The sequence below is a fragment of the Miniopterus schreibersii genome, assembly GCF_964146895.1.
Source record: "Miniopterus schreibersii genome assembly, chromosome: 1".
NCBI lineage: Eukaryota > Metazoa > Chordata > Mammalia > Chiroptera > Miniopteridae > Miniopterus > Miniopterus schreibersii.
In genome coordinates, this window is record NC_138101.1 from 83,156,944 (window position 1) to 83,423,728 (window position 266,785).

At 37.0% G+C, this 266,785-nt stretch overlaps 1 protein-coding gene across 1 annotated transcript; it reads left to right on the forward strand.

The window, feature by feature from the left end:
* The first annotated feature begins 47,745 nt into the window (after positions 1-47,745).
* Positions 47,746-243,572, forward strand: DNAJC1 (DnaJ heat shock protein family (Hsp40) member C1). Its single transcript, XM_081143295.1, has 12 exons — positions 47,746-48,195; positions 103,114-103,215; positions 103,704-103,750; positions 110,299-110,464; positions 111,314-111,411; positions 112,367-112,460; positions 131,254-131,344; positions 154,653-154,816; positions 210,569-210,688; positions 239,024-239,072; positions 240,429-240,880; positions 243,376-243,572. The coding sequence occupies exons 1-12, from the start codon at positions 47,992-47,994 to the stop codon at positions 243,442-243,444; spliced, it is 1,656 nt and encodes a 551-aa protein (XP_080999421.1). The 5' UTR covers positions 47,746-47,991; the 3' UTR covers positions 243,445-243,572.
* Positions 243,573-266,785: the final 23,213 nt, after the last annotated feature.

The following is a 266,785-nucleotide window of genomic DNA, read 5'->3' on the forward strand; positions in this document are numbered from 1 at the left end:
AACAAGAAAAACTTCTAATAGATTCTCTAACCCTACAACTTAAAAAACTTAGAAAGAGAACAACAAGAAAAGCTGAGAGTAAGTAGAAGGAAAGAAATAATAAAGATCAGAGCAGAAATAAATGACATAGATACTACAAAAAAGAATACAAAAGATCAATGAAACCAAGAGCTGGTTCTTTGAAAAGATAAAGATGATTGATGAACCTCTAGCCAGACTCATCAAGAAACAAAGGGAGAGGACCCAAATAAACAAAATCAGAAATGAAAGAGGAGAAATAACAACTGACCCAACAGAAATACAAAGGATTGTAAGAAAGTACTATGAACAACTATATGCCACCAAGCTGGACAACCTGGATGAAATGGATAAATTCCTAGAAAAATACAATCTTCCAAAACTCAATCAGGAAGAGTCAGAAAGCCTGAATAGGCCAATAAGAGCTGATGAAGTTGAAGCAGTAATCAAAGGGCTCCCAGCACACAAAAGCCCTGGCATGGGTGGCTTCATAGGGGAGTTTTACCAAACATTCAAAGAAGAACTAACACTCATCCTCCTAAAACTATTTCAAAAAATTCAAGAGGAAGGAACACTTCCAAACTCTTTTTAAGAGGCCAGCATTAGCCTAATTCCAAAACCAGATTAAGACACTACAAGAAAGAGAATTACAGGCCAATATCCCTAATGAACATAGATGCTACAGTCCTCAACAAAACATTAGCAAATTGGATCCAGCAATATATTAAAAAGGTCATACACCTTGACCAAGTGGGATTTATCCCAGGGATGCAAGGCTGGTACAATATTCGTAAGTCAATAAATGTGACACATCACATAAACAAATTGAAAGACAAAAATCACACGATCATGTCAATAGATGCAGAAAAAGCAGTCGACAAAATCCAACACCCATTTCTGATAAAAACTCTCAGCAGAGTGGGAATAAAGGGATCATACCTCAACATAATAAAGGCCATATATCACAAACCTACAGCCAACATCATACTCAATGGGCAAAAACTAAAACCATTTCCCTTAAGAAGAGGAACAAGTCAGGGGGAGTCCACTTTCACCATTCTTATTCAACATAGTACTGGAAGTCCTAGCCACAGCAATCAGACAAGAAGAAAACATAAAAGGCATCGAAATTGGAAAGGAGGAAACAAAACTGTCATTATTTGCAGATGACATGATATCATACATAGAGAATCTTAAAGACTCCACCAAAAACTACTAGATTTAATAAATGAATTCAGCAATGTAGCAGGATACAAAATTAATACCCAGAAATTGATGGCATTTTTATACACCAATAATGAACTCTCAGAAAGAGAAACTAAAAAAACAATCCCATTTACCATTGCAACTAAAATATAAGATACCTAGGAATAAACTTAACAAAAGATGTAAAAGACCTTACTCGAAAAACTACAGGACACTGAAAAAAGAAATAGAGGAAGATATAAACAAATGGGAAAATATACCATGTTGATGGTTTGGAAGAATTAATATCATTAAAATGTCCATACTACCCAAAGCAATTTATAGATTCAATGCAATCACTATTAAAATACCAACAGCATATTTCATAGCTCTAGAACAAGCACTTCGAAAATTCATATGGAACCAAAAAAGACCCTGAATAGCCACAGCAATCTTGAGAAAGAAGAACAAAGTTGGAGAGATCACAATACCAGATATCAAGTTATACTACAAAGCCATTGTAATCAAAACAGCCTGGTACTGGCACAAGAACAGACAGATAGAATAATGGAACAGAACAGAGAACCCAGAAATTGACCCACGCCATTATGGTGAATTAAATTTGACAAAGGAGGCAAGAACATACAATGGAGTAAAGATAGTCTCTTCAATAAATGGTGCTGGGAAAATTGGACAGGTATATGCAAAAAAAATGAAACTGGACCACCAACTTACACCATACACAAAAGTAAATTCAAAATGGATAAAAAACTTAAATGTAAGACATGAAACCATAGAAATCCTAGAGGAAAACATAGGCAGCAAAATCTCAGACATCTCTCGTAGCAATATGTTTGCTGATACATCTCTAGGGCAAGAGAAACAAAGGAGAAAATAAACAAATGGGACTGCATCAAAATAAAAAGCTTCTGCACAGCAAAAGAAACCATCAACAAAACGAAAAGGGAGCCCACTGTATGGGAGAACGTATTTTCCAATGACACATCTGATAAAGGGTTAATATCTAAAATATATAAGGAACTCATACAACTTAACAAAAGGAAGACAAACAATCCAATTAAAAAATGGGCAAAGGACCTAAATAGATACTTCTCCAAAGAGGACATACAAGTGGCTAAGAGACATATGAAAAAATGCTCAATGTCACCAATCATCAGAGAGATGCAAATTAAAACCACCGTGAGGTATCACTTCACAGCTGTGAGAATGGCTCCATCAACAAATCAATGAACTGCAAGTTCTGGCAAGGGTGTGGAGAAAAGGGCACCCAGTACACTGCTGGTGGGAATGCAGACTGGTGCAGCCACTGTGGAAAGCAGTATGGAGTTTCCTCAAAAGATTAAAAATTGACCTGCCATTTGACCCAGTGATCCCACTTCTAGGAATATTCCTTAAGAAACACAAAACACCAGTCACAGAGAACTTATGCACCCCTATGTTCATAGCAGCGCAATTTACAATTGCTAAGATTTGTAAACAGCCCAAGTGCCCATCAGTAGATGAGTGGATATAAAGTTGTGGCACATTCACACCATGGAATACTATGCAGCTGTAAAAAAGAAGGTCTTTTATCCTTTGGGGCAGCATGGAGGGAACTAGAAAGTATTATGCTAAGTGAAATAAGCCAGTCAGAGAAAGACAAGTACCACATGATCGCCCTTATATGTGGAATAAAGTAAACAAAATAAACTGATGAACAAAATGAATCCAGAGACTTAGAAGCATGGAACAGACTGAGGGATCTCAGAGGGAATGTGGGGAGGGGGGAAGGGGAGAAGGGATTAATAGAAGAACTTACATGTTTATAAGCATAACCCATGGACACAGACACTGGTCTGGGGAAGGACTGAGGGTGGGATGGATGTGGGGTGAAGGGGATCAATGGGGGTAAAAAGGGGACATCTGTAACATTTACAACAATAAAGAAACTTAAAAAAAAAAAAAAAATTCTGCCATATGCTACAACATTTATGAACCTTAAAGACATTATGCTAAGTGAAGTAAGCCAGTCACAGAAAGACAAATACTACATGATCCCACTTATTGGGGAAACTAAAATAGTCAAACTCTTAGAAACAGAAAGTAGAATGGTGATTTCCAGGGCCTTCAGGGAAAGGGAAAAGGGGAATTGTTGTTCAATGGATATGGATTTTCAATTTTGCAGTTAACAGTACTGCAGTGTACACTTAAACATGGTTCTGATGGTGAATTTTATGTGATGCACTTTTTACCACAATAAAAAAATCCATCTCAAAGAACAACAAGAAAAGCTATGTAATATTCCATTTATATAACATCCTCAAAAAGGCAAAACTATAGGAACAGAGAAAATAAGTGGTTCCTGAAGGTTTGAGTTGGGAGGAGGGCTTCAAAAGGAAGTGTCTGGGGATGATGGAAATCCTGTCATCTGAGTGTGGTGGAAGTTACATGAACCTATACATATGTTAAAATCCATACCAGTTTACCCCCCCCAATCAATTTTTCTATATATTAATTTCTTAAATAAAATAAACAAAAATTAAGTATAAAATACATGAATTTTTGCATGTGATTTTATGACTACCATAAAAATTTTAATGGTACTGTGTCATACTGGCATTTAGGTCAGCAAATTATATGTACCCATGAAAGAAATCAGAGTCATTTTTAGAGAATTCTGTATAACAGTGAACATTTTACCTTCTATACCATGTTACAAATTGCTTTCTGTTGCCTCTTTCAACATTGTTCTTCCTTTACTTATGAGTTGTGTTTTTTTTTTCCTTTTAATAATGGGACTTGAAACTGTTCTCACACTAAGCTATCGTTTTATACTTTCCCTGATTAATGGGGAATAAAAACATTTGTCATTCTATCTATCCACCTCTTCTACTCTTTCTCCTCATATCATGTTTAACACCTCCCAGCTTGAAGTCACTTAAACATGTAATTAAAGGGTTGGGGTTTTTTTAAAATCAGTCTTCTGGATTATTTACGAAGATGTTAAAGCTGGCTTTGACCTTAAAATCTACCAGGTCTGCTAATCTAAACCAAGATCACTCACCCACATGCTGCTTCATTTTAAACTATCCATTGTTTATAAGTCCCAAGATTCATTTTGTGGTATCAAAAGCCCAAGGAATTCATTTCCATTTCTCTAATGCATATGCTACCAAGTGCTTACCCAAAAGTCCAGATGTTTCATATCTTTTTGTCTATTCATTTGATAATTGTATGAAAAATTTGATCTCACATCCTTTTAGTGGCCACCTACTAGGAAGCAAAGAACAGTGTGAGTCCATTAGAATCAGTTTGTTCCTTAGAGTTAGATAATAATCAGTAAGTAAAGAAAAGAAATGAGCACTAAAGACAGATATGCCTTATACAGGCAAGTAGATCTTCTTCAGTTTGGATAACAACATGTAAAAAAAAAAGAAATACAAAAAAGAAAAGCAGTAAGGCAGAGAAATTTCTGATTATGAAAGATGACAATGCATGAGTTCACAGACAGTATTAAGCGAAGCCTATAATGAAAAGTCATAGTAAGTTCTGTAATAGACGACACAATGTGGTGTTTGGGTGCAGAGACAAAAAAACAACAGAAAAGCAGAATCAAGGCTGTACTCTAAAGAGAATTATGAAATGTTATGGCTTTGAGTAAGATTCATGTAATGATGAAAGAAAAAGAAAATAATTGAAAAGAAAAGATATTTGGATTCATTCAATCAAAACACAAACAACAGGTTCCCAACATAATGAGGGAAGCTCAAAAAAGCTTTAAAAGTGAGATGCTTAAAAAGGAAAAATTTTAAATAACTATATGGTGTCCTATAAACAGGTCTGGAACACAGATGAAAAGGCATAATATCATCAAAGATATCTTCACTCTGTAAAAAATAATAAATGATAACACTGTCATATTTATTTGGGATTAAGATAATGCTGGCCTCATCAAATGAGCTTGGGAGTCTTTCCTCTTGAACTTTTTGGACTAGTTTGAGAAGAAAAGGTGTTAGTTGTTCTTTAAATGGTTGGTAAAATTCACCTGTGAAGCCATTTGGTCCAGGAATTTTGTTTATTGGGTGTTTTTTATTACTGCTTCAATTTCATTAGTTATAATCAATCTATTCTGATTTTCTAATTCTTCCTAATTCAGTTTTGGAAGATTGTATGTTTCTAGGAGTTTATCCATTTTGTCCAGATTGTCCAATTTGTTGGCATATAGTTGTTCATAAATTTTTCTTACAATTCTTTGTATTTCTGTGGAGTCAGTTGTTACTTCTCCTCTTTCACTTCTGATTTTATTTATTTGGGTACTCTCTCTTTTTTCTTCATGAGTCTGGTTAAAGGTTTGTCAGTCTTGTTTTTCTTTTCAAAGTACCAGCTCTTGGTTTCATTGATCTTTTATATTGTTTCTTTAGATTCTATTTTATTTATTTCTTCTCTGATCTTAATTTCCATCCCTCTACTCACTTTGAGCATTGGTTGTTGTTGTTTTTCTAGTTCCTTCAAGTGTAAAGTTAGATTGTTTACTTGAGATTTTTTGTGTTTCTTGAGACAAGCCTGTAATGCTATGAATTTCCCTCTTAGGACTGCTTTCACTGTCCCCCATAGATTTCTGGTTTTTGTGTTCTCATTTTCATTTGTTTCAAGGTAAATTTAGGTTTTTTCCTTGATCTCATTGTTAACCTATTATTCTTTAGTAGCATGTTACTTAGCTTCCATGTGTTTGTGTGTTTTTCAGGGGTTTTTTTCTTGTAATGGATTTCTAATTTCATACCATTATTGTCAGAGAGGATGCTTTATATGGTTTCAATTTTCTTAAATTTATTGAGACTTGTGTCCTAACATGTGGTGTATCCTAGAAAATGTTCCATGTGCACTTAAAAATAATGTATATCCCCTGCTTCTTTGATGTGAAATACTCTGTCTCTAGGAGATTCCTTTCTTTCCCTGGTGGACTGAATTCCCTCTGATCTTCATAGCCAGATATTATGTGAGTGCCTCTTCCTGGGCGTGGTGCTCTGGGCTGGGGAGACCAGCATGCAGTTAGACCCCTTGCTCCTCAGGAGGAACCTTTGCAGCTGAGATATCCTTCCAGAATCTCAGCCACAGCCCATGGGAGTGGCGCCAGCCCTTTTCACATTTCTGCCCTTCCTATCAGTTCTCGATGTGGCTTCTTTTGTAAATCCTTGGTTATAAGCCCTCTGTTTAGCTAGTCTTCAGTTGGTTAATCAAGCTGATTGTTCTATATTTTATTTGTAATTCCAGTTTACTCCTGGGAAGAGTTGAGTGTAACTTCCATCTACTCCACTGCCATCTTGGATCCCATTACTACTGTTTAGCCATCCCTATATTACCCTGTCCCAATTGCCAAGATTTCACTTACTTTATTGTTTTCTCTTCCTTTGACTGCAAGTTCCCTGAGGGCAGCAAATGTGTCTATCTATTCTCTGCATATCTAGAATTTAGCAAAGTTGATCATTATTTATTCCGTTATTAAACAGTGATAAGGCATCTAATTATGTTCTAAGCACCATGGATACACAATTAGGAAGACATAGTCACCACTGTCAAAGAACTCCAGTCTGTCCTGGGAGAGAGCTACATAAACAACTATAGCTATTAATGACTTCCAGTGAGATGCCAGGGGATTTGTGATTTCTTCTTCATGTTATTGTAGATGGTGTGCATGTTTAAAATGAGGATTATGCAACATAAAAATATTGATATGCTATTTTCACTTTGAAACAAAGAGTTGATAGAATTCTATAAGGCATAATGAGGGCACCAAGGAGGAAAGTAAAGACAGATCAGAGAAGCTTCATGGAGATCAACAATGGGTTCCATCCGTTAGAATCTCCAGCAGATGAGACAACAGAACCTGAGCCCTGACCCTGTTCCCCCACACAGCAATGTACTAAGAAGGCTAGATTACACTCAGAGAATTACTTTCTGACTTTTAGTACTTTGTTTTTTTATTCATATCTTCTAAATTATATACTTTAAAAAGACCACATCTCACACCAGAAAAAATACTCAAAACCACCCAAGTATTACCACCTACAAGTTGCATACTGTTCTGTGACGAACAATGGCTCATTAATTTCAATTATTATCTGTGACTAACTTTTAAAATAACTTGTATTTTTATAATTTAGACACTAAGTTCCTCAATATTTTTTCCTGTTATTTGCCCACAGAATTGTATCTTAACCATACCTGCTAATCCTCTCCTTGCCTTAACCCTTCCCCTTCCCATTTCTGGACTCTGAAACTTTACCCTATTATTGATGATAAAAAGTGAACAAAGCAGAATCTCTGCCTTCAGAAGATTCACATTCTAGCCAAGAGGGGCTTGAGTAGAAGAATAACTTCAGGTCTCCAGATCACAATACAATAGTTTCTTACAGGATCTAATGGTGAAACTCTCTAGGCATTGAAGTTATAATCAGGCATGATTGCAAAGGGGCTAATTTGAATGAGTTAATAGATTTTAAGGTCAAATATTTTAAATGAGAACAGATTTCTAAATAATTAAATATTTGTGTACATGACAGGAAAGAGGTCCCATTAATTTATATTATTTACTATAATGGTATCCATTTTGTATGGACTTTTCACATAAATGTCAAATGTTTTGATATTAAAGTAACATGTTATACAAGTTTATCACTTTCACAATGAGGTTTGTCATAAAGTTAAAAGCAAATGAGGTTGTAAATTAGCTTTTATAAATTATCTTTGGTCCCAACTTTTAAAATAACTGCTTTGGGATTGTAAGAGTAAGAGTTCATCTTGTATAGATTGTGGTGATATTGTGATTTATAATAATAAAAAATATGTATTTGGTCATCTTCCTCCCCACCCCCCATTTCTGGCACTGAGCTCCTAAAATCCTTGTAATTTCCTAAGTGATAAAAGCTGTAAAGGTGTCTTAATATTCATAACAAACTTCTTTCAACCACACCTGAGTTTATGTTAATGAGAAGACTTTTGGAAAGCACCCAAAGGTGGAGGCTGGCTGCCAGGAGAACCAACTTTGAATGGTAACTCAGTGGGAACTTTCAGTCCCACCTACTGATTTCCTGGGAGGAAAGAGGGGCTGAATGTTGAACCAATCACAGTAGCCAATGAGTTCATCAGTCATGCCTATATAATGAAACCTCCATAAAAACCCAAAAGGAGGGGATTTGAAGAGCTTCCATGTTGGTGAACCAGAATGCTTCCACATGTCTTTATGCTGGGCTCAAAACTCCACAGGCACAGAAACTCCTTTGTTTGGGACCTTGCCTTATGCACCTCTTCATCTGGCTATTGATTTATATCATTTAAATAATAATAATAAGTGATCTTGTGAGTAAGCTGGTTCCCTAAGTTTTGTGAACTTCTCTAGCAAATTAATCAAACTCAAGGAAGGAGTCATGGGAACCTCTGATTTATAGCCAGTTGGTCAGAAGCATAGGTAACAATCTGAACCTGTAATTGGCATCTAAAGTAGAAGGCAGTCTTTTGAGATTGGGCCCTTAACCTGTGGAATTCGATGCTATCTCCAGGTAGCTAGTGTCAGCAGCATTCGGTTGAATTCTAAGACACCCAACTGATGTTTGAGAATTGCTTGGTGGTGTGTGGAGAACCCCACCCCTCATATACACACACTGGAACTGGTGATCAGAATTGGTCAAAGGGTATAAACCACTAGTTATAAGAGAAATAAGTTCTGGGTATCTAATGTACAGCATGGTGACTATAGTTAATAATAGTGTATTGTATACTTTAAAGTTGCTAAGAGAGTAGATCTCACTGTTCTCACTGTAAGAACAACAATGTAAACTGAGATGAAAGATGTGTTAACAATATTATTGTGGTTATCATTTTGCAATATATACATGTAGCAAACCGTCATGTTGTACACCTTGAACTTGTACAATGTTATATCTCAATAAAGCTGTGAGGGGGAAAAAGACATGAAGGACTCCTGGTGTTCAGTAGCTCCTGAGACTGCTCCAAGTGGACTTCAGTGCCCCCTATTCTGGTGGCTCCCCCATACTCATGACACAGTTTCTCTACTGCTTCCTCTCCACTTCTACTCTTAGGCCATCTAGAAGACAAATTCCTAGTGAGAGAGAACCTAACCGAGCTGGTTAGTCTTGATCCAGTATGAAAGGCCTTTATTTGCTGGTGTTTTGCAAATTTCCAGGATCTAATCAATTGTAGCCAAGGCAACACTATCAGATGACATGAAGCTTGACAACTTATATATAACCAACAGCTAGGGCTGCTTTGTCCCAAGCAGTCGATAAGTGTGTCAGATACCTGGAGTTTCATGGTCTGTCTAGTTCACTTTTGTAGCTGGCTTTCATCCAGCAACTCTGGTATTATTTCATATTTTTTTATAGCAGGATCTGCTCAAGGTGCTAGACTTTAGTTACTAAGTGTAGAATGAAATAAATATCATAATTAAAGAGTAAACCATGTGTTGCAATATCCCAAGAGTACTGAATCTTTAGGGTAACTCTGGCAAGAAAGATGATAATAATACAAGATTATGAAACAAGATATCAAAATAGAAAGATCAGCCTAGGTACTATAAAACAGGTGTCAGATTCTAAATCCAGGTTTCAGAAAAGTGAAGGTAATTTACAGCACTAATAGTAAACTCTTGCTTAAGCCTAGAACATATGGAAGGAGACGAAGATACTTTTCCTTACCAGAAAGAAAAATGTTACTTTTATGTACAGATCACAAATACACAAAGACCAAGTCAAGCCATAAAACAGAAGTCTGCTTTTTGCATCAAGTTCCCCGTCAGTACTTAGAGGCCACAACAGAGACGTGTTTGGTGATTACTTTTAGAAATCTTTGTTCGCTCGGTGTTTTTACCCCTCACTTGGCCTCTTGCCCCCGTTGCAGTTAATGGATCACTTTGGTTTTCTCCCCAGTCAGACTGATTGGGCAGCACCTGTGCTTTGGGAGAGGCCTGTAGTTCCTAGAGAACCCAAAACCTTCACCAGATCAACTCTATTCTCTTCTCTTGCTGATATTGCTCACTTTCCTTCCATAAATGCAAAGAGCTGTTATGCTCTGTGCCTTTTCTCCACTTCAGAAAGATCCCTTCCAGGATGGACTGCGGGGGGGGGGGGGGTGGAAAGGAGGGGTGATAGGAGAAGAAAAGCCTGCCTGCCACACAGTCTTAATGAAAATGAACAGAGATGAGACTTTGGGAGGCCCTGGCATTACTATCACTGGCTTTCACATTACATTAGTCTGCTCTCCCTAGTGTATGTGTAATTTTCATTCAAGTTGATTCAGTCTTAAACAGAAAAAGAAGAATAGGTTGCATTATGGTAAAGTTTATATTCATGAATGACACAGGAGCTATTGCAGATGCATTCGGAATTTTGGGGGCTTAAAAGACAAGTCCAGTTGTGAAGTTTCTACAGTGTATATGCATAAATTTAAGTCGAGTGAATACCTTTGCCTTCATTAGATGAGATTTGTGTTTAATTTAGTGAAATAGTAGGGGTTTATAAAACCAGTTCATATTTTGAAAGGTAAAAATTCACACAATGATTAGTAGAAGTATAATCCTAAAGTTCCTGATGTGTTCGAAATCTATCCCTTAGGGGAAAAATGAATGTAATGATGTCATTTTAGTTTTAAATGACACATTTAAAGAAGACGGACATAAGATAGTCAATGTGGTAAAGGTGAATTTTGTTTAATAAAAGAGCTGTGAACTCAAACTATCCTATGCAGCCAGTCATTTGTACAGAAGTAATGCCATCTCGTGTAGTTACTGAGACTTCCATAAGATTTATGAGTGCTAATTATACATAATATAATTTCATAACTATAATTGTATAGTTAATTATATTTTATTTTAACACTTTTGACCACACATCCAACCCAGATTTCTTATTATCACAAGTCCTACCAACTCCAACTCTCAGATATCTTTATTTCTGTCACCACCACCACCCGCACCATCATCCCTCACTCAGACTATTGGCATCGCCCCTCATCGGTCTCTTGCTCTCTCCCGCCCGGTCCCTCTCCCATCTGTCCTCCACGCTGTCCTGCAGATGCACACATATGAAGAGAAAGACCTACTCCTGATCTGGCCCTTACCCACTTCCCGCGCACCATCTTGCTCAAGCTACTGCTCGCGCTGTGTCTTTCAAACCTCATACTGGCCTCCAGCCGCAGGGACCTACATGCACCTAGGACCTTCTGTCCAGAATCTTCTCCCCTCCCCTCCTTATCTAATTCACTCCTTCTGCCTTTCAGGACTCAACTCAAGGGTCACTCCTCCAAGAAGCCTGCCCTGATCTCCCCCTTGACTATGTCAAATGCTCCTCTTAAGGACTATGATTAGTGCTGTGTAACTCTTGGTAACAAGTAGCATTTGTCACGGTCACACTACTTCATTGGTTTGGTGATTATTGATTAATGTCTGTCCCCCCTACTTGACTAGCAGTTAAATGAGGAAAGAATTCATGTCTGTTTTTGCTCACTCCAGGGCATAGAAGGGTAGCTGGTGTATAATTAGCACCCAAAAGTCTGTGTTGTATCAATAACATATAAAAATAGCCTAAAATAAATATAAGTACATTTAGTGTATGGATTGAAAAGTATAGATGCAAAGTTATTATTATGCCACGAATCCAACTATTTAACAATTAAGAGAAAAAGATAACAAAACTCAATTTAGGTTTTTATTTGTTTGTTTGTTGGGAGATATTAAATCATTCAAAGGATTGTTTTATTAAAATTTTTAGTTTCTCATGTAATCCATGAATATTAAACAATCAAGCTATGTGTGTCAACCTCAAGCTCCTGTGATACCTTTTTTACTCTCCAACTTTAGAAAGTTTATTGGCTCATGATTTTGAAAAATTAAAGTGATTTTCAATTTTGGCTTTGAGTATTACAGCTTTTTTAAAAATAAAGAAACCCTACTAAAAACTTGAAGTGGAAAGTGTTGCTGATATTAAGTATAGTAGGGGAATAGCAACAATTTAAGAAAACTAGGGGTATTGTGCTCTATTTTAAGGTGTCTAGGTGGTTTCTCAAAATTTATGTTTCTACCTTAATAAATAGTGCTGCTGTGAATTTTTCCTTGCCTGGACCTCATGTGGGTTTAAATGTGTTTAAAGATTTGGATAGTTAACTTTTATGGTCAGAACATTTGATTCTAAATTTATAATCCTTGGTGCTTTCAGTGAAATAGACATGTGTGAACAGTCTGGAAGAAAAAAATTCCATTAGCACATGGAACAGAAACGGAATTAACTCCTTAGTTTTCTGTGCAGTCTTTGAGAGGATTTCCCCATGAACAGCATACGATATAGCCTCTAATGGCTTGACCAATTAGCAGAAATATTTTGCCTGAGTCAGACATTAGCAATTAGATATTTTGGTGATGTAAGAAAGTACTCTTAAAACAAATTACACTGATGATTTAAGAGCACTTTGTGTTTCTGGTTCATGGCTTATCCATATCATCTGAAAAGAATGCTTGGCATAGAGGAGGCATTTAATATTTGTTGAGTGATAAAATATATATGTAAGTCTAACTTTAAAAGCTTGATTAATTTATAAGGCATAGATCTTTCATTTTTAGAAATTAATTCTTAATTCAGCTAATCTTAATGGCTTTGCAACCAGTGGCCCAGTGGGTCTCGTGCTACAGAGGAAATGGAGGCGTATTTCATTTGTAAAGAGGAGATATTCTTTTCAGTGAGTTTTTAATGTCTAAAAGAGGCTATGGGCCTGATTGAAACAGTCAATTACTTGTGATTTAATTAATACTCAGTTTATTCACTTTAAATTCGACTTACAGATACTGACATTTAATTTATAAATCTAGTACTTGTGCTTCAAAATATAAAATGAGGACTATCACTTTTTCTTTGATTGCTTTCTAACAGATCATAAATCTGACAGTTTAATTTCTCCTACTTGTTTATTTTTAAAAGCCAAAGGTATAAAGAGCAATGTAATACATTCTGATGCTTATTACTGGCTTAAGCAGTAAAGTATTACAGATATTTTTGAAGTTCCCAGACTACTTCTTCTGAAGTATATTTTCTACCTCGCCCATCACCAATATCCTAAATCGTATCTTATAAAATGTTTACTATAGACAACATACTATATTGTTTTGCATGCTTTAAAATTATATAAATAGTATGTCACAGGTTGGGCACTCCAAAAGCAGATGCCGGCATTCAATTTGAAACATTTCTGTGGCTTGTCTTTTAATTCTTTTTAAAAATATGGAATCATTTGCTAGATAGAAGTTTTCATTTTTTTCACACTTTTATCAAATCTATCAATCTTTTCCTTCACGGTTTGTATTTTTATATTTTCAAGATCTCTCTCTCTCTACCACAAGGTCATAAAGATATTCTTCTACATTGTTTCTACTTCTATGTTTAACTCCCGTGATGGTTGATTTTATGTGCTAACTTGGCTGGGCCACAGGGGCCCAGATAGTCGGTTAAACATTATTCTGGATGTTTGTGGGAGGGTGTTTTGGGGTGAGACTATTTAAATTGGTGGACTTGAGTAAAGGAGATTGCCCTCCCTGATGTGAATGGGCCTCATCCAATGAGTTGAAGGCCTGAATAGAATGAAAAGGCTCACCCTCTCCTGAGTAAAAGAAAATTCTCCAATTGACTGCTTCAGACTTCATCTGCAACATTGAATTTCCTGACGTATGGCCTTTTAACTGGAACATTGACTCTCCCTGGGTCTCCCACACCACCGACCCTCCCTAAAGACTTTAGGCTTAACAGCCTGCATAACTGTATGAGCATTATAATAAATCTATCTGTCTGTCTGTCTTTTCATCCATCTATCTATCTATATCTCCTTTGGGCTCTGTTTCTGTAGAGAACCCTAACTAATACAACACTCCTGGAAATAATTTTTGTGTATGTGTGGGAGGTAAAGATTCAATATAACACTGGTGCAAATAGAAAACCAAGGGTTCCATCACTGTTCTTTGAGCAGCCCACCCTTTCCCCACTGATCTGCAGAGCCACCTCTGTCATAAGCATTCAGAAGTTGGCAGCATCCTAATTAACACAGCTTTAAAATGGGCCTTGAGATCTGAGAGAACAAGATTTCCGCTCCCCTCTGTTCCTGGCTTTTTGGGGCCCTTTTCTTTTGTCTGATATAAATTTTACAAGTATCTTATGAAACCCACAAAAAGTTGTATCTTTTTACTATAACTTCATTGCATTTTATTAATTTGGAGAAAATTGACATTTATATTATTAAATTTTCCTATTCCTAAATTTATTTAAGACATAAAGCACTTGCATATCTGTTTTTCATATTTACTTATAAGTCATTTTGGTGGTGTTGGGGAAACTAAAGCTTCTATTTGTTGCTGGTGTATAGAAATGCCACTGATTTTTTACTAATTGATTAAATGGAGTAACCTTATTGAACTCACTTATTAAGTGTATTAATTTACATATTGATATTTCTTGGATTTTCTTTGTAGACATCTGTGGCTGTCAGATTTTTTTCTAACTTTCTAATCTTACATTGCATTCACTTTCCTTGTCTTACTGCAAAGACTAATCCTCTCATTCAAGGAGAAAAAGAAGCAACAAAAGCAGGTATTCTTACCTCATACTTAATTTTAAAGGGACTGCGTCACAGGCTTTATCCTTACACACGATGTTTGCTGTAGGGTTTTTGTGTATACCTATATCAGATAAAGGATGTTCTTTTTCTTTCTGTACTAACTTGCTAAGTCTTTTTTATTAGAAAAATGGCTATTTCATTTTATCAAGTGCCTTTTCCTGCATCTATTGAAATGATATAGCTTTCCACCTCGAATCTGTTAGTATGGTACATTATACATTTTCTTTTTCTGCATCAGCATTTTTTTCTTTACTATGGGAGATAGCATCCCCAGAGAAAAGTGCATAAACCACATATGTATCATTTTAAAAATAATTTTAAAAGAAAAACTTGTGTAATTCCCAGCCTGGTCAAGAAAAAGGACAGTCTTGTCACCCTTAGCAACTCCCCATGAATCTCCCCCCATCACATCTGCCACCTGACTCCCACGAGCAACACTGTCCTGATGAATGTGACGACCGGCTCCTTGTTTCTGTCCATGGTTCGCCACCTATGTGAGCATTCATAAATGATATCATTTCATTGTGCCTAAAAAGTTTCAAAATTTTTCTATGCATGATTGTCGCATGAGGCTTTAGTTTGTTCATTTTTATTGCTTTTAAGGTCATTTTCTTCTATTCATGCCGGCTAACAGTTGTTTTTTTTAATAAATTATAAATGCATCCTGAATATTATGAAATGCTTTTTTTATATCTATTGGATAACCATATACACTTTTCCTTGAACGTGGTGGAATTCATTAATTGATTTTTCTAATGTCAAACTGGCTTTGCAATTCTGGAATAAGCCCCAGCTGGTCATCGTATGTACTAGTTATCTATTGCTTCATAACAAGTTACCCGAAAACATAACGACTTAAATTACAAATATTTATTATCTCACTGTTTCTGTGGTTCAGGAATCCAGGGGCGGCCTGGCTGGGTGATTCTAACTCAGGGTCCCTCATAAGACATCAGTGAAGATGTTAACTAAGGCTACAGTCACCTGAAGGCTTGACTGAGCTGGGGAATTCACTTCCAAGCTCACTCACATGCCCCTTGGTGGCTTAACTCATCATGTGGGCGTCGTCCTAGGACTGCTCGTGACGTGGCTGCTGGTTTCACCCACAGTGAATGCTCTCAGAGAGAGAACAATAGTGAGAAGCCATCACGATTTTCATAATCAAATATCAGAAGCAACATACAATCATGTTTACCGTATTCTATTGGTCACAAACACCAACCTTGATACAGTGTTGCAAGGGAAGTACTTGGAGTTGGGGAACATTGGGGATCATATTGGAGGCTGGCTATCCCAGCCATGGTTTCTATATTCTACATATCGCTTGATCAGGTTTGCTGATGTTTTGCTATCATTTTGGTATCTATCGTCACAAGTGAAGTTGGACTATACTGCTTTTCTTTTTATCAAGTTTATGCTAGCCTCATAAAATGAGATTAGCAATGTTCTTTTTTTTTTTTCTATTCCCTGAAAGAGTTTGTATTTAATATCAGAATGAGTCTGAATTATTCTTTCATTGTGAAAATTCAATGTGAAGCCATCTAGGCCCAAAATTTTCCTTGATTTAGTTTCTTCAATGGCACTGAAAGATCATTTGTATTTTAAAACCATTTAGTTTTTCTATTTCTTCTTGAGACAGTTTGTGTAAATTATACTTTGATTACATCTGCTCATTCAATATACACTTTTTAATTCATTGACATAAAATTATTCCCAATGACTTTTTGTTCTGGGTCTAGTATTTGTAGCTTTTAGAATGTCCTGTTCTGGCATTAGGTATTCGTGTTATCACTATTCTTTCTATTGGTCTCATCATATGCTTGTTAATTTTATTAGATTTTTTGAAAACATCAATCTTTGGCTTTCCTGAAACTCTGTAATGTGTGTTTTCTATTTTATTGGTTTCTGTTCTTTCTAGCACATCCTTTCTTCTACTTTCTTTAGGTTTATATTGCACTTCTTTTTCTATTTTCTTGAAATACATTCTTAGTCAATTAATTTTTAGCCTTTTCTAATATAAACATCTTAGATCATATTTTCCTTGAAGTATTGCTTTAGCTGAATCTTACAAAATTTAATATGTACTATTTTAATTATTGCTCAGTCCAAATTAACTTTTTAATTCAACTGTAATTTCTCCTTTGGTCCATGAGTTACTTAGATATGTATTTAATTAATTTCCAAACATATAAAGGTTTTCTTGATGTCCATTTTGCTGCTATTTATTTTTTTAAATTTATCTTTATTTTTTCTTAATTTATTTTTATTGTTGCAAGTATGACAGGGTCCCATTTTTTTCCCCCATTGACCCCCTCCACCTCGCCCCCACCCCCTCCCCAGGCCTTCACCCCGTTATTGACTGTGTCCATGGGTTATGCATATATGCATATAACTTCTTTGGTTAATCTCTTCCCACCCTCAACCCCCTTCCCTTTTCCCTCTGAAATATGATCATCTGTTGCATGCTTCGATGTCTCTGGGTCTATTTAGTTTGTCAGATTCTTTTGTTCATTAGCTTCTTCTTAAAGAAGACCCTTCAACATTTTATGCAGTACTGGTCTGGTGGTGATGAACTCCTTTAGCTTTTCCTTGCCTGAGAAGCTCTTTATTTGACCTTCAATTCTAAATGATAGCTTTGCTGGGTAGAGTAATCTTGCTTGTAGGTCCTTGCTTTTCATCACTTTGAATATTTCTTGCCACTCCCTTCTGGCCTGCAAAGTTTCTGTTGAGAAATCAGCTGACAGTTGTATGGGTGCTACTTGTAGGTAGCTAACTGCTTTTCTCTTGCTGCTTTTAAGATTCTCTCTTTGTCTTTAACCGTTGGCATTTTAATTATGATGTATCTTGCTGTGGGCCTCTTTGGGTTCCTCTTGTTTGAGACTCTCTGTGCTTCCTGGACTTGTAAGTCTAGTTCTTTCACCAGGTAGGGGATGGTTTCTGTCATTATTTTTTCAAATGAGTTTTCAATTTCTTGCTTTCTTTCCTCTCCTTCTGGCACCACCATAATACAAATATTGGGCCACTTGAAGTTGTCCCAGAGACTCCTTGCACTATTGTCATATTTCTGGATTCTCCTTCCTTCCTTCCTTCCTTTCTTTTTTTCTTTTTTGTAAATTGTTCAAAATATTACTGATGTCCCTTTTGCTCCCCAATGACCCATTCCACCCCATCCCAACCCCCTCCCCAGTCCCATTCCACACCATTGTCCATAACCTTGGGTTGTGCATATATGCACATAAATTCTTTGGTTATTCTCTCTCTCTCCACCCACTCGCCCTCCTCCATCCCTCTGAGATTCGTCAGTATGACCCATGCTTCCATGTCATTGAATCATTTCTGTTCATCAGCTTATTAAGTTCTTTGGAGTCCACATATAAGTGAGATCATGTGATGTTTGTCTTTCTCTGCCTGGCTTATTTCACTTGGCATAATATTCTCCAGGTCCTCCATACTGTCCCAAATGGTACGAGATCCTTCGTCTTTACAGCTGCATAGTATTCCATGGTATAAATGTCCCACAGCTTTTTTATCCACTCATCTCCTGATGGGGACTTGGGCTGTTTCCAGATCTTAGCTATTGTAAATTGTGCTGCTATGAACATAGGGGTGCATATATTCTTTCTGATTAGTGTTTCAGGATTCTTAGGATATATTCCTAGAAGTGGGATCACTGGTCAAAAGTCAGTTCCATTTTTAATTTTTTGAGGAACCTCCATACTGTTTTCCATAGTGGCTGCACCAGTGTGCATTCCCAGCAGTGTACCAGGGTTCCTCTTTCTCCACATCCTCGCCAGCACATGTCATTTGTTGATTTGTTGATGGCAGCCATTCTGACAGGTGTGAAGTGATACCTCATTGTGGTTTTAATTTGCATATCTATGATGATTAGCGATGTTGAGCATTTTTTCATATGTCTCTTGGCCATCTGTATGTCTTCTTTGGAGAAGTGTCTATTGAGGTCCTTTGCCTATTTTTAATTGGATTGTTTGTCTTCCTCTTGCTGAGTAGCATGAGTTCTTTGTACACTTTAGAAATTAGCCCCTGCCCGGCCGGGCATGGCTCAGCGGTTGAGCGTCGACCTAGGATCCAGGCGATCGGGGTTCCGTTCCCGGTCAGGGCACATGCCCGGGTTGCAGGCTGCAGCTGATCAATGGCTCTCTCATCACTGATGTTTCTGTCTCTCTCTCTCCCTCTCCTTTCCTCCCTCTGAAATCAATAAAGATATATTTTAAAAAAATAAAATAGGAATTAGCCCCTTATCAGATACATCCTTGGCAAATATGTTCTCCCATACCATGGGGTTCCTTTGTATTTTGAGGCTGATTTCTTTTTCTCTGCAGAAGCTTTCAGTTTGATATAGTGCTGGTCATTTATTTTTGCCTTTGTTTCTCTTGCCCTAGGAGATGTATCTGTGAAAATTCCACTATGTAAGATGTCTGTGACTTTACTGCCTATGTTTTTCAGGATATTTATGGTTTGCGACTTACATTTAAGTCTTTAATCCATTTTGAGTTTATTTTTGTGTATGGTGAAAGTTGGTTGTCTAGTTTCATTTTTTTGCATGTACCTATTTAATTTTCCCAGCATCATTTATTGAAGAAGCTGTCTTTTCTCCATTGTATGCTCTTGCCTCCTTTGTCAAATATTAACTGACCATAATGATTTGGGTCTATTTCTGGGGTCTCTGTTCTGTTCCATTGGTCTATATGTCTGTTATACCAATACCAGGCTGTTTTTATTACAATGGCTTTTTAGTACACTTTGATATCTGGTAAAGTGATCACTCCTATTCTGTTCTTTTTTCTCAAGATGTCTGCAGCTATTCAGGGTCTTTTTTGGTTCCACATAAATTTTTGAAATGTTTGTTCTAGTTCTGTGAAATATGCTGTTGATATTTTAATAGGAATTGCATTGACTTTATAGATTGCTTTGGGTTGTTGGACATTTTAATGATATTAATTCTTCTAATCCATGAGCATGGTATAGTCTTCCACTTGTTTCTATCTTCCTCTATTTCTTTTTTCAGTGTCCCCTAGTTTTCCAAGTACAGGTCTTTTACATCCTTGATTAAGTTTATTCCTAGGTATCTTATATTTTTAGTTGCAATGGTAAATGGTATTGTTTTTTCAGTTTCTCTCTCTGAAAGTTCGTTGTTGGTGTATAAGAATGCCACCGATTTCCAGATGTTGATTTTGTATCCAGCTACCTTGCTGAATTCATATATTAAATCTGGTCGTACTTTGATGGAGTTTTTAAGGTTTTCTATATACAATATCATGGCATCTGCATATAATGAGAGTTTTACTCCCTCCTTTCCAATTTGAATGCCTTTTATGTTTTCTTCCTGTCTGATGGCTGTGGCAAGGATTTCCAATACTGTGCTGAGTAAGAGTGGTAAAAGTGGACATCCCTGTCTTATTCCTGTTTTTAAGGGAAATGGTTTTAGTTTTTGCCCATTGAGTATGATGTTGGCTGTAAGTTTGTCATGTATGGCCTTTATTATGTTGAGATATGGTCCCTCTATTCCCACTTTGCTGAGAGTTTTTATCAGAAATGGTTGCTAGATTTTGTCAAATGCTTTTGGATTCTTTTTTGTTTTTGCTCTTCTGGTTGGGTGTTTTTTGTTTCCCCATGTTCCAAAATGCTGATTTGATTCTCAGCGTCCTCTACTGTTGATTCCCTGTAAATTATTCTTCATTTCTGTTTGGTACTTTGTCATTGATCATCTCACTAGTTTTTTAATAGTCTTATTAAGATCCTTGAGCATCCTTATAACCATTATTTTGAACTCTGTATCTAGTATCTTGCTTGGCTCTATTTCGTTTAGGTCCTTTTCCAGCGATTTCTTCTGTTCTTTCCTTTGTGACATGTTTCTTTGCCTCCACATTTTGGCTGCTTCCAAGTGTTTGTTTCTATGTATTAGGTAGAGCTGCTGTGTCTCCTGGAATTGGTAGAGTGGCTCTGTGTAGTAGGTGTCCTGTAGGGTCCAGTGGCTCAGCCTCCCCAGTCACTTGAGCTGGGCCTTCTAGATGCTCCCCTGTGTGGGCTGTGTGCACTGTCCTGTTGTAGTTGAGCCTTGGTTGCTATTGGTGTCCCTGGGAGGAATTGACCCCCAGGCCAATCAGCTTTGAGGACCAGTTGCAACTACAGCCAAAGAGCTGCTGTGCTGGAGACACCCCTATGAAGCAGGATTTACTTCAGTGAAGCTTTGATGTTCACTGAGTGTGCCCCTTGAGTGTGTCACTCGTGGATGTGGTAGGGTTGTAATCCAGTGTGGTCAAGTTTGACCTCCAGGTGCACTGTCTCTGGGGTCTCCCAGGAGGTGCAAAGTCAGCCTGTGCCAGTGCCTTGCCCAGGGCCACCCAGCATGAGCTACACAGCAAACTGTAGATGGCTGCTAATTCTGCTGGTCTTGGAGGCATCCAGGAGAGGCCAAGCTATGAACCAATGCAGGCTGTTGCTTGTGCCAGGCCTGATGCCTCTTATCAAGAGGTATGGAACATGCTGAGGCCAGCTGCTGCTTGTTTGAGAGATTTTAGGAAAGTCTTAAGCATGAGGCTTGAGAGGCCACTTGCATAGAAAAGCCACTGGAAATGGCTTGGATGAGCTGCAGGTGGGGAGGGGCGGGGCCTCCTGGAATCACCAGGGTGGGCCCAAAGGTTTGAGTCAGGTTGCTGGAGATTCAAATATGGCACCTGCCTGCCAGCTCTGTAGGGGGACAGTTGGCCAAAGGAGCAATGGCCTCTGCCAGCTCCTCTGTCTGGGAGAAAGCTACCCCTCCAGCTCTGGCCCTGATTCCAGGAAAGTTAGCTCCTGCCCTAATGGCCCAGATTCCTTTCAAGCTGCTGCTCAGTGCTGGGGCTCAGAGGGAGTGCGTCTGAGTGAGTCTGTGTGCGGGCCCTTTAAGAGGAGATGCCCAGGACTCCTGCACCCTCCACGTCCCTCAGCAACAGTCCCTGCTGGTTTTCACAGCCCAAAGTTGTGAGGACTTCTCTCCCAAGCCCTGGAACCCCTGGGTTAGGGGCCTGATGTGGGGCTGGGACCCCTGCTCTTCTGGGAAACCTCCACTGCCAAGATATCCCTCCTGGGTTTAAACCACAGCTCAGAGTGTGGGACCAAGGGCCCTGTCTCTGTGATTTAGCCCCAATTTGCCCGTGTCCCTGCCCCTCCTACCTGTCTCGATGATTCTTCAGTTCCCTTGTTGTAGGACGTCTGTTCAGCTAAATTTTAGGAGGTTCTAAGTGATGATTGTTCTGTATTTTAGTTGTAATTTTGATGTGGTTGTGGGAGGTGGCGGGTATTGCGGTTACCTACACTGCCATCTTGTTGTCTCTCCCCTAAATTTATCTTTATTGTTGAAAGTAATACAATTGTCTCCCTTTTCCCCCCATTGATCCCGTCCATCCTGTACCCCTCCCCCTAGGCCTTCTCCACACTATTGTCTTTGTCCATGGCTTATGCATATATGCATATAAATTCTTAGGTTAATCCCCCCTCACCCACCCTCCCACCCCTGCCTTCCCTCTGAGATATGTCAGTCTGTTCCATGCTTCTATGTCTCTGGATCTATTTTATTCATTGGTTTATTTTGTTTATTAGATTCCACATATGAGTAAGATCATGTGATACTTGTCTTTCTTGACTGGCTTCTTTCACTTAGCATAATTCTCTCCAGGTCCCACCATGCTGTCTCAAAAGATAAGGGATCCTTCTTTTTTACAGCAGCATAGTATTCCATGAACTAATTGTTGGAGAAGATGCTTGATATTATTTCAATCTTCTTGAGCTTATAGAGACTTGTTTTGTGTCCTAACATGTGGTCTATCTTTGAGAATGTCCACATGTGCACTTGAAGAGAATGCATATTCTCCAGCTTTGGGGTGAACTGTTCTATAAATGTCAATTAAATCCATCAGATTTGATGTGTAATTTTTTTTTTTAATATATCTTTATTGATATATTAAAAAAAAGAGAGGAAAGGAGAGGGAGAGAAAGAGACAGAAACATCAATGATGAGAGAGTCATTGATCGAGCCCACAACCTGGGCATGTGCCCTGACCAGGAATCGAACCCGATCGCCTGGATCCTAGGTCAACGTTCAACTGCTGAGCCACGCCCGGCCGGGCTGATGTGTAATTAAGAGTCACTGTTTCCTTGTTGATTGTTTGTCTGGAAGATCTATCCAGTAAAGTCAGTGGGTTGTTAAATTCCCCTACTGTGACTGTATTGCTGTCAATCTCTCTTTTAAAGTCCTCCAGAAGTTTTCTGTTTGTTTGTTTTTTCCAGCTTGTGTGAGTCTTTTGTTCTGAGGTGGGTCTCTTGTAGACAGTATATATGAGTCTTGTTTCTTATCCATTCAGCTCCCCAAGTCTTTTGATTGGAGCGTTTAATCCATTTACATTTAAGGTTATTATCGATAGGTACTTATTTATTGCCATTTTCATTCTTTATGCCTATGTTTCTCTATATATATTTCTCCTTATTATTACAGCAGTGCCTTTCACATTTTTTGCAATGCTGGTTTGGTGGTGATAAATTCCTTTGGCATTTTTTGTTTTGTTTGAAATCTCTTTATTTCACCATCTATTTTGAATGATAGCCTTGCTGGATAGAGTAGTCTTGGTTTCAGATCCTTGCTTTTCATTATTTTGAATACTTCATGTCATTCCCTTCTGGCCCAGAGTTTCTGATTCTTTTTGGTTCTCTGATTTAGTGATTTTTTTTCTACCCTGTCTTCTAATTTGCTGATCTGATCCTCAGCTTCCTCTAATCTGCTGTTTATTCCTTCCAGTGTTGTTGTTTTTTTTTTTTATTTCTACTATGTCATTCTTAATTTCCTTCATAGTTTCCATTTCTTTTCTCATTCTGTTGAGCACCCTTACAATCAGTATTCTGAACTCTATATCTCTTAGATTGTTTATCTCCATTTCATTTAGCTCTTCTTCTGAAAAATTCTTTTTTTCTTTCATTTGAGGCTTGTTTTTTGTCTCCCCATTTTGGCTGCCTGTTTGGATTTGTTTCTATGTATTAGGTAGATCTGCTAGGACTCCCAGTCTTTTGGATGATCTCTGGTGCTGGCCAATGTCAGACGCTATTTGTGACTGGCCTTGAGTACCCTGTTTGAAGTTTTCTGCACTCCACAGCTTGTGGTTTCCTCTGCTGTGGCTAGATGTGTTTGGACAAGACCAAGATGTGCACCAAGGTCTGCTTTTCCAAGCCCTGTGTCCAGAAGCAAATCAGGCAAAGACTCAAAGCACCCAGAGGCTGTTATTCAGTCACTTAATGAGCCTCAGGCTGTACAAACTTCACAGCATGGTGTGAGAGGTTTTCCAGCAGGTTGGGGCAATTGCTTTCCCCCCAGGCAAAAGCTACTTAGAAGGTAAATGGCTGCCTGAGAAAAATGCCCTCTGCTGTATGGGGGAATGACTCAGCACAGGAATCCAGATGGCTTCCCTCTGACCTTTACTCCCCTGACCCACCAATCCCAGACTCTCCTCACACAGCTCACGTCCACTCTGCCCTCTGCCCACTCTTTGCCAGAGCCCAAGGTGAGTGGCTGCCTCATATTCTCTTTTTTTGTTTCTTCTTTTTCTTGTCTAATTCTTTGGGTCTCTTGACTTTTAGTATTGTTTTGGTATTTTTCTTAATCTTTTTTGTTGTTGGTTTGGGTTTCTGTGTATGTGTGTTATTTTTGGTTTGGTCTTGTTTTGTTCTGTCAGCACCTGTATAACAGTTGGCACAATGTGGTTGGGGTTGAGCCTCACATTCAGCCAGCCTGAGGGCTTAGCACACCCACAAATGGGACAACAGCAATCAAAATCCAATTACAACAGGAGGACTGACATAACCCACACAAGAGACATTCCTAAAGCACCCAGCTCAGAAGACCTAGGAAACTATATCACTGGGTCCCACAAGACACCCATTACAGAAGGCCACCCCACCAAGACTGGGAATCATAACAGTCCTATTCAATATATAGAAACAAACACAAAGAAACAGCAAAAATGGGGAAAACAGGAAAAAAACAGGTCCAAATGAAAGAACAGGGAGAATCTCCAGAAAAAGAGCTAAATGAAATGGAGGAAAGAAATTTATCAGAGACAGAGTATAAGGTAATGGTTTTAAGAGTGCTCAGTAGCATGAAAAGGGACATGGAAATCATGAAAAATAACAAGTCAGAAATGAATAATGACATATCTGAAATAAAGAATACACTGGAAGGAATAACAGTAGGTTAGAAGAAACAGAGGACTGAGTCAGTGAACTAGGAGACAAGGTAGAAAAGAAAATCAATCAGAGCAGCAAAAACTAAAAATAATTTAAAAGCATGAGGATAGTTTAAGGGAAATTTGGGACAACATGAAGCATAACATCAGCATCATGGGGTAACAGAGGAAGGAGAAAGTGATCAAGGGATAGAGAACCTGTTTAAAGAAGTAATAACAGAAAACTTCCCTAATCTGGTGAGGGAAAAAGTCACAGAAGTTCAGAAAGCACAGATTCCCAATCAAGATAAACCCAAAGAGACCCACAACAAGACACATCATAATTAAAATGACAAAGATTAAAAACAAAGAGAGAATCTTAAGGGCAGCAAAGAGAGACAGTCAGTTATCTACAAGGGAGTTCCCTTAAGGCTGTCAGCTGATTTCTCAACAGAAACACTATAAGTCAGAAGGGAATGGCATAAAGTATTCAAAGTAATGAAAAGCAAGGATCTGAAACCAAGGCTACTCTATCCAGCAAGGCTATTATTCAAAATTGAAGGTGAAATAAAGATCTTCCCATACCAAAAAAAAAAAAAAAAAATGCTAAAGGAGTTTATTACCACCAAACCAGCATTGCAAAAAATGTTAAACAGACTGCTGTAATAAGAAGTAGAAAGAGAGAGAGAGAGGAACATAGACATAAAGAATAAAAATGACAATAGATAAGTACCTATTAGAAATAATCTTTAATGTAAATGGATTAAATGTTCTAATCATAGACATGGGGTAGTTTAATGGATAAGAAAACATCACCCATTTATATGCTGTCTACAAGAGAGCTGCCTCAGAACAAAAGACTTACAGAGGATGAAACTGAAGGAATGGGGAAAAAATACTCCATGAAAGTGAAAATGAAAAGCTGGGGGTAGCCAGGCGTGGCTCAGTGGTTGAGCGTCAACCTAGGATCCAGGCTATCGGGGTTCAATTCCCAGTCAGGACACATGCCCGGGTTGTCAGCTCGATCAATGACTCTCTCATCATTGATGTTTCTGTCTCTCTCTCTCTCTCCCTCTCCTTTCCTCTGTCTGAAATCAATAAAGATATATTTTTAAAAAAAGAAAAGCTGGGGTAGCAATACTCATATCTGACACAATAGACTTCAAAACAAAGACAATTACAAGAGACAAAGAAGGTCACCGCATAATACTAAATGGATCAATCCAACAAGAGACTATAACCCTGGAAAACATATGCACCCAATATAAGAGCACCTAAATATATTTTTAAAATACTCTTGGAGGACGTTAGGGAGAGAATTACAGTCATAGTAGAGAAATTTAACACCCCATTGATGTCACTGGATAGATCTTCCAGACAAAAAATTCAATAAGAAAACAGCAACCTTAAATGACACACTAGATCAGATGGATTTAATTGATATTTACAGAACATTTCATCCCAAAGCTGCAGAATATATATTCCTCTCAAGTACACATGGAACACTCTCAAAGATAGACCACATGTAAGGACACAAAATCAGTCTCTACAAGTTCGAGAAGATTGAAATCATATCAAGCATCTTCTCAGATCACAATGGAATGAAACTAGAAATCAACTACAATAAAACACTCAAAAACATGCAAAATACATGAGACTAAATAGCATGTTATTAAACAATGAATGGATAACCAATGAAATCAAGGAAGATATCAAAAACTTCCTTGAAACAAGTGAACACACAACAACCCCACATCTATGGGACACAGAGTAAGCAGTCCTGAGAGGGAAGTTCATAGTAGTACAGGCCTACCTCAAAAAGCAAGAAAAATCTCAAATAAACAATCTAACCCTACAACTAAAAAGAACTAGAAGAAGAACAACAAGGAAAGCCCAGAGTAAGTAAAAGGGAGGAAATTAAAAGATCAGAGAAGAAATAAATGACATAGACACTAAAATATATAAAGAACTCATACGACTCAACACCAGGAAGACAATCCAATTTAAAAATGGGCAAAGGACCTGAACAGGTATTTCTCCAAAGAGAACGTAGAGATGGCCAATAAACATATGAAAAAATGCTAAATGTCATTAGTCATGAGAGAGATGCAAATTAAAACTACAATTAGGTACCACCTCACATGTGCCAGAATGGCTGCCATCAGTAAATCAACAAGCAACAAGTGCTGGAGAGAATGTGGAGAAAAGGGAACCCTAGCACACTGCTGGTGGGAATGCAGGTTGGTGAAGCCACTGTGAAAACTGTATGGAGTGTCCTCAAAAAATTAAAAATGGAACTGCCCAGCTATCCCACTTCTGGGAATATATCCTAAGAATTCAAAACACTAATTAGAAAGAATATATGCACCCCTATGTTAATAGCAGCGTTATTTACAAGAGCTAAGAACTGGAAACAGCCCTAGTGCCCAAAAGTAGGTAAGTGGATAAAAAAGCTGTGGTAGCCCATAGTGTGACTTAGTTTGTTGGAGCATTGTTCAGTGCACTGAGGGGTCACAGGTTTAATTCCCAATTGGGGCACATACTCAGGCTGCGGGTTCTATTCCCAGTTGGGGCAGGTGTGGAAGGCAACCAATCGATGTTTCTCTCTCTCTCTCCCTTTCTCTCTCTAAGATTTTATGATTTAAAATTTTTTTTTTAATTATTTTAAAAACAAACTGTAGTACAGTTATACAAATGAATACTATGTGGCTGTTAAAAAGGACCTCTTACCATTTAGGACAGCATGGATGGACCTGGAAATTATTATGCTAAGCAAAATAAGCCAGTCAGAGAAAGACAAACATCACATGATCTCATTTAATGTGGAATCTAATGAACAAAATTAACTGATGATCAAAATTGGTCCAGAGGCATGGATGCATGGAACAGACTGACAGATGTCAAAGCAGAGGGGGTAAGGGGATATGGGAAGAGATAACCAAAGAACATATATGCATAACCCATGGAACAGACAATAATGTAGTGAAGGCCTGAGGTGGGGCAGGGGCTAGGTGGTGGTGGGCAAATGGCAGGAAAATGGGGGACATCTGTTATACTGTCAACAATTTAAAAAAAAAAAAAAGAATAGTCATCTTTATCTTTTCATGACTTCAATGAAAATATTCTATAGATTCTCCCATTAAGTACTCCATTAATTATGATCCTTGCTAGAGCTGTCTATAATTTTGTAGGTACCTCTATCAAGTTCATCTTGATGCCAGGACATCCTCCCCAGGCATGAGTGCTTCTGGCTCCCTTGCATGCCCCAAGCAATCCCTGTGAGCCAGAGATACAGCCTTAGGCTCATCTGTACAGCCACTTCCCTCACTATCTCTGGGTCTTCACTCTTGTGCCTACTGGGCTCTGACTCCCTACCCCTACTATGACAAACAAAGCAGCCACTAGCTCCAGTTTTTCTCAAGCTCCCCAAACGAGGATGACCTTATAATTTATTATCAAGTCTAGGACAATTTTGAAAGTGAATAAGAGAACCATTAATAATTATATTGGAATAACAAGCTTAAGTCAGGACAATCCTGGGCAGCCTCAGACATATAGTCACCCTACCCATAACAATCTCGATGCTTTAATCAAATCCCCCTACCTCAATCAGAATGCTTTCCTAGAAATCAGTAAAATAAATATCCTAGAATCTGTGACCTGCCCCTACCACCTTCCTTCTCTCCAGTTATCATAGCCAGAAAGGTCAGGCTTTCCTTCCTCACTTTCTGTCTGAGTAAGACTTTCTTGCCCAGGTAATTTGTAATAATTGGTCCTATAGTTCACAGAAAATAGATGAATTTTTAACCCTTTGCGGTGGTTTGTCTACTCTCAGCCACCAAAGCTTTTTTACCGTTACAGTCGTATGTCTGCTCTCAGCCACCACAGCAAGGAACCGTACGAATCTTAACTCCATTCATGTATCAGTTCATAATTTCTCTTGTTTATCCTTCATAATCTTGCATGTTATGTATCACTGCTCTTTCAATGGAAATTAATTCCGACCAGTACGACACCCATGTCCAAATTTAATACGACTGCAAAGGGTTAAAGTCCTTTTCTCTCTTGAAAAAGCCTGGCATTAGCTAGGGGTTTTTTTTGTTTGTTTTTTTGTTAATTAATCCTCACCCAAGGATATTTTTTCCACTGATTTTTAGAGAGAGTGGAAGGGAGGGACGGAGGTGGGGAGAGAGAGAGGGAAAGAGAGAAACATCAAAGTGAGAGAGACACGTTGACTGGTTGCCTTCTGCTCCTGCCCCGACAGGGACCAGGGAACGAACCCGCAACCCAGGTACGTGCTCTTGACCAGGAATCAAACCTGTGACCCTTCAGTCCAAGGGCTGACACTCTAACCACTGGGCCACACCATCCAGGGCTGACATTAGCTAATTTTAAGTGTAAATATAAGAACATTTAATTTGTATACCAAATTACTGAATTTACCCAATTTGTATTTTGTAGTTCATACATGCCTATGTATTTTGTTCCTACCAGAAGAGTGGAAACACTACAAAATTAACTCAGATGTTTTTATTTCACTTCTTTATACATGCACCTTTTACCAATACTTCCTACTTTGGGCTTACTAATGAGTAAGGAAGGACTGAGAGGAAAAGGACCTACGAGTTACCCTATCTTTCCTTTCCTTCTATCCTTACAGTATAAGTAGTTGGCTAATATGGGGAAGTAACATCAGTAAGAAAGGATATGATAGGGTCAGTTGGTTATCCAAGTTGCTTAGAACACCACTGCCTTCTTTCTGTGCTTAACATTATATTCTTGTTTGAACAGAAAGATTGGCTTCCCTGGGCTATCAGTGCCCCATCACTCAGTCAAGATGTAACACTCTTACCTAGTATTTGCTTTAAGTCTCACTGAACTCCCCTCCATTGTCTACTGAACTTCTGTGCCCACGGGCATCTTAACTATATTCAAAAAAGGCAGCAAGGAATTACACATATATTACATGGATTTTGCCTCTGTTCATTGCCTCTTTGGACTTCACTTACAGAAGTACAAATGCAAAGATAACATTATTAACTATTTTAAGATAGAGACAGCGGTGTATTGACCTAGTGTGGGGCCCTGTCTGATGGCACAGGTCACAGGCCCAGGAAGCTGTCCCTAAATGGCTATTTCAGATGATATCAGGTACTAAGCTGTGGAAACCAGAGAAGATATTTTCAAAGATTCAGAAAACACTTCCATTTTCTTAGAAAGTGGATCTGAGGAAAGTGAATTACCAATTCAGTTGATACACTCAATTCAACTAAAAGGCAATGTCCTAGCATCTGACTCTAACAAAGGAATATTGACAGCCCAGGCAATCTCTCCAACACGTGGGCCAAGATGCAGGACTGCAGGGAAAACTTCTTCAGTTTGGCCACATTTTTTGGAACAAGGAGAGAAAAAATATAGAGAACTGTGACAAAGGTAATTCGCCCCCATATTTATTTTCCCTTTCTCCCTTTAGAAACAGCATTGCTTATTTTCAGCTGGGGAAGTGGTGGCCCAGAAGAAAGATTACATATTCCAACCCTCCCTGCCACTGGGTATAGTCATGTGATTAAGTTTTAAATGGAAGTGAATAGAAATATTTTGTAGGATATACAGAAAGTATCCTTAAATGGAAACTATGTGTGGTTTTCCTACCCCTTCTTTCCTCTGTTGCTTACAGCATATATTTGATGGAGAGCTATCTCAAACCATTCAGACAAGGCCAATACACTTTAGGGATCATGAACAACAAAGTAGAGGAAGCCTGGTTTTCTTGACAACCTCACAGAACATTGCTCTGAACCACCTCTCTCCAGACTCTTAGGTAATAAATTTTTCTCTCATTAAGCTGCTGTGATTTATATGCAGCCAAACATATATTCTTTTTTTTTTTTTTTTACCATTTTATTTCCAAACATATATTCTAATCAATCCCAGAACAATACTCAAAAAGCTCTTTTTTTTTTGAATCCTCACACGAGGACATTTTTTCCATTGCTTTTCAGAGAGAGTGGAATGGAGGGATAGAGAGACAGAGAGAAAGAGAGAGAAATATTGATGTGAGAGAGACACATTGATTGGTTGCTTCCTGTACTCACCCCAACCAGGGCTGGGGATCAAGCCTGCAACCAAGGTATGTGCCCTTGGCCAGAATCGAACCCAGGACCCTTCAGTCCACAGAATGATGCTCTAACCACTGAGCAAAATCTGCTAGGGTAAAAAAAAAGCTCTCATTTTCAAGAATCTTTTAAAGCAGCAAAATTCATTTATTACTTCACTCAATAAACTTGAAACTACTCCTCACCAGGTAATATAGACACTAATGATACAACTGTAAATAAGACACATGAAGTGTGCTTTCATGAGCTTAAATTCTATTAGGCGAAGGCATTCAATAAACAAATAAATATGAAATATGGCAGGAGGTGGTAGTGCTACTATCAACTTCACCTGAACTTTCTGCTCTCACACTTGCTCCCTTATTTTCCACAGAGATGCTCTTAAAATGTAAATCAGATAACTTCATTCATCTGCTCGAAAGCCTCTGGCCATTCACTCAGAGAAAAATCCCAAGTCTTTACCATATAAGCCCTTAGATCTACCCTCTTCCCCTTGCTCCCTCAGTCCCAATCACCATGGCCTTGCTATTCTTGCTCCCATTTAACATTTGTTGGTATTTCTTTCTAGAATGTTCTATCCACATATAACCAAGTGTTTTCAATTTTACTACTTCTTTCAGGTCTGTGCTCAATAATCTTGTTAGAAAATCATGCTCTACACTCTAACCACTGAGCCAAATTAGCTAGGGCCAAAAAGACAACCTTGAAAGCAGCAAGAAAGAAGCAGCTCATCACATACAAAGGATCCTCAATGAGACTAATAACTAAATACTTATTGGAAACCATGAAGGTTAGAAGGCAATGGGATAATATATTCAAAGTGATGAAAGAAAGACCATCAACCAAAAATTTTTTATCCAATGATAGTCACCTTTAAAAATGAGAGAGAAATAAAGATATTCTCAGATAAATAAAAACTGAGAGAATGGTCACAGCAGCATTGTTTATAATACCAGCAAGTAAAAACAACCCAAATGTTCATCAGCTGATGAATGGATAATCAAAAAGTTGTATGTCCATATAATGGAATATTTTTCAGCCATAAAAAGGAATGAAGTCCTAATATGCTACAACATGGATGAGTCTTGAAAATATGCAAAGTCAAAGAGCCAATCCCAAAGAACTATATATTATATGATTTCATTCATATTAAATTTTTAGAATAAGCAGGTCTATATAGATCAAAAGTAGATTAGTGGTTGCCTATGGCTTCAGGGTTAAGGAAAATAGGGCATGACAGCTAAATGATAGAGGATTTTTTTCAGGGAATGATGAAAATGTTCTAAAATTGATTGGGGTAATGATTGCACAACTGTGAATATACTAAACATTATTGCATTATATACTTTAGGTGAATTGTATGGCATGGGAATTATATTTTAATAAAGCTGTTACCAAAGGCAGGGGCTAAAACAATAAAACTCTTAGAAGAAAACATAGTCATAAATCTTCATGACCTTGAATTAGGCAATGATTTCTTAGATATCGATATCAGAAGCACAGCTACAAAAGACAAAAAGATAAATTGTGCTTCATCATAACTAAAAACTTCAAAGGGCACCATCAAGAGAATGTCAAGACAAACCACTCATAGTGTTGTTCTACCATCATAACCTAACCATCCATCTTCAGAACTTTTTCATCTTCCCCAGCTATACACATTAAACATTAACTCTCCATGTTCCCCTCTCCACATCCCCTGGAAGCCACCATTCTACTTTGTCTCTATCAATTTTACTGCCCTAGGTCCCTCATATAAGCAGAATCATGTGCTAGTTGTACTTTTGTAACTGACTTATTTCATTTACCATAATGTCTCTATAAAGCATAAGCATAACCCATATTCCAATGTACAAACATAATGGATAAGTTTTACCCATATTTTAGTATGTATCAGAATTTCATTCCTGTTTAAGCCTGAATAATATTCCATTGTATGTATATAGTACATTTTACTCATCTGTTGGTAAATACTAGGGTTTTTTCCATCTTTTGACTATTGTAAATAATGCTACAGTGAACATTGTTGTACAAATATCTGTTTGAGTCCCTGCTTTCAGTTCTTTGTGGGTATATACCCAAAAGTGGGATTGTTGAATCATATGGTAATTCTACCTTTAATTTTTTGAAGTCCCACTATACTGGTTTCCACAGTCCCACCAGCAATGCATGCACAAGAGTTACAGTGTTCTTATATCCTCACAAATCCTTGTTATTTTCCATTTTGTTTTGTTTGATAATAGCATCCCAACAGGTGTGAATGGGTTTGTGGTCTTGATTTGCGATTCCCCAATTATTAGTGCTGTTGAGCATCTTTTCATGTGCTTGTTAGCCAACTGTGTATGTTCTTTTCCCATTGAATGGTTTTGGCACCCTTTGATCATATAAAGGTTCATTTCTGGTCTATTTTATTCCATTGGTCTAATATGACTGTCATTATACCAGTACCATATTGTTTTAATTACTGTAACTTTGTAGTAAGTTTTGAAGTCAGAAATTATGAGACCTCCAACTTTGACCTTCTTTTTCAAGATCGTCTTGGCTATCTGGAATCCCTTGAGATTCCATATTAATTTTAGAATAGATTCTTCTATTTCTGGAAAAAAATCATTGGGTTTTTTATAGGGATTGCACTGAATCTGTAGATCACTTTGGGCAGTATTGACATCTTCAAAATATTAACTCCTCCAATCCAGAAAGACAGGATGTCTTACCATTTATTTGTGTCTCCTTTAATTTCTTTCAGCAATATTTTCTAGTTTTCAGTATACAAGTCTTCTACCTGCTTAGTTAAGTTTATTCCTAAATATTTGATTATTTTTTATGCTATTGAAAATGAAATTGTTTCCTTAACTGCCTTTTTAGACTGCTCATTGTTAGTGTATAGAAACACAACTGACTTTTAAAATTGTTTTATTTAATTAATTTATTGTGGTAACATTGGTTAATAACATATAACTTTCAGGTGTACAATTATATAATACATGATCTGTATATTGCATTGTAAACACAACTGATTCCTCGGGATGATTTTATATCCTGCAACTTTGCTGAACTCATGTATTAGTTTTCACAGTGTGTGTGTGTGGGGGGGGGGTGCCGGAGCTCCCGGCAGAGTCGAACAGTCCTGAGAGTAGGGGTGAGGATGGAGAAAAGACAGACACAAAAAAGATGGGATCAGGAGGACTGCAGCTCGTGACGGCTGCAGCCCCGAGTTTATTGTCCAAGCTCAATTTATACCGGCACTGTTGTTTTTGCTGAATAGCACCCGGCCCCCGCATTCCTTCCCCTTGCCCGATACAAAGTAATTCCTTCAAGGACATATGAATGCTCTTTCAGAGTAAACATCCTGCCTCCTGCAGGAGCTCAGACCTTGGTAACTATCTTTGTCTTGGCTTCTAATGGGAACTTGTTGGGAAGGATTGAGTCCTTGCCTTGGTATGTAGCTTGACTGTCCCTTAACCCCTCAGGCCAGGGCCAGCTTCCTAATAAGCCTTTCTAGAATTTAAGGCCGCAAACTAAATTAGTATCGCCTTGGTGCCTCAAGGTCTGGGTCAGGGAGCAGGAGAGCACTTCTGCAGCTCACCCAGGCAGCTCCTCTGTGCCTGGGGCCACAACGGCTCCCCACAGGGGGGTATTTTTTGTGCAATCTTTGATTCTTCTTTTTCCCCCTTGCTCTCTCATTCTTCTACACGCAAATAGCCACCAACTCATTTCAGTTTGTTCTGATTTCACAATGTTTTTGGTCTTTGACACTTCCAATGTGTTGAATGAAAATTTGTATCTACAATGTCTAGGGAAATGCACTAAGAATTTGTTTTCTAAAATAGTACTTTTATCTGTGCTTCCACTCACACTTCTATCCATCTCTCCCATCATCTCAGAGGCAGCACTAATAGTTAAAAGCTTACACTCTGGGGTCAAGAGGGCCTGAGGTGGAAACAGATAGGCTTACTAACTGTGTGATTAGGCATGTAATGTAGAACCTCCCAGTCTCATTTTTTTCAGCTGGAAACTGATGAAAAAGAATATCTACCTCCTGGGGTTGTTGGGAGGTGTCTTAACCCATTTGGGCTGCTGTAACAAAATACTGATGACTGGATGGCTTACCAGCAGCAGAAATGTATTGCTCATGCTTCTAGAGGCTGGGGAGCCCAAGATCAAGGCACCAGCATTATCTCATTCTGGTGAGTTCCCTCTTCCTGGTTCAAGCCAACACCTTCTCACTTAGTCTTCACCTGGTGGGAGGGGCTTGGGGGTCTCTTTTATAGGAGCACTAACCCATTCATGAGGACTCCACTCTCATGACCAAATCACCTCCCAAAGACCCCACCTTCTAATACTATCACATTGGGCATTATTATTCCAACATATGAATTTGGGAGGGACACAAACATTCAGACCATAGATGGAAGCTTAAACCGGGCAATGAATATAAAGCACTTAGTGAAACACCCCTTTCTCTCCTCTCTTTCTCCAAACCCAGATGGAACTGATCTCCTGACTCCTCTTATCTATATTACTCTTTTGGCACTTAACATATACTGCCTTGTACTGTTTGTTTTCTTTTTATGTGTATTCATGATATCTTTCCTACCCAATTTATAAATTCTTTAAAGGCTGAGAGCTTGTCTTTTTTCTTTTTCCTTCTCCTGTGCTCATGGTGTGTTGTAATACAATGACTTATCCAGTGTTTAGTCAATATTTGCATTTTGTTTGACATAACGAACTCTTTCATTGCCTGATTTCCATTTATTTTATGTGGTTTTTTCAGTTATTTCCCCCACTGATTTAAAATAGCTGACATTTTAAAATAGTTAACAAGAAAGTAATGAAGGCCTCACTACTTCCTAGAAGTCCACCTGAGCGTATTTTAACCTATGTCTCTGCCAAAAGTGGAAAAACAAAGATAGGCCAAGGTTGTCGGACAACATAATTAAATTTGTCAGATAAGCAACAAGTAATTTTTTAGTATAAGTATGCCCATGTGATATTTGTTGTTTGTCTGACATTCAAATTTAATTGTATGCCTTGTATTTTTATTTGCTAAATCTGACAACCCTACCATGAAAGCTTTAAGTTTCAAAAAAAAATTGTGAACAGGCATTATTGTCATGTGTTTAAAAGTAGGTGTTTCTGTGTCAAAAGAATATAGTTTGAGACATCATTATGAAACAAGCCTTCACCACAAATGACCTTACCTGGAAAAGGTATGTGATGAAAAAGCTAATGAAGAGCTAATATGACATTAAGTGAAATATCAACACACTTTGCTTTTGAATATAAATGAAAACAGTGATGTTTCGATGAAATGCAACCCTGTACTAAATGAAAGAATTGGTTGGCTTCAAAATCTTTTATAGTGAGTTCATAAAATTATCATATTTGCGTAAGTCTTTCTGTAAGTTCCATTGCTCTACATGTCAAAGACATGGATTAGAACAAAGCTTGAGAAAAATCACAATTATCTGTGGTATGTCCTATTGTAACCGAGGAGAACATAAATAAGCTCTCAGTTTTGTACTTCTCAGCTGTATTTTTTCAAGTTGTTAATTAGTATTTTTATATGACTGAAGAACTTTTGGATGTAGTCTTCACTTTGACATCACATTAGAATCTGACTTGTTTTTAAAAGTCATGAATAGTTTAATATATACAGATCAAAATGCATAAGAGTAACTACAGATTGTCCCTAGGGAGTCAGTTCAGACTACAGCCAAACAGCACAACCAGTGATTTGTATCAATACAACATGGAGGTCAATTCATTGTGTCCTTTACCATGAACCACTTGGTTTTACAATATGGAACTTGTCATGTAAGTAGCAGTTTACCCTAAGAGCTGGATCTCCTATGGCATTAACTGGGGCAATTCTCCAGTTTGCTTGATTGTTTTGTCTTAGGAATTTGATCCACAACACAGTAGATTAATATCTTCAAAAAGGGAACGTTTTTTCTTCATAAATGCAACAATATTTATGAAATACTAATTGAGCTAGGCACTATTTGGAGGAATGAACAAGACAGACAAAGTCCTGCTCTCACAGAGCTTGCAATCTAGTGAGTGAAGTCACACAGTAAACAAATAAACAAGAAAAACAACTGAAAGTGGTAAGTTTTAGGCAGAGAATTGAATAGGGTGGTGATGTGAAGGAGAGCAACTGGGTTTCCTTTTAGGTTAGGGGATTAAGATAAGCCTGTCAGAGGTGGCATATTTTTGATGCAGGCCTGATGGAGGGAAGAAGGTAGCCATTCGAGGATGTGGAAGAGCATTGGACCAAAGGCCATGAAGGCCTTAAGATGGGATGAGCTCCGAAGGAAGAGCAGCGTGGTGAGAGGGAGGATGGCATGACGTGAGGCTGCAGTTAGGCGGAGGCCAGATTATGGAGGACTTTAAAGAACAGGCATTTATTCTAAGTGTGATGGGATTTTCAATCAAAAATTAAATAAATAAACATGCTTAACATATTTTTCAAAGTAAAGGTAGTGGGGGAGGGATTGTGTGTTTTTTAAAAATTGATTTTAGAGAGAGAGGAAGGGAGAGGGAGAGAGAGAGAAACATTGATCAGTTGAAACTGAACTTGTGACCTTTTGGTGTCCAGGACCATGCTTCAACCAACAAAGACACACTGGCCAGGGCAAAAAGTTAGTGTTTTAACAAAGGAAAAAAAGTAAGTAATTTGAAAGAAGATTAAAGAATGGATAAAATGTTTTAATAAATTAACCTTAAAACTGACTTTCTAATTTGTATCATGAAGTATTTATTAAACCAAGATTTTCCCAAAAAGTGAAGAATATGATCACTATTTTTATTGAGAGAAATGTGGTTAAAATGACATGTTAATTTAGAAATCTGGTTAAACATTTTGTGGTAAAGTGGTGACCTGATTGTAATTTCAATTTATATAGATGTTTAGTTTTAATGAATGTCATAGGAGAGAAAGAGTTGTTACAAAGAGACGTAGATCCCAATGGAAGAAGTGTATGGTTGGCTCTGGCACTATGTCATAGACTTGTTTATGAGTCCTGTTCAGCAGTTGCCCAAAGGTTTTTGCTAAAATTTAGCTTACTAATTTTCCATCCTCCGTAATGTCAAATAATTGTTCTTGCCAACAAACTGAAAAGTGAACATTTTCTATTTTTAACAAATAGATTTTAAATCAACTGAAAATCTTCATTTGAACGATGTAAAACAAGTTTTTAAGAGTCCAGATGTGAGAGTTTTTATTAGTGACACATACCATTTTTGGCAAAAGAAAAAAATCATATTCATATAATGCTGGAAATATTCCCAAACCATTTCCATGCTTTCTCTATAGTATGAACTTCTTTCTCAGTCATTGTTAAAATATTGTCTTTACCTTTAAGCGCTCCTATGTGTTTTTAATTTTTTCAGAAAATTCTAGATAGCTTACTACTGCCAATCATTTACCATTACAAACGGAGATCAGAAAATTTGGCCCAAGGCAAAGTGCTGTCAGAGCACACCTGTGGGAGACTGGAAGAATAAAGCCAGTGTGGGCTGGTCACTTGAGTGAGGTTAGTTTATAAGTGAGGTGGAGAAGTTTTGGAAAAAAAAAAAGATGAATATGTTTGAAAAAGAACATAATGTATCAGAGAGAAAAGCTTAGCCTTTGAGCACTTAGTGGCTCAGCAATACCTAGGGGACACACTCAGTGAGAAAGAAGGAGCTGATTATGTTAATTCACGCTAAAACAAATTATTTTTTAAAAAGCAAATGGGCAACAAAGGAAAAACCACTTTATCCCTAATATAAAAGGGGGCTGTGGGTCATGAAATATTCTTCAGTATGCCACTTAAATAACCCTTTGATGCTGACCTTCGCAACTTCTTTTTACTCCTTAACTTTGTTTCTGTATTTATTTCAATATGATTTCAACAGGACAAAAGTGTTCTTTAGGAGAACACATGGTAGCATCTGGTCCAATTCGGCACCTCCTGAAGACAGCTCTGGTGCTAGGGACTGACATGAAGATAGTGACCAGGCTTCGGATAAGCATAGACGGAAGGGCAAGAAGAGTTGCCAGACCACGGTGGTGTCTTCATTGCGCTCCAGGCCTAATTTGAAATAGTGGCATCATAATTGATTCAGGGAAATGTGGTCTCAGCAAGTACTTATGAGCAGGAAGGGGGAAAGAAAATAAGCCAAGAGGAATAAAATGTGGTGTTTTCCTAAACCACAGATACCTTGATTTAAAAACTCAGTTTTGCTTCTGCTACCCGAATTTTTACCAAGTTACAGATCGGAGACAATCAAATACCCTGAAACTTCAGAATACAGGATTTACACATGTTGGACCAATTTTTTCACCTCTTACCAATAATTTACTAAACTGATAATTTTGTCTGTTGTCTGTTAGTTATTCACAACTCGTATTTCACCAGTAAGTTCCATGATATCAAGGTCCCAAAGAGATAGTTTATGAATTGATGTGCTTATCATTTATTAATATCATGTCATAGTTATAAAATTAACAAATAGCAAACCATTACTCACAACAAGAGTCAATTAACCTGATTTTAGAAGGAGGTAAAGACCAGAGTATATGAGTTAACAGAAAAGCAGAGCTGAATGAAATACATGCTTGCGAAAACATTTGTCAAAAGACAAAATTTGTCAAACCACCTAACCTTATACCTAAAGGAACTAAAAAGAACAACAAAGCCCAAAATGAGTAGAAGGAAGGAAATAATAAAGATCAGAATGGAAATAAACAAAATAGAGTCTTAAAAAACAATGCAAAAGATCAACAAAACCCAGAGCTGGTTCTTTGAAAAGATAAACAAGATTAATAAACCTTTAACCAGACTCATTAAGAAAAAAGGAGAGGGGACCCAAATAAAATAAAATACACCATAGAAATACAAATAATTAAAAAAAAACATTACAAATATTGTCCAACAAATTATACAAATATTGTCCAATTATACAAGAAATGGAAAAATTCCTAGAAAAATAAAATCTTCTAAAACTGAATCAAGAGGAAACAGAAAATATGAACAAATCAATTACAACCAACAATATCAAAGCAGTAATAAAAAAACTCCCAACAAACAAAATTCCGGGACTAGATAGCTTCACAAGTGAATTTTACTAAACATTCAAAAAAACCCAAATACCTATCTGTCTCAAACTATTCCAAAATAATTCAAGAGGAGGGAAAACTTCCAGGCTCATTTTACGAGGCCAGCATTATCCTAATTCCAAAATCAGATAAAGACACTATAAAGAAAAAATTATAAGTCAATATCCCTGATGAATATAGACTCAAAAGTCCTCAATAAAATATTAGCAAACCAAATTCAGTAATACACTGAAAAGATCATACAACATGATCCATTAGGATTTATTCCTGGAGTGCAAGGTTGGTACAATATCAGCAAATCAATTAATGTGAAACACCACATAAACAAAATGAAGGATAAAAACCATATGATCATATCAATAGATGCAGAAAAGCACTTGACAAAATCCAGCACCCATTTATGATGAACACTCTCATCACAGTGGTCATAGAGGGCACATATACATGCAAAAAAATGAAACTAGACCACCTTCTTACACCATATAAGTTTATATACAAGAATAAACTCAAAATAGATTAAAGACTTAAATGTAAGACTTGAAACTATAAAACTCCTGAAAGATATCATAGACAGTAAAATCTCTGACATTTCTCTTAGCAATATTTTTCTGATATATCTCCTCAAGCAAGGAAAACAAAAGAAAAAATAAACAAATGGGACTACATCAAACTAAAATGTTTTTGGACAGCTAAGGAAATCATCAAAACAAAAAGAAAACCTACCAAATGGGAGAACATATTCACCACTGATACATCTGGTAAGGGGTTAATATCCAAATTTATAAAGAACTCATACGACTCAACACAAAAAACACCAAACAATCCAATTAAAAAATGGGTAGAGGATCTGAATGGACACTTCTCCAAAGAGGACATACAGATGGCCAATGGACATATGAAAAGATGCTCAGTGTCACTAATCATCAGAGAGATGCAAATTAAAACCACAGTGGCCCTGGTTGGTCTGTCTCAGTTAGTTGAGCGTTGTCCCATGCACTGAGAGGTCACCAGTTTGATAACCCGTCAGGGCACATGCCTGGGTTTCGGGCTCAACCTCCAGTAGATGGCGTGCAGGAGGCAGCCAATTGATGTTTCTCTCTGTCCTTCTCCCTTTCTCTCTCTCTCAAATCAGTTAAAAAATTTTTTAAATAAAAAAATAAAACCACAGTGAGACATATTTCCAAAGAAGACATGCAGATGGCCAATGGGGACATGAAAAGGTGCTCAGGATCACTAATCATCAGGGAAATGCAAATCAAAACGACAATAAGATATCCTCTCACACCTATCAGAATGGCTATCACCAATAAATCAACAAACAACAAGTGTTGGTGAGAGTGTGGAGAAAGGGGAACCCTTATGCACTACTGGTGGGAATGCAGACTGGTGCAGCCACTGTGGAAAAACAGTATGGAGGTTCCTTAAAAAATTAAATATGGATCTGCCTTATGGTCCAGCAGCTTCACCTCTGGGTATGTATATGAAGAAACCCAAAACACAAATTTGAAAGAATTATGCACCTGTGTTCATTGCAACATTATTTACAATAGCCAAGGTATGGAAGCAACCCAAGTGCCCATTAATAGATGCGCAGATAAAGAAGTGGTACATACTTATATACAATGGAATATTACTCAGTCATAAAAAAGAATGAAATTTACCATTTGCAAAAGTATGGTTGAACCTTGAGTGTATTGTGCTAAGTGAAATAAGTCAGAGAAAGACAAATACCATATGATTTCACTTATATGTGGAATCTAAAGAACAAAAGAAATGAACAAATGAAATGGAAACAAACTCATAGATACAGAGAACAGACTGATGGTTGCCAGAGGAGAAGGAGATTGTGGGACTGAGTGAAAAAGGAGAAGGAATTAAGAAGTACAAATTGATAGTTACAAAATAGTCACTGGGATATAGAGTTCAGCATAGGGAATATAGTCAATAATATTGTTATTAATTCTGTATGATGCCAGGTAGGTACTAGAAATATCAGGGGGAATAATTTGTAAAGTACATGATTGTCTAACGACTATGCTGTACCCCTGAAATGAATACAAAAAATATTGAATATACAGTGTAATTGAAAAATAAATTCTTTTTAAAAAAACAGCATTTGCTAAGTCATATAAAGGCCAGTATAAACAAAGTCTAAATTATTATTTCAAATTCTATTTTTCTTCCTCATGAGCAAAAATATGAAAGGCTAGGGAAAGGGAGGCAGAAAAATGTATTTTTAAGCATCTATAAATGGTAGTAAAATGAAAGAGCACCTGGTTAAATGTAACATACAATCTTCTCTTTTATAAACACAACTCTTCCTTAAATTTAAAGGTTTAGGTTAGAATCTATATCTCTTAATTTGAAGGTACTGAGATTCTAACAACAACAATAACAATAAAAACTATGTTCACACAAGGTAACTCCTTTAGAATGCTAAAAGTAACCTTTGCTTGTAAAAATGTTCTTTGCCCCTGCAGTAAATTTTTTTAAAAATTAAAATACTTTAATTATGGAGTCTTGGCACTAAAAATCCTTTGTGGTGAGCATAAGTAATAGAGAATTATTTTTGGAATTGCAGAGAGATGAAGCTATTCCAAATGTGATGTAAAGAATTTAAATTTCCCATATCTTACTATTTGGAATTAAGTTTTCCTTAATCTATCTCTGCTTTCATGTTGGCCATACCGCTAATTCAGCATTACCTTAAAAGGCTGCCTCCTTTTAAGAAATTTAATAGCAGACATTCATGAGGCATAGAATTTCTATGCATAAACTAATGCCTTAGCTATGGCCTGTAGATGAGGTAAATAGCAACTTCGTGCTGTTTTCTTTTGTGTTCCAATTTGGCATCACAAACAATATTAGGAGTCCACGGCAGAATGCCTAAACCAGCCTGTCCAGGCTGAAAGAATAGATGATGTAGAGGTCTGTTAAAAATTTCCTTTGCAGACTAATTGGGGGCTTTGTATATGAGGAAAATGCAATGATTGCTGTGCTCGAGCTGAATTGAGGAGTCAGTACAAGATAATGTCTTCTTTAGTTGGTTAAAGGAGAGGAACTAATTTTCAAATTTTAATAAGCGATTCAAGTGAGTTACTAGAAACTGTTGAAATATTAATGATAACTTTGGGAATTGTGGCAGCTGTTAGAAGAAATGCATTTTTTTGTTTGTTAACCCTCACCCGTGGATATTTTTTCCATTGATGTTTTAGAGAGAGTGGAAAGGAGGGAGGGAACGGGGGAGACAGAGAGAAAAACATCGATGTGAGAGACGCATCCGCTGGTTGCCTCCCTCACGTGTCTGGCCGGGGCAGGGATTGAACCTGCAACACAGGTGCATGCTCTTGACCAGAAATCAAACCTGAAACCCTCTGGCTGACACTCTAACCACTGAGCACACTGGTCAGGGTTAGAAGAAAGACATTTTAACATGAATTCTGTTTGACAAATTAAAGTCTATGTAGAGCAGAAAACATCAGTCTCTAAAAATACAGTTTCCTCAGGTAAGACAATGACCAATGAGTCCTTAATGACTGTCACTGAATGTGAATATTTTCTCTTCCTTTTGTTTAATTGGGTCACTTTTAATTAGGTATGTATTATGTAAATTTATGCCAAATTTAACAGAAAAATCATGAATAATGTTTTATGGAGTTGGAACAAAAACATTAAACTGACTTTTAGAACCAGTCATTATTTTGTAAGGACAACATTCTCTCTCATCACCTTGAACAAGCGATTGGATAAATTTCTGGTGAAGTGAGCAATCACAGCTGAAATTTAATAATATGTGACCTGAAGCTACATGGTATGTTGTGACACAAAAATTTCAAATCTCTATGTAGTTCAGTTTATCTATTTTTTTCCTTCGTCACATGCATATGGTATCGTATCTCAGGAACCAATGGCTAATTCTAGGTCACTAAAATTTACCCCAATTTTTCTTATAAGAGTTTTATAGTTATAGAGCTTACATTTAAGTCTATGATCTATTTTGAGTTAATTTTTTTTAGCTGTCGTTTTATATCTTTTTTTAGTTTTGTAAAATTATTGACTATTATATCTTCAAATATTGTTTCTGCCTCATTCTCTCTTTCTTTTTCTAGGACTCTAGTTACAACTATGCTAAATTTACTCACTGTGTCCCACATGCCTTTTAAGCTCTGTTTCTCCATTCTTTTTTCTCTCCGTGCTTCAGTTTGTGTATTTTTCTTGCCCTATGCTCAAATTCATTAATCCTCTGTTATACTGTGTCCAATCTGCTATTAAACCATAAGTTCTTGATTTCAGATATCCATTTTTTCATGGATTCTTATTTATGGATTCAATTCTCTGTAAAAACTTTTAATCTATTTGTCAACTTTTTCTTCTATTTAGTTATCCATCACTCTATTTTATAATAGTCATCTGAAAGCTATCATCTGGGCTCCCATATATGGCTTATTTATGGGTCTTCTATTATCTATTTTTTCTTGATTATTAATCAATTTTTCCTGTTTTCCCACCTCATATTTTTTTTTATCACATGCCAGACTTTTAAGTTAAAACTTACAGAGAATACAGCTACTATTATTTTCCTCTAGAGATAAAGACAGAAAGTAAGCGGAGGGTCAGAGACTGAGCTGGATTGGGATTGGGCTGCAGTTTCAGTGCACTTCTCGTTTCTGTTTGTTCCTTGGTTGTGATTCCTCTGGGTTTTTGATAGAGAGTCAGAATGGTTTCTATCTCCTCAGCCCTGGAGATTCAGTTCTGACTTTGAGAGGTTTTAAACTCAGATCTTCAGCCTCTTACTCAGACAACTTCAAAAATATTGCAAATGTCTTGAGGGGGTTGACTGCAAGAAGGATGACTCCTCCTACATAGAGTTTGTTTCGTATGCAGTGGTAGAACATAGGGAGATTTTATTCTTTCTATCAGTCCCAGTCCTTCAGTCTCCTCTACCACTCCAGAATTCAGCAAATGTCTGGTGTTTGGAAAGCTGGCTGTATGTTTGGGGCTCCTCTACATTTCCAATCCATTATACAACTCACATGTCTGTTAAATGTTCCACTGGTTTCTCTTTTCCTGTGTAAAGTCTCTCTGCCCAGACCAAGCTTGAACAGTGCATGCCCCGAATCAGTGAATGTCACCAGAGAAGAAAACAGCCAGCGAATGTCAGCCCATTTATAAAGCCCAGACTTCAGCAAAAGATTTATTCAATTGCATTGTCCTTTGGGGGACAATGACTGAACATGTGAAAATGCCAAACTAAAAGTCTACATGCAAATATCACTGGGATCTTTGCAGAGGCCGGGACCAGAACAAGCAAGAACATAATTTCAGAGTAGATAAGTGTCATTGGAATTCAGCAAGATGAAGCTTGATGAGCAATACCTTATGGCCGTGAAAAGCAATAGCAGTGTTGTACTGAATAGAATCCAGTTCTGTTTCAGCTTGGACCAGAAAAGAGAATCAATTCACTTGATGGAGTAAGTGCCTGGGGTTCTTGGACAACCCAAGCATAGAGCTCAAGAGGGAAACAGTAGACTGTCTGCTAAAAGATCAGGCAAGAATCCCAGACTTGTGGCAATATGGTACCAATTTTGAATGTTATATTACATTTAATCCAATGATCATATTAATAGAAAAGATGAATGTTGGAGTATTATGTAAAAATAATGCTTATTAATTTCATCTTATTTGGATGCTTTACTCATAAAGAGTAGGCTAATTTAGAGACTCGATAAAGATGCCTTTCACTTTAAGAAAACTGATATACAAAAAGCAAGCTAAAGAAAACTGGAGTGGGAGTTATTCACATTAAGCTAATTGAAACCTAGTGTGTGCTAAATATTGTACTTGGCACTGGGGATAGACAAAAAAGCTGATAACCTCTTGCTTTGGACTGAATGTGTGCATCTCTCCCCCTAAATTCATATGTTGAAGCCTTAATCCCCAATGTGATAGTGTTTGGAGATGGGGCCTTCGGAAGATAATTAGGTTTAGATGAGGTCATGCCAGTGGAGCTCCCACTGTGGGATTAGTACCCTTATAACAGAAACAAGATCTCTCTCCCCCTCACCCACACTCCCACCATGTGAGGATACAGCAAGAAGGTCATCTGCAACCTGGAAGATGACTCTCACCAGGGCTTGACCATGCTGGTACTTATTTCAGACTTCCCAGACTCCAGAACTGTGAGAAGTAAATGATTGTAGTTTAAGCCACCCAGGCTACAGTCTTTTGTTATAGCAGCCCTACCAGACTGAGGCACCCTGCTCTTGTGCCTTTGAAAGGTAAGCCTCATGATGAACTTAAAATGTGATTAAGTCAAGAATATATATATTTTTAACCAAGATATACTTGCATTCACTTATGGCTACTTAAAAAAAATTTTTTTAACCCTGCAATAATAGGATTCCTTCAGTAAGATTTACTTCTAGATACTGTTTTGCTAACTTTTATCAAACATAATATATTCTTACTATGAGAGCTCAAGTAGCTTTATCATTCCCCTACTGAGTTTAATTTAACTAGCCAGATCCAAATGGGAAAACCATAATGTCAAATTTTCAAAACTGGGCAAGTACCATGAGTTCTACAAGCATTTTTTTGTTCCTTTCTACTCCCTCATCAAGAGTAGAGAGTCTGGGAGGAGAAATGTGAGAAAGCTAGGAAGAAAATAAGGTTCACCCAAGAGAAGCAATAGCGGCGGCAGAGAAAACCTTAAAAAATACTGTACAGAAACTATGCAACACTAGGAGGTAAGACATTGGTTGGAAAGAGGGTTTTCAAGCCTGTTTCTTTAAAAATAGACGTCAGTAGAGAAAGGAAATGGGCTAAGGTGGATAAACCACACTTCCCCTAAGACTATGATTGAGTCACCATTGTTAATTCTGCCCGGCTGCCTATTTTATGGTATTATACCTATAAATCTTAATGCATAATTAGAGGTATACTTTTTTGTCTTGGTCCAAATTCTATTTGTTTCACCCTCTCATAAAGGATACTTGAGACTACTTCCTAGATTTGTCCCTTTAAGGCCATGGGTTCAATTTCTCCTGTCGCTTTGCTGATGGAAAATGCAACGTATGGAACAGAGGCCATAATCAATAAATCGGTTTTCATATATGCTTTTAGTTTTCAATATCTGGGGGAGGGTAAGACGGCAGCTGTTTCAGGGAAGATTTATACTTGGGAAGTTCCAGGTACATGCGCGACGTCCTTGTCCCTTAACCTGTGAAAACACAAGTCAGCGCCTCGGGGAGCGCCAGCCGCCGAAAGGCTTTCCTCCGAGGCCTGTATCTGGGGCGCCCGGCTTCCCTACTTCCGGCTCCGCCCCCTCCCCGGGGGTTGCTAGGAGACGTGATGTCACAGGAAGCGAGGCCTGGAATAGGCTAAAGCGAGGGGAAGCCTCTCCCCCTCAGCAACCGTAGCGCCGGCTGCTGGCTCTCCAGCTGTTCGTAGGCCCGGGGGCGACGACCCGCGCCAGCGAGAGCCCGCCGCGACCCCGGTCGCCCCGCCGCCGCTGCGCCCGCGGGCTCCCGCCGCCCCCGCACCGCCGCTGGGGCGGCCGCCGGGCGGGCGACTCGGGTACAGCTGCCCGTGCTCCGGACCGGCGGCCGCTGTTCCCACAGCCCGCGCCGCCCGCCACGTCCCCGGTCTCGGCCGACCGCGCCGCGCGGCGGGTGACCTTTCCGTGCCCAGGGCGATGACGGCTCCCCGCTCCGCGCTCGCCCGGCTTCCGCGGCGCCGCGAGCTCCGGCGCGTGCGTTTCCCGCCGCCGCTGCTGTGGCTGCTGCTGCTGCTGGCGGCCGCGGGGCCGGCGCGCGGCTGGGAGAGCGGGGACCTGGAGTTGTTTGACTTGGTGGAGGAGGTGCAGCTCAACTTCTACCAGTTCCTCGGGGTGCAGCAGGTAAGCGGCGCCGCCGCGCGCGCCACGGCCGCTCCGGGGCAGGAGATCGTGCGGGTCGGGGCGGAAAGGAGGGGGTGGGGCGGGCTCTGACCCGGTTTCTTTCTTGGGAGCTGGCACTTCGGCCAGAACTCGGCCGCGCTCGTCAGCCGGCCCACGAGCGTCTCCCCTTCCCCCCGCCTCAGAGGGACTGCTCGCCCTCCCCAGGTCCTCCCCGCCCTGCACCCCTTCTCAAGTTGCGGTCTCCGTTCCAGGCTGGACGGTGCCGCCAGCCCGGGGTGTCCTTACCCGCCCTTTCCCCTGCCATCTGGGGGTACCCCCACCCAGCCGCCCTGGGGGGGCAGGAGCAGCCCCGTCTCGCTGAGCTTCGCCCTCCCCAGCCCGTTCGTCCCCGCGCCGGGGTAGCCGCCTCCTTTCCTCAGCCTTTCCGGGAAGGCGGGCGCGCGTTTCGGCCCGCGTCTGAGTGGCAGAAGCTTCTTTCCTGCGCTGTCCTTTGGAATCTGTTTAGCCCGTCGGGTAGGGGTTGGTATCGCAGTTCGGAAATCCGGAGAATTTGAAGCCCCCAGCGTGTCCCCTGGAACTCATACACGGAACCATTACGTTTTCTGGGCAGCGGAGGCACTTGAGCTGCTGCTGGAAGAGATGCCCGGCCAGTAGCGCTGGGTCGTTCGGTTTTTCTTTTCCTCTCGTTTGTGACTTTAACCTGAATAGTCCGTTTCTTGCACTGTACTTCTTTCCACCTGAGAGTGGTCCGTGAGGGGAGATAACTGGTCTATCTGAATCGTACCGCCAAGGAGAAGATGACATATGGGGTGAAAGACTTAGGATTTCACACGTCTGCTTGAGCCCTTCATAAAGTACTTTGAATAGTTCCGGGGTAAAAAATGTAAGATTTACCAACAATGTCATTCAAGGCACACTGCACATGACTAGATATGAAAAGTACATTTTCCCCCTATAGGTGTGAACTTTTGAGCTTAACACCTAATGGAAATTTACTTTGTAGTTAAACATAATTGAATATAAAACTCCTGTTGCACAATGATTTTAACGAATTTTATTTTTTCTAAGAGTTCTTAAAGTATAAGCATTCACACTTCAAATTCTTAGGTGCAAACAATTATGTACTGTCCGAATTCATTATCTTCCTGCCCATGGACAAAAATATCTCATTACAAAGTAAATAATGATGCAACCTGTGTAAAAATCATTAGTGAAAATAACTTTAAAGTCTTTTAAGAATGCCTTTAATATTGATAATATTTGTTAGAATTTATCATGACTGATTAAATTCTGTAGCAGGAGACAGTCTTATACATAACCTATCCAAAGATCTTGAAGATGCTTTCCAGTTATTCATGGTAAATTAAGTCCCTTTAAGAGAATACAGAAATTTAGTAGCAGTAGTTTAAATTTTAGATTATGTTACTCAGCTTGCATGTGAACTCTCATAGAATTTTTGTTTATAATTTCATGCAGTTTAATTTGCAGAGTTAATTAGACAGTGTGAACAACCAGAGCACTTAACTATATGGGGAAAGATGGGAAATAAAGAAGCATAGATAATCGAGAAGATTCTCTGTCAAGGTAGAATTTGAAAAGGATCCAGAAAATTGTTTTAATTTGTGTTTCTCTACCCAGCCGTGTCAGAAGAAATTTTATTGTACCTAAGCTAAGCAGAGAAAGTGATTAAAACTAATTCTTTACATTACACTGAATCTTAACTTTATTGGACGACTTTCAGAGGACCAGAAATTTGGTAGAGACGAATGCATCCTATCTTAATTCCTTAAGGTGTAATTTTCAGGCCACAGCCAAACAATCTTTTGGTGACTAGCCAGATACAAGGAACCAGGACAAAATAGGTAGGTTACTCAGAGCGGTGACCTGGCTCTAGACACTCATCAGTTTTGTTGTTCATTCAACAGGGATTTATTTGACACCTACTAAATTTTAAGCACTGGGAGTTGGCTGGTATATAAAGGAAAACCTGTAGCCTCATGAAACGCACAGCTTAGTAGGGGAAAACAGTATACAACCAAACAAGTAAATATAAATGTCAGATGGTCAGAGGCCAGGCAAGAGCTTGGGTAGTGTCTGAGGAATAGCAAGGCAGCCAGTGTGTCTGGAGCAGGGTGAACGAGGGAGGACAGTAATAGGAGATGAGATCAGAGTCATGGGGTTAGGGGAAGATCTTGTAGGGCTTTGTAAGACATTATAAGGACTTTGGCTATTAATTATAAGTAAGTTGGGGATCTCATGGGTGTGGGCATTGAACAGAAGAGGTACATGGTTTGACTTAAATTTCAAAATAACAATTGTGTTGAGGATCGCCTGTATTAAGTCATTAGGTACTTAGAGGGATAATTATGGTGTAGAACGTAGATTGTACGTGGGTGGTATAAAGTAGTCAGATTCTGAATTTAACTGGAAAATACAGCTGTCAGGATTTCATCAATTGTTTGAATGTAGGATGTGGGGGGGAAAATTGAGGATAATTCTAAAGCTTTGGCATCAGTAATTGAATACATATTTATGTAATTGCAGTTGCCACTTACTAAGATGGAGAAGCCAGGGATAGCAGCAGGTTAGGTTAGGGGTAAATAAGGAATTTGTTTTGGGGTCATGCTAAATTTGACGTTCAGGTGGTTATTTAAGCCTGTAGTTATAAGGAAAAAGGTTTGGGCTGTCGATAAAAATGTGAAGTCCCTGGCACTTAAGACCGTAATTTGAAGCCACAAAACCAGGTAAATTCACCAGGGGAGTGAATGTAAAAAGAGAAAAGAGAGGTCTGGGAGCTAAGCCTTGGGTTTCCAAACTTTAACTCAGGGAGATGAAGGGGAACCAGTAAAGGAGACAGAAAAGGGACAGCCAGTGAAGGAGGCAAACCAAGAAAATATAGCCTCTTTCAAGTCAAATAAAGAAGTATTTTGATGAGGAGAAAGTGATCAGCTGGGTTAAATGCTGATGATAATTCAAATAAGATGAGTTCTGAGAATTGGCTGTTCAATTTAACGGTGTGGAGGCCTTTGGCTACTTGAGCAAAAGCTGTTTCAGTGGAGTGATGAGATCAATTTCCCGGTTCAGGTGAGAAGGAAGGGGAAGAATTGGAAACAATATAAAATTTTTTTTTGAGATAGTTGTATCCCAGACTAGAAGCCAGGGATGATAGTGACTGAATGTGGCATTCATTTTATCCCCTTTCCCCCAGTTAGCTTAGTTACTCCCTAAACTCCATAATTAGAATAATCGATTACTTTAAGAATTTGGACCAGGCCACTTTCTGACTCACAACCTTGGGCAAGTAAGTTGCCTCATTTTTAGGACATACGGTATCTTCTTTATCTATTTACTTCATAGTTAGGCAACATAGTAGACACTTAAATTTTTATTGAATGATAAAATATAAACATGGTAACTAAAACTAAAAAGTAATTCCCCGAAGGAGTAGTTGCTTAACAGTTTTTACCCAGTAGGTAATATTTTTATATGGCTTTTTACAGCCCTCATACATCGAAGGAATCCCTTTCCCTGTATTTTTAGATTTCAAATTGTTCATAGGATGTTCCAATTTGGATATTGCATCTTTTCAGAAGAGACAGGTGAAAGATTTGGGGAGTGGAGGGAAAAAAGTTGTGTTATTGAAATATCTTCCATTAGTAACTTACATTCTAGGTCCCCACACAGTAGTTGTACTTCTTCTAACAGCTGCTCCTTGGACACCTGTATTTCTTGTAGGGTCAATGGCAATTCTGTATTTTTTCCGTTGCCTATTGAAAGTCATTGCCATGACTTTCCTTATACTTCGTAAAGTATTCTAGCCAACAATTAATACGTCATATTCATTTTTAAAAATCTGTGAACTGAAATTGTGACAAGCTTAAGTTATTTTAAATTTTGCAATGTTTACTTTCTGATGAAGTCAGAGTAGTTTTTCTGGTGCCAATCAGCCTTACAGATTCCTATTAATAGAGCTAGACATTGTGCTCCTTTCTCTTGTAAAATTTTTTTATCACTGCATCCTTACGTTTAAGTGAATGTAGAAACTTGGTTTTAAAAGAGGAAACGTTATTAAGTGCCATGTACTTATGAAATATTGGATTTTAATTTTTAATTAGAATGAGTAAAGCTTTTAAACTCTTTCAAACTGTATTTCAAATGTACAGAATGTATAAATGTACAGACTAAGCAGCCTGTGCAGGAGAGGGACAGTTACTGCCTGGTCATCCCATATCTGGGTGGGGAGGGACTCTCCAAAAGAAACAGTATCTCTTGACACTCTTACATCTCTCCACAGAGGAGTGAGTTGTTGGAGGGTGATTGCCTTTGGTCTGTTTTGCTTGATTGGAGAGAGCTAATCAGTCAAAAAGCTATAAGCCATGGTAATCAGTCTCTTCTCTTCCCCAAACCAGTAAGGCAATTATCCTGGACAGACTTTCCCTCCAGTGTGCTGTCTCAAAGTCTAGACTGGAGAGGGAAGGGCAAGCATTGCTAGCAAGCCCACTTGGCCCGCATAACCTAATCTAAATTCTGCAGAAGCTTTTCAGCCATAAAGGTGATAATTGCTTTCTATCTGCCTGACTTTTGTCTCATTTTTTGGATGGGAAAAAGCATGAAGTCATTAATGGGGCCTTCTCAAACCCAGTCTCAGTCCTTTTTAAGAAATTAAGAGGAAGATCTCTTTTATAATTGACTGGTGAACCTGTTCTGTGATTATCAGTGATCTACAACGATTCTTATCATGGATTCCATGGAGCTTGTGGTATTAGTTGAATATAGTCCAGTCTTTCTTCCGTGAGTCTGTTCCCTTGTGAATCCATATCTTATAATAACAGCTTCCCCATTTTCATTGTGGAGTACAAAATTGTTAGTCTGGGTGAGGGAGTTATACAAAATCTTGAATGGTAGATAACTTTCCAGTCATTTATATTCCTGATCTAGTAGGCATATCCTGCATAGAGTTAGAGCTGAATAAATACTTGTTTAATTGTATATATCTTTACATCAGATTGGGTAATCATAAAATTGATTTACTTTTCTTATGTCCACACTATTTAGTGGAGGTCGCCTGGGCATATTTTATAGGGAAAAGCAAGTCTTTTGTGAAAATTTTGCCACATAACCTAGAGCTGATTGAACAGAAATCCTCTTTTAGTGTTGTAAGTTTTCTTTTTTCTTTATGTTCTGAGTTTTATTTTTCTTTACACTAATTATGAATATTATGTCCTAGAATATTTTGTCTTTTATTACTCATAAATACACCTGAAGGTGAACTGGGAAATTGGGATTCGCCTCTGTTATTACAATTATTCTTTTTATATAGGTCACCATTTTACCGAGTGATTAGTATAATGTGGAGAATTTAAAACTCATTGTTTTATTCATTGTTAGGAATGAAACAGGGTGGGAGGGAGGTGAGGGTAGATACTTGACTTGCTGATTGCCGAGAACTTATAGAGCAGTTATAAGTAACACCAATACAAATAGTTTATTAAAATGCCTAGTATCTATATTAAGCCTCTTCTCGGCTTTTATGTTTTCTGTCAATGAGCTACTTATTAATTGTATATATCTTTACATCAGATTGGGTAATTGTAAAATTGGTTTACTTTTCTTATGTCCGCAGTATTTAGTGGAGGTTGCCTGGGCATATTTTATGGGGAACTGCTACCATAAGGTCCTGGAAATCTGTTTGTAAGTCAGGCATTATTGGGTCTATTTGGACAGTAATAACATTAATTAATTTCATCCAGAATTAAAAACATTTCCAAGACCTCTCTTGTATCGAGATGTGCAGAGATTGAAAGAGTTGCAGTGAAAAGAGAGACTTCTGATTGTGTGAAGCAGGACCCTAGACCATTTTATAATGAAGCTATAGTCATATGTTTTCAAAAGTCTTGATTTCATCGAAACACTTAATTTTGAAAGCTGGGTCCTATACTAATGAATGTAAAAATATGATTACTGTGTTTTAAGTAACCTTAGTGTTCCATTTTAAGAGCTAAATATTTGGTTTTTATATTTACTGAAATTTATGTGTAAGCGTGTCATTAGGATTTCATTAGAAATTTAATCGAGAATTTCTCTCATTCCCATCCTTCTTGATACTAAATTAAGGTTAGGAATAATTCACTTTTTCAAGTGTTTCTGATTACCATTATCCAGCAACTGAATCTCATGTAATCAGACATGTTGCTTGATTTCCTTATGTTAGAGAGAAATGTGTAAAACAGTGTGCTTCATTATTAGACGGCTGCCCATTGTAGTGCCAGTGAGTAGCAAGCATAAAGATCTGTGCAGCTGCACAGTTAGCTAATAGAATTTGAATTAAATATTAAAGGTGAGAGTAAAATCACATATTAAATAAGGGACATGTCATAGAATAAGTAGCAGTATTAAAATGGAAAAGAAGCAGTATTAAAATGCCACTGAGAACAAACACTAGAATTCTAAAAGGGAGTAATTTCTTTAGTTAAATTCTGGAATACAGGGTTGGGCAAAAGTGAGTTTACCATTGTAATACAAATAAATAATACAAGAATTAATAAATAATACAAGAATAAACTATTTTGTATATTCACAACTATAAACTTACTTTTGTCCACCCTGTAATACAACTCCTGGTTATATATGGTGCAAGAGTTTTGAAAAGCTGCATGAGATCCTACTGTCGCATGTATAGAGAGCAGTAGTCAAAAGGAGTTAACACCAGAAAGGTCATTTTTATCATTTACTGGAAAGGTCTGAACAGACTGTAGAGAAATCCCAGGGTCCACTTACATGCCTGCTAAGGAAGATAGAGACATCTCATTTCTGGCCAATACTTAAGGACTTTATACCGTTACAATAAATTAGGTTAAGGAAGCTGACTCGTGTCTAATTGAATTTATACATAACCAAGAAGTCTATGACATTTTTGATTTTTTTTTTTATTGCATATCTTATTAGCAGTTATTTTCAATGACCACACTTTTAGTTAACAGATAAAAGATTAGTAACTAGGTTCTTCTTTAACTTTTTAATAGTAGTAATAGTTGGTGATTAAACTTGATTTAAGGAAGTTAACACGTATGTATAATGTAGGATCATTGGAAATTGTGATTTTTACTTGCAGTTAAGTGTATCTGGTGTTTTCGTATGGATCTTTTACCTGTGGTAGGAAATAGACTTACTGTGTTTAAATAGTGTTTTAGTTGAGACATTTTATAAAGTCAAATAATTGCCATGCTGTGCTCTTCTATAGTAGTTATACAGAATTAATGTATGACTTTTTGTATCACACCTTTGGAAGTATAATAGGGCTTAACTTAGAGTAAATTAGATTGCTCTTGAAATTAGTTATTGTAGAAAGCTTCACAGGTCGTCAACAATGCTGCCATCTCTCAAAACATCATTGAAACTTATTTTAGCCCAGCCGGCGTGGCTCAGTGGTTGAGCGTCGACCTAGGATCCAGGCGATCGTGGTTGGATTCCCGGTCAGGGCACTTGCCCGGGTTGTGGCCCGATCCCCAGTCGGGGGCGTGCAGGAGGCGGCCAATCAATGACTCATCATTGATGTTTCTCTCTCTCTCTCCCTCTTCTTTCCTCTCTCTGAAATCAATAAAGATACATTTTTTAAAAAAAGAAACTTATTTTAAATTGCTTTTAAAGCATATTTCGCAGGTTACCCTCATTAATGGTAAATCTTTAAGATGGATTTGATATTCACCTATAGCTATAGTCTTTTGGAACTAAATTTGGTGACTAAATTGGATTAGCAAGCTTGAGTAAATACAATTTGAATTGATAAAGAGATCTGAATATAAGCTTCACGTAAGGCTCATAAGCTGGTTGAGGACTGCTTTCAAAGAAGAGTTCCAGAGACATTTAGAGTGATAGCAACATGAAGTAAATCTATAGCCTTACAAAGTAACTGGATGTATTTCAGTAAATGACTTTGGAGTGCTTATTACTTTGTGGGTAGCAACTTTTTATTACCTACAAGAGAAAAATATACAAATAAAAATTATCTTAATTTTAGAGGTGGGAAAATACTGAGCTAGAACAGTGATTTTCAACCTTTTTCATCTCCTGGCACACATAAACTACTAAAATTCTGCATCCCACCAAAATAATTTTTTTGCTGATCTGACAAAAAATAGATATAATTTTGATTCATTCATATCCAATGGCTATTGTTGTCTTGGCTGTTGCCTTTTTTTTTTTTTTTTTTAATCCTCACTTGAGGATATTTTTCCCATTGCTTTTCAGGGAGAGTGGAAGGGAGAGAGAGAGAAACATCAATTGGCTGCCTCCACAGGCGGGGGATGGAGTCTGCAACTGAAGTACGTGCCCTTGGTCAGAATCAAACCCAGGACCCTTCAGTCTGTTGGCCCACACTCTAACCACTGAGCCAAACCAGCTAGGACATGGCTGTTTTCATTTTTTTATTTGACAGTCTAAGGGAAAAGAGGTCAGTGTCCCTGACTAGTCAGGTGTTGCATGTCTAAAAAATTCTTGTGGCATACCTGTTGAAAATCTCTGAGCTAGAAGAAAAGATTCTAATTATCTGCCTGCTTTTTTTCCTCTAACATTTAAAAAAAATATGTTTTCATTGATTTTGGGGCGGGGCGGGGGGAGAGAGAAACATCAATCAGCTGCCTCCCCTCTGCATCCCAACCAGGGACCAAACTCACAACCTGGGCATGTGCTCCAATTGGGAGTTGAACTGTGGACCTTTTGGTGCATGGGACGATGCTCAACCAACTGAGCCACACCACTGAGCCACACCGGCCAGGGCTATCTACCTGTGTTTAATATTAAAAACAGGTATCAAAAAAGTATTCATTATATAATGTTTTCATAAAGCTAGTTAGAACAGAGTGGTAGAGGGACCAGAATAAATGTTAGGGATAGAGTCAGTAGCTGAATATACCACTGAGGGAGAAAATAGGCCATACACCCAGTGAGGGAAATGTACATGGAAAAAAATGTATAAATACAAATATAAATGGTAATGGAGTAATATCTCCATCTTGTGGCGTGCTTTGGATATTGTCATTAAAAATATTGAGGGGTTGGTTGTATTTTCACAACCGCAGGCATAAGTAAGAATAAAATATGAATCAAGTGCAAATAAAATATGGGTCAGATTATTTTGCAGTGCTTTGAAGGGACCTTTAAGACCGAGCTTCCCACCTGGTGTGCTGCAAGCAATTGTGCTGATTTAGTGATGCCCTCCCTTGGGTGGCCTTAGCAGTTTACTCCAGTGTGTCTCACAGTGATTTTTTCCCCCCAGGAAAATTTATAACTATAAGATTAGTCTTAAGAGAATTTTTGCTATATTAAAGATCCTTATTAGCTCTCATAGAAGCAAAAGAATCCGGATATAAAAGGAATGAAGAAGTCATAGATGAATTAGCATCCTTAAGTTACTTGATTGCATACTCTGGATGGTGGAATAACCATTAAACATTACCATAGTTTGCAGTAACGTAAAGGAATACTTTAATGATGTGTAACAATCCTCTGTGTAAAGAGAATACAAATTACTTTAGAATACATATATATATACAAATTCTGAGTAGCCTAAAGTAATATTTTGTGACATTAAGAGATAAGGTAATATGTAATTTCTAAATCATGACTGACATATATTTCAGATTTTTGACAGATGACAGACTTTTTAAAGCCGTTGATCTCCCTAGAGCAGCACTGTGCAATAGATATATAATACAAGCCACATACATAATTTTAAACTTTCTAAAAGCTGTATTTTAAAACATAAACCGGTGAATTTAATTTTAATATTTTATTGAATATATAAAAATATTTCAACATGTAGTCACATTTTTAAATATTATTGAGACATTTCACATTCTAGCTTTTTTAACTAAGCCTTCAAAACTTGGTATGTATTTTGCATTTATACTTCTAGTATCCTTCAATTTAGATACCAAGTTTTAATTGAACATACTTGATCTGTATTGAGATTTTTATAGAATGTGTAGCTAATAAGTAGATTAATGTAGCCAAAGTCTTCCAAACTGAAGAATCAAACTCCATACTTTCCAGTAGCTGAATCTGAATCAAGTATCATTTTAAACTTTGAATATCAACTAATCAGATAAAATTAAAAATGTGGTTTTGACTTGCCTAGTGCATTTAGCAAATATGGCTGTTGGCCGCCATGCTGGGTAGCACAGCCTTAGAGAATTAACATTTCCTTGTTGTATAGATATATAAATATATCTAAATATTTTTAAATAAAATCACCGATTAGTGTTTCTGTTTTGTCAGAGACAGTTTGTGGTTTTCTTCTTCTTTTTTGTATGTTAACCCAGTATAGCTTTTGTTGGTTTGCTTTTATATCGTTCCAATTGTGCTAGGTATCATCATATCATCTTTCTACTTAGTTATCTGTACATTTTGTCCCTTTTTTTTTTTTTGCCTGTAAAGGCTGTTGATCTAGATCATGTTGCTCTTCTAGGAACAACAGGTTCTGAATGTCCACGTGTAGAGGCCTGTCTGCGAAGGGAGTTTTCAGGCAAACAGTTTCATTCAAATTGGTCATTTACTTTTGCTGGTTTGTCTGTCGTGTTTTGTAATTCTTAAAATGTTATTAACATTAGGTTTTTAATGGTGCTTTGACCAAGAAATCACCAGTGTTTCCACTTTGTAATTTTAATTTTGAGATTGCAGATTCTCCCTATTTAGTCTGGAACTCGGCCATCAAATATATTGCTAGCTGTGAAAAATTCACTATATTCTCTACTGCCATTAAATAATATCTTTAATTAGCGGTTTTAAAAAGAGATTCCCAGATGCAGTTCTATTTGTGTGGCATTCTTTGAACTCTTTATAGTATCAGTCAGGGACTTCAGACATCCTTTTTAATAACCCCCTCTGCCACCTCTACATGCTGCTTTCCTTTGGACTGAATAATTAATTGCCAAACTTTTTTGCCTTTTGCCTTTTGTAATTTCATAAGCAGCTGAGGAAAACAAAGTAGATCTTAACAGTGATGGTTCTTATACCTAGCTGCTGTTGTTTTAAATAGAAATTGCACCGGGGTCAGAGGTCTTAAAAATTCAATGCTGAGGGGAAAAAACAACAGAAACAGAAGTTAAAGAACCTGTAATAGAATCCTGAAGTTGGGAGAAACCATACCAATATCTAACTTATTTCCTCTTAATAGAAATGTCTTCTTTAGCCCTCCCCGCAGATAGTTATTCAGCCTTTTTTATTTATGTCTAATAATGGGGATTAGGATCTAACCTGTTAAGTCTTTAGATAATAATACTCAGTAGAAATTTTATTCTTATGTAAAGCCAAAGTCATAATTCTTATACTTACTTTCAACTTTATTTGCAGTCTTCTTTTAAAATATCCCTGAATATATATTCCCTCTAAATTATTTTTCTGAAATGCCTTACAATAAAATGCACAAGGGAAATAATCACTTATTGATTCTCTGCGCAACAGTGGGGTTATTTAAAAATAACCACAGTTCTACCCTAGCCGGTTTGGCTTGGTGGTTACAGTGTCAGTCTGGACTTGGGTTCGATTCCAGCCAAGGGCGTATACCTTGGCTGCAGGCTTGATCCCCAGCCCCAGTCTGGGTACGTGCAGGAGGCAACCAGTCGATGTGTCTGTGTCACATCAATGTTTCTCTCTCTCCCTGTCTTCCTTCTACTCTCTCTGAAAAGCAATGGAAAAAATAACCTCAGGTGAAGATTAAAAAATAAATAAGTAAATAACCACAGTTCCTTGTATAGTGATTATACCTCAATAAAGCTGTTTAAAAAATATAAGCAACTGTTGTACCTTCATCTAGTATAATGCCCATTATACAGGCCTTTGTTCCTTGTTGAATGAATGATAGTATGTCTGTTGCATGATCATTTTTTCCCACCCATCATTGTGAATTTTATAAATGAGAGACTGATGTGAAAAAAATACAGGTAAGCTGAGGGACTTACTTGGTTTCATGGTCTTAGATAAGTCCACCCTTAGAGAAGACCCAGGCCACCATAGTTATAGTTGTCTTGGAACTATACTAAGCATGTTTCTAGGTTACTATAAATAATGCCTGAAGCTCATCAAAGTCAACATCAGGAAATTTCTGGAAGTTGAAAACTGAAGATGACATGGGGTATGCCAGCTTTCCTGATATGGACCAATTGATTAATTAAAATTGTACCCAGAAGTTGTTATAGACTTTTAAAGCAGGGCCCCTCTATACAGTTTTGCAGATTGCGTGTCTGCTTCAAATCTATCATTGTGATATAAAATGTTTAGACTTTTAAGATTATTGAAGAAATTATATGTAGGTGGTTAAACTCTGAAGGGAATGATTTTTCTTTCATAATTAAGGTGTCATATTTCTTTAGGTAGAATTTTAGTTTTCAGGTCCATCTTTAGTGGGAGTTTCTCTCTTCTTTTTATTCACCCCTCCCTAGGGGCTTTATAGTGGCTTTTACTCCTTTCCCTGACGTACCAAGACAAGAACTAGCTCTTCTATAGGCGGCTTAGGGCTCCCTCCTGAGGTTATATTGAGGCCATTGCAGACCCAGATACCAAGCCTGCAGATTCTTTGGCCTGGTCTCAGCTGTGGGGTTGAAACCATGGCCTCTTAACATCTCAGATCCATAATATTTTTATAAGTTGTAGCCTCAGGCAGTGGCTTTCTCACTTTTTACATTTTTTTCCACATGTGGTAGAGTCCCACTGCAACCGTTGATTACAAGCATAGAGCCTGGCTCTGAGCCCAGGCCTTGGTAGGCTACTTTTAGTCATTACTGTGTGAGTCAGACTTCTCATTTCTTCTGCCTGCTTGTAGGTGGGGAGCTCAGTAGGCTTATAGCTAAAGCTCTATTTGTGGGTACAAGTTTCCATTTGTTTTTGTTTACAGAGATACTTAACTAGTTTTGCTGGGTGTTTTTTTTTATGATTGCTATATGTTTACAATTTTCTCTCTTTAAATTTTAACATTGGTACATATTTTGAGTAGGGTTTTAGAGGAAGTCCCTCAAGTACTTGCAGTGCTGCTTTGACCCTGGAATGTTTATTAAAGCTACATTTCTTTTGTAATAATTATTTTTAATCTTGTTTTCCTATTATCTGAGAACCTTTTGCTTATTATCCAGAAGTGTAGTGAGGCCTATTATTCACAGCTATATAAGAGACTGTTACTTAGGCACTAAAAGGGATGGTAAACCATTCAGTCTATGTCCATATCTATCCACTATTCTGAGACTTATCCCAGTTTGAGCGCTAAAACAGGAGAGTAGCATTTCTAAAACAATCGGACCTCACCAGGTTTTGAATGTGGTAATAAGTAGATTCATGATCACAGAATGACATATATGGCCCTGCTAGTGGAGATGCCCACAGGAGTCCTGAGCCTAGTTAGAAAAATATGCCGGGGGAGAAATAGATATCGAAACTCAGGCACATATCAGGGGAAAAAATGCTGGAGGAAATGAATGGTTCTAAAGTGAAATTATATGCAGGTAATTTCATGTTGACTCTTTGAAAATATATACTATTAGAAACCTCTTAGAAAGACTTTCTCTTTCTGGGCTTAAATAACATTCTGTTCTCATATTCAGTCTTCAAAGATTCACAAAACAAAATAAAAGACAGTGAGGGTTAACTTCCCTGAAAACCATTTTAGTAGGCAATTTGATAGACAATACTAAAATCATAGAATTTTAGTGGATATTAACTTCATGGAATTGAGTGAAAAAAGCTTCAAGCAGTTTATAGAGTCATATTTGGAATGTATTTTAAATGACTTATTTTAAGGCAAGAAATATACAATTCAGATTTATAAGAAAAGATAAAGGGTCCTTTCACTTTGGATTCACAGGACTTAAATATAACCAGTTTACATTCAAAATGAGTAACACATTTATTTTGTAATTATATATACCTTTAATATTGAATTGTTAATCTAAGGGAAGTCTTTAAAGATACTAACCTGGAAGAAAACAGTGGTATAATGATCTTTGAAAAGATATTTCACTTACAGTCATTGTTGCTTTTCTAATGTGGATAACTCTGTATCTGCAGCAGTTCTTTGCTGTAATGTTCCTAATCTTTGTTTTTGTGACAGAATAGAGCCTGCACAGCTATCTAGATTATACTGTGAAATTATGATAACTGTGTTTTCATATTTGTTAATTCACTAGTTCTCTTTACAACATTAATAATAGTAGAGAATTGGAAAAAATCAAAGTATAATAGAATATTTGAGTAAATTATGACATATTCTTGGTATGATATGTAATCATTAACAGTATTTGTGAAATGTACATAACAACAGGGAAGAATACTTATAATGTAAGTAAAAAGCCAAATATGAAGTTGTATTCACATTGATTATAATTTTGTAGGAATTATATATATGCACAAAGGTGAGATAGTAACATGAACTAATAAAGGTTTGAATTGTGGGATTGGTGTAATTTTATTTAGGGGTGACTGTTTAATTTAGAGTTCTATTAATATTACCGATATATACCCATGTAAATTCTATTACTTTGGAAAGAAGAATGTTATCTAATTAAATCACAATTGGATAAACTAAATTAATAACATATCTTCATATTTATGAGATAAATTGTATGGATATTTTAAGTTGCTTTTAACCCATAACCTATTTAAAATTATAAGTGGGAAATTAAATAAGACAAATAACTTTAGACTAAAAACACCCATGTGTTTATTTTCTTATTTAAAAAATATTACCAAATAATTTCTCATAATTATTTCAGTGAATCAAAATTCATCATAATTTCAGACTTTTAATCACTTGAAAAATTAATAGCCTAGGTCAGATGAAGTACTAGCTTTATCGTCTGTGTTGAATAAAAGTGGTTGTGCTCTGGCTGGTGTGACTCAGTTGGTTGGACTGTCGTCCCATGCACTGAAGGGTCACAGGTTCAATTCCCAGTTGGGGAAGATGCTCAGATTGTGGGTTTGATCCCCAGTAGGTGTGCATATGGGAGGCAACTGTTCAATGTTTCTCTTTCACATCGATGTTTCTCTCTCTCCTCCTCTCTCTCTAAAATCAAAAACATATCCTCAGGTAAGGATTAAAAAAAAGTGGTGGTAAATATAGTTTCATTCAGCTGTGGATATAATTGTGCATTCTGGTAAAAAACACACCAGGGTATCCCAGCCAAGAAAACCAACTATGAGACCACAGTTTGAACCTCTGATCTTTGTATTACACATTGAATGCTTTTATATATACTGTGTATCTTTAATTCAATAGCTACTACTGAACAACCAGCAACAGTATAGGCTATTTATAACTCTAAATCCTCACAGTTCTTAGTTTAGAGTTGTGCTGTCCAGCACCGTAGCCACTAGCCACAAATGACTATAGACTTCTTGAAATGCGGTCAGTTAGACTAAGCACATGAATTTTACATTTTATTTAATTTTAATTAACTTAAAGTTTTAAAACAGAGTAAGTATAAACTATTTTCCCATTAAATAAATCTTTATTTTGGGGGCATGACTACATTTTATTTAACCATCAAAAATTTAGCTATGAATTGAGATGTACTGTTGGCATAAAATATACACTGGATTTTGAAGACTTAATATTTAAAAAATAGTTTAAAATATCTTAATACTTTTAAATATTGATGTGGCTACTAGAAAATGTAAAGTTACACATGTGGCTCCCATTATATTTTTATTGGACAGCACTGTTTTATTGCAGGCATTGACAAACTATGACCTGCGACCTGTCTGTGCTTTAGACTTCTGGTTTAGAGCATTGAATTCCAAAGTGGTGAAGCAGGTACTTGTATTGCCCAGGGGTGCAAAAGATAATTGTTGGCTTCAGGAAGAAAATGCTAAAGCTTCTATTCACTTATATTTATTTCATCTTTTAAATATTTATGTCTTATAACATACTATACAGTATACCATATAGTAATAGACTACATATAAGTTAATGAATAAGTAAATATGTAAAATTTAAATATAAATACAGAAGTTAAAATGTTTTTACTGATAGGTCATATGATAAAAAATATTTGGAGACCATTGTTTTAGAAGATGTACAGGAAGAGAGAGAGAGAGAAGGCAGGACTTTTGGAATGCTAGAGTATGTTGCTCAGCAAATTTCTCCAAAAAATAATGGTAAAACTTGAAAGATTGACAAAAACAACCATTTTAGGACTATGAAAATTGACCAAAGGAATAGATAAATTTAGAAGCATTAATTAAAAAAAATAAGGTAGTGAACTCGGCTCGTGTGGCTCATTTGGCTGAGTGGTGTTCCATGCACCAGGAGGTTGCTGGTTTGATTCCCAGTCAGGGCACATGCCCAGGTTGTGGGCTGGATCCACAGTGGGGGGCATGCAGGAGGCAGGTGATCAATCTCATTGATGTTTTTCTCTCTCTCCCTCTCCCTTCCTCTTTTTCTGAAAAAGTCAGAACATATTCAAAAATAATAAAAAAATGCTTTAAAAAAATAAGCTAGTGAACTTAGCTTACTCAGGTAAGATAAGTAAGCATCTCTCCTTTGCCGGGTAGCTTGGTTAGAGCATCATCCCGATACACCAAGGTTGCAAGTTTGATTCCTGGTCAAGGTACATACAAGAATCAACCAATGAATGCATAAATAAGTGGAACAACAAATCTCTCTCTCCCCCCTTCCCTCCCCCCTTCCTTCCTCTCTCTCAAAATCAAGAAATAAATTTTTTTTTTCCCCGGCCAGGCGTGGCTCAGCGGTTGATCATCGACCTAGGATCTAGGCGTTCAGGGTTCGATTCCCGGTCAGGGCACATGCCCGGGTTGCGGGCTAGATCCCCAGTCGGGTGTGCAGGAGGCAGCCGATCAGTGACTCTCTTATCATTGATGTTTCTATCTCTCTCTCTTCATCTCCTTTCCTCTCTCTGAAATCAATAAAGATATATTTTTTTAAAAAGTTTTTTAAAGATAAGTAGGTATCTATGGCATTTTTGCCTGGGATTGTACCCATCTCTCCTTCCAGCTCCATCTGTGAGGTAGTTTTACCATGGCAGGACAAGCTATGAGAACCAGTAGCTTCACTGCTGGAAGTGGCTCACTTGATTTGGAATGAAGCATGGAAAATCTTTTGTCTCTGGAAGTAGTCAGTACTAGCTCTCTCAGTGGCAAACAAATGGGGAAGGCCAGGATCACTGCCTGCCTGAGGTTGTGATCTTGAATAGGGGAAGCAATAACCCAGCAGAGTAGTCAGAAAATTAAGAGATCCAGAGAATATGACAGTCATTGTGGGCCTTGATAAGATTGTGACTTGGAAGGCTATGTACATACACAAGGCTTCATTCACACTTAGAGGGCTCTAGCTATTCATATGTTCCTGGCTGAACTGAGGCCTTGGGCATGTGCAGATGAGACACAAGAGATCCAATAGGAAATAAGAGCTTCAAAAGGCTTATAAAATACTTAAACTTTGAATATGTTCCCCAACTGACACACAGACCCATCATCAGAAAGTGGAAGTTTTACTGGCCCAAGATGTTGGAGCATAACCTCTGACCAATGATTGGCTAATCGCTAAGCTATATTGATGCAGGGACAACATCTAGAAAGCCAGTCTTAAAAATAAAAACAAGAAGGGGAAAAACAGAAACCTTGAGCATGGATTTCAGCAGCCACACACCACACAGAAGATAGTCCCCATAGAATAGTCCCAGGCAAGTCATGAAAAAAACAAAAACCAAAAAGAAACAAAACAGCAATAATAAGCCTCAATGCAAAGGAGTATCAATCTAAGGTTGCTTCCATATATTAGCAAAATATTCCAGTTTTCAACAAAAATTATGACACATTCAAAGGAACAAGAAATTGTATTCCATATTCCGGGGGCAGGGGAGAGAAGCTATTATTAGAAATTGTCATTTAGTGGGCCCTAATGTTGTATTTAGCAGGCAAAACTCAAAGATGATGTTATAAATATGTTCAAAGAAATAAAGGAAATCATGTTTAAGGAAAAGAATGATTACTGACTTGGCAAGTGCAAAATACCAATAAAGAGAAAGAAATTTGAAAAATAAAGCCAAATAGAAATTCTGGAGTTGAAAATACAATAACTGCAATGAAAAATTCATTAGATGAAATGAATCAACAGATTTGAAATGACAAAAGAATGAGTGAACTCAAAGATAACTTAGTAGAAATTACTGTTTGTAAAGCAGAAAGTAAAAAGGAGGAAAAATGAGCAGACTCAAAGACACCATCAGGCATATCAACTAATGTGTAATGAAAATCCGAGATGGAGGAGAGAAAAAGAAATAGAGGGAAAGTAGTTGGAGAAATAATGTCCCCAAACCTACTAAATTTGACAGAAAAAAATTACGCATCCAAGAAGCTCAACAAACTCTTAGTAAAATCAATCCAAAGATATCCACACCTAAAAAAATTAAAAGAAAATCTTGAAAGTAGAATTTATAAAGTCACAGACAGGATGACAACAATATGTTTTAATAGCTGACTTCACATCAGAAACAATAGAGGCCTGAAAATAATGAGATGGCTTATTCAAAGTGCTGAAAGGAAAAAGGAAAACTTAACCAAATAGTCTAAATACTTCAAGATTATAAAAATAAAGACATTTCCAGATAAACAAAGATTAAAGAAATTTACTGCTAGTAGACTTGCCTTACAAGAAATTCTTCAGGCTGAAACAAAATGAAACCAGGGGGTAATGAGAATCACGTGAAGAAGAAGCAGAAAAAAACAGAAAAATATAAATAGTAGGGAAATATATTTTTTATCTTTTTCCCTCTTAACTGATTAAAAACAATTACATAAAACAACTATAAGACTGTATTGTTGTGCTTATAACGTATAAAGATTACTGTATATGATAATGATTGTACAGATAAAGGGGGGAGAAGTGGAACTATAATGGAGCAATGTTTCTGTATTTTTCTAGAATAAGATTAGTGTTGAGCTGAAGTATATCTTGATAAGTTAAGATACATATTGTAATTCTTAGAACAACTACAAAGAAAATAACTCAAAATTTTATATAGTAAAAATTCTAACAAAGGAAGTAAAATGTAACACTATGACATATCTATTTAACGAAAAAGGGAGGCGGTAAAGGAGGAGCAGAGGGGGAAAAAGACATGGAATATATAGAAAACAAACAGCAAATGGCAGATGTAAATCTGGCCATATCAGTAACTAAATTAAATATGACTGGATTAAACATTCCAATAAAAAGGCAAAGACTGTCAGGCTGGATTAAAAAACAAGATGCAACTATATTCTTTCTACAAGAGACGTTCTTTAGACCTACAGACACAGATAGGTTGGATATAAAAGGGTGGAAAAGGATATAGGACTGTTCCAGGGGAGCTGGAACACCTGTACTCATGGTAGGCAAAGTAGACTTTAAAATAAAAAGTATTATAGACAGTGAGGGACATTTCATAGTGATTAAAAAGGACAATTCATCTGGAATATATAACAATTACAAGCATACACATCTAACAGCAGGACTTTAAGATACATGAAGCAAAATCTTCTTTCTCTTCAGATCATATAAATCTTTTCCTTTTACTAAAGGTATCTGTGGAGATGAACAACAAAGTACAGCATAGGAAATATAGTCAATAATATTGTAATAAGTATGTATGGTGCCAGTTGGGTACTGGAAATATCAGGGGGAACACTTCATAGACTATATGATTATCTAACCACGATGCTGTACACCTGAATACAAAATAATATTGACTGTAAACTGTATTGAAAAATAAAATAAAGATACATGAAGCAAAAACTTACAGAATTGAAAGGAAAAATAATCATTTAATATCCTGCTGTCAATTATTGATAGAATACCTATACTGAAAATCAGCAAGAATATAGAAGAGCAGAACAAACGATCAACCTACTTGACCTGAATCTATAGCACACACCACCCAACAGCAATAGAAGATTTTTCCCCCCAAGTTTTCACAGCACTTTGTCAAGATAGTTTATATGCTAGGCCATAAACCAAGCCTCTGTAAATGTAAAATATGTGTGCACACACAGGTTTGTACGTGAATGTTCATGAAGCATTATCTATAATAACCAAAAAATGGAAACAGCCAATAAATGGATAGACAAAAGGTGGTATATCCGTGTAATGGAATGCCATTTAATATTTAGTATAAAAGGAAAGAAATTCTGGTATAAACTACAAAATGGCTGAACCTCAAAAACATGCTAAGTAAAAGAAGCCAGACTCAAAAAGACTACATATTGTATGATATCATTTATATGAATTGCTCAGAAAAGGCAAATATAAAAAGACAGAACACAAGAATAGTGGTTGTCACAGTCTGGGAATGAGGGTTGATTGAAAATGGCATGAGAGTTGTTTTTTTTAGGGTGATAGAAATGTTCTAAGACAGGATTTTAGTGATAGTTGCACAACTTGATACATTTATTAAAATTATTGAATCGTACACTTACAATGGGTGAATTTTCTGTTATGTAAATTATATCTCAACAAAAACTATTAGAAAAAAGATGTTATTTTATGGGAAATTTTCAGAGTTTTCTAAATTGTCTTGTTTGACAGATACTCTGTAAATAAACTTAAATTGTGACATATGTCTGAGCGTTTGAAAGTTTTCATTATTTGGCCTATTTCATACAAATACACACACACACAAACACAATACACACTCCTGTGTAAACTGAATGCACAGGTTATTTTTTCTGTTGTATCTTGCTGTCAGAACTTGGTCTCACTATGTTTTTAGTTTTGACATTCATTAAAATACAATTCCTTTAGTGTAAAATGTCTTAAAGGCTCTTTAATGTGTATATATCTCTTTTATTAGGTTTTATACTTTCTAGAAAAAACTCCAAATAGTAAAGATGCAAACTGATATTTTAATTAGATGAAATATGATTTTAAGTATCTGTGGCAGACTACTAATTACTAGTAGTAGAACTCTATTATTGGATGTTGGGGTTAAAAATCGACATTTTCCCATCTCCTTTGCCGATAATGGTGGCAAACAGAAGACACAGGGCTGCAATTCTGGTCAAGCCTTTAAAGGGTGATACGCCGTTTTGCCCTTGTGTCTTCCGCCTTTCTGCTCACTGGAATGTAGATGTCTGTAACTGCTGTAGCAGACATCTTACAATTTGAGGTAACCCTGAGAAACCAAGAGCAGAGAGGTAGTTGGGGCCTATGCCTTTGTGACTATGGAGCCACCATAACTGCTTTGGATGCCCATCTCTGCACTTCTTTTATTTAAGAAAAAAATAGACCTCTGTTGGTTTTTAGGATACTGGTATATTTTGTGTTTCTGTTACAAGCAGCCTATTTCTTTATTATTATTTTTTTATTGATAGATTTTTTTAGAAACATTGATTTTTGTTGTTCCATTTATATAAGCATCCATTGATTGATATTTGTATGTTCCCTGACCAGGGATCGAACCCTGAACATTGGCGTATTGGGGCGACACTCTAACCAACTGAGCTACCCAGCAGGGCCACAAGCAGCTAATTTCTAATACACTGTTCTTATCTGTATGAAGAGCTGTGCTTTCTCCTAGCATTGTCTAGCTCTGCTGAAAGTACTTCAAGCTTAAGAACCTGTCTTACCAGGTTCTGAGCATATCTTTTCACTGGCTAACTCACTTTCCCACTTTACTGAAAGGAGAAGCTTTCTGAATTCTGTTAGTTACTTTATGAGTTTATGAGTACTACAAAGCCTTGCTTCCAGAAATAACAGAAGTTTTTGTAGCGTTTGTATGCTGTTTCTCTTTCTCTCTCTCTTCCTCCCTATAAAAATTTCCCTTTCATGATGGAGATGGGTTTCTAGGTGGCTGGTGGCCTTTTATATTTTATGTTCTTTGGTACTTCTTTAATATTTTATTACCTATTAAAAAGAGTTAAGAAAAAGCTCACTCTATTCATATATATTTGATTGATGAAGAAAGAGAAAAGTGAAAAGACTTTTGAAGAGTAGAAGAGCTTCCAGAAGAAAAATATTGAAGCTTATCCAAGTTACAAAAAGGCCAGATATTCCTACATTGAAACTAGACATCCTTATTTAAACAAAAACTTTTTAAAAAAAATATTTTTGTTGATTCCAGAGAGAGGGAGGGAGAGAGAGAGATAGAAACATCAGTGATGAGAGAGAGTCATTGATCGGCTGCCTCCTGCATGCCCTCTGCTGGGGATCAAGCCCACAACCTGGGCATGTGCCCTGACCAGGAATCGAACTGTGATCTCCTGGATCCTAGGTCAATCCTCAACCACTGAGTCACACCGGCTGTGCCAAGCAAAAGCTTTTGCAGTTAAATATCTAAATGTTGGCTTGATATATAGAAAGTAGAAAAATAACTTGGGCATGGGTTTTTTCTCTTGTCACTTTGAAAAAAATGTATTTACTATTTTTCTGTAGAATTGTCAAAGAATTTTTAGACAGTATATCAGCATCCAAAGAGATAAAAGGCAAAGTATCAACCCCAATTATCCAGATGGCAAAGTGATGACCCCGAGTGATGTAATGATCATATATAGGGTTCTTCGCAGTGAGAATGGCACCAGGTATTAGACCGGTGGAGTCAGACCATGGCTCAGCAACCTTGGTTCTTGAGTTCTGGCTAAGAAAGAATTCAGAGCCAGGTAGGTAGCTCAGTTGGTTAGATAGTCTTCCCATATGCCAAGATTCTGGTTTTGATCCCTGTCAGGGCACATACAAGAATCAACCCTTTTTTAATTGGATTGGGTTTTTGTTTGTTTGTTTTGGGTGTTGAATCTTATAAGTTCTTTATAAATTTTGGATATTAACCCCTTATCAAATGTAAACAAACAATCCAATTAAAAAATGGGCAAAGGACCTGAATAGAGGACATACAGATGGCCAATAGGCATTATGAAAAGATGCTCAACATCACTAATCATCAGAGAGATGCAAATTAAAACCACAAAGAGCTATCACCTCACACCTGTCAGAATGGCTGCCATCAATAAATCAACAAACAAGTATTGGTGAGGGTGTGGAGAAAGGAGAATGCTTGTGCACTGTTTGTGGGAATGCAGACTGGTGCAGCCACTGTGGAAAGAAGTATGTAGTTACCTTAACAAATTAAAAATGGAACTGCCTTATGACCCAGTGATTCTACTTCTGGGAATTTATCCAGAAAACCCCAAACACTAATTCGAAAGAATATATGTACCCCTATGTTCATTGCAGTATTATTTACAATAGCCAAGATTTGGCAGTAGCCCGGATGTCCATCAATAGATGAATGGATAAAACAGCTGTGATAGATTAACACAGTGGAATACTACTCAACCCTAAAAAGGAAGAAAATTTTACCCTTTGAGACTTCATGAACGGGCCTGGAGAACATTATGCTGATTGAAATAAGCCAGTCAGAGAAAGACAAGTACCATGTGATTTCACTCATGTGGAATCTAATGAACAAACTGAACTAACAAGCAAAATAGAGACAGACTCATAGACAGAGAGCAGGCTGACAGCTCTGGGTTGAGGGGACTTATGGAGGGTAAGGTGAAGGGATTGAGCAAAAAAGAACTCATGGACATAGACAATAGTATAGTGACTGCGGGTGTGTCTGGGGAGGGTATAGGTGGAAGAGGGTATAGGGGGATAAATGGAGATTGGAAAATAATAATAAAATAAAGGGGGAAATATATGTTGAAATATGCCTTTTAAAGCCATAATAAATTACATCTTTAAATAGGTAATACCTAAAAATTAATGTATCAGAGACATTAAAATAATTTATGCCACCACTTATGTGCAGAACTTATAGTAAAGCTACTTTTGCCTACTTGTACAAATGAGGTATCTTGCAAAATGAACTGTTAAAACTGCTAACGTTTGCAACTATGTATTTGTGTAAGATTTTTTTCTCAATACTGTATAACCAAAATTAAAAAATTAATTGTTAATGTAAGAATGTAGTTCCTTAACCTTGATTTCTGATTTTTGTGTGTATCAGGAGAGCCTTATTTTTCCTCATTGATTATACGATACATAAATGTAATTATTTTTCACTTCCAAAATAAAATTATATTATTAAAATAAAAGAACCAATGAATGCATGAATAAATAGAACAAATCTCTTTCTCTCCCTCTGTCTCCTTCTCTCTCCTCCTTCCTCTCTCTCTCTAAAATTAATTTTTTTAAAAAAGATTAAGTGATAAATATCATGGCCAGGAGATTTGACATGGAATTCAGCTGATAGTGGGGGGATATATTGGTACCTTTAAGAGCTGTTGGTAGGAGGGAAAAGAGTGTTAGGATAAAGGAACAAACATTTAAGTGGCTTGTTTTAATTTACCATTGAACAGTTGCATACTTTTATTATTGACCCTCCTACCTCGTAGAAGCAAGGCTTTCGCATATGCCAACTTTCACAACATTGGTCATTTCCAAATATTTGCATGCCTAGGGTGTTACTTTTCTGGGTGTTATAGGATGTGTAAGATACGATCCTTGCTGTCAAATACAGAGAGTGGAATCAGGAAGATGAATAAAATTTCCAGCCATAAACCTGTTACTGTCTTTTAAAATATCTTATTATATAGCCCTTCAAGATGCAAACTTTCTTATAAGTAGTAAATTATAATTATAGGTGTAACTCCTTATTCAGCCGCTAGCTGATACACAGACATCTCCAGTGTATATTAGGATTTTCCTGTTACATTTTTGCCCATTTAAATATGTTACTCTTCCCTAATCTTTCCCTAATTTATCTAGAATAATTTGAGGTGACTCTAACTTTTGAAAAAAAGTTCTTTAGGCCAAAATTTTTGAGTAGTAATCAATTTATAGTTTAATAAAGGACATGTGTAGTTCGAGTTTCTGGATAACCTCTCTCCCTTTGAAAGTATTCCTTAATTAAAACCAGATGAGAGTAGCAAAGAAGGTATTCAGAACACTAAATAAAATGGATATGCTTCATGGAATTTGCAGAATTCATCAGTACATGTAACCAAGATTTACAATTGCACTTGGTCCTAACACATATCAGCATAGATCTCACAGAGGTGCGGTAAGTAAGATAACTAGTAGAAAACACTAAGGTGAAAGGGTTAATTGGTCTTGCATAGTTCACTTTGCCACTCTAGTGGCACTTTCTGTTCTCTGTGTAAACAGAGTTGCTAAGTACTTTCCCACTAAACTGCCACCCTTTTATTTATACAGTTGAACCACCAATGAGGAATAGATCAGTCGTTAGGCCTTTTCGGCCTAACACACACACGCACACGCACGCGTGCGTGCGCACACACACACGCACACGCACGCGTGCGTGCGCACACACACACACACACACACCACCCCCCACCCCCCCACCCACACACCAACCAGCTGTTGCTACATACCTCCCTAGTCTTTCCTTGGTCTTTTTTTTTTTTTTTTTTTAAGCACCTTTTTTTTTCTTCTCTTATTCATTGATTCAAATATAAAAGTATATACACCTGGTTCTACTTATCTGTACCTCACTCTTTCTCATCTCTACTCCCATTCATTCTTTCTACTCCAATTTCTATCTCAAAACTTGCTGCAACTGTTCCAAATATTTTTGAGGTAACATTTAAATATTCTGTAAAAATTAAAATATTACACATGTAGCTAAAGGCTTCTCTAACCTGCCTTTACTATTTGAGTAACCCCTGAGCCCCACTGTGAGTGTGTGTATTCCCCCCAAAATGTAGACACACACGTTGAATAATTATAAAGGCAGTGTCTATTAAAATACAACTAATTTTGAAAATTGAGCTATCGACTGTTAAAGTGTGTATACATTTTTTGGGACACACATATATACATAAAATTTGGCACATATATACATATATATAAAATTCTGGGCCATTTTCATAATTTCATATATGTATACATATATGATGTTGCTGGAAATCTACATAAGTGATATAATTCTAGAGATACTGTTCTGCTTATTGCTTTTTTTCACTTTATATTTTTAAGATCTATACATATCACAGATCTAATTTAAACCATGAACTGCTCCATAATATTGCGTTGTATTTTACATTTTAATTACCTATTGATGGCCATTAATGTTTTCTCTATTTTAAACAATACCACAGTGAACAACTTTATAGATGTTGCCTTGTACATATTGCTGCAGTTTTATTTAGGGCAGAGTCTTTCAAACAATAAGTAATCATATCAGTTTAGTAGGTTGGCATCTGCATTTTGAAAAAGAATAGAATGTAATAGAAAGTGTCATAATAAAGGGCACTTTTTTTTTATGAAATAGGTATTACAACTCAAAACACAATTATGTAAAATGTATTTCCTACTGCCCAGCCAGCCTGGCTGAGCTGTTACGCATCAACCTATGATCCAGGAGATCCTGGTTCGATTCCCGGTCAGGGCACATGCCTGAGTTGCAGGCTTGATCCCCAATCGGGGGTCCTGCAGGAGGCAGCTGATCAATGACTCTCTCATCATTGATGTTTCTATCTCTCTCCCTCTCCTCTCTCTGAAATCAATAAAGATATATTTTAAAAGAAAAATGTTTTTCCTACTGCAGGTCTCAATCAAAAAGTTTATGGTATGATACAGAATATATTTTGTACTATGTATCTAGTCTGTTTTGGGTTATATTCCCAGAAGTGGATTAAGTTGATCATAGGCTACAAAATATTTTGAATTTTGTTAGACACAGATAAATGACTTTCCATATTGGCTACACTAATTTATACTCCTTAGACTCGTATTTGATATTCTAATCAGACTTTTAAATTTTCTTTGTTCTGAAGGGTGAAAAAAATCCATCTTATTTTCATTTTCATTTTAACTAGTAAGGTTGAGTATAACTGCCAGCTTACTAAACAGAAAAATGTTAAGACCCATCTGGTTGGTAGATTGCTATTCTTATTTCAAACTAGAGAAACCTTCATCTCTATAGTCTATGCTAACACTTTCCTTTTTTTTTTTTTTTTTTAAGTAGTAAGCATAAAACTGCATGGCCTTAGTAAGTAATTACTAAAAATAATTTTGTTAAGTAAACATGCCACTTTGTGTTATATTCAAGTTTGTCTCAAATTTGTTTTGAAACATAATTCTCTTACCCAATATGAGTAACCTTAGGTACAATAGCATATTTGAGGAATCCTGATACCTTCAGTGTATGGATTTAGATTCATTTCAGCAAAATTCTCTCTCTCATGCCTATTTCTTCTGTTGTAGAAGAGGAGTTCTAGCCAAATTCTAGGAAACATTTCATCCCTTTGTTAGGACCACTGTGGACTTAGAATCTTAGTATTGAACAGAACTTTTGAACATAATTTTAATTGTTGGTTATCTTCCTCCTGTTTGATTTTCTCTGGTAATAGAGATATATTTGCTCTATTCCTAGACAGTATTTTTTCATTGTTCGTATTGGTTATTAAAATTTAACCCGATACCTGCTGGTTTCATTTATTTGTGCTACATTTGTCTTCAGGAGTCACATAGGAAAGGCTATACTTCTTTAATCATGGCAGTTGAAGAATTGGAGGCAACAAGATTCCTTTGTTATGGGAAGTTTGATTTTTAGAGAAGTGAGAAATCAGAACACACAACCAATAACAGGTAGCCTTGTTCTTTATGTTTTGTGTGTGTGTGTAGCACAGTACCCCAGTATCATTTCCGGATTTATTATTTTATAAGGCTTATTGCATGAGCTTTTAATATTACTTTCTTCAGTTAAGTCTGTGCTTTATAAAATTGTAAAAAAGTTGGAAGTTCATTTGAAAAATGGTGTCATTTTGAAGAGCCTTTCAGCTTTCTATTTTTTTAAGCAAAGACTTTTTACTATAATGTATCATGATATTTATGTACTCTGGTTTTGTTTTATGTTTTCATCCTGCAGTTACCCTATTTCTGTTTTCTTGATGTAGAACATGAACTATACCAGTAACTATTCTTATGTACTAGAGATAGGATTATGTAGCAGAAGTAGTTCTGGATTAGAACCAGCGGATAGTCATTCATCCATTTTGCTGTAGCCTCTTTCCCACTCATTGAAAGCAAGTCGTATTTTATACTGGACAAGTAGGACTTGTTTGTAGGACTACTTTGACAACCAGTGTTACTCTTGAGGGAAAACAGATCAGATTAATTAAACTTTTAGTTTCTTTTATTTTCAAGACCCACCTTTTTTCTCATTTAAACTAATTTCATGCTCAAATATCAAACTCTGTACTTGCCTTCAACTTCAGTGTGATAATGCTGCTTTTTAATTTTAAGAAGAAAGTAATATTCAGTGCATTTATTTTAGATTTAAACATATAATCTTAAACAGCAAATTTATGGAATATTTAACACTTGAATAAAGCTTTAACTACTAATTCCTAATTAATTTCTGTGTTTCATTCTTTCTTGGTCTCTGATATAGTGCTACTCAAAGTGTGATCTCTAACCTGGAGCTGGTTTGCAAATTGTTTATTTGTTTGCAGTGGGATTTAAAAGAATACAGAAATTGAGAGTAAGCGTTTAGAAAATTTTATGGCAATATGACAGAGATTATGCCTATTTAATCTAATAATAACATTTGGGATTATATTTTATGTCCTGTGTTTTTAATTCATTTTTCAGTAATTCATTGATACTGTATTTTACAAAAGGTTCCTTGAAAGCAAAACAAAGACTGTGATACTTTGTATCAGTAAACAACTACAGCAGAGTAGACTTAATTTTATGCAGATGTGTATAAAATAAAGGAGATGAAGGAAAAGGAGATAGTGAGCTCACATTGATGTGTATCATTTGCTCTTTAATTTCCATGATTAATTACAACACAAGTTATTTGAATTATGGATGACTTCAAACTCTCATCAGTTCAAGATATTTTCCAAATAAGTTTTAGAAGAGTTTCTAGCATGGACAGAAATCAGTTATGACAAGTTATAAAAAATTTTTTTTAAGTATACCAAATCTTATGTTTTTCAAAGGAAGGAGCTTTTTAAAAATGTCTCTCTGTTATGTTTTTCTTATGTCAATTTTTTAGGATAATGTTTCTTATTCAGAAGTACAAATTCTATTTCCAGATGTCCTTTTCTTTTGATTTCTCATAGGCCTTCGAAATGTCTCAAGTAAGTTGGTCATTATAAATATATAGGAAAGAGAAGGACAAGATCTAACTCTTTGAAATGATTTTGACTTCTAAAGGTGAAGTATACTGTTGTCAGGATAAACAGTCGTTGTTTGACATAAAGAAAAAATATCCAAATAAATTAGTTTGTTTACTCCTAGTTATTATTGAATTGTTGATGAGCCAAATCTAATGTTTAAAGAAAAACATTCACTAGAAGTGATTGATTTTCTAAGTATCTCTTAATTATAAAACTAAAGGCATTATGGTACTTGTATGTTTAGAGAGATAGTATATATACTTCTGTGACCAAAATTATATCAGGGTAAACTAAAGTACTTATCCTAATTAGTATGAAATACAATTAGGAATAAAAGTTTTGAGCTATATTTCAAAACTTTACTGTGATATAAAATGTATATGAGAGATAAGCAACAGAAAAATGAGAGTACGATTGGGAAAAACTCTCTAAAAATACTAAGGAAAACATTCCAAACTCTTAAACTGATCATTTCTTCTTTTCTTTCTACCCTAATCAATGACCATACTAATTATACCTGAGAAAGTAAGTTAAGGAATATTTTTGTAGAAGTAGCATAGCAGATGTCAAATTAAGCCCATATTTCATTGTGTTTCATGTTTGAAAATACATCTTTGGTCTATCAACTTTAGATAGAGATGCTAACATGGGAAGAATTCTGTCAAGATCTACACAGGAAAACATTCATTATAGAAGGACAGGAACAAATATTTGAATAGGATTGCAAGTATTTTTCTCCCCTCCTGATACATTTCAAATCCTTTGTTTAAAATAATGTTTATTAGCCTGTCTTATAACTGAGAATTTCCTGCTTTTGGTTACTTTCTGGCTCCAGTGCTATTTTTGCATTTTTTCTTTAAAATAACAAACATATTTTAATAGCTATTGAGAAATGTGGATTTTTTCCTACTGACCTTTAAATAACTTAGTATAAGGGGAGGCTATTAATTTATTAGATAACTTAGTTTCAGAATAATAAAATTTGGAGGGCGACAAAAAAAGCAAATTTACCTAATTCATAGTTTTTGTTTCATTTTTGTGAAACAAATTTATATAACTTTGAACTTTATATTTTTTACTTTGTGTTTGTAATAAATCTGCTCAATCAGGAAAACTTAGAAACACCAAAATACTGAGTAGCAAGAAATGATAGTAGAAATCAATGAAATTATTTTAAATATTCATGGTAACAGTGATAATTTAAGGAAGTAACTTAATTGCCTAAAATATTTTTAGTTCTTACCCCCAGTCTTGCAGATTATATATAGGTTAAGACATAAAGAAAATCAGGAACTGAGTAAATTGGAAACTCAGAAAAAAATGATATTTTATGAACCTGCAAAAATTGGGAAAGTTCCAGTGCTCTGATAGGGGTTAATTATGAGATTTTTGTCCTACATAATGCAGAGATGGAGTTAAGGGAAGGGGTATGATTTCTTTGATGTCATATCTACAGCTCGGTATTAGTCCTATAGTAAATTATATAGCAAACACTGTTTTTGCTATCATAGCATGTTGCACCATTATTTTATATACTGGTTAAAAGGAAAACATACTGCCAAAGCTTTTTACTATTTAGAATGTTTATATTTATCAAAATAACTATCAGAACTCATAAGACTTAGATTTTATTATTTATAACTATCGCACATACCTGAAAATGAAAATATATGTGAAATAAATTGGTTAAGGGATTGCTGACGTTCTTTACATTCAGAATCCAACTCTTTTGAATCACTTTTTGACTCAGTTATGGTGTTCAGTTTTTCCACATGGAATCTTGCTCTGTGCAGCATTTCTCTAAAGAATCAAGGATTTGCAATTATGTGGAGCTAACCTATTTTTGATTCCCACTTTGAATGTGTTGCTAAATATGTCTGATTTCCCCCACCCCCATCCTCTCTCACAATTTTTAGTTCTTAGGAGTTAAAAGGATGCTCCAGTAACAGCTCTAGGATTTTCTTCCAACTCGAATTCTGCAAGTTTTGGTGCTGGTGCTTTGGTTTTTGTTCCCTTGCACAGGGAGTGTGACAGCTCCCTGTCACTTAGTATTATTACAATGGTAACTGTAATATACCATCAATTTTAGGATGCATCCTGAATTTAAAGAGCTTAAAATGTGGGTAAATGTTCATTTTAAAGCATAGTGGCCAAGAGCTCAGAGTTGGGCTGCTCAAACACAAACTGTATGATCTTGGGTAAGTAGCGTAAGCTCTCTAAACCTTAGCTTTCTTATCTGCGAGAGAAGCAGCCCCTTATCTTAGAAGGTGGTCATGAGGTTTTACGAGGATATTCTTTTAATGAGTTCTTGGTGTATTCTTTTACTATGTATTTCTTAACTTTGAAAGAAGTGTAGTAACTTGTAGAGAGGAAAAGATACTGATAAATTTAGCAAATGGCTGAGTGAAAATTCTGGAAAATTTTTCTAATTGAACTTTAGTTATTGATACAATATAAAACTATTCAAATATTATGTGTTTGTAATTAAAGGCTGGGACACTGGTGTAAGAAAGTAAGGAAGTATTTAAAAATGATAAAGTCAGAATACTGCTCAGCAATTAAAAAAAAAAAGACATGGATTAACCTCAAAACATTGAACTAAGGGAATGAAGCCAGACATATATGACTACATATTGGATGATTCTGTTTATATGAAACTTCTAGAAAAGATAAAACTAAAGAGACGCAAAGTAAATTGGTGCTTGTATTGAGCTGGGGGTCAGAGTAGGGACTGACTGCAAATGAATGAGGGAACTTTTGGGGTAATAATATTCTAAAACTAGATTGTGGTGATGGTTGCACAACTGGGTAAATTTGTTGAATTTTACATTTAAAATAAGTTAATTATATGTAAATTACACTTCATAAGGCTGTTACAAATATCTGAGAGATACTGTAAAAAATGCCATGACAGAAACTAAATTAAACATAGCAAAAAAAAAAATTAAAGAGTAATAAAGTAACAGGCTTTAATTGCACCCTACATGGATGGAATAGACTTAAGAGTAAAATTAGAACCATCTTCAATTTTGAGGATGGTTTAAGAAGTAGGAAGTCGTAGTAATTGATCAATAGTCTTATATTGGTGATTAGAAGAACTCATTATTCATTTCTCCAACACTGATTTAGTGACTGCTTACTATGTGCCTGGCACTATTTTAGGGACACAGCATTGAACAAAACAGACAAAATTCCTGCCCTTAGGGTGTTTACATTCTGATAGAGAATGACAATAAATAAGTGAAATATAGATATATATTATCCAAGATGGTTTTAATGCCCTAGAGAAAAATAAAGCAGAGAAGATGATAGGAAGTGTTGGGAGAGAGGTTTCAGTTTTAGGTCCAGTAGTCACGGAAGCCCTTACTGAAAGGTGATATTTGAGCTTAGACACGAAGGGCAAAGGATGCAGCCATGAAGATGAAGGGGAAGATTATTTCAGGCAAAAGGATTAGCAAATGCAAATGCTCTGAGCACGACTGTGCCCCATGTGTTCAATGAACATCAAGGAGGTGTAAGTGTGGGAAAAGTGGTTGGAGATAAGATCAGACAGATACTGGATTTTGTTGGCCATTTTAAGGACTTTGGAGGTTTTAAGATGCTTGTAAGGACTTTGGCTTTTTTAAAAAGTATGGTAAAATATGTATAACAAAAAGTTTGCTATTTTAACCATTTTTAAGTGTATAAGTCAGTGGCAATTAAGTACACTCACAATGTTGTAAAACTCTAACCATCTATTTCCAAAATTATTTCATCATCTCAAACTGAAACTGTACCCATTAAGGAATAACTTTTAATCCCACCTTCCACCTGTCCCTGGTAACCTCTAATCTGTTTTCTGTTTCTATGGATTTGCCTATTCCAGGTACCTCATAAATGAAATCATACAATATTTGTCATTTTGTAGTTGGCTTATTTCATTTAGCATAATGTTTTTAACATGTATCATCTATGTTACAACATGTGTCAGAATTTCTTTCCTTTTTAAGGTTCAATAATATTTCACTGCATATCTACACCACATTTCATCTGTTGATGAACTCGGGTTGTTTCCACCTTTTGGCTGTTGTGCATAATGACGCTGTAGATATTGGTGTATAAATATTTGAGTCCCTGCTTTCAATTTTTTTTTTTTAAACCAAGCTCTGTTCAGTTTTATTAAAGAAAAATTTTGCATGGTTTACTTTTCACCGTTCTGTTTTGGCATGCTTCTAATGATATCAAATCACCTGGATCAATGATAGCCACTATGCATACTCTGTAGTATTTTCCACGTGCTGTGCCCAATTCAGTCTTGTTGCCACTGTAGTGATGGACACTGGTCTTGGCTTTCAGATTTCCTCGAGGCTGGACAGTTGTTGGTGAGAATGACCAATTTCCCTTTGCCTTGTCTGATCATCTTTAGAGTCTACTTGTATCCCAGCACGTACTTTCCACTTTTCATAACAAGTTGGAGCCAGTAGTTGATCGAAGATGGAAAGTAGTGACTTTTTCATCTTCTTTGCGGCCACCATCTTCCTGCCTTAGGTGTGGGACGGCCTCCAGCCAAGAGCAGGCCCGTTTTTTAAAGTATGTAAAGAAAAGTGGAATTGCTGATCATATCATAATATGATGTTTAACTTTTAAGGAACTGTTATACTGTTTTCCACAGTGGCAGAACCATTTTACCCTCTCACCAGCACACTACAGTATAAGGATTCCAATTTCTCTGCATCCTTGTCTGCACTTAATATTGTTCATTTTTTATTTATAGCCATTCGAGTAGTTCTGAAGTGGTATCTGTTATGGTTTTGATTTGCATTTCCCTAATTATTAGTGATGCTGAGCATCTTTGTAGGTATTTATTCATTTGTATTTCTGTGGAGAGATGTCTGTTCAAGCCCTTTGCTCATTTTTTAACAGGATTGTTTGACTTTTTATTGTTGTTGTACGACTTCGTTATGTATGCCAGATATTAACCCCTTATCAGATATATGATTTGCAGATATTTTCCCCTTCTGTGGTTATCCTTTGATACTATATCTTACATGTCTTTGTTTCCCAATTTCTCCATTACTACCTGTTTTTGTATTTAGTTGACTGTTTCATAGCATCCACTTTTATTCCCTTTCTTTTTTTTTTAAGTTTCTTTTTTGATTATTTCTTAGTGGCTATGTAGATTGTTATAAGTTAAACTAGGTTATTAGCTTAAGATATTAATTGTAATTCCTAAGATAACCAGTAAGGACTTTGACTTTTGTCCTGAGTTGAGTAAAATGGAAAGCAGTTTGAGGTTTTTGACTGGGTCTGTTTTTTAAGTCTGGCTGCTGTGCTGAGAACAGATTATTGAGGGTCGAGGCCAGGCAAGGACTGAAGTGAGACGTGTTAGGAGATTTTAAATCCAAGCAAAAAAGGACTATGGCTTGCACCATGGTGGTGACAGTGGAGATGTTAGTGTTCAGATTCTCAGTATACTATTGATATGGAACCATCAGGATTTGCTAATGAATTGGATGAGGGCTGTGAGTGAAAGAGGAGTCAAGGGTGACACTAGATGTTTTTGGAAGTTTGAATTCCATTTGAAGGTAGAATTCCAAATTTTAGAAGACCTGTATTAAATGGATTCCTCATCAGTTTTTTAAAAAAATGTATTTCACATTTAGGAGAGATTAAAACATCTCAAAGATGATATGTTCATATGTTGGATTTCTGTTTTGCTTTTCAATAAACTATTAGGATATGTAATGAAGTCAATCTAAAAAGGCCCATTTATTATACTCTCCATGTATACTATACTGAAAACTGTAGTCTGTTGAGAGTGATGATCAGTAAATACAAGAGTGAAAACTGGCAAAAGGAAAGAAAGGAAAAGAAGGAAAAAGAGTTCAGCTATATTCATACTATCCTTATCAGAGGAGCAAACATGTAATAACTTTTTTTAAAAACCTTCAACAGTAAAATCTTTATGTAAAAAAATTTTTTTAATTTTCTGCTAAATCTGACGAACTAAATCAGAAAAACTTCATCCTCTCCATTTATATGAAATATTCAGAAAAGGCAAATCTATAAAGATGGGCCTGAGAGATCTTTCTGGGGTGTTGGGAATGTTCTGAAATTGGATTATAATAGCTGTAGCTGGTTTCTCAGTGGTGAGAATGTTGGCCCTCAGACTGCAGGGTCCCAGGCTTGATTCCAACCAAGGGGCCTGTACCTCGGTTGCAGGCTCATTCCCTGGCCCTGACTGGGCTGTGCAGGAGGCAACCAGTCGATGAGTCTCTCTCACATCAGTGCTTCTTTCTCTCTTCCTTCCTCTCTTCCTCCCCCCCCCCTTTCTCTCTCTCTCTCTCTCCCTTCCACATTCTTTGAAAAGCAATGGAAAAAGTATCCTCTGGTGAGGATTCAAAACAAACATATAAATAAATAAATAAAATTAGATTATGATAAGTTTGCACAACTCTATAAATTTACTAAAAAGCCACTTACACTTAAAACAGGTGACTTTTATGGTTTATAAATTATACTTCACTAAAGCTGTTATAATAACTTCCCATAATAAGCCAAATTCTTGGTAAAACTATTATTAGTAACATATCTTGTATAAAAATATTACATTAAAGCCCAGCAAAGAAATAAGTGGATGTACAGAAGTAGGCATTAATTTGGAAGTCTTTATTTAAGATAAGGAATGTGCTTTGCTTAATGATGCTATAACATAAAGTGGAACATTTTTATATGTACACATATATGAAGGTTAATGCATTAAAAAAAACAGGTCTAGAAGTGTATGCACCAAACCAATAACCATAGTTATTTCTTTTGGGGGAGTGTGGCTTGTTTTGGGGGATAGTTAAGGAGAATGTTTTATTTAACCTGTATTATTTAAACTTACAAGGTTTATTTATTTGTTACTTGTATTGCTCATAGAAAGTAAGAGTATAAAGAGACTAAACAACTAAAAAGAAAAAAAAGATCAGATCCTAAATTAAGGCGGTGAGGGTAGAGAAAGTAAAAGTGTAAAAAATACTTAAATACCAAGTTGATGCAGTACAAAATCATTGCAGGGATCAACAGTAAGTAGATTATACTAAGTTAACTAAATGAAACTATAAATATTGAACATAAACATTATATACATCACTATTAAATTTAGGAGACAAAATAGAAAATTGTTGCATATACTGACTAAAAGGAGGATACAATGTAATGTGTACAAGTTAGTTTACAACAGTAAAAACAGATAAGAAAATGGAGGAAAAGAAATAAAGATAACAATGAGAGTATTTAAAGTTAAGTAAATAGAGGAGCACATATCATTCTGTGCTTTCTTTTTTAAAATTTGTCTTTATTGTTGAAAGAATTACAAATGTCCCCTTTCTTTCCCCGTTGATATCCCCTCCACTCTGCATCCGCCCCCCAGGCCTTCCTCACACTGTGGCCTGCGTCCCTGGGTTGTGCATATATGCATATAAAGTCTTTGATTAATCTCTCCCCACCCGCTCCCCCCAAGCCCCCTTTCCGTATCACAGTGCTATGTTTTATTTAAAGGATTTCTGAATAATCAGAAGTAATTGGAAAGAAACCGTGCTATAATTGGGGACTGGCAAAATGTATAAATTATTGCAAAGAATTCACAAAGTAAAAATTGTTTGAAAAGAAAAATTTTCACCCACTTTTATACACATCTTCAAGCAGCGCTCTTGAAAATATATATACTTTTAGTGTCTGCTTAATTATTATTTAGTTTGCTAGCTTTCAAACCCATGGTTAACTAATATTTGTGTCTAATTGGGCACAATTTTTATCATGAATTTTATTACGAATTTGGTATATTTCCTACATTAGCATGTACCAGGAAAAGTGTGGGAAAACAGCTTACTTAATAAGCGTAACTGAAATGCTAATGTCAAAGAGAAAGTTTTACCTAAAATTTGGATTCTAAAAAACCAATATGTTGTTGGGAAAAATTTAATACAATACACAAATACATAAAGTAAAAGGTAATATCCCCATACTTTGTTCCTCTGTGCCATTTGCCAGTGGTAACTAGTTTTATAAATTTGGTTGAAGTTTACATATCTCCTTTATATTTTCATATTTGCCTACACAGACCTTGCATTATGAAGTTTGCCCCTCATATTATGATTTTAAATTATATAACATGCCATCTCCCTAAATAATAAGACTTAAAGTATTACTACCCTAAATCATTTGTAGATTTTTAAATTTCTGAATTGTGGTAAACAATTTGAAATTGGGGAAAACTAATTTCAGGTAAATTAGTCATCATTTGTTTCTGCAATGTTGTAACAGATTAAATGGTTATCTTATATCAGTGATTCTTAACTGGGAGAGGACTAGTCTCCCCACTCTGCCTCCCCCAGAAATTTGGTAATGTTTCGAAACGTTTTTGGTTATCACAATTCGGGGTAGGGTGGAGTGATGATGATAGCATCTGGTGCTGCTAAACATTCTGCAGTGCACCGAGCAGCCCCCGCCCCATCCCCAATAGAGAATTATCTGGTCCAAAATGTCAACAGTGCCAGTGTTGAGAAAAACCTACCTTATATGAGAGTGGTTAAGAGGGAGGACTACCCAGGTGACTGCTTAGGTTTATATCTCAGTCCTACCACTAAATGTGTGACCGTGGGTAGTTGTTTAACCTCTCTGTGCCTCAGTTTCCTTATCTATATAATATTAATAGTACCTATCTTATAGGGTTGTTGAGAGACTATATAAACACTTGAAACAAATAGTGCCTGATGCCTAAGTAGGAACTCGATAAGTGTTGGCAGTTATTGTTTTGTTGTTCTTAATTTAACATGGAATTCATACCTATAATTAAAGTTACAAATTTTTCAGTTTCTCAGATTTGTAAACAAGTGTCTCAGTAAAAATTAAAAACTAATCAAATGAGTAAAATCATAGCATTCTAAAGTTATTAGTCCCATAATTTGAGTTTTCCCCAAATTATGTTTTACTAAGTTAACAAGGTTATGAGACTTACTGTGTTAACTGTATTCCTATGTACTATTTCATACATAAATTATTTATTTAAAATATACATTGTAAGTGATGATGCATCTCACAAAGCAACATCCCTTGAACCTGAAACATTTCATTGGTCCTTTCCTCTAGGTTCTGTAGTTGTGGTTTTTGTTTTGTTGAAAGTCCTTATTTCTGTAACATGATTCAGGAAGTACATGTTCATAATTTTAAAAAAAGGAAAGATATTAAATAATTTTTATTTGAATTGAGTTCCGCACTTGTTTCCTCATTGTTAATTTTTTTCTTTTGCTTTCCTCAGCATTAAAAATCCTTATTCTGATCTTTCATCCATTCATAGGCTGATGAAGACATTTTGGGGAGGCATTGCTATGACTACACCTAAAACTATAATGAGAGTGTTCAGTTTATTAAAACTGAGGTTATTTTTAGAGGTAATAGGACATAATTTATTTTAGTCACCTCATTGTTTTGTTTCTTCTTTAAATAATTTTTGTAATGTACTATAAAATTCATTAATGTTAAGTAACTATTTTTGTTTCTTTCTGCTGCCCATATCAGTGAAGTAATTAATGAACTGTCCTTATATTAAATGTATCATTAAACTAAATAATAATACAATTCAAAGTATTTTTACATACCTTGCAAATATAAAAGTATCCAGGAAAAAAAATCAGATTTACAGTGGATAGTGTTGCTGTTTTTTTTTTAGAAACAGTTGGCAAATTTATTTTCTCTATAATTTGAGTAACGTAATAAATGGCACAGAAAAAAAATTTGTTGTACCAAAAAAGACGGTGTGTCAGTTGTATAGAATACATCAGTTTCTTTTTCTTTCTTTCTTTGCTTTCTTCCCCCCCCCCCCTTTTTTTTTAAAGTTCAGTTTTAGTTTTTTACCACTTGATGGCAGTGATGGAGCTGGAGCTACCCAAAGAAGGTTAGGGAAGGAACTCATAATGAATAACAAAAGGGTAGATACAAAAGAAATCTCTGACATTTTAATATTATTCACATTTCTAGGTGATACTACTTATTTTACAAGTGACAGTAATAGGGGGGAAAGCCTCTAGATGGAGCTTCAGTACTTTCTAAGCAGAAGATGGATCTTCAGTACTTTCTAAGGCAGAATATTTGCTATATCTTTCCAAATACATGCTTTATATTGTTTTACATAATATATTGAACCCAAAATGGATTTAAAAAAAAAAAATGTTTAAGGATGAATTTATGTCAATTGTAATTAGGGAGATTAATCACTGAGTCCACCAATAATTTGAGAAATGGTTATCTAGTATCTTAAATTTCTATTTCATTGTTAACATTTGTTGAAAGTATGTTAAAAGTGTTAGCCAAACATTCCTAAGTAGTATTAGAATGAGCTTGCATATCTAACAAGTTAGTAAAAGACATTTTATTAATAGGAAATCAGGTGTTTAAAATCAATAGTGTACCATCATTAAGCATCACCATCTATATTAATTGTTACACTTATTATCATTTAACATTTGAGTTCTTAAGAGAACATAAATATTTTTCCAATTCAATTCCCCAATTTTTAAAAAAATTTAAAATTAATTTAAAGGAACCAACATTTATGAAATTTCATGCTAAATATTTTTTTAAAGAACATCCATGTTCTTTAAGTTGTAAATATTCTTATCTCAACAGAAATGCTTTCCTTTTATAGTCAAATAGAGTCCCTTATTACTCTATATTGAAGTGAGGTTATTTTCATTAGGAAAAACCCCGGATGTTAATGTTTTCAGTGGACAGTTGATCTTTGTTTCTACTTCTTTTAGAATAACACAGAAACTCAAAACAAGATGTAAGTTTTCTTACGTTCCTACTAATATACTGTTACCTGAATTGTGATATCTTATAAAGGATTTCAGTAAGTATGTGCTATTGGTTTATAATTGGTATTTTTGGCACTCAAAATGTTAGAGGGAAACAATCAATAATATTTGGTTTGGTATTGACATGAGATAGTAATTGTTTTAGGCTGAAAGATAATGTATAACTGAAGAATCATATAAGAAGCATGAAAAGTGGTTTGCAGTGGGTTTACTTTTTTTAGTTTCTTGACTAAAAGTCTTACTTATTCTCTATGGAAACATAAAGCTCCCTGAAACAGAGTAGTTGCCAGTAACTTTTTATAATTACATTTAATGATAGTGTTAGCAACAGCTTATTTTCTTTTTGGCTAAGCAAATTCAATTCAGGTTGTATATGAAGTGAGCTAAATTTGCAGCATAATTTGATTGTTAATCACCTCAGTAGTGACAATCTCCGAGAAAGCCATGCCTTGCTTTATTTGTCTTTTATCTTACTAAGTTTTGGGATTCTGGTAAGAAGGGGGCACATTTTAGCAACATCTTATAATTTTTCAAGTGTCTCCTTTTATTACTAAAACCTCCTAAACCAAATAATTGCATTAAATTTGCTTGCAATTTTGTAATGAAATGGACTTGAAAAGATAAGGACTGTTTCTGAGGGATAGGAAAACTTGCAAATCAAAAAATTATGCTAACCCTGTAATAGTTACTAATTAAATAAAGTCCTTTAAAATAATTATGGTTGAGTTTCAACTTCATTTGTAACTTGAGGAATTTCTCTTGACAGAGGAAAACTGAAACATTCTCCATTTCTCAGAAACATTTCCCCTATGAAGAAATTGGTTATATATCAAGTTAATTTTATATGTTAAACCGTTTTTATAGGGAAAAAGGATAAAGCATGCAGTTATTAGCCACAAACACATTCTAAAACTGGTTTTAATTTGGTGGAGGAAAAAGTCTTCTATTTTACTTTGAGGTTGCTGAGTTGCATTTTCTTTTTATGCAATGGCGTTAGGTAGTATCATCTCTAATATTTAAAGGTTATTTAAATTACTTTTGCTGGTAGCGCCAAAACCTGCAATAAAGCATTTCTATTGACTTAACACTTACAGTGGTATTTAGAGTATTATACTCACTTCAAACATTAGTACTATAAACATCATTAACAGTAAAAGTCATTTCAATAAGACAAAAATAATTTAACCAAGTAGAAAAAAACAATAAAGCTTCTCTTTTTTATTGTAAGCTAGTTTTTAAAAATAAATTTTCCTGAAATGTAGTCTACTTAACAGATTTTTATTAAACTATATGTTGAAAATAAAATAAGCACAAGGAAATCTGTAGCATTTATTATAGTGCTTAATCAAAATCTTTTAATTTGTCAAACTATTTTATGAACATACCAGAAAAAGCACCGACACTGCTCCTGCTATTAATACAGACTGAACAATACAGATTATATTTGTCAATTCTTACAATGTAGCTGGACAGCTCTATATCCCATTTAGTTGTGTATGTTTGAATATTGTATTTCCACTTGTGTTCAGGTTTTGATTTTACATTAATACTGGATATCTTTCAGTACTATCTAAACTATGATTAAGTAGCTAGAAAAACAAATTGTTACTTATCCTTTTCGTTTATTGTAGCATTAAAGATTTCATATTTCATTTTACTTTTAAAAATAAATTACATATAGTAAAATTAGTTGTGTTTCATTTTATATTATATCATCAGGCTACCTAAGTAGCTGTTGAAATACTTTCCCAAAGCACAGTTTTTTGAAAAAAGCCTTTTTATCAAGTTGTACTACACACATAATTTCTTGGGGTTGTTCCCGATCCTAGATCCATCCCCTTTCCCTAAAAGTTTCATTATTAATCAGGAAAAAATATGATTACTTCTCTGATAACACCATGACTTTTTCAACTAAAAGGCAAAAAATATCAATGGACAAACACTCTGAAACAGTCTCCTTTATCCTTTAAATTTTTGTGAAGGTAAATAACACTAAGTGAAAGACCATATTAGTGTAATTAGTGTAGTTGTAATTTTTATGGTAAAGGTATTATCTTGATATATTTTTAAATATAAAATTTGTTAATACTTTTAAATGAAGTAGCTCTGATTCATGAAGCAAATTTATTTGCATTCAAATATAAGTGTGATGGTTTGCAAAAATTGTAGTTGTATCTGTATCTTCAAAATCCTTGATACTTAAAAATTCGCCGATACCTAAAAAAGAAACTTCAATATGAATTAGTAGCTTATTAATCAAGGTTAACTAAGTAATAAGGTCACATAGTAAGGCAAAGTGTATATAAAGTCTGTAGAATGAATTGTATATTATATGAATGTCATTATAATATATGCCTGTAATATATATTTTACAACACACTGAGGATGAAATAATTATTGAGTTATCAGTAAGAAATAATGGCAATGTAAACGTTAGGAAATATATAGAAAATTTTCAACTTTTCTATTCATCTAGCCTATAAATGTCAGCTAAATATTTTATTTTAAAAAATATTTTGATATTTTAAAGAAACCTGTTGACTTAGTCTCCTTGCTAACATATTAATTAAACTGTGGCATAAAAGAATAATTAATAGCTAAGTAAATTCATGTAGCTGAAGATAACCTGTGAACAGAAAACTTTGATACAGTGGTATATGTGTATTATACTGTTATAGTATGAAAATACATGTATATGAATTAAGCCCATGATTTCAGGTTATTTTAACCTGTATTTTATGATTTAAACTTTCATCCCAGACCCGATACATAGGTTGGTTTAATAAAATATTGAAACTGAAATATTTAATTTGTTTTAAGTACTTAAGCATTCATCTTAGATTTTGTTAGGTATATAAAATGTACATGTATTATGCATATTTAAAGAACCTAATGAAATAACTTTTAGGATTATTTCATAAAGTTTATTTTCTTATAGGCTAGCATAAACACTGCATTTAAAAATAAATATGTTTTATCGTAATGGGTATGATGTTTTGATATGAAAAGCCCTTTTTTAACAAAAAATCTTAGTATGTCAAGGTTTATCTATAAATTAAGAGTACACTTTAGTAATCAATTACAAATATTTGAATACTTCATAACAATATATAAAAAGATAATGTTCCAGAATAAGAATTTTAACACACAGTGAAACTTAAATTGGCCAGTAAATTTAAGAATTTGGGTACCTTGTCTATAAATTCTGACCCTGTTTTTGTTCATGGGCTTAAGAGTTATGGGAGTGGGAGGAACATTTAAATTTAGATATCCTTTCATTAAGGATATCCTAGCCCATTTCTTACTTTAATTAATATTTACTGTTTAGAAATCTTGCGTGGTGTGCTCTTTTGCATTTAAAGTAGACATGAGTTCAGAGACTTTAGAGGAGAGGATTAAGGAAACTTTCTCATCTGAATTCCTGACTCCTTGACCATGGATTCTTTTTTTTTTTGCATATACTAGTTTCTCTTTCTGATTTATTATGTGCAGACAATCATTATGTATATACATATGATTACCTTGAGGTTTTCTAAGGAAAGTGTTTTGTTTTCAATGTAAGTTCTCATTCATCTTGTAAAAATTAATTTGATTTAAAATTTTTTTATCAGATTGTCTTAGAGTTTTCTACAAAATGATGTAGCCTCATAGAACTGTATATGTTACAGTTGGTAAAGTGAGCTAAATTATTCAGATAAGGATCTGTAAATGTAACTAATTATGATCATTCATACTTTTGTTAGCTTATCAATTTAGTTTTTTTAATTTTAAGTATGAATTTTAAAATAGATGTGTTGGGTGGAAGTGTGTTTAACTTTTGAAAACTAATTTGATTTCTCAGGTATCTCTAATGTCATGATTCAAAGAAATAGGATATAATAAAAAATAGTTCTAACCAGTCTTTATTTCCTTACCAACTAACTTATAGTTTTTAACGTTCAAGCCTGTAACTATGAACATTTGAAGTTCTGCATATTGACTGCTTTTCAAAAATGACAGAAAGCGTTGTATAAAATAATTTTAGGAACAAAATAAATGGCAAAATGCTGAATATGAGAAGCGCTTAGAAGAAAAAAGAAGCACTTAGATGTAATATCACAGTGATCTTTAAGTCAGCATTGATGGAATTAATATGGAAAATTCTAACTCCAGGCAAATTGTGTTTGGTGATGTGTAGTGTACATTAGGAATTAAAGTTCAAAAGAAACTTAGGACAAGTTGAGAGCACCTCTTCTTTAAAATGCTTGCCACTTATCTCAGCCTTATTCTTCACTCCCTCCTCACTGGAGATTCTCTAGGAAAGTGACGTTACTAAAACATACTAATTAATTCAGAAGAACAGCTCAAAGAAATTGTGTCTGTCCCAGTGTGGGGTCAGGTCAGGCTGTACCAGTTATAAAAGTCTTCCACTCAATTTAAAATTTGGAAATTTTGGTGTGCTTTGATATTACATAGCGGCTACCTTCTCTTATTTAAAGATGATAATAAAACCTGTATTTCTCTACTAATTAATCAGAATCAAATAATGGCTATTGCTTTTCTCCTCCTTTGCCTCCTTCCCCCTCTTTCAACTTTTTTAAAATTTTAAGCTATTATTAGTTTGTTCATGAACACTTACTGAACACGCTTCACAAATAACCAATCAAAATATATTTCTATTAAACTATATGTTGTATGATTTATTGCTCACCATTGTACCACTGTATTTTTTTTTTGCTTTTTATTATTAAAATTTAAAAACATACACAGTAGAATAGTTTAATGATCTCCCAGATTTGTTACCAACATTTTGCCACATTATCCTTTTTTCTGAGAATTTAAACATGAATATCAGACATGACATTTCTGCATCTCTTAAAAAGACATTTTCTTAACTAACCATGCTACAATGACCCCACCCAATAAAATTAATAATTCCTTAATAGCACCTACTAGTCCCTTTTCAGATATGCCCAGTTGTCTCAAAATGCCTTTTTACCTTGGTTTTGTTTGAATTATAGACCAAACAAGGTTTATATATCACATTTGGTGGTTCTCTCAAATCTCTGTGATACAGAAGTGTCCCTCTTGCTTTTCCCCGTCATTGACTTGTTAGATTTCCTTTTCAAGATAAATTGGTTGCAAAATATAGTCTAAGATAACTATTCTGGTTACCAGAAATGATGATTTTGTTTTGTGAGTGGTTGATCTATGTTCCCGACAACTCCATATCCCAGTAATTAGATACCAGAGGCATCTGTCTCTTGAGGCTGCAATCTTTATCTATATTTTGGAGAAGTCTTAACTTTTTAATCTTATTGGAGGGCAGAGGTGTGTCCAACTTAAATAAACATGTTATTAAGCCACGTTTATTTAGATACAAGTTAAAAATAAGGGCAGAATTTCTCTTTTACTGCACTGGAAATTATCTGATATTTCAACAAATCATTCTTACTGACCTTCACTCTCAAAGAATATTAAGATAAATATTGTATATGAACATCAGTAACCAGGATTTTGATGTATGCTAACCTATCATTGGTTTCTATATATAGTTTAAGGATAAGAAAATCAGTTAAAGCTATAAACTTAAATAAATTCAAATAGATTTCTCCAAAGGCAATTGACTAAGTGATCTATATGGAAAAACCCAGAGCTTCTTCCTGCTCCTTTTTCAGCAGATTAGCTAAAGAAGCCCAGCCTTAAATTTATTGTGAAATAAACTACTTTATTATATTCATTTCTTTTGACCATGGAAATCATTATTTATTTTTAAAACATTGCTCCTTTTCAATTTCTTTTGAATTTTATATGCACCTGGTATAAAATTTCATTGTCCTGTAGATAAGATGAATACAAGTTTCCTACCTTATCCTTCTGGTCCACTGACCAGAGACAAGTTCCTTTAAATGTCTCTGTTATTTAATTTTTCTACTGGTAAATGCACTTGTACTCAGACACATAGTTTTTTGTTTATTTTTTTGTTGGGGGAGGGGAAGCAGGCAAGAGTGGTTGACTGATAAATTTAAGTGAAAAGTCCAGAATAAAGAGGGCATAATCATTATTAAGAATGTATCTTGAGCTTTTAATTAGTAATATCAGATGTGAAAATGACCCAAGGACCTAGTTAGAAAGATTACATGGAATTGCTCACTTTGAGGCAGTTGATCTTGAGTGGCAATACTACACAAGTTAAGATTCTCATATGTCAACCAGAGTTTGAAGTCCTTCAACTATGTGCATCAGATCAGGGATTTTTCATGTTGTAGCATGTATCAGTACTCATGTCTTTTTATGTAATAATAATAATCATTGTATGGATATATACCTATATCACATTTTGTTTATCCGTTTATTAGTCGGTGGACGTTTGGGTTGTTTCCACATTTTGGCTGTTGTGAATAATACTGCTTTGAACATTTGTGTACAAGTTTTTGTTTAAACACCTGTTTTCATTCTCTTCAGTAAATACCATGGAGTGTAATTACTAGGTCATATGGTAATTTATGTTGTTGTTCTTTAAGGAACCACCAAACTTTTGCATAGTGGCTGCAAAGTTTTAAGTTTTGATAAAGTACAATTTGTCTATTTTTTCTTTTGTTGCGTATCTTTTTAATGTCACAGCTAAGAATCCACTGTAAAATCCAAGGTCCTGTAGATTTACCTCTATGTTTTCTTCTCAGAGTCATAGTTTTAGCTCTTACATTAGGACTTTGATTCATTTTGAGTTAATTTTTGTATATAGTATGAGCCAACTTCATTCTTTTGTATGTGGATATCCAGTTGTCTTAACATCATTTGTTGAAAAGACTATAATTCCCCTATTGAATGATCTTGTCACCTTTGTTGAAAGTCAGTTGACTATGGATGAATAGGTTTACTTTTGGAATTCGAATTCTTGTTGAGTTATGTGTTTATTTGTATGCCATGACCACACTGTTTGATGACTGTAGTTTTGTTCTGGCTTTGAAATCAGGACATGTGATTCCTCCAACTTTGTTTGTTTTCGAGGTGTTTTAGCTCTTCTGGGTTTCTGACATTTCACTAGAAATGTTAGGATAAGCATGTAAATTTCTGCAAAATGCCGGGTGGGATTTTGTTAGGGATTGCATTGAATCTGTAGTGAATCCAGTCCATGAACATGGATCATGTCTTTCCATTTATTTAGATCTATTTTATTTCTTTCAGCAATGTTTTAATGGTTCATAGTGTACAAATGTTACATTTCTTTTATTAAACTTATTCTTGTATTTTATTTTTGTTGCTATTATAAAGGATTTTTCTTAATTTTATTTTCAGATTTTATTTCAGATTTTTAAAATTGCTAGTGTATTAAAAATACAACTGATCTTTATATATTGATCTTGTATCCTACAACTTGTTAAATTAATTTACAGGCATGAGCCACTTAATGATGTTTCAGTCAGTGTCACACTAACATACAACAGTGGTCCTGTAAGGTTATAATGCAGCTGAAAATTTCCTCTCACCTAGGGATGACATAGCCATCACAACGTCATGGTGCAATGCATTACTCACATGTTTGTGGTGATGTTGATATAAACCTGTTGGGCTGACAGTTGTATAAAAGTATAGCACATACAATTATGTATAGTACCTAATATGTGATAATGATTATAAACAACTATGTTACTGGTTTATGTATTTATTATACTATACTTTTTTTAAAAATTTACCTTTATTGAAAGTATTACAATAAAGATGTCCCCTTTTATTCCCCCCATTGACCTCCTCCACCCCTCTCCTGCCTCCTCCCCAGGCCATCCCTGCACTATTGTCTGTCCATGGGCTATGCATATATGCATATAAGTTCATTGGTTAATCTCGTCCCACCCCCTACTCATCCCTCTGAAATAGGTCAGTCTGTTGCATGCTTCAGTGTCTCTGGACCTTTTTTGTTCGTCACTTTATTATTTTGTCCATTAGATTCCATGTATAAGTGAGATCATGTGATACTTGTCTTTCTCTGACTGGCTTATTTCTCTTAGCGTAATACTCTCCAGGTCCCTCCAGGCATACTATATTTTTTATTGTTACTTAAGAGTATACTCTTTCTACTTAAAAAAAAAGTTTGCTGTAAAACAACATGTTGTGTTCTCTTGTGCTTGATTTAATCTCGTGTTGTTTGTTCAGTAACGTACTGTACAGGCTTGTAGCCTAGGAGCAGCAATAGGTTACAACATATAGCCTGGGTTTGTAGTAGGTTATATCATCTGGTTTCTGTAAGTACATTCTATGATGTTTGCACAATGACAAAACTGCCTAACAACAAAGTTCTCAGAATGTATTCCTGTTGTTAAGTGACACATGACTGTATTTATTAACTCTAATACTTGTTCTGTGATGCTTTACAATTTTCTATGTATAGGATCATGTCATCTGTGAATAGAATTAGTATTAATTCCTCCATTCTAATTTGTATTCCTTTTATTTCTTTTTCTTGACTAATTGCTTAGGCTACACCTTCCAGTATAAAGGTGTCTTGAGTAGATATTTCTCTTATTACTTATCTTCGGGGAAAGCTTCTAGACTTTTATCATTAAGTATGAGGTTAGCTATGGGTTTTTCATAGATGCCCTTTATCTACAGTTCCCTTCTAGTCTTAGTTTGTTTAGTGTTTTGTTATCAAACAATGTTGGATTTTATCATTTCTTCTTGCATTAATTAAGATGATTATGTGTACCTTTTCTTCATTTTTTACCAATATGGTGTATTATATTCATTGATTTTTATGCACTTTAACACCCTTGTGTTCATGGGATAAATCTCTCTCACTTGGTCATGGTATATAATCCTTTTTCTGTGTTGCTGTATTTGATTTACTAGAAGTTCGTTGAGGAATTTTGCATCTGTATTTATACGAGATATTGGTCTAGTTTATTTTATTTATTTATTTATTGGCATTTGTCTGTCTTTATTATTAAGGCCCCATAGAATGAGTTAGGAAGCCTTTCTTCCTCTTCTGTTACTTGGAAGAGTTTAAAGAGGACTGTCATTTTTTTAATAATGTTTCATAGAATTCACTAGTAAGTCATCTGGGTTTGATGTTTGGGGGGTTTTTTGTTAGGCATTGGCAGGTGTGTTTTTTGTGTGTGGTTTTTTTAGCTGATCCATCACTTGTTATAGTTCTATTCAGTTTTTCTATTTCTTCATGAGTCAGTTTGTGTATTTCCAGGAATTGGTCTATTTTACCTGGGTTTTCTAATTGTTTGGCATACAGTTATTCACAGTAGTCTCTTATAGTTGTTTTTATTTCTATAAGAGTGGCAATAATGCCCCCACTTTCACTCCTGAGTTTAGTAATTTGAGTCCTTTCTCTCACTGTAGTATAGGTTTGTCAATTTTGTTGACATTATCAGAGAACCAATTTTTAGCTTTGTGGTTTCTCTGTTGTTTTTCTGTTCTCTATTTAATTTATCTCCCCTCCAATCTTTATTATTTTCTTACTACTGCTTGCTGTGGGTTTAGTTTGCTACTATTTCTCTAGTTAAAGGCAGAAGATTAGGTTGAGATTTTTTGGTGTTATCATTTATAGCTGTAAAATTCCTTCTGAGCACTGCTTTTTTACTGCATCCTAAGTTTTGATATGTTGTGTTTTTGTTTTCTTTCATATCAAAGTACTTTGCTATTTCCATAGTGATTTCTTTTTGACTTTTCACAAAATTGCATGTAATGATTTAATTTAGTTCTTGCTTAATCCTTAGTCATCTTAAGTAAAAGGAAAACAGTTATAATTAACTTTTAATGTTAGTGAATTGAAATCTCCCAGAATGCATTAAGCCAAAAGGAAATGATATGATCCTGAAATTTCATGACCTTTCCAGTTTCAGAATCAAACAATCTAAATATCAGTGGGGGAAAAATTTCTCTAGATCTTTTCAGTTTTATACTTCAGGAGCACAGTTTTCTGGCCTGTTGTTGAGTATGTTCTGCTAACAGGTGCACAGTTATCTTATAGGGAGACAACACAATGGCACTTTTCATTTATGCCAAATAATATTTAAATTATTTTTGACTCACTGGTTGCTTGCAAGTGTGTTAATTTACACATATTTGTGAGTTTTCCAAATTTCCTTCTGTCATTGATTTCTAATTTTATCCCATTGTGGTTGGAGAAGATACTTTGTATGATTTAAATCTTTTATTATTATTATTTTTTAAATATATCTTTATTGATTTCAGAGAGAGGAAAGGAGAGGGAGAGAGAGAGATAGAAACGTCAGTGATGAGAGAATCATTGATCGGCTGCCTCCTGCACGCCCCATGACTGCGGATCAAGCCCGCAACCCGGGCATGTGCCCTGACCAGGAATCGAACCCTGATCGCCTGGATCCTAGGTCGATGCTCAACCACTGAGCCATGCCCAGCCAGGCGATTTAAACCTCTTAAAATTAATTGAGACTGATATTGTGATTTAACATCTGGTCTGCCCTAGAGAATGTTTCATGTGTATTCTGTGTATTCTATAGATGTCTGTTAGGTAGGTCCAGTTGGTTTATACTGTTGGCAAGTCTTCTATTTCCTTGCTAATTGTCTGACTAATTTTTTAGTCATTATTGAAAGTGGGGTGTTCAAATTTCCAACTATTACTATACAAATAGTTTATTTCTCCCTTTAATTCAGTTAAGTCTTTGCTTTATTTGGTGGGGGGGGGTTGTTGTTACGTGCATATATGTTTATAACTTATATTTTCTTGGTGGATATATAATGACAAAGTGAAGGACATAGATTTTTAATTATTGCTTTAATAGTTGTCTTTTAAATCATATAGAAAAAAATGAAGTTACTAAACAAAAATACATGGATATTGACTTTTATATTTATATAGTTATCTTTACCAGTGTTCTTTATTTCTTCATATGGATTTGAGTTACTGTCTAGTATTTTTTCCTTTTAACCTGAAGGACTGCCTCCCTAGAGCATTACTTGTAGAGCAAGTCTATTAGCCATGTGCTCTCAATTTTTGTTTAATTGAAATATCTTAATTTCTCTCTCAATTTTGAGGGATAGTTGTGTTGGATGTCGAGTAAGTCCAACGTCTGGGCTTCCTCAGGGATAATTTGTATTCATTTCTTTTTCCTCATGTGTGAACCATATTTTCTTGTTTCTTTGCATGCTTCCTAATTTTTAAAAAATTCTGGACATTTTGAATATATAATGTGGTCATCAGATTCTTCCACCTCACCAGGGTTTTTTTGTTTCTTTGGTTGGCAGTGTTTGTTTACTGACTTTTCTAAACTAAATTTGTCAAGTACATATTCTTTGCCATATATGGCCACTGATGTCATTAGTGGCCACTGATGTCTCCATTTAATTAGCTTAGTAGCCAGCTAATGATTTAGCAGAGATTTCCTTAAAGATTTGAAAAAAGAAAAATCCACAGTCTTTGCTAGGAGGTTCTGGTATATGTTGGTACATGCCTTCAACACCCAGCTAGGCAGTTTACAACTCTCCCTTTGCCTTCATTTTCTGCTTGAGCACAGCCTAAAGATCAGTCAGCAGTGAGAATTTAGTGTTTTCTCAGAAGGCCCTAAATATTCTTTCTGAATATGTACTTCACCTTGGTTTTGCACATGGTCTAACTATTTCCAAGGAATATGTGGGAACTTTTCAAAGCCAGTATTTCCAAAGCATCTTACTCCCCAATCTTTTTTCCCCAAGCTTTTTGATGTGTCTATGGTATGTCCCAATTGCTATTCCTTGCCCTGTTTGGCACCAGCTAACAAATTTGCCCTTAAATGTTTTGTCCTGGCTGGTTGCCTCTTTGCCCTGGAAGAGTTCTGTGTTTGATAAAATAAAAGTAGTTCTTTACATAATTTGTCAAGGAGCCAATGACAGACCAAACAAACAAACACAAGTTTTTGAGAACAAGTCTGCTTTGATTCCTCTAGCACTAGGAATCCACACCTAGAATTCAGATTGGCGTCTTTAAGACCCTAACTGATAATCAACTACCTTTTTCTTGGTTAAGTGCTTGCTCCATTGTTGTAAACCTTTGACTAGTTTGCAGAGATTCAGATAAGGTAACTTTGTACCGTTGTTGTTTTTTGCTAGATTATTTATTGTTTCTATGCAGGGTCAGGCCCTTGGAGTTTCCTACTCTTCCATTTTTGCTGTTGTCCCATTGAATTGTTACAATTTTGACAAACATATTCCTGTCATAGTTTTTTTGGTAAAAAAAAAAAAAAGAATGTCTATATGTCTCTTCTTTACAGAGGTTATCAAGTGTTAAGATAATTCATGTCCAACTTGCCAAAGAACGTTATCCAGCTTAGAAGGAAAAGAATTCCAGTAATTGAACCCAGTAGATTTTTTGATGTATACTATGTTAAAGATGGCCAATTCACCCATAACCCTTTCAAAATTATTTTCTGCAAGCCAGAGAGGTAAAAGATCTAATCCACCAAGTATAGGAGATGTATGTTCTAACATTCAGGTCTCTAGTAGAAATGTGATATAAAATGCATTAGAAAATCTAACACATATCAGGGTCTTTACCTTTAAAATGCAGTTGACCGTATTCACATTGTAGTTATGTGGATGTTTTCCGTATAGTTTATCAGATCAAGAAGAATGCAGCAGTTGTTTTCACTGCCTTCCCAAAGCTGTAGCCCCTTGTAAAGTGACGCAGCCCAAACCTACTAACTGAATCTAAAGAGCCAAGGTAGAGAGCTCTGAATATGACGCAACATTTTCCGGGTTTGAATTCTATTTTTGTCTGTTTACCAGCAGTGTGAACTTAAGTAAATTACTTAACCTCTCTCTGCCTCACTTACCTCATCAGTAAAATGGGCCTGATAACAACTATACTTATGTCATAGCTTTGTTAAAAGGATAAAATAAGTTAAGATTCACTAAGTAATTAACTAAAATTAAATACGTACTTAAGCTTGTTTGAGGTACAGCTTGTCTAGAGCATGTCTTTGTAAGGAAGCCTCTGAGGTTTTCAGTTCTGTCTACTTAGAATGGAGCTTATTAGTGAAATAACCCCACTGGGCAGATTCTTAAGAGGAAAGTAGGCAGGCAATATCTGTGTGTCTTGTTCCTTAGTCTGAGAGGCTTGTTCGTTAGTCTGGAGAAGACTTGTCTACAGCTGGATGCAAAACAAAAGATCACTACACGTTAGAATAGACTCCTAATGTAATAATCTGGGCGACCAGAAAGATGGGCCAAGGATGGGAGATAAAGCTAAAAAGATTGGAAAATACTGATGATGAAGGCACTTGGGAGTTATTAAAGGATTTGAAATAGGAGAGTCATCTGATCATATTTACATTTAGGGTACATACTGTGGCAAAATAATTTGGAGAATTGGGTTCAGCATAGCAAGACTGGAAGAAAGGAAATGCCTTAGGTGACTATTATTCTTTTTTATTTTTAAGTAAGTCATATATTCTCTGTAATGAGCATGTACTAATTTTGTAGCACAAGAAAATACAGAGACTCTTATTTTGTAAGAAACCTACACTTTTGGAATTTCTCTATGATATAGTCACAATTTAATAAAATCTAAAATTAAAGCCCCAAATTTTATTCATTTGACATGACCTCTTTGCTCAACAAAATTTCTATGACATATTTTCAGTAAATAATCATCCTTTTCTACTGTATATTAGCTATTATTTAGGTATAGGGAATACATCAATTCTATTTAACAAATTAGAATGAAAATTATAACCATACTACCCACAAAACTTACTCTGCTAATTTTATAGCTCCTTAGCCCTCCACAAGTCACAGAAATATTCACATCTAAGTTGAAACTTTTAAGTTGATTGATAGCCTATAGCAATAAATTCCAGAATATTGGTAATGAAAATAATGGTTTATAAAGAAAAGCTTAACAGACTAATTATTGTCTCTCTTTTCAACTCTATTTCTTCAACAGCTATTTAGTCCCAGGTATACAGATTTTTGTTTTCCTTTGGTTTTTTAGTCATTTGAACTTTTTAGTAGTTTTAGGAATTAATTGGACAAATATTCAGCTATAAAATGACATGAAATGTAATATGCAACTTTGTTATCATTGTCCCACTATGAACCTGTTATTGGAATAACTTTTAAACTTAGTGAAGATAAAGTTTTAATCCCAATTTGGCAATGTGTTGGTCTTTATTATTTTATTTTATTATTTGTTATTATATTTTGTAATGGCCATGTAAAATGATGTACTCTGAGTTTACCTGTGCATACAGGATTACAGAAAATTAATTTTAACATCCACTTAATCTAAAGTACTCTTATTGAACTATCATGACGTTATAAATATATTTAAACAACATTAGTAATACATAAATGGTGGGCCAGTTTATTTCTGCAAACCAGACTCTGGAAATTGGACACCATTGAAAATACCCTTCAAAGTACTAAAAAAAAAAGTGTTAAGTACAATATATATAACTACTTTTAATTATAATTAATTTGGATAAATGCATATTTAACTGCCTTCAAATAGACATACTTTTGACATGTGAAATTGAGATTCCACAGGTTGTCCTTTGATGGTAAATTCAATATAAATAACAATGAAGAAACCACATATGGTAGGCCTGGGACTCAGAAACTGGCTTTAAGATTCTCAAATAAAGACCTTTGAAGACACGCAGATGTATTAATTTTTAATTTGTTTCTTTTTGGTCTCTTAATTACTGAAAAAGGTTTATTGGTTAATTTTAGGAAGGCAAGTGTTTGAAAAGTTTTGCCAAATACTGTCTTCTTTAAATGACTGTATGGTAATGAAAAGTTAAGATGAGAGCCAAATTAGATTGAATAATTGTTCAGTCATGTGGGACAGGCCAGTTGCATAGCCTGGTTGTTAGACTGATTGCTCAGATTACATTGCCTGGGGTCCTGCACTTGGTTGGCTGTCTTCTCAGATCTTAACAAGGTTCTGGGAATTTCTTTTTCTGACAAAGTTTGCTTTGTGTTTTTCACCTCCCCCCACTGCCTCCAGGATGCTTCATCTGCAGACATTAGAAAAGCGTATCGTAAGCTTTCATTAACTTTGCATCCAGACAAGAATAAAGATGAAAATGCAGAAACGCAGTTTAGACAAGTAAGTGAAATATGCTGTTACGTTTTGTCACAAATTTATAAAGGTTTATGGTAGAAATAGCAACTTATACGTAGAATAATTCCATTTGAAAATGAGGATGTTCTTTAGAAATATGTATATATGTTTATTCAGTTTTTTACAAAATATGTTTTTGCCAACATTTTTTATTTTAGAATCTCTGAATTCTTGGAGTGTCATAATTGTCACAGTTTTCTAGTCTAAATTGCAGCTTTTGCTTTTAAAAAGCATGTGTTAAGGTAATTATTACTTTTGCATCTTTCACAAAGATTTATTTTGGTTTCAAGCATTGTTAACCTCTTAAAGTTCTACTGAAAGCATAAAATGTTACTTATAATTAAGGTCTTATCTGTTCATTTTATTTATAAGCACACAGTGTTTTCTGCATGTGCATTATAGCGTGTTCACCTTCTTAAATAATTTCTTATAGTTGAGAGTATTTTTATTTTAAAGTAATGCTTGTATTTTAGTTGGTGGCCATTTATGAAGTTTTAAAGGATGACGAACGAAGGCAGAGGTGAGTGTTTATTTCTGCTTTTGAATTAAGATGGTTGATGTCTCAATTTATACAGGGGAAAATTGTCTCAAGCAGTTTATTATAAGTTAGTATTTTGATTTTGTTCCTTCCAAGAAATACAATGTTTTTAACATGTATAATGCTTAGAGTTAGTTAATACGGAAAATATTCACTAGGTTGATTCAAAACTTATATACTTCAGGATCATGAGTCAGAATGTTAGCAAGTCGTAGCTTCATTAGATAAGATGTTTAACAAGTGTCTAGGCCTTGGGAAATACAAATACCACTTGACTTCAAACAAATGTCCATTCATTTTTAATATGTCAGTAATAGCTCCTATCTGTGCCTAGTGATCCTTTTTTTTCTTTACCATTCCTTAAAAGTTTTGGAATTTGCTGTTAGTGATATTCAAGTTATCACTATCTCTGATGTTTCCTCACTCACAAAATAATAAACCCAATTTTTGAGTGATAGAACAGACTTGTATGAGTAGGTAGAAGATAGGAGTGAAAGAAAAGCATTTCCTTCTTTCTCCTATTTTGCCTCCTTCCCTTCCCTGCTCTGCTCCAGTGATTCTGCATTTAGGGTTAGTCAGTGGAGGCAGCACCTCACTGGGAGACTTCTCCATGCCCCGTTCGGAAGAGTAGTAATATATTTATACAGTGCTTTATAGTGCCAGTGACTTAAGAGGCTGCAGAGAGGCTCCTTTTCTCTACTTCAGAATGTATGGAATGTAGGCACTATTGCGATGGGCTTCAACAATTCTGCGGTCAGACCCACAGTAAGAAATACATTTTGCATTATACCTCAGGACAGACATACACACACAAGTGAAACAAAAATTTCGTGGAACACTTCTTTTTTGTGTGTGAAACGGACTGATACTTTCTATTCTGGGCTAGGCTAGACGAGTCTTTTTTTAAAAAAACAATGCTGGTTATCGTCCACTAAATTGATTTCATGAGCCACTGGTGGGTCACAATCCACAGTTTGAAAATGTTGCTCTACAGTAAAAGAGTACCCTTAAAAAAAAAAAGTAAGTATTTGAGATTTTAGGCTAAGGCCATTAATATGGGTGCTAATATATCTTAAAGACAACACGCCAAAGTTATGCTATGTGAAATTCTGAATTTTCTTCATCTATATCCTAAAATGTTAACTACCACTCTGGGTTCACATCCTAACTCTTTCATTGGAATACCTCAGTTTGTCATATTGCAAAGCAAGGACTCAAGATATTCTCTGGAAATGTTCTTGCTTCGGAGCAAGGGCTGGCATTAGCCCAGACACCACAGCCAACATTCCTCTGGTCTGAGATAGTGCATAGTGTTGAAAGGGTCCTAGAAGTATGTTGAAAGAAGTGTTGGTCATTCGCATATTTTCTAGTTGGTTTCTCTCACGGAGCCCCAAGTTTTGTTTCACACATCAAGAATGTGTCTATAAAGATAGCTTTATTTAGTCCCCTTACATCTTTGGCATCAGATTTGGGCTTTTTGTTTGCCGTTTTCTTAAAAGTTAGTGAACTTTGTAACAATTTCTTTCAATTACTAAATTATTTATCTCTTTTCAGAACAAATTATTTATTTATAAATTAACATAGACTCATCTAACATTTTCTTTTTAGGATTAGTTTCCTTTGCATTTCTTTTAGAGTGTCAGTAGAAAAAATGGATCTGACAGTTACACAAACAGCTGTAGCATTTATACCCCTTTAGGGACAAGTAACTCTTTGGTAACTGGTTTTCCCTGAGGCAAAAGTCTTAACTAATCAAGCTAAGAATCACTCCTCTAAAGCTTGTGCCTGAGGCCAGGTGACCTATGAGTATTTAAACATATAGAAGAAATCACCTCTACAGACAATTACCTAATGTTTATAATTCCTTTAGGGAGAAGAAAAAAGAACATAGTTTTATCTTCTAAAAGAGAATTGTCTTATACTGGTAAAAAAAAAAAACCTCTTCAGTATCACGATTATTTATTGTAAGCATTCATTAAATAAATGCTCTTAAATGTGTAACCTCCCAGGAATTTGCAATTTGGAAAATTGTCATGGACAGGTTTTCCTATTTCCCTTGTAAATAATTCTGTTTTCACTGAAATCAGGTACATTCTTTAAATTTTGGTAGAAAAGGGGGTAGCAATGAAATAAGTAAAATAGCAAACTAGGTACCCTTTTTACTTTTTTAAGGAAAAGGCAAATTTTATTTTATTTTAAAAACAGCCTTATTTAGGTATAATTCGAGTACCAAAAAGTCACCTATTTTAAGTTTACAATTCAGTGATTTTTAGTGAACCTACAATTGTGCAAGCCACCATAATCCAGTTTTAGAACATTTCCATCACCTGAAAACACTTCTTCAAGCTCGTTTGCAAGCAGTCCCCACTCTGAACTCCAGCCCTAGGCAATCACTGATCTTTTTGTATCTATAAATTTATCTTTTCTGGACATTGTATATTAATAAAATCAAGTAATATGTAGTCTTTTGCATCTGGCTTCTTTATGTTATAATGTTTTTGAGATACATCCATATTTTAGCATATACTAGTAGTTCATTCTTTTTTACTGCCGAATAGTATTCCATCTACCACTTTTCTTTATCCATTCATCAACTAGTAGACATATAGTTTGTTTCCACTTTTTGGCTATGATGTACATGCTGCCATGAATATTAACATAAAAGCCTTTATGTGAACAGATGTTTTTCATTTCTCTTTGGTAGATTCCTAAGAGTGCAATTGTGATAAAGCTTTTAAGCCTTTTTCCTCCCCAAAGGCACATAGACTATAGTGTGAAAATAACATGTTTTCCTGGTTAGTGTAAGGAAGGCTAACATAGCAGCCCTTTTTAAACTCCTAGGTAACTTGCTTATTTGGTGGAAATAACAGCTCAGCTATGTTTTGACATAAATTTCTATACAAGTGCTCTGAGTATTAGCTGAAATAAAGAAAGTACTAGACACCAAATCGTTCACTACACATATACACTAGAAAGTGCTGTGGAAATATTAGCATATTTACTTTTGTTTAAAGTCTCATAAACTTTCTACCTATTTTTTTTATTAGCTAACACAGTTGTGTGACTTTAATTTTTTTGTCTATTTTATGGTACTATATTTGTAAAAGTTGAATGTATTTATTTTTTTTAGTTTACTAACTAAAATCATGTTTTATTTACAAATCCAATGATGAAAACTATAGTCATCTCAGACTTAATCTGCTAAACTTTTACAAATCCATTTCTTAGTTATTGTAAATTTGATTACAAGTGTGTTTGAATAAAAATAAACATTAACCTGAGAATAAGAAATCTTAGTACTTTCCTCAATTAGGAGATATAAGACATATTATATACAATATATAAAGTCCTGTGTACCACAGTTGTAGGTATATATATATTATTTTTTATAAAGGAGAGTAAGATGAATTAAATTATACTGTTTCCTGTTTATGATCTTTGTATAATCAATTTTTACTCAAAGATTGAAAATGTGACCTAAGTGGATGTTGCTTTATTGTTTTAAGCTAAAAATTCAAAGTTAGTATGATAGAAAATTCATACTTTAGGCAGATGCTAGAATTATTTACGTATTTGTTTTCATGATATACACATTTTCTATTTTAGTTTCATAGTTACTGTTTTATATTTCAAAATAAGCAATTTTACATTTTTATTATTTTTTTCTGCTGGTAATTTAAACATTTTTAGATTTACTTGCTTTCCACTGTTTATATTAGGCTAAATATGTATGATGAATTGCAGGATATAGAATGGTACTAGCTAATGATTATGTAACCATTATTTTATGTCTATCATGTACATTTTTAGAAAATAAAACAAAGTAAACATATATTAGGCCATATGTTGGATGTGTGTAATTGATCAATTAATGTTTAAATTTCCAAGATAATGCCTTTATAGTTCCATATGATTTTTTTGCATTAGTGATATTTTCGTCAGAGATTTACTTTTGTGTTTTCTTAGAACACATTGATACATGTATACATTCTTAATCTGGTTTTAACAAAATGTTAAAGGCAGTTTGTATGAGCTCAGTTACAGAACATTTTAACAGTGTTATGTGTTAAATATAGAAAAGCATACCATAGTGGTATTTTAAATGTTATGTGTTGTCAACACAACATTTTTTCTTAAGTAACTTATGAATATAGTGTCTAGATATTTTTAAAAATATCTTTGTTTTCAGTGTTTTAGAAAAGCAGTGATTTATCTTTCAACAGCATATATTCTAAAAAGTGGACTATAATAGAAGCTATCTTTCCTTAAAATGGCCATCATGTGAGCCATAATGTTCATTGATAGTAAAATCAATAGAGCATTGATTCTAAGCTTAATCCTTGGAGACTGTTGTTTAGAGTGGCAGACATAGCCTAGTAAATATCTAGTTCTGTACATGTTCAGTGCATGAAGTTTTGCGATCTTGAATTGGGCTGTACACGGAGTACAATTTATGTGGGGTAGAAAATAGTAGCTGTTAAGAGAGACATATTTCAACAATGATCGTGATAAAGTATTTGATATAAGATTCATAACTATGAGTCCTGCTGTGTTTTCTTTCAATACAGATCAAATTTAATACTTAGTAATGCTCTTAGGGTAATGGTCGCTACTTTCTTAGGTGTTCTTTATTAATAATAACAATTTTTACATGAAGTTACTTCATGGGAGAGGTTAGCTGAAAATAAGGATATTTATGGTCACCTTTTGTTCCCTCACCAAATCTGAAGTGGAATGTAGATTTATAATAAATTTAAGACTTAACATTCATTGGATTTCATTCAGTTGTTATAATCTTGCGTTATACCACGTGAAACCTTTTTGCCAATCCATTTCTAATTTAAAATGAATCCATTTTAACAAAGATAGATTTAAAAATAAATTTTTGAGGAAAGGAATGATAGCTTTTGATGAAGTCATATTATTATGTTTTGATATTCATGTTCAAGAATTGCTGTAATATTGAATAAGGAGAATATTTAAACATTAAATTTTTCTGGTCCAGCCACTACACAACCATATTTTAATCTGTAGACTGTTGTACACTACACAGTTTGTCTTTTAAGAGTTTAGCACTAATTAATGTTCTTTGCTCTGAACATTAGTTATTCTGATATGCCATTATTAATAATAATTTAAGTTGATCTAAAAGTCAGGCTTTCTAGATTTGCTAATAAAATATATTTTGAATTTATAACCACTTCTTTTCTACTGAAAAAAAGAAGTCGCCTGTAATAAATCCTCTGCTTTATTTTTTTAGCATATCTCCAAGGTATCAATTTAATAACTATAAAAGTAGCTACTGCAGTTGTTGCATTTAAATTGATTTACATGTCAAGACTGGCAGTTTAGCAGCTGCGCTATTATTCTTAGATCGGTCAATTTACTTGAGAAAAACCTACTACTGAGTTCTACTGACCTGCCTGACAATATGGGCCCTATTTCTATTCCTGTAATTAGGCCTGCGACTAACTCAGAATATTTTTAATTAAAATATTTTGGTCAATGTGTTCCACCAAATTAGGCCTTTCAGTGAAGATTTAATTCTGGAAATAGTGTGATTAGAATATTTAATGAGTTGTGTTCCACAAAGATTAACAGGTTGTGTTTTGAACATACCTAGTGTTTGTGACCATTTTGAGTTTTACAATCATAAATGCTACTTCTGATTTTTAACCTTAAAAATATTTGCCCCAATAACTGTCTGACAGGTAAATTTAAATTTAATTGAAGTTTTACTCTAAAGAAAGAGGATTTAAAATGCATTTCTAGGAAAGTTTTTATGTTCTTCCCTTCCAGCAAAGCCAAAAATGAGGAAATTGCCACTTAAATGTTTACAAATAAACAATTTTATTGAGAAATCTGGCACAAACATAGGTTGTTTCCACCTGTCTTTCTAATTTGGCAATTTTTTTAATTCTCTAAAGTTATGTGAGCAATACAAAATTAAAAGATGCTCATTTTATAGGCTTTTACATCATTAAAAAGCTTTGATAAAATAATATATATGAATATTATATGAATATTTCAACCTTGAACCGTAGTACAAAGGTGGAAATAAAAGCATTGAGTAGAAAATTTACCCTGAATTTGATTCAGTAATGTGTAATTCATGGTAACAGATAGAGCTCTTATCTTGATTTTTTTTTTTTTTTTTTTTCCTCCATTGAGATCCTTCCTTTTGTTGCTGACTTCTGTGGTGGGGTCTTTACAGCAAACTGTGATAGAGGTAGACTATATGGCTCCTTTAGTTTAGATGTCATTCCAGAAGTCGCATCACTGGGGTGCTGTAAAAACACAAGATCTGGTATTTGCAGTAGATTACTGTGTACCCTTTTGGAAGTTGTCTGTGAGAGTACCTATAGACAGTGTTTGCAATCTATAGGCCGTTGTAATGCTGATAATTTACATAAATGTTATCTATTTGGAGAAATTGTTTTCTTTTTTCTCTTTTTAAATATGGGCACAAATAAAGTTTTTCATTTTTATTTCAAAATTTCCATGAAAAACTGTTACATTTGCTACTTTAGGTATGATGATATTCTGATCAATGGACTTCCAGATTGGCGACAGCCTGTATTCTACTACAGGCGGGTGAGAAAAATGAGCAATGCTGAGCTGGCGTTACTTCTGTTCATTATCCTCACAGTGGGTCATTATGCTGTAGTGTGGTCAATCTACCTGGAAAAACAACTGGTAAGTGTTGGTAATAAATCAAGTGATCCTAGCCTCCTTATTTTCATATGGAATTTCAAACACTTATTTTCAACTGATGAAAATTTCAGTGTTTTTACAAATACTTTTCATTCTAATAGTTTTGTGCTCAGTAGTTAGTGTTATGTTTCTAAGTCACAAAGAACCCAGGATATAAGAAGAAAATGTCCTTCTTTTAAAAAATGTGGCATTGAGTTTGTTATAAAATTTTGGGAAAGCCCCAATATTTACCTGAAAATTAGAAGGTAGAGCCTAGGGCCATGTTTTCTTAATTATCACCTTCCAAATAGAAATATTTTTAATGTAAAAATAATTTTAGAAATTTTTGTGTCACAGGCTCTGCTGTAAGCAATGTTTACTTTAAAAGTTTTAATTAAGACTCAAAATGAGTATAATTTTATGATTTCAGAGATCAGTTGGTTAAAAAGTTATTACATTTTTCTTAGTCTAATAAATGACATAGTTTATTCTGTGGATGTTTATATGCTAAAGATAGTCAAACACCCAGCACCTGTTTACGCATTCTTTTTGAAGTGACGTTATTAAAGTTGGATGAACAAGAAAAAGTAAGTTGAATTCTTTCTCTTAGGAAACTTTGACTGCTATGGAGATAGACATGACTGACAGTGCTAAACTTCATGTGTGTAAGGACTAGATACCATGACAACAGTTATTGTTAAAGATTGATGATTTTACTTAATCATGTTGGATCCTACATACATTTGCATAAATGTTCCTTTATAATATTTACCCTTCACAGTAGAGTCTTGATAACATTTGAAGAGTACATATTAATGATAACCTGTAACTGTAATTCTTTTCCACATTAAGGATGAACTGCTTAGTAGAAAAAAGAGAGAAAAGAAAAAAAAGACAGGCGGCAAGAGTGTGGATTTATCAAAACTTGGTGCTTCAGAAAAAAATGAAAGGTGGGAGCATATAAAAACATTTTATAATTTGAAACTGTTAAAAATATTCCTTTAATGTGATCCAGTTTCATATGTATGTCCATGCTAACATTTACATCTGTAGTAGGGTTATAAAAGACTAATAATGTGCCATATCAGTTTGTGGAACAAATTCTTATCTTAAGCAGAAGTGCTACAAGTTTTTTCTCCTTGTGAAGTGTTAATATATACTTAAGTAATTAAACCCCCAGATTTTTGTAGTTTAAAATTTGTATACTGAACTTGAGAAACAAAGTATTACTAGATGAGTCTATCATTTAGTGTTTAGCTCGTGTGTGACAATATGTACAGAGGCAGTGATATGCAGTACACTCAGAAAGATACCACCATTTCTTCTATTGATTCATAAAAAGAAATAAAGGGTTTAAATAGTTCACACAGCAGGCCAGAACTGAATCAATGTGAGATGGAAATCAGAGACTATTTTGCCTGTCTTCTGCTCTGATGACATCAGTGACTAATGCTTCAGTGAACTGCAAATGACGTTAATTTTTATGTATTGGTTTGTTTATGCTACAGTCTTCGTATGTGCTTGTCAGCACTGGGGAACACTCTGATGATGTTTAGTCTTTTATAGCTGAAGTAATCATAAGATTTGAGAATTCATTTTGCAGAACTGATGAAAGTCTAGGTTGGAAAGAGATCTTTTGTTTCTTTATCTTTATAACTTGATTAGGAGTCTCCTTTCCTAAAATCTTAGCTTTCTCTTACTTGCTATATATATTGCATTTGTAACTACTGTATTTCATGATAGAATAAGTTAGAATAAGTGATAACCATCATAAATATTTCATTGAAATTTTCTTTTTTTTTGTTGAAAGAGCCATTCAAAACAGAAATCATGATCTTTATAAAAATATTTTGTCTCCCAACTTTCTCTCTATATTCTGTTTCTTTGCTTTTGTTTTCCCTTTAGATTACTGATGAAACCACAATGGCATGATTTGCTTCCATGCAAGCTGGGGATTTGGTTTTGCCTTACACTAAAAGCATTGCCTCATCTAATCCAGGTAAAATGTACCTCTTTCATATAATATTAGATGCTTTCATTTTAATTATTCATGAAGTAATTTATTCTCATGTCTGCTCTCTGAATGCTGATGTACAGTGGATGCTTCGTAATACTGATTGAATAGTGGTTTTGTACGTGTAAACCTAATTTAGAATGGTTCTAAAACAAATTTAGGTGTCTACTCCTATAACTCTTACGTTGCTTTTAGGACACCTTAGAATTCCAAGACGTTAGAAAAATGGGGGGGAAATGCTATCTTTAGAACAGATAAAAAGGCAATACAAATTTAATCAGTTGTTATTATTTAAGGCATATTCAGTAAAAAAGAACAGGACTCAAATAGCTTGTCACATTATTTTAATAGCATTTAAACATATAGTATAAGAAAAAACTTTACATGAGCATCTAATTATGCAAAAATATAGTTTTCCATTTTATTTGCAACTTCAAGTGGAGTGAAAATATTCTCTTATATTGGAAATCAAAGTTTCCGTACTAGTCTTGATCAAACATAGGATGTGGGTACATGTTATATTTATATGGCAATTTATTATGTTTTATAGTTAGCATACCAAAGCACATTTTGTTAAGTTATTGCTTTGCTAATTTTAATTATCGCATCTGGTTAGAAAATCCCAAAACATGAATATAGTATTTGAAAGTATGTATAATAATTTTGTTGTGCAAATTTTGAGGTTCTTTGAGGTTGTCATTTTTGGAAGGAAATTTTTTATTTCAGAAAATAAACGTTTAGATAAATATAGAGAGCCAGTTAATTTTTACCCAGATTTACCCACATTATTTTTCATATATCAGAGCTGTTTTTCTTAATTGTTTAAGGCAACAAATTACTCTAACTTCTGCATTTTATTCTCCTTTATTGTCTCATAACAAAAATTTTGTATTTGAAGGGAAATGAACTAAAGATCACTAATGTGTTGGTTCCTAGCCTTTGAGAAATTATTGATCAGTTTTCCATCAAAATAGTTTTTCTTAATATTTATTGCTTATTGAATCATATATTTTGATTATAGTTAGTAGAGAAAATTGAAGTATTTTGGTAATTTAAAAGCTTTTGGTTTTAACTTGTTTATCATATTGTTTATTTTAATAAAAATCCACAATTCTTATATGGGGGGTGTGTGTGTATAATTTAATAAGGGAGGGGGAAAGTATATTTGTCATACTGTTTTTTTATGAGAAGATAAGACAGAAAAATGTTTTAGGACATTTTATATATTTTTTTTTTATTTTTTTTTTGAGTGATTATTTTTTTGCAAGCTTTAGAATCTGTGCAATAGGAAAGCCAAAGTGTAGATGAATTTAAAAGTATAGTCAAATGATACTGTAAATAAACTATCACATCAAATGCAGATCTGAAACACTTCTTTGTAATTTTAATCTAAGTCATTTGAAACACAGTTTTTTTTGGTAAAATAAACATATTTCATGGTCAGCATTCAAGGTAATTTGCGAAAATAGAACCAGTATATTAAGATGGCTTAGATTTGCAAGTTATTATTTTAAATTATCTGTCTGTGGTATCTAGGCCTAACAGATTGTTTTGCCTCATCATAAATTTGTAGAAAACTTACAAAAATAAGAAATTTTACAAAAATGCTTTAGTCTCTTTAGAAACTCTGCTTTCTTAAACTGTTAGATCAGTTTGACTTTTACAGTTTTTACTTGGTGATACCTGTTGCCTTTCAGTTTTGAGATACAAAGCAATTGGTTTTCAAAACCTTTATAAACCTAATTTTTAAATTTTGGTCTAATTATTTCTTCCTCATAAATGCATTCCAAGAAGTAAAGATGAGACAGTTTTTCTTTTTTTAAAGTAAATACTAAATATTTTATTTCTGTTTTGACTACATAAGGTCAGTTTTTGTCATGCTCACTAACATAGCTTATGTTTTCATAAGCATCAGCAAAGCAGTACTGACTAGTTGCTGTTAGGATTAGATTTTTGTCTGCTTTTTTGTTTAGTCTGCTGTGACCTTTGTATTAATTTATCATGCTTAAAATTGTGTAATGTGAATGAATACATGTGCCTTATCTACAGCTTTGAAGTTTTTGGTTTTTGTTGTTGTTTTAATCCTCACCTGAGGATATTTTTTCCATTGCTTTTCAGAGAGAGTGAAAAAAAGAGGGGGAGGGGAGAGAGAGAGAGAGAAACATTGATGTGAGAGACACATCGATTGGTTGCCTCCCACACAAGCCCCAGATGGGCAGGGAATTGAGCCTCCAACCGAGGTACGTGCCCTTGACTAGAATCGAACCCGAGGCCCTTCAGTCTGTGGGCTGACGCTCTTACCACTGAGCCAAACTAGCTAGGGCCACAACTTTGAAGTTATGTGGCAATTCTATGAGATCATCTTTTCTTCCTTTTTTTAATATATCTTTATTGATTTCAGAGAGAGGAAAGGAGGGGGATAGAGAGATAGAAACATCAGTGATGAGAGAGTCACTGATCGGCTGCAGCCCCCAACCTGGGCATGTGCCCTGACCGGGAATCAAATCCCGATCGCCTGGATCCTGGGTTGACGCTCAACCGCTGAGCCACGCCCGGCTGGGCTATGAGATCTTCTTAAATAAGATATTTATGAAATTTAGAAGAAGCCCTCTTTACCTGAAGCAATCTGGATTGCTAATTGGCACATGGTCAAGAGAGCCCTAAGTATAAAAAAATGATACACACAACTTTAAACACTGTAAGCATGTACTTTACATTTATTCACCACTTAGGTGATATAGGGCATTACTTTATTTTAAAATAGGAATCCTCTTTCTTGCATAAACCATACCTATATAACCTTGGCTTCTTTAAGGACAAATTTTCACTTGATACCTTTAAAAAGTTAAATTAGACACTTGTGAGCAATGTAGTTGTATAATCCTTAGAGAGTTTTGAGTTCCTTCCGTCTTTCATAATTGATTTACATCTAGTTAACAGCATTATTAGCAACTCTTTTATTGAGCTTTCCAAAGCATCCACTTGGTTGTCATTAGAAACAACTCATTTTTTACTCACTTTTAATCTTTTTTTATGTAATTGAGTCCTATGATTACAATAACAAGTGTCACTGACACAAACTGGTTTAAGAGCTAATGCAACCAGCTCTTCTGGTTGTATGCATCCCTTGAATTTTATTTTATTAAAACTGAGCTGCAAATATTTTGTGTAAATATATGTATATAGCTATTGGATAAGAAGGAGGGTCCAAGCTAAAAGTGGACATTTGGAGACTGCCAGCATATGGCCTTCACACTAGCAGAATCTCTCCCCAGATTTTGTCCTTATCATATCAACAGGTCTTCTTCACCTTTTTCCCTCCCATTCTTTCTCTAAATACCCATTCCTTTGTTACACTTAACATACACATGGTTATTGAGGAGGATTTGGAAAAGGGACAGTTCTGTTTTACCTTCTACTCCTAAATTCACTATTTTAGCATCTAAAATCTCTAAGAAACCTCACTGCCTTATTAGCTACTCCTAAATTCACTATTTTAACATCTAAAATCTCTAAGAAACCTCATTGCCTGATTAGCTTACCTAAATTATTTTCTGTGGCCCTCCCCCAAAAAATTTACAAATGAGAATAGTTATATCAATATTTGATATGTCAAGCTTTTTCTGGTTATATATTTAGAAAAACAGTTTAGCTAGTTCAATAAAAAAGTATTAAACATCAGAACAAGATCCTATAAAGGGCTGTAGAGATGAATATGTCTTCTAGGACCCTACAGTGAGGTAAAGGTTATAGCACATTGAATTAAAATTATACAATATGATATATAAGCTTCACATATGTAGTATAAACCGACTTGTGTAAATGTTCAGACAAATAAAGATTGTCTCTATTTATGATGGCAAAGGAAAACTAAAAAGAGGAGCTAGCTCTGGCTGGTGTGGCTCAGTTTGTTTGGCGCTGTCCTATGTACCGAAAGGTTGCCAGTTTGATCCCCAGTCAGAGCACGTGCTGCCCGAGTTTCAGGGCTCCATCCTCAGTAGGGAGCATGCAGGAGGCAGCCAATCAATGTTTTGCTCTCACATTGATGTTTCTCTCTCTCCCTCTTCCTCTCTCTCTGAAATCAGTTTTTAAAAATTATATTTTAAAAGTAAAAAGAGGAGCTGCATGAATTGTGCTTGAAAGATGACCAAGACCCTTGACAATGAAGTGCCCACCTTGTGTACTAAGTAGTGTACAAAAATAATTTCATAGATATAGTAATTCCCATACAATAAACCCTTGATTTTGCAGACCTAAATTTAACAGACTTCTGATTTAACAGACAAAAATTTCCTGTCCAAATGTCATGTGAAAATTAGCACTCTGTTAATTTTATTTTATTTATTCATTAAAATATCCCTATTGATTTTAGAGAGAGGAGGGGAGAAGGGGAGAGAGAGAGAAACATCAGTAATGAGAGAGATTGAGCCTGCCCTGACCAGGCACATGCCCTGACCAGGAATTGAACCTCGATCTCTTGGATCATAGGTGATGCTCAACCACTGAGCCACGCCAACTGGGCAACACTCTGTTCATTTTAAAATGCTTTTAACCAAGATTTGCTTATAATTAAATTAACAGGTTATTTTTGTGTTATTAATTCACTGTTATTTTTAACAAATTATAGCGAATAGGCCATATGTTGGAAAAAACACTGTAGTAATTTCACCACCATAAATAAATATTACATATCTACAATTATAGTCTACATACTTAAATCCAAGAGTCACTGCTTATAAACAATGTTCGGCGATTAACTAGCACATGATCACACCACATCAAGTGCAGTAATTGGTTCTTTTGTGGCATGGCTTGAGTTTCTGCAGCAATTTTAACCAGGCTGGCCTGATGTTCTGACAGAGTGCACTAAGCCACACCCCAGCCATGTGCTTTGTTTACTCATGGTGACCGGTAAATGCATACATTTACTAGACCTATTCAGTATAAATTTAAAATTACAGTAATACATATAGAAAGCTTTTCTGTAAAATTAAATTTTTCATACATAATTTTAATTACACAAACATGTGTACATAAATAAAAACAGGTAAACTAATTTGTCGATTTTTTAACATAAGCATTGGGAAAACCTACTTTATTATGTAATGGCCTTTCAGCTTTAACAGATACCCCCTTGCCTAAATCAGTCTGTTATATTGAGGTTTTACTGGACTGTGTTAAGAATGAAAGAGACCTAAGGAAGATATTGTACAATTCCATTTAAAAAAAGATGATACACAGCCAGTTACTATCATCTAAGACTACTTCCTAGGTCTTCAGACTCTGTATATAGCCATTTAGGAATTTATGCTCTAATAGTTAAATCCGATAATGACGAATCTGTGAAGGACAGTTTGACATAATAAAGTTTGTTGATCAGACAGCAAATTATTTCCATCACACACATCTATGAAAGAGATGTATATATTGTTGGGAGTAAGAAGGGTTAGAGTACATAGTGGGCGGAATTTTACTCAAAGTGGTTCTGTGATCAGACTGGGTAGAGGTAAAAGTATACCTTTGATAGTCCCCTGCTTTTTGAGAAGGTTCTTATTACCTCCAGCACTGGGTTTGTTCCTTTCCTTTGCTCTGAAAAAGACATTGGAAGAGACAAGTGCTGGCAAGGATGTGGAGAAAAGGGAACACTATTACACTGCTGGTGGGAATGCAGACTCGTGCAGCCACTATGGAGTTTCCTCAAAAAGTTAAAAAAATTGACCTGCCATTTGACCCAGTGATCCCACTTCTAGGAATATATCCTAAGAAACCCGAAACACCAGTCAGAAAGAATATATGCACCCCTCTGTTCATAGCAGCACAATTTACAATAGCTAAGATGTGGAAACAGCCCAAGTGCCCATCAGTAGATAAGTGGACAAAAAAGCTGTGTGACATTCACACCATGGAATACTATGCAGCTGTTAAAAAGAAGGATCTCTTACCCTACAAGACAGCATGGAGAGACCTGGAGAGTATTATGCTAAGCTAAACAAGCCAGTCAAAGACAAGTATCACATGATCTCACTTATATGTGTAATATAATGAACAAAATAAACTGATTAACAAAATAGGTCCAGAGATGTAGAAGCATGGAACAGACTGAGGGATCTCAGAGGGAAGATAGGGGTGGGAGACTGGGTGGGGAGAGATTAACCAAGAACTTACATGCATATATGCATAACCCATGGACATAGACAGTAGTGTGGAGAAGGCCTGGGGGTGGGGTGGATGCAGGGTGGAGAGGATCAGTGGGGGGGGGGGGAATGGCACATCTGTAATACTTTCAACAATAAAGATAAATTTATAAAAAAATAAAAAATATATTGGAAGAATAATAAGGATTGGTAGATTAGAAGAATGAGGACAAAGAACTAAAAACTTATACTTGACACATGTAAAATATTTGATAATGTTAAATTAATATCAAACATTTCCCAGATTGGAAAACATCTAAGGAAAAGATGTACAGATGATATTATATAACAAAATCTATGCCCCATATCATTCGTGTACCCTCATGCAGAAAAGTCAAAAGTCAAATGAGAAACCAAAAAAAAGAATGTGGAGAGTGTTTATAAATTGATAAATAGACAGGAGAAGTTAGTGTGTGCACAGAGTGATGAGAGAACATTACAGAGGAGTAAGATACATGACTCTATGCAGAGGAGCGGGGAAACTTGAAGAAATGTGTTTAGATCGCTAAGCAAGCAGAATAATCAACAGAAGACATGGAATATGAATTAGAATGTAACAAGGAACTTGGACTATATAAAGAGCAGCCTTGTATGCTTTGGGGCTACAATTTAATTTCAACATTAAAAGTATAGCCCGAATGACACTTCCATGCCTTACCAGTCTGTTCCTGTTTTCCTGGTAGTTTTGAAGGGCATTCCATTCTCTTGGGACCTGACTAAAACAGTCTTTTATATTGGCTGTATTCAGCCTATAACCTGAAAATTTCTCCTAACTTCTAAACTGCCCTTCTTGGGTATTTTAAAATTGATCATACATATTCTGAAACATAGTCATAGCCATGAAGGTAACAAACAATGATGAAATAAAACCAATGCTATGTGCTTATGTTCAACTTAACTCATAACTTGGTTTATTTTTTTCATTGCCTGTTTGAGTTGGAGCCTCATATATTAGGGGTCATTATAATTTAGATTGTTAATACCATCGATTTCTCATACAAAATCAGTTAAGTGCCCAATATCCCAAGTGATTACAGTCTAAATCATAGTTTGTTCATAGTTCTCTCCATTTTCAAGATGACACAGCTCTTAAGTACTCAAATTATTTGCTTGGTAGTTTGTCTCTCTGGGAATTCACCATTCAAGTTTCTCTCTACCTGCTTTGTTACATTTTTCAGTAACATAATTTATAAAATATAAAACTCGTTTAGGTGTTCATTACCTAAAGTTGGAAATTTTTCCCATTGTTAAGTCCCAGTCCCATCTTTTCTTAATACCAAGCTAATCTTACAGGAACATAGTTAAACTAAAAATTATTGCAGGAAATTTCTGGCGTGCGTAGCCTTACCCCCATCAGGATTTATAGGTTACCTAGGAGCTGTATCTGAGAAAATAGAGGAATCTTCTTGGTTAGTGCCGTGGCTTTTACCTTAAAAAGTAAAAGTTGCCTAAGAGTAAAGGGAATACTGTATTTAAGAGGCATCCTCCCTCCCCTTCCATTCTGCCATGGAAACAAATGTAGAGAAGCCTGGAGGTCACCCTCTCTACTGTCAGGGCCTTTTCTTTCTAGCCCCTTTGCTTCTGCTTGCTGGGACTCTGTTAGAAACCAAATAAACAAAACATTCACAGCTAATTAGCAGGGGAAAGGGCTTCTAAAAGGCCTGGAGGCATTTGTAGCTAGCTGAGTTGCCTGCCCTTCTACTCAGTTAAACACATATTTTCCAAGGGATGAGGAAGCTTACTTTTAGTATTCTAAAAACTTTTTTTTTAAACTCTGCAGGCAGACATACTTTATGTAGGAAATATGCGAACAAATGAAAAAGGAGGAAAAAGCCCATCTGAATTGTTATAATTCTGAAATTCTGCTACAGATAGACAAAGGGATACAGGAAAATTAAAAAGACCTCACAACATTAAGACAAAGATTTCATTCCTTCTACCCTCTGCAACAAGAGCAGAAGATGCAATTACTCAGAGGCCCAAGGACAGAACATAAAGTAGTTTTATAGGTTATTACTAAATATTAAAAATAAAAACACATACAAAATGTTAGGTAGGGTGTTAGATATATAGTCTCATCAACTCCATATTTTATAGATGAAAAGTACTTATGACTCAGATTGGTGAGGCAATTTGCTCAAAGTGACAGAACTAGTTAATGGTAGAAATTACAGAAAGTATTAAAATATAAGAAATAAAAGCTAAGAAAAAATATATTTTCCCACCAGCAGGGTAACTAGCTTTATAGTGAGTGAGTAAGCTGTCTAGTCATAAACTCCCTACTATCATAGTATTCAAGCTGGTTGTAATTATTATACAAGTTGTAGAAGGATTCTTACTTTGAATTGGTGCTGAACAGATGACTAATACAGTCTCTTGTCTCTTAGCCCAAATGGAAAATACAGGTTTTAGGCCTTGCATCTCCTTGAATTCTACTGACTCTGGCAGAGGAAAGCATAGCTTCTGGTTTTCTCTTTTATTTTTATTTTATTCTTGCCAATTCAGTGTTGCTGTAGTTCTATATAAAAATTTGGACTCTTATTCTGAGTATACAATTTTAAAGTTTACCTCTATTCTTCATTGTAATTTTATTACATGTTATATGTAATTCTGAGATTACAGTATAAGTGAATGGGAGAACAAAATTTCATACAGAGCAAATGACTTTTATGGGCAGGTTTTGAGAACTGTGCTTCATGACATTTTCCTGTGTTGAAGGTTATATGTAAGCGTTAAACAGAAGAGATGTATGCTGTCAAACAGTCAAAAAAAAAAAAAGAAAAAGAAAGAAATGGAGCATCCTCTATCTCTTTTGCAGCTACCTCCCCTCAGAGCTCTTCCATGTTTCTCATTCCCGTTAGGACAAGTGGTAGTATTTCCCTTCCCCTACCACTCTAGATCAACCCTATTCTTCCTGAGTTTCCCTTGCGTTGTTTAGTATTTTGAAGTTTAAATGGAGAAGAAAAGTAAGCCAAAAAATGACAAGCAATGCCAGCTCAGCATGTTATTTTGTCACTTAAATGAACTATGTCAGTAATGCTAAAAGAAAAACTTGTGACGCGGATATCCTCCATCTCACAGCTCACTAACCTGGGAAATGTTACATCCTCGAGGCTTAAATTGTCATCATCATCATGAATTCTTTCCTGATCGGGCCAACTGAAAACTTCTATCGCATATTCTCTGTACTAACTTCATAACGTTTACTATTTGTCTTATAATCAGGATAGACTGATAGATTATGGCAAGGTAGAGATCATCTTGGAATTTCAGTGGCTTAAAATGTTTTTCTAGTTTATGCCACTTAATCTATCACTGATTGGTAAGAAAGGGGGCTTTGTGTTCTAACTGACCATTAAGGGACTGACAACAGTGATGTCTTAATCATCTTCTAGCCGTACCCATCTGCAATACGTGGCCCCCGTGCTCACTATGGCAAGAGTAGAGAGCTGGAGGATTGCACAAGCTTTTCAGTGCTTTTATTTGAAATGACACATGATATTTCCGTCCACAGCCCATCCAGAACTAGCCCCATGACCCCACCTAATCTCAAGAGGACAAGAAATGTGGGGAAACAGATAGAATGTTGGGTGAGCACCACTCTCTCTTCCAATAATTCATTCAATAGATATTTATTGAGTACTTACTATGTGCTAGGTACTCTTCTAGGCCCTGGAAATTATTTTATTTTATTTTGAAGGTAAAAATTCCTATTCTCATGTAGTTTATATTCCATATTTTGGTTAATACTCCTAGTTATTTTTACATACACTTTAAGGACAATTGCTTGTCTTATTATGTAATCTCCAACAAGCACAACACATAAAATAGTGGTTCAATAAATGAGTATAAATAAATATAACTGTTTAATGTCTTCTTGTGTAGGAGCCCATGCTCTACAATTACATAAAAAGAACACCCATAACATAGTAAGTTCTTTAAGTTAGCCATAGTTCGGATAAAGTCAGTCCCCTGCTTGTCTATGCAGACAGGCTTTGAGCCATTCAAGACATTTTGTTAAGTGTTAAGAGAGTTGCATCTAGAATAAAAAACTTTTGCTCATGTTTCATCCATAAGGATTACAGGCTCCGTAAGGATAGGAACTCTTTCTGTTTGGAGCAATGTAAACTTCATAGTTTAAATACAATGTTATGGAGATAAACCTAGGCGGTTTAGAGCCCTGATTGATTAAAGGAAGCATTCATTCATTGAATATTTATTAAGTTTCTAATATGTGCCAAACAGTGTCTACAAAGATGGATAACAAGTGTATATACGCAAGAAATCTACAGGTGGGGCAAAAGTAGGTTTACAGTTGTGAGTATACAGAACACAGTTTATTCTTTTGTTATTATTTATTAATTATTGTATTATTTCCATATTATGAACTATAAGCCTACTTTTGTCCCACCCTATATAATTTCCTGTGTAGGTAAGCTTGGGTTTATTCTGGACTCAAAATGGTCCTTTGTGTTTGCTTTCTGTACTTCACAATTATATTCTCATAATTAGCCCCTCCTGAAGAATGGATGGGAAAAGTGTTGAAAACAGCTTCTCTTATTTAACCCCTTTTGATTACATGAGTCCCCCCTAGAATATAACTTAAAGAATAGCCACCTGGTCTTTTCTTGAATATTACCTCCTAAGGCAGTCTATTTCATTTTCAGAGAACTTGAATTATCAGAAAGTTCTTCTTTACCCCAAATCAAAATGTTCATCTCTGGAACCATATATAGTAATTAATTCTTTCCTGTAATGACCCTAAAGATAGTCTATGATAGTAATTAGGCTATCCCTAATGCACTCTTCTCCGGTCCCTTTAAATATAGTTTCAAGCTGCCTCACCATTTATTCACTTTCCTATTAAAGTCTTCCAGTTTGTCAGTGTATCTTAAAGTGTGGTAGACCAAACTATACACAGAGGTAGTTGGGGCAATGTAGAGTTTGCTGAGTGCAGTAGAATTGTTTGAGATCATAGGTTTATTAAAGAAGCAATGCTTCCTGGAATGGACATATTGTAATTACAATTTAAAAATACAAATAACATATGAAGGAAAGAAAAGGCATGAGGAACATTTAAATAAATGCTTACAAATGGAACAAAAGGAAGAGTTTTTTGCCTACAACCACAGTGAGTGAGACTAGGGAATATATTAAAACTTCTGGAATTAGTTGGAGTAGGTTAAGATGGCTGGGTACATTACAGTCCTCAGATAAGTGTGATTTTGGATCTAATGGGCATTTCAAAGAGGAATTTTTAGTGGAATTCTGCACTGTATGTAGCAGGAAGAAGAAACACTAGCAAAGAAATATTCAAATTTGTTAGGACCACTAGGAAAAGATTACTATTAGCCAGTAAAAGGTTTTTGCATTGCTGTAAAGAGGATGCAAGTAAAGTCACGTAAGCAAGAAGGTACAGGATTCTGCGGGAGTTTTGATATAATATGAAGCAGAAAAAAACACCCTTTGTGGTGGAGAATAAGGTTCTTGGCAAAATGATGAAGTGATAATAACAGTAGCTAACACCTTTAAGGTCTAACTGTCTGCAAGATGTTATTCAAAGTATTTGCCATATGTTAGTACATGTAATCATTACAAAAGCTCTATGAGTTACATATTTTTATTATACCCATTTTATGGATTAGAAAACTTACCCACAGAGAAGTGAAGTAATTTGCTAAATGTCACATAGCTAGTAAAATGCAAAGCTGAGATTTTTTTAATGTATTGGGGTGACATTGGTAAATGAAATATATAGGTTTCAAATGTACAGTTCTATAATACATCATCTGTATATTGTGTGTTCACCACCCAAAGTCAAGTCTCCTTCCATCACTGTCTATTCCAGCTTTACCCTGGTCTACCTCTCCACACCATTTCCCTCTGGTAATCACTATACTGTTCTTTGTTGTCTATGAGGTGGGTTTTGTGTGTTTGTTTGTGTGTTTGTTTTTTGCTTAATCCCTTCGCATTTTTCACCCAGCACCCCAACCACCTTCCCCTGTGACAACTGACAGTCTGTTCTCTGTATCTATGAATATGTTTCTTTTTTGCTTGTTAGTTTATTTTGTTCATTAGATTCCACATATAAGTGAAATCATATGACACTTATCTTTCTCTGACTGGCTTATTTCACTTAGCATAATACTCTCCAGATTCATCCATGCTGTGGCAAAGGGTAAAGTTTCCTTTTTTATGGCCGAGTTGTATTCCACTGTATAAATGTACTACAGCTTTTTTATCTACTCAGCTACTGATGGACACTTGGGCTGCTTCCAAATATTCGCTATTGTATATAACGCTGCAGTGAAATAGGCATTCATATATTTTTTCAAATTACTGTTTCAGGTTTATTTGGATATATTCCCAGAAGTGGAATCGCTGGGTCATAAGGCAGTTTCATTTTTAATTTTTTGAGGTAACTACATAATGCTTTCCACAGTGGCTGCACCAGTCTGCTTCCCACCAACAGTGCACGAGGGTTCCCTTTTCTCCACATCCTCGCCAATACTTGTTTGTTGATTTATTGATGATAGCCATTCTGACAGGTGTGAGGTGATATCACATTGTGGGTTTAATTTTCATTGCTTTGATGATTAGTGATGTTGAGCATTTTTGCATATACCTATTGGCCATCTGTATATCCTCTTTGGAGAAGTGTCTATTCATATCCTTTGCCCATTTTTTAATTGGATTGTTTGGTTTTTTGTTGTTCTTGAGTTGTGTAACTTCTTTACAAATTTTGGGTATTAACCCCTTATCAGATGTATCATTGGCGAATACATTCTTCCATTGAGTGAGTTGTCTTCATTTTGTTGATGGTTTCATTTCTGTGCAGAAACTTTTTAGTATAGTTTGATATAGTCCCATTTAATTTTCTTTTGTTTCCCTTGCATGAGGTGATATATCAGAAAAAATACTGCTATGAGAAATGTCTGATATTTTATTGACTGTCTTCTAGGATTTTTATGGTTTTGAGTCTAACATTTATGTCTTTAATGTATTTTGTGTTTATTCTTGTGTATGGTATAAAAAGGTGGTCTAGTTTCTTTTCTTTTTTTTTTTTTTTTTTTTTGCATGTATCCAGTTTTCTCAACACAACACCACTTGTTGAATAGACTACCCCATTGTACCTTTTTGCCACCTTTGTGAAATATTAATTGGCCATATAGGTATGGGTTTATTTCTGAACTCTGTTCTTTTCCATTGATCTATATGTCTCTTTTTATGCCAGTACCATACTGTTTTGATTACTGTGGTCTTGTAGTATAGTTGATATGAGGTAATGTGATTCCTCCAACTTTGTTCCTCTTTCTCAAGATTGCTGTGGCTATTTGGGGTCTTTTGTGGTGCCATATAAATTTTTGGAATATTTGTGCTAGTTCTGTGAAATATGCCATTGGTATCTTGATAGGAATTACGTTAAATTTCTAGATTGCTTTGGGTAGTATGGGCATTATTTGTTTTGTTTTGTTTTTATCCTCACCTGAGGATATTTTTTCCATTGCTTTTCAGAGAGAGTAAAAGGGAATAGAGGGAAACATCAGTGTGAGAGAGACATATTGATTGGTTGCCTCCCTCATGCGGCCTGACTAGGGCCAGGGAATGAGCCTGCAACCAAGATACGTGCCTTTGGTCGGAATCGAACCCCTCAGTCTGCAGGCTGATGCTGTAACCACTGAGCCAAACCAGCCAGGGCAGACATTTTAATTATGTTAATTCTTCCTATCCATGTACACAGTATATGCTTCCACTTATTTGTATCTTCTTCAGTTTATTTTTTCAGCGTCTTATAAATTTCTGAGTACAGGTCTTTCCTTCTTTTGTTAAATTTATCCTTATGTATTTTTAAATTTTATTTTGAGAATACACTTATTAAAGCTGGGGAGAATGAAACAAGGAAGGGCTTAGGATAGAAGAAGCAGCAGGAGAGTGGGGCTGCTTTGGCTCTCTAGAAACTTAATAGAAAAGAAGTGAGCCAAGACGGGGCTGCTTTCAGCTCACTGGAGAGTTAGAGAAAGGGTGGCCTAGAGGACAGGTTCAGAGGGTTAGCTGAGATGAGCCACTGCTGCCCTTTGCTCACCTGGTTGCACGTCTTGTGGGGTCTCTTAGAGTTTAGGAGCTGCATACCTCTGGGGGGAAAATAGGAGGAAGGGAAAGGCATGGGCATACTTGCGGGAGGGGAACTGTTCCTTTTTTTTTTTTAATGCAATTGTAATGGGATTGTTTTCTTAGTTTTTCATTCTCGTAGTTCATTATTGGTGTATAAAAATGTTACTGATTTCTGGATATTTATTTTGTATCCTGCTACTTTACTAAATTCACTTACCAGTTTTTGTAGTTTTTTGGTGGAATCTTTAGTTTTCGAATAAGAGTGGTGAAAATGGACACCCCTGTCTTGTTCTCAGTTTTAAAAGAAACACTTGTAATTTTTGCCCATTGAGTATGATGTTGGCTTTGGGTTTGTGATATATGGCCTTTATTATGTTCAGGTATTCTCCCTCTATTACCGCTTTGCTGAGAGTTTTTATTATAAATGGGTGCTGGATTTTATCAAATGCTTTTTCTAAGTCTATTGATATGATTATGTGGTTTTTACTCTTCATTTTGTTTTTGTGGTGTTTGACATTTATTAAATTGCAGATATTGTGTCAACCTTGTATTCTCAATAAATCCCATTTGACTATGGTGTATGATCTTTTTAATGTATTACTGGATCCAGTTTGCTAATACATTGTTGAGGATATTAGCATCTTTGTTTATCAAGGATATTGGCCTATAATTTTTTTTCTTTGTTGTGTCTTTATCTGGCTTGGAATTAGGATAAAGCTAGTCTCATAAAATGAGCTTGGTAATCCTCCTCTTAAATTTTTTAGAATAGTTTGAGGATAAGTGTTAGTTCTTTTTTGTTTGTTTTTGTTTTTTTCTTTTTTATGTTAATCCTCACCTGAGGATATTTTTTTCATTGATTTTTACAGAGAGTAAAAGGGAGAGATGGAGGAGGAGATAGGGAGAGAGAAACATCAATGTGAGAGAGACACATCAATTGGTTGCCTCCCGAATATGTCTTAACCAACCGGCAGCGGGGATCAAACCTGCAACCCAGGCACATGCCCTTGACTGGAATCAAACCTCCAACCCTTTCATGTGTAGGCCGATGCTCTGACCACTGAGACACACTGGCCAGGGTAGTGTTAGTTACTTTTTGAATGTTTGGTAAAATTCACCTGTAAAGCCATCTGGTCTAGGACTTTCGTTTTTTGGAACATTTTTTTTTTTAGTACTCCTTCAATTCACTTGTTGTAGTCTTTCTATCCAGGTTTTCTGATTCTTCCCAATTCAGTTTTGGAAGGTAGTATGTTTCTAGGAATCTTTCCATTTCTTCCATATTCTCTAATTTCTTGGCATATAATTGTTTGTAATATTTTCTTACAATCCTTTGTATTTCTTTGGTGTCAGTTGTTACTTCTCCTCTTTCATTTCTGATTTTATTTATTTTAGATCTTTCATGAGGAGGAGGCACCAGTCATGTTCATAGGAATGTGGGGAAAATGACCCCCACCCCTGTGCCTCACAACTCAGTCACTGACACTCCCCGAGTCTTGCCCATACCACTATACCCTGACCCAGGCACCTGATTTCTTAGCTGGGTGCAAGCTCCATAGGGTGGTGTGAGAGGGAGTCCAGAGGGCGGGACTATTCCATACCCCCAGGATGATGTGGTAGGCAGGGGAGTGCTCCACTCAAAAGAGATGGTGACTGCAGTGTGGGAAATTAACTCAGCACAGTGATCCTTATGGCTGTCCCTTCAGCTCTCGCCCTATAGCTACAAACCCCAGTCACTCCTCAGGCAATTCTAATCTATTCCTCCCTTCCTCCTCCAGAGCTCAGGGTGAGTGGCTACAAACGAGATTTTTGTGTGTGGGCCCTTTAAGAGGGTGTTTGTGTCTCTAGTGTACTCCTTTCTTTCCCTGGGGGGACAGTCTCCTCTGATTTTCACAGCCAGATGTTACGTGGGCACCTCTTCCTGGTTCTGGTGCTCTGGGCTGGGTAGCGCAGCTTGGGGTTGAGACCCTACACTTCTTGGAGAATCTTTGCAGTTAATATATCCTTCCTGAATGTCAGCCAACACCCATGAGAGCGGGGCCAGCCCTTCTCACATTTCTGCCCTTCCTACCAGTCTCTATGTGTCGTCTTCTGTAAATCCTTGGTTATGAGACTCCTGTTCAGCTAGTCTTTAGTTGGTTCTTCAGGTTGGTTGTTCTATAATTTAGTTGTAATTCCAGTTTGCTTCTGGAAGGAAGTGATTGTAGCTTCCACCTACTCCACTGCCATCTTGGATCCTCCAAAACTGGTATCTTAATCCTCGTATTCTGGCTCCAGTATCTGTCCTCTTAATCACTATCGTGTCTTTCACACCCCATAAGTAACTTATCTGTGCCCTTCTTTTTTTGCATGGTGTCACATTTCCTACTCCCCTAAAGGAGCCAATATCTTCCTGACCTTTTCTTTTCCTTATTATTAAAAACTACTCTCAGAAAAGAAGCTAATACATATGCTCATTCATTCATTTACATCAAGGAATAAATGACTGATATAGTTTAATATAAAATAATACTGTGCCAGGATTGAGATTATTTTAGAGGCATGGGGAATGTTAAGGGGACATAAAACCTTAACCCAAAACCTTGTTGAAATTTAAAGTATATATGAGCATGGGAGAAAAAGTTAATTGGGTGCATGACATTCTGTGCCCTCAAATTATACCATTATTTAGCAGGCCCAAGCCTTGTGGGAATTCTTCTGGCAGAAATGAGGTAGGAACATAAAACTGGGAATGGAAAGAATAAGAGATACATCTTTATTATATTGATTCAGTGATTTTAGAAATATCCTATTATTTCCCTAAATCATTATCTGGTGAAGAGTTCTGATATAACCCCAAGAGACACAGACCCCAGGGCAAAGCTTTAACTTGGACTGTCATAGAGGAAAAGAGATAATCCCTTTCTAGGGTTTAAGTGTTTATGCATTTACATATGAATCAAGGTAGAGCCAAGGATTGGTTTTTGTTCCTTTATTTTCTGCAGAAATAAAACCCTCTCAGGTGAGTCTATGCTCTACGAATCCCTTGACACACATAACCTAATTACTAAACTTCTAAGGCACACCAAAAAATATATTTTTTGCCTATTTGACAAAAAAAAGAGATAGGTATAATTTTGATTCATTTAAACACCAGACAGCTATTGTGGTGTTGGCTTGTTTCATTTTTTTATTTGATAATCTAAGGGAAAAGAGTTCAGTGCCCCTGACAAAATAGTCAGGTATTGCATGTTTTAAAAAATTCGCGTGGCACACCAGTTGAAAGAATTGCTACCCTAAAGTTATTTTTTTATACCTCTCTTCTTATTCCACATCAGTCATCAAGCTCTTTCATTTCTTTCTTTACAAGGTGTTTCTCATATATTTCTATCTAGTTTAGTTTAATGAACACTATTGAATGTCTGCTTTATGCCAGATACTGTGCTCTGGGCATATAATTACTTCTACCTTAAATTTCTAATTTTCTAGGAGAGAATATAGCATGATTCAAGCAATCATAGAAGTGTGTTTCAATACAGTAGCAGTATACAAGAGAGAATTACTTTGTTAGGGAAAGCAGAAAGACTTGCAAAGGATATGATGCTTTGAATAGTGTTTTTAAGGATAGACAGGAGTTCTTCAGAATAATGGCAGGGAAGCAACATATTCTACCTAGAGGGCGAAGCATACACAAAGACATGGAAGCATAACACAGTGTGGCCTGGCAGCCACAGGTAGTATTGCTATAGAATAGATGAAGTTTGAGTCAGGGGTGGTGAAAATGATGTTTTTGCTTTTTTCACTCTCAAGAGCTTCATATGCCTAGAGTATCAACTTGTTTTTCTCCATGTCTGTGATTATTGAAAGCCTAGTCTTTTTTCAGTACTCTGCTGAGTCTTACATATATACAGTCCTTTAGACTTTACCCACTGTTATCTTGACACCTAAGCACTTGTGTACAGTATGTGTATTCAATCCTCAACCCTCCACGATAGGAAGTGGTATCTTAGTATAGTAGAAGGAGGAATGAGAACTTTCACTTGTATCTGCATGTGTCGTCATCAGATCTGCATGTAATAATTTTGAAAAAATATTGGAGGTGAAGGACTAATATGAAAATAGTGTTAGTACAATAATACAGTTTATTATACCAGATAATTTAATTCAGTTAAACAAGTGTCTTTTTCTGCTCTCTGTTCATGTAATAGCACTATACTGAGAAAATACACAATGGAAGAAACCAGGAAGAGAACACGTCCATTTCTGAGAGAAAATACTTAAATTTATACTCATGCAATGTCTGGCTTTAATCAGCTCTCTAAGAGAAACATTATAGAGAAGTGTTTATGTAGTTTCTTCTGTTCATCATAAAATTTGAAGGCATAAACAAAGGAAAACTAGTTGTCAAAGAATATACTGCTTTAAAATGAAGTTATGTGGGAAATAACATCAAAGCAAACTGACTTTTATGTTAATTTACTTGTAACTTCTTTTTTAAGGATGCTGGGCAGTTTTATGCTAAATATAAGGAAACAAGATTGAAGGAAAAGGAAGAGGCATTGACTAGAGCTGAACTTGAAACACTTCAAAGTGAGTTTTAAACATTGTCTTACTGTGTTAACAAAATCATATAAACCTGATTATTTAAATTTGGATTTTCACCTTAAATTCAGTAGTAATTAAATTTTCTATGCTTTCTTTGCCACTCTCTAAATAGAGTTACTTGTCCTTTTTTTTTTTGTTTGTTTTTATTGATTTTTAGAGAGCAAGGAAGGGAGGGGGATAGAGAGATATAAACATCAATGAGAGAGAAACATCATTGATCGGCTGCCCCCTGCATACCCCCTACTGGGGATTGAGCCCCAAACCCGGGCATATGCCCTGGCTGGGAACCGAGCTGGTGACCTCTTGGTTCTTGGGTTGACACTCAACCACTGAGCCACACCAGCCGGGCGAGCTACTTGTTCTTAATGTATTATATGTGAAAAGTACTATATTAGTAATTACTGAGCCATTCACAGTTTAATTTAATATCAGCAGGAGAGATAAAATCAACATGGGGTCATATAGTTCCTCAAGTCTGGGAGGCATCCAAAATCTAGAAAATCCTAAAATACTTCATTGTGCCAGGTCTATCCAGTTAATCACCCAACTTTCTGTATTGAAGTACTTAAGTGGGAAATCTGTAAAATCAATGACATTTGTTTTGAAAGTTTTGTTCCATTATATTACTGTTATATAATATGAAAAACCTTGACTACATTATCAGTTTGTTGAAGTCTTCCATTGAACACTAAAGATAGTTATGCTGATTTTAGGAGAAGTGGAACATAAAGGCATTTTCCTCAACTCTGGTTTTTTTGTCTGATTGTTGAAATAGTTCCAATTAAATTAAATAAATCAATGAATAAATGAAACTAAATGTAATTTTTATGTCATTGTTAAGCAAAATTGTTACGTAAAAATTTCTAAGCCTTTTAAGACCAGTCAAATTGTGCCTTTACATTCCTTTATTTTTGTCCAGAGCTTTTAACAATACTTAGCATTAATTTATTTATTAATTTTGTTTACCATCTAGTTTCCCCAATAGAATGTAAGTTTCATGAGGGTAGGGGTTATTGTTTCTATCAAAGTACCTTAAAAGACTCTGACACATAGTAGGTGCTCAGTAAATTCTTGTGAACTGAATTCATGGAGTTAAAATCTCTATTCTTTTAAAAATTCCAGAGTGAGTATTTTTGGTCCAGACTTCATTCCCTCCTCTGACCTGGATTCCTAGAGAAGTGCGTGTTGTACATGGTACCAGTCTGGGTACAGAAGACAGTGCAAAGATAATACCTGGTCACTTTGCACCTATAAATGAATATATGTGACAGCATGCATAGTTTTATGAAATAATTTTTGTGCTTTTGAGGGTCTGCAGTAAATTTTTCTGCAGCATATAGTAGTAAGTTAGCCAAATCAACCTGAAGAAGAGCAGCTGTGGTATTAGTATACCACACATTCAATATACAGAAAAATTGGTGTTAGCTTTTTCCCTTCACGTACTGAAAGTCCTAGCTTTCTGCGTTCACCCTGACACCAGACCATGGTTTAAGAAGAGATAAGAATTATGTTCTCTTCAAACCCAGAAGTGCATTGCTACTACCTAATTGTGTGGCTTTGAGGATTTTAGTTTCCTGACTGTCAAAAAAAAATATGTTGGACTAGGTGATCCCAGTATTAGTTTTCTATTGCTGCTCTAACAAGTGGCCACAAATTAAGTGGCTTAAACACAAATTTATTATCTTAGAGTTGTGTGGGTCAGGAGTCTAACATGGATCTCACTTCTGAAAAATCAAGATTTATCAAGCAGGGTACACTCTTTTTCTAGCTTCTAGAGACCTCCCACATTCCTTGGATCCTGGCCCCCTTCCTCCATCTGCAAAGCCAACAATGTTTCATCTCTTTTACTGTTCTGGTGTCACTTCTCTGTCTGAACATAATTGGGAAGGGTTCTGTTCTTTTAAGGACCCCTGTGATTAGATTAGGTCACCTTGGAAAATTCAGGATAATCTCCCTTCTCAAGGTGTTCAGTCGTAATCACATCAGCAAAGTTCCTTTTCCCTTGTAAAGTAAAATATTCCCAGCTTCTGGGGATTAGAATATGGTCGGTCATATTTAAGGGGCCTTCCCCCCCCCCCCCCATCAGAATCCTTCAGATGTCTGGGAATCTTTAGCACAAGGACTGGCTTTTTTTAAATCTTTGTGTCTGCAGAATTAAATATAATGTCCTGGCACATAGTGAATGTTTAGCAAATGGATGAATGAATGAATGTATGAATTAATGTAATGCTATGAATACTAATAAGTGTCATGTGAGCATCTATTCTACACAGAACACAGCTTCAAGAGCATGTGATTTAATTGAAAAGTTTAACAGTTACAAGTACAAAATAATATTCAAATCAACTGTATAATTGTTTAAAGCAGACTTCTGTTAAGAGGAAAAAGTTTAGGATGATAGAGGATTACGTATTAAGATTGACTGATGTGTGTGTTGGGGAGTAAGGGTGGACAAACGATTATTACTGTCATGTTAAACCTAGGATTGAAATAGAAGCTGATATTATAACAGTTGTTGAAATAGTTTCAATCAAATTGAATAAATCAATGAATAAATGAAATTAAATGTAATTTTTATATAATTGTTATTAAGTAAAATTGTTTCTTAAAAATTTTCTAAGCCTTTTAAGAATAGTCAAAAGGAGGGAGGAAATCACATTTTCTACAAGGAAAGAGAAAAATATTAAACTAATCCTTTGAGATATAATTGGCATATAACATTAGTTTTATGTGTATCACATAACGATTTTATATATATATGTGTGTGTGTGTATATATATATATTGCAAAGTGATCACTACAATAAGTAGTTAATATCCACCATATTGTAACTCATAGTTACAAATGCTTTTTCTTGTGATGAGAACCTTTAAAACTTACTCTCTTAGCAACTTTAAAATATATAATACAGTATTTATTAGCAGTAGTCATCATGCTATTCATTATATCCCCAGAACTTACTTATTTTATAACACACAGCTTATTTTTATGTAGTTTTTGTAACAAGCCACTTATTTTGTCATATGTGAATTCTCTCATAATTGTGGATTAAGTATGCACACTAAAATAACTTTGAAAAAAGGACTTAAACATAAAGTATTTATCATAATACAGAAACTTCCTTTTGAATTTTGTGACCACTTTTCCAAATTTATTCAAATATTTTTATTATAAGAGTTTGGTAGCAATTCTCAGATTTAATAACTGTCTCTTATTTTTTTTTATTTTTTAATAATAAAAATTATGTAAAACACAAATTTTAAAATCTGAACACACCTGTGTACCAGTAAAAATGTATAATAGTTTTCTAAAAAGTTTGAAAATTCATCACTAGTTTATCATTTCTGAAATTCAGAATGGAAGTACTAACTACTGGAAAGCATATTAAAAACAATACTCATGCTAGGCGCTGAGTAATAAGACTTCTGTCACATGTTTTTGATATTGGTATATTTAGAAAAGGTGATGGTATCAACATTAAGAATGTTAAAATACAGTCACATTATTGTTAATAATGTCAGAAACTGTCATGTATTTTTTAATGTAGTCTCTAATGATTACATGCAAAGGATCTTTTAATTAGTTTTGTTAACTTCATTACAGTGTTCTGCATTGTATACTTTAGAATTATTACATAAAGGCCCCAAATCCCCCAATGTGCATTTCATTTGCCCCTATCCTTCTTCATTTTAAAGAGCATCATTGGAATACTGAGTTCATAATAACACTTCCATCTGCTTAATTGAGTAAATGCATCTCATGCAGATTAACAGTAGCTATTTTATGCTGCCTGTTTTTCATGACCTAATTGCTAATTTGCCCTCAAGTCTATCTGTTTTACTGCTGAGAGTGTGCAGTATCCTCTGAGGGCTACCCTAGAACTGCATTGAGTAGGGTGTGGTGATCTTATGAAAATGATATTTTAGAGGGGGATATTTGAAAGGGGTAATTTCTTAAAAATAAATATTCTTTTGGGAAGTTTTCATGCAAAAAATTTGATATCCATTTGGAAAGTTTTTGACATTTCTTTATTACAAACTTTTAATCAGCTTTATGTTTTAGGTTTAAACAAGTTGAAAATTTATAAATATAAGACTTTTTCAGTGTTAATAATACTTTTATGCATTTTCTAATTATATGAGTTTATTCTAAACCAAAAATTGTGAATTTGAAGTACTGTTCTGAAACACTCCATATCATGAATGGGAAAAAATTCATTTGAGTTATTTTAAAAGAAATTGATTATAAAGGATTTCAAGATGATGATGGAGTAGTTGGAAGCTACACTCACCTCATCCCAGGACCACACTGGAATTACCACTAACTTAAAGAACAATCATCCTGAATAAACAACTGAAGACTAGCTGAAGAGGGGTCCTATAACCAAGGATTTACAGAAGAAGCCACATTAAGCCTGGTAGGAAGGGCAGATGCAAGAAGGGCTGACTCCACTCTCACAGGCGATGGCTGAGGTTCTGGAGGGGTATCTCAGCTGTAGGGGATTTCCCCTGAGAACTGTGGACCTAAACCCCAAGCTTGTCTCCCAAGCCCAGAGCACCAGAACCAGGAAGAGGTGCCCACATAACATCTGGCTCTGAAAAGCAGCATGGTTTCTGTGCTCCAGGGAGAGATGCAACTGTGCTTAAGACACAGGCACCCTATTAAAGGGCCAATGCACAAAATTTCATTCACATTCACTCAACCTAGACTCTGGTGGAGGGAAGATGGAGTGGACTAGAATCATGTGAGGAGATTCGGGTTTGTGGCTCTGGGGAGAGACCTGGGGGGCCAGCTACCAGGATATCTGTGCTAAGTCACTCTAAAACACTGCAGACACCATCTTTCTTGTGTGAAGCACTCCCCTCTGTGTGGCATCAGCCTGGGGGAAATCAGTTGCCCCACCCTCTGGACTCCCTCTTGCTCTAACCTGCAGAGCTTAAGCCCTATTGAGGAGTCAGCTGCCTTGGCCAGGCTATAGAGGCCTGGGCAGACTCCGGCTGTCAGTGGCTGAGTGTAGGGCTTGGGAGCAGGGACCATTCCCACCACTTTCCTGTGAACCTGATCTCTTTTTTTTTTTTTTTTTTTTTAAATGTATCTTTATTGATTTCAGAGAGAGGAAAGGAAAGGGAGAGAGAGACAGACAGAAACATCAATGATGAGAGAGTCATTGATCGAGCCTGCAACCCGGGCATGTGCCCTGACTGGGAATCGAACCCCGATCGCCTGGATCCTAGGTCGATGCTCAACCACTGAGCCACTCCCAGCCAGGCTGAACCTAATCTCATGGGAGCTCTGATAGAACCATCCTCCTGGCTTCCAGCAAACCCACCCTCTGGGCTCTGGAGGTCCCACCCACAATCCCCTAGTGGCTCCATTCTGCTGAAGTCAGGGAAAAATCTAGGACAGACTGAGTCATGTGGTTCTTGGATGGGGATCACATCTACCACCTTCCATGAAGCCTAATCAGCACCTCCCCCTCATGGGAGATCCACTAGCCCCATCCTCCTGACTCTGCCAGATGCTCTTTCAGTGACTGAGTCTAACAGGCTGTAGGTGGAGGCAGCCAGAGGTGAACATTGAAGTGCCTTGGGATTTTGCTGACCTTCCCCTGGTCTGGTGCTGGTAAAAGCCAGCTTTGGTGCACAGCTTCCCATGCACACCCAAGCCCAGCAGAGGCAGCAACAAACTGAGTCGCTTGTAGCTCCAAATAGGTTTCCAAGGGCCAGGCACAGACAGCATCTGACATAGGCCTGCACCAGAGACCCTGCCAAGAATCCCAGAACCAGAACACCCAGTATCCAGATTCAGACAGAGTAGAATCCCATAAGCTTCAAAAACAACACATCCGAAGGGAGATCTCGGCAGAAACCAAACCATATTGGGGAAATTTCACTTTGTATGATCAGTACTTGTATAGGAACTTGCACACTGTCGTCAGGGTTGAGTTTCATAGCCATCCTAAGGGTTGATCCCATGCACAAATACACCAATAGCAAACAAGACTCAATTACAACAGGAGGGCTCATATAACCCACACAAAGGACATTCCTTGAGCACCCTGCTTGGGTGATCAAAGAGACTACGCCACTCAGTCCCACAGGACATCTACTAAATGAGGCCACCCCACAAAGATTGAAAGTCATAGCAGATCTATCTAATACATAGACACAAACACAGGCAGCCAAAATAGGGTGACAAAGAAACAGGCCCCAAATGAAAGAACAGGAGAACTCTCCAGAAAAAGAGCTAAATTAAATGCAAGCAAGCAGTTTATTAGATATAGAGTTCAAACTTATGGTTAAAATGATGCTCAAGGAACTTAGTGAAAACTTCAACAGCTTGAAAAAGAACATAGAAACCATAAAAAGGGACCACTCAGGAATGAAGACTACACTAGAAGAAATAAACAGTAGGTTGGACGAAGCAAAGGATTAAATCAACAATTTGGAAGACAAGGTAGCAGAAAACACCCAATCAGAGCAGCAAAATGAAAAAAGAATTTTTAGAAATCAGGATATTTGGGACAACCTAAAGCATAATAACATTTGCATCACAGGGGGACAAGAAGGAAAAGAGAGTGAGCAAGGGATCAAGAACCTATTTGAAGAAATAAATTACTGAAAACTTCAACTTGGTGAAGAAAAAAGACACACAAGTTCAGGAAGCACAGAGTCCCAAACATGATGAATCCAAAGAGGCCCATACCAAGACACATAATTAAATAGCAAAGGTTAAAGACGGAGAGAATTTTAAAAGCAGCAAGAGAAAGACGATTACCTACAAGGGAGCTCCTATTAGACTGTCAGGTGATTTTTCAACAAAAACATTTCAAGCCAGAAGGGATTGGCCTGAAATATTCAAAGTGATAAAAACCAAGGATCTACAACCAAGACTCCTTTATCCAGCAAGGCTATCATTTAAAATTGAACGAGAAAGAAAAAGCTAAAGAAGTTATCACCAAACCAGTAGTAAGAGAATGTTAAAGAGTCTTCTTTAAGAAGAAGAAGAGGAAAAACAAAACAAGAAAAATACAGGAACATAGTTAAAAGAATAAAATGGCAATAAATATATACCTATTAATAATCAGTTTAAATGTAAATGGCTTAAATGCTCCAATCAAAAGACATTAGGTAGCTGAATGGATAAGAAAACAATAATCATCAGAGAAATGAAAATTAAAACCACAGTGAGATATCACCTCACACCTGTCAGAATGGCTGCCATCAATAGATCAACAAACAAGTGTTGTCTAGGGTGTGGAGAAAAGGGAACCTTTGTGCACTCACTATTGATGGGAATGCAGATTGGTGCAGCCACTGTGGAAAGCGGTATGGAGTTAGCTCAAAAAATAAAAAGCGAAACTGCCTTTTATCCTAGCAATTCCACTTCTGGGAATACATCCAAATAATCCCGAAACAGTAATTTGAAAAAATATATGAACGCCTATTTCATTGCAGTGTTGTTTACAGTATCCAAGATTTGGAAGTAGCCCAAGTGTTCATCAGTAGATGAGTAGACAAAAAAAGCTGTGCTACAGTTCCCTCCATGCTGTCCCAAAGGGTTAGAGATCCTCCTTTTTTACAGCTGCATAGTATTACATGGTGTAAATGTACCATAGCTTTTTTATACTCATCTACTGATGGGCACTTGGGGTGGGGCAGATGCAGGGTGGAGGGGATCAATTGGGGGAAAAGGGAATATCTGTAATACTTTCAATAATAAAGATAAATTTTTAAAGATAAAATAAAGCTATGCTGCATTTGCACAATGGAATACAACTCGGTCATAAAAAGAAGGAAATCTCACTTTTTGCAACAGCATGGATCAGCCTGGAGAGTATTATGCTATGTGAAATAAGGCAGTCAGAAAAAGATGAGTACCATATGATTTCACTTATATGTGGAATCTAATAACAGAATAAACAAACAAAATAGGAATAGACTCATAGAGACAGAACAGACTGACAGCTGTGGAGGGGAAGGGGTTTAAGCACCGGGTGAAAAAGGTGAAGGGAGTCCTGGCCAGGTGGCTCAGTTGGTTGGAGCATCATCCTGTACACCAAAAGGTTGGGGGTTCACCTCCCTGTCAGGGTACATAACTTGGTTGGGCATTGGACCCCCACTGGAAGGCATATTGGAGGCAAACAATTGATATTTTTCTCTCACACCAGTGTTTCTCTCTCTCCCTTCCTCTCTAAAATCCATAAAAACATATCCTCAGGTGAGGATTAAAAAAATGAAGAAAAAAGAAAAAGGTGAAGGGATTAAGCAAAGAAAAAAAATCCCCATAGACACAGGCAGCAATATGGTGATTACAAGAGGGAAAGGGCGTGGGGGGGAGTTAGAAGAGGTTGCAAACGGATAAATGGTGATGGAAGGAAAATTGACTTGGTATGGTGAGCACACAATATATTATATAGATATAGAATATGTAGAATTTTGTACCTGAAACCTATATAATTTTATTAACCAATGTCACCCCAATAAATTCCATAAAAAATAAAAAAGGAAATTGATTATAAAGGTTAAAATTTGAATAGACCAAAGGGGAGAGGAAAGATAGAAATAAAATTTAGTATTTCCCTTACCTTTTTTCTCTTTACCTTATATGATTTTAGAACAAAGACAGAATCAAAAAATCAAAACTCTACTGCCAAGTACTCCTTTTATATCTGCAGAAATTGTAATTCCAGACATGAATTAAGTTTTCTTTTTGTTCTGTGGTCCCTGTTGCGTGCCCAGTGGTGGACCTAAGTAGGGGTCCCAAACGGACAGTGAGAAGGTAGGGGACAAACCTACTTCTTTAGGGTGTCAGAATGGGAAAACATTCACCTTATCTAAGGTAAGGGAAGACTTAATTTTCTGGAAAACTCAGGTTCGTGAGAAAAGGAGATACTGGTGTTGATTGTAAGTTGACTCAAGGGTTGGTGAGAAAAAGACAATGGAATTAGGGCAGAGATAGTCTCAATTCAAGTTAGAACATTTTTCCACTGGTAATATATGATGCTCATGGATGGGAGAGCACTGTCTGAGGTAACTTATGAAAAGGCATATAACCAGTCACTAGTCCCAGTACATTTGGAAACATGACCAAATAGAAACTCTGTATCTGATAAATTATATTTGTAAGAAAACCTAAAGGGAGCCCTAGTCAAAAGACTTTACAGGATGGGGCAAAAATAATTTTACAGTCTGTATGGAAAATAATACCATAATTAATAATAATACAAGAATAAACTCTGTAAACCTACTTTTGCCCCATCCTGTATATATAGGCAAAGAATATCTATTTGATCTAATAACAATGGAATGTGAATTTTAAAAACATATAGCTCAAATGTAAATTTACAATTTCCTCAGTATTTCAAATCATAATGTTGTGTATGCTTAAGTATACTACAGTATGCATTTTCTCAAATGATTCAAAAAGGTTTTTATCAATTGGATATATAAACCTTTATGGCTATAGATTACTCAAACTTCAATTAAAATTTTAGTTATCAACTTGGAACTGTACCTATTTAATATGATACTTTATATAAAATAATATATCAGTTTATAAGCTCCATGCTCCAGGTATTTTTTCTTTACTTATTTATAGCTGTAACCTCAGATACTAGAACAGTGCCAAGCACATGGTTGGTACTCAGGCTATATCTGTTGAATGAATTAATGAATTTAGAAGTACCATATTGTTATTTTCTACTTCATACTTCTTAAAGCAGCTTATTAAAACTCTTCAACATTTTTTATGAGGATTTTTGTCATCGATAAAACTACTTTTTGCCAAAGCGGCTTTGGGTCAGTGGTTAGATTGTCAGCCCGTGGACTTGAAGGGTCCTGGGTTTGGTTCTGGCCAGGGGCATGTACCTCAGTTGCAGGCTCAATCCCTGGCCCCAGTTGGGAGATGTGCAGGAGGCAACCAATAGATGTGTCTCTCTCACGTCTATGTTTCTCTCTCTCTCTCCCCCTCTCCCTCCCTCTCTCTCAAATCAATAAATATATATATATATATATTTTTTTTTAAACACTACTTTTTAACTGATCATCACAGCTTATTTATTCAACAGAGTATATCATCTTTATTTCCATGTATGATGCTGTCACTGGAAATTTTATCCCAAGTCACAAGTAATATTCATGTAATATTAGGATTTTCCCCCCTTCTTTCATGATTGCTATAGTAAAACTATTGTATTGCTTTTCCCCCCAATATTTTTTATTATGATAAAGTACACATAACTTAAAATTTACTCTTAATCATTTGTAAGTGTAGAGTTAAGTGGTATTAAGTATATTCATAATGTTTTGCAACGATAAACCCCATCCATCTCCCATAGCTCATTTCATCCTGAAAAACTGAGACTTTTTACACATTAAGCAATAACTCTCCATTCTCAACTCTACCCACCCCCTGGTAACCACCATTTTACTTTCTGCCTCTATGATTTTGACTATATATCCCATGTAATGTCCTCAAGGTTCATCCATGTTTGGCATAAGAGAATTTCCTTCCTGTTTAAGGCTGAATAATATTCCATTGTGTGTGTTTACCACATTTTATCTATTCATCTTTCAGTGGGCACTTGAGTTGCTTCTACTTTATAGTGAATAATTTATTGTGAATAATACATGGGTATACAAATATCTCTTTGGGAGTCCCTGTTTTCAGTTCTTTTGGGTATATACCCAGAGTAGAATTGCTGGATCATATGGTAATTCTATTTTTAATTTTTTGAGGAACTGCCATACCATTTTTCATAGCACTGTACCATTTCACATTTCCATTAACAGTGTACAGAGGTTCCAGTTTCTCCACATTCTTGTCAACATTTGTTATTTTCTGTTTGGAGTTTTTTTTTTGGGGGGGGGGTGTTATGTTTTTGTTGTAGCCATCTAAATGGGTGTTTCTTCGGAGAAAAATCTATTCGAGTCCTATATAGATTTTTTGAACCAGATTGTTTTTTGTAATTGAGTTTTGGGAGTTCTCTATATAGTTTGCATATTATTCCTAATGGTTTGCAAATATTTTCTCCCATTCTATGTATTGCCTTTTTACTCTGTTGATAACTGTCTTTTGAGGCACGAAATTTTTTTATTTTCATGGTCTAATTTATTTTTTCTTTTGTGCCTGTGCCTTTGATGTCATATCAGAGAAATCATTGTTAAATCTAATGTCATGAATCTTTTGCCCTGTATTTTCTTCAAAGACTTTTCTGATTATAAGTCTTACATTTAGATCTTGGTCCTTTTTGAGTTAATTTTTGTATATGATGTTGTTTAAGGGTCCAACTTCATTGCTTTGCATGTGGTATCTAGTTTACCCAGCCCTGGCCAGTATGGCTTAGTTGTTTGGAGAGTTGTCCTATACACTGATAGGTCATGGGTTCCATTCTTGGTCAGGGCACATACCTAGGTTGAGGGTTAGATCCCTCAGGGTGCATGCAGGAAGCAGCATCGATGTCTCTCTCTCCCTCTGCCTTCTTCTCTCTCTAAAATCAATAAAAAAGCATGAAAAAAATTTTAAGGAAAAAAAAAACCATAAAGGTGCTTATGTTGCTAAGAATATGAAAGAAACAATGATCACAGCAGTTGAAGAGGTAGACAAACTTGTTGATTTGGATAAACGAAAAGCAGTTAATCAGTGACAACATTTTGGAGGCAATGAAATGTGAAAAAGAAGAGATGCTGCACACTGAAAGACAGATACCCCTGGAACCAGTGCTGAAAGTGATTTAAGGCTACTAGGCGGTGGTTCAATAAATTTAAGAAAAGAAATGTTTGTTTATAGGTTAAACAGTAGATTAGACATGTACTGTATATAAGAAAGGTTAAAACGGAATCATTTGAGGGACTGGAATGAATTCAATTTATATTATTTCTGATGGGGAGAAATGATTTGGTTTTCAAACAAATGACTTCTCAAACAGCCTTCCAGAACCAGTTAAGTTTGAGAACTGAGGTTCCACTGTATTTCTAAGTTCTTTTTTCTGTCCCAGTGGTCTATATTTCTATCTCTCTGCCAACGTAACAATCTTAATTATTGCAGCTTTCCAGTAAGTCTGAAAATCAAGTAGAGTGATCCTTCCCACTTTCTTCTTTCTCAAAATGTTTTAGCTATTCTAGTTCCTTTGCCTTTTCATATAAATTTTAGAATAATCTTACTTATATCCAGACAAAAATTTTGTTGGAATTTTTATAGGAATTGTGAATTGACATATTTACTATGCTGAAAATATCTCTTCATGTATTTATATTTCATTGGTTTCTTCAGTGTTTTGTAGTTTTTAGCATACAAATCATGTATAAGTCTTGTTAGATTTACATCTAAGTTTCTTTTTTTTTTCCTCCAAGTGATTGTCCAAATATTCACTGCAAGTAAAGAAATCCAGTTGAATTTAACATGTAGATCTTGTATCCTGCAACCTTGTTGGACTTACTTACTAGTTCTAGTTTTTCTATGTAGAGTCCTTGGATTTTCTTTCTTTTTTTAAGTTTCTTTATCTTTATTGTTGAGAATATTACAGATGTCCCCTTTTTATCCCCACTGATCCCCTCCACCCCACATCCATCCCACCCCCAGGCTTTCCCCACACCATTGTCTGTGCCAATGGGTTATTCTTATAAACATATGAGTTCTTTGATTAATCTCTCGCCATCCACACCCCTCTCCCCGCCTTCCCTCTGAGATCCCTCAGTCTGTTCCATGCTTCTAAGTCTCTGGATCCACTTTGTTCATCAGTTTATTTTGTTTATTATATTTCACATATAAGTGAGATCATGTGGTACTTGTCTTCCTCTTACTGGCTTATTTCACTTAGCATAATACTTTCTGGTTCCCTCCATGCTGTGCCAAAGGATAAAAGATCCTTCCTCTTTACAGCTGCATAATATTCCAATGGAGTAAATGTGCCACAGCTTTTTTATCCACTCATCTACTAATGGCCACTTGGGCTGTTTCCAGATCTTAGCTATTGTAAATTGTGCTGCTATGAATATAGGGGTGCATAAGTTCTTTGTGATTGGTGTTTGGGGTTCCTTAGGATATATTCCTAGAAGTGGGATCATGGGTCAAATGGCAGGTCAATTTTTAATCTTTTGAGGAAACTCCATACTGCTTTCCACAGTGGCTGCACCAGTCTGCATTCCCACCAGCAGTGTACTAGGGCGCCCTTTTCTCCACACCCTCGCCAGCACTTGTAGTTCATTCATTTGTTGATGGAACCATTCTGACAGGTGTGAAGTGATACCTCATTGTGTTTTTAATTTGCATCTCTTTGATGATTAATGACTTATTTATTTATTTATTTTTGTTTAAAATATTACAGATGTCCCTTTTCTCCCCAATGACCCATTCCACCCCATCCCATCCCATCCTCCTCCCCAGTCCCTCTCCCCACCAAATAATGACAGTTTTGTTTCCTCCTTTCCAATTTGGATGCCTGTTATGTTTTCTTCTTGTCTGGTCACTGTGGCTAGGACTTCCAGTACTCTGCTGAATAAGAGTGGTAAAAGTGGAAACCCCTGTCTTGTTCCTGTTCTTAGGGGAAATGGTTTCATTTTATGCCCACTGAGTATGATGTTGGCTGTAGGTTTGTCATATATAGTCTTTGTTATGTTGAGGTATGATCCCTCTGTTCCCACTTTGCTGAGAGTTTTTATCAAAAATGGGTGTTGGATTTTATTGAATGCTTTTTTGCATCTATTGATATGATCATGTGATTTTTGTCTTTCAATTTGTTTATGTGATGTATCACATTTATTGATTTTTGAATATTGTACCAGCTTTGCATCCCTGGAATACATCCCACTTGGTCATGGTGTATGATCTTTTTAATATATTGCTGGATCTGATTTGCTAATATTTTGTTGAGGATTGTAGCATCTATGTTCATCAGGGATATTGGCCTGTAATTCTCTTTCTTTGTAGTGTCTTTATCTGGTTTTGGAATTAGGCTAATGCTCACCTCTTAAAAAGAGTTTGGAAATGTTCCTTTTGGATTTTTTGAAATAGTTTGAGGAGGGTAGGTGTTAATTCTTCTTTGAATATTTGGTAAAACTCCCCTGTGAAGCCATCCAGGCCAGTGAAGTCAGTGGAGTGTTAAAATCCCCTTGTATGACAGTATTGCTGTCAATCTCTCCCTTAAAGTCCTCTAAAATTTTTTTATAAATTCTTTCCATCCCTTCATTCTCATCCTGTGTGAGTCTTTTGTTCTGAGGTAGGTAATCTCTTGTAGACAGCATGTATTTGGGTCATGTTTTCTTATCCATTCAGCCACCCTGTATCTTTTTATTGGTACATTCAATCCATTTACATTTAAGGTTATTATTGAAAGATCCATTTTGTTTCTTTATACCTATGTTTCTCATACTCTTTATTTCTACTCCTAATTATAGCAGTTCCTTTAACATTTCCTGTAATGCTGGTTTTGTAGTGATAAAGTCTTTTAACCTTTTTTTTTGGTCTGGGAAGCTCTTTATTTCACCATCCAGCTTGATTGATAATCTTGCTGAATAGAATAGTTGTGGTTTCAGATCCTTGTTTTGCATTACCTTGAATACTTCATGCCATTCCCTTCTGTCCTGAAGAGTTTCTGATGAGAAGTCACCGGACAACCTTTGGGTTCTCGTCTGTAGGTAACAGATTGCTTTTCTCTAGCTTCCTTTAAGATTTTCTCTTTGTCTTGGATTCTTGGCATTTTAATTATGATGTGTCTGGGTTTGGGCCTCTTTGGATTCTTCTTGCTTGGGACTCTCTGTACCTCCAGAACTTGTGTGACTTTTTCCTTCACCAGCTTAGGGAAGTTTTCTGCCATTATTTTATCCAATAGGTTCTCTAACCCTTGCTTACTTTCAACCTCCTCTGGCACTCCTATAATACAAATATTGTTACATTTTATGCTGTCCCACAGCTCCCTTAGACAGACTCCTGTTTTTTCATTGTTTTTTGGTTTTGGGTCTCTGATTCATTTTTTTCTACCCTTTTAATTCACTGATCTGATCCTCAACTTCTTCTAATTTGCTATTTATTCCTTCTAATGTATTCTTTATTTCTGCTATGTCATTCTTCATTTTTGACTGGTCATTTTTCATAGTTTCCATATCTTTTTTTATGCTCTTGAGCATCCTTACAATCAGTATTCTGAACTCTGTATCTGAGAGATTGTTTCTCTCCATTTCATTTGGCTCTTTTTCTGGAGACCTCTTTTGTTCTTTCATTTGGGGCTTGTTTTTTAGTCTCCCTATTTTGGCTACTTTTTTGGGTTTGTTTTTTTTAATGTATCTTTATTGATTTCAGAGAGAGGAAAGGAGAGGGAGATAGAAACATCAATGATGAGTCATTGATCGGCTGCCTCCTGCATGCCCCCTGCATGCCCCCTGCTGGGGATGTGCCCTGACTGGGATTCGAACCCCGATCGCCTAGTATCTTAGGTGGACACTCAACCGCTGAGCCACGCCTTGCCGGACTGGATTTGTTTTTAAGTGTTAGGTAGATCTGCTAGGACTCTCAGTCTTTTTGGAGGGTCTCTGGTACAGGCCAATGTCAAACGCAGTTTGTGACTGGCCCTTAGTACCGTGTTTGGGGCTATCAACAACCCCAGGCTTGAGGTCTCCAGTGCTGGAGCTGGGTGTGTTTGGACAGGACCAAGATGCACACCAAAGTCTGCTTTTCTAGGGCCCAGATTCCATAACAGATCAAGCAAAGACTCAAAGCACCCAGAGGTTTGCCTCTGCCTGCAGACTGATTAATCTGATTCTCTTAATGAGCCTCAGGCTGTAGAATCTCCACAGGGTGGGGTGGCTTGTTGTTAGCAGTCTCTTAAGCCTCAAGCTGTAGAAACTCCTCTGGGCAGGGCTAGAGGCTCTCCAGCAGGGTGGGGCAATTGCTCGCCCCCTCAGGCAAAAGCCAAAAATTCACCTAGGAAAGATGTCCCCCACAGTTTGGGGGAATGACTCTCCCCAGACTCTCCCCACACAGCTCCAGTCCACTCCACTCCCCCTCCACCAAAGCCCAAGGTGAGTGGCTGCACAGGAAACTTTGTGCATTGGCTTTTTAAGAGGGTGCCTGCAGTTCCAGCTGCCTCTCCCTGGCAGACAGAAACCCTGCTGCTTTTCACAACCAGATGTTATGTGGGCACCTTTCTCAGTTCTGATGCTCTTGGCTGGGAAGCCCAGCCTGGGGTTTAGGCCCCAGTGGGAACCCCCCACAGCTGAAATCTCCCTCCTGGCCTTTAGCTGCTGCCTGGGAGCCCAGCCAGCCCTCTTTCGCCTCTGCACTTCCTGCCAATCTCGATGCTGTCTCCACTTTTCCTCCTTGGTTATGAGGGTACTCTCCAGCTCATCTCCAGTTGGTTTTCAGGATGGTTTTTCTGTGTTTTGGTTGTAAATCCAGATTGGTCCCAGGAGAGTGTCAGTGTAGCTTCCACTCAGTCCGCCGCTATCTTGGATCTCCGAGTCATTGGATTTTCTATGTAGATACTCATATCATATGACAATAGGGATAGTTTAATTTTTTCCTTTCCAATTTGTAAGTATTTTATTTCCTTTTGTGCCTAATTTACTAGCTATAACTTCCAGAACTGTGTTGAACAAGAATGAAGAGAGAGGGCATCCTTCTTTTGTTGCTTTGTTGTTCTGCTAAAAGCATTTAGTGTTCTACCATTAAGTTTGATGTTAGTGTAGGTTTTTTGTAGATCCTCAATATAAAGTTGACAATGTTTCCCTTTATTCCTAGTTTTCTGAGTTCTGTTTTTGTTTTTATCATGACTGGTTGTTGAATTTTGTTATTTGCATCAGTTTCTATTATCATGTGATATTTCTTCTACAGCTTGTTAATATAGAGGATTACATTGATTGAATTTTTAATATTGAACCAGGCTTGCATCACTGCAGTAAATACCACATGGTCATGGTGTATTTTTTTAATATATATTGTTCATATCCATTAGCTAATATTTTTGGGATTTTTCCATCTATATTCATGTGAGATAGTCTATAGTTTTACTGTCTTTGTATGATTTCAGTATAAACTCTTTAACATTTGGAATATTACACTAGCGAACTGTGTAAACCTGTATATCTCTTTTCTCAGAGTTTGTAAATTACAAAATGAATTTTCTTTATAGTTACCGGCTTTTCGAATACTTACCTATTTCATGCATCTATTTCATGGATGAGTTGGGGTAGTTTGTGTATTTCATGCAATTGGTCAATTTCATCTAAATTGTCAAATTTATGTGTGTAGGGCTTTTCCTAATATTTCAGTTATTGTCCTTTTGATATCTGCATGTCCTGTAGCAATTTCCCGTTTCATTGTTAATATTGGTAACTTTTGTCTCCTCGCTTTTTTCGTTGTCAGTTTTGCCAAATGTTTGTCAGTTTTATTGATCTTTTCAAACAACCATTTCCTTGTATCATTGATTTTTCTCTATTGCTTTTGTTTTCCATTTCACTGATTTTTGTTATCTTTATTATTTTGTTCCTTCTGCTTGTTTTGATCTTTTGAATTTTTTGTTTGTTTGTTTCTTGATGTGGAAGCTTAGATTATTGACTTAAGGCCTTTCATCTTTGTTGATGTAAGCTTTTAATATTATAAATTTCACTCTTAGTACCATTTTGGTGTGTCCCCCATGTTTTTACATATTGTATTACCATTTGATTCAGTTTGTCTTTTTTTTTCTTGAGACTTCCTCTTTATACATGAATTATTTAGAAATATGTTGTTTAATTTCCAAGTGTTTGAAGATTTTCCTATTATTTTTCTGTTATCGATTTCTAATTTGGTTCTGTTTTTATCAGAAAGCCCACCTGGTATGATTTCAGTTCATTTAAATTTGTTGAGGTGTGTTTTATGATATCAAGATATGGTCTTTTGTAGTATATATTATAGCCATTTGAAATGTGTATTCTGCTGTTATTGAATGGAGTATTGTATAAATACAAATTAGATCTAGTTGGTTGTTGATACAGCTGAGTTATTCTGTATCCTTCTTGATTTTCTGTTTGGATAGCCAATCAATTATTGAGAGAGGGATGTTGAAATCTTTGCCAGTAATTGTGAATTCGTCTATTTCTCTTTTTGCATCATGTATTTGGCAGCTCTGTTGTTTGGTGCATAACATACACATTTAGGTTTACTATGTTTTCTTGATGGATTGAGTTTTTTTTTTAATCATTATATAATGTTTCTATCCCTGATTATTTTCTTTGTTAGTAGTATGCTTATCTGATATTAGCATAGCCACTCCTGCTTTCTTTTGATTAATGTTTGTATATCTTTCTCAATCTTTTTACTTTCAAACACTCATATTGTTGTATCTGAAGTAAGTTTCTTGTAGATAGTATATACATCGGTCACAATATTTCATCCACTGTACCAATTTCTGTTTTAGTTGGACTATGTAGACCATTTGCATTTAATGTAATTACTGATATGTTAGGGCTTAAGTCTGCCATTTTAATTTTTGTTTTCTCTTTGTTCTCTTTTTCATTTCTCTGTTTTCTTTTTCCTGATTTTCTGTGGGTTATTGGAATATTTTTTTTAGAATTCCATTTGGATTTATTTATAATTTTGTTTAGTGTATCACTTTGTATAGCTTCTTTAGCGGGTGTTCTAGGTATTATGATATATATTCATAACTTATCCAATCTACTGGTGTCAACAGTTTACCATTTCAAGTGATGTGTAGAAACATTTCCTCCCTTTACATCCATTTACCTTTCCCACTTATAATTGTCTTACGTATTTTCTTTACATACATTGAATGTTATTTTAATTCAGCTGTCAAGCACAATTTAGAAAACTGAAGAAGAGGAAGAAAATCTATTGTGTTAACCCATATTTTTACTGTTTCTCTTATTTTTCTTCCTTTCTGTTGTAAAAATTTTTTTTCTTTTATGATTTCCTTTTTGTTTGGATAATTTCCTTTAGCCATTATTATTAGACAGGTCTGCTGGTAACAGATTTTCTTAGTTTTCCTTCATCTGCAGATGTCTTGGCTTTCCCTTTATTCCTGAAGGATATTTTCACTAGGTACAGAATTTTGAGATGACAGTTCTTTACTTTCAGCACCTGAAAATATGCCATTTCACTCTGGCTACATGTCTTTGGATGCAAAATCTATTGTCATTTGAATTTGCCTTGCCTCTACAGGTAAGGTCTCATTTCTCCCTTGCTACTTTTAAGATATTTTTCTTTTTTCTTATTTTTTCAGAGGTTTGATTCTCATTATCTGAGCGTGGATTTTTTTGTATTTATTTTGTCTGAGGTTCACTAAGCTTCTTCAATCTGTAGGTTTGTGGTGTTTGCCAGCTCTGGCAAATTTCAGGCATTATTTCTTTGAATACTCTCTTGGTCCTGCCCTCTTTTTCTCTTTCAGGAATTTTGTGACATGAATGTTAGGTCTTTTGTTATAGTCCCAAAAGTCCCTAACACTCTGATCATCTTTTTTTTTTTTTTTAATCTGCTTTCTCTGTTTTTCAGATTGGGCAATTTCTATTCTATAGTCAAATTCACTGATTTTTTTCCTCTGCTCCATTTTTCTGTTGAGTGCCTATTCATTTTCAAAATTTCAATTAATATACTTTTCATTTCTTACATTTCCATTTAGTTCTCTATGTCTTGTATTTTTTTGCTGTTGACTTTTTATTTCTTTATTTTAAGAATGTTTATTATTGCTTGTCAAAACATTTTTATATGGCTGTTTTAAACTCCTAGTCAGATCATTTGGGTATCTCTTTCATCTTGTTGGCATCTATTGATTATTTTTCATTCAAATTGAGATATTCTTGGTACTTGTGTTTTTTATTAAAACTTATACATTTGGGGTATTATAAGACTCTGGATCTTATTTAAATCTTTTATTTTACCTGATGTTCTCTGACAGAGCTCTAGTAGTGGAACGGCAGGGTTGCTGCCTTGTTTTGGTCAGGTAGGAGTGGAAGTCCAGTTTCACTTCATGGCCTATGTCACAGCTGAGGGACAGGGTGGTTGTGAATATTCTCGGGTTTGAGCAGGTATGGGTGTTCCTGCTTGCCCTGTTGGGCAGGCCTCTACTGATAGCACCCTGGCTGGGACAGGAAAGAATGCCTACTTACTGCTCCCCACCTGGCCTCTGCTGACATTGTGGTGGCTGGGGGATGGGGTGTGGGGAGTTCAATACTGCTGGGCAGTTGTGAAAGCCCTGAGTATCTTCTCTGCTTCCTCTGAAACCATCCTGGTAGGGCAGCATAGGGATACCTCATTACCCTTGGATGGATGTGGAAATCCAGGCTACCCACTTTCTCTGCTGACTCTACAGGGAAAGATGATCCTCATTACCTCTCAGCCAGGATGAAAGTCTGGCTTCCTATGGAGCCTTCTCCCACGTCACCCTGGTGGGGAGACTGGGGTGCCTCGTTACAGCCTCACAATGGCAGAAATCTAGGCTTCCCATTAGCCTTGCTGGCATAGAGAGGGGTTTTGTCAGTTCTTTCTGTTCTGTTTTCCTGAAGTAGATTGGTTATTATCTAAAAGTCTTTGGCTGTTTTTTTTTTCTTTCTTTCTTAATTTCATTCTTTTTTTTGATCTGGGATATATGAGGCCAAAAAAACCTCACAGAAGTCACCACCTTGGTGTTCATTGGGCCCTGCCTTACCTAGCTGGTCTGTCTTCTCTCCAACATTCAGAATTGTGTTGTATTTATTTCATATAAAAAATTTAGGACTTTTAGTTTTTCTTAGTGGGATGACTATGGAAAAGTACTTCTCCATTTTTCCAGAAGTAGAAGTTTTGTACTACTTTTTAAAGTGATTTTTTAAATGTTTATTTAAAAAGGTATCAAACACTTGTAATGGTCGTGAAACACCCCAGAAATAAATACAAACAGCCAGATTTATTTACCTCTTTTTTGTAACTGATTCTCTATAAGAAGCTGAAATTAGTTCTCATTAGATGGTTTCTTATTTATGTGTGATGTCCCTTAGCAGTACTCTGTTGTTCAGAATTTAAAAAAAAAAATTGAGAGAAACTGAGTAATGTGACAGGTTTCATATGGAATCAATTTTTATGGCTTCTTTTTTGAAAAAAGTTTTCAAAAACAAAAACCTAGCCTCCTATTTGGGCTTGTATGGTACTCTGGTGACACGCTATGTGATTGTTGATATCTTTATGATAGACTCACATGTCATTTAATTTACTGATTTCCTATTATAGTGTCTGTCGTGGGTTTGTTGTGGGATTTTTTTTTTTAAGTCATCAACTCAAAATCCTACAAGTATTAAAGTACTGAAGCAATATCCAATAAAATATAGTAGTAGATTCCACATAATTTCTAGTTAAGGTAATATTCTTTCTAAACAGAACTATTTCCCACAGCACTGTATTCTTAATGTACATTCTTCTTGGCCATTTTTTTTCTATTGGACTGCTTATCCCCTTGTCACTTTATAGGATCTCTTTATATAGTCTATCAATATTTTGTTTGTACTTTGATTTATAGAAGTTCTTTCCAAATCTATTATTTCTCTTGATTTTTTTATCCCATCTTTTATCTTTTTTGATAGCATCTGGGTTTCTAATTAAGACTTCCTCTTTCTTTCAATAGTACAGGTAGTTGTTTAGATTTTTGTTTAAGTCAAATCTCTTATCCACCTGGGATTTATTTCTGTATGTGTTCCAGTGTTTTGTTTTGTTTTAATTTTGTTTTGTTTTTTAATCCTCACCCGAGGATATTTTTTCATTGCTTTCCAGAGAGGGTGAAGGGGCAGAGGCGAGGAGAGAGAGAAACATCAATGTGAGAGACACACATCACTTGGTTTCCTCCCGCACGTGCCCTGACCAGGGCTGGAGCCTGGCTGGAGTCAAACCCGGGACCCTTCAGTCCAAGAGCCAACACTCTAACCACGGAGCCAAACTGGCTGGGTTCTCCAGTAGTTTTTTTCAAATGGAAATTCAGTTGTGCCAGTATCATCTATAAATCCTTTTCCCACCTAATTGAAATATTTATAGGTTCTCTATTCTCTTCCGGGATTTTGTCTATTCCTATGCCAATATATTAATTTTATTAAATTGTAGTACATGCGAACACACACATATACACACACAGGATGGTAAAGATATGGTTATAAGGCTGTGTGAGTTTGACAATAGTAATTAAGAATGGAGTTGCTTCTCTGGGTAACTCTCTAATCAAAATGGGATTTAATGAAGAGCCAGTTGATAACTATTTGTTGATAGCTACCTCTGATGCCACCAGATTAATTTTGCCTTTGTAAAATATTGAAAAGATGAATGTATACCATTTTGTTCCAGGTAGTTTGATAGGGGATATATCATTTTTCTCACATCATATTTATGAGATTAGATTTAGCTTTCTTTTACAGATGAGAAAATGACACTTGATCACAGAGTTAAGTTACTTGCCCAATATTATGTAACTATTAGGTGGTAAAGGTAGGATTAAAACACTAATGACCAGGCTCTTTCAATTATGCCAAAATTAAATGTTTCGTGTAAAGTGCTTTTTTCCCAATTTTTAAAAATTTTACAGTTACAGTTTACATTCAGTGTTATTTCGTGTTCATTTTGAGTGTCTAGTGTTCAGTTAGATAATCATATACTTCACAGAGCTCCCCCAGGATTTCAGGTATCTACCTGGCACCATGCATAGTCATTACAGAATCGTTGACTCTATTCCCTACACTGTACTTTACATCCTAGGGTAACTACTAATTAGTACTTCTTAATTCCTTCATCTTATTCACCCAGCGCCCCAGTTCCCCTCCACTCCCCTCTGGCATCCACCCATCTGTTCTCTGTATCTATAAGTCTGTTTCCATTTTGTTCATTCATTTTGTTCTTTAGATTCCACATGTTAGTGAAATTATATGGAAAGTACTTTGAAAACTAAAGATGTATACAAATTGATATGGTGGTTATATCATAATCATTATCTCATCATTAGAATCTCTGAGGGGTTTTTTTGTTCTGCTTTTTATTTAATGATGAGAGAGAGAGACAGACAGACATCAATTTGTTGTTCCACTTATGCACTCATTGGTTGCTTTTTGTTTGTGCCTTGACTGGGTATTGAACCTGCAACCTTGGGGTATCAGGATGATGCTCCAATCAACTGAGCTACCCGGCCAGGGCCTCCGAGTTTTATTTTAAAACAGTCCAGTGGATAATGCACATTAAAACTTACAGCTAAATATTTTGATGAAAGAACAATATGTGTTCTTTCAAGATATGGTCTATGAATAAAATGTTAAAAATTATTTTGGTTCTTTTATTGTTTTTTTTAAACATTTTTTAGAGCCGAAGAAAGTTAAAGTAAAAAAACCAAAACCTGAATTTCCTGTGTATATGCCTTTGGAAAGTACATATATTCAATCATATGATCATGGAACTTCTATAGAAGAAATCGAGGAACAAATGGATTATTGGCTGGAAAACAGGAACAGAGCACAGAAAAAACAGGTAAATAAACTTTTGAAAATTTGTTTTAACTGAGTCAAATACATACAGAAAAGTACCTAAAATATAGATACATAGCTATATATCTCAGTGAGCTCAGTGATCTACCACAAGAAAACCTAGTTAACCATTTCCAAAATCAAGAAATAGAACATTGCTGTTATTCACAGTGGCTAAGGCATGGAAATAATCAAAGTGTCCTTTGATAGATGATTAAATAAAGAAGCTGTGGTGTATATATATATATATACAATAAAATTATATTCAGCCATAAGAAAGAATGAAATACTGCCATTTGCAACAACATGAATGGCTCTTGAGAATATCATGAGAAGCGAAATGAGTCAGTCAGAAAGACTCAGCCATATGATTTTATTCATATGTGGGATGTAAAACTGAAAGCAACAAATAAACGAACAAGACAAACAAAAATTCATAGACACAGACAACAGTATGGTAGTTACCAGATGGGAAGGGGGTGGGAGGGGTTTAGTAAACTGTAAGAAGGGTCAAATATTTGGTGATGGAGATTTGACTTTCAGTGGTAAACACAAAATGCCTCGTACTGATGCTCTATCATAGAATTGTACACTTGAAACCTATATAATTTTATTAACCAATGTCACCCAATAGGAAGGGAGGGAGGGAGGAAGGAAGGAAGGAAGAAATAGAACATTACCATTGCCCAGAAGCCTTTCTCATGCTTCCTGCTGTCACTTCTTTTCTTCCAGCAAGATGATGATTATCCTGACTTCTAACATCATAGATTAGTTTTACCTGCTGTTTGAAGTTTATACATGGAATCATCCTTAGTCCATTCAGGCTGCTGTAACAAAAATATAACAGACTGGGTAGCTTAAAGAACAAACATTTATGTATTTCTCACAATTCTGAGTCCAAGATCAAGGCATCAGCAGATTTGGTGTCTGGTGAGGGTGCTCTTCCTAATTCATAGACAGCAGTCTTCTTGCTGTGTGTGTCTTTATGTGGCAGAAGAGGTGAGGTAGCTCTCTGGGGTCTCTTTCCATTTGGGATAAGGGCATTAATCCCATTTATGAGGGCATATCACAATGGGAATTACGATTTCAACATAGAGATTTGAGGGGAACACACACATTCTGTCCAGAACACATGCTATATGTACTCTTCTATCTGCTTTCCTCTATTCAATATTATATTTGTGAGATTCATTCATTATTGTGTTTAGCAGTAGTTTATTCACTTTTATTTCTGCATAATACATATAGCACAATTTATTTATTTGTTGGAGATTTGCATTGTTTGCAGTTTGGGGCCATAATGAATAACTTTCCTGTGAACGTAATATTATACTTTTAGTACAGAAAATGTAAATTTCTATTTTTGGAGTTGTGTTGCAGGTCAACTTCAGTAAATACTTCTAAAGTTTTTTTTTAAATGTTTATATCAATTTATACTTAAACAGCAGGATATACCAGTTACTCTACATCCTTGCCAACACTTGGTCAAGTCTTTCATATTTTAACCATTATGGTAAGTTATGTAGTGATATCTATGTTTCAATTTGCATATCCTTTGATGAATTAGACTGAGTTTATTAAACACTGATATCCTCCTATATAAAGAGCCTTTTCAAGTCTTTTTGTATTGGGTTGCCTGTGTTTTTTCATACTGAAGAGTTCGTTTTGGATTTCATAAATGCGTTTTGCACATATTTCCTCCCACTCTGACTTTCCTTTTCACTCTCTTAATGGTGTCCTTTGATGGCCAGAATTACTGATTTTTTAAAAATTTATTTTCATTGTTGAAAGTATTACAAATGTGCCCTTCCTCCCCCCCCCCCATTGACTTCCTCCTCCACCCCCTCCCCAGGCCTTCACATAACCCATGGACACAAAATTATTCATTTTAATCATCAATCTTTTCTTGTCATTTAGTTGGTGTTTTTTGTGTTGTGTTTAAGAAATATTTTCCTACCTCAAGGTCATAAAGATATTTTCAAATCCTTCTTTAAGCTTTAATATTCTACTTTTTACATTTAAGATCAATTATGCCCTGGGGTTGATTTTTGTGTTGGGTGTAAGGTAATGATCAAGTTTAATTTTTTTCAAAAGTTTTCCAAACTGATTTACCCAATACCAGTTAATAAAAAGACAGCATCCTACAGCTCAACAAATATGTCCACTTGTCATAAAACAAGTGTCTGTTAACATATGGGTCTATTTCCAGACTTTTTACTTTGTTCCACTAATCTACTTGTCTATCCTTGTGCTGATACCACACAGTCTTAATTACGGTAGCTTCATAATAGGTATCTGGTACAGTAATTTTCCAGCTTTGTTTTCCTTCTATAAGATTGCCACTTTACATTTTTGTATAATTTTTTAAAGTAACAGTTTCCACAAATTTTTTAGCTGCCATGTTCAGTTGGAATTACATTGACCATATAGATCAATTTTGGAAGAATTGGCATTCATACAGCATTGACTCTACAACCCATGAATAAATTCATTCATTTAGATCTTAAAAAAAAAATTTAAATATGTATTGCAGCTGTTTGTGTGTACATACTACACATTTTTTTCCTTGAATTTACTTCTAAGTATTTAGTGTTTTTAGATAACTTGGTGTATAATATTGTTACTTAAATTTCATGTTCTAACTATGTTTGGTATGTAGAAATACAGTTGATTTTTGTACCAAACATTCTTTCTAAATTTTTGAAAATTCTAATAGTTTCTCTGAGTATTATGTGGGTTTTTTCTCTTTTGTACTGAGAATCTCCAATACATGTAGATTAGGAGTGATGATAGGTATCCTTGTTTTATTTATAATCTCAAAAAAGCTTCATCTATAAGTTTTTTATATTTCATCATTAAAATTACTTATTAAACTTTTTTCATCACAGTAAATCTGCTTGGCATCTGTCACCATACATAGTTACAAAAAATTTGTGTGATAAGACCCTTTAAGATTTACTTTATTACCAACTTTCGACTATGCCATACAGTATTATTAACTATACTTAGCAAGCTATACATTACATCTCTGTGACCTGTGTATTTTATAACTGGAAGTTTGTTCCTTTGGCCCCCTTCAGTCATTTCACCCACCCCTACACCCCACCTCTGATTAGCAGCCATATGTTTGCTTTATCTGTGATCTTGGGCATTTTTTGTGTTCACTTTTTTTAGATTCCACTAACAAAGTGAAGTCATATGTGAGATCATATAGTATTTGTCTTTCTCTGTCTAACTTACTCTACTTAACATAATACCCTGTAGGACCATCCATGTTTTGACAAATGATAAGATTTCATTCTTTTTTATGGCCAAGTAATATTCCACTGTATAGATGTACCAAAATTTCTTTATCCATTCATCTATTGATATATATTTAGGTTGTTTCCATACATTAAGTAATGTAAATAATGCTGCAGTGCACATGGAGGTGCATATATCTTTTTCCAGTTGTGTTTTTGTTTTCTTCGAAAAAGAGCCCAAGAGTGGGATTGCTGGGTCATATGATAGTTCTATTTTTAATTTTTTGAGGAACCTCCATACTGTTTTCTGTAGTGGCTACATCAATTTCCAATCCCACCAAAGTACCTGTGGATTCCTTTTGTCCACATTCTTGTTGACACTTGTTTGTTGATTTATTGATGATAGTCATTCTGACAGATATGAGGTGATATCTGTAGTTTCAATTTGCATTTCCCTTATAATTAGTGATATGCAGCATTTTTTCATATGTCTGTTGACCTCTACAGAAATATCTGGGTCCTCCGCCCATTTTTTTTTTATTGATTTCAGAGAGAGGAAAGGAGAGGGAGATAGAAAGAGAGAGCGAAACATCAATGATGAGAGAGTCATTTATCGGCTGCCTCCCGCACACTCCTTGCCTGGGGATCAAGCCTGCAACCTGGCATGTGCCCTGACCGAGAATTGAACCACAATCTCCTGGATCATAGGTCAATGCTCAACCACTGAGCCATGCCCTGCCAGGCTCTCGGCCCATTTTTTAATGGGAGTGTTTGTGGTTTTGGTGGTGTTTTATTTTTTATTTTATCTTTTTTTAAATTTATCTTTATTGTTGAAAGTATTACAGATATCCCTCCTTTTTTCCCCATTGATCCCCTCCACCCTGCATCCACCCCTGCCCCGCCCACCCAGGCCTTCAGCACACTATTGTCTGTGTCCATGGGTTAATGTATATATGCATATAAGTTCTTTGATTAATCTATCCCCACTCACTCCCCCACCTTCCCACTGAGATTCATCAGTCTATTCCATTCTTCTATGTCTCTGGATCTATTTTGTTCCTCAGTCTGTTTTTTTAAATTCCACATATGAGTGAGATCATGTAAAACTGAATCAGGAAGAATCAGAAAACCTGAATAGGCTAATAACAACCGATGAAATTGAAGCAGTAATAAAAAAAACTCCCAGCAAACAAAAGCCATGGTCCAGACGGCTTCACAGAGGAGCTTTCTCATTCTTTAAGTTGTAGGGTTAGATAGTTTACTAAAAATTTTTCTTGCTTTTTGAGGTAGGCCTGTAGTGCTATGAACTTCCCTCTTGGGACTACTTTCCCTGTGTCCCATAGATTTGGGGTTATGTGTTCATTTTCATTTGTTTCCAGAAAGCTTTTTCTTTCTTTATTGATCTTATTGGTAACCCACTCAATGTTTAATAAAGTTAATGCTATTTAACCTCCATGTGTTTGTATGTTTTTGAGTGTTTTTACTGTAGTTGATTTCTAATTTCATGCCATTATGATCTGAAATGCTTGATATGATTTCAATCTTCTTGAACTTGTAGGGACTTGTATTACATTTAAGGTTATTATTGATAGATACTTATCTCTTGCCATTTTAATTCTTTATGCCTATGTCTCTCTTTCTCTATTTCTGCTTCTAATTACAGCAGTTCCTTTAACATTTCCTGCAATGCTGGTTTGGTGGTGATAAACTCCTTTACCCTTTTTTTGCCTGGGAAGCGCTTTATTTCACTGTCTGTATTGAATGAAAGCCTTGTTGGATAGAGTAGTCTTGGTTTCAGATCCTTGGTTTGCGTTACCTTGAATACTTCATGCCATTCCCTTCTGGCCTGTAGAGTTTCTGATGAGAAGTCAGCTGACAGCCTTATGGGAGCTCCTTTGTAGGTAACAGATTGCTTTTCTCTAGCTGCCTTTAAGATTCTCTTTGTCTTGAATTCTTGACATTTTAATTATGATGTGTCTGGGCTTGGTCCTCTTTGGGTTCTTCTTGATTGGGACTCTCTCTGCCTCCTGAACTTGTGTGACTTTTTCCTTCCCCAGGTTAGGAAAGTTTTCTGCCATTATTTCTTAAAACAGGTTCTCTAACCCTTGCTTACTTTCGACCTCCTCTGGCATTCCTATGATGTGAATATTGTTACATCTTATGTTGTCCCACAGCTCCCTTAGACTGTCCTGTTTTTTTTAATTATTTTTTGTTTTGGATCTCTGAGTGATTTTTTTCTATCCTGTCCTCTAATTCACTGATGTGATCCTCAGCTTCCTCTAATCTGCTCTTTATTCCTTCCAATGTATTCTTTATTTCTGCTATGTCATTCTTAATTTCCTTCATAGTTTCCATATCTTTCTTCATGATGTTGAGCATCCTTACAATCAGTATTCTGAACTCTATATCTGAGAGATTGTTTCTCTCCATTTCATTTGGCTCTTTTTCTGGAGACTTCTCTTGTTCTTTCATTTGGGACTTGTTTTTTTGTCTCCCCATTTTGGCTGCCTGCCTTGATTTATTTCTATGTACTAGGTAGATCTGCTAGGACTCTCAGTCTTTTTGGAGGGTCTCTGGTGCAGGCTGATGTCACACGCAGTTTTTGACTGGCCCTGAGTACCATGTTTGGAGCTATCAACAACCCTGGGTTTGAGGGCTCCTCTTCTGGGCCTTGGTGTTGTTGGACAGGACCAAGATGCACACCAAAGTCTGCCTCTGCCTGCAGGCTGATTAATCTGATTCTCTTAATGAGCCTCAAGCTGTAGAAACTCCACTGGGTGGGGTGGCTGATTGTTATGTCTCTTAACGAGCCTTAGACTTTAGAAACTCCTTAGGGTAGGGTGAGAGGTTTTCTAGCATGATGAGGCAATTCCCTCCCCCCCCCTCCGAGAATAATGTCCTCTGCAGTATTGTGGAATGACTTGGCACAGGAATCCAGAGGGGTGCCCTCTGAGTTCTATCTCCAGAGCCCATAACCCTAGATTCTCCTCCCATAGCTCCAGTCCACTCTTCCCTCCCTCTGCTGGCACCCAAGGTGAGTAGCTGTACACAAAACTTCATGGGTTGGCTCTTTAAAGAGAGTACCTGCATTTCCAGCTGCCTCTTCCTGGCAGACAGAAACCCTGCTGCTTTTCACAGCCAGATGTTATGTGGGCACCTTTCTCAGTTCTGGTGTTCTTGGCTGGGAAGCCCAGCCTGGGGTTTAGGCCCCAGAGTCCTCAGTGGGAACCCCCTACAGCTGAGACCTCTCTCCTGGCCTTCAGCTGCTGCCTGTGGGAGCCCTGCCAGCCCTTTCTTACCTCTGTACTTCCTACCAGTCTCTGTGCTGTCTCCACTTCTCCTCACTGGTTATGAGGGTGCTCTGTAGCTAGTTCATCTTCAGTTGCAGTTGATTATTCAGGATGGTTTTTCTATACTTTAGTTGTAATTCCAGTTTGGTCCAGGAAGAGTGTCAGTGTATCTTCCACTCAGTCCGCTGCCATCTTTAATCTCCCCGATGTTAAATTTTATGAGTTCTTCATATACTTTTAATATTAACCCTTATTGGATATATTATTGGTGAGTATCTTCTCTCATTCAGTAGGTTGCTTTTTTGTTTTGTTGATGGTTTTCTTTTCTTTGCAAAAACTTTTAAATTCAGTTTAGTCCCATTTGTTTATTTTTTGTTTGTTTCACTTGCCCAGGGAGACATATCCAAAAAAACATTGCTAAAAGCCATGTCAAAGAGTTTATTTATTGAAGAGATGGTCTTTACCTAATTATATATTCTTGCCTCCTTTTTTCATATATTTAGTTGGCCATATAGGCATAGGTTTCTTTCTGGTCTGTCCGTTCTATTTCATTGATCTATGTGTCTGTTTTGAAGACAGTACAATGCTGTTTTGATTACTATAGTCTTGTAGTTTGATATTAGATAGCATGATACCTCCAACTTTGTCCTTTTTTGTCAAGATTGCTTTGGCTATTGGGGGTCTTTTGCAGTGTTTTTTGTGGTTTTTTTAATAGAAATTTTAGGACTACTTGTTCATTGGTATTTTAATATAGGGATTGCATTGAATCTGTAGATTGTTTTGGGTAGTATGAACATTTAACAATATTAGTTATTCTTATCTGTGAATAGAGTATATTCTTTAATTTATTTGTATCTTCTTCAACTTTTTTCTTCACTATATTTTGTACTTTTCTGAGTACAGGTCTTTTAACTCCTTGGTTAAATTTTTTCCTAGGTATTTTTTTATGCAATTGTAAATGGGATGTTTTTTTAATTTCTCTTTTAATAGTTTATTATTAGTGCAGTCAAATTCGGGATATTACTTTTGTATTCTACTTTACTGAATTCATTTGTCCTAATAGTTTTTTGATGGAACCTTTAGGGTTTCTATATCATGTCATCTGCAAATAATGACAGTTCTACTTCTTTCCAATATGGATGCCTTTTATTTAGTTTTCTTATTTGATTGCTGTGGCTAGGATTTCTAATACTATGTTTAATGGAAGTGATTTAAGTGGACATCCTTGTCTTATTACTGATCTTAAAGGAAAAGTTTTCAGCTTTTCACTGTGAAGCATGTTATTAGCCATATACAGCCTTTATGATGTTGACATGTGTTCCCTCTATCCCCACTTTGCTGAGATTTCTTAACAGTAATGGATGGATTTTGTCAAATGCTCTTTCTGCGTCTTTTGATATGATCATGTGATTTTTATCTTTCATTTTGTTTATGTGGTGTATCACGTTAATAGACTTACAGATATTGAATCAATGTTGCAATGGAAATAAATCTCACTTGATCATGGTATATGATCTTTTTAATGTATTGCTGAATTCAGTTAGCTAATATTTTGTTGAGTATTTTTGCATCTATGTTCATCAGATATATTGGCCTATAATTTTCTTTTTGTGTAGTGTCTTTGTCTGGTTTGGTATCAAGGTAATCCTGGCCTTGTAAAATGAGTTTGGGAGCCTTCTCTCTTCAATTTTGAGAATAATTTGAGAAGGGTAGGTATTAATTCTTCTTTTAATGTTTATTAAAATTTACCTAAGCCATCTGGTCCAGGGCTTTTGTTTGTAGGGAGTGTTTTGATTACTGACTGGTTCCTGCCTGCACCTGTAGTCTGGGTAGAACAAGAGTTCAACAATGGAACAGTGGTGCTTGCCAGCACTTCCATCTCCGGAGAAAGATGCCTCAACCTCTGCCCCTTCATGTCTCACCCTGAGGTTAGTCAATTTAGTTTCTCCCCATATACCCCTGGCGCTTTTTAAGTTACCCCTGCGCTGGGCTTTGAGCAAGTGAGTTTGTGAGTTACTAAGTCTGTGTGCTGTATCTTTAAGTCCTGCAGTACCTTGGTCTCCCATAGCCCTTGTCTCTGGGATACTATCCTTACTAGTTTTCACAGGCTGATGTTATGTGGAATCCTCTTCCCAGCACTGATGCCCCAGGTTGGGGAGCCTGGTGTGGGGCTGGGACCTCTCACTTATTAGGAGGGATTGCCACCACACTGTGTGGGGGACTTTGCCTTATTGCATATCTGCCCCTCCTACCAGTCTCAGTGTGGCTTCGTCTTTATATCCTCAGTTATAGGAATTCTGTTAAGCCAGTTTTTGGGTAGTTCTCAATGATAGTTCTGTAATTTAGTTTTTAATTTTGACATGGCCATTGGGAGGAGGCGAGCATAGAGTTTATCTACCCCTCATCTTGACTGGAAGCCATCTATTCCCATTTTTTGTGTTATTGAGTTCAAAGTTCTTTATATATTTTAGATGCAAGTCCTTTGTCTCCTATATGTTTTGCAAATATGTTCTCTGAGTTTATGACTTGCTTTTTTTTTTAATAAATTTTTTGTATTAATTTTTTTTTCTTTAGAAAGAGAGGAGGGGAAGGGGGAAAGAGGCAGAAACATTAGTGATGAGAGAGAGTCATTCATTGGTCAGCTGCCTCCTGCATGCCCCCTACTGGGGATTGAGCCCAAAACCCAGGCATATACCCTGACCAGGAATGGAATCATGACCTCCTGGTGCTCGAGATAACATCAATCCACTGAGCCACATCAGCTGGACATGACTTGCTTTTTATTTTAGTAATAGTGTTCATTAGAGAAGTTTAAAATTTAGATTTTCATTTTATGAAGTTTTTTTCTTTTATGCTAAGTTCTTTTTATGGCTTAATTAAGAAATCTTTGCCAAATCCAAAGTCATTAAGAGTTTCTCCTGTGTTTTCACCTAAAAGGTTCTCGTTAGTTTTTGCTCATATATTTAGCTCTGTAATTGAGTTCAAGCTAATTTTTTATTATAGTGTGAAGTAAGGTTGAAGTTTATACTTTTTTTTAAACATCCATTGTTCCATCACTATTTCTTTAAAAGGTTATCCTTTACCCATTGCATGGCCATGGTGCCTTTGTTGAAAATTAATTGACCATATGTGTATTGGTTTATTACTGGGTTCTCTATTCTGTTCTATTAATCAATATGTCTATATTTATACTAATATAAATTGTCTTGCTAATAAGCTATTAGTAAGCCTTGAAATCTGATAGTGTAAATCCTCCAACATTGTTCTTTTTAAAATTTTATTGACTGCTCTAATTTCTTTGTATTTATATATAAAATTTAGAATCAAGCCAGTCTCTACAAAAAATTCTCCTGAAATTTTTACAGGATTTGAATCTGTAAATAAATTTGAGGAAAATTGACTTCTTTAAAATGTTTAGTCTTTTTATCCATGAACATGGTATAGCTTTCATTTTATTTAAGTATTCTCTAATTTTTCTTAGGAACATCTTTTGTCAGATTTATACATGAATAGTTCATATGTTTTATAATATTCTAAATTATATTTTTAATTTCAGTTTCTTATGGTTCTTTATGAATATATGGCAATACAATTGATTTTTGTCCGTTGATTTTTTTTTTTTTTTAATCCTGCAACTTTACTAAACTCACTTATTAGTCCTAGTAGCCTATATATATAGACTCCTTGGGATTTTCTACATGGATGACTATATTGCCTGTAAATAAAGACAGTTTTATTTCTTTCTGTACAATTGGAAACCTTGTATGTCTTTTTGTTGCTTTTTAATTGGACACAGCCTCCAATCCAGTGTTTATTTTAAGTAATTAGAGAAGAAGACATCCTTATCTCCTTCTTGATCTTGGAAAGTTTTCAATCTTTTATCACTAAAAATGATGTCAGCCCAAGCCTTTTAGGTGCTCTTCATCAAGCTCAGAAAAGTCCCTCTATATCTAGTTTGGTGAGAGTATTTTTATGAATGGATGTTGAATTTAGTCAATTTTTTTCTGCATCTAATAGGGTGATGATATGATCTTTTTCTTTTATCTGTTAATATAATTAATTTAATGGATTGATTTAAAAATGCTAAACTGGCCTTGCATTTCTAAAATAAACCCCATTTAGTCATTAGGTATTATCATTTTTATATGTTGTGAATTTTGTGTGCATATTTTCTTAAAAATTATATCTGTGCTTACAAGGGATAGGTCTATAATTTTGTTTTAATATTTTTTTTCTGTTTTTCATATCAGATGATGATGGCCCCTCAGAATGTATTGAAAAGTGTTTCCTACTCTTTTCTACATGCATTTGTGTAGAATTTATCTGTTTTCTTAAGTTAGCATTGGTAATTTATATCTTCGAAGGGGTTTGAATATATTTCATCTAAGTTGTTGAATGGCTTAAGTTGTTTATAATATTCCTTTATTGTCATATTAATATCTGTAGTGATGTCTTCTCTTTCATTTCTCATATTGGCAGTTTGTGTCTTCTGTTTTATTTCTGGTCAGTTTCAACAGAAGTACATCCATTTAACTAATTTTCTTTAAATATCAGCTTTTGGTTTTATTGATTTCCTGTATTGTTTTTCAGTTTTGTATTTTATTGATTTCTCTTATTAATTTTTTCCTCTACTTATTAGGAATTTAATTTGCTCTTCATTTTCTAGTTTCTTAAGGTGGAAGTTTAGGTCATTGATTTTAAAACTTCCTTCTTTTCTAAGTGCTAATGCTGTAAATTTCCTCTGAACACTGGTTTATTTAAACTTAGAGTTTTATATTTTTATATTTATATATTTATATTATATTTTAGCTGTGTCCCACAATTTTTGATATCATCTTTTCATTTTCTTTCAGTTCAGAACAGTCTAATTTCCCTTGTGATTCTTTCTTTGACTCATCTTCAGTTTCCTAATAGATAGGTATTTTCAAGATATCTATAACTGCCTTCTGTTTGTATATAGTTTTTTATTCTTAAGTTTACGGTGTTTAGGTGAGCATTGAATTCATTTTTATTTAGTATTATTACTGACATTTTTTGGTTTTAAATTTATCAACTTAGCATTTGCTTTCTATTTGTCCCTCATGTTTATGTGGGGTTTTTTTCTATTTTTTTTTTGTATTGGTTAATTTTTAATTTCCACTTCTTCCCTTAATGAACTTGATATAGTTATATACTTTTTAATTCTTATTTTAGTAGGTAATATAGGGTATTCAGTGTTCATCTTGACTTATTACAATCTTGTATTAATTTGTTGCCACTTCTCAAACAGTGAAATGATCTTACACCCTTTACTTGATCTATTTTCTTCCTGTATTTTGTATGTTATGTGTTATGGGTCCCACCCCCAAATTCACATATTGAAGCCCTAACTCCCAGTGCCTCCGAATGTGTCACTCAGAAATAAGGCCATTGCATATGTAATTAGTTAAAATGAAGTCATATTGGAGTTTTTGTGTGGAGAACTGTATGATCATGCTGCATTTCATTTCCCGGATTCTTCTATATAGTTTTCTCATTAGAACTTTTGTCTATGGTTGAACTGATCATAGAAATGTGCATTATATTTCTAGTAGAAACTTTTTAAATTAATAAAGTGTCCAAATTAATTCATTATGGTGACTTCTGCTGAGAGAGCATATTAATGGAAGGGGGAGGTAGAGACAAAATACTGGACTCTTAAGGTTGGGAGACCTGAGTCTAGTTTTAGCATCACTATTACTGTATGATCTAGGTTTTAGTTTTTTTATAACTTAACATCACACAAAAAGTGTGAAATTATCTGCTTTATCTACCTTAGAGATAAGAGTATATATATTAAAACATTTTGTAAACTGACATACCCTAAAACAAAGTTTTCCTCAGGTAGGACTCCACCCCCAGTAGGGGGCATGCAGGAGGCCAGGAGGCAACTGATTAATGTTTTTCTCTCTCATTGATGTTTCTATCTCTCCCTCTCTCTCCCTTTCTCTCTAAAAATCAATTAAAAAAAATTTTTTTAAAGTTCTTTCTTCCAGAGCTTATATAATATTCTCCCTAACTAGTTTTTGTTTTGTCCAGTATATATTTGGAAAGGTTTTAAGTACCATGTCTGTAAGCTCTCATAAAGTATTGCTATGAAATGATATAATGGAGAGGGTAAGCTTTAGGAAATGATGCCCAAGGCATATGACATCGTGGTGAATGATCACAAAAGAGGCTAATGTACCTGTGTATAGCTCATACGGACAAATTGCATAAGAAAAATACCATGGTTGAAAGCTAGCTTTTGATTTTACTGATAATTCCATGTCAAATAGGGGAAATATAAATTTTTATCATCATCATCATTCTTAACATGTTGTGTGTCACATATTGTTCTATGTGTTATATACATCAAGTAGCTTATTTAGCCCTCACAAGAACCCTAAATTAGTAACATATTCTCTATTTTACAAAGGATGTGTGGTTATCAGGGCCACTGTGATGTATCTAGTTGAATCATATGCAACTTCCATTTATTAGGACCAAAACATTCAAATACTAGAAATTTTACATGACTCAACCAGTGTAAGTAAATTAGACGTTAATCCACCAATGGGATTTCTTAACCTTCTTAAACTGTTGGAAGGGTCCAACCCAAGTAAATTCTATCAGAATTTGCCAGGGCTTTCATTAGTGACAGTGTCTACAGCATTTTGTAGCAGTAAATAGAAGATGACAAATACACAAATAGTAAAAATACTAGGTGATAAGTGAAAATAAAAAGTTATTTCTGAATATTTTATAATTGCCTGACATAAATTAAGATTGTGAAAGTCTTTTTTTCCCTCAATTTCTGAAATAATGTAGTTACATATTTTAAATCCAATAAGCAAGATCAAGTAATTTTTATATGAATACAGTAATTCAAATACATGATTGATGAAAGTGAGATTTTAATGAGTCATCGGGTAAGTCAAACCAAATAATTTTCCACCATAAATATTACAACAAACTCTTAAAATAAAATAGTTCCTTCTTTTTTCCCCCCGGTGACCCAGTGGTAATGTTCTGCAGTGTTTTATGTAGGAGACTTAGATTTCATTCCTGTTCTCATTTCTCTCCCTGGGGCTGCAATGAATAAAATAAGAAATAAAATCACTATCTTGTATCCTTAGTGCCATGGGCTGTACCCTTGTCAGATTTCATAAGCTAAGCTAGATAGATGGGCCTGGTTAGTATTGGAGTGGAAGACCTCAAAGAAAACAAAGTCTGTGTAATACACATCCTCTATGCAGCCAGTATTTCATCTTCTTTGAAACCTTCTCTTACAGTCATTATTGCACTTTCCTCTTTACTATTTGATTTATTTACTTGCTCTAGGAAAAAAACAACAATAGTCCTTAAAAGTAAATGCATTTCTAGTAATTTAAATCAGTGCATTTATTTTACCTTTTCGAATTGGAAAGACTGTTTAGTTTGAAAGGTGCTTGGCTATATTCTTGAAGACACTATTTCAACTAGCAATGTTTTTTATTGTCTAAAAATTTACTTTTTCAGAGACTTCTCACTGTATTTATCTCTATAGAGTGTTCTTTGTTTCCATTTGTTTTGAGAGATAGTATTGCCCTTGTTTTACAAATGATATACAACACATGAAATTATTTTTAAAACATGTAATTGTGTGAAGATTTAAAACAATTCTTGTTCCCTTTAGAACCTAGGTTATCTACATGCTCTGTAACTTTAAATTTTAATTTAAGAGTCTCAAATACCAGTAATTTTAATTAGGTATATGTATATATAATACATGATGCACATAATTCAGTTACAAATGCATCGGTGTTTTAACCATTAGTAGATCCAGTCTTTCTAAGCTGTTCTTACCTAAACACACACCTTTCATAATTACAGATGGTACATATTGCATGTTTGCACACACATACACACACACCTATGTTCTTTAACAGACTGGTGTTTTTTTTCTCTTTCTCTCTTCCTCCCTGTAAAGGAACCTTTTTAAAAAAATCATATTTTACATAGAACCTCAATATATCTAAAACAGATTTTTTTTAAAAGCTGAGCTCTGATTAAGGTCAAAATGAGGGAGGCTAAAGTCTTACCCATTTGGCCTCTACCTCACCCCACAAGACAAAGTACCTTGGGAAAATCCTAAAGTTCTTAAAAAATGTCTACCCTCCTCAGTTTCACATTCATATAAACAAAAATTTTTAAAGAGTAGTGATAAGAAAAGTGAGTAAATAAAAAACAGCAACAGCAGAAACAAAATCAGCTATTGTGAAAAAACGGGTACTTGAATAGAAATAAGTGGGTAACTCTAAAAGAGAGAAAATTATTTAAATGAAAAAGAAGTGCATTTATCTTCGACCAGAAAGCAACTTTCATAATGCAGTTTCTGTGTAAAAATGTTGATAACACTTTGAACTATGAGCATGGACCTGAAAAGTGTTCAGGAATGACTCTTGGTGGTTTCTTATTCTACTCTTAACTCCCATTCTCTTCATTTCTGGTGACCCCAAACCAAGATTAAACCCCCAGAGTCATAGCAAATCAGTTAAAGATGGATGGTATAATCCTTCTTTATAAAATAAAAATGATCATTTATTTATATTATGGAATATTCCAGAATTGATCTAATTTACAATTTAGTACCATTTTAGATAATATTCCCTATATGTCATCAATGCTTCTTTTGGGGAGTAGTTTTTCAAGTTACTCATTTTAAACTCATCATAAATCTCTCTTTATCAAATTTTAGAATACCCCATGAGAATGGTGGGTTGGTAAATTTTTTTAAATTGACTTTTTGGAGGGAAAAGGCCTCAATTTGTAGTATTTGCCAATTTCGGTGGTAATTACTCCCATCATGGCTGATTTGAAACTATGAACAGGAATTCACTGAAAGTGGAATTGGGAAAAGATGTGCAGCAGTAGCTTACCATTATATAATATGTGCACCATGTAGATACAATAAATATCCCCAAAGGCATACATAATAATAAAATGTAGTAGAATAGTTAGGAAGTGATGAGTTTTGAATATTACCATTTTAGCATAATTAAAAGTTTATAAAACTTAATTTTTAATGATGTGGTATGTTTAACAACTGCCTCACAAAGTTTCTGGAAGTCTAGCTATTGGCTCTCATGAACTGGTATGAGTGAACTTCAGAACACTGCTGTTTTGAGGAAAATTCAGTTCCTTTACCTTTTACTAAAACTCTGATTCAACTAATCTTCATCTGTCTCCAAGATTCACTGTATTTATGCAAATTATTTTGCTATTCTATTTAGGGAATTAGTGGATATAAATACCAGCCTGCTTCTTGCTGCTTTTTATCAGTTTGTCTATATTATTAAGTCATCTACTATATTATTTTATAGTAACTTAGTATCTTAACTTCCTGTTATTTGTCTAGCAAGGTGACTCTAAACCAATCAAAATGATTCCTTTTCATGTCTTAACAACAGAACCAAAAGAAATGAGCCATGATGAGTACATTGGAATATTAGTCATATATTTTTGTTGGTAGATTTTTAACTCCCTAAAACTGCCTACACTGATCTGTTTTGTTGTTAAAAACGGGGTTTTCTTTTATAAAGCTTTTTAATGTAGTTAGCTGATAACAATTCTGAAGTCTCCAGTGAGAGGTCTCAAGCTGTTACCTAGCAATTAACTATTAATATTCATTATTAATATCAGCTTGCCACTGAATATTTTATCATTCTTTAGTTTACCCTTTAATCAAATTATTTCATATATACTTTCTGAAACATTTTTATATTTTCAAAGTAATTTGACTGTGACACTATTAGATTTAGAATATCTTCTGTTTCCAAAAGGTAAGCTAGAACTTTGCCTTTTAGAAAATCATGTATTTTGCTGAGTTAACTTTTTGTATTAAAGATGTTTATCACATAAGTAAAGCTTCAGGGATAAAAGGAAAACTCTTTCGAAGTATTGTTTCTCATTATCATTGAATGGATAGTGGAGAAGTCACCCTGATTAATGAATTATTATAGGATGTTGTTAAAAATGCATTTCAGGAATCTCTTGGTCATCATGACAGAAAGGGCCAGTGATTTGAGAGCTCAAAAAATTAAGATACTTGTTCACTATTTGTGTGTTTGGTATTCTTACTTTATTAAATTCCTATTTTAAGTCTATTAAAATCACTTTCTACAAATATTAAGCTATATTTTGTGAGAGTCTTTTAGAGGTAAGGTATAATTTGCATGATACCATTCGTATACAAAAATATATCAAATCTCTCAATTTTTCCAAACAAATTTCTGACTTTAAGCCCTTCCCCCTCAGGATCTGTGAGAAGTCTATTGTTAGTCATTCCAAATGATCTCTCTAAAAAGACACTCAGTCTGCGGCTGCTGCTTTGCTCGTTTTCTGAGAATGCCCTTTAATTCCTTTTGAAGCGAGTCTCGCTTGTCCTCCTGTTCAGGCCAAGTGTGTCTGTAGACTGACATAGCAAGAGACGCACTTGGCAGCTGCCCTTCCTCTTTTTTTTTAAGGCTAAATTTTTTAATATTCCTACTTCTGTGTGTTTGTACAATATGTTAATATTCCTTTGCTAATCATAAGCAAGTGGTATTTTCAAGTGAGGTGTTTTTTTTTCCTTCTGCAACATTACTATAGTAAAATTATTTCCCAAAATAAAAAATAATCATATTTATTACATAAACTGCCCGTTCTCTTACTGCCACTCTCAAGCTTGCATCCAAGAGCAAATATGGAATCATTTCTTTCCAAAGCCCTTTTACCTCTAGTCGTGCTGTGTCCAGCACCAAAAAATCCACAAACCTATCTACCCTTCCCAACTTAAGGAACTCTCACCCCCCCCCCCCCAAAACTATACTTAGATTTTCTTTTTCCACCCTTTTCTCTTCACACACTAATGGAACCTACTGGCTTCAGTAATGTTCTGAATTAGGGCTCATACCTTTGAAGCTGTAAAAAGTAAACAATATAACAGGTTTTGTATCCTGCTGTATTAAATTCTTAGTAACCTGCAGTGTTATAGAAGTTTTCTCTGAGTGGGAAAAGAGAAAATCACAGTCTCCACTCAGGGTTTTACAAACTAAGAGAAAGAGAAAGAACAAAATAAGCGGTTACCTTTGTGCGGACTAAAATATATACATGAGATTTATATGTTTGTATATATTCAAGAATGTGTATCAATAGACAAAGAATACCATGAGAATTAAATGAAATAAATACATAAAAGTGGTAGACACATCATAGCCCTTCAATAAATATTAGTTTAATCTTAATTAGATAATTTTCTGAAAGAATTTTTCTTAATGGATTTATGGTTGAGTGTTAATCAGCAAGTTTTATTTTATTGACTAATACTCTAACACTATCTTTAGTTTCATAATGTCTTTGAAAGACTGTTTCATAGATAGCTTAAGAAACTATTTTTACACTCATTTCTCATGTGATGATGGCTGTTCCGCTTTTTAGTTTTAAATTTATTTTCTTTATAGAAACTTTTTACAATGGTAACAGTTTACAATGAATTCAAAGAATGCCAAGAAAATATTAATGATTAAGTCTTTAAAGTGGGTCTTTTGTTAAGCCTGGGCATCATGTAATTAAGACTGCTACCACACCACCTGCTCTCTTTTGCCTTGAATCTTATCACATCAGTGTTGCTTTGAAATCTGAGAGTGCTTTCCACTTCCTGACAACTAATATGCTACTTTTTCTAGTCAGACATCATATTACTGACTAGCTGAATACTATTTCCTGTTTCTTTTTCCTGTATCTAAATGAACCCCTTCAGTCTTAGTAGGATTATGATGTTATATAAAACAGATACTTAAATAAATTAGATTTTTTTTTGCAAGGGAAAGCTCATCATAGAAAAGATGAATCACAGTGTACTAAATGCTTTCCCAAAATAAAATTTTTATAATATTGAAGCTCTAACTATGTATACCTATGGAATAAGAATTTTTAAAAATCTACATTTGTTTCTGATGTTCCTTTTATAATGTAAGAGTTTTTTCTGTATTCTGTAGTATAGGATTTTTGTGTTTTGTATTATTTCCTTTGCATTCAATCTTACTAATAATATAAAATCTACTTTTACAAAAAAACTTAAATATATAATTTTTGTATTATAATTACCTGGTCACTTATATATATTGCCCCTCTGTTCCATAATAAACCACCTGATGGTTGAGTTCATGCCGCTTTTATCTTTGTATCCACTATAGTGGTCTGTCTCTAGGGTAAATGTTAACTGAATTGAACTCAGTTGTTGAATTAAACTGATTCCACTAACTTACTTCATTCCATCACTCAATACCCATTACATGTTCTTATCCTATATATGTTTGTTTTTCTTTTTTTAAAATTCATCTTTATTGTTGAAAGTATTACTTATGTGCCCCCTCTTTTTCCACATTTACACCCACCAGGTCCCCAAGGCCTTCACTACACTATTGTCTGTATCCATGAGTTATGCATACAAGCATATAGGTTCTTTGGTTAATCTCCCACCACCCACCACCCAACCCTGCCTTCCCTCTGAGATTCATCAGTCTGTTCCATGCTTCTATGTCTCTGGATCTATTTTGTTCATCAGTTTATTTTGTTCATTATATTCCACATATGAGTGAGATCATGTGATACTTGTCTTTCTCTGACTGTCTTATTTCGCTTAGCATAATACTCTCCAGGTACCTCAATGCTGCCTCAAAGGGTAAGAGATTTTTTCTTTTTTACAGCTGCATAGTATTCCATGGTGTAAATGTTCCACAGATATTTTTTAAGTTTCTTTATATTTATTGTTAAAAATATTACAGATGTCCCCTTTTTATACCCATTGCTCCCCTCCACCCCACATCCACCCCACCGTCAGGCCTTCGCTACACCAATGTCTGTATCCATGGGTTATGCTTATAAACATATGAGTTCTTTGATAAATCTCTCCCTGCCCACTCCCTCATCCCCACCTTCTCTCTGAGATCCCTCAGTCTGTTCTGTGCTTCTATGTCTCTGGATCCACTTTGTTCATCAGTTTATTTTGTTTATTATATTCACATATGAGTGAGATCATGTGGTACTTGTCTTTCTCTGACTGGCTTATTTCACTTAGTATAATATTTGTACTTCCCTCCATGCTGTGCCAAAGGATAAAAGATCCTTCTTTTTTACAGGTGTATAGTATTCCATGGTGTAAATGTGCAACAGCTTTTTTATCCACTCATCTACTGATGGGCACTTGGGCTGTTTCCAGATCTTAGCTATTGTAAATTGCACTATAAACGTAGGGGTGCATAAGTTCTTTGCGATTGGTGTTTCGAGTTTCTTAGGATATATTCCTAGAAGTTCCGGGATCACTGGGTCAAATGGCAGGTCAGTCTTTAATCTTCTGAGGAAATTCCATACTGCTTTCCATAGAGGCTGCACCAGTCTACATTCCCACCAGGATTGTACTAGGGCCCTTTTCTCCATACCCTCTCCAGCACTTGTGGTTCATTGATTTGTTGATGGCAGCCATTCTGACAGGTGTGAAGTGATACCTCCTGGTGGTTTTAATTTGTATCTCTCTGATGATTAGTGACTTTGAGCATTTTTTCATGTCTCTTAGCCATCTGTATGTCCTCTTCGGAGAAGTATCTATTTAGGTGCTTTGCCCATTTTTTAATTGGATTGTTTGCCTTCCTTTTGTTAAGTTGTGAGTTCCTTATATATTTTGGATATTAACCCTTTATCAGATGTGTCATTGGAAAATACGTTCTCCCATACAGTGGGCTCCTTTTTCATTTTGTTGGTTTCTTTTGCTGTACAGAAGATTTTTTATTTTGATGCAGTCCCATTTGTTTATTTTCTCCTTCATTTTTCTTGCCCTAGGAGATATATCAGCAAACATATTGCTATGAGAGATGTCTACAACTTTGCTGCCTATGTTTTCCTCTAGGATTTTTATAGTTTCATGTCTTACATTTAAGTCTTTTATCCATTTTGAGTTTACTTTTGTGTATGGTGTAAGTTGGTGATCTAGTTTCTTTTTTTTTCATGTACCTTGTCCAATTTTCCCAACACCATTTATTGCCTCATTTGTCAAATATTAATTGACCATAATGGCTTGGGTAAATTTCTGGGTTCTCTGTTCTATTCCACTGATCTATATGCCTGTTCTTGTGCTAGTACCAGACTGTTTTGATTACAGTGGCTTTGTAGTATAACTTGATATCTGGTATTGTGATCCCTCCAACTTTGTTCTTCTTTCTCAAGATTGCCATGGCTATTCAGGGTCTTTTTTTGGTTCCATATAAATTTTTGAAGTGTTTGTTCTAGATCTGTGAAATATATTGTTGATATTTTAGAAGGGATTGCATTGAATTTATAGATTGCTTTGGGTAGTTTGAACATTTTAATGATGTTAATTCTTCCAGTCCATGAACATGGTGTATGCTTCCACTTGTTTATATCTTCCTCTATTTCTTTTTTCAGTGGCCTATAGTTTTCCTACTAAAGGTCTTTTATATTTTTGGTTAAGTTTATTCCTAGGTATCTTATTTTTTTACTTGCAATGGTAAATAGGATTTGTTTTTTTTTGTTTTTTTTTTAGTTTTTCTGAGAGTTCATTATTGGTGTATAAAAATGCTATCGATTTCTGGGTGTTAATTTTGTATCCTGCTACCTTGCTGAATTCATTTATTAAATCTAGTAGTTTTTTGGTGGAGTCTTTAGGATTCTCTATGTACAATATCATGTCATCTGCAAATAATGACAGTTTTCCTTCCTCCTTTCCAATTTGGATGCCTTTTATGTTTTCTTCTTGTCTGATGGCTGTGCTTAGGACTTCCAGTACCCTTTTGAATAAGACTAGTGAAAGTGGACACCCGTGCCTTGTTCCTGTTCTTAGGGGAAATGGGTTTAGTTTTTGCCTATTGAGTATGATGTTGGCTGTAGGTTTGTCATATATGGCCTTTATTATGTTGAGGTATGATCCCTCTATTCCCACTTTGCTGGGAGTTTTTATCAGAAATGGGCGTTGGATTTTGTCGAATGCTTTTTCTGCATCTCTTGATATGTTCATGTGATTTTTGTCTTTCAATTTGTTTATGTGATGTATCATGTTTATTGATTTGCAAATATTGTACCAGCATTGCATCCCTGGGATAAATTCCACTTGGTCATGTTGTATGATCTTTTTAATATATTGCTGGATCCGATTTGCTAATATTTTGTTGAGGATTGTAGCATCTATGTTCATCAGGGATATTGGCCTGTAATTCTCTTTCTTTTAGTGTCTTTATCTGGTTTTAGAATTAGGCTAATGCTGGCCTCTTAAAAAGAGTTTGGAAGTGTTCCTTCCTCTTGGATTTTTTGAAATAGTTTGAGGAGGGTAGGTGTTAATTCTTCTTTGAATGTTTGGTAAAACTCCCCTGTGAAGCCATCCAGGCCTGGGCTTTTATGTGCTGAGAGTCCTTTGATTACTGCTTCAGCTTCATCAGCAGTTATCAGCCTATTCAGGTTTTCTGACTCTTCCTGATTGAGTTTTGGAAGGTTGTATTTTTCTAGGAATTTGTCCATTTCATCCAGGTTATCCAGCTTTGTGGCATATAGTTGTTCATAGTACTTTCTTACAATCCTTTGTATTTCTGTTGGGTCAGTTATTTTACCTCTTTCGTTTCTGATTTTGTTTATTTGGGTCCTCTCTCTCTGCTTCTTGTTGAGTCTGGCTAAAGGTTCATCAGTCTTGTCTAACTTTTCAAAGAATCAGCTCTTAGTTTCATTGATGTTTTGTATTCTTTTTTTAGTCTCTATGACATTTATTTTTGCCCTCATTTTTATTATTTTCTTCCTTCTACTTACTCTGGGCTTTTCGTGTTGTTCTCTTTTGAAATTTTTAAGTTGTAGGGTTAGAGAATCTATTAAAGTTTTTCTTGTTTTTTGAGGTAGGTTTGTAGTGCTATGAACTTCCCTCTCAGGACTGCTTTCATTGTGTCCCATAGATTTGGAGTTGTGTGTTCATTTTCATTTGTTTCCGGGAAGCTTTTGATTTCTTTCTTAATCTCTTTGGTAATCCATTCATTGTTTAAAAACATGCCTTTTAGCCTCCATGTGTTTGAATATTTTTTAGTATTTTTATTGTGGTTGATTTCTAATTTCCTGCCATTTTGGTCCAAGAAGATGCTTGATATAATTTCAGTCTTCTTGAATTTGTAGAGACTTTTTTGTGTCCTAACATGTGGTCTATCTTTGAGAATGTCCCATGTGCATTTGAGAAGAATGTACATTTCTGCAGCTTTGGGGTGGAATGTTTCATAAATGTCAGTTAAATCCATCTGATCTAGTGTGTCATTGAGGTTCACTGTTTTCTTGTTGATTTTTTTTGTCTGGAACACCTATCCAGCGAAGTCAGTGGGGTGTTAAAGTCCCCTAGCCTGACAATATTGCTGTCGATCTCTCCCTTAAAGTCCTCTAGAAGCTTTTTTATAAATTTAGGTGCTCCTATATTGGGTGCCTATATGTTTATCAGGGTTATATCCTCTTGCTGGATTGATCCTTTTAGTATTATGTAATGACCTTTCTTGTCTCTCATTATGGTCTTCATTTTGAAGTCTTACTTTGTCCAATATGAGTATTGCTACCCCAGGTTTGTTTGTTTTTCCATTTCCATTTGCATGGAAAATTTTTTTCCATCCCTTCACTCTCATCCTGTGTGAGTTTGTTCTGAGGTGGGTCTCTTGTAGACAGTATATATTTGGGTCATGTTTTCTTATCCATTCAGCCACCCTGTATCTTTTCACTGGGGCATTTAATCCATTTAAATTTAAGGTTATTATTGAAAGATACTTATCTACTGCCATTTTATTTTTTTATGCGTATGTTTCTCATTCTCTCTCTTTCTACTTTTCATTACAGCACTTCCTTTAACATTTCCTGTAATGCTGGTTTTGTAAAGCAGATCAGGCAAAGACTCAAAGCACTGTGAGGTCTGCCTCTGCCTGCAGGCTGATTAATCCGATTCTCTTAATGAGCCTCAGGCTGTAGAAACTCCTCTAGGCAGGGCAAGAGGCTTTCCAGCAGGGTGGGGCAATTACTTCCCCCCTCAGGCAAAAGCCAAAAATTGTCCCCCCAAGAAAGATAACCTCCACAGTCTAGGCGAATGACTTGGCATAGGAATCCAGAGGCCTGTCCCCCTGATCTCACTCTCCAGAGCCCACAACCCAAGACTCTCCCCACATAGCTCCAGTCTACTCCACTCCCCCCCCACCAGAGCCCATGGTGAGTGACTGCACATGAAACTTTGTGCATTGGCTGTTTAAGAGGGTGCCTACAGTTCCAGCCGCCTCTCCCTGGCGGACAGAAACCTGGCTGCTTTTCACAGCCAGATGTTATGTGGCATCTTTCTCAGTTCTGATGCTCTTGGCTGGGAAGCCCACCCTGGGGTTTAGGCCCCAGTGGGAACCCCCCACAGCTGAGATCTCCCTCCTTGCCTTCAGCCGCTGCCTGTGGGAGCCCAGCCAGCCCTCTTTCGCCTCTGCACTTCATACCAGTCCCTATGCTGTTTCCACTTTTACTCCTTGGTTATGAGGATGCTCTCCAGTTGGTTTTCAGGATGGTTTTTCTATGTTTTAGTTGTAAATCCAGATTGGTCCCAGGAGAGTGTCAGTGTAGCTTCCATTCAGTACACCGCCATCTTGGATCTCTCATGCCACAGCTTTTTTACCCATTCATCTACTGATGGGCACTTGATCTATTTCCAGATCTTGGCTATTGTAAATAGCACTGCCATGAATATAGGGGTGCGTATATTTTTTCAAATTGGTGTTTGGGATTCTTATGATATACCTGCCAGAATGGCTACCATCAATAAACCAATAAACTAGTGCTGGTGAGGATGTAGAGTAAAGGGAGTCCTAGTATACACTGCTGGTGGGAATGCAGACTTGTGCAGCCACTGTGGAAAGCAGTGTAGAGTTTCCTCAAAATTTAAAAATGGAGCTGCATTTAGACCTAGCAATCCCACTTCTGGGGATTTTATGATCTTTTAAAGAACCAACTTTTGTTTCATTAAGTTTATTGTTTTTCTATTCTCTATTTCATTTTTATTGATTTCCTTTCTTTTACTAGTCTTCAGTTTAGTTTCATCTTTTTTAGTTTCTTCAGATATAAAGTTTAACTTATTGATTTCACATATTTCATCTTTATTTAATTAGGTATTTACTGCTATAAATTTCCCTCTGAGCACAGCATTCACTGCATCGCGGCAGTTTTGAAATGTTTTGTTTTCATTTTCACTCATCTCTATTTCCTAATTACCTTGTTGGGTTTTCTTTTTGACCCATTGGTTGTTTTCAAATTGTATTTAATTTCGACATACTTGTGAATTTTCTAGTTTTCTTTCTGTTATGGATTTCTAGTTTCATTCCTTGTGATTGGAGAAGATACTTTGTATGATTTCAGTATTTTAAAATTTACTGACACTTGTTTTGTGGCCTAACATATAGTTTATCCTAGAGAATGTTCCATGTGCACTTGATAAGAATATGTATGTGTTGTTGTTAGGTAGAGTTCAATAGATATCTGTTAGGTTAGTTGTTTTACAGTATTGTTCAGGTCCTCTATTCCCTTACTGATTTTACAGCTATGTGGTCTACCCATATTAAAATTTCCAACTGTTATCATAGAACCGTTTCTTCCTTCAGTTCATTTAATGTTTGTTTCATATATTTTGGGCTCTGTTGTTTGAGGGCATGTATGTTTATAAGTGTTATATCTCCCTGATGAATTGAGTCTTTTATAAATACATAATGTCCTTATTTGTCTCAAACAGTTTTTGACTTAAAGTTTATTTTGCCCAATATTAATATAGCCATCCAGCTATCTTTTGCTGTCTATTTACATGAAATATATTTTTCTATCTTTTCACTTCCAGTCTGTTTGTGTCTTGTGACAAAGACAAGCACCTTGCCTCAGTTTTATAGATCACCCCAGACAAGATAGAATAGATAAGCACAATTATTTGCTAATAAAGTCTGCTCTGCTCTCTCTTGAGCCAGGGACCAGGGTCCTATACTGAGAACACAGTCTGCCATCTTAAACATTATTACCAAGCTAGGCAAGAAGTGGGGCGAGAGCCAGTGAAAATGCTACAGAGCTTTTCTACCATGTTTAAGGTGCCTTTTCTTTGATTCAGCATTTGCTTGCTTTTTATAAGCCTTTATTTTCCAGAGTTCTTAAAAAGTTGGCTCAGACAGCTTCTGCTTGGTTTTTCAGCGCTTCAGTATCTGGATGGACCTGTCTGTAATACCATTTTGGCTCACATTCTCCCTTGAATGGAATTTAGTAATGTAATTTGTAATGGGAGGAAGAAAAAAGCAAAGGAAGGAAGTACATATTGAAGCTACTGAAAGGGAATGATTGAAGGACCAAGACCTTAAAGGAAACAGAAGATAGGGTCAAATCATGGGACAAGAAAACTAAAGAAGGAAGGAAAGGATAAGGGGGTCAGAGGAAATTTTAGGTGAGTGGGTGGAAAGAAGAGCCATAATCTTATTTACAAAGTGTGGTTTTTTAAAATTTAGTAAACAATTACTGAATCTAACTCTGATATTTCTATGACTACATTGCTAGTCTTACCCTGGAAGTCCACAGTCTAGAAGTGACAATACTTAAAACACAATAGGAAAGCAAAGTAATACATATTTGCAAAGTGATTAAGAGGAATGACACGAGCTGAACATTAAGTAAGGATGAGGAGTTAACCAAACAGCTAGAAAAGAGAAAGGGGCCTAAAAGTAGTACATATTTATTTCTGGTAATTATTTTATGCCAAAAAAGTATATCTCTTTATCAAAGGAGCTTCCTGTTTGTTTTCTTCTTGATACCTTTAAAGCAGCACTTTCTTAGTTACCAACTCTGCTAGATTAACTGGAGCTCAAGACACAGAGTTACAAAACCATCATGATCCAATTGTCTATAATTTTTAATATGGAAAATTTTCTTTTAAATTAAAAGGGGCATAATAATAATTTCATCATTTTGTTTTTATAAAATGGGAATAATTGTAGGGTTGTTGTGAGGATTAAATCAGTTAATATATGTAAAACACTTTGCTACTTGACCTGTAGTAAGTATTTAATCTTAACCCCTACCCAGAGATTAGGAGACTTCTAAATGGTAGACTAAGAAATTCAGCTTGACAAGGACAAAACTTTGACATAAATCATCATTAAACAAATCTTTTGCTTAAGAATTAGGATTTTTTTCTTTATTTCCACCTATGTTTGGGTATTTTGAAACAGCTGATGAGGAAGGCCTGGGAGAGTATTTGCAGAACTGCTATTATTGTATTACAGTTTAGGAAATAATGGAGAATGCTTGTGATTATTCTTAAATGTTGACATTGGTTCTTATTTTATAATATTTAACATCTTCTTAATCTATAATTACATCTCTTTATCATCCTTAATGGTAATTTATTTGTAGGTCTGGGTTTGCCCATGTTGTCATTCTTGGCAAAGAATCAGCTCTAGAGTTCATTTATCAAGCCATTATTTGTTGTTTTTAAATTTTCATAATTTCTACCTTTGTCCTTATTTATTCCTTTTTTTAACTATCTTCAGCTTTTTTTCAGTTGAATTTTTATCTTATTATTCTAATTACAACCATTTGAGGCCATAACTTTCCCTCTGAGTACTATTTTGTCAATACCTATAAATTTTTATAGTGTTCTCTTAATCTTTTTCTCTAAATAGTCCTTAATTCTGCATTTTTATTTTCGCTGAGTTGTTTTGGAGAGCTTTATAAAATTACTAATTCTCTTTATAGCTGTATCTAATCTGCTATTTGACCTATCCAGAGTTTTATATTTCAAATCAAAAGCTTTTAAGTACTAGAAGCTCTACTTGGTACTTTTTCAAATCTTTTTGGTAAATACTTATAGTTTTATAATCCCTGTGGGTATTTTCACCTTAGTCTTTTATTTCTTTAAACATACTAAAAATAGTTTTATAATCTTTGTATTACAATTCTAATATTTAATTTCTTATCGGTCTTTTTCTCCCATTTGTTTTTTCTGTGAGTTCTCACTCATGTGCCTAGTAAATTTTTTTTTTCATTATTGTTATTGTGGGAGCTAATCTTTCTATAGAAAAGCATTCAACTGTTTTAGGCTTTTGATGAATGTACTTCCTTCCAGGCACCTGGTGACCATGACACTACTAGTATAGTACTACTTTAGACAGAATTCAGGGCTTGGAGCCTTTTTGGATTACTCAAGTAATATAAACTTGTGGTATAAATCCCAGTGAGAGCCAGCTCATGGTTACAAATGCTCAAAAAATTGTATGACCCTGAAGTGCTCAGCACCTAGAGAACACCATTCTCTTCAGTCTCATGTGGATGGGAGGTATGTAGTAGATGTTCTTCTCAGTGCCTTAAACTGAGGATCTAGTCCTTAACAGAAATCTCAGTTTTGGGGGAGGGGCAGGGAGGTGGAGAGATTCTGTTAGATGTCCCCCCTTATATGAACTCTGGTGTTTATTTCTATTTCCTGAAGTTCCAGGCTGTGAGGCTAGGTTTCTGCCTTTGCCTAGGTTTTAAATTATAAAGTTCTTAATATTTTGTGAGTTCTTCAAAGATTTCATATATATACATATTTAATTGTTAGTTTCAAACCACAGGATTATCCAGATACCTAGTCAGCCATATTTAGGAAATTTTAAATCTTTGATGTCCATTTGCCATACTAAATTATTTTTTCCAGAACCTAAAATTATATATATATATTTTTAATATATCTTTATTGGTTTCAGAGAGAGGAAAGGAGAGGGGGAGAGAGAGAGAGAAACATCAATGATGAGAGAGTCATTGATCAGGCCCACAACCCAGGCATGTGCCCCGACCGGGAATCGAACCCCGATCGCCTGGATCCTAGGTCGACGCTCAACCGCTGAGCCATGTTCTGCTGGGCTATATTCTTTTTTAAAATTAAATTTATTGGGGTAACATTGGTTAATAACAGTATATAAGTTTCAGGTGTGTAATTCTATAATACATCATCTCTATCTTACATTGTGTGCTCATCCCCCGAAGTCTAGTCTCCTTTCATCACCATATATTTGACCTCCTTTACCCTCTTCATCCTTCCCCCACCCACCTTCCCCTCTGGAAACCACCATTCTATTGCTGTGTCTGTGAGTTTGTTTTTTTTGTTCACTGTTGCTTCCTGTTTTATATCCCACATATGAGTCAAGTTATATTATTCTTGTTCTTTTCTGACTTATTTCACTTAGCATGATATTCTCAAAATCTATCCAGGTTGTCTCCAATAGCAATATTTCATCATTTTTTATGGCTGAGTAGTATTCCATTATATGTATGTATTTTATATATACAAAATCCATCCAAGTTGTCTCAAAAAGCAATAGTTCATTTTTCGTGGCTGAGTAGTATTCCATTCTAACTATGTTGATTCTTCCAATCCATGAAAATGGAGTATCTTTCCATTTCCTTGTGTATGTGGTTTTTCAAATTTTTTTACAATGTCCTTTATCCAGTTATCCATTGAAGGACACTTACATGTCCTTTACATGTTTACATGTCTTGGCTACCATGAATAATGCTGCAGTGAACATAGGAGTACATATGTCTTTATGAGTAAATATTTTCAAAATTTTTGACTAGATACCCAGAAGAGCTATTGCTAGGTCATATGGTAGTCCTATTCTTAATTGCTGAGGAAAATCCATACTGTTTTCCATAGTAGCAGTACCAATTTACATTCCCATCAACAGTGTACGAGAGTTCTTTTTCCTCCACATCCTCTCCAACACTTATTTCTTGTCTTATTGATAATAGCCATTCTAACAGGTGTGAGGTGGTATCTCATTGTGGTTTTGATTTGCATTTTGCTTAAAACTAGTGAAGTTGAGTATCTTTTCATATGTCTGTTGGCCATCTGTATGCTTTCTTGGGAAAAGTGTTCAGTTCCCCTGCCAGTTTTTTAATTGGAATGTTTGGGGGTTTTTTGTTGAGTTGTATGGGTTCTTTATATATTTTAGATATTAGCCCCTTACCAGAGGTATCATATGAAAATATCTTTTCCCATTTAGTTGTTTGTCTTTTTGTTTTATTGATGGTTTCTTTTGCTGTGCAGAAGTTCTTTAGTTTAATGTAGTCCCATTCATTTATTCATGCTTTTACTTCCTTTGCCTTGGAGATCAAGTTCAAAAAACTCCTCTGAGACCCAGGTCTATAAGTTTAGTATCTATGCTTTCTTCTATGTATTTTATTGTTTTGGGTCTTATATTCAAGGCATTTTGAGTTCATTTTTATGTATGGTGTCAGCAGTCTAGTTTTATTCTTTTGCATGTGGCATTTCAGTTTTCCCAGCACCACTTACTGAAGAGGCTTTCCTTTCTCCATTGTATGTTTTTGGCTCCTTTGTTGGAAATTAGATGCCCATATACATATGGGGTTTTTTGCTGGGTTCTCAGTTTTGTCCCAATAGTCTATGTGTCTGTTTTTCTGCCAATATCATACTGTTTTGATGGTTGTAGCTTTGTAGTATACTTTGAAGTCAGAGAATGTGATAACTCCGACTTTTTTTTTTCTTCTCAGGATTGCTTTGGCTATTTGGGGATTTCATGGTTCCATGCAAATTTGATGATTCTTTTGTTCTACTTTAAAAAAAAAAAAAATGCCATTGAGATTTTATGGGGATTGCATTAAATCTGTATATTGCTTTAGGTAATATGGCCATTCTTAACTATGTTGATTCTTCCAATTCATGAAAATGAAATATCTTTCCATTTCCTTGAGTTTTTTTCAAATTCTTTTAACAATGTCCTGTAGTTTTCAGTGTATAAGTATTTTACGTCCTTTAAGTTTATTCCTAGGTATTTTATCCATTTTGTTGAATTTGCAAATGGGATTGTTTTCCTCATTTTCTTTTCTGATATTTCATTGTTCTATAGGAACACAACAGATTTTGTAATTGATTTTGTATCCTGCAACTTTACTGTATTCATTTATGGTATCTTTAGGGTTTTCTATAGAGAAAATCATGTTTTCTGCAATTAGTGACAGTTTTATTTCTTCATTCCCAATTTGTGTTTTTTTATTATTGATTGATTTTGAGGGACGGAGATAGAGAGAGAGAAACATCAATTTTGTTGTCCCACTTATTTATGCATTCATTGGTTGATTCTTGTATGTGCCCTGACCTGGGATCAAATCCACAACCTTGGCATATCAGGACGACACTCTAACCAACTGGACTACCTGGCCAGGGCCTTCATTCCCAATTTGGTTGCCTTTAATTTCTTTCTCTTGCCTGAATGCTCTGGCTAGAACTTCCAGTATCATGTTGAATAACAGTGGTGAGAGTGGGAATTCGTATATTGTTCCTGATCTTAAAGGGAAAGTTTTCAGTTTTTTACCGTTATGTATGATATTAGCTGAGGATTCTTCATATGGACTTTATTATGTTGAGGTACTTCCCTTCTACATCCATTTTATTGAGTGCTTTAATCATAAATGGATGTTGTATCTTGTGAAATTTTTTTCTGCATCTATTGATGTCATATGATTTTTATCTTTTATTTTGTTATTATGTGGTGTATCACATTGATTGATAGTGCATAAATTAAGCCATCCTAGCATTCCTGGAATGAACCCCAATTGATTGTGATGTATTATCTTTTTAATGCATTGTTGTATTCCATTTTGTAATATTTTGTTTAGGATATTTGCATCTATGTTCATCAGATACTGTAACTTTCATCAGGCCTGTAACTTTCATTTTTTGTATTTTCCTTGTCAGGTTTTGGTATCAGGGTGATCTTGGCCTCATAAAATGAGTTAGGAAGTATTCCCTCTTCACTTTTTTGGAAGAGTTTGAAAAGGATAGGTATTACATGTTCTTTGAATGTGTGATAGAATTCACTAGTGAAGCCATCTGCTCCTGTACTTTTGTTTTTTGGGAGAGTTTTGATTACTGTTTGAATTTTCTTTCTGTTGTTGGGTCTATTTTGGTTTTCCAGTTGTTCTTGGTTCAATCTAGGGAGGATATATTTGCAAGATTTTGTCCATTTCTTCTGGGTTATCAAATTTGGTGGCATATTTCACAGTATTCTTATATAATCCATTGTATTTCTGGGGTGTCCATTGTAACTTCTCATTTCTAATTTTACTTATTTGCATATTTTCTCTTTTTTCCGTAGTGAGGTTTGTCGATTTTATTTATCTTTTCAAAGAACCAGCTCTTTGTTGCGTTTATTTTTATTTATTTATTTATTTTTAATATATCTTTGATTTCAGGGAGAGGGGGAGAGAGAGAGAGAGAGAGAAACATCAATGATGAGTCATCGATTGGCTGCCTCCTGCACGCCCCTGACTGGAGATCAAGCCCGCAACCAGGGCATGTGCCCTGACCGGGAATCAAACTGCAATCGCCTGGATCCTAGGTCGACACTCAACTGCTGAGCCACACCCGGCCAGGCCGTTTATTTTTTATATTGTCTTTTTGCTCTCTGTTTTGTTTAATTGTGCTCTAAATTTTTATTATTTCCTTCATTCTGCTGACTTTGGGCTTTGTTTGTTCCTTCTCTAGTTCTTTAAGATGAATTATTAGACTATTTGAGATTTCTCTTGTATCTTGAGGTATACCTGTAATGCTAGAAACTTTCCTCTTAGTACTGCTTTGTTGCATTCCAAAAATTTTGATATGTTGTATTGTCATTCTCATTTGTCCCTGTGTTTTTTATTTATTATTCTTTTCTTTGAACCAGTAGCTGCTTAGTAGCATGTTATTTCATCTCTAAGTATTTGTGGGTTTCCCAGCTTTTTTTTTTTTTTTTTTTCCAATTTAATTTTCAGTTTCAAACCCTTATGTTCAGAGATTATGCTTGGTATAATTACAATTTTCTTCTATTTGTTGAAACTAGTTTAATGCCCATTATTTGGTCTATTCTTGACAGTGTTCCTTGTGCACTAGAGAGGAATGTATATTCTGGTATTCTGGGATGAAAAGTTTTGTAAATATTATATCCATTTGGTGTAATGTGTCATTTAAGGCTGATATTTCCTTATTGATTTCCTGGTTGAGTAATGTATTCATTGCTGTCAGTGGAGTATTTAGATTCCCTACCATACTTGCATTTTTATCAGTTTCTCCCTTTAGTTTTGTTAGCAATTGTTTTATATATTTTGGTGGTCCCAGGTTGAGTGCATATATTTTGATAAGTGTTATGTCTTCTTGATGTATTGTCCCCTTTATCATTATATAATGTCCATCTTTATCTCTTTTTATATTTTTTTTTTCAGTCCTCACTTGAGTATATATTTATTGATTTTTATAGAAAGAAACATTGATGTGAGAGAGAAACATCCATCGGTCGCTTCCTGTATGTGCCCTGAGTGAGAATCAAACCAGCAACCTTTTTGGTGTACAGGATGATGCACCAACCAACTGAGCCACTCCACTGGGGCATCTCTTATTACCTTTTATCTTAAATCTGTTGAATTTGATATAACTACAGCTATTCCAGCTTTTCTCTGGATGCAAATAGCTTAGAGTATCATCTTCCACCCCTTTATTTTGAGCTTTTTATAGCCAAGAAGTGTTTCCCGAAGGCAGCATAATGTTGGATCTTTTTTTTTTAATATATCCTGCTACTCTGTGCCTTTAATTGGTGAATTCAGTTCATTTACATTTACGGTGATTATTAATATATGAGGATTTCCTATAGCCATTTTAGCTTTTATTTTCTGGTAGCTCTGTGTCTCCAGTTTCTTTTTTCCTTGTGTTCCTGTCTGCTATTTTAGTTTGGTGGTATTCTGTGATTTTTCCCCCCCTCCATTTCTTCCTTTTTATGTAATGTGTCTCAATTCTAGATTTTTGTTTTGTGATTACCATTAGGTATTTGCAAAGAAAAAAAAAGTTTCATACATACATCCCTTTTTTTCTGAATGCTTCCTATCTCCATTCACCTATGCAAGTTCAGTCCTTTTCCCCTTCCCCTTGATGTCTTTGTTGCCACAAATTATCCCTTTTTATGCTGTGCATTTATTTCCAAATTGCAGTAGCTATTGTCTTTTTATTTTAATGCTTTTACCCCCTTTACCTTTATATTATGTATAGGTGTTTAATACCCTATTCTGGACAAGAGTTGCAATTTCCTACTTATGAGTATATATCATCTTAGTTAGCTTTGTATTCTTTTGTCTTTTTGTTTTAGGGAGAAGAGCTCCTTTCAGTATTTTTAGTAATGCACATGTTGTGGTGGTAAATTCCCTCAGCTTCTGTTTGTATGGAAAAGCCTTTATTTTTTACTTCATATCTAAAGAATAATTTTGCAGGATATCGTACTCTTGACTTGTGATTTCTCTCTTTCAGTATTTTAAATATTTGATTCTACTCTGTCCTTGCTTGTAGGGCTCCTGCTGAAACATACAATGATAATCCAATGAGATTTTCTTTATACATTTACCATCTTATTTGCCCAGGCTGCCATGATAATTCATTCTTTGTCATTAAGTTTTGAGAGTTTTAATATAAATGTGCCTTGGAGAAGCTTTTTTTGCATTGATAAAGTTAGGTGTTCTACTAGCTTCTTGGATTCAAGGTTCCAGCTTTTTCCATAGTTTTGTAAAGTTTGAGTGGGCTCTCTGTTCCCTTCTCCTTCTCTTCTCCTTCTGGCATACCTATTACTCTTATATTACTCTTTCTAATGGAGTCAGTATTCGTCCCCTAAGTTCATTGAACATCCTTATAACCAGTGTTTTGAACTCTGCATCAGGTAGATTGCTTGCCTCCTTTTGTTTAATCCTTTTTATGGAGTTCTGTCTTTTTCTTTCATTTGGGACATGGTCCTCTGTCTCGCTATTTTGACAGACTCCCTGTGTGTGTTTCTGTGTATTAAGTGGATCTGCTATGCCTCTCAGTCTTGACAGAGTGATCTTATGTAGGAGGTGTTCTGTGAAGCCTAGCAGTGCAGTCTCCCTGGCCACCTGAGCCAGTTACTTGTGTGGGCTCCATTTGTAATTGAGCCTTTAATGCTATTGTCATATCAGTTAACCTTCACTGGCTATGAGGGCTGGCCATGACTACAGCGGAAAAGTTGTTGTGCAGGAGCTGTCCTCATGGAGAGGGAGTTGTGTTAGCAGTTACTCTAGTGTCAGCCAAGTCCACTGTTTGTGTGTAGTGTTTGTGATGATGGTTGGGTAGTGCTCTGAAGTTGGTTACTGGGTTTGTTGGTTCTGGAGCCTCTTAAAAGGGACCCTGGTGTAGGCCACAGTCAGCTTGGGGCCACCTGTTAGGAGCAGCAGAGTCATCTGCAGTTGGTTGCAGCTTGTTCTAGGTATGTACGTCCTTGGGAAAGGCTATGCTGTGAGCTAAGGCCAGCTACCACTTGTTCCAGGCTTATGGTCACTTAATTGAAGCTACATTCCAAGCCAACACTGCCGGTTACACCAGGCTTGGGGCCACCTGATGGGAGTTTCAGACCAGTTGCAAGTTGAGATCAGTTGCAGCTTGTGCCTGGCTTGGGGTCACTTAGCAAGAGGAACAGGGCATGCTGAGGCCAGCTACTGCTTGCTTGGAGTTTGTGGACCTTCGAGAGATTTTAGGAAAGTCTGTAGTGCAAGTGGAGGAAGGCCGCTTGTGTGGAAAAGCTGCTGGAAGTGGCTCAGCTGGGCCTGAGTTGGGTGGGATCTCAGGGATTCACCAGTGCCAGGCTAACAGTGTTAGCCAGGTTAATGGAGATCACAAATTTGGTACCTGCAGGCTGGTTGGGAGGGGAGAGTTCAACAAAGAAACAGTGGTGCCTCATAGCATTTCCATCTCCAGAGAGCTGCCCTGACCCCTGCTTCTCCAAGCCATTGCTCTGTAGGTAGTCAATTCAGTTCCTCCCTGTAGGTCCCTAGTGCTCTTTGAGTTGCCCGGTGCCCCCAGCACTGGACCCACAGCAGGTGAGTTTGCCAGAGAATCCATCCATGCAGGGCCACTCAAAGGGAATGCCAAGGAGTCCGGCAGCCCTCTGTCTTAGATGCAATTCCCATTGACTTTCACAGCCAGATGTTATAGGGAGTCCTTTTCCGGGCACTTGTGCCTGGGCTGGAGATCCAGGGGTGGGGCTGGGATTTCTCGCTCCTCAGGAGGGGGCCTCATAGCCAAAATATCCCTCCAAATTCATAACCACCACACCCATGGGTGTGGGACCTGCCCATTCCACTCTCCGCCCCTCTTTCCAGTCTCGTCATGGCTTCTGTGTATCTTAAGTTACAGGATTTCTGTTCAGTTAGCCTTCTGGTGGTTCTCAATGATGGTTGCTCTATAATTTAGTAATTCTGATGTGGTGGGAGGAAGCAAATACAGTGTTTTTCTACTCCACCATCTTGATTGGAATTTCAGATTATTATACCTTTTAAAATACCATTTCACTGGGGAGTCACTCTTTCCTAAAGTATTTTCAGGATCTTCCCCTTATCTGAATTTTTATAGCATTATTTCTGTACCATTTAATCTTATACTTAGATGTGTAGTGCCTTGAATTCTCTAGTATTTTGTTGGTTGTAAAGTTTTTTTCAATTAAAAAAACACTTGCCAGCTGCCTGCTATATGGAAAATAGTGTGACTAATAGTCATAAATAAGACATGACCAATTTTGTTCTCAGTGTTTGCTGACATTTATTAAGTGGCTATTATGTGTCTGGTACTATTCTGTGCACTTTGTGTATAACTCCTCTCATCCTCAAAGCAGCCCCTTGTGTTATACACTATTATTTTCCTCATTTACACAGGAGAAAACTGAAGTACAGGGAGGTAAGATAACTTTCCAAATTAGTTAGCTAATAAATGACATTGCCATGATTCAAACCTACTTCACTACCTTCAGAGTCCACGCTCTTAGCCACTACCACTATATCATCTAGTTGAAAGCTAAGACAGACCAAAATAAACATATTTTGAAGTGTACTGTAAGAGCTTTGTGAGAGATTTAAAGTACTTTTGCAATTCAGCAGATGGCAAGATTACTTCCACCTAGGAAACACAACAAAGGCTTTATGAAGTATTTGGAAGTGGGGTAGGGAGAAACATTCCAGAAAGAGGAACTTGCATGATATAAAGCACTCTTGAGACAAGACTATTCAGAGCATATTACCAGGAACAGTGAGTAATGTAGTAAAGCTGGGACAAATGATACTTGAAGTGGTAAAACAGAATAAGTAAAAGTAGGTTGCAGTCAAATCATAGGTTTTTTAATATGAGATTAAGGTATTTAAGTCATATTTTATACATAGTACAGTGACTATTTTATTTTTTTTAAATCCTCACCTGAGGAGTGGGAATATTTTTCCATTGATTTTTGGAGAGAGCGGAGGAAGGGGAGGGGGAGAGAGAGATGAGAGAGAGAAACATTGATGTGACAGACACACATCAATTGGTTGCCTCCCGCACTCGCCCTGACATGGCGTGGGGATCGGACCTGCAACCTAGGTCTGTGCCCTTGACCAGGAATCAAACCCATGGTCCTTCGGTGCGAATGCCAACACTCTCACCACTGAGTCACTCTGGCCAGAGCAGTACAGTGATATTATTAAGTCTCTCTTAGAAATGTTTAGCTGCATTGATGTATAAGGTGGAGAAGGTCCAATTAGAAAGGTACTGCAATAGTTAGATATAACAAAGCCCTGCATTAGGAAAGTAGAAACCAGAGGACTGTATGAATCTTCAAGATTTGTCAACTGATTGGCTATACAGCAAGAGGGTAAATAGGGAACTAAAAATGGCCACCAGCTGATTGGAAGAAGCCGGTACCATTAACAAAGATAAGGGAGCACAGTTAGGATGTGATAGTTCGGGAGAAAGGAGGAAATAATCAGTTTGAGACATGCCGAGTTTATGATGCCAGTGGAAGGAAACATTCAGCAGACAATTAGTAATGTAGAATTTAAGAGACCAGAATTATAAATGTAACTGTTAGAGACTTTAGTGTGCATTTGATAGCTAAAACCAAGGAAGCATGCAGAGGAAAAACATCTAAGAGACAGATGGAGGAATCAGAACCACCAAAGGAATATTCCCAAAGTAAGGAGAATCTGAAGGATTAAAATAAGAAGGGAGAGACAGGAATGTTGCAGAGAGATAAAACAATTGTGGCAAATTTATCAGCCACATTTATGAAATCTAGGTTGTGAAAACATGAGTATTTATGCTTATAGATACTTATATATGCCATTTTATTCCTTGCCCTTAGATTCTTATTTTCCTTTGCTTCCTTTCATGGGCTGTTCTACTTCAAATTATTTTCTAGTCCTTATAAATCAAATCTAGATTTTTTCATAGCAACTGGAAACCACAGGTTAACTGTGGTATCTACACGTTATGTAGGTAAGGATAAGATGAATGTCACGTGGTAGACGGAAGCCCTTGAGAAAGCTCCATCAGATTTCTAGCACATGAAAGATGAGGCTAATATGAGGCCTGCCCTTCCAATATAAGATTAAGTATTAAGAACAACAACAAAAAATGTATTCATAGCCTTGATTAAAAAAGCGAATTTCAGTTTTGTTTTAATGCCAACAACAGCAGCTCAAAACCGTAGTCAGAAGCAGGAACTGACCCCACAACATATAGAAGCCCTGGCCTGGGAGTTTTAATGCCTACTTGAGGCAAAAATCGAGCCTTTGGGTCCACAGGAAGCTGGAGTTGAATCTCCTGCATAAAGCCTAGTCTTAGAGATCTCTGTCTCTGAAAGGAGAATGAGAGAAGCGCAGTAGTCCAGGGCCATCAAAACCCCGCGGGCCCTGAGAGAAGCCAGTGCAGGACCTGTTCTCTGCCACAAAACGCTGGGCTTTTGGAGCCCCTGTTGGGATTTTTTTAAAGAAACATCTCAGTTAAGATGTACTCACAATAAAAATAAAAACTTTGAGGGTAGTCAGTAAATGCAACAAACAAGAAAACTGTCATTCTAAGAAAAGGAGGTAAGAAAACCAGTATGACAGAGACCATAAAATTAATTTTAAAATAAATAATTGAAGGAATAAAACCATAATGAAAGACTATAGCAGGATAAGGAAAAAAGGAGAGAAATTTTAGAAATAAAATCTTCATGGAGTTTTTGGGTTTTTATGATGGGATTAAACTGCTGAAATGACAACTAATGATTTAGAAGATCTAGTCAAGTCACCCAGAATGCAGAATAGAGAGATAAGAACAGTTAGGAGGTATGGAAGATAGAATGGGAAAAACAACATCTGTCCATCTAATGACAGTTTCAGAAGAAGAGAATGGGAGGTACAATATTTAATAAAATAATGGCTGAGGTTTTCCAGAACTGACAAGAGAGACAAGTCCTCATATTCATGAAGTACACAATGTTCTCAACAGCATAAATGAAAAAAATGTACATCTAAACCATGGAGAAACTGTTGAACATTAAGCAAATAGGAAACCTTAATACCAATTAGAGACAAATAACTGTCAACTTAGCTGAGAATAAGAAAATAAAGATATTTTCACAGAAATTAAGATCAGTTTGCCATTCACAGGCCCTTACTATGAAGGCTGCTAAAGGATATGCATCAGCTAGAAGAATATTGCATGTTGAAGAAAGGAGAGGACAATACAAAAAAGCAATGACCAAAAAAAAACATTGACTGTCAAAGAAATAATGATGACATTTGGAAGGGGGTTAAAAACAAGCTGGAAATAAAATATCTGACAGCAGTACGGAGAAGACAAGAGAAGGAAATCAGAAAGAAACATTTTAGGATCCTTGTATTAAATGGGAGGAGGAGAGAGATACTGACTAACTTTAGACTTTGTTAGTGAGTTATTTTTAAAATAAAGGGATATCCATTAATAAAATAGGATGTACAACTTTCAAACCAATAGACAGAAAAGAGAGTAAGAAAAATAAAAAACTAACATAAAATGTAGCCACATGATGTTACTCATAAGAGAGATATTTAAAGTACAATGTCACTGTAAGATTGAAAGAGATAGAAAAAAATTATGCATCTAACAATATAACCCAAATTTACAGATGGCAAAAAAATATATACACATTTACCACACCTTCAAGGACCAGATAACCTCTGTCTTCTATAGATTATTCTAATACATGTAGAAAGGAAAAATTCTCAAAGTTTTTATGAGGCTAATGTAAATCTTAATTTTAAAATTAAATGTATTATGAAAGAGGAAAAGTAGAGGTCAATGATGCATATGAACATAGATATAAAAAATATTCTCAAAATGTTAAATACTGAATTATCAAAAGTTGTTTTCTAAAATCTTAGATATACATTAAAATAATACAGGAGAGGGGAAGTGGATGGTAAACCCTTGAAACAAGATTGATCATGATTCTTGAAGCTCAATGATGGGTACATAAGGATTTATTATATGAGTTCTACTTATATTTATGTTTAAATTTCTTTAGGTTTTTTTTAAGTACATCATAATCAAGTAAGTATGCAATAGAATTCAACATCTGTTATACCCAACTGCTGAAATGCCAAACCCCTATATACTTAAAGTAATTGCAGCATTCCTTTAAAAATCATGAACATGAAAATAATCCTCACATTTCCTTCCATACAACATTATCTAGAGATTCAGTTCATAAACAGTTTTTTATTTGTTGTGAGACCTTAGGAAAGTTACCTTGTTTTTTGGGGACCTAAGCTTCTGGTCTGTGAAATGAGTATGATTATAATGCCTACCTAGAAACATGGAATATAGGCAATTTAGCCAATCCCAGCATAGATCAGCCATCTCTGAGTGTCCCACAGACTCATGCCATAAATAAGTGCCTGTTGTTTTTTATACACTTATATTTGCAGTTTGACAATAATAATAAACTAATAACATCTGACAAAGTTAAAATTTAAATATTGGCAAGTATGTGGAGGAAAACCAGGAACTCCCCATTGTTGTTGATGGGAAAGTAAATTGATCGAATTACCTTGGAGAACAATTTGGCAATATTTTATTGTAAAGTTAAAGATACTCATATCTTCTTATCAGGAATTCCACTTCTACGTATATACACTAGGGAAACACACATGTAGGTAAAGAGTCATTTAAAAGATGTTCATTAGAGCATTCTAATAGTGAAACATTGGCAACAATCTAAATGTCTATAAATAAGAAGAATAAATGGATAGATTATATGTTATAGTCATACAATGTGTAATGAGTTGAAGAGTGCCCATATAGAGAAATTAGCTCAAAATGGATCAAAGACATAAAAGTAAGAACTAAAACTATAAAATGCTAAGAAGAAAATATACGGGGAAAGATTCATGACATTGAATTTGGTAAGATTTCTTGGTTATGACACCAAAAGCACAACAAAAGAAAACATTAGATAAAATGGACTTCATCGGAATTAAAAACATCTGTATACCAAAGGACACTATGAAGAGAGTGAAAATGGTCGTGGCCAGGTGGCTCAATTGGTTGGAGCATTGTCCCTTACACCAAAAAGTTGCGGGCTTGATTCCCAGTCAAAGCACATACCTAGGTTTCAGGTTCAGTTGGGGTGCATATGGGAGGCCAGCTGATCAATGTTTCTCTCTCCCCAAAAATCAGTAAAAAACATCCTCGGCTGAGGATTTAAAAAGAGGGAGAGAATGAAAATGGAACAGTGGGAGAACATATTTGCAAATCATATGCCCTATAAGAGATTAATATTCAGAATATATGAAGAGCTCCTACAACTCAACAGCAACAACGAAATACCCAATTTGTGGTCATATCTTACAACAACAGTGCTGAGAGCAGTTGACACAGCCCCATAACAAACCTAGGCTAGGCAAGAAGAGAATGAGAGGGACATTTGAGACAAGGGTTTCAAACAGGCTTTCATCTCAATTCAGTGGAAGTGCTAGAATTCCACAAATAATTTTATAGATATAACATGCCCTGAGTAAGAGAGTGCACTAATGTCTCTCAGCACTGCTGTCTTTTTTGAAAGGAAGCTATACTATTCCCTTAGAAAAGCAAGTGAGCTTATCAGTGTGCTTGATTATATATAAGAACTGTTTCGTGGCAAAGTCCTGCCCCTCAGAATAGCCAGAATCTGTTTCTTTCCATCATTCATTCTGCTAGTCAATCAGCTAGCCAATTAGCTAGTCATTCAATCAACATAATTATAAGCCTGCTGTATGCCAGGCAAGGTGATATGTATGCTACAATAATCAGGGAATTTCTCCTTTTTTACCTGTTGATCTTTTATTACATCCCATTTTTATTCTCCAGCATGAAACACCTGAAGGAACAACAAAGTATATACAGGGTGTCCCCAAAAATGTATACACACTTTGAATAATTATTAATTTGAATGGGTTAAATCTTGAAAAGAAACATCAATTGAGCTATCAGCTGTAAAGTGTGTATACATTTTTTGGGACAACCTATATTGTTCAAACTGTGTGTGTGTGTGTGTGTGTGTGTGTGTGTGTGTGTGTGTGTGTGTGTGTGTGTGTGTGTGTGTGTGTGTTTATAGAGAGAGACTGATACTGTTAACGTAAGTGGAAAGCATATCAGCAGCCATAAAATTTTTAAGACAAAATGAATGAGTGAAGAAAATATGACATTTTAATAGCTTTTTCTTGAGAGTAAAGAAAATAAACATTAGTGGGAGAAAAGTCAAAACAAATGTTAAGTTTGGGGGAAAAGTAAGCAACCCTGTCTAAAAATGCAGTTAAATATATGGCGGCACACATAAATGGGTATCATTCAAGGTATGCTGTGATTTGATCCCATTGTGAGATTGGTTTTTATACTTTGCATATCCACTTCCCTCATTCTAGGAACCGTCTTACAGATGTGTACCACTGGAAAGGATATCTGGATAAAACATGAACATTTACTGCCTTTACAAAGAAGCAGCTATTTTTTTTATTTTCAAATATATCTTTATTGATTCAGAGAGCGGAAGGGAGAGGGAGGGATAGAAACAGTCGTCACTGATCGGCTGCCTCCTGCACACCCTCTACTGGAGATCGAGCCCGCAACCCGAGCATGTGCCCTGATTGGGAATTGAACCTCAATCTCCTGGATTATAGGTTGATGCTCAACCGCTGTGCTACACCAGCCAGGCAAAGAAGCAGCTCTTAAGCACACACTTCACTGTTTTTTTATCTGAAAAGCTTCTAAAAGGTTTTGTTTATGGTTTTTTAGATTTCATTTCAAGTCTCTGAGTTGGAAGAGATTAGCGAGGACCTAAATAACCCCTGTTTTTAATAATTGTGTTTTGTACATTATTTCTCTCTGTTACGGTTTTCCTAGCTGTATTCTTGTTCTGATCCCTTTTCTCTAAGCTACACAGGCCATCCTTTGTTTTTGGTTAATACCTGCAACTACCATATAGTATTCTTTCAGCCAGTTCAACAGGTGTTTTCAGAGCACTTAGTATGTATCTAGGACTGTATCATCAGATGACATAACAAACCTGGAAAATAAATTATGACATTTATCCTGATCTATAGAATTTGCAAGTCTTGTCATGACTGATGCTGTTTAAAATTATAATTGTACTTTAATTTTATAGAAACACTGAAAAGGTATCCCACCTTTAACAATTTGGCTTGATAGATGTTTGTTAAGATACTCCATGATACAATATATATGCCCATTGTCAGTGACAGCTTAAAATACTTGTATTTGTAACCTAAAAAACTGACAATCAATTATTGGGCTGTCATTGGGAAACCTCCAGTCTTATGTTGGCTCCATCACTAACTGTCCAGTGAAACTGAAGAAGCTTTTTCTACTTCTGTAGGATTCAATTTCTTCTATCATAAAAGAGTGTTGTAGTAAATTGTCTCTGTGATCCCTGATGATTCTAAAATCTTATTTAATATTATGGCATAAAGGTAAACCATTGAAATAAGGCTGTTCCAAGAGACTATAACTACTACATATGTTGCCTTTCATGCTTGAAGAAGTATAATTAGAGTCCAGTGTACATATATGATACTAGTTTCTAAACTAAGAAGTATCTATTGAATAATATGACCTTCGGCTAGCACTGGATGCATGGTTGAATAGAATGGAAAGAATATTGCAGATTTCTAATTTGCCTCATTATTTGACCAATCATAAGTCCTGATTTTTAAAAAAGATCCCTTCAATTTCTTTTGGTTTCCGTTATTTTTCCTCAAATAGGATAATACAGTAAATTTTCGCCTGAAGACAGAATAGTTGTTCCCTTGACATCACATTTAACTTTAAGAGCTATAAATCTATAAATGAAAATATACCTTGAGACATGAAAATGTCTCTTTGGTAAACGTCTAACTTTACTGATAAAAAGGTTGAGTTTCTGTTTAGTCTGCAACCTCCTCTAGAGTTCATCTTCATTAATAGGCAATAAAAGGAAGGACCATTTACTACCTAATTGATTTATAATTTGGCCAACACGTTCACTACAGATTTACATGGGCTTCCCTCTAGTCCCTGCAAGGCCCTCATCCTTCCTTTTTCAGAAAGTGGTCTCTGTCAGAATCCCATTCTTGCCACCAAAGCTGTGAAAAACTATGAGGAGTTGGAGATTTTACTTGCAAGGAAATAAGTTAGCCTGCCACATTTTATGGATGCTGTTAAAAGACACAAGACTCCAAGATCAGAACAAAGAACATTTTGTTATTCCAGCAATTGCAATAGCTAGAGTATCAGCATTTTTATTTTGATTCCCTAGGCCCAATTCCCACAGAACAATACAGAGAGGGACAGCTGACCTATGTAATCAGTGAGTTATGTCACAGAAGGAATCCTGAGCTTAGCAAATTCAAATCTTTTATAACAGGCTAGTAAGCATGGCTGCCCTTTCCTCCAGAGGGAGGCATTATCTTCACTTACTAGACAGTAAGAATGTTTGACCCTTAACTTGAGAGAGACACTATCTCTTCCTATCACTGCTTATCTGTTGGGATCCTTGAATGCCATCACAACTTGACAGTTGGTTTACTCCAGAGGGAAGTGATCCAAGAGAAAGCAAGGCAGAAGTTGCAATGTCTTTTATAACCTATCCTTGGATGTCACACTCTCTTTCCACAATATCCTATAGATTACACAGGTCAGCTCTAGCCACTATGGGAAGGGACTGCACAAAGGTGTTAATACTAGGAAGTGGGAATCACCAGAGACCATTTTGGAGGCTTATGACACAATGGTTATTAAGATATTAATATCATAAAGGCTATAACACAAGTCTTAATAAATTTAAGAAGATTCAAATCATGTCAATCACCTTTTCCTACCACAATGATATGAAACTAAAAACCAATTACAAGAAGAAAACTGGAAAATTAATTGCAAACCATATCCAATAAAGGCATAATATCCAAAACATAGACAGGCTCATATAACTCAACAGGAAAAACAAAATCACGTTTAAAAATGGGCAGAAGGCCTTGGGCAGTGTTGCTTAAGATTAGAATGTCGTCCCATGCACGAAAGGACCTTGGGTTCGATTCCCAGTCAATGGCCCATATCTGGGTTGCAGGTTTGATTCCTGGCCCTAGTCAGGGCACATGGAGGAGGCAACCAGTCGATGTGTGTGTGTGTGTCTCTCTCCCTGTCCTCCCTCCCTTCCACTCTCTCTAAAAAACAATGGAAAAAATATCCTCAGGAAAGAACAACAAAAAAATGGGCAGAGGGCCCTGGCTGGGTGCTCAGTTGGTTGGAGCGTCATTCCGATACACCAAGGTTATGGGTTTGATCCTTAGGGCACATACAAGAATCAACCTATGAATGCATAAATAAGTGGAAAAATAAATCAATGTTTCTCTTTCTCTCCCTTCCTTCCTCTCTAAAATTAATTTTTAAAGAAATTTTAATGGGCAGGAGGAAGACAGGGATTGTATTTCCCTCACACGCCTGACCGTTGAGAGCCCTCCCTTCATACAGCCAAATCTTGGTCTCTTTTGGCCTGATCAACTATGCTTGCCTCACCCTGACAATTCCTGAGACCCCACCCAACCACAAAGGTCTTTGTGCAACCGGTGAGAGGCAGCTAGACTTGGTATGCCCTGGAACATTTACTGAGTGGCCTCAGACCCAGCACTGGCACCAGGTTTGAACCTCTGTCAATCTGATGACCACCACTCACCCCTACCTGGTGACTCATTGAAAACTTACTTCATGCATATCAAGTATCACCAAAGGCTCTTTCAGTGACTGAGCCTATCAGGCAGCCAGCAGGCAGAAGTAGAACTTGGGGTGCCTTGGGACTTTTGCTAACCTGGGCCTGGACCTGGTGCTTTTAAAACCTGGCCTTGGTGTACAGCTTAGTCCTTTCCGCACACACCCAGGCCCTGCAGAGGCAGCCACAAACTGTAGGTCACTTTGTAGCTCCAGACAGGTTGCCCAGGGCCAGTCACAGACAGTATCTGACATTGGCATGCACCACAGTCCCTCCCAAGAGGCCCTAGAACCAACACATGCAGTGGCCAGCTTCAGACATCAGAGCAGGATCCAATTAACTTCACAAGTGTCATATCCAAAGGGAGATCCTGGCAGGCACCAGACCCTACTTAGGCAAATTCCTCTTCATATAGTTTGCTTCTACTCATAAACTGTGGTTGGGGTCAGTTTTCACAGTCACCCAGTCCAAGGGTCGCCACAGCACACGAATGGACCGATAGCAAACAAGATCCAATTATAACAGGAGGGTCCCCAGAACCCACACAAGGGACGTCCCTAGAACACCAGTATTAGGTGATCAAGGAGACTGTGTACTGGCTTTCAAAGGACACCTACTACATAAGGCCACCCTACCAAGACTGAGAGTAATAGCAAATCTACATAACAGAAAGAAATACAAAGAGGCAGCCAAAATGGGGAGACAAAGAAACACGCCCCAAATGAAAGAACAGGAACACTCTCCAGAAAAAGAGCTAAATGAAATGGAGGCAAGCAATTTACCAGTTATAGAGTTAAAAAAAAATGGTTACAAGGCCTTGGTCAGTGTGGCTCAGTTGGTTGGGCATCATCCTGCACACCAACCAAAAGGTTGCTGGTTTGATTGCCAGCCAGGTCACCTGCCTGGGTTGCCAGTCAGTTTGTGGTAGGGAAATGCAGGAGGCAACCAAGCAATGTTTCTTTGTCACATCAAAGTTTTGCTCACTCTCCCTCTCCGTTTTCTCTAAAAATAAATTTAAAATACTTATTTTAAAATGGTTACAAGGATGCTCAAGGAACTTAGTGAGAACTTCAACTAAGACATAGCAAGCATAAAAAAAGGACCTAGAAACCAGAAAAAAAGAACCAGTCAGAAATGGAGCATACACTAGAAAGAATAAACAGTAGGTTGGATGGAGCAGAGGACTGAATCAACAATTTGAGGACAAGGTAGCAGAAAACACCCAATCAGAGCAGTAAAATGAGAAAATAATTCTTTAAAAATTAGGATGAGCCCAGCCGGGCATGGCTCAGCAGTTAGCATCAACCTAGGATCCAGGAGATCGTGGTTTGATTCCCAGTCAGGGCATATGCCCAGGTTACAGACTCAATGCCCAGTCGGGGGCATGCAGAAGGCAGCCGATTAGTGACAACTCTCTCATCATTGATGTTTCTCTCTCTCTCTCTCTCTCTCTCCCCTCCCTCCCTCTCTCTGAAATCAGTGAAGATATACTTTTTTTAAAAATTAGGATGGTTTAAGGGACTTTGGGACAACCTGAACATAACAACATGTGCATTATAGGGGTACCAGAAGGAAAAGAGAGAGAGCACATTAAGTGATTGAGAACATATTTGAAGGATTAATGACTGAAAACTTCAACTTGGTGAAGGAAAAAGACACACAAGTCCAGGAAGCTCACAGAGTCCCAAACAAGGTGAACCTAAAGAGGCCCAAACAAAGACACATCATAATTAAAATGGCAAAGGTTAAAGACAAAGATATAATTTTTTAGAGCAGCAAGAGAAAGACAGCTAGTTACCTACAAGGGAGCTCCTCCCCCATAAGACTGTCACCTGATTCCTTAACAGAAACATTTCAGGCCAAAAGAGATTGGCATGAAATATTCAGAGTGATGAAAAGCAAGGACTTACAACCAAAACTACTTTACCCAGCAAAGGTATCTAAAATTAAAGGAGAAATAGTGAGCCTCCCAGACAAGAAAAAGCTAAAGGAATTCATTACCACCAAACCAATAGTACGAGAAATGTTAAAGGGTATTCTTGAAGAAAAAGAAGAGGTGGGGGGTGGGGGTGGGGGAGAGACAGGGAAACAGTTAAAAGAATAAAATGACAATAAATACTTACCTAACAATAATCACTTTAAGTATAAATGGCTTAAATGCTCCATTCAAAAGCCATAGGGTAGCTGAATGGATGAAGAAAACAAGACTCATATACATGCTGTCTACAAGAGACCCACCTCAAAATGAAAGATACATACAGACTAAAAGTAAAGGGATAGAGAAAGATATTTCATGCAAATGGAAAGGGGAAAAAAAATGCTGGAGTAGCAATATTTATATCTGACAAAATAGACTTTAAAACAAAGGCTAGCTCAGCTGGTGTGGCTCAGCGGTTTAACATTGACCTATGATCCAGGAGATCGAGGTTCGATTCCCAGTTCGATTGCCAGCAGGGGGCATGTAGGAGGCAGCCGAGCAATGACTGTCTCGCATCACTGATGTTTCTATCTCTCCCTCTCCCTTCCACTCTCTGAAATCAATAAAAATGTATTTTTTTAAAAACAAAGGCTATAGTAAGACACAAAGTAGTACAGTATACTACATAATGATAAAGGGAACAATCCAACAAGAGGATATAAACCTTGTAAACATTTATGCATCCAACATAATAGCACCTAAATATGTAAAGCAAATCTTGATGAACATAAAGAGAGTGATTGACAGTAATACAGTCATGGTATGAGATCTTAACACCCCATTGACATCAATGGGTAGCTCTTCCAGACAAAAAATTAACAAGGAGACGATGGCCTTAAATGACACACTAGATCAGGTGGGTTTAATTGATATATTCAGAGCATTTCACCTCAGTACAGCAGAATATACATTTTTTTTCAGTGCATGTGGACCATTTTATAGGATAGACCACATTTTATAGTATAGACACAAAACAGGTCTCAGTAAATTTAAGAAAATTGAAACTATATCAAGCATCTTCTCTGACCATAATGACATGAAACTAGAAATTAATCACAAAGGAAGAAAACTCTGAAAAACACATTAAAGCTAAATAATATGTTACTAAACCAATGATTGGGTTAACAAATGAGATCAAGGAAGAAATCAAAATGTACCTTGAAATAAATGAAAATGAGAACAACCCAGAATCTAGGGGACACAGCAAAAGCAGTGGGAAAATTCATAGCATTACAGGCTTACCTCAAGAAACAAAAATCTCAGTCTAACTTTAACTTGAAGGAACTAGAAAAAGATGACCAAACAAATCCCAAAGTGAGGAGAAGAAAGGAGATAATAGAGATCAGAGCAGAAATAAATGAAATAGATTCTAATGAAATAAAAAAAAATACAAAGGATCAATGAAGCCATGACTGGGTGGCTCAGTTGGTTACAGTGTTCAATACACCAAGGTTATGGGTTCGACCCCCATCAGGACACGTACGAGAATCAGCCAAGGAATACATCAATAAGTGGAACAACCAGTTGATGTTTTCTCTCTAAAATCAATAAATTTTTAAAAAATCAGTGAAACCAAGAGCTGATACTATGAAAAGATAAACAAGATGGAGAAGCCTTTAACCAGACTCATGCAAAAAAAAAAAAGGGAAGACCTAAATAAAATCAGAAATGATAGAGAAGGAACAACTGACACCACAGAAATATTACAGAGCACAGATTGGTGGTTGCTAGAGGTTGCAGGAATGGTGTGCAGGGCGTGGGTCAAATGGATGAAGGAAATCAAAAGGTACAAACTTCCAGTTATAAAATAAGTAATGGAAATATAATATACAGCATGGTGACTGTAGTAATACTATATTTCATATTTGAAAGTTGCTAAGAGAGTAAATCTTAAAAGTTCTCTTCACAGGAAAAAATATTCCTTAACTATGTATGATGGTAGATGTTAACTAGACTTATGATCATTTCGCATTATATACAAATATCAAACCATTATGTTGTACACCTTAAACTAATATAATGTGGTATGTCAATTATAACTTAATGAAAAATAAAATCCCCCTTATAGCCGTGGGTGTCACGCAGAGGAAGTGAGCCTTACAGCAGCCTCTAAGCCCTTTGATTTTACCTCCTTACCTCTCTGGCCTCATGTCCTCCCCCTGCCCTCTTTGCCTGTTGTGCTCCAGCCGCACAGGTCATCTTGCTGTTCCTTAAATTTTAGACATGCTCCCACCTCAAGGTCTTTGCAATTTGCTGTTTCCTATGCCTAAACTAATCTCCTGTATTAGTTATCTTTTATGTTGTGCCAAATCACCATAATGCTTGGTGGCATAATATATTTTTAAAAGGAATAAGTTAAGCATGTTTTTTGTTCACGTCTCAAGGGGGATTTATTTCCTCTTGCTCCCAAACAAGGAGTTAAAGAGGAATTTGATCTGTTTGCATTGTCTTGAGTAGTGTTTCTCAAACTATCTGTAGTGAAAGAACAGGTTGTAAAAATTTTTATTTTCGTTTGTTGCTGACCAATCTCGTCCTGTTGTGCCTAACAAGAATGCAGCTCACTCTTCATGTGATTCCTCTCATTCTAATTTCACAACACCCCAACTGGCTATGTTCTGTTTTAAAAGAGTTGAGCCCTGGCTGGTGTGGCTCAGTTGTTTGGGCATCTTCCCATGATGGCAAGTTTGCTGGTTCAGTTCCCCAGCAGGGCATATGCCCATGTTGTGGGCTCGATTCCCAGCAGGGGCCATGCAGGAAGCAGATGATCAATGTCCCACCCTCATATCAGTGTTTCTCCCTCTCCCTTCCTCGCTCTCTAAAAAAATCAATTAAAATATTTTTAAAATAAAAAGAGTTCACTGACCACATACTTGGTTGTTGTGGCAGTATTAAATCCCTCTGTTTCTAATCTTTATGTTTCTGAACTTACTTTGTCACAGATGGGTAACAATTTTCAGGTTGATGTTATCATTGGGGTGCGATCCATGATCCCACCTGTTGCTGGTGGAAGTGGGCTTCTTAGGGCGCCACAGGAACAAGAATTTCCTGAGGCCCCCATGGGAAGATGAAGGATTGTGGAAAGCTTTGTTGATGAAGTAACATTAAGGGGTTTCTCCTTCAAGATGCCATCTCACTCAGTCCCACCATGGAAAATGTCCTATTTTGTCTTTAGCAGGGTCAGGATTAAAGCCACTGCCCAGAGTCTTTGCTCCGTATTAAAGCACAGTCCAGTCCAGCAGCTGGCTGGCTTAGCTTGTGTTCCCAGCTGCAGTCCGTTGCGTGCGGGGTTGGCCATGCGACCTCTAGAGCTACATGGTGGGACGGCACAGGTCACAGAGCAAGCAAGAGCAAGGAAGCAGGAGTGAGGCAAGGGGGGGAACAAGAGAGCAACAGTTTCCTTGGGGATTTTAACTAGGAGCTTAACCAATGACTCTTTCAGAATTTCACACCCTTGCAGTGGCACCGTCCCTTTAGCCAATCCATGGTTCCCCAGGCTAGACTGACAAGCGCACTGCTTCCTACATCATCCTGACTTCACTTGCATGCGCCCATCTCCCCCTCTGTTGGACCCCCTTCTCCCAGTGATCTGCAGGGTATGAACCAGGGGTTCCCTGGGAAGGGTGAAGTTGCAGCTTCCTTGTGAAGCTGCCCAGATGACCATGCTTATGTCTGGCCTCCCCTTTGCTTTCTTCCTATTATTAATAACTAGCTAGTTACAACTGTAACAGTGCCAACCCAAAGAACACACTTTACGATAACTGGTCCAAATGGGCCCACTTTTTTGGCAAGGCAGCTAAAACATAGATGAAGAGACCTTGTGGACACAGCATGAAATACTGATTGCTGCTAAAGGATCACGACATTAGAACAATTGTTTGAGATGAGTTGCAAGCTTTCTTCAAATAAGAGTTTCTCTTCCTAAGAGTGAAAAGACATTTAAAGTGGTTTGTTTTTAATTCTCTTGTTTGCTTCTTTTTTATATACCATTTATCCACATATATAGTGAAATTGGAAAGGAAAACGTGTAGGTGAAAGCCAAATAGACATTCTAAAACACAAAGTCAATATAGAACATAGAATTAGAGGATAGCAGATTATTCAATTACTAGGTATATCAACCAGATTATTGGATATACATCTGATATTTTAACTGGTTGATGCTATGTAAGGGATATTATTTCTTAGGTAACATTTCTGAGATATGTCATTGTAAGAAACATCCAAACCTGTAAGAATTTTTATGAGTTTATTCGAGCCAAACTGACAGTTGCCGGGAAGCAAAATCTCAGCAGATTAAGAAAATGCTCCAGAGAGTGGCAGTTTTGCACCTTATTTTATACATTGAAAGCAAAGGCAGGGTGGGGGTGATATCTCTGGGACTGGATAAAAGGTAAATCAAATAGATACATACTTTTACATTTGTGGGTATAGGATAGTTAACAGTCAACAATCAGCATAACAGCAACAATGAGGGCATATGTGGTCTCTGCTCTTGGTGGTTGTGCTTTGAGGGGTCCAGAAAAAAAGGAAATTACTTTGACATTCCAAAGTTACTGTTACCAGGTATGTTATCATTGATGCAAAAAAAGACAACATACGGCTCAGTTACGGTAAAGGTTGACCTTTGTTAGGGAAAAATACCAGCCTAGGACATGCCTACCCACCATGACCTGCTTTTAGTTGAAAAGTTTTAATATCAGACCATTCTATATGCTTACTTTAGGTCTTGAGTTTGTAAGGCCGCCATTAGGCCTCCCCTCAGCTTGTCAGGTTTAGTATGTGGCCCCTTTTTCATCCATAGACTTTATGAGTTGAGCTGAATATATTAAAAATTACTGGGCCCAAAATTATAACTTAATTATATAAATAATGATTATTAACAGATTATTTCAATAGAAATATTATTCATTAGGGAGTTTCGGTATCTACTACTTATTAGATAGATATGGACCTTTTGTCATTCAAGTATGAAAATAAATAATTACATTTAAATTTTTTTCTTTTAATTTGGCGGTAAATTTTCAGTGCCAAATAAATTGCATGACCTTTTTAATTAACATTTTATAGTCTAAAGCTGTGAGAGGGAAAGTGTGTATAGATTACTTTAAAAATAAAATGTGCTTTTTGCTACAGCCTCCAACTCCTATACCCCCAAATAGTAAGGATTTTCAAGGGCACCAAATCTCTGACATAGCTGGTTTTCTAACGAAAATTTATACCAAAGGGACATTATTTGGGAATATAATTTAAAGTTTCATATCAGCTCTTACTTTTGGGTCATTACATAAAAATATTGAGTAATTTGAAAACTTACTTTTTATTTTGTATTGAGTATGGAAATTTATTCCCAGAGTGGGGCTTTTCTGATGCAAAATTGGAATGCTTGTATAGTCACAACAGCTGTCCCCACACCATGTGGTATCTTCCATTACTTTACTACAGAGATGAATTTTTGGCCCAGTGTCTCGGTAATAATGGACACACATGGTTTTACGTGGCAAAGCAGTATGCTTATGCATTCATTTGACTTTCACAGCTACAGTTGGCTCCAGATTAGAACAAGGAGAATACATTCACACCATGGCCACCCTCATAGCTGCCCTAGTGGCTGGATCACAGTAGGCTCTGTTGCTTCTAAAGACACAACTAACTATTGCCGAGGAATTGCACATTCACTGCAGTGCCTTACAGCTGTAGTAGAGGGAATAATGACTTGCTAAAAGGATTCTCTCAAAGGTTGCAGATTATGGTCCTAATTATTATTGATCTCTTTCTTTTAATATTAGTAATATAAATCATGGCCATGAAATAACTATGAAACTAAAAAGAAAGATTGTCCTAGCAGTTGATGATTTTTCAGGATACCAGTCCAAATATTTGATTTAAAATTTTTCCTTCCCAGAAAAAGTGGCACTATACTTTTAGACTCATTTTATTAACAAGGAATTAAAATCAGACTGAGTTTTAGAGCCCATTGCTCATATATGCAGCATATTTGGAAAACCATTCTCTTAAAAGTAGAAATTATTTCAACAAATTAGCTTACTGTGTAAAATAATGCCTATATATTACTGACATTTTAGACAATTTTGTTTGCTCCAAAAATATTTAGTATAATTAATGCAGAAATAAGATGATTTAATTTAGTGTGAAATTACGTTGATATACTACTGTATAGTTTGAATACTTTGTGCAGTATCAACTTAATGCTCTTTTTGGTATGACTTTGTACTATAAGCTTATATTTAAATTCTTAACTCTAGCATTTCTGAGACCAACTAGTATAGGTATTAAAGTTTCAACTTTTTAGCAATAAAAATATGCTTTCCTTGAAAATCCAGTTATGTCCCTCTGAATGATATCTGAAGAATACTTTTTCCCCTAAACAAAGTAAAAACAAGCAAAAAGAAAGAAAATAAAAAACTTTCAGTGTGAAATTTTAATTACCTGATATGGAGAATTAGATTTCTGATAGTCATTAAATATCAAAGAATTTTCAACCATACCCAATGTAGGCTACCTTTTTATGTGAATTTATGCATGGATCGTAAGGGTTGTACTGATGAATATGTTCGAGGCTTTCAGCTTTTAGTGGATACAAAATAGAATGATTGATAAAATCCTCCCCACTATTGGCTATTATTTACTGACTCTTAAGTGGCAGGTTGTATTTATGCCAATTTATCTGCTTCAGGGAACATTCTTGATAGCAGAACAAAGTGAATAAAAGTAGTTTGCTTTGCAAATGAATGCAAATGGGAGAGCCTTTGGGAAAGCCCTTTAACAGGGGCAGTGCACTTTGATTATGAGTGAAGCTGCCATTTGGACTTGGTGAAAAGAGCACGCTTGAACCATTGATTGGGGGAGACAGTAAAAAGTCAGGAAGGGCCCCGTTAAGCTTGCAGTGAGGCAGGCGGATGTCAGTGTGGTTAGAACACAGTGGGAGAATGACAGGGAGGATTAGTGTCAGGGAGAAGCTTTGCTATAGCTGTGGAGATAGTCCCTGGGGTCACTCACCTCTGACTGTTCTATGCTGATGGTTCTGTAATGCAGACGGCCTGACGTATGCTTGTTCATTATCGGAAATGGTGATTAGAAAAGGTATTTGTCTCAAAGGGTTCCTGCTTTCTTTTTTTCTTTCTTTTTAATTAAAGGAAAATAAGGTGGGCTTCCTCCATCTCTCTGCTGACTCCTAGAGTATTGTTTAATACCAGAGTGGTTACTGCCTCTGGAAGGCAATAGTTTAATGCTGAAATGTAATGTAAAATAATTACAACATGTTTGTTTGTTATTTGATAATAGTTTCTTTTGCTTTGCTCAGCTTTGGGTTTGACCAAGTGGTAGTGCTGAAAATGAAGAGAATGTGCTTGGTCTTAGAATGTTTGCTTTTGTAAAAAAGATTCCGTAATATTTCAGGTATTTTATTATTCAAATTAAAAATTTGATCAACTTTGAGGAGCTATTTGCCTTCTCAAAAATGAAATGTTGCTTTGCATGGACTTGATGGTTTAAGTCTTGGTCACATGAATTTCTAATTTTATTTCTGTTCCCAAATTTTATAAAATGCTAGCATTTGATAAGTTAAACTTTTTGAAAATACATGATATTTAGAATATTGTTACTTAGAATGAACAAAATATAGATCTTTGTCTGTTTTGATTCTTGATCTCTACATTTACTTGTTGACATTTCATTTATGCTTATACTTAAAGAAAGAAAAAAAACCTTATACTTTTTATTAAAACTTGAAAACCTTTTATAGTCCCCATTTATGAGGCATTTGTAAGTAGCAGTGATACACAATGCATTTCGTGGGCTTTGTGGATGCTTTCTCACTCTAATGCAAAACTGACTTCCATTTTTTTTATAAATGTCTTCAAAAGCCTGACTTCACAGTATTTCTGCTTTTTTATTTGGTGTACATAGTAAAATTTAAAAGGCTGCCTAGAGCTTTGCATCTGTTAAATATGCAGCTCAGGCCTCTATCTGAACTATTAGATACATCGTAATATTACTGTTTTTGCAGAAAACATATTGCCAGTAGTTTGTTGCACAGGTTTCTTAAATGTATTAGCAAACATTCTTTAAATTATCTTTTTTTTCTTTAATGTTTTGCAGGCACCTGAATGGACAGAAGAGGACCTCAGCCAGCTGACAAGAAGTATGGTTAAGTTCCCAGGAGGGACCCCAGGTCGATGGGAAAAGATTGCTCACGAATTGGGTCGATCGGTGACAGATGTGAGTTCACTCAGATTTGCATTGTATGGAGAGTGAAAAACCAGAACAAGCCAACTATGTAGAAGGCAGACATAAATGCCTCCGACATTATCTTTGGAAAAAGCCTACGATCCTTTTAGGACCTGGAAGTGAACTATTAACAAAATAAGCAAGAAGCAGATTTCAGCTAGTCCCACGGTCCACAATTAACAGCTGTTTGAGGAATTCTGGTGTTTAGAGACTTGAGCTAGTTTTGTATTTAGAGTGACCCCTTCAGCTGTGGGGAAAAAATAGTTCTCACACTGATCAGAATTAGAGAAGTTATACTAAAAAAAAGGGGGGGGGGGTGGAGAAGGTATATTTCAACTGGATCTTTTTAACATTGAGTTATACAGATTGCTTGCTTTAGGTATTTAGACAGGTGGTGTACATTAATTAAATGAACAGTATTCCTATAATGTTTGTTTTTATTTCAAGAATGATGCCTACCATCTATTTTGACAAGTTAACATCCCCGCAAAAATACATACATGTACTATGATTGGCCATACCTGACATTTCAAGAACAAAGTGTTTACCTGGAAAGTTTTAGATTTAACACTTTGGGTGCTTTTACTTAGGAAATTTAAGGTAGAGAATCTTATCAAAGCACCTACCACAGCGTCTGACAAGTGCTACACAGTAAATGTTTACTTGAAATTGAGAGAAATTTTTATTTTCATCAATATGATCCTTATTTTCACAAATGATAGTAAATATTCTTTACTAAATAAATTCTCTACTGAATTTACTTAAAGTATTTACTTTAAATCCAATAGATCTAAAATATTTAAGGGGTTACCGAAAGCAAAGATTCAGATGTCCTCCTCAATTCCATTAGTATATTTTGGGCTTTTTTTGATAATGAACAATTTTAAAACCCTGGAAAATTATTAAAAGCACAACTACCAAACAGTAAAGCTTGTTACATAAAATACTATGTTATCTTTTTGTAGTAAACTACAACTTTTTGAGAATTTAAAATTATATGTAGGAATGTTTTTAATGTCTTTAAAGTTACACTTAAAATACTACGATTTGAATTTTTATAAGATGTTTGTATTATCTTGGCTTTAGAGTAAAAGTCTGATCATGTGGAAAAACAGCTCTTGTATCTTATAACTTTTTTTTTTTTTTTTTTTTTTGCTGTTAATGAGGAGACCAGTTATCTTAGGTGACTGGAAAAGAACCATAAAGATATGTTTTAAGTACCATGACCCTCTAATTAAACAACTAAGCACTGTTAATATAATGACTAAGAAAAAAGTTAGAAAACATTGGCTTAATAGGGCTCAAATTTTTAGTTAATTGCCTAATGAGAAATAATAGCTCACTAATTTAGTGTCTCTTTTGAAGACAGCACTGCTTTTAACTTTTTAAATAATATTTCTATGAGACCTTACAAGTAATAATGCCAAAGGCAGCTAGGATATTGAATAGAGCAGTATTTCAAATTAATTTGTTGTCATTATAATCTATATTTTTAAGAGGAGAGAGATGAAAGTTTCAATGCCAAGAATATACATGATGTAACCAACAGAAGTTTGAGATGGCTAGCTAACATCATAGATCTAGAAAATCTAATAATTTACAAAAGCTGTCTTAGTGCAGCAGTCTCCCTGTAGGCAAAGACACCTTTTCAAACTTCTGCAAATTCATTCCATATGTTTCAAATTTTTCTCTTCTGGAAACTGCCATAGTTTTCTCTTTGCCAAAACTGAAGGGAGACTAATCCCATGTCTGTAATAGATATTTCTCCTCCTATCATGGAAGTAGCAAACGTGACTTTTTGAGATTTCTTTTCCTCCAAGTATTAGTTCAGTATTTAGTATATCAATATTTAGTATACCTGAACTTTTTGGCACCAAAAATGCCATTGTAACTTTTCTCTATTTCAGTACATGTATAGACTCACTACATTTTCATTCTGTGAGCTTCATCTCCGTAGCTGGCCTGTACATTTCATTTCACTAACTGCACACACACAACTGTAAATTACTCTCTAAAAGAGAACAGGTGTCTGAAGGCTTAGATAACTCATTTTAGTGAACACACAGTAAATTACTTTGAAGCAGCTGAAATGAGTTTGGCGAATATAGGTTCCTTTACTACAATGTTAAACGTTAGGCACACATTATAAGATCACTTTTTGGCTTATGGTGTTAATTAAATTTGTTTTCATTAAGTATTTGATTATGAAAAAGAGGGCAAGTTCAGTTTGCTGTCCTTGGAACCTCTGCATACTGACCTGATCACCTGTACCAATTCTCCCCAGCTCTACACATCTGTTTTTTGACCCCTTTTCCTTGCTAAATTTGTAGCTGCAGGGTTAGTTCTCTTTCCTTTGAGAAACAATTGACCTTTTTGGGGAGGGGTGAGAGTGTGGCCCTGGTGGGATCTTTATAGTCTTGATTTAGGTTGACAGATTACAGTGAAAAAAGCATTTAATTCCTCAACTAAGAAAGGAGTTTTCAGTGTATTAATTGTCATAATTAATGAGTTAAATTGCTAAATTCTACTCCAGATAAATACAAGCAATGTTATTAACTCTGTAAATAAAATTAATGCAAAGTGTATTTTAACTCAGATATACCTAAATTGTAAGACCTATTTTATTGTAGATTAAATTTTTTCAGTGTTAATATATGCCTTTCAGCAAATAACTGATAACCACAAAGGACACTTGAATTGTAAAAACAACATAGGAAACAAAAGCTGCCTGGCATGTAAAGCCAACTTTAATGTGATTATTAACTGCAGGTTTTCTAAATTAAGGTCAGGGAGCCCCAGAGTTCTTGCTCATGAGGTGGTATCATTATCTGGCCTGAAAGGATGTAAACTGATTCTGCTGCTCTCCGTGGTCACTAATCTCTTACGTTCTGGTTGTGATAACAGCCTGATTGGAGATTTTCTGCCTGTTTGGAAAAGGCCCAGGTAGGCAGCCAAACAAAAGACAGGTGGGTAGATTTAAACAGACTCTTACAATTAGCTTAGTACCACAGTGAGAGGTAAGAGGTGTGTTGTTAGATGAATGTCCCCATATGAGAGGGAAAAGGAGGGAATAATAAAATCCTCAATTTTATTTTCTGTCACTATAACAAGGAGATAAAAGAGATGCCTATTGGGGGAAATTTGTATGCTATGATACTTGTTTCAAAAATATGTAAGTGGGTTGTTCAATAGAAAATCAACGTTATAGTTTATCAGTGAACTAAACATGTAGTCGTTATTTTGGCAAGTATGTTACTGCTATAACTTTTTAGAGTCATACTAGTCCTACACACGTTGTAAAGATGACAAGGATGATCTTTTTCATTTTCCATCTTCATTCATCCCCGTCACCCTTGTAACCAGGCTTCTTGCTCTAGAAGATCTCCTGATCTCAGCCTGGTCACATACTCCTCTCTCCATCCCTTCTGCCCTCACCCTCTCAACCCCTGGACCTTAAAAAATTTAAATTTTAGAAAGGAATGGGTCCTTTATTCCATTCTTCTTGCAAGATGAGTCACTAGCTAATCAAATAACCAATTTTTAATTTGATATTAATAGAAAATAATTTAATGTGTTACCAAATATACACACTTGTATTTTTATAGGAGACTTCAGGTTCTTTCTTTTTTTAAGTTGGGTTACAAGTGATCCTTTTTTAAAAAATATTTTTATTGATTTCAGAGAGAGAGGAAGGGAGAGGGAGAGAGAGCGAGCAATATCAATGATGAGAGAGTCATTGATCTGCTGCCTCCTGCCAAATATCGAGCCCACAACCCGGGCATGTGCCCTGACCGGGAATCGGACCGTGATCTCCTGGATCATAGGTCGATGCGCAACCACAGTGCTGCGCTGGCAGGGCTGATCCTTTTTTTAAATGTGTTTATTGATTTGAAAGGGAGAAAGAGAGAAGCATTAATCTGTTGCCTCCCATACCCCGACCAGGACCAAACCCACAACCTGGGCATGTTCCCTGACTAGGAATCAAACTGCCAACCACAACCCTTCTGTGCACGAATGATGCTCAACCAAGTGAGCCCCTCTGGCCAGGCCGCAAGGCTACATTTTTATGTTTAACTACTTTAAGTGATAATATTGATTATTCTATCATTTATTTTCATAGTATTTTACATTTTTCAAGCCATTATTTTACTTGATCCTCACAACAGCATTGTGAGATAGATTAGGCAACCATTTTACAGTTGAGTAAACTCCTAAGGTGTTTGTTCAAGGTGACACAACTATTAGGGTTGGGACAACACCAGATATTTTGATTCCTCTAATATGTTCTTAGCACTATTTAATGCTGTTTTCTTGCTGTGGATATGAAAAACACTTTAAATTTGTCTAGAGACTTATCATTAGATTTTTTATTGGTAAAACTATGTTCATAAAAAAGAAGAAACTAAAAAGTGCACTGAAGTAAAACATTTTTCTAATCAGCCACAATAAAAAATGGCTTCTGTAAACATTTTGTTATGCATCATTTTAGACTTTAGTCTTCCATATAGGTATATGACTATCATAATTTTAACAGTATTAATCTATATCTTGCCCTTTTCACTGTGCTGTGAAACATGAGCTTCTTTCCATGAAAGATCCTCATCATTTTTCTAAACCCTTACATAATTCTCATGTTTTCTTGATATAATTAAGGAGCATCCTACTGATTTTCATTTAAATGGCTTCCTTTTTTTGCTGTTTTACTGGGATGTCTGTGTTTTGTGGGGTTTTGTTTGTTTTTTCATCTTTCCACTTATATCTGTTTTCTTACTTTATATTCCTAGAAGTAGAGCTGATCAAGAATATGGATGTTTTCAGAAACTTTGATGTCTCTAAAACTGGCCCCCAGACAGGTTGTAACAATATACTACAATGCCACTGGCAGTATGTGACAGAGATCCCTTTTGTTTTTCAAAACTTATTTGACTGCCTGTCAAATAAGTGGAAAGTGCAATGGCACTGATTTTTGTAACTTGCCTCCTTACTTACTGGTCTTATTTCAAATACAATTTGTGGTAATTCATTAGAATTTTAGGATAGTCCTATCATCTACAAATAATAATTTGTAACATCTCTTGACTTGGTCATATAATTTATTCTTTGAATAAATAGCTGGGCTTGATTTGATAATTGTTAGGATTTTTGCATTTAGATATGTAAAAATATTATGAGGTTTTGGTGGTTTATTAATTGGGCATATATATCCTGTCCTGTGTGATTCTGTTCAGTGCTGAGATAGAAATGATGACATGGAATGCAAATCTGTAAACTTCTGGCACAGAAATCATATAACATATAGCAAAACTCTATCCAGGCCAGTGGACAGATTAGCAATTAATTATCTAGTTTTCCCTGATGGACACCATTCCTACTAGAAGGAAGTAGAATGATTGAAAGTTATCAAGAAAATCCCCTAGAGAGCCATATAAAAGGACAAGCAATTTTAAAATATTATAGAAAAGAATAAGTCCAAGAGGTCCAAGAGCTCCAAATCTGATTAAGAGTTCCAATGAGAGAGAGAGAGAAAACAGACACAAGAATACTATTCAATAAATAATATAATGCCCTGGCTGGTGTGGTTCAGTTGGTTGCCGGCTCAATTCCTGGTCAGGGTGCATGCCCGGGTTTCGGGTTCAGTCTCCAATAGGGGGCATGCAGGAAGCAGCCGATCAATGTTTCACTCTCACATCACTCTCACGTCGCTGTTTCTGTCTGTCTCTCTCTCCCTTTCTCTCTAAAAATCAATTTAAAACTTTTTTTTTTTTAAATTAAGTAATATAATGACATTTTCCAGGTAGGAACACCTGAAAACAAATTGTAAGAGCCTTCCAAAGTCAAGTAGGATACATGGAAAAGGTGCTGGGAAAATGTATGAACACTGAGACTACGTAGATCTTTAAAGCTTCTAGAGAGAAGAAACCTCCAAAATGAGGCAAATCGTGGTGACATCAGGTTGCCTGGTGACACTAGATTCTAGGAGACAAGGAACAATGCCTTCACAGTTCTGAGGGGAAATGGTCCTGAATCCAGAAGAGACCAAGTGTGATGGTAAATACATGGGGCAAGGACTCATAGTCTTTCTTAGAAAGTTTCCTGAAACTGAGCTTCAGCCAAAAAGATAAGTTAAAAAAAAACAAAAAAACAGAGATACCAAGGAATAGTGGGTCCAGCCCAATAAACAGACTCCAAGACCCCACAGTGATTTAGCCAACCAAGAGCACAGTAAGTCCATTTTCAAATACAAGAATGAAGAACTGTGTGAGAGCACCCCTGGGAGACAGGGAGGTTTTATATACTAGGTAATATGGCTGAGAACTTGGGAAAAGTTACATATATGGAAAAAAGGCATCTAGAAACTCCATAAACAACAGAAAACCATACCAAAAAAGGCATAGTCCAAATTAAAGTGCACTAAAAGGTAGAGTGATAGAAAGCAAAAGAATTTGGTAGTGAGAACATTCTCTTTGGAACGACACAAGAAATGTGATCACAGCATAGCACTTGTCTCTAGGGTGAGTAATGTTGATCAGATCATAATTATATAAGACCTTTCATAATAACTCTTCATATTTTAAACATTTATTTTACCAGAAGGTTTATCAATTTTTAAAAATCAAATTGTGGAAGACTAAGATAAGTTGTTCACCAAAATATGTTCTTTTTTTGTCTAGTACTAGATTTGTAGTCAAGCATATATTTGCCCAGCAACACTGAACTTCCAGGCATTGCTCCCTCCCCATCCCCAAGCTCTGCTGTGGTTAGGGTACTAATTTCTTTTCAGAGGAACATAATTGAAGTAATGTGTGTTCATAGGAGCTCTTATTTACTTTTCCCTTCCACTAAGCTGGAATACCCTTTTGCCTGCAGCTAAACTGCAATAATGCAGGCAAAGACAATTGCCCTAAGGGATGGTGGAGAAGCATGATGCAGAGAACCTGAATGCATAGAGGAAGAGAAAAACTGTAGATAGTGACAAGTGCTATGAAGAAAAATAAAGCAGCCCGGCCAGGCATAACTCAGCGGTTGAGCATCGACCTATGATCCAGGAAATCACAGTTTGATTCCCAGTCGGGGCACATGCCCTGGCTGCAGACTCATCCCCAGTTTGGGGGTATGCAGGAGGCAGCCAGTCAATGACGACTCACTCATCATTGATGTTTTATCTCTCTCTCCCTCTCCTTCCCTTTCTCTGAAATCAATAAAGATATATTTTTTTTAAAAAGAAAGAAAAATAAAAGTATGGGGTTAGAAACTTAAGGGAGTTGTAATTTTTAAAAGGATTCTAAAAAGAGTCCTCTCTAAGGTAACATTTGAGCAGGGACACAAAGCAAGTAAGGGAGTGAGTTTGAGAAAGAGCATTACAGGTAGAGGAAACAGCACTTACTGTGGCTTTGAGGTAAGAGCATGCTTGGGATGTGCCAGTCCAGCAAAGAGGTCAATATGACTGACAAGGAGTGCGTAGGAGAGGGTTACAGATGAGACCAAAGGTAGTGTAGGACCAGACCGAATAGGACTTCATTGGCCAAGGCAAAAATGTTGGGTTTTATTCTGAGTGAGATGGAAAAGCATTAGAAGAATTTGAGCAAAGGAGTGCAAGATCTAAAAGTCATTCTGACTGCTTTGCGGAGAAGGCACTGTGGCAGGCAAAGTGTGGGAGCAGAAAGACAGGCCACGTAAGAGACTCATTTCATTGCCTGTGCAAAAGATGATAAGCTGGACCAGGGGTTGTTGGTAGAAGTGGGGAAAAGAGGTTGGATTCAGGATACAATATACCAAAGGCATGCTTTCTATGTAATACTTGTAACCGTTAGGAGAACTATGAACAGAAACGAGTGCCTCTGGGTATAGAGGTACATTGCTTTTCATCATAGGCCCTTGTTGTGTGTACTGCCTCTTTTTTTTTCTTTAGCTATGTACATATATTACCTTGATTTTTAAAACTACATTTTTAAATTTAAAAAAACAAAACATTTTACTTTTACTATCTTTCCATGTCAGTATATATAGGCCTACCTCATTCTTTTAAATTTATTATAAAATCTTCATTGATTTACAGAAATAGAAAAAACAATTGTAAAATTTATACAGAACCATAAAAGGGGCCAAATAGTCAAAACAATTTTAAGAAAGAAAAGACTGGAGGAATCACATTTCCTGATTTCACAAAATATTACAAAGCTACATAATCAAAACAGTATGATACTGGCATAAAGAAGACGAATAGCCCTAGGTGGTTTGTTTCAGTGATTAGATCGGCAGCCTGCGGGCTGAAGGGGTTCAGTTCCGGCCAAAGGCATGTACCTGGGTTGCAGGCTCACCCCCGGTTGGGGCACTTGCGGGAGGCAGGCAACCAATCGATGTGTGTCTCTCCCTTCCACTCTCTCTGAAAAGCAATGGAAAAAATATCCTCAGGTGAGGATTTAAAAAAAGACAATGGAACAGAATAGAGAGCCCGGAAATAAATCCACACATACATAGTCAACTGGTCTTCAACAAGGGTGCCAAAAAGACACAACGGGGAAAGGATAGTCTCTTCAACAGATGGTGTTGGGAAAACTGGATGTCCACATGGCAAAAGAATGAAATTGGACCCTTACACCATACAAAAAGACAATTCAAAATCTCATAACACCTGAAACTGTAAAACTGCTGGAAGGAAATAGGGGGAAAGCTTCGTGACACTGAGCTTGGACAGTATTTTCATTGATGCCAGAAACATAAGCAACAAAAACACACACCCCCCCCAAAAAAGGGGAACATATTAAGCTGAAAAGCTTTTGCCACAGCAAAGGAAACAGTCAACAGAGTGAGAAGGTAACCATAAGAAATGGGAGAAAATATTTGCAAACTACATATCTGACCAAGAATTCATCTCCAAAATATATAAGGACCTCCTACAACTCAGCCCACCCCCCCCCCCCAAAAAAAAAGATTTAAAATGGCCAACAGGTATATGAAAAGATGCTCAAAGCAATAGTCATCAGGGAAATGTAAATCAGAACGACAGTGAGATATCATCTCACACCAGATGACAAGGATGTAGAGAAATTGGAACCTTTACACTGTTGGTGGGAATGTCAAATGACCCAGTCACTATGGAAAACAGTATGGAGGTTCCTCAAGAAATTAAAAGTAGGATTACTATATAACCCAGCAATCCCACTTCTGGGTATATAGCCAAAAGAAGTGAAATCCCTGTTTCTAAGGGATATATGCATTCTCGTGTTTATTACAGCACCATTCACAGTAGTCCAGATGTGGATGCACCACACATGTACATTGACAGATGAATGGATAAAAGAAATACACACACACACACACACACACACACTGGACTATTGTTCAGCCATAAAAAGAAGGAAATTATGCACTGTGGGACACCATAAGGGAACCTTAAGAACATAAGTGAAATAAGCCAGTTACAGGACAAAATACCACATGATTCCATTTATATAAAGTATCTAATATAGTTAAACTCATAGTAGCAACAAGTAGAATGGTGGTTGCCAGGGGCTGGGGGAGCGGGGGCTCATGAGGATGGAGAGTTGCTCTCCATAGAGTATAAAATTTCAGTTATGCAAGAAGAGTAAGTTCTAGAAATCTGCTATACAATTTTGTGCTTATAGTTAAAAGAGATATGGTACACTTTAAATTTTGTTGAGAGTAGGTCTCGTTCTCTCTTTTTACCAGAAACACTCAGGTAAAATTTACATAGCACAAAGTTTCCCACTGTTAGTGTATGATTTTTTAGTAAATTTGTAGTGTGCAATTGCAATTCGGTTTTAGACATTCTCATCACCCAAAAAGTTTCCTCAGCCCAATTTGCAGTCATTCCCCACTCCCTTCTCCTGACTCAGGCAACCGTGGATCTGTTTCATATATGTATAAATTTGCCTTCTCTGGAAATCACATATAAATGGAATTGTATAAAACTTATTATTTGCATCTGGCTTCTTTCAGCAAAAGTTGTTTGAAGTTCATCCATGTTGTAGCATGTATCAATAGTCTATTTCTATTATTCAGTTGTATGGATGATACCAAATTTTGTTTATACAACTACTATAGTAGTTGGTCATTTGGATTATTTCACTTTTTGGCTATCATGAGTAATGCTGCAATGAATATTAACATACAAGTCTTTGTATGGATGTGTATTTTTATTTCTCTTGGTTAGATTCGTGAGGGTTGTGGTTTCTCCATATCCTCACCAAGACTTGATTTTTTCTTGTTAAGGTCAAGTTCATTTTTTATTTTTTGCATATGGATATACAGTTGTCTTAAAACCACCTGTTAATAGGCTATTCTTTCTACCATTGAATTGTCTTAGTACTTTCACAAAAATCAGTTGGCCATAATGTAAAGGTTTATTTATGTACTCTCAGTTCTATTCTGTTGATCTATATGCCCATCCTGAAAACAACACACTGTCCAGATTACTATAGCCTTACGGTAAATTTTGAAAGTGGACACTACAAATCCTTCCAACTTTGTTCTTTCACTAAATATTTTGGCTGCCTGGATCCTTTGCGTTTCCATATAAGTTTTAGGATCAACTTATCGATTTCTACAAAAGACCTTTTTAATGGGGAGTGCATTAAATACATAGATCATTTGGGGTGGAGATTGCCATCTTAACAATTTTGAATGTCTAAATCCATGAACATGGAATGTCTCTCCATTTGTTTAGAGCTTCTTTCATTCCTATCTGTTGTTTTCAGTATATAAGTCCAGAACTTCTTGAACTTCTAGTATCTTAATTTTTTTTGAGGTTATTGTAAAGGAATTGTTTTCTTAATTACACTTTCAGATTGTTCATTGCTAATGTTTAGAAATGCAATAGATTTTTGTATATTAGTCTTGTATCCTGTGTCCTTGCTAAATAATAAGTTAATAATTCTGTGGGTACAGAACTCAATAGATCTGGAATGAATTTCCAGGAGACTCACAGGTGGGAAATCTAGAGGCATACAAATGTTAGATGATGTACCTGAAATTACATAGCGAGCCACTTACATTACATTCTAGAACTGCTCTTTCCCCTTATCCTTGTCATATTGTTGTAACCCAGATTTCAGAAGGACCCTCCTTGCATCTCAGAGGCCTAGGACTAATTGTCCAAGACCACCAATGATTCCACTTCCTGTGAAAGTCTAAACGTCTTCCCAGTGTCTCTGTTCATTCCCAGGGCTTATACCCACTCTCCTTCCCTCAGATCCCTGCATCTAGTGTGCCCTCTTTGTGCAGTGCTACACTGAGTTTCTCAGAAAGAATCCACTCCTACAAAGGCAGTAACGGTGTGGATCTAGATTAAGTGGAGCCAGAAGCTCACACTAGGAACATTCGTAGTGATTTTGTAGGGGGAAGGGAGGAACACCCTCTAACAAGCAACTTAAAAGCCCATACCAGCCTGTACTCTTACACAGTGCCCTCTTGCTCATGCCACCTCCAGTTGCTTTCTTTCTTTCTCATCGCCTTTCTGGCTTTGTTCCTCCTGTCTCCCATTTTCCCTCCCTTTCTCTCTTCTACATTAACCCTAACCTGTGCTCCAAGTTCTCTCGTTTGTGCTGCACAGTAGTTTGCTCCTTCCTCGGGAGTCTAGGTGGCAGCTGGCTTCTAGGTCCAGGAGGGCATTGGGAGTATTGCACCACTTGCCAGACTGTCTCTTCAACAAAGACTGCTTCATTGCCCAGAGGACTCGCACAGCACCTCTTACTATTGTCGCGGACCTCAGCTCCCGCAGAGGCCCTTGTCCTTTGTCTGGTTCGGTTGTCTTCTCCCTAAGAGTACACAGCTAGAGGAGCAGCAGAATAGTGGAGAGAGACGAACAAGGTACCTGCCTAGCCTACTGGATTCTTTGAGCCCTTGCACATCTTTAGGGTGACAGATGTCACTGAGAGATCTGTCTGACGCGCATTGGAGAAACTGAAGTGTAAACGGTTTGACTCTGCTAAATACCCCTGGTGCGTGATTGGCAGTCACTCAGGGAAAGTCGTACAGAATTGTCCTTGAGAGGCGAGGCCAAACTGTCAGTGCACAAGCCTGTTTGGATTGTTCTTTCCTTACTTTATCCATTATTGATATTTAGAAGTAACTTTTTTTAAAGCAGTAAACAATGACTCTTTTTTATAAGCATAGTCCTAATTAATTTGAAGTCTCTTGAACAAGATTGCAAGGTAATAGCCAGATTGGAAGCTCCTCAAGGTGGAAAGGACTAGATCTTTGTATGTACCACTGTTCTCAGTACAGTAATACACTAAGTCATTAAAATTTTGATAACCGATATGGAATGAAAGATATTTCATTAATAATGTCACATCCAGTGAACCACAGAATAGTTGAACTAAAACGAAATCATTAATCTTTCGTTTTATGGACAAAGAAGAGTAGAAAGAGAATTTAAAAGAAAACCTGGTTTTGGTGTCCTAACTCCATCATTTATGGGCTTTGAGACCTTGCAGGTGCCCCTGTTACTTTGAACTCCAGTTTCTTCACCTGTAGTAGCAATTTCACAGGGTAGTCAAGGGATGAAATGTGATAGCCTTATTCAAATACTTTGTATGAATCATTACACAGTTGTAAATCACTGTAATAATCATTTTTATTGCATATGTGAGTTCTAGAATGAGATGAAGAATTTATTTAAGGCTGCAAAGCTAGTTAATGGCAGGCTGAGACTAGATCCCAGATCCTTCGACTCTTTTTAAAGCCACATTGCCCTCTTGGTTTAGCAAAATCTTGATTTTGAACCCTGCATATAGGGCAGCACTATTCTTTGTTGGCATACCTTGATCAAGTAATATTTTCAAAATGAAATATCTTGGTTTTCTGAGGTGCTGGCCAAAGGGGGGATAAATTTGGAAGCAAGGTATTTAATGTCCCAGGACACTGGCCAGTTAACGTGGCTATACTCCTGAGTAGCTCTGTAAGCAGTTTCTCTCCCATATGCCCTTTGACTATTTGAACCACAGAAATAATTCAAGGTCTGATTAAACCATTACTGAACATTCGTTCATCTTCTTTAGTGACTCATTCAAGGAAAACATGCTTGCAGATTACATGAAAGCTTTTCTTTATATCTCCCTTTTAACATTCTTACATGTTTTTTCCTGGACCCTACTTAGTGTCATGTATTACTAAGGTACTGAGCTTGTATTTTGTACTCATTCATCAGAACCCTGTAGCTTACCCCAAGAAGAGAGTATCTACTTTAAAGGCTAGATCTGATTTACTAGTTACAGTCATGCACTTTGAATACTATGGATGATTTTATTCATGAAAGAACTGGTTTAACTCAAGTTACAATCTATGTTCTGGTAATAGCACCATACTTTATAGTTAGGGCTTTCTTAACTCCTTTTTATGTATAGCTTAGAGATGCAGCAAGTCAATAGACTGGTGATCCTTGAACAGATCTAATAATTGTTAATGTAATATAAAGTTGCTTCCTTGTGCTAAAAATTTTGGAAAACCTTTTTTAAAAAAGGAAGACAGGTGAATATACTATGTTGGGTTATTAAAATATCTCCCCAATGGACTAACAATATCTGCAGAACTACAGTATTATCTGCTGGCAAAAGTATTTTCTCCTAGTAAATGGCCATCTGAATCACTGATAAGAGGTAATCAGGAAGGTAATGGAAGTCCCTCTTTCCTCATGGTTAAGGTGAACACTATTATTATTTCTTGTATTTTTCTATCCAGACAGAGAATCCAGAGAAATTTTAAAGACATTGAAGAAATAATAAAAATGAACAGCAATGCTTTCTACCAGTTGGAAACACTTTTCGGGTGTTTATTAATGTTCAGGTAACAGAGTGCCTTGTTTTTGAAAGTTACTCTAGTTTAAAGTTATATGAGTGTTAAATTCAAACAGAAAGTTGGCCAAAATTAAGTACAAATGAATGAAAATAATGAACTTCAGTTACATAATTTTTATTATAAGAGTTAACGCTTACGATATCAAGTCAGTCAGAATTTGAAAAATATGACTTGAGGTCATTACTGGTAGTCAACATTTATTTTCTGAGTTGTCTGAGGATGCCAGGTATATGAGCATACACCTTACATAGCTTACAAAATTGGAAAATTCTTCCATATATTGAGTACAACTATGCCACCATGTAACTGTCCTCTGCTCCTAACTCTATCCTATGGAATATAATTTTCATTTTTCTAATTTAATATTCTGTTACCTTTATTCTTTTCACTAGAAGAGACAAAACCCATTTTAGATTTTTTTTTTTCATTCACTCAACCCTAACCCATATTCCCAGATGAAATCAAAGGGTCCCTGTGAGTTTTAAAGATAAGATTAGGCATAATTGTGTTAAAAAGGATTATAAAGTATTTTCTGCTTTGAATCAGAACATGAAACAAGTTTCCCCACAATTCTGCAGTCCAAGTGAGTATCAATACACCTGTGAATCCAGGGCTATCCAAAACCTACCCAAGCTGGTAGCTAATATATATTTTTTTTACTTTGCTTTATTTTTTTAATATGTTTTTATTGATTTCAGAGAGAGGGAGAGGGAGAGAGAGAGGGAGAGGGAGGAAGGGAGGGAGGGAAACATCAGTGATTAGAGTCATCATTGATTGGCTGCCTCCTGCTCGCCCCATACTGGGGATCCAGCCTGAAACCAGGGCATGTGCACTGACCGGGAATCAAACCGTGACCTCCTGGTTCATGGGTTGACTCTCAGCCACTGAGCTATACTGGGCTACTTTGCAGTTCTAATATTATGCTTAGCTGCTATTTCTTGACTTTTAAATTTTAGATGTTATCTTTGGATTCTTAGTTGAAGATGACAAATGATCTTTTTTGGCACCCACACACTTCCCATTCCTCATCTTCCCAATATAGATATAGTACCAATTTTAGCTTAAAATACTTAGTACTTATATTTTTATGACTGTGTAAATATTATTCACAGACAAGCCACAAGTATTAATTAATCACTACTTCTTCAACTGAAGTGTTAATCTCTAATTCTTCAACTAAACATAATTTCACACAACAGTTTGATCAGTTCTATTTTGTTAATTTTCTTGCAGACATTCCTCCTGGAGCTTCCTGTCCTGTTGCTCCAATCAGAATTGGTTGCTTTCTAGCTCTCCCGCTCAAATGGCTGTCCTGGGACTATCTAGCCTTCATTACCATCCTAAGAATTCTCTTTCCCTCTTTCCTGTGATGGATCCCTGGTTTCTACATCCCATAATTTCATCTTAGATTCATTCTCATTTATTTTTTATTTTTTGTTAAGATTTCTTTTTTTGATTTTTAGAGAGAGGAAGGAAAAGAGGGAAAGAGAGAAACATCAATTGACCGCCTCCTGTACACCCTTCTCCAGGGATCTAGCCCACAACCTGGGCATGTGCCCTGACTGAGAATTGAACCGACATCCTTTTGGTGCACAGGACAACACCCAACCAACTGAGCCACACTGGCCAGGGCTCATTGTCATTTCTTGATGAAACACATCATCTAGTAGTTTCATGAGAAAAGCTATATGGAAGCTAAAATATAAGCTCTTGCCCATTTAAAAATCTATATTCTACTTTCATAGTTGATTGATGATCTGGTTTGGTACAGAATTCTAGGTTGGAAATAATTTTTCCTTAGAATTATGAAAAACATTGCTCTATTGTGTTTACCTTCTAGTGTTGCTGTTGAGACTTGTGGCATTCTAGTTCCTCTGTTCTCTCTTTCTGGAAGTCTGTTTTTTTTAGATGTTATGCTCCTGGACTGGGCCTGTAATTATCTTGTATCTGTTTTCTCTTATTTTTCTATTAGTCTTTTCTGGGCAATTTCTCAACTTTACTTTTGAATTTCTTATTTGCTATTTTATATTTATATATATATACACACACACACATATATATATATATATATATATTTTTTTTTTTTTAAATCTTCACCCAAGGACACTTTTTTCCTGGTTGTTGTTTTTTTTTTAGAGAGAGTGAAAAGGAGGGAGGGGAGAAAGAGAGAGATATCAACATGAGAGAGAGACGCATCGATTGGTTGTCTGCTGCAACTGAGGTACTTGCCCTTGACCAGGAATTAAAAACGTGATGCTTCAGTCCTTATGGCAGTGCCCTAACCACTGAGCAAAACTGGCCAGGGAAATTTTGCTATTATACTTTTAATATCTAAGAACTCTTTCGTGGTTTTATTTTTATAGCAAGCTAGTCCTATTTTATTGATCCATTATCTTCTCTTTTTCCCTGAGGATATAATGATATGATATGATAGCTTTCTTAAAGTTTTCTTCTGCTCCTTACATTGTCACTGCTTCTTCTGTGTTCCCCCCCTCTTCTACCCTGTTTGTTTTGTCTTGGCTCCTGGTTATCTTATTAGAGACTTCCCTCAAATGTCTGGTGATCCTTGAATGTGTCCATTCATATTTAGAGTGAGATTACTAAAAAGCTGGTTATCTGAATGGATGGAGGTTGCTGACATTGAATTTCATTGTAGAATGAATAGGCCGAGACCTGGTCATTTTACTGTAGAACTCCTAAATGTCACACATTTGTGGGGACTTTTTCTGGAGCTACTTCAGTTTCTCCAGAAGATACTCCAGACTCATGCCTTGGGGTACCCATTTGGTATTTGGCAGCCGGCATTCTGAGAGGGCCATTTTTGCCCCAGTTTGGAAGCATCTCCAGGAGGCCCATAAGAATGATGCCCTGTTGTGAGGGGTGAAGTTGAATTCCCAAAAGGGAATGTGAGTTCCTTGACATACACCGTTAAAATATTCAGCAAAGAACCTGGCAGTGCCATATTGGCTAATATCTTCGTTATTTTCTAGCAGCTTTACACTGCATCCTCCATGTACATGAGGACATAACACTGAGCCAGATACTCATAGTCCGGTAGGGCTAGGTGCTCCAGACTCAGCATCCTTTGACTGAGGTAGCTTCCAAGCTTTAGCTCTCGGGCTTCCAGAACCCAGGTCTACTGCTCTCTATTGCCATGGCACCTACCAGCCGGAGGAGAGGCGGGGAGCAGAGAACTAGCCCATAATAGTATCTGTTCAGATACTGAAGAAGAAAAGCCTCAACTATGTAAGACCTATGTAGGAAGGAATACATGTCTTCTTCCATGAGATAACTAGGAAGAAAGTCCTAAATATAGCTTGTCAGGAAGTTACATTAAATCAAAGACCATATCTTCTGCAATTGCACATGATATAAAAACAGAATGAGTAGCTGAAAAATTCATTATGGGACATGAGAAAAATAACATTAAACATTTCCAGAGTAGATTGGCACCCATGTAGTCCAAGTCATCTAGATGTATAGGAGAGACATAGATTTGATGATAAACATGCTCACTGAAAGCTGATTTTCCTTTCCTGAAGCAGCATGCTATTCTAATCAGAGACACCCTGGCCATTAAGCTTTATATAGTCCATCGCATACTTGGAAACTTCTTAATCTGCTCAATCATAAATGATTTGCTAAAGTTGCCAGACTTGCCCCCAAGACAGAAATATTTTGCTGTGGTCACCATATACATGTCTTCTCCTGAGACAAAAACTAGTGAAGGGAAATTCTCAAGAAAAAAGGGTCACTTGCAGTTATATTATGGCACTGGGAGATGTGGACTTGGCAATCAGGCTAGAATACTGAAGTAATTATTGGACCACATGGAAGTGGAAAATTGACCAGTTAGGCTTTGCTTCTTTCTAATAAGTTTTAAGTTGCCTTTTAAGGGAAAGAAAAATATGCCTCAAAGATGAGTGTAGTGGCATCCCCTTAAATTTCATTGTTTGACACTGAGGATCTGAAGGACTCACATTATAGCAGCTATATGTTGTATGTAATAGGCCAGATTGTGATATATACTATTCAGAATGTCCTATCAGTACAAATAGTCACTAACCAGGTATTCTCAAACCAACTCATGGATAGTAAGTTCTCTGGGAGGAACCCTTGTAGGGTCAGAACAAATATCAAACACTGACCTCAGAAACTATTTCTTCAAAAGAACCACAATTTGATTGGATTAGTTTGTGGAGCAATTTATGGCCCAGGATATTTTGTGAATAATAGTGCCTCAGCCCTGGTGGGTAGCTCAGCTGGTTAGAGCAACATCTAGATGCACCAAGGTTGTGAGTTCCATCTCCATTTAGGGCACATACAAGAAGCAACCAGTGAATGCATAAATAAGTAGAACGACAAATCGATGTTTCCCTCTCTCTTTCTTCTTCTCTCTAAAGTCAATAAGTGAAAAAAACCTATTTTTTAAATTTGTTTTATTTTATTTTTCCATCACCATTTACCCCCCCTATTCTCTCCCTCTTCCACCTCTACCCACTCCCCTTTCCCCAAAAAAATTTTTTAAAAATAGTGCATCAACCAGCAATTAGTGTAATTTTTATTACATAAGTTTCAGATGTACAACTTTATAACACAGCACCTGCATACTCCATTGTGTGCTCACCACCCAAAGTCTGGTCTCCTTCTGTCACCCTATATTTGACCCCCTTTACTCTCTTCATCCTTCCCCCAGGCTCTCACCCTCCAGTAATCACCATACTGGTGTCTGTGTCTATAAATTTGTCTGCTACTTTTTGTTTTATATGCCAATATGAGTGAAATCATATGGTTCTTGTCCTTTTCCATCTGACTTAATTTCATGCAATATGATAATTTTTAATGTCTGCATAGTATTCCATTGCACATGTACTACATCATTTTTATCTAATCATCCATAGAGGGATCCTTAGGTTGTTACCATGTCTTGACTATTGTGAATAATGCTACAATGAACAAGGGGCTGCATATATCTTTACGAATATGTATCTTCAGATATTGTGGGCAGATAACCAGAAGAGGGCTGCTGGGTCATAATTTTTTGAGGAACCTCCATACTGTTTTGCCAATTTACATTCCCTTCAACAGTGTGTGAGGGTTCCCTTTTCTCCACATCCTCGCCAGTACTTGTTATTTGTCTTACTGATAATAGCCATTCTAACAGGTGTGAGGTGGTGTCTCATTATGGTTTCGATTTGCATTTCCTCTTACAAATAGTGATGATTAACACAGTGTGGTCAGGTAAAGAAAGGAAGAGAGCCCTACAATACACATGAAACATACTCCAGAATACCATATGCTATGCTATATCATCAAACAAACCTCAGTAAGTTTAAAAGGATAGAAATAATGCAAAGTATGTTTCTAATTCCAGTAAAATAAAATTAGATACCAGTAGCAGGAAAGAAATGGGGGAAATCAACAAATATGTGGAAATTAAAAAACATACTTCTAAATAACCAGTGGATCAAAGATGGTACCACAGGGGAATCATAAAATTCTTAAAGATGAATGAAACAATAAAGACATAACATACCAAAGCTTAAGAAATGCAACTAATGCAATTCATACAGTGAAAATTATAGATGTAAATGCCTTTACTAAGAAGGAAGAAAGATCTCAAATCAATAATCTTCCACCCTAAGACACTGTAAATAAAATAATAAACTACAGAAGATAGGAAGTAATAAAAAGTAGAGCAAAAATTAATGAAATAGAACATACTTATTTTTCTAATAGCTATAGATGAAATAAATTCCTAGAAAGACACAAACTACTGAAACTGAATCAAGAAGAAATAGATAATTGGAATAGACCTATAACAAGTGAAGTGATTGAATAATTAAAAACCTACCCACAAAGAAAAGCCTAGGCCCAGATGGCATTATCACTGAACTCTAGCAAACATTTAACGAATTAATGCCAGTACTTCACAAACTCTTTCAAAAAAATAGAAGAGGGTGAATACCTCCTAGTTCATTGTATGAGGACAGTATTACCCTGATATCAAATCAGACAAAGATATGACAAGAAAATAAAACTGCAGCCCTAGCCAGTGGTTATAGCATCAGCCCATGGATTGAAGTGTCATGGGTTTGATTCTAGCCAAGGGCACATACTTTGGTTGCAGGTTCAATCCCTGGCCACAGTCAGGGCCTGTGCAGGAGGCAACCAATCCATTTTTCTCTCCACCCCCTTTCCACTCTGAAAAAGCAATGGAAAAAATATCCTCAGATGAGGATTAAGAAAAAAGAAAACTGCAGACTAATATTTCTTATGAATATGGATGTAAAAATCCCCAACAAAATACCAACAAATCAAATCAGGCAACTTAATTATATATAATTATACATCCTGACAAGTGGGATTTATACCAAGAATACCAGGTTGTTTAAATATCTGGAAATCAATTACTGTAGATACATCATACCAATAGAAGAAAACCGAATATCACAAGATCGTCTCAGTAGAAGCATTTGACAAAATCCAACATCCTTGTATGACACTCAAGAAATTAGGAATAAAAGGCAAATACCTCAACCTGGTAAAAAGCATCTACTGAAAACCAATAGTTAACATCATGCTTACTAGCCAAAGACAGGATGTTATCCTACTGACATGACCAAGACAAGGATGTGTGCTCTTACGACTTCTATTCAACATTGTACTCAAGGTTCTAGCCAGTGCAGTTAGGCAAAAAGAAGTAAGATTGCAAAGAAAGAAGTAAAACTGTCACTATTTGCAGATGACATGGTTTTATATATATATAATCATAAGGAATTCACTAGAAAAACTGTTGGAACTAATAAATGGCTGCAGCACAGTTGTAGGATATGTATCAATATACAAAAGTCAGTTTTATTTTTATATACTTGCAACGAATAACCTGAAAATGAAGTTAAAATAATTTCCATTTACAATAGCATCAAAAAGAATAAAATACTTAGGAAAAAATTTAACAAAAGAAGTACAAACTTTAAATTTGAAAACTATTAAACACTGTTGAAAGAAACTGAAGAAATGCACACAAGGGACATTTCTAGAGCATCCACCTCAGGAGATCAAAGAGGTTCCACCACTAGGTCCCACAAGACACTTTACTTAAGGCCACCTCACAAAGACGGATGCATAGTTGGATCTAATTGATATTCACAAAACTTTTCATCCAAAAGCGGCAGAATATACATTCTTTTCAATGCACATTGATCATTCTCAAAGATAGACCATATATTAGGACACAAAATGAGCCTTAACAAATTCAAGAAGGTTGAAATCATATTTAGCATCTTCTCAGATCAGAATGGCATGAAACTAGAAATCAACTACAATAAAAAGACTCAAAAATATTCAGACACATGGAGTTAAATACCATATTATTAAACAATGGATGGGATACCAGTGAGATCAAAGAAGAAATAAAAAACTTCCTGGAAACAAATGAAAATGAACACACAACAACCCAAAATGTACAGGACACAGTGAGAGCAGTCCTGAGAGGGAAGTTAATAGCATTATAGGCCTACCTCAGGAAAAAGGTCAACATCCAAAAGACTGGGAGTCCTAGCAGATCGACCTTATACATAGAAACAAGTCCAAATAGGCAGCCAAAATGGGGAGACAGAAAAACAAGCCCCAAGTAAAAGAACAAAAGAATTCTCCAGAAGAAGAGCTAAATGAAATAGAGATAAGCAATCTATCAGATATGGAGTTCAAAATACTGATCATGAGGATGCTCAACAGCATGACTAAAGTATGGAAACTGAAGTAAATTAAGGATGACATAGTAGAAATAAAAAATACATTGGAAGGAATAAACAGCAGATTAGGGAAAGCTGAGGATCAGATCAGCGAATTAGAAGACAGCGTAGAAAAAAATCACTCAATTAGAGAACCAAAAAGAAAAAACAATTAAAAAACAGGAGAACAGTTTAAGAGACCTGTGGCACAACATGAAACATAATATTCACATCATAGGAGTACCAGAAGTTCTAGAAAGTAAGCAACAGATAACCTTTTTGAAGAAATTATGGCAGAAATCTTTCCTACCCTGAAGGAAAAAGTCACACAAGTTCAGGAGGCACAAAAGAGTCCCCAGAAACAACCCAAAGAGGCCCACGCCCAAACACATAATTAAAATGCCCAAAATTCAAGACAGAGAGAATCTTAAAGGCAGCAAGAGAAAAGCAATCCATTACCTACAAAGGAGTGTGTCAGAAACTATAGGCCAGAAGGGAATGGCATGAAGTATTCAAGGTAATCCAAAACAAGGATCTGAAACCAAGACTACTCTATCCAGCAAGGCTATTATTCAAAACAGATGATGAAATAGTTTTCCAGACAAAAAAGGCTAAAGGAATTTATCACCATCTTTGATTACAAGCATTACAAGAAATGTTAAAGGAACTGCTGTAATAAGAACTTGAAATAGAATGAGAAACATAAGCATAAAGAAATAAAATGGCAATAGATAAGTACCTGTCAGTAATAACTTTAAATATAAATGTATTAAATGCTCCAATCAAAAGACATAGGGTAGCTGAATGGATAAGAAAAGAAGACCCAAATATATGCTGTCTACAAGAGACCCACCTCAGCCTAGCTGGAGTGGCTCAGTGTTTGAGCATCGACCTATGATTCAGAAGATCGAGGTTCGATTCCCAGTCAGGGAACATGCCCAGGTTGCAAGCTCAATCCCCAGCAGGGGGCATGCAGGGGGCAGCCAATCAGTGAGTCTCTCATCACTGATGTTTCTATCTCTCTTCCCCTCTCCCTTCCTCTCTCTGAAATCAATAAAAATATATTTAAAAGAGAGAGAGACCTCAGAACTAAAGATTCACACAGGCTGGGGGGGGGGGAGAAAAACCTGGAGGACTTTAAAGGAGAAATGGACAGCAGTACAGTCATAGTAGGGGACTTTAACACCTCACTGGCATTACTGGATAGATATTCCTGACAAAAAAATCAATAAGGAAACAGTGACTCTAAATGACACACTAGCCTAGGCAGCATTGCTCAGCAGTGGAGCATCGACCCATGATCCAGATCGCCATTCAATCCCTGTCAGGGTACATGCCTGAGTTTGGGGCTCAATCCCCAATGTGGGGCATACAGGAGGTAGCTGATCAATGACTCATCATTGTTGTTTCTCTCTCCCTCTCCCTCTCCCTTCCTCTCTGAAATCGACAAAGATATATTTTTAAAAATAAATAAGTGACACACTAGATCAGATGGATTTAATTGATATTTACAAAACATTTCACCCCAAAGCTGGAGAATATACATTCTCCTCAAATGCACATGGGACATTCTCAAAGACAGACCAACCACATGGTAGGGGACAAAGCAAGTCTCTACAAATTAAAGAAGATTGAAATCATACCAAGTATCTTCTTGGACATTTACACCATGAAATACTATGCTGCTGTAAAAAAGAAGGACTCCTTATCCTATGAGACAGCATGGTGGGACCTGGAGAGTATTATGCTAAGCAAAGTAACCCAGTCAAAGATATAGACAAGTGTCGCATGATCTTACTCATGTGTGGAATCTAATTAACAAAATAAATCAATGAACAAAATAGATCCAGAGACATTGAAGCATGTAACAGACTGAGGAATCTCAGAGGGAACGCAGGGGTAAGTGGGTGGGTGGGGAGAGATCAACCTTAGAACTTATATGTATAACCCATGGACACAGACAATATGGAACTAAAAAGACCCCGAATAGCCACAGCAATCTTGCAAAGGAAGAACAAAGTTGGATCACAATACCAGATATCATACTATACTACAAAGCTATTGTTAAAACAGCTTGGTGCTGGCACAAGAACAGGCATATAGATCCATGGAACAGAACAGAAACCCCAGAAATTGACCCACATCATTATGGTCAATTAATATTTGACAAAGGAAGAAAGAACATGCAATGGAGTAAAAGTCTATTCAATAATGGTGTTTGAAAAACTGGACCAATACATGCAAAAAAACTAGATCACCACCTTACACCATACACAAGAATAAACTCAAAATGGGTAAAAGACAATGTAAGTTGTGAAAACATGAAAATCCTAGAAGAAACCATAGGCAGCAAAATCTCAGACATCTCATGTAGCAGAATTTTCACCAATACATCTCCGAGGGCAAGAGAAACAAAGGAAAAAATAAACAAATGGGACTACATCACACTCAAAAGCTTGCGCGCAGCAAAAGAAACCATCAAAACGAAAAGGGAATCCTCTGTATGGGAGAATATGGTTTGCCAGTGACACATCTGATAAGGGGTTAATTTCCAAAATATATAAAGAACTCATACAGCTCCACAAAAGAAAAACAAATTACCCAGTTCAAAAATGGACACCAGACCTGAATAGGCACTTCCACGAAGAGGACATGCAAATGGCCAATAGACATATGAAAAAATGCTCAACATCACTAATCATCAGAGAGATGCAAATTAAAACTATAATGGGATATCACCTCACACCTGCCAGAATGACTACCATCAATCAACAAACAACTGCTGGCAAGGATGTGGAAAAAAGGGAACCCTAGTGCACTGCTGGTGGGAATGCAGACTGGCACAGCCACTATGGAAAACAGTATGGAATTTACTCAGAAAATTAAAACTGGAACTGCCATTTGACCCAGTGATCCCACTTCTAGGAATATATCCTAAGATGCCTGAAACACCAATCAGAAAGAATGCATGCACCTCTAGATTCATAGCATTGTTATTTACAATAGCTAAGATCTGGAAACAGCCCAAGTAGATAAGTGGATAAAAAAAGTTGTGGTACATTTACACAATGGAATACTATGCAGCTTTAAAAAAGGATTTCTTAGCCTTTGCAACAGCATCGATAGACCTGGAGAGTATTTTGCTGAGTGAAATAAGTCAGTCAGAAAAAGACAAATATCACATGATCTCACTTATAAGTGGATATAATGAACGTAATAAACCGATGAACAAAATAGGTCCAGACGCGTGGAGGCATGGAACAGACTGATATATCTTGGGGTGTTGGGAAGGTTCAGAAGATGGGAAGAGATTAACCAAAGAACTTACATATATTAATAACCCATGAACACAGACAATAGTGTGATGAAGGCCTAGGGTGAGGCAGGGCCTGGGAGGAGGAGGACGGAAATTGGGGAACATCTGTAATACTGTCAACAATAAAATAATTTTTTAAAAAAAGAAATTGAATATCAAAATAAATGGGAAATTATTGTCTGTTCATAGATTAGAAGACTTAACATTATCAGATGGCAATATTCCCCTAAATGTGAGAGTTAAAACTATAAAATTCTGATAAGAAAACAGAAGGGTATATCCCCATGACCTTGGATTTGGTAAAGGATTCTTAGATATGATACCAAAAGTACAAGCAACAAAAAAAATGTTTTTTGGTCAATTGGACCGCATCAAACTTAACTTGTATGCTTCACAAGACACCATTAAAAAGGTAAAAAGAGAATGTGCCCTCCTAGTTGCTAGGTGGGATGTGGTCCAATTCATGAAAATTAGATCTTTCCCAAAAAAAGACAACCCACAGAATGGGAGAAAATATTTGTAAATCATTTATTTGATAAAGGACTTGTATTCAAAGTATGTAAAGGACTTTTATAGCTCAGTAATAAAGAGAGAAATCACCCAAATTAAAAATGGACAAAGGATCAGAATAGACATTTCCCCAAAGAAGACATACAAATGGACAGTAAACATATGAAAAAATACTCAATATAATTCGTCATAAGGGAAATGGAAATCAAAGCTCCCAGAAATCACTTCACACTCACTAGGCTGGCTAGAATCAGAAAGTTGGATAATTAAAAGTGTTACCAAAAATGTGGAGAAATCAGAAGCCTCATACATTGCTGGTGTGAATGTAAAATGATGCATCCACATTGGAAAACAGTATGGCAGTTCCTCAAAAAGTTAAACATACAGTTACCACATGATTTAGCAATTTTACTCCAGGGTGTATACCCAAGATAAAGGAGAACATATGCAAACAACAACAAAAAACTTGTACACAAATGCTTATAGCAGTATTACTCATAATAGCCAAAGATGGAAGTAACACAAATGTTTATCAACTAATGGATGAACAAATGTGGTATATGCATATAATGGATTATTTGGCAATAAAAAAGAATGGAGTACTGATATATACTACAACTTGAATGAACCTGGAAAACATTACCCTAAATGAAAGAAGCCAACTACAGACGTCCACATATTATTATATGACTCTACTCATATGAAAGCCCAGCACAGGGAACTCTAGAGACACAGAAATAGGTTCGTGGTTGATGAGCTGAGAGTGGGGGTGGGGTGGGGTGGGATGGGATAGGGTCCGGAGGTTGAGAGATGATAGCTGAAGCACCAACATGATGAAAATGTTCTAAAATTGCCTATGGTGATGGCTTCACATATCCTATATGTGGTCATGATTACATCAATCTATAAATGTGTTAAAATTCATAGAACTGTGAAGATAAAATTTCATTATGTGATATAAAACAACAAAAATTTTTAAATACAGCAGAATTGAGAGAGGAGAGGGATTGTCACCGGAGTTAGTAGTCCTGGTAGTGGACATCAGGGAAGTCTTTTAGAAGAAAGTCACATTTGAGGGCATAGATGTTTAAGGAGAGGTTTGCTGAAGAAAAGAAAATTATTTCAGACTATGTTAACAATGGCCAAAAGAACAGGACAGGGGATTTCTGACTATCTGAGGAACATTAATTGTTTAGTTCAGCTGAAAGGAAGGATAGATACAGGAAAGAGAATAGTGTCCGATTGTGCATTTCCTTACACTTCGGTTCAGAATTGGACACCTTATTATATAGTTAGTAATGACCCATCAAAGGTGTTTGATCAGAATTCTGCTTTGGGGTTACTAGTCTATTCTGTAAAAACTATAAATAAGTAAATTGGAGACTAGTTAGAGGCTGATATTCTTTCAGTTTCCTGAGAATGAAGGATTAATACAGGTGGTGCAGGTCTGAGAGAGAAGGGAACAAACAGGACTGCGAAGAACCTTGTAGCTGGTTGGGGAGGGAGAGAAAAGTCCAAAAATTGACTCAGGTTTGGAGCCTAAGTGACTGGGATAATAGCGCTATTAAGAAAGGAAGGAAAGGCTGAGAAGTTGATGAGTGTAGTCTGGGATTTGTTGTTTGTGGAGCTAGAAGACCTCCAAAGATTAGTGGGCAATTAAAGGGAACCATGTAGTATATCAGAAAGTGCACTCAGCCTATTTCTTCATCTCTAAGAGATTTGGATTTGAAAGGCAGTATTTATAGTGCTTGAGAGCAAAGATTTTGGAGCCTGATTTGCCTGGGTACAGCTGTTTACTAGCCTTTTAACCTTGGCCATGTTACTTATTCTCTCTGGGCCTCAGATTATGTAAAATGGGGACAATAATGATGTACTCACCTAATACAACTGCTGTGAGGACTGTGCAGACACACACGTATCTTATTTAGAACAGTGTCTGGTACACAGTACGTTTATTGTGACAAAGATCTAGTCCTTTCACATGCGATGACCTGCTGTGTTACATGGGCAGTTTCTGTCGCCTGGCGTTCCAAGGTGGAGGTCTGGGCCAGAGATACAGACTAATCATTTCTTGTCTAAGGTATTATTGAACAGATGGTATGAGGTACCAAAGGACAAAATGGAAAGGGCGTGTGAATAGCAAGGACAGAATGTTGAGAAATATATTTGGGAACCAAAGGCAGGAGTAGAGGAGGGGCCAGTGAAGGAGCATTCAGAGACAGAGAAGGAAAACCAGGAGATACTGTCATGAAAGCCAAGTGGAGCAGGCAAGAGCTCAAGGGAGCGTAGCCTGTAGAGGCCATTTGAGCAGAGTTTGAAGGTTTATGGGACAAATCTGATGGGCAGGGAGAAGTTCAAGATGAAAGCAAAGGCAGTTAATTGATGGAGCATAGTTCTGCAAGGATTTAGAGGAAGGAAGGTAATTTCTTTCTTTGCGTTGGAATAGAAAGAGGAAGGCTATATGTTGATAAGAGTCCAATTTTGAGTTGGAAGGTTGGAAGCCAGAAGCTCATGTTGGATAACTTCAATTTTTTTCTCTAAAATAGAAAGCAAGGTCATCTGGAAAGAGAGAGGAATGTAGGGAATAAAATTGAAGCACATTTCTAAGTGGCTTTAAATATTTTCTCTAATTCTGCCCTTTGTATGAATGGAAAACAAATGATTCATGTCAATTAAAACAGGTAATATTTACTGAGCCTTTAATATCTGCCAGGTGTCTTTCTAAGAGCTTATTTCAAACTTAAAACATCCCTAAGAGGCAAAAGATGTTAGTATCATATCTACATATTACAGACAGTAATACATGAGACAGAGAAAGGACTAGAAATTGGTCAAGGTTACCCAGCTAATAAGAAGTGAAACCAAGACTATATGAAATACATCACTTGACATATATTGTAGGTATGTGGAAAGTAAGATTTTCTTTGCTTTTATATTTTGAAACAGGTGACAACCAAAGCCAAACAACTGAAGGATTCAGTTACCTGCTCCCCAGGTGAGCTAGCATCCACTTCACCCCATTAATCTAAAGCAGTTTCTTTAAAATACATTCTTTTTTATAACAGTTTCTTTAAATATGATGGTGTGATAGCTTTGACCAATGAACTCTATTGGTCAGACCTCTAAAATGTGTCAGATTACAGGCACCAACAAGCCAATTCAGCCCTAAACAGATGTGGGTGCTGAGATGTATGGGATAAGTGTAAAGACTATAAAAACCTTGTTCTTCTCTCATAATGGGGGACGGGGGCACAGGGGACTGTGTGTGGTATCCCTACACTATCCCACCTCCACATCCCTACACACTGTCCTTTAGAATAGACAACAAGCAGCTTTCCCAACAACCGATGTTTCTCCAAATCTGTTTCCTCCAAGACTAACTGGGATTTTTTTCAATGTCTCCATACTGTTTGCCTGGAACCAGGAAGTAAGAAAATGCCTCCTAAACCTTCCAACTTAACCTAAGTGCAGGTCAGCAAACCTGGAGATGCCCAGAAGTCATCCCAGGAAGGATTCAACTTGGGGTTCTGCAGGCTTTAGGAAAGAGGGCATTTCCAGATGCCTTTTCTACCAATACAATTATTTGTCTGGGCATGGGGGCAGAAATAGGCAGTGAGATATTATGTGAAAGCAGCTGGCCTCCAAGACATTCTCCAAAAACGTATTCTGAAAAGGCTGTGGTGTAGCCAAGTGAACAGACAGACATGGATCTTACTAGAGCATTGGCAGAGGGGTGGAAAGTGTGAAGAGAAAGGGAAATGTGTAGTTGAACATTTAAGGGTATCTCTGGGGTGACACCTGTGGCTGGAGCCAGAGTTGGTTTGCCCATGTACTGTGAGCAGTGAAATGAACAGGTGTCATTCACAGTGGCCCCAGAAGTGTCCTTGAGCAGAGAGCAGACCGAAGTGCTGGTGGTCACCTGCAGGTGGTGAGCATGGCATGAGCTCAGACAGACTCATTTTAGTTATGCTGATGAAACCAATGACAACTCTGGACAGGAAATAACCTTCCCAACCTTGAAAGTAGCAGGCTGTTCCTTCTGAGAGGTCTTTGCGCTCTTTGATCGCAGTGGGTTCTGCGCACACTGTTCCTCAGCGGGGGAAGGCACAGACTTGGAATCAAGCAGGGGTGGTTCAGATCCCGCCACCTCTGTGGGTTTCTGAGACTGATTTTCCTCATCGGTAAAATTCGGACACTGATACCTCTCCTTCCAGAATAAAGTGACAATTAAGTGAAATAATATATGCGAGATGCCGCAGGCACTGACTGCTGTGTGAGAGGCCGCTGCTCTCGCTCTTGTCCCCTGATCTGACCCTGCCCTTTCCCCTGTGTGATGTGCCCTTTCCCACAGGAATGGTTAGACTCTCGGAACTCAAATCAACAGCTCAGAGCTCCAGGCCCAACAAGACCGCCATGGCCCTGCCTGACGACATCATCACGCAGCGGGAAGCCGAGCAGGCCGTGGGGGACGGCGAGGACAGTGACGAGCAGGAGGAAGCGGAACAGGAGACCGAGGTCCTGGAAAGCCAGCCGAGGAGACGCAGGCCAGCCAGGCTGCCCGAGGTAGCAACAAAGGCAGAGCCAGAGGAGAAGTTCCGTGGAAAGAGGCAGAAGGACTTTGATATATCAGAACAAAATGCATCGAGCGATGAGGAGAGCCAGAAGAGAGAGAGAGGTCGCACCGTAGAGGAGCCATGGACTCAGAATCAACAGAAACTCCTGGAATTAGCATTACAGCAATACCCAAAAGGATCCTCTGACCGCTGGGACAAAATAGCCAAATGTGTCCCGTCGAAGAGTAAGGTGGGTGAGGCAGGGAAAGGAGGAGGCCCCTACTCTGGTTTTAGAGCCACTGAAGGGGCTGCACCCAGTTCCTCCCATTTGTTCCTTCATCTTAGTCATCTCCTCTGTCTGCAGCTGTCCACGTGGGCTCCTGTTTCCCAGGTACCTTGCAGTATGTTTCCCCTGAAAGCAAGTGGAATCTGTGCACTCAGTTGATTAGTGTGTATAAATGAGGTCAGCAGTCTAAGTTAGATCATTATACAGACCAGGTGGTTTTTCTCAGAGAAAATTCCATGCATGGAACATAAATTTCACCCTCAGCCACCCTCCCAGCCTCTGGAGCATTCGCTCTACTCATGTGGCCGTTAGAGAGAAGCCCTGGTGGCTCAGCAGCGTCCTGGTCACAGTGAGCTGGATGCTCCCTATGAGCAGAGTGAGGAGGTTTCTCCAAAATCACAGGCCCTTCTAGCTCCTTGACAAGCCTTTAGACAAGGGGATGTGTGGTCTCCAGCTCTACCTATGACTCTGGACTCAGCCGTAGCACACAGTTGATGGGAGACCCTGAAGGCATATTTGTGTGGGGGGGTCAATGTAAGAAAGACATTTGGGATTCAGCTTACCCTCTGTAGCCTTGGCTTTTTATAAAAGACTTTTCTCCCCGTTTATAGCTCTTAGTATCTGCTTAAATATATCTGCAGATAGTTCTTACATAAAAACTCAGGCAGGCTGGAAGATGGGTGTCCCTGCGGAAAGCCAGCCCCACCCCTGGCCTTTGCCTTCTGCTGGGCCGGTGGAGCTGCTGCACTTCACAGCGTGGTCTTTCTAACCGGCCCTTTCTTGACATGTGTCTCCAGGGCCTCTTCGTCTGAGGCACGAGAACACTGAGAAATCAAAAGAACCAATCTCTCTGCCTTCTGTGCCTTTCACTCAGTAGCCTCTGGGCACATTGATGTTCATTTACATTCTTATTTTTTTTTAATTGAAATTCGATGTTGGACAATCTAGCTTGTGGCCATGAATGTCCCCGTGTGTACAGGTCTAGTTATCTATCACCTACTTTAAAATGAGGAAGTCGAGATTTCCTGGGGAGAAAAATAAAACCATTAGCAGTTGATCTATTTGGGAAACACAGACTCCCCCTGCCTCTCCAACTGGTTTGCCAGAAGTAATTATTTTCCCTGAATTTCTTCAGCATCTGTCAGGACACAGGCATTTGCATATGTGATGAATTGACATTGTTTTAAAAGGAAGGAGCTAGAACTGGATTCCTTAGGATAGAACATTCAGAAACTCATTGCCTTGGGGTTTGGTAACCTTCCTGTTTCAGCCAGAAATGAGCAGGGCTTTTACTGACCTGCAAAAGTTCCCTTTCAGCCTTCACTTTAGAACCAGGTCCAGGAAAGGTTCCCTGGGGCTCACCTGCTGGGGAATGACTCCCTGTAAGTGGCCTGAGAGCCTCTGGGAATTCTGGGCCTGAAGGAAGGAGGAGCTGTGCCTGTCAGCTGGGCTCCCAGGCAGACCTGCTGCTCAGAGCTCAGGGCCCACACTGTCTTCCAGGTGAGGCCCTGGGACTGGCCACATTTGTGTCACATGCTAGGCGGGACCGTGGGCAGCAGGGCTATTAAGGAAAGACTGATCGTTTTAAAGACTCTAGGGAGGAGTCTTTCGGGAGGTGGATAAGGCGCGTATTATAAGATACTCACCACACCAACAAGCTAGAATCCTAGGAAGGACTGAGTAGGCATTTGCTGTCCAAGGCAGCTGATGCCATCATCTGCTGTGATGCGCAAATCAGTCCTCACTAGACCTTAGGTAGTGATGGCGTACAGTGCCATTGGGGACAGTGTTTCTTTAGAACAGAAACGGAGTCTGGAAAGTGCCTTGTGATAAACAGGAGAGTCATGAGTCCCCACTCCAAGGGGTGACAGCTGCAGGCAGCTGGGATCTGAAGCCAGTAGTTCTGTACCTGACAGGCTAGAAGACCGAGGCGGGGCTGGGACGAGCAGGAGGAAGTTCCGCACACTACTTGTCAGCATCCTGTGGGGCTGGGCCCACGGGGCATAGGAAAGCCCCAGCAGCGCTTCAGGAGAGGCAAACCCCAAGGACGGTATCGAGGCTGCCTGGCCTCAAGTGCCTGGTTTCTTTGAAGTGACGTGTTGTGGTGAAATAGTGCAATGTTAAAAATGATCATTATGGTTAGCAAATTGAAAGTCATAGTCATAATAATGCTAGTAGGCCTCACAGACAGCTGCCACTTGCCCCCACCCCAGCCATTCGCACCACACCCTGCGCCGGCCGCTCAGCTGGCCGCCTCCTTGAACCTGCGCAGCCTTGTCTTCCTGTGACCAGCTGGACTCACCTGGGAAATTCTAGGCAGGTCCTGTGCAGAGTGAATGGACATGAGACCGTCTCATTGTCACTGGGCACAGCCTACTAGCAGGTCCCACAGGCTGACCTGTGAGGGTCACACTGACTTGTGGAAGTAATTGTTTTCACCTCTCTTTTTCTTCCTACAGGAAGACTGTATCGCTAGATACAAGCTGCTGGTTGAACTGGTCCAAAAGAAAAAACAAGCTAAAAGTTGAATATTCTGGAAGATGATGCTCACCTTCATTTTCCAAAATGATTATTTTAAAATTCTTATACAGAAATTTGCATTTTGTACCTCAGTATTTCTATAAATCATGTGCCTTAATAAAAATTTTTTAAATTTAAAATTAATGTTGTGCTCTAATGTTTAAACAAACACTGAGTTAATGGAGAAAAAAAGATTGGGGTATTTTACAGCATATCCCCTCATTACTACCAAGTTTACTTTCATGGGGAACTAACTGAATAGTGCTTTCCAGCAGTCAGACGAATATATGATTTTGAAGGAACATATGAGTAGACCAGCGATTTTGAACCTTTTCATCTCATGCATACATAAACTAATTACTAAAATTCTGCAGACCACCAAATATAGGGGTTGGCAAAAGTAGGTTTACAGTTGTGAGTACAGAAAGCAGAGTTTATGCTTGTATTATTATTTACTAATTCTTGTATTATTTGTATTACAATTGTAAATCTACTTTTGCCCACCCCTATATATATTACATTATTTGCCGATCTGACACACAAAAAAAAAATAGGTATAATTTTGTGTCTGCTCTTGTCATTTTTTTAATTTGACAATCTAAGGAGAAAGACGTCAGTGCCCTGACTAAATAGTCAGGTAGTGCATGTGTCAAAAATTATTGCAGCACCCTGGTTGAAAATCACTAGAATAGACTAATGTGTAAGAATTAAAACTTAATGTGTTTCTTTGACCAAAGAACTCCCCAGCTAATGAGTTTACTGGTAGCAGAATGCAGATGCCTGGGGACAAAACTCCAGCTGTTTAAAAATAGTGTGAGGTTAGCGTGGCCAGTGTGGCTCAGTGGTTGAGCATCAGCCCAGGAACCAAGAGGTCACTGGTTCGGTCCCCGGTCAGGGCACATGCCTGGGTTGCAGGCTCGATCCCCAGTAGGGGGCGTGCGGGAGGCAGCCAGTTGATGATTCTCATTGATGTTTCAAATCTCTCCCTCTCCCTTCATCTCTGAAATCAATAAAAACATATTTATAACAAAAACAAAAATAGTGTGAGGTTATCTTAGTCATATATATCTAGGAGAAAATAAGTAAGTGAACAAGGACATAAGATAATACAACCTCTGAGTTTGGGTCGTTGGATAGAAACGTGTCCGCAACTGATAGAATTTCCAGAAAACATGCAAGAAAGGTTTTTAGGAACTGATGAGATTGAATCCTAAGTTAAAAATCACTGTGCTGTTAATTTTGATTGAACTTTTCCTTATTGTTTGTGTTTGAATTGTCACCATCAAGCTGAGTGTTGCTATTTACTTATATCATTTGCTCAAGGCTTGGAAATAGTTTGCTAAGTACAAACTGCCCAAACTTAACCGTTTAGATCACCAGAACACATTTAAGGTAAGTGACTTGATAAAATACCTACAAAGATGTCATATTTCTCTAAGGATTAAAACCAGGTTACAGTTTCCTGGAGAAAAGTTTGTCTCTGGTGTCCTATGTCTCCCGCTGGCCCTGTAACCTTTCACCGACAGGACAGGCGCTACCAGATAAGCCCCGAACCCTTTCCTGCGAAACCCCACTCCAATACAGCTCCCTGAGTGGGACACTGGGGAACTTGCCACCTCGGAGACCTCAAAAAGAGCAGCGTTACGGTAAATGACGAACTAACTGGCTCAGTGGTCATTTGGTTTTCACGAACTGCCATTGGGCAGCAGCTCCATTCAGCTTGATCCCAGGGGGAAGAGCCTGCCTGGCCCCCGGGTCAGCACTCCCACAGGTTAGAGGCCAGGCTGGTGGAAGGGACAAGGCCTTACGCCTCGTCCCAGCAGTGCTCACGTGCTTTCTAATAGCAAACCAGAGCTAACGTCACAAGGGTGGCACCATAGCCAACAGCTTCACCCCCCAGAACTTGCTCCCGGAGCCAGTGGGGCTTGGAGGTCGTCCCTGTGCACTGCAGCCCCCCCCGCGCCGGGAGTCAGAGAAAACAGCTGGTGTGCAGAGGCCAACAAGGGCGCAGCCCAGTGCTGCTGCCTGCGCCGGGCCCTGGGTCCCGCTTGTCCCCGCGTCCAGCTTCAGGCCAGCCTGTCGTGCAGCGCAGTTCAGCTTGTGACCTTCTGTGAGCATCTGTCCATTAATGCACCCTTTTTATGTTTCTGTCACACACACACCCCCCAAATCCCATCACAAGTTTTTGGCCTTCCAGTGTGGGGGGAGCCCCAGGAGGGCCCAAAGGTGCTTTATGAAGTACAGTTTAGGATGAAATCCCCGAGTTTGCTCACCAACCCCATCTTTTCTAGACTCCTAAGACAATGAGACTCTGGGATGGTTTTCTTCTAATGATTGCCCCCACCTCCTCGCTCATTTACAAGAAATCAGAAGGGGGCCTTTCTGCACAGCTCCTTTCTTCGGGGCCTCAGAGCTGCCAAGTGTCGTTGAAGTAGGACCAGGGAGTTGGTTGGGCAGGGCTCCCAGGGCACAGCTGCACACAGGAGCCCCGAGGGGTTTGGTATGAGCAAGGGAGCCTCCAAAGGGATGCACCGTCCAGATCACATGGGGACCAAAGCAGGGCTCCCAGGGCTCCCTTGCACCCCTTCTCCAGGTCTTCACCCCCCAGAGAAGCGCTCCCCAAACCTGTCCCTTTGATGCCTCACCTTGTGACCTTATGTATTAGCACCTCCAAGGCTGGTCTGTAGGACATCAGGTACTGTGTTTTCTTTTTGTCCCAGTTGCTCCACTGGAAAACTAGGGACTGATGGTAGTTCTATCTCGCCCTGGCACCCGGGTGCCCTAGGTCACTGCATGGACCCGGTCTGGGAACCCTGCCAAGGGTATACAAAACCTCTATTTGGGGTTATGTAGTTCCAGGGGAGGGATCACATCTTTTACTAGGTGCCCAGGGTCCCTCACCCAAAAAGGATATCCTGTGCTGTGTTTACTCTGGTGCAACCCAGGGAGGGCTGGTGTAGCACCAAGGAATCCTCGGAGTGGGCCTGGGACACAAAGGGGACCTGGCTCAGCTCTGCTGCTCATGAACCGGAGCCTGGCTTCAAGGCTCATTTCCTGTCAAATGCAGACACAAACGCCTGAGCTGCCTCAGTAAAAGGCTTTCACTTCAGGGGCTGCCTGGTCTTGTCTCTTCCTCCTTAGGTGCAGCCTAAGAAAGGGCCGTATTAGAGTCAAAAGCCCCACATCTGAATCCTGGAGCAAGTCTCAGTGAGCAAGAAGGGGTGACCGGACTGAGACGTGCAAAGTGTCAGGATGGCTTGGGGTTGGCGAGGAGGCTGGGTGCAGATGGCTGGGGAGTGAGAGAAAGGCTGTCTCCCCTGCATCTGGAGAGCACCGGCCTGGCTGGGGGCGCCTCCTCTGCCAACGCCTTTCTCCACCAGCCCTGGGGCCAGGCGCTCAAGGAGCCTCTTCCTGGAGAACCTGGTCTGTGTCCCGTAGTAACTTAGATTTACTTTCTCCACTGGGGGAAAATCTTACAGTGAACCAGCTCTTCATCTATAGCACTAGTTTCAAAGCCCAGTCATACACTCTCTCTATCCCCACAACACGGCTGCCGACTGGCTGAACAGCTTCTCTCCTCCCTCCAGGTGCTATGACCGCTCCACAGGGAGTTGGGGTGTTGGGCTGTTTGGGGAGCTGCCTTCCTTCCCAGCTGCCTGGGCCTCATCTGCTTGGTTCCAGGAGCAGGGGCTGGGGGGTGGGAGTGTGGTTGTCATCTGTAAACCACATTGCTTAGGTTTCCAGCAGATAGTGTGGTTCTGTGACATTTGCCCTGGGAACCTCGAGCAGTCCTGCACGCGTCTCTCCCGGCTGACCCGCCCGTGCCTGCACACACTCACCCACCGAGGACGACCTGTGTCGCTGGAATCCTGCAGCCAGTGGGCCTGCTCTTTTACTGGTGTTTTTTCAAATTCCCACCTCACTTTTAGAATATAGTCATAGGAAGCTTTCCACTGTAAAGGTCTTGGGTTTGGGATACCTTAAAAAGGTCTCCTGCCACAGGGCTTTTTCTTGATATGTTCCAGTCCCACCCCAAACCAAGTCCACCTACCCTTTGAAAGGAGAGAACTAATCGCTTTAACATACCAACTGTTTCCTGCCTATTTACATCTATCTATAGGGTATTTGTAGTAGTTATTTTATTTGTTTTAGCAGTTATGTTTTTTCCTCATATTTAAATTCTGTGGTTTAAATTGTGCTGGCCTACATACTTAGGGTGATCACATATCCTAAGGTGCACAAGACAGCTCCAGTCTCACTACACCCATTTTGGACAGCTTGTGGTCTGGTCACCGCGGGGATCCTGGAGGGATCCTGAATTCCCCCAAGAGGACGGAAAGCTGCAGCTAAGAGATGCAGCATTCTTTCTGTTTGCTTTTTGTTTAGAAAGCCCCAAGGGTGGAGGGGTTGTTCTGATCCTGACCCGCAGCTCCTCCTGAGGCACCCACCCCACCCAAGGGAAACTGAGGCACAGAGACAACCTCTCTCTCCCCAAGTCAGGGCCCTTCCTGATCAATGTCTCCTGCAAATGGTTCTTCCTGCCAGCATTACATAGGCCTTCCACAGCCCAGCTCAAGACCACAGTGTGGTCTCAGTCCCCTCGAGACCAAAGACTGTCTGGAGGGTGAGATAAGGTGAGACTTCAGGTGAGACCTAAGTGACTGCAGTGACCTGGACTAAGTGGGGTTCGTCATTTGGCAAAAGCAGACTTTGATAGTTCACCTAAATTTTAAAGTGCTCCTCCCTCACATGGTCCTAAAACCAAGCCAGCTTTCCAGACAATGGGCTGAGAAATGAGTGGCGCTGTCTCAGGTCTGAGGTCTCACTGTGTAACCTCGCTCAGGGTTTGCAGGCGTGTTCTGGGGTCGGGCCAGGCCTGCAGGGGGTGAAGCAAGTCACCTCTGAGCACCATTCCCTCTGCAGGTCCCAGGGCTTCAGAGGAGGTGCAGGAAAGCCCTTCGCACGCTAAAAGGCGGTGGGTGGCGGAAGGGGCCCGAATCGGGTCAAACATGGGGAGCAGGTCTCTTTTAGCCACTTGGAGCAATAAACCGCCCGCTCCCCCTGCTGGCCCACACGTTCACTCCACCTGAGGCGCGGATCACAGCGCGGCCGCCTGGAAGCCACCCCGCCGTCTTGGCAGAGGTCCCAGCCTCCTGTCTGAGTAAACTGCTTGGCCTCCAGCCTTTGACTTCAGTCGCTGGGGAACTAAATTAACACGCTGTAAAACTAAGCGGCTACAGTTCTTTTCTTTTGGTCTGGAGGAAAAAAAGAATGGCTTCATGTGGGACAGAAAAAGGGACAGCACTTTAGCAACCTGATTCCCTGGGGAACTACTGGTGGTCTAAAGGGCAGTGTCCACAAGAAAGGGGGGAAACTGTTCCCACGTTGCAGGTCTGGGGGGAAGCAGGGAGGGACCCCTTCCTTCCTCGCACCCCAGGGGCCCCCTCCTCTGAGCTGGAAGCTCACTCCCACCCCCATGCCCTCTGCTGTGTCGTCCCTCTTCAGAAGCTTCAGGAATGGAATGGAAATATCCACGCCGTTATTCTGCAGGGAAGCCGCCTGCCTGCCCCTCGCCTTTGCTACCTGTAAAAGCCCCAAACCAGGAGCAGCAGGGCCCAGGACCATTACAGGAGTTTAACTCAATGAAGCCCATCTCTGGTTAGCACAAGTTAAAAAGAAATCCTAGTTTTTACAAAATGAAACTGACCAAGAGCTCAGTGGCCATGAGGAGTTTTTAATTTTATTTTGTATGTCCTAAGTTATAAAGGGAAATGAACAGGCTCTGTCATATTTTCTGTCACTACTCAAAGAAATATTTTGTAAGTTTACGATAAAATACCAAATTGTTTAGCCCAAATTATCTTGGTTCCAATCTGTTTCACAAAGAAGATGTTGGCGGCCGTCAAGAGATGTCTCTGGATACTTGACCGCAGTTCGTCTCCCTTTTTAGAGGCGTGGCTTAAGAAATCCTATTGGAAATCTCTTCTTTGGCTAAAATAAGATCTGTTATGTTAGAGCAGAAAAATTCCACCTGGAAATTTTTGTTTGGGGCTCTCTTACCATAACAGGAGAGGTGGGGTCTGGCCTGGAGTGAGACAGGAAGTCAGGGCCAGGCTATAATCAGGACAATGAACCTAAACTTGCTTTAATCCTGACACTGGTCAGCTCCAAATCCTCCACCTGCCCGGACCCCAACCAGACAGCAAAAAATTCTGCTTTCCTTTCCGAGAGCTGCGGGAGGGCCTGGACGGGTCACTTTCCCGAGGAGCAAAGCCTGGGGGGAGGGTGGGCAGGTGGACACTGCCAGGTGTGAGTCCTGAGCCTTTGGTATCTCTTTCCTGGTCATGGGTTGGACATTGATTCCCAAAGTCAAACGGAAAACAGAGCTGCAGTGATGGAGGAAAAAAGACTATCCTGGTAGAGGGGCTAAATGCAGGTCATAGATCATAAAAAAGTAAAGAAACTTCCAAGAACCTGAGCAGTGGGAGCTGCGAGAGCTGCAGCCAGTGTTTCATGGGCTCACAGTCCTGCTGCTGTGAACCCTAAGGCCAGCGGAGCTGCACTCAGGCCGCAGTAAAATCCAAGACTCAGCATTTATGTCTGCGATTAAAATGTCAAAGTTTCACATTGGGATGAACAACAGGCCACCTGACTCACAGCTGGGAGAAGAGGCTCTCCTGCACCCACGCTGGGTCTTGGAGCAGCCACAGGGCCCCGACAGGAATTCCTCTCCGAGAGGCTCCCTAAGCAGGGAGGCCTCAGCCAAGAGCCCGGGGAGGGGCCGAGAATTCCCAAAGAGGGCGGCGGGGCCAGGAAGGGACAGGACAGAGCCTGATGCCAAGTGGAGCCCGTAAGGTGAGTGAGGCCAGGTGGACTGTGGGCCCATCACCTTCTCAAGCCTGGGTGCACACTGGGCTCATGTGGGAGCTGCAACAGCACCCGTGTCTGAGCCCTACTCCGAGGCCCCATTCTAGGTAGAGAGAACCTGCACAGGATTCAAATCTTCAGACGATTCCAGTGTGCAGCCCAGGAGGAGAGCCACTGCTTGAGGTCAAGTGTTTGCAAAGAAAATGTGCACCTTATTTTGTTCAAAGAATCCTATGTACGTGAACAGTTCAGCCGCAGGAAGCACCTGTCTATACTTGCTTTGGGAGGAGACCAGGAGAGCAAGAAGGATTGCTGCGGCAGGCACAGCAGCAGTGCCAAAAACGCGGGCTCCTAATTAATCCGTCTGCTTGCTGCGTGAGCCAAGCTAAAAACACCAGATGCGTCGATCGGAGTTTGAGAGAAACCAAATTAACTCGATCAGCAAAAAAGTGAATGTCTTGCTTTAATTTTAAACTTCAAAAGGCACCAGCACAATCATGATGCGGAGAGCTGGCTGCCGCAATCCCCCAGGTCACTCCTGTTATCACTGGCTTCACACAACTTCCTGGGTAACAGGGACACATCCTCCTTGTCATCTGACCCCTGCCGCTCAAGCCACAGAAACTGCTCCTTTTCATGTCACCAAGTGCCTTTTAAGTCACTGAAGCAAGAGGCATTTACAGGTCTGATCTTCAGTGCTGACAACCAGTGGCTGGGGTCACCCTCAGCTTTCCACAGCCTCACATTCTTTGTGGAATGAAGCAGTTGCCAAAAGCAGGGACTTTTCTGGCTCCTCTTCAGGTCCCTGTACAGGTTTCCTCTCCCAGCTGCTTTTTTAGAAAATATAACTTTATTGATTTCAGAGAGAGGAAGGGAGAGGGAGGAAGAGAGATAGAAACATCAATGATGAGAGAGTCATTGATCGATTGCCTCCTGCACATCCCCTGCTGGGGACTGAGCCCGCAACCTGGGCATGTGCCCCGACTGGGACTCGAACCTCGATCTCCTGGATCCTAGGTCGGCGATGCTCAATCCCTGAGCCACGCCAGCTGAACCCCAGCTGCTTCTTAAATCTTAGTGTCCCCAAAGGCTTGTCTTCCACCTCTCCTCCCTCACCACCATTTCCTACCCGTGATGTCACCTGCCCCCTGAATTTGCAAGGGTCAACTTTCCAGTGGCCCCACATCATTCACTGTCGTGGAACCTGGTGCTTCCGGAACTCCCCAGAACCCGCATAGGCTGGAAGTCTGCTGCTCACACCCTCAGCAGGAAACTAGAGTTTAGCGTCACTCCTGAGACGCTGGGAAACAGACAACGCATCCAAGTCACCAGCCCAGAGCCAGCCACGGAGGCCGTGAGTTCCACTTACTTGCAACACGCCCTGCTTTTCCTGGCCCGTCCTACTCAGCAGCACTGCCCCTAAAGGACCGAGCTTGCCCCTCCCCAATCTTCCACATGACCTCAGCCGGATCCTTCTAAGCGGTCCCAGGTGCTTTCTCTCGCTGCTTTTCCAAGGCTCTCGATCCAGCCTGACCGCTCCGGGGCCAGGCGGGGTGACAGGGCCCCGGCTCAGCAAAGCTTCATGCAGCTCACACCCCCGGGAAACGGAGGCGGGCGACAGCACTGGCTGTTGCTTAGGGATGAACGCAGGACGAGCGCGAGCGAACTGCAGCCCTGGCCGGAGCCGGGTCCATCCCCAGCTGCCACCGTGCCCGGGAAAGGCCTGGGTCCTAGGGGACAGGCATGTTCCAGAACCGCGAAGCTGGCTTTTGCTGGAGAGCCGGGAGGGGTGACCTGCGACGGCAGCTCCAGTGGACACGTGGGCTGGGCCCCGGCTCCGAGGGCCGCCGGCTGCGCTCGCTTGAGGACGAACCACAGTCCATTTGGGGCTGGGGTGGGAGCATCAGCTTTTCTGGAGTTACCATTAAGTGCTTCCCGCCTTGCTGGCCTCAGATACTGTTCATATTTGTCCCAATTCACACTTTGGCAGTCACATGACTGCTTCGCCTTCCCAAGCGTCAGTTCCCTGGCCTGTAAAGGGAGGGAAACAAGTGGTGCCTGGCAGGGCTGTGCGAAGACTGAAGGAGGGGCACACGGCTGGCTCCTCACCGGCCTCACGGCAGCCGTGTGGCTTCACCGACAGCCTGCCCAAGTCTCCCCCAAAGTACAAAAGGGCAGCTGGCCACAGGGCAGCTAACAAGGGCTGGTGGCGCAAGGTCCTTACACACTAACCAAAGACCTACAGCTGGCTCCACCCGCAAGAAACCAGAAGTGTCAGGCACTGTCAACACCACCCGACACGGAACTTAAGCCACCTGAAGCTACTGAGGGGCCCTGACTACTGGGATGACTATGCCGCTCAAGAGGCAGTCACTTGGGACAGGTTACATGGCTGCTGGTTATGGACCCAGATCTAGAAAATTCACATCCGTCCTTCCGACATCACCTCCTCGCTCCCCCTTTGCCCATCTGCCTCCTCTCTGAATTTGCATGTGTCATGCCTCACTACCTTCCCTAGCAGTCATCTCCTTTCATTGCCATGGAAACAGGAACTGCGCTCCAGAACGTCCCCCAGAACCCCTTTCCTGCAAGCCCACAGAAATTTCCCGACCTCCTGTTCTGACCCATTCAATACCATTTGAAAAGCTCCCACACCCTCCCCCTGAAACTGGTCCCCCTTCCACAGCACCGCCCAGCTCCTGCAGCCGGCCTTGTCTTCTCCTTCCCGTTCCGGAGACCCTCTCCAGGTGCTAAGAGCTCCTGCTGTGACAGCCACTCTGGTAACAGATCCCCAGATGGCCTCAGAAAGACTTGGTCAAAGGCACTGGCTTTCCTCTGAAGCCTAATAATAACGACGGTTTCAAGCTCTGGGCCCAAGAAACTGATCATCAAAAGATGCCCTTTCTTGGTGAAGAGACCATTCTCAGGAAAGATGCACTGAAACTTGTCCAATAGGACCTGAGGGGTCAGGACTTGGGGAAACTGCACATCTGGCCCAGAAAATAAGTGAGCTATGGCAAACTACAAAATTCAATTTCTAAAATATTTCAAGTATTTGTTGCTTTTTATTTAAGTTCCAAAAGCAGACCACAAAATTATGTGTATACTATGACTCAACTATGTAGGAAAAGTGCACATAAGAAAAGAAAATATAGGAAAATTCTATATATGTGTATATTTTAATGTAAACGTTGCCGATAAAATGATGACGTAATGGGAGGTTTTCCTTTATCTGGTTTTCAATTTTTTGAAAAGTGGTCATAACTTCTGTCATTTAAGATGTCAATGCTAGCACCTCGTAGTGTTACAAGCCCTCTGAGGTGGATGAGCACAGTCCGTGGCTGTGGGACTCCAGGCCCAAAGCAGCCAAAGCGATTGGAGGGACAGAGAGAGAGTCGGCGCACCGCGTGGATGTCGGTATGAAGCAGCTCTGATTCTCGGGGCGTCTGCTCCCAACGACAGACCAGCCAAAGCTCAACTGGACCAAAGTCACACTCAAAGGAAACTCATATTTCACAGAAATCTCTATTGTACTCACAGAATTATAAACATTCAGTTCGTGGTATGGAAGAGATGTTTCTTTTAATGCCAATAACATGTCAATTATTTAGAAAATGTAAAGTTTTCAAATGTTTATGAAAGTTCACAACTACTTCATTTTGAAAGGCCTAGTTTAATTTATACAAAAAGATGGTGTCGGTTTGGTATTCTGCTAGATTTCACTGTCATGCCAGCCCACGGGTTGATGAAAAACTCTGGTGATTTCTCTTATCCAGTGGAGTATATCTACCTATACCAAGCCCCTGCCCATAAGTTCTAAGATGCCTCTCTAGCATAATAGTTGATATTGTTCCCTGATTGCTCCCATAGCTCTCTGATTTTTCTAGTACAATTTTTATAATTTATTCAACTTTGTTTGCTTATTACAGCCTGTGACTACCTACATCATCTTACCTGGAAGTGAATCCTATTTTAGATCACCTTTAATTTCTCTCTATGATGTATTAATAGGATTTTACTTAGAGTACTTGTATCTTTTATTATACTTATTATTAGGTATTTTATGTTTTTGATAATATATATGGTGCATTTTTTAGCTTTCAAGTTTTAAACTTCTGATACTGAAAAGCGTAGTGTATTTTTAAAAATTTGGTTTCATATCTGGCAACGTTTCTAAAAACATATTTAATAACTTATCTGTAGATTATTTTGGATTATCTATCAAAATTGTATCAAATATGAAAAGTGACAGTATTATTTCTTCTTTCTTATCCTAATAGCTCTTCTTTTTCCTGTTTTAACTGCTGACACCATTTAAGACCTTTACTAAGCCCGGCCAGTGTGGCTCAGCAGTTGAGCACTGACCTACGGTCCAGGAGATCAAGGTTCGATTCCTGGTCCAACCAGGCTGCAGGCTCGATCCTCAGTAAGGGGCGTGCAGGGGGCAGCTGGTCAGTGACTCTCTCGTCATTGATGCTTCTCTCTCTCTCTCTCCCTTCCTCTCTCTGAAATCAATATATATATATTTTTAAAATTAAAAAATAAATAAAGACCTTTCCTAAAATGTTCAATAGCAATGGTAAGAGTTGGAATCCTTATTTTGTTCCTAATCTCACAGCGAACATTCTCCATATTTCACAGTAAGTAGGGTAGATGCTCTAAAGTTTTTTGTAGTTTCCCTTTGCTACAAATTTTTATCACACCTGATTATTAAATTTTATCAAATGCTTTATCTGACCATATTGATATGGTCATGTGCACCTTCTCCTTATTTTATTGGTGGTGGTGAATCACATTAATTTGTTTTTATTTTTTTAATCTTTAGTGTTGAAAGCATTACAGATGTCCCCTTTCGACCCCCATTGCTCCCCTCCACCCTGCATCCACCCCACCCCCAGGCCTTCCCCAGACCAATGTGTCCATGGGTTATGCTTATAGACATATAAGTTCTTTGATTAATCTCTCCCCCCACACTCCCTTACCTCCACCTTCCCTCTGAGATCCCTCAGTCTGCTCCAGGCTTCTATGTCTCTGGATGCATTTTGTTCATCAGTTTGTTTATTAGATTCCACATATAAGTGAGAGATCATGTGATACTTGTCTTTCTCTGATTGGCTTATTGTACTTAGCATAATACTCTCCAGGTCCATCCATACTTTCCCAAAGGGTAAGAGATCCTTTTTCACAGCTGCGTAGTATTCCATGGTATAAATGTACCACATCTTTTTTATCCACTCATCTACTGATGGGCACTTGGGCTGTTTCCAGATCTTAGCTATTATAAATTGTGCTGCTGTGAACATAGGGGTGCATGAGTTCTTTCTAACTGATGTTTCGGGTTTCTTAGGATATATTCCTAGAAGTGGAATCATTGGGTCAAATGGCAGTTCAATGTTTAATTTTTTTTGTCCTGATTTTCCCCACAGGACGTTTCCTTAGTGTTAGGGTGGTATGGGGGAAGGGGGAGATGGTGTCACCAATGCAGGTTTCATTTTCAATAAGTAAAACTAAGATTAATAACATTTGTCTCCTTGAGAATTCTAAAATTCGAAACAAAACTCCATTCCCTACTTTTAAGAACAAAATTTCATGTCATCATGAGGCACCCTTTGCCTACAATTCCAGTGCCTCTCTGGTCTGTTTTGGGGACAGTCCAGTTACAGTGACTGATCATGCCATACTCTGCCTGGTTGACAGAGAGCTTAAGAAAACAACTCGCAGCTTGTTGTTCTTGGCATTCATCCCCAGCACTTGCTTCCCACCCACTGTACCGATCACACACCTACAGGACTAATGCACAGAAGTCCAGACGGGAACCAGCTGATGGAAAACCCTTTCGCACCCTTTTCCAAGCATCCGTGCTAAGCACTGGGCAGCAGCTCCTGGGACACTTCTCAGAGAGGAATCACCAACGGGAAGCACAGAGCAGCCGCCCCGAAAACTCAGCATAGTTCATAGTGCAGGCGGGGGTTACCAGGAACCTCAATCAGAAAACTGCAAAAGCACCAAGCTACTAATACAAATAAACACCCAGATAAATGACACATTTTTAGGAAACAGAAAACTGCACAGCCAACTCTAACTTTGTTTAGATTAGATTACTCGCAGAGCATGAAAACTGGTGAGTTAATGATGAGCAGCCGGTCATTCCTGAGCCTTGGAAAAAACATTTCAGAATCAGGTAATTACTTTCCATTTGTGTATAAAAAAGTCTTTCCAGGAACCTAAAATTCACTCCTTAACAAAGTTAAAAGCCTAGAACCAGTTTTCCTTTCTTATTCAATTTTTTTTTCTTTTAGAGAGAGAGGGAAAGGGAGAGAGGGAAGGAGAGGAGAGAGGGGGAGATGGGAACATCGATTTGTTGTTCCACTTATTTCTGCATTCATTGGCTGAGTTTTGTATGTGCCCTGATCGGGATCGAACCCACAAGCCTGGTGTATCGGGATGACGCTCTAACCAACCGAGCAACGCGGCCAGGGCCTGTTTATTCAGTTCTTAATTACCAGGAGCAAATTACGCAGATCAGTATATTCTGATTCAATTAAGTCTGGGATAAACCTGGGCGTTTGCTAAGCATCGCAGGTGATTCTGATGTATACCAACAGCCAGCACCACTGAATAGATCTGGATTTTTCTTTCATTTCAATGTCTCTGGTTAAAGCTAACTGTATAAACAGGAGAAATTTAATCTTTATCAGGCATGAATATAATGCACTAATTAATCATCTCATCTGGAATTTATTTTCTTTTTATCTCCACTATGATTATTTTCTCTTCTTTGCATGACAGCAATTTTCAGAGTGCAGGAGTCTCTCCTCCAATGATTATCTAAGATTTAAACACAGGTCGGTTTGCTCTGAACAGAGCTTTGCACAGTGTACCAAGTCTACTCATAAGCAGAGCTTGGGCAACTCCAGGGCGAAATTACACTGATGTTCTAAAGCACACCGAAGACACTGGATAAATCAACACAGGAGGCACCATGTCCTCCTCCTCTCCAAGCAGAAATGGCTCCGAGAATGACATCACCAAGGTGGTGACAGAGGTCATTCCTCACTCCATTCCCCTCACAAAAACAACACCTACTCATGTGTAAGACACACTGCGAAACACCCTAGACACAGGCGGGGCTGGAGCACCCCTGCATCTCAGGGAGCCAGACAAACGTTACAAGGGTAAGAGAAGCTGCTACACAGACGGCACTGGCCCTCCCCCAGGCCAGCACAGCGCCACACGCAGAGGTCTCCCCTGAACCCACAGAAAGCCCAGGGCCGACATCCAGTTCCTCCTCCAGCACTGCGGGTTGATTCATGGAAACCCGTACTCCAGTTCCAGCCCATGGGGATCACAGGGGTCTGCGGGCCTCCGCCACTAGCAATCTGATTGTGATGGAGAAGGGGCGTAGGGGCTGGCAACCACCACCGCTCGGGACTTGGCAGACCGAGTTCCTACCTGCAGTGTCCAAGGAGCAGTACCAATCAGCAGCTTCCCTCGCCTGCAGAGCGAGATGGGGGCACAGTGAGACCAGGGAGCCCGAGGGGATGCAGGCCCGCCAGCTCCGGAGCATGGTTTGGCCCGCTCAGGTGGTGCAGCTATTTTATAGCTCTGTCCACAGCTGATGTAGCTCCTGACCTCTCCCAGCCAGAAAGCCTGACCAGGAACACCTGGGAGGCCGCTTGGACTTGGCCTCCCGTTCCACCCAACTAGGGTAGCTCATTCAGAGCCCCACCGCTCAGTGTAGCTCCCGGCCCCACCCAACCAGAAAGCCAGAGCGGGAACACAGGGAAGCTGCACCGTCTACCACACTAGGGCAGAGTCCAGCAGGCAGAGCTGATCATCTGCACAGCAAAGCCAGCGTCCTGTTCAGTCCCAGAAACTAATTTGTAGCCCACTGCCGAGTGCAGCCTTCAGCCGTCCGAACCTAACCTGGGCACACAGGAAGCTGTGTAGCTGTCTAATGCCCCTTACAGTGGCACTTGAACAGAGAGCACAGTCTGTGGTTTCCCAACCTGCAGGGCAAAACTGGTGGCCCTATCTGACCAAAGAATTCAGTGCTTATCTTGCATGATTTGGGTCCCTAAACAAAAAGCCACACAGGCCCTAGGGCTTGTTCTGAGGCCCGCTCCTGGACACGGAAACTAATTCAGAGGTCCACCCACTACTTAGTATATGGTATCTAGTACCAACTGTCTAGTAAGCCTGACTAGAGAACCCAGGCAACTGCCCATCCTACAGCTTCACTTGGGCAGGGAACCAAACCAGCATCCTCCACCCTGACCTCAGGGCTCAGGCAATGGCTTCACCCCAAAATAAACCCTGATGACAGGGCCCACCTGCCCAAGGATGTTACTAGCACACACATCAAAACCCCAAACTGGTATGTCTGGTGAAAAACTCGACTAAAATAAATCTGTAAAATCTGAAAAAGAAAATTGTTTACTCAGATGCACAGATACCAATGTAAGGCATCAAGGGTCATAAATAAAAATAGGTAAACATGACACCACCAAAAGGAAACAAATAAAGCTCCAATAACTGATCCTAACAGAATAGAGGTCTGTGAACTGTCAAAGAGTTCAGAATAATCCTCTTAACAAAGTTTCGTGAACTACAAGAACACAAACAACTAAACAAAATTAGGAAAACAATACATGATCCAAATGAGAAGTTCAACAAAGAAACAGAAACCATTGGGGGGAAAAAATCCTAGCCCGGCCGGGCGTGGCTCAGTGGTTGAGCGTCGACCTAGGATCCAGGCGATCACGGTTCAATTCCCAGTCAGGGCACATGCCCGGGTTGTGGGCTCGCAGCAGATCAATGACTCCCTCATCATTGATGTTTCTATCTCTCTCTCCCTCTCCTTTCCTCTCTCTGAAATCAATAAAGATATATATTTTTTAAAAATCCTAGAGCTGAAAAATACAATGACTGTACTGAATAATTCAATAGGGAACTTCAAAGCAGACTTGACCATGAAGAAAAAAAGACCTAGAACACAGAACATTTAAAATTATCTAGTCATAAAAGCAAAAAGAAAAAAGAATGGAAAAGAATGGCTCTGGCTGGGTAGGTCAGTTGGTTGGAGCATCATGCTGAAATGTCAAGGTTGCAGGTTTGATCCATGGTCAGGGCACATACAGCAATCATCAACCAATGAATGCATAAACGAGTGGAACAACAAGTGGACATTTCTCTCTCTCTCTTTCCCTTCCTCTACCTCAAATCAATAAAGAAAAATAAAGAAAAAAAATGAAAAGAGTGAAGAAAGCCTATGGGATTTATGGGACATGACCAAAAGAAAGAATGGCTGCAATATGGACATTTCAGAAGGAGAAGAGAAAAGGACATAAAGTATATTTAAAGCAATAATGGCTGAAAACTTCCCAAACCTAAGGAGAAATGCACATGCAGATCCATGAGGTACAAAGGACCCCAAAATAGGTTGAACCCTAATGGGGCTACACTGAGACACATAATAGTTAAATTGCCAAAAGTCAAAGAATTTTGAAAACAGCAAGGAAAAGTTACATATAAGGGAACAGAACCCCTGTAAGACTATCAGCAGATTCAAAATACTGAAAGAAAATAACTGTCAACCAAGAATACTATACCCAGTAAAGCTGTCTTTCAGACATGAAGGAGAAATAAAGATTTTCCTGAACAAAACAAAAGCTTTAGGATGACCACTAGAAATCCTAAAGGAATATATTCTTTGAGTGGAAGTAAAGGGACGCTAATTAACAAAAAACATAACAAGTGCCTGGCTGGCATGGCTCAGAGGTTGAGCACCGACCTAGGATCCAGGAGATGGAGGTTCAATTCCCAGTCAGGGCACATGCTTGGGGTGTGGGCTCCATCCCCGTGGGGGGCATGCAGGAGGCAGCCGATCAATGACTCTCTCATCATTGATGTTTCCATCTCTTTCCCTCTCTCTGAAATCTCTATATTTAAAAAAAAAACAAATCATAACAAGATAGTGGAAAACTCACTGGTAATGGTAAATATATACGGTGAAAGATAGATTCTGTAATATGGTAATGGTGGTGCATCATTCATTTACAACTCCAGTTTAAGAAGTTAAAAAACAAACGTACTGAAAATTACCATAACTACAATGTTATTGGACGCACAATATAAAAATATGTAAACTGTAATATCAAAAACTTAAAATGTGAGAGGGAAGAGAAGTGAAAGAGTCAAGTTTAGGAATGCTATCAAACTTATCAATTTAAAATAAGATGTTATAATTTTAAGATATTTTATTAACCACAAGGCAAAAACCTGTAATAATTATACAAAAGATCATTATAAAGAAGTCAAATGATACTAATACCAAGTGACATCAAAACACATACAGTGACTAATAGACAAAAAATAAATTTTTTTAAATCAGACTCACTTATATACTGCTTATAAGAAACACTCTTTAGATGTAAGGACACATGTAGGCTAAAAGTGAAGAAATGTAAAACTATATTCCATGCAAATGGAAACCAAAATAAGCTGGAGTAGCTATACTTGTATCAGACAAAACAGACTTTAAAGCAAAAACTGTAATAAGAGACAAAGAAAGGTGCTATGTAATGATAAAGGGGGTCAACCCAACAAGAGGATATATTTAAATATTTATGCATCCAGCCCTGGCCGGGTAGCTCAGTTGGTTAGTGTTGTCCCAATACACCAGGGTTGTGGGTTCGATCCCCAGTCAGGGCACATACAAGAATCAACGAATGAATGTGTAAATAAGTGAAGCAACAAATTGATGTTTCTCTTTCTCCATTCCTGTCTCTCTAAAATATAAATAAAAATTTATAAAAAAATATTTATGCATCCAACACAGAAGCACCTTAACATATAAAGCAAATATTATCAGACCTGAAGAGAGAAACAGACGGCTATACAATAGTAGGGAATTTGAATTCCCCACTTACATCAACGGATAGATCATCCAGACAGAAAATCAGTAAGGTAACATTGGTTTTAAACAACATGTTCAACCAGATGGACTAACAGATAGTTACAGAGCATTCTATTAGCAACAGATACACATTCTTCTGAAGTGAACATGCAACAATTTACAACACAGATCATATTAGACCACAAAACAAGTCTTCATAAATTTAAGAGGATTGAATTGTATCAAACACTTTTTCCAACCACAATGAAACTAGAAATCACAAAAAGAAAATGGAAAAATCACAAATATGTGGAAATTAAACAACATTCTACTGGATAACCAATGGGTAAAAGTAGAAATCGAAAGAGAAAAACATTTTGAGACACATGAGAATGGAAATGTAACATACCAAATTTGTAAGATCAAGCAAAAGCAGTTCTAAGAAGAACGCTCATAGTAATAGATAAGTACCCCATGAAACAAAAAAAGTGTTAATAACCTAACTTTATGCCTTAAGAAACTATAAAAGAACAAATGACACCCCAACTTAGAAGAAATAAATAACAAAGATTAGAGCAGAAATAAATGAAATAGAAACTATAAAGAATATAGAAAAGATCAATAAAACTAATAGCTGGTTCTTTGAAAAGATAAACAAAATAGATAAATCTTAGCTAGACTCACATACACACAAAAGAGAGAACTCAAAATCAGAAATAAAAGATATTAGAACTGATACTATGGACAATTTTATGCCAATAAACTAGACAAACCTAGGATAAATGGATAAATTCTTAAAAACATACAACCTACCAAAACTGAATCATGATGAAATAGAAAATTGAAAAAGACCTTTCACTAGCAAGGAGATTGAATCAATAATCAAAACCTCCAAAGAAACAAAAGTCCAGAACCAGACTGCTTCACAGGTGAACTCTACAAAACAGTCAAAGAATATCAACCCTTCTCAAACTCTTCCAAAAATAAAAGAAGAGGGAACCCTTCCAAACTCATTTTACAAGGACAGCATTAACCTGATACCAAAACCACACATAGGACACCACAAGAAAAAATTACATGCCAATATTCCTGATGAACATAGATGCAAAAATTCTCAACAAAATATTTACAAACTGAATTTATGGACACATTAAAAGGATCATACAACATGATCAAGTAGATTTATTTTAGGAAATGCAGAGGTGGTTCAATATCCACAAATCAATCAATTTGATACTCCACATTAACAAAATGAAGGTTAAAATTATATGATCATCTTAATAGATGCTGAAAAAGCATTTGACAAAATTCAAGATCCACTTATGATTAGAAACTGCAAACAGATGGGTGTAGGGGAAACATATTTCAACATGAGAAAGGCAGCATAATATGACAAGTCCACACCTAGCATCATACTCAACTGTGAAAAGCTAAAAGCTTTTCCTCTAAGATCACAAACAACACAAGGAAGTGCTTTCTCACCACTTTTATTCAACATAGTATTGGAAGTACTAGCAGGAGCAATTAGGCAAGAAAAAGAAAAGTCATACAAATGGGGGAAAAAGCACAACAGTCGCTATTTTCAGATGACATGGTATACGTATATAGAAAACTCTAAACACTGCATCAAAAAACTGTAAGAAGAGCCCATGGCATGGCTCAGTAGCTGAGCGTCGACCTATGATCCAGGAGATCGAGGTTCAGTTCCCACTCAGGGCACATGCCCAAGTTGTGGGCTCAATCCCCAGTGAGGGAAGTGCAGAGGCAGCTGATCAATGACCCTCTCTCATCATTGATGTTTCTATCTCTCTCCCTTTCCCTTCCTCTCTCTGAAATCAATAAAAATATATATATTTTAAAAACAGAAGAATAAATTCAGTAAAGTTGCACAACACAAAATCAATGTACAAAAAGCTGTTGTTTCTCTACATTAATAATAAACTATCAAAAAGAAAAATTAAGAAGACAATAAAACTACAAAACATTAATAAAACAAATTGAAAAAGGCAGAAATAAATGGAAAGAAATTTCATGAATTGGAAGAATTAATATTATTAAAATGTCCATACCTACCGAAAGCAAGCTACAGATTCAATGCAATCCATACCAAAATTCCAATGGCATTTTGCACAGAAATAGAACAATCCCAGAATTTGTATGGAACCACAAAAGACCCCAAATAGCTAAACCAATTTTGAGAAAGAAGAAGAAAGCTGGAGGCATCACACTCCCTGATTTCAAACTATATTAAAAAGCTACAGTGATTGAGACAGTATGGTATTTGGCATAAAAACAGACACATAGGTCAATGGAAGAGAATAGAGAGCCTAGAAATAAACCCACACATACATGGCTAATTAATTTATGACAAAGGAGGCAAGAAAAGACAATTGGTTAAGAACCAATTGGTTCAATAAATGTTGTTGAGAAATTTGGATGGCTATATGCAAAAGAATGAAACTGGACCACCATCTTAATACCACACACAAAAATTAACTCAAAATGAATTAAAGACTTGAACATAAGACCTGAAATCAAAACTCCTGGAAGGAAATAGGCAGTAAGCTCTCTGACACAGGTCTTTGTGAGAATTTTTGAATCTGACACCAAAAGCAAAAGCAACATAAGCAAAAATAAACAAATGTGACTATCTCAAATTAAAAAGCTTCTGCAAAGCATAGGAAACCATTAACAAAATGAAAAGGCAACCTACCAAATGGGAGAAATTAATTGCAAACTATATATCAGATAAGGGGTTACTATCTAAAGTATACAAAACATTCGTAACTCAATAGAGAAAAGACAGATTAAAAAATGGGCAGAAGATCTGAATAAATATTTTCCAAAGAGGACATACAGATGGCCAACAGTACTATATGAGGAGATGCTCAACATCATTAATCATCAGGGAAACGCAATCAAAACCACAATGAGATATCACCTCACACCCGTCAGAATGGCTATTATCAAAAAGAAATAACAAGTGTTGACAAGGATGTGGAAAAAAGGGAACACTTGTGCACTGTTTCTGTGAATGTAAATTGGTGCAGCCACTATGGAAAACAATATGGAGGTTCCTCAACAAATTAAAACTAGAACTATCATATGATCCAGCAATTCCACTTTTGGGTATTTATCTGAAAAAAACAAAAACACTAATTGGTAAAGATATATGCTCCCAATACCCCCCCCCCCCGCTCATTATTTAAAGTAGCCAAGATATGGAAACAACCTGTGTCCACCTATGGATGAATGGGTAAGTAAATTGTGGTGTATCTATAGAATGGAATATTATCCAGCCTTAAACAAGCAAGAAACCCTGGAGATTCCAAGATGGTGGTGGATTAGGTGGAAGCTACACTGACACTCTCCCAGGACCAAACTGGAATTACAACTAAAATATAGAAAAACCATCCTGAATAATCAACTGAAGACTAGCTCGAAAGAACCCGCAGAACCAAGGATGAGAAGTGGAGACAGCATAGAGACTGGTAGAAATTGTGGAGGCAAGAGAGAGCAGGTTGGGCTCCCACAGGCAGCAGCTGAAGTTCTGGAGGGAGATCTCAGCTGTGGGGGGTTCCCACTGAGACCTCTGGGGTCTAAACCCCAAGCTGGGCTTCCCAGCCTAGAGCACCAGAACCGATAAAGGTGCCCATATAACATCTGGTTGTGAAAAACAGCAGGAATCTCTGTCTGCCAGGGAGAGATGGCTGGAAATGCAGGCACCCTCTTAAAGGCATCAATGCACACTATTTTCATGTGCAGCCACCCACCTTGTGCTCCGGCAGAGGAAGGGCAGAGTGGACTAGAGCTGTGTGGGGAGAATCCAGGGTTGTGGGCTCTGGGGAGAGAACTTGGATTCCTGTGCTGAGTCATTCTCCCAGACTGCAGAGGACATCTTTCTCAGGCAGACCTTTACCATCCAGGCAGTTTTTGCCTGGAGGGAAAACAATTGCCCCTATCCTGTTGGAAAACCTCTTGCCCAACCCTGTTGAGTTTATACTTTGCTGTAGTCTACAGCCTGAGGTTCATTAGAAGTCTGAGAATCAATCAGCCTTCAGGCAAAAGTGGATCTCTGGATGCTTTGAGTCTTTGCATGATCTGCTTCTGGACCCAGAGCTAGGAAAAGCAGACCTTGGGGCACATCTTGGTTCTTTCCAAATGCACCCAGCCCCAGCAGAGGAGTCACAAGCTATGGATTGCTGAAGGCTCCAAGCAGGGTACTCAAGGCCAGTCACCAACAGTGTCTGACATTGACCCGCATCTAACACCATCTAGAAAGACTGGGAGTCCTAGAAGATTTATCTAATACATAGAAACAAATCCAAACAGGCAGCTGAAATGGGGAGGGGGGGAAAAAAAGCTCCAAATGAAAGAACAAGAGAATTCTCCAGAAGAAGGGGTAAAGGAAATGGAGATAAGCAATCTATCAGATATAGAGTTCAGAGTAATTATTATAAGGATGCTCAACAGCATGAGAAAAGATATAGAAACTATGAGAAATGACTGTTCGGAAATGAAGAATGACATGGCAGTAATAAAGAGTATGTTAGAAGGAATAAACAGCAGATTAGAGGAAGCCAAGGATCACATCAGTGAATTAGAAGACAGGGCAGGAAAAACTCACTCAATCAGGAAACCAAAAAAGAAAAACAATTAAAAAACAGGACAGTTTAAGGGAGCTGTGGCACAACATGAAACATAACAATATCTGCATCATTGTAATGCCAGAAGGTGAAGAAAGTGAGCAAAGGGTAGAGAGTCTGTTTGAAGAAATAATGGCAGAAAACTTCCCTAACCTTGTAAAGAAAAAAGTCACACAAGTTCAGGAGGCACAGAGAGTCCCCAAGCAAGAAGAACCCAAAGAAGTCCATGCCCACACATATCATAATTAAAATGCCAAAAGTTAAAGACAAAGAATCTTAAAGGCAGCAAGAGAAAAGCAATTTGTTACCTACAAAGGAGCTCCCATAAGGCTGTCAGCTTATTTCTCATCAGGAACTCTACAGGTCAGGAGGGATGGCATGAAGTACTCAAGGTAATGAAAAGCAAGGATCTGACACCAAGACCATTCTACCTAGCAAGGCTATCATTCAAAATGGACGGTGAAATAAAGAGCTTCCCAGACAAAAAAAAGGCTAAAGGAGTTTATCACCACCAAACCAGCTTTGCAGGAAATGTTAAAGGTACTGCTGTAATAAGAATAGAGAGCAAGAAGAACATAGGTATAAAGAATTAAAATGGCAATAAATAAGTACCTACCAATAATAACTTTAATGTAAATGGATTAAATGCTCCAATAAAAAGACATAGGGTAGCTGAATGGATTAGAAAACATGATCCAAACTGTAGTCTCTGTCTACAAGAGACTCACTTCAGAACAGAAGTCTCACACAGGATGAGAGTAAAGGGATGGAAAAAAATTTTCCATACAAATGTAAACAAAAATAGCTGAGGTAGCAATACTCATGTCTGACAAAAGAGACTTCAAAACGGAGGCCATAACAAGAGACAATAAAGGTCACTCCATAATACTAAAGGGATCATCCAACAAGAGGATATTAACCCTGGTAAACATATATGCA

What these genes read in the sequence shown, in the direction of transcription:
- DNAJC1 (XM_081143295.1), top strand. Translation starts at nt 47,992, where the DNA reads ATGACGGCTCCCCGCTCCGCGCTCGCCCGGCTTCCGCGGCGCCGCGAG. An exon ending in TGGGTCGATCGGTGACAGAT is followed by an intron (nt 210,689 to 239,023) that starts GTGAGTTCACTC and finishes ATTTTGAAACAG; the next exon opens with GTGACAACCAAAGCCAAACA. An exon ending in GTGTCCCGTCGAAGAGTAAG is followed by an intron (nt 240,881 to 243,375) that starts GTGGGTGAGGCA and finishes TTCTTCCTACAG; the next exon opens with GAAGACTGTATCGCTAGATA.